We start from the raw sequence: 288358 nt of genomic DNA on the forward strand, positions 1-288358 counted from the left end.
AAGAGTGCTTTTCACAGAGGGGGTTATCACCTATGGTAAGAGTGTGTAAGTGCTTTTCATGTACAGTATAGGTCCATGGCATTGGACCATGGACAGAGAGGTAGCACACTATTAGTGCACATTACTGCAAATAAATTAGCATGTAATTTTATGATTTTATTAAATGATATTTTGGACGCCTAAAAGTACAGCAGCTGTAATTGTGACTGAAAGTGTTTTGAATGGCAGGATTATCATGCATTTATGCAAAGAAATTTCAAATCCAAAGGTTACCACCTCAGTGTTGGTAATGATATTAAACAGTATTGGCAAAGAACTATTCGAGTATATGAGTATTTGGAGTAATATGCCGTTTATTCCAACCCTATAGACTATAGTCTAGCTCCACCAATAGAGGTGTCATTGTTCCTCAACTCTAGATTTCAACTAGGGGCTCTGGCAAAATGGAGTTAGACCCCCCATATTTCATTTCTGCCTCGCTGATAGCATTTATCAGCAGTGTCCTGATAAAAACAAAATATGCAACTTAAGCCCGAGCAGGGCTAAGCCACCGAGGTGGACAGGATTACCTGGAGGCTAGCCGGGACAGGCATCAGATTGTACTGTCATAAAGGGCCATTAGCCTCTTGGCAAACTGTACCTCAAGCCCAAGATGACAGAGCTTTTCAAGACGGACAGGGAGGAAAATATGAAACTTAAATTCGTCATGACAGACATCTCAGGGAATGAGACCCTCAGAAAAAATGACCCTGTGAGGCAAAACAAACAGAAGGATCCTTTCTTTTTTTAGTTTTTATGTTCATTTGACGCCTATGGGAATTTAATTGATTGTAGTTTTTTTTTACATGAATTAATCAATATCCGCTGTCCCCTACTGGATCTGACTGTTTATATGAAAAGAGAGACTTGGTTTCCACACAACACACAATGGAGTAGACTTACTGACTGGCTGGGATTAAATTTAATACAGGATCTTGACAGACATATCCTGGAAGCATATCACTCTAGCTGCAGATTTCCTAGGAGCAAAGCTTACATGTTTTTTCTTGGATTTGCCTCATTAATTGGCTACTTAAGTCCCCTTAATCCACGATGATCACTTTCTTGTATGTCTTGGGGCATTTCTTTAAGCTCATATATCCCATTCCTCTTCTCATCTTAAGGCTTCACAGTTTTGACAGCAAAACGAAGCTCGGACACAACGAAACTTTCCGAGGCATGCGCACGCTCCGTTTTGAGCGGCACCGTAGGAAGTCTCTGTTTTGAGGCAGGGATAATGACAATACAAAGTGTGATTGTTGGGTGGGGGGTGTGGAGACAAAGTGTCAGCAGGTACAGGGCGTATACGGCTGGACGACGCAGCAGACAGCCCACTGTCTTCTTATGCACTGTCACTTTCTCTGACATGTGGGAGAAGAGGTCTTGTCTGTTATCTTTGGGGGGTGATCTAGATTATTTGGTCACACACACACACACACACACACACACACACGCACACACACACACGCACACACACGCACAAACACAGACACTTCTTTCTCAAATCTCCACCCATTTCCATCCATCCACCTCTCATTGTGCACCGCCTCGAGGCCTGTCATGAGCTCGGCCTGTGATAAAGAGCCAGGCAGTGGTGGTGGGGTTGGGTTGGGGGGGGGGGGTTAGACCATGAGACTGGCAGGGCAGACTTCAGCTGGAGTCTTCCTCTGTCTCCCCTGTCTGTCTCTTTCAGCATACTTAAAGCGGCTGCCGGCCTGTCCTTTCCCAGAGGGCTTTGTGAAAGGACAGAAATGTGATGCTGCTACTCAGACGCAAGTTATGGTGGAGTCTGTCTGCGTTGGCCATGTTGTATCTCCCCTCTATGACCGCCCTCCCCCCACGTACACCTCCTCCTATTTTAGCCGAGCACATAGACTCCAGGCGCCAGGCGCGGTGTAACTGCAGTCTCAGGTATGCTGGGAGGACATTGCAGCCACTTCCCAGGGCTTTACCTGCACCTGAGACGGAGTGACGCGGGCACCGGGATCAGCTATACTTCAGGGAATGCAGCTCAAAGCAACACAGTCATTCATAAGTCAAATTCTCAAACTGTAGATGTGAGTGAAACTGCCTCTTGGGCTGTCACTTTATAGCTTACAGCCTAATTAAGTTTGATTGTGCCCATCATTTCAATCCTATGGTCTCTTTGAAAAGGGACATAGTGACACAAACTGATTCGGTTGTCAGAAACATTGTTAGATTCATTCTGAGAGCAGCTAATCACTGAAGAGCTATCATGCACTGGGCTCCAGCTTTTTTTTTTTATAATCGTTTTTTTAATCAGTTTTCAAGTGAAAATGTGTTTGTTCCAGCTTCTCAGTTGTAAGAATCTGTTGCTTTCGTTCGTCTTATTTGACCGTAAACTGAATATCTTGGACTTGAACAAAACCCCTTGGGCTTTAGGAATTTTTCAGTATGTTTAAAGATTTTAGAAATCGAACAGCTGATCAATGAATAGAGAAAATTAGCTGCAGATTAATTGGCTGTTAAAATAATTGCCAGTTGGAGCCTTGAAAGTATCATTAAGCCTCTAACACTTACTCCTTTCATTACTTCAAATAAAAACAGTTTTTAGTCATTAGAAATTGTACTAAAATAATTCCGATTCGTGTGTAGAGATGATCTTCTGTTTTAAATGGTCTTTTACAGCTGATCCCTGCAGTTCAACGCATGCATTTCCACATCCAAGTGGATTGAGGCTATTTAAACACAGTGGCATTTACTTCCTGCACTTTCTCTCCATGTCTTGTTCCTCTTTGCTCCGAATGTTGTGGCATTGTCATGTGCAAAGGCTTAGGGTGATTACAAAATAATTTGAAAATAGAATAAGTACGTTGAGCCTAAGTTGAGGTTTGCTCCATCTGTCAACATATGACAGCTGCAGAGCAATTTTCATTGTGGTATGAGTGGTTTTGTGGTAAATGTGCGCTCTCATTTATCTAAAATACATCCTAAGCTGTGGCTGCCGCTTCATTATTTGAGCAGGCCACATGGGTTACAATGTGCATTTGTTCCTAAATGAAAAATCTTTGCTGAAATTTGACTGACTTGTGTGCATGTGTTTTGAGGAAAGAGGACGGTGCAAGGCTCTTATGGCGCTGTGGGAGAGAGAGAGCGTGTGGCCGGGGGAGAGACAAACATACAGGGAGAAATTCAGAGGGGCAGGAAGAAAGACTTTTCTGTTTGCCCAAATATTTACAAGCATTTTCTAAGCTTTGCGCCACCCTTTCAATGTCGAACCACTGTTATTGAAAACCATCCATGCTGAAAACACGGAAACAAGGAAACAGATGCTTTACAGTAGCTCTTGTTATATCTGAAAGGCACTATAGTGATGAAGCTCTGCATGCTTTTTAAAAAAGAGGTACCATGACAAAAAACACAATTTAAGTTCATTGTTCAATGCATGTTGAATAGGGAGCAGCTTAACCATGTCAGAAATATCTACTTCCACCAAAAAACCACAAGACACAACATCACATCAACTACATCAGAGTGCACATCAGTACCAATTTCACTTTTGAAGAAACTCAGGATGGGTCACTGTGTGGTCAAAGTGAAAAAAAAACAAAAACTTATTACTAAATTATTTGGTGGACAGCATACAACATGCATCTATCAAAATTTCCATGACACCACGAACACATGGACTCAGTTACAGATTAGTCTTGCATTTTATCATGCATATCAGATTCTTTATTTTCACATACAGTAAGTGATAACAGTTGGACCACTGGATGTCCAGAAACACTCTAATACTTGTAGTGCCAAAAATCAGATGGAAAATATATTCACACTTTTAGAATTTATATTTAATCAAGCCTATGATTAATTACTCTGTATGTATGCGTGTGGGTATGTGTCTGTATGAATGCTGTCTGAGCAGTGAATGTGTGTTTTTTACTGTCCCTGGGTGACTGCACATGCATATTAATGTAAAGCACATTGAGATTACATTTATTGACATGTGCTTGGCTGTAGTTAAAAAAAAGAAGCCTTACCTGGCTTGCCTCCATGTACGCATGAGGACTGCTGCGTTTTTCTGCGCAGTTTGCGCAATCTGTACGCGCTTGAACAGCCTCAGCGTCCCATAAGACCTCCGTTGAGCGTCATTCATTAGCAAACAGCGGCTACGCAGCTAACATGTCAGACAAGAAACAGACCGTGGACCTGGGCTTACTGGAGGAGGATGATGAGTTTGAAGAATTCCCAGCCGAAGGTAAATAATACAGATAATATTTGAAATCACACTGCTGATGTTTCCGTCTTGTTTGTTTTGTTTTCTTTTTTACCTCCGTTAACTGTTACGGCTTTTACTGCGCTGGGCCCTGCAACAGTGACTCAGCTAGCCTAGCCATACTAGCGTTAACATTAGCTAGCGAACTTACTGGTAACACCACACAGCCAGTTCTTTATACTAGCTAAGTTAAATTAGTAGACTCATTGAGCTACCCGTCTTCTAATGTTACAACAAGCATTGTACTTATTTCACATGTACTTCTTCGTTACAATGGTAGCGTGTACACTTTAGCTCTCTTGCTAACGTTTGCTGGCTACATAACCTGACGTTAATGCGAGATAAGCTAAAGTCTTAGCTGGTCAGGTAAACAGTATGCTACAGCACGGTACCTGTTAGACGTTTACGATTTTAGTTGTAGCTGTTCTTAGTCTGACAGTTTTGAGACAAAGTTGCTGAGGGAAGATTTTTCTACTTTGATTTCTAATGTCGGTGGTATCTCACTGTGTGATTCCCAGATTGGACGGGGCTGGATGAAGATGAAGATGCTCATGTGTGGGAAGACAACTGGGACGATGACAACGTAGAGGATGATTTCTCAAATCAGCTGAGGTAATTTGAACATTCAACAAAATGAATAATATTTGGCTGCACTCTTTTTATAGGCTGTAAGTGTGTCTAGTGCAGCAGGCCAAGTAATTGTGATGGTGGTCGCAGGTGGATTGGTCTATTTTCATTAAGTCGGTTGTTCAAGTCATTCATGCTGTGGAGTTCTTATACTTGCAAGCCCTAATCCCATTGCACGAGACAGACATCTCTTTGATTAATGAACTGGGCCCAACAGTAACGAAAATGTGTCCACAGATAAATACCTCTCAATCCCCCAGTAATTTGCACTACAGCAGTGCATTGACAAGGTCTTGGTCCTTGAAAGATTTCCCTGTATGATTGGCTACTTTGGATTCCCATGTTAACTATAATCTTGTTGGCTTGTAGTATGTACTGTAGAGTATTACTGTAAAACCAAGGGGGCAATTATTGCTCTTTATATCTTATTTAAGAGTGTGATGTCAAGACATTAAACACAAGTAAACAAAATATGCCAACATATATTTAGATAAACTGTGATATCTGTGCTTTAAGTTGTGCCTATTGTTTTTTTGTGCACAGTGCATATAATTTTTACCTGCATAGCAGTTTAACGCATACTAAAACAATCGTATCTTTTGGATGTTGGTATAGATTTACTCCTCACCATCTCACACAGGTCAAGAACTTGCCCCACTTTCTGTAAGCTCCATTGTTGCAGATAGCTCTTTGATCAATATTAATCTCTTTGTTTCTTGTTTTGCAGCCATAGAGTAGCTCCTCTTCAATAGCTTAGGTTGCTCTTAATTGCAGTGAACCGCTGCTTGTTTCACTCGTATTTGAAATTGTGCCACAAACGCCTTGAAAAAACAAGGAAGACAAACAACTACTTAAACTGTCCTGAGTTAAACAGTGTCACTCTTTTAATAGAGTTATGCATTACACATCAAAGTTATCATAAGAGCAGTCATTCTCCAAGGCTTACACTCACACACATTGAATAATCAATAACTGTTGGCAGATAAGTGGCTGGTGTTTTTTTTTTTGTTTTTTTTTTGAGTACGCTTTAGACCGTAATATGCTATTGTTTTATTTAAGCCAATTATGATAGCCATGCTATTAAGTTGTTTCTTAAAGATATCATTACTGTTAAAGGGCACAGCTGCCATCTATATGTAATCATCAAATCCATAGCTGCCTCGCATTATGCAATATTTATATATTTTCTCACTCCCATCTCTTAATGGTTCTCACAATCAATAGCAGAGGGTACTTATGCCTCAGCCACCCACCTGTAATCATCTCTACTGACTTGATCTTTCTATTTTCTTTTCCTCCCTGCAGAGCTGAGCTGGAAAAACATGGTTACAAGATGGAGACGTCATAACGGCTGACCAGACCTTTCATTATTCGATGACATTCAATGACATTGGATATGGACATTTCTATTTGAATATTACTGGTTGACCACACGCCACCGGAGGAGATTTGAGAATGCTTAAATTGTTTCTTTTTTTTGTAAAAAAACATTGATGGAAGTAAAGTGTTTGGAAAAAGCAGTTTGAGTGTTTTTACTGACCAACTGCAAATGTTCAGACGGGGGCATTTATAGGTCATGAATTTGCTGTTGTTTACACACTACATCTGAGTTTATTTTACCTTTTGTATGTTGTCCAGCTTAGTCATATTTAATGTGATCTACAGACTGGTGCTGGTCATCTGACCTCAAGACAGTGGTTTCCGTTTAGTAATCGCAGGATCAGTTCTGAAATTGGGCAAGCTGTTTCATGGTTGCCAATTCGTGCAGCATGGTGATGACTAAATTTAACTGATGCTTGAACGGCCATTACCAGAAATCTAGTCCCCGGACTGCTCTTTGTTACGTAAACTAAATCCATCTTTGCAGTTCTTAGTTTTTGTACTGAAGATGACTCAGGGTTTGTTTAAAATATCTGCAAATTACAGTCTTTGCAAGAGCTGTTGATCCCCTCAGAGGCACAGCTGCCAAGTCAACCCAATCTACCTGTAATGGATGGCTTGTTTTTGCCCTCTGACACATTGTGCATTCATTTTGGACTAAATGAATTCTGATTATATGATGCAAGTTCAAGTACTCATCTGAATTTATGTGAGATTTTCATGAACATTTTGTAGCAGCCGTACATTCACGTAAGGCCTTTTTTTATTGAAACTCAACATGATGAGAGGGGAGAAGGTATGGGGGGTGGAGATGTACATAAGCAGTGTGCAGTGGAAGTACACACAATGCAAACAAGTGTGTGAAGGTGTGTTCATGGTGCATGCTGCACACATACACAGGCAGTTCCTCTGCACTGTGCTGTATAACAGCCCCCTTCCCTCTCAGCCCCACAGCGCTGGGCCGAGTCCCTGAAGGAGAGATTATCCACTGCCGTGTTTGTCAGAGGCAGGGAGGGGGTCTCAGCATGGGGCCTCCCAGCCTGCCTTGCCTGGGCCTGCCCCTACTGCCAGCCAGGCCCTTCTCTTCCGCTTGGCACAGCGGGGACTCTCGCACTGAACCAGAGGCCAATTTATCCCCGCCACACTCCCCCGGCAAAATGATTTCTCTCAGTGTTTTGTCGACTCTCAGTCCCAGGGTCCTAATGAGGTGAAATGGATGCCAGTAAGACCAAAGCTGCAAGAGCAGCTTTTCATCCTGAAAACAGCATCCATCCTCTGCCTCTAGAAGTGGAAAGTAACCTGACTGCATTTACTCAAGTACTGTATTTTACCTATAATATTAGTACTTTAGTATTTTGTTCGAATTTTACTTATTTGAGATGAAAATGCTTTTTAATCCACTGTATCCAATTTATGTAGCTGCTAGCGCTTTGGATAATATGGTTTTGTTTGTAAAATGCACGCTAAGCTCCATGTGTTGTGCGAAAGGAATGTTGGCTTCACATAGATGTTCATACACTGTTAAAAATCCCCTCATCAAGTGAATTCTGCCTATGGTCAAGTCCTGAATATCTTTTTCCCCCTAAAAGCAGTGGGAAATTATGCCAGTACAGTGTAATACTTTAAACCTGTTTCCAATACAATCAACTTGGGTCCAAAACTGAGCATCTGCATTTTGAATCAGAATCAGAAAGAGTCAGACCCTCGCTACATTAGAATCACAAAACATTAAACTTGATATGGCAAAATACATGAAAAAAAAGAGCAAAAATGGTTTTATTCGTGTAAACAAAATTATAATTCCCAAATTTGTTCAGTTTGAAATGATTGTTTAATATTAACTGATTCCATGAGAAAGATCTGGCCTTCCTGATCCCCATACTGAAACAATATTGAAAATTAAGCTTAACACTGTCCCTGTGTGGCCTGTCACATTACCTCTGGCCTCTAAAGGGTGCAACAACTGTGTGTATTGAGTGATTAGACCAATGTGGACATTACAAATGTTATAACCTATTGATACAACCAAACAGTGTCACTAAAAGTTCTAAAACATCTTTAAAAGATCAAATACTTAAATACTTTTAATCAAGTGAAGTTTGGATGCAGCAGGGCTTTTTTGGAAGTACTGTTCCATTATGATAATGATCATTTCTGCCACATTTAGAATATTTTTTCCACTGCTGCCTTCTGCCTGTGTGTGGCCGCTCCTACTAGCTTTTGTTAGTTTCCTCTTGTGGATCTGATTTACCAGCACTATTTGCTGTTTATATTTGGTAAAGAGTCAATCTGCACTTCAAAGTGTTACGCTCAGATTTTGGCACTAAAGGCTGGAAAAGGTGGAAGTGGAAATCTGTTAGCTCAGGTCAAGCGTTTAAAGGTTGGCAACTGAAAGCATGCTGACAAGCGTCTGACAGTCTCTCGTTCTCTTCTGGGAAAATACAGAATCCCTGTTTACTACCAGTTATTATCCCAATCAGCTGCATATGACAGCCCAACAGCCCTCCTGAGTGCGCAGCCCAAAGACAATGCTCCAGCTGCTACTGATATGCATGTCTATAAGAAAAATAAATATTTGGTTGGCGAGTACTGCAGAAAATAAAGCAAGGTCACATACTCATCAAAGGGCTCTGATTCATACATACGTGATACTCCATTCTTTTTATGCCCTTGAAAGTACAGGGCCCTGGGCCTGATGATTATTCTAAGGGTTGGGAACTCAGTGAAGTGAGAGAATCGGTAAGTGAGAGCAACAGAGGAGGACCTGTGACCATTTTGTTTGTGCTGAGAGCATGAGATCGGTCCCTTGTGTTTGATACCATGGGGCCCTCAATGGGCCCTCAATATTCAACCTTGCACAGATCGGCAGGCTTTTCAGTGTCTCTGCGCTAATTCTTCTTTGCCCCCATTTGATCCCGACTTTAATTTGTGCAAGCATTTTTTGTTGTTCCTTCGTGACCCACATGATTCACCTTGACATGTACGAGAAGGCTCGCAGTGGCTCATATTGACTGATTTAGACAGACCTGAATAACAATCTGCAGGGTGAATATTTTGGCATTGTTGAGAGGTTGCATTTTAAATCTTTTCAATTTTTTATTATTATTGTTATTTTTAAAGCCTCAAGTCAGTGATAGCAAGGTTTAATCTTCATACAGAAATCCAAGCCATGTGTAATAATTTCACCAGATTACATTCTGGACTGATCTATGGGAACTACTGAATGCTGCACGTTCTCTAAACTGATTCTTACAGGCTCAATTCTTCAAAAAGCATTTTCTTATTTGCAAATAGTTTTCCTCGGCCCACGCAGTTCTGAGACCACATGACTTCATGCAAGAGAGCAGCCAATGGAACTGTGGCGAGGACTATTTCATAACACTTCATGTTGGGAGATGGCAGATCCATTGTTCTCAAGGCCCACAAGTCTGTGGGCGAGAGTCCCTGCTGTGTCTACACTGAGGAAACACACCAGCCTCCCAGGCTATATTTTCCTCTCTTTTCTGCAGATACTTGGGGGCTACTGTGACCATTTCTCTCCCCACCGCTGCAGGCCCTGCTCTTCTCCCCTTTCCAATCCCCTCACCACCGAGCCAGAGAGAAGACGAAGCTGTCGCTGCACAGCCAGGAAGCATGCAGCTGCTACTATAATAGCCCTAATTGCACGTTTCTTTTGTTGAGCTGAAATTAGCAGCGGGGCTACAATACTACTACTAAAACCCCCCAAAACCTCCAAGTAAAGATGCAGGGGAGAGAGTTTGAAAAAAAAAAAAAAAAGACACTCGGGGTGCGTTCACCAGTGAGACTGCCAACCCACTGCCGAATGGCCCACACCTGCACGCTCGCACCCCTGCTAAAGTAAACACAGATAATAAGGTATAATTACTTTAGAAAATAATAACGAGGCGCAACCCTTCAGACCCCCCTACTCCCAGTGACAAAGGGCTGCCTGTTTATTGTGGGGGGTGAAGCTGTCCCAAAGGACACTGGCGAATGCCCTATCAAAAGACCTGAGGACCCTACTGAGGGTCTCTTATAGGACAGCCATCAGTGTCAAGGAGGGCTGGGGCTTTTAAGTCGCTTCTACCCTAACTGCCTCAATTAACCAGTATGGATTGACCACAGGCTACTTTTTCAGCTCCATTCATCCTCATCAAAATGATCCTCTGTTGTCTTGAATTTTTTTCTCCCCTTTCTATGGTATCAGAAGAAACACAGAATTTGTGCCACCTAAAAACATGCCAATTATACCATGTGCAAAGTAAAATGTGGTTCACAGAAACATTATCTATGTGCTGTGTATGACAAAGACAAAAATGTGGAAATATGGAGGCGGCATTTACTGCATGTACTTATGCAGTAAATGTACAAAATGTGAATTATGCAATGCATGCAATATCACATAACCACTACAAAAGGCCCATTCAAAGAAAGCGGTGATGTATATAGGCTCAATGGGTTCTAGCTCTTTTGTGATCATACATAATCTGTTAAGCTAGATGCGTTAAAATACAGACAACAGCCTTTCAAATAGGGATGAGTCTGCCTGAAGCCAGAAGATCATGAACATAACATGCACTACAAAGTCTTATTGACTTATTGATGCCGGTACAAATACGTGCCTGAACTCCAGCATCCTTGCGATCTTGACATCAAGGACTACAGAAATATGTCTTTAAGCCTTGAGTCAAGCAAAAGTTCAACATACTGGTAAATAAGTTTATTTCCTTTCTGGTGGAGAGTTAGAGTGAGTGTAGCTTAGCATAAAGAGCGGAAACAGGGGGAAACAGCTAGCCTGCTGGCTCTGTCCAATGGTAACAAAATCAGCCTGCCAGCACCTCTAAAGCTTACTAATTGTAAAAGAAAACCAAAGTGTAAAAATGACAGTTGCCAGTTTTCTTCGGGGATTACGTGTCAGACTTTTTCTTTGCCCTGAGCTGTTGCCAGGCAATCAGCGCGGACGCCAGGAAGTTACTGGTTGCTGGCAAAAAAATTCTCTGGCACCTGAGCTCACATAAAAAAATGCTCAATTGTTGCTGTTTAACCTCAGTTTTTGTATAGATTAAACTAATGTCTTGAGTTTAGAGGGTGCTGATAGGTGGGATTTGGTACCATTTAACAGAACCAGTCGCTCGTTGTGCTAAGCTGTATTAACTGACTACAGACCTTAAATCTAACGAACAGATTGTATCAGTCTGCAAATAACTGTATTTCTCATAACATCAAAATACTCCTGTAACTATCTTTCTGTAGTTTCTGATCTGACGTTTAATGCCCTTCCTCTCGTAATGTCAAATTAACTAATAAACTAATTTCTAAACATGGCTGCAGCACATATCCAGCTCTGTCACTGCACATTCATTCCACAATTAAGCCGCAGAAACAGAATTGCCCTTTAATTTAAAAAATAACATATGTCGCGACTACTATTACTTTGATCTTTAGAAAACCAAAGACGTCAGTGTGCATCGAGCACCATATTTTCCCCAAAATTTCTTACTTGTGGTTATGAGGAACATAAATGTCTAAAATGGAAATATTTCACCCCACCTAGTTACACATAGAGCTAACAGATACAATACCTGGGTTATATTTCATGCTTTGCTCCAAAACCTCACTGTCTTTTCATGAGAGTCATCGCAGCTCAAGTGAAAAGGAGGATAAACTCATTCGAGCATGTGAACATGACACTGGATAGTTGAGACAGTGTGGGATCACGCCACGGCCTCACTGTCACTTAAACCTGTCCAGATTTTAACCCGATCTGACGTGTTGGCACACAGAAAGAAACAGATGGGTATGTTTCAGTTTAACGCTATCCCTGGTGGTTGAATCACTATGAAAACACAAGACTTTGGTTTGATGTCAAGATGGATTATGAGTGCCCTGTTTCAGCCATGCAGTTTATGACATGATCCATCTCGCAGGTCTTTGACAGATAAACGTATAATTTCACAAACGTGACGAACGGAGCACAGGGAATGTATGTTGTAGGCTAGTCCCACAAAACCAAAACAACATGTCTGGTTAACGCTGAGTTAAGACCAGAATCTGACCTGAAACATTAATATGCCAGGGAAATCTGTATTTGGGGGAAAACATTTTGTAAGAACTAGAAAAAAGGAGATTAAAAAAAAAAAAAAAAAGCAACGTGCAGTGACTGCACGAGAGAGAGAGGTGAGCTAACCTTAGCTAAAGCTATTTTACCCGCCTTTTCCTGTTTTCCTTGCTTCCTATAATTGAAAAATCAATTAGTAATGTAGTTTGCTATACCACATAAATGAGGCAATAGTAAAAATCTAATCATAGTGAGGGGAGAAAAAGGCAGATAAACTAGTGCTGCTAAAAGTTAACTAGCCTAGCTTAGCAGTGTCTCTGCAGTGTCTGGCTCCAGTAAAATTCACATGATTTGTGGGGGCTAAGATACCTTTAAATCACACATTTAAATCTATTTAAAGAAAGATCAATTTATTAAACTAGCTGAGGAAGAAAAAGGAACTGATTTTGTTTGCAGATGTGTTTTCCCTGCACCCTGTAGATTGTCCAAACATGGAGTCTAAAAAGGCATAAAATTGTGGTTTTCCATCTTATATATCTGTTCCACAGTTTGGCTTAGAGCCTTCAGTGGCCAAACACTTTTTCTCAACTTCACTGTTTCTGCTCTCTGCTTTCATAAAGCAGTAAATGTATGACTTATGCAATCAGCATCTGTGACACATTATGGACCTTGGTCATATCCCCAAAAAACCAACATTGCCTATTTCAGGCTGATAAAACGTGCCTAAATGACACACATCACTGAAGTACAGATTCTCACTGAGTAGCTTAAATGTTTTGCATCTATTTAACACAAGTCCTAATAGAGTCCAGTAGCCTACTTTCATCAACACAAGGGGAGGGGGGGGGGTAATAGCTGCTGTGATTAAGAGTTTAATGTAAAGTGAATCAGTGTTGCATGTGAGTCATCCTCATGCCATCATTAAACCACAATGTTCAACCAAGCCAAATGGCCCTGCGAGGATGGCAGCGTGTTTTTAACTGTGACGTCTGTGGCAACAACACCCCCCGCCGCGTATCCTTCCCGTACGCCCATGATACCTGGCAATTAGGGAGTTTGTTTTCTATATTTGCTCCTGGTTTTTAGCCCCATCCCCCTCCCAAATGTCCAATATTTGAACACAGCGCATCAGCCATCCACCTGTCCTGCTGCACTTAAAAGCATTGGACAGTGAAGGAAGAGAAATTAACAGGGGGGACAATTTAGACACCGGAGATGCTTTTTCCACCAGAGCAATAAAGCACACTTGATGTTATTATCATCTCTGGTGAATTATCAGGCCTCTGATAATTGTAATTAATCAATCATCAGGCTCACTCATGCACTCCCATGAAACCCAGCATCACCGTAGATCAACCTGAGCAGTGTTGACCTATGAGAAATCAATGTGCAGCCACGATTCAAGGCAATAGCCAGAGCTCCTTTCAGTTGGATCGAGTAATTAGAGCATGGTTAATTACATGTCACAGTATCTGCATCACAACTGCACAAGGGAGGGAAACAGTTGCAGGAAAAAGTCCATTAAAGACCTTTAACATTTCACGATCCAATTCGAGTGAACATAAAAAGGCTGCAGGACAAATCATCCCCTCAGTTCACATCGATCATTTTCACTACATTCAACCAAAAACCTCACCACTTCACTGTGTGGCCGGGTTCAAAACAATAGCATATGTTCAAAAAAAAAAAAAAAAAGACTTCAACGACAGACAAACTCATAAAGTAGGACATAATATTCTCTCTCTCTTTTGCTGTCTTTGTCTTTCATCGCTCTCTCTCTCTCTCTCTCTCACACACATACACACTCACACACACATGTGTCTGGTAAGGCTGGGTGGGAGGCCTTGGCCCAGGCACAGTCAACTGGTCCCAGTCCCAACAAGGAAACAATTAATCATGTGTGAGCGGCTGTCTGAGTGTCTGCTCTCTGGACAACAACAACACTCAGCCATTTATCTCCCCTCAAGGCAGGACAGCCAGCCAGCACACCACGCAGGCATGCACTCTCTCATCCTCTCTCTCTCTCTCTCTCTCTCTCTCTCTCTCTCTCTCTCTCTCTCTCTCTCTCACACACACACACACACACACACACACACACACATACAGATGTGGAAGAACAAAAATGCACACACTTACAAATACAGTCGAATGTACAAGAATGCACATGCACGAACAAACACATTAATGCAAGCACATGTTCAGGAGCAGATGTGAATGACATTTGGTGATGTATAAACACACGCATACACACACACACACACACACTCCAACACAGGTGCTTGCTGTTTTGTCATCCTAATCAGATAGATGTCAACACTTCCTAATGGCCATGATGACATATACAGGAGCTACATGTTGCTGACCTCACTACAAATCTCCGAGATCAAAGGCAGACTGAAACAACTCAACTCTCTTTCATAATTCATTTGAGATCGATGCCTTTTACCACGGTTGCCTTTGATATTTCAAACTATGTTTGCTGTTCATTATCCAAAAGCAGAACGAGAGGTCTTTTTCTTGCACTCTTCTGAGATGATGGAGCAAAGTTGAGTTGACAGTCATTTCATTTCAGGAAATTTAGTCCTCTCTAATTTAACTCTTGGTCTTCCGACATGGCAAGGCAGATTAGGAGTGAGCTAAAACAGGCAAGACTTAGTGAAAAGCAATAGGAAATTTGTTGTTTATTTCTCATTGCTGCATCTACCCCAGACAGGGGGCGGTTTGTGAGTGTGGATGTGCACACATGTATGTTGAGCTCACTTGAGTGTGCATCTGAGCATCACACTGGTTTCAAAGCGTGTATCAGCGCTCGTGAATTGTTGTAAGCGGGCGTGCATCTGTATATGTGTTAGTCCATGTCCAACTTGGTGAAAAAAAAGGGCCCTAAACCTCAAGTGGAGCAAACAAAGAGGCCGGTGTGTGTTTCAGGATGGGGCATCTGGATGGCATCAGGGGAGCCTGGCAGATTGGTAGTGACACAGGTTACTCCTGAGGTCCCCAGTGAGAAACACATCGCCGCAGTCTGCAGGGGAAAAGGAGCTTTGAAGTGCCTTCATGCATCTTTTTTTTTTTTGTTTTTTTTTTTGTACACCACCCACCTCTGGTTGAAGATAGGGTTGTACTTTGCAGGTGGACCACTGGACAAACAAGTGAAAATCAGTCAAGAAAAGAAAGCAAGATATGTGAATTCTATGCCCCAATGACTGAATGAAAATCCCTACTGTTGTATTATTTGGGAAGACTTATATTTTATGCATGATACAGCGCTGTTGAGAGAAAAATCAGCACTTCTAACATAGTTTGACATTTTGAGAAATCATCTAATTTCTTTTCTTGTCGAGAGTTACATGAGAAGATTGATACTCTCACGTCTGTGTGGTAAATATGAAGTGAACAACGGCAGCTGGCTAGCTTAGCTTAGCTTTGTCATATTCTTCATCTGCATCTGGACAACCTTTTCCATCAGTTCCCCCCAAAACATCCATAAGTCAATCTGCTTTCTTTAAACCAACAGCAGAGAGCATTCATTTCTAAACTGTGAAATTCCCTCATGTCATTTAAAGATGGTGGTACAATTAAAGCCAAAATAGGGACAGGAGCTGAGGATGGATGGAGTTAAATGAAATGTTGGGAGGTGGCTGTAGTCAGACAGAGAACATACTATCACATCTTGTGCTCGACACACAACTTAAGCTACTGCATATGGGCTCATCTTTTCAAGTCTCAGCTTTCAGGAATATATCCAGATGTTGAAGATAAATGCAGTACATGTCATAACACTCCCTGCAATCTAAGTCATATGTTTTTCCTATGTCCAGAACTACATGTCGGGATGGGTTTTTAAAACTATGTCCTCATTACTCAACTTCAAGTTGCAACCATGTCCATAAAATTTTGGAACTCCTAATGAAGCATTTAATCCTAACTCTAAACAAAAACAAATACTTGCATTCACATCTGTCATGGCGCCAATGGCTTAAAGATGTCGTGTTTTTTTCCTCAAGCTTGAGGAAATAAAATAAACACTGAGGGGCTCGAGGCAAACATCACAGCCCTGTCTTGCATCGTTTGCCTTTTATTTTTGTGCAAATTTATGCTATTTTAGAAAATCTGCAAAGCATACTGTCGCTATTGACACGCATTGTACACTTCCATTCCTTCCCTGCAACTTGGACTAAAAAGAATTACAAAAAAGCACATTTAATCACACTCTTCGTGTCATGTTCTAAAACTTCCTGCGCCAACTTCAACTTCAGTTAAGTCGTTTAGACAAACGCGCTCATCATTCTCTCGCTCCCTCCTTCTCTCTCAGTCCAGGTGGCAGCTTGACAGGAAGAGGAACAGGAAAGGACTTAAAGATTTGCTGCTGCTCTCATTTTCCTTCAAAGACAAATGCCCCTCTGATAATTTCCCACAATGCTCCTTGCACGGAGGCCTCTGTGATCAGTGGTTATGAGAAAGCACAGGAATCTGACAGATAACTACCTCAACCAGGGGCAGAAGAAAAAAAGAAAAAAAGAGGTAGAGCCTCCTCCTTTTCTGTTACTACCACCTACTCCTCCGCCCTCATTCCCGCTGCCTGCTCGCTCTACATTTACGGGAAGCATCTGGGTTCATTTATCCCAACCCAAGGCAGGCTGGAGGACCCCTGTGCCCTCTCGGGTTGCAGGGTCTGAGCGTGCTCCAGTGTGGGTCCTTGTTGTTGTAGAAGAGAGGAGCTCGAGCCTTGCCGCTAGCCTGTCTGGACCATCTCAAGGCTCCCATCCATCCCTCCCTCTACTTTGCCAGGTCCCCGGCCCATCCCAGATGCCCTGAAGCATGGTTAGTGTAGCACTTCATCTGAAGTGAAAGATGCTAAACAGATTCATCCAGAAGCTGCAGCGAAGACAGACCGACTTGAGGTTCAGGAGCGTTTCATGGCAGATGGAAAAGAGGAAGAGCACACAGAGGAAGCAAGCTGATGCTTCAATTAGGTGTGTGTACGGGCTGGGCTGATGTTCATTTTATGTATCTCACATGTTTATGAATGCACACGTCAACATTTGCATAATGAGACAAGCGGATATAGACCGCATCCGCCATGCGTGTGCAGGAAATGCGCTCCCATGTCCCAAGACCACAGGTGAAATGACTGAGAGCTCCATTCAGCCCTTCTGTTTGGTATAATTCACAGTCCACTCCGTGCCAAACGTCAGGGCGGGTTATCAGGCTGCACAGCTGAATGGAAGCAGAGTGAGTCTGGCTGGTTACTTAAAGTCATTGAGAAGTTATTCAAACACCCAGTTATTATGGTGTAAACAAAGACGGCTTGTCACACGCTATTACAGATATGGTGTTTACAAGAACGCCACTTTAATGCAGTGCATGTTATGTATGATGATTAAGGATAGTGTTTGACAACCGACTGATTGGAGAAATGAAAGTAGATCATAAGAGGCATTGTTTTGTTGTTAGACAGAAAGCAGAGACTATGCAAACAGAACGAACTGCATTATTTTGCTAATAGGCTCCCTATATGACTGATAAAGAAAGGACATAATAGCTTTTATGTATTAGCACAAATAGTGTTTTTCCTATAGAAGAGGTAGTCCACCATAAAGAAGCATGAAAAATGTCAAAATATTTCTAAGAAGCATTTTTTTGTCTTGTACATACAGCATGTTAGATGGATTAGAAGGCTGGTTTCACAAGAGTGGCCCCACCATGCTGTTTTCTCCCATCGTCTGTCTTCTCGTCACCTTTTTGTCCTTCATGCAAAACAGATTTGTCCTACACGATCTGGGCAGGCTGTCTACTGTGTGGTTTTGGTGAAACTTATCAGTTATATAAAATTCCCACTTTGGCAAGTGTGAAGTTTGCAATGGTTTGTCATTGCAGAATGGGTGTTTTCATGTCTGAATTTGCATTTTTCAAATGCTGAACAGATCTGGAAAGACTCTGGAATCAATCTTGGTTCTTCCATGAAACGTACTTAATTAAAGGGGAAGTAACATGGTTATGATCAAGTGGTTGCAGGTTTTGTAGCCACTGTGTCCTTCAGCAGCCATGTGTCCTGCTGATGTTTCCTTGAGCAAGACATTCAACGCCTCACAAATGACAGATCTGATTAAGAGCATCAGCTGAAATTGAACAAAACAAAAAGTGAATTCCCTGAAGAATTAAGATGTGGGTTACGTCGGGACCACCCAACTAGGGACATAAAATATGGTTTTGCCGATTTGATACTAGAAAAAAACCATTTATCTCCACTTTTAGCTATTTTTACTTTAAAATAATTGTGCTCACTGAGCTAAATAAATCAAAGTCACCACAAGCCATCATAATCCTTTCTGTTCAGCACTAAGCTTATTAAAAAACACATTTTTTTTTCCTGTTTGCCTGAAGCTGGATTTGATACAGCTCTGCATCCTGGCAATTATAACCAATTACAACCTCTATGCTTTGTACTACATCTGCCATTTTTGACTGATGTTTAAAAGATAAATCTGATATTATTTGACAGCAATATGCTAGTCTATCTCTCAGTACTAGCTGACCTCCCTAACTTATCTGTGGCATTCATCCTCTGTTGGTTCCGACTGAAGATGTAAATCTGTGGCTCATAAATACGCAGTTCTATTTCTTTTAAAGGCTCAGTAATTTCCCGAAACAGCTGGGCCCTGTAGTTTTTGGCAAATGTTACACAAACAGGTGATAGCAGTGCATTTGTTTGGGACTATTTTCAGCAGCAGATTAATACACATTTGGTCGATGAAATTAGATAAAATGCAGCATCTGAAAAACAAATCAATTACAGCTGGATAATACAGTGCAACATTTTGATACAGTACAACTTGCCATTGACCCATGTTCTCCATCAACCCTCGGAAACCCTGTTTTGGCAGTAAGTGACAGATCAATACATTCCTCAGTTGTTTCCACATTTTAACACTTTTTCTTTGCTTTGTGTCTCCATCGCATGCATTTAAAAATGACATTAGGAATAGGGAGAGTGACTGCGAAACGGTATTCTCTATTCATTGCCACAAGCGGCCTCTTTTTTCAGGTCAGAAATGTCTTACAAATTTGAATCTCATTACCATGTCATGAATACGTCTTTGGGAATCCATTAGGCATTTCCTGCCTAAAACTACAATGAGAATTCACATTCAAGCAAAAAAGAAAAGAAAGAGTGGGGAATGAGAATAAAGCCCCAGCGCGAACATTACTGTAAAGCTGTTTTAGCTCTTTCAGTCCACTTAAGAAGAGGCAGACAAAAAAGAGAAAGATGTGAATGACTGACAGATGATAGCAATAAAAGTAAGAACAAACTGGCCATTTTACTGCGGTAGGGCCATTTGAGAAGGGATTATTAACTTGTCAGCATTTCAAACTGAGACACAACTTTTTCTCCCCCAAAACACATCCCCATGTCTCTGTTACTTTTATTAGAAAGCCTTTAAACCTTTTGACCCCAGAGGGCCTCCGTTATTGGCTGTTAATAGGGATACGCTGGTCAGTGGGGAGACCCTAAGTGCCCTATTAATCATTTGTTTAGAGCTTGGGTCTATTTTGGAAGCTCTATGTTTAGTGTGGGTTAAAAATAGGAGGATGCAGATTGAGACAGGCGTCCGCCACTCATCGCTCAAGCTGTCAGGACGCGTGGGTCCTTGGGGACATGGGCAGGATACCCCTCAAGCCATGGAAGTTCAAAGGTCACAAGGTTTATCATTATTACCCACTTACTCTGCAGCGCTTGACAGAATCATTGTTGGTTTGATTGCTGAAGCCGCTGTTCTAACAAAGCAAAATCATTTCACTGAAGGGAGTTTTTCAAGAATTTGTTCACATAAACAGTCAAGAGTTCCATGTCAAAGCTGCTAGACACTGTCGTTTACATGTCTCAAGTAAATTTTGCAGTTCATGAATAATACACGAGCAAAGTAAACGCTGCTACATGCTTTCCTACACCAAATGCCACAAGTAAGTGAGTTGTTTGCTGGTAGATTGACAGTGATGGAAAATAAAATGTCATGGGATCAAATCATTAATCTTGTCAAATATTGTCATATGACAGGGGAAAATACAGGTGTGGAGATTGCATCGGCTGATAAAACATTACTTACAGCCATTTTTCCAATAAGCAATGGACTCGGTGCTGTCAATATTTGGAGGGGATGCGAGGTATGCCCTAGCGAAGGCCATTTTGCGAGGAGCAGAGAGCCTGCTGGGAAAAATACAGTGGTTCATGCTGGGTCTCCAGGAAGCTGAAAAGCCACTGGCAAAAAGCTATGAATTATTTTGAGCGCAAAATACATTTTCTTTGAAGACTGTCGGGCCATTAGAGCCCTTTTGCTCCCTTTTAAATTGTTTTTATGCTGTGAGTAATGTTAACCTTTGCTTTTGTAGTCATGAAATTCTCTCTGCACCTTTTTCCCTCCTGGCACAAAGCACAGATGGGCTGGAAAAGCTGGAAATAAAGTATAGGAACCATTTACTGCGAGGAAAGAATAGGTGTGAAGAAGGAACTATGGCTTTTATTCTGACGTCTACAGACCTCTGTTCCTTAGTGCAGCGAAGACTCAATGTGCATAAGAATAAACCCACACGGTTATTTCTGCGTAGCCTTTTTTAATACATAATAAAACTTCGAGTGAATATTGCAGCAGAAACTTTTAAATACCTTGCTGCGACTGAAGGCCAAAAATCATATCACAGTAACACCAGGGGAAGTATAATTAAGTGGCACATGCACTGGTGAGTATGTTGGTGAGATTTTCCAGAGGGAAGGAAGCGATCCAGTTGTTTACAGGATCACTGTGGATGGACTATGAGCTAATGGGCCCCTGGGCACAGACAAGTAAAAGGCTCCATCTCTTAATACCACAGCAACCCCCCACATTGTTAGTGGTCTCTTTGCATGCTTTCCATGGTATTTTACAGGTTAATGTTAAGTTTTGCTGTTGGTTTTTTGTTTTTTTTTGTCTATGCTGGGGAAAAAAGAGGCTGTCTCCAAGTCCAAACGCATCCACACTGACACTCCTCGCTAAAACAAAATATTATAGTGTACAAAATGCAACAGAAACCTGTGATGCAGATTTCCTCAAGCAGGGCCATTGAAATTGCTTTATTAATTTCAATGCAGGCTTACTATGTATTGGGGAATTATAAACAAAAATCTTATATAAATTAATCAGCTTGGCATCAGTGCTCTCAGTACTGAAGAATCAGGAAGACTAAAGTGATCAGGACATCCCAGGTTTAAACTGACTAATGAGAAATGATTATTTCTGTCACTTCATCCTGCTTAGGGTCTGTGTCTTACTGGTACTTTCAGCAATCCATGCATAATGATCCCATATCCAGAGATGTGACACGCGCTGATTTCTCCACAGTGAGATCATACGGAATTTGCATCGAATCGCTCAAGTTTAATACAAGACACTGGAGCAGAAAAAGAAACTCTCCCTCTCAAACATGCATACATACTGTAAACATTAATGGATCTGACACGCACAAGCCACTGACCAGTTGACCTCTCGTGCCCCCGCACCACGTGCACAGCTGATCCTCTTTCATCCTCCTTTCACTGCACCGGCGCGTGATCTCCATGGGAACGTCGTCACGCAGGAGGAAGTGAACGGGACTATTTGACAGTGAGCTTGCATAGCATGGCAGCAAAGGTAAGCTGTTGAGTTTTAAACGTCAGCTTCTCCTCTTTCTGGGGTGCTGTCGCCTTGTCGGTGATGTGCTCGGTCCCGGGAGTGTCTCCTCCGGAGGTCCCCGCCCGTCAGGATGTCTGGCCGGAGGGCTCGTTAACTGCCGGTTAGCCTGCTAAGAGGATGTGCTAGAGGTTAACACTGGACATACGGCAATGACATTGAGGCTTTACTGTAGCCGGTTAGCTAGTTAACGCTAACTAAATGAACACTTGGCTAACAGTTGCTAACAGTCGAATTGACTGAGCTGTCGTTTCAACAATGATGTGAGGGGCAGTGATGACAGTGTTGCTGCTTTTTAATTCACCATGTTTCCTTCAGGCCCCGGTTTACTGCTGAAAAGCCGGTTGTAGTCATCGGCGTTAACCTTCGTTAGCACCACGCTAATTGTTGTTCTGACCCTGTCCTGAATAACTTTGAGGTGTCAGACGTTTCCACAGGCATGAAGATACGTTTTAATGCGGCTGCTCTGTCACTGTTTTTGTATACAACCAGTATGTTCAGACACTGGTTTAATTTACACCGTCGCACGTTGCACTTCTCAGCTTCTAATGTGGATAATTGCACACCAGCAACACCATCATCTTTTTCACAGTGGATCCCAACCAGGGGTTTGTGACCCTCCAAGTGGTCGCAATATAAGTCTGAGGGGTCGCGAGATGATTAAGGAGAAGACATCACAAGAAAACAAGGAGCATATTTCTGCTACACACAATTAAATTTGTGAAGAAACATCTCAGAACAACTCAGTGTTCACTTACTGTCTTTTTCCAGAGCTTTCTGAACCTACTGCCTTTTTTAGTGACTGGATTTTGCTCAGGTGTCATCACATGATCCACAGATGGAAATTCAGGTGATGACACCAAGGGATACAGTCACAAAAAGCTAGAAAGTGAACTTTGAGTTTTGAATGTTTAATCTGTTTTATGTATTGACGTTGATGTTAAATTTTTGTGTGTTTTTTGTAATACTTCTCTTTTCTTATGAATTACTGAATATGTTTACATCTTCAGGCCCCTGAGAGTATTCAGATGAAACAATGTGAAGCTCTCCTCTACAGTGTTGCTCAAACGATGCACGATGCAAAGTGGGCCATTGTGCTCACTTGGTGTGTTGAAGCTGCATTCACAAACTGTTAACTCATTGTCTTGCAGGCAGTTTTGCCTAGGAGGGCCGACCCTGCTGAGTTGAAAGCCATTTTTGAAAAGGTAGTATTTTACCTATGTATTTTTTTTCTCTTTTGTGTGTGCCTCGTACAAAAGAAGCCTTTCGCTCGTCATTCGATTTATGTTTGTTTCCTTTTTGATCGAATTCTAAAGCTCAGCGTGCATCCTTGCATCTGGTGTCTGTTTTTGTCTTTACAGTATGCCAGCGTCAAGAAGAATGACGAGTGCTTCATGTCGCCGCAGGACTTTGTGAGCCGTTTCCTTCATGCCCACACAGACATCCGGCTGTCGAACGAGGCCACGAAGCTGCTGGCTGGAGTGGTGGATCAGAAGAAAGATGGGTTGGTGTTCTGATGTTTCTCTTTTAATATGAGGTGATCTGATAGTTGACTTGAAGTGCGGGTACACTGAATTTGAAGGGGAATTCATGAGATGATCATTGCACCTTGCAAAGTATACTTGTAAAGTGACTGCTTTTGCACGTTGAATGATGTGTGGCACAAAATGTGATAGCTAGAGGGCAAATATAGCATGGGTATTTTTACAAAATGATGAAAATAGAGGATCAACAACAGTGTGTCTCATGAGGATTGACATCATTACTGACTGAAAATACCTGCGGTAGAAGTTGCTGATCTGACTGTGAAATTGCTGTGCTGAGTCTCTCTTTAAGCCACAATTTTATCTCCTCTCATTAATATCAAGCCAACTGCTAAGTAGTAAGCTTATGAAAGACTCTTATCAAAGCTATCAGCACATGTTTTATGTATCCCTTTGATCTGGTGTGACTACCTTTCTAGTGTTATTTTGCATTTTATAAACAAACCTATGACTGAATCCTTTGGTGTAAAAAATTCACAGAGGGATGTTCATACTTGAATTATATAGCAAAGAGACATCAAACCACCAAAGGCCCCTTTCAGGTGTTTCCTTCTTTGTAGATATACCCCCAATTTCACACTTACTCCTCCCCCCATCCCCATCACCCCTGTTTTTTACATTAATATGTATGTATTTAATGACACATAATGATGGGTAATAAAATGTTAGGGTAAGTCAAAAAAGATAAAAAAAAAAAAAAACAACATTGCCATGGTAACCACCTGGGCTTCTACAAAGAGCAAAGTGCACATGGCTGCGTAGTTTCATGTTATTACATCTGCTTTAAGGTGTGTGTGCGTGTGTGTGTGTGTGTGTGCGCGCGCGCGCGTGAGCAGAGGACGGTGAGATGGAGTAGTGGGGGTTTTGGAATTGGAAAAAAGAGAGAGCAAGGCACCCACACGCGCATGCACACACGGACATAAAAAGCACACACATGCACTGTAATTGCCCATGCTATTCAGGAGCACTCCGTTGCATTGTGCGGCTTTGGAGCAGGATAAATGGTGGCCGTGGCATCAGGGTAAATCTATTAGGAACCCATGGCCCAGGCTTTGTATCTAAACCTCATTTTGGTTTTGTGGAGGGGAATGGAAATGATATGGGGGCAAAACAGGGGAAAATAAGTCTGTTTAGACCTTGGTTTAGATGTGATTTTGTTTTTTTGTTTTTTTTTTTACAGTTGACATTGTAAAGGCCTTATGATGCTCATACTTTCTAATGTGTTATTTTCCTCCTGAACTGTGATAGATAAATGATTTGATGAGACAGTCTAGATGATTATTCTGCAGACCCGTGTCTCATGAACACAAAACAAATGGATATAGAAGAGTAGAGTTGTGGTCACCGTCAGCGCTACCGGGGAACGCGGATGTGTTGTTTTTCAAGCGCTTGTCCATGCAAACCTTTTGAGAAGAATGGGCGCAAGACAAAACAAACCACTTTAGTAGCTGTATTTCCATCTGGCTTGCCCAATCTCATGCAAATACGTTTGTGAACAATAAGTTTTTGTTGGTATATGCGTGTGGTATATTTGAAGCTAGTGCGCCTGCTGCTGTTTTCACCAGGTAGGACTCCATTTCAAGAAGATGAGTCAGGTGTAATAGATTTAGCAGGGGGTCGGATGGCAGGCAGCATGCTCGCTTACTTTTCTGTTGGAGTGTATCTGTGTGAGAGAAATTTTACTTAGATGCCACTGTGTGTTTGAGTGTGTATGTGAGTGGATTGGTTAGTGTGTGTGTGTGTGTGCGGGGATGTAAACAGTGAAAATGCATTTGTCTGCCTCCCCCTCAGCGACTGTGTAAATCAGGGGATATAGTGACAGTCGTAACAATCTGTTATGTGGAAATCACTTTTCTCCCTCTTATTCTTGCTGCTCCTGTGAGACAGTGAGACAGATAGATGGATAAAGAGACAGAGAAAGAGAGAGACAGGGTTTGGAGGGTGGAGATGTCTCAATTTCCAGGAATCAAATGTTTTGTGTTTGTGTGCACTGACATACAGAACAACAAGATGGTTTAAAGATTCTCCCCTTTCACCGACTTATTTATGTGCTCTCTTTTTCGCTTTTGACTTCCTTTGCATTCCTCCGCTCTCATCATCGCTTTCCTTACACTCCCTCACGTACCGTAATGCACTCTGAGATCCCTTCATTTCTTTTTGGCTCTTTCCAACTGCCTACCTCTCTGCCTCTCTATTCCTTCTTCCCTCTGATATTTTGATAGAAGCATCTGCTCAAGTGTGAAAAACCCCACTTCCCCCATAGAGTCTTGGAGGTTTAAAAAAAAAAAAACTTTGTTAAGGGAGCGTGCTGGGAAAATAGCAGTCTGCCAGCTGCTGTGGACATTCTGGACTTGGACTGGTGGGTGTCCACTCTTAGAAACCGAACAGATACTGGCAGCTAGCACTCACCTGGGTGTGTGTGTGTGTGTTTTTGGGGTGTGTCCGTGCGTATGTGTGTGTGCAAGCACACTCTAGGTGGGTGGAAGGCTGTCAGTAACAATGCCAAGATGCCAGGGACAGGGGATTATTGAAACCCCTCTAGGCCCCTCTCTCCCACTACTATCAACGAAGGAGAGCTGTCTTTCTATCAGCCGGGCCTAACCAACACCATGCATTTATGTTACTTGTAAACAATGTTTCCAAGCCTGGTTTTCGGCTCAGAGGAGTGTATTTAGATGCCTGCTGAGAGGAGACAGAGATAAAAGCCGGGTGACGAAGATAAGTTAAAAAACAAACAAAAATATATGGAATATAGGGTGGAGTTTTTATGCCGGACAGACATATCGCAGACAGTTTAAATTGCTTTGTATTGGCACCCTAACCAAAACATCATTCAGCTGTCATCTATAGAACCACATGCTTGAATCAAGCCTTTGTTTATGTCTTGTTACATCTCTCGTCTGATACATGTCGCAGATATGTCTGTGTCTGTGGAAAGATTTAACAAAATCCTGCGCAGTAAAGTGAGTGCACAGCACACTGAGGAGATGCCATACTACAGTATCACATTAGCCCTGTCTCTGGAGTTCATCCCGGGCTGCGTACATGGATTGGGCAGCCCTGGACACATGCCATAGCAGTTGATGGTTGGGAGATGCTGTTGGTTGATTTGATTATTGAATGTCTTGTTGGGGTTGGGTCTGCATTGCAAAAAAAACAAAAGCAAAAAAAAACGATGGCATCCCCCTCTCGTGGTAATCATTTTGCAGCCGTCATGGCGCTGCTAATCAACCATCATAAGCTTCATCCCTGGCTACAGAGCTGTGTGTAAATGCTTACGAGTACATGGAATGTTTCTTGTGTGTGTGTGTTATGGAGATGCCCCCTGGATCTTGTCTGGACTCCCCACTCTAAACCATGGTCCAATCCCTTCATGATCAACAGCCCTCTCAGTTACACTAATATGCTGATTATCCATGTCTGGGAAAACACAGACGGACGAATGGCGTGCATGTAAACTGATGCGTGTGAAAAAGAGGGGATCTGACTTTCTCCCTCGGTTCTGTCTGGGAACACTAGTGCTCTCTGAGTCTTTGCGCTGCAGCCTCTACCTGCTTAAACTGCTTTATTAACGTTACCAAGGTATAATTTCAGAGTGTACTACACATCTGTCACAAAAGAATGATCATTATTGGAGAGTTTGATAATAATCCAGCAGCGTCTGCAGTAATGGTATTGGCTTTGTTTTTAACAGTGGATCCACGGTCGCAGCAGTGTGCTTTTGTGCCCCCTTCCACCTACTTGCCATCAGCAGGGCCCTGCTTTTAAGAACAACCTGCTTAGTTAATGAAACAATTTCTCTTGAAATGACAGCTGATTTGATTTGCCACCGAGGAGAGCTGTATGCTCACTTTTATTCCCTGTCCATATTTCTCATAGTTCCTCCGTAGCTCTCTCTCCAACACACACACACACACACACACACACACACACACACACACACACACACACACACACACACACACACACCTGTATAGATGCCATCATACTAGTATGTATTTCTGAGTTATGAAACAAAGTACTAATCTGAGTCCTTTGTTTTACTGTTTTGGTTTCTTGGTTTTTTCCATGGATGGCTGACGGGAAGAATAACATTTTTGCGGACTACATTCAGCCAGTAATCTAAACAGGCTTTTCAACCTTTATCAGGTATCTTTGGCTCTTGCCAATTTTAAGGAATATTTTCCTTTTCCTGGGTATTATTTTGATAGCCAGCAGTTTTGTCATTGAACAGCTCCTCTCCGTCTCAGTGTGTTTCATCTATAGAGTTTTTTTCTCTTGTAAGTACATATAAGGATGCACATGAGCACCCACATGCAAACCTGAAACACTCCGAGTCCAAACAAACACCTCTAAATTTCATCAGTACCATAATTAATTACAGCAAATAGGAAAATGTAATCATTGCACCCCCACCCCTTTCTCCATTCTCCCCCATTGGAAATTGAAATAGGTTTAATAGATGGATGCTCGGGGATGGCTCATTAGCACTGACCCCTCATGTAATTATCAGAGCCATTTGTGAAATTCATAATGGACTTGTGGCAACTGTGAACCAGGACCTAAATAAAGGCTAGACTGCGTGGTCCAGTTCTCCACAGCAGGATTCTCCCACGGGGGCTCTCAGTGGATTCACACAATAGCAATGTTTGTTTTTTTATTTCTTGTTGATAATGCGTGTGGGCATTTGTGTTACTATACAGAGAGAGGGGATAAACTAGTGTTTATCAGAACGCTGACAGACTTGGAAAGAGAGGAAGTGATATAAAGAGAAAACTAATTTGTTGTAATTGCTTTAAACTTGTAGCTTGTGTTTCAGCGTTGATGCAGACAAACACATTTCGATCATTTGAATTTTTTTCCAGCTAGACGTCTCTCGACTTTCACTCTAAACTGCATATTATTTTACATTTATGTTGAGTAGAATTCTTGTTTCCTTTACTGGCTCCTAACTCCCTCCTTGCCCGTCTGCTTGTTTAAAATGGCACGCTAAAATATAAAACTTCATATTTAATACTTTCTTGTTTTTCTGCTAAAGTTGGCCCTCTCTATACCAGCTGCCAGCTCAGACTGGGAACACACACTGAGCTTTTAAAAATGTTTTATTTTCTTACTGTCACACTCGATGAGTTTATGACATTACATATGGAATAACAGACTACTGGATAAAAGGCCGCTTGAATTACGCGGAGTGCAGATTGATAGGTTGTCTAAGTGTGCTGGTTTGCCACTGTGTGGCAGTAATTACAACAGAGTGTAGTTTAATGCAGTGTTAAAATAGCTTGTTTTTTAATTTAATATTCCATTTTATTAGTGTAACATTGCTCAAGCCTTTATTATGTATTATATGACTAAAAGGATATCAAAGACTCAGTGTTTCACATGTGTAGCTGCTTAAGTATTTACACAGGGAATTTGAAACGTGAATGTATTAATTCAAATAACAGTTACCAGTCTTTTACAGTCTTACCTATTCTGCTTCTTTCTGCCCTTCTGTCCTCCATCAGGTTGATCTCCTTTCCAGAGTTTGTGGCGTTTGAGTCAGTGCTGTGTGCCCCAGACTCCCTCTTCATGGTCGCCTTCCTGCTGTTTGATAAAGCAGGCAATGGAGTGACCTCTTTTGGTGAGTAACTCTGCTCATTTACAGGATTATATTGAATAATTCTGTAGTCAGGCTTGCACAGATGTACCTGGAATCTTACTAAGCCATTAGCATGTATGTGGTAGGTGCTGTAATGTGCTTTATAGGAGACCTGGAATTACTGAATACACCGACCCTTGAAAAGTACAAACCCCATAAACTACTTATGTTACATAAATACATTTCTTAATTGATGTTAGTATTATGGTATTTATGAAGGCTTATCACTTTTTCTTTGAGACGTCTTTTCAGAAATCAAGATTACTTGCTGTCTCTTGTCTTCTTTATGGATAATCATCCAAACCAAATTGTGTAGATATGTATATTCTTACATAAAAATTAAGTTAAAAATTGATAACTGGAATGCTATTGCGTAACTTGAAATAAAAGTTCAAGCCTCAGCACATTGCTTTTGACATTTAACAAAGACTTATTCAGCCAGTCCTGACAGAGAGCATGTTCCTCTTAAGTGCACCACTAAAGAAGTTTTCATACAAACTCCTCTTTTATTTATGTGAGGGTCTGACCTCCACTCATCTATTCTTTGTGATGGTTGCATCCATAAACAAAAATACTCTTTGGTGTCCTGTATCTTATCTGTAAAGAAGAGGTTAGGTTTGGAGGTGGAGAGGGCCGGTGGCAACTAGAGGATGGAGATGAACATGGAGCGAGGGGGTGGGTAGCTCTGCGTGTGTGTATGTACGTGTGTGTGCATGATTGGCACCATTACTCTGATGCCTGGAAGCTCCAAGGTGAAAAGGGAAGACATTTGTACTCGTTGCTTATTTCACATTTGCCTAATTGATTTAAACAAGTCTAATGCCAGCCTTCTGTAGGTGTGCGAGGCGTTAGCACATTAGGCTTGATTTGAAATGCAGTGCACACATCCCGCTCACAAACAGGGAAGAGTAAGTGAATTTCATTTTAATTGTTGCTGTCGACAGGGTGCAAGATCATTGTGGGTGATTATATATGCACATATGTAAATTTTCATATTTAAAAGGATCAATTAGAGTGACGTTGTCTTGGTGGCAATTAAAAGGTCTGCTGTTTTTCTGCGTCTCCCAAAGGTTAATGAATATCCCAATGCCTGTGAGTTATGAGACTCACATACAAGTGGAAAATTGCATGAAAAACATAACACACATCACACAAACACTGACTGCAGTGTCTGCCACTTGCATCGGGCTAACATTTCACCGAAAGCAAATAACTTGTGACTCAGATTATAGACTTGTCAAAGTTGCTTTATTGTGATACATTGCAGAATTCCCCCATTTTCTAACCTGCTCCCTTTTTCTCTTTGCCGTTCACTAGATTAAAGAGCCTCACCAAGGCACAAAATAAAGAACTCCCTTCTTTATTACCTATTAAAAACATTAATAGCCGCAGCTTACGTTGCATTAAAGGCCCGTTTGTTTTCCCATGCCATAAACGTCTGCACTCTGATTTCTTTTTATTTCATTTTTCTATAAAGCCATTTTTATTTGATAATAACCTGAATAATTTCTGCTAAGTACAGGCGGCACGGTGCTCTGAATTTTTAGCACTCGAAAAATAAATGCATAATTTGGTGGAATTTAGAGTTCATAAAAATTGCAATGTAACACAAAATACGAAATGCAGTTTCGCCTCAGCCAGAAAAGACCAAGAAAGAAAAAACTAAGGAGGACTGAGTGTTGACAGGTCTATAAAAGCTGATAATATAAACGGCGGGCTCTGAGGCCGCCTCTCCTTTAAAGAGTTAAAGGCTGTATATTTATTGCCTCATTAAAGTGTAAAAAAACAATGCACAAGCTGTCTTCCTTCAGAAGCTAAAGCTGACTAAATATCACCTTTCTCTCTCTCCTTTCCCCTCCCTTTCTTTCTTTATAAAAAAATTGTTTCTTTCCTTTCTCCACTCGTTCAGCACGGCTTGTTTGGTAATAAGAAACAGGTCGCTCTATTGGTTTGTTTTTGTTTCTTTAGTAAGGCTGTAATTTAGGACTCATGTTCAGTGTCTCTCCACTCCACTGGCTGTAGAGGCTTAGAGGGTTCAGGCAGAGGAGCATGAGTGAGAAGAAAAGGCTTTCCCTCTGAATACAGAGCCGACACAGCTCAAACAAGTTCTGCCATGTGTCATTCAGGACTGATTTGGAGTTGAGGAACTTAAGTCTCAATCAGAGCTGAATTGTGTTCTGGAGATTGACGTTGACATTTTGTCACAAACAGTCACAGGCATTTTTTTCTCTCTCCCAAAATCAAATAATTACCGATGTTAACCACAAGATAGGAAACACAGGCTATTTGTTAAGAGCGTACTGACTTTGTGCGAACAGATTTGAGTTCTTTATTGGAGCAAATGAAAAACTTTACACTTGGCCTTATGCGTGCTTGATGAATGGTTGTTAGCCTTGAAAGCAGGGTGTGATCTATAAAACCTAAACACAACTGTTGTTCTGTTGTAAAGGATTTGACGACAAACTGTTCAGCTTTAGTCTCATTGCTTACTGTTTTTTTTTTTATTGTGTCTATTTTACATATGTCAACACAGGAAACCATTGGTGGAACGTAACTAAGTACAGTTACTCAAGTAGTGAAGTACAATTTCTACACTGCTTCCATTTTATTATTTCAATTTCAGTGTTTCAATTACACTTTTACTCCACCACATTTCATTGTATTATACTTAGTGCTACATTTATTTAAAATGAAAACTGGGAGCATATAATGTGGTTAAAGTTAGATACCAACCTAGTTTGCTTTTCTCAACACTCTAAAAAATTTCTATCTGCTGTCACGTCTCCATCATAGACTACATGAATGAGAGAACAGTTTTTCTCTACATGTTCTCCTCCACCTTGATGTCAACCCCTGCTGTAGTTACTTTTTTGTGCAAAGCAAAACTCAAACTATGTTATTACTCCAAATGAAATTCTGACAATTTCACTGTACCTCTACAGTGGACGTCCTTCTTTCTTATTTCTGAAGTTGATTGTTTCTGCAAGGAAATTTTGGAGACAAGTGCAGTGTGTGCTGTGTTGCTGGTGGTTGCTGGGCTCTGAGGAAAATGGAAAGCGATCCGGTTGTGTTTGCGACAGCGGCGCCAACAATAATACCACCTGGAAACGCAGGGGAGAGGGGGAGTTTATAAGTTGTCTGTTTCCACTTTAAGTGCATTTTACTTATAATACCTGTGAACATTTACTTTATTTCTGAATGCAGGAGTATTTTTGTGCAGTTGTGTTGATACTTTTACGAACTAAAATACTTCCCCCATCACTGCAGGCGAGGCTGGCACGCATCCGTATTGAGTTGCATCTTGTTGTTAGCCTGTCAACAGCAACTTGTCATCGTTCAGTCATAATATAAGCAGCTTGTCTTCTTTTGTCTCCGTTGCAGAGGACGTGAAGCAGGTCTTCAACCAGACCACCATCCACCAGCACATCCCCTTCAACTGGGACTGTGAGTTCATACGGCTGCACTTCGGCACAGAGAGGGACAAGCAGCTCAGCTACGGAGAGTTCACCCAGTTTCTCCTGGTAGGTTTCGTGCAGATCACCTCCTCTCCTCATCTATCACATGCCATTTTTTCCTCCACTCTCGTTGTTTTCCCTCTACATGTCTGTCTTCAGCCGTTTTTGTCAGTCTATCTAACTAACTCTGTCTTATTTCCATTATCCAGTGGCCGTCAGTGTTAGTCAGTAAATCTTTATAAACCGATTTATGTGTACACACTGCTTTATCCTCACATATTGTTCACAGGATGTTCATACAATCCTGTCATGTAGCCGTATTGTCAGGTACTTATCTAAGCTTGGCCAGACGAATGTGCGTGCATACAGACACACAGGTTCCTCCCCCTCTCAAACACAGCCCTCCATATTGACCAGATTTGTCATTAATGAAACACTGAGGTTATATATTTGGGACATTTTCTGCATTTGTTTTCCATTAGCTGAGGTTCACCTAGCATTTCTCTGCTCCACCTCCTCTGAAGCAGGTAGAGACGCAGTTCTACCACCATAAATAGTAGAGCTGGAATATTCTTGGTGTATTTGTGGTGTGTGAGCCATTTTCCAATATGATGTCTAGACTTAAATCAGGCCTAAGCATGGAGAGGTGGTGGTGGGGGTGGGAGCGAGGGCCTGAGCTGTGCCAAGTTTGCATCCACACTCACCATGTATCTGAATGAGCTTTTTATATTACACTTAACTTAGACCAGATGGCTTACACACAGTGGGCAGCAGCGCATGGATATTGGGACATTGTTATATGTGCGTGCGTCCTTGTGTATGTGTGCATGTGTTTGAACATGCAGTATGTGTGTCTATATGTATGCGTGGTTCAATGTATGTGTGTTTATCTTACTTATCTGCTTTACTGTATGTGTGCGCAGTGGCATGCAAGCTTTGTGCATCTGTGTTTATGTCTGTGTTTGTGCTTGTTTTTCTGTGTGTGTGTGTGTGTGTGTGTGTGTGTGTGTGTGTGTGTGTGTGTGTGCATGTGCGTGTGCATGAGTGCAAGTCTGTGGCGTTGTGGCCAGTGGATGCTGTACTTTTGCATTGACAGCGTGCCCGATTCTCTCCCAGTCAGTCACTCAGTGGTTTCCAGCTCCTCACAGCAGCAGGCCAGCAGCCAGCCACACTCATTGCTCAATATGAAATGCACATTTCCTGCTTACGCTCTCTGCATTTGATCATTTCTCATAGCTTTCGATTCATGCCTAAATAAGTGACAGAGGAACGTGAGTTTCACATTATTGTAGGATTTCTCTCTGTGTAGGTAAGGGTGAGGGATGATGTTCAACAGAGAATGTATTTATAGTGTTGTAAATATTGTCCTGCATTTTGTCCTTAAGCACTGCTCTCGTGATATTCCTAAAATAAAAATATCATTAATAATATTGTAAATATTTTGACTTGAGAGGTCTAATACTACCATAGGTTTTATTAAAGTGTCTCACGTTAATAAGACACATTAATATCACTGCGATGGTCTGTTACTTACTGCAATTATAGTACTTACTGAAGGTACAAGTAAAATTCAGGTATTGGCAGCTCACTCTTATAGTGTGTTATCAGCTGCTCCAGTGATTGATTACAGGGCAATTAGGATAGGCACAACAACATTTCCTGAACCAGAATTTAAGCCTGTGCAATTACTACACTGTGATTGCACTACTACTCATGATACATGATACTTTTATTAACAGACAGAGCATCCATAAATGTCAGCCAGAAAAAAACTGCACTTCACAGCTACAAAAGTTCTCAGAGTTGTGAAAACCAACACCAAATATTTTTCAGTTATTTTTATAATTCCCTACCACCCAGCTCTCCCCCCCAAGAATGTTCCCATCCTTTACTTCCCCCTCTTCCTGCCATACGTGCATGTGTGTATTGTGTTTTTCTGCCATTGTAACCACGCCACTGCCAGATGCTCACAAGATGGGATTATCGGGGAAAACGTTTGCACCGCATATTTCTCACAAGGGCTCTCTCTGGCCAATTACTGTCTTGATGGAAGCCAGAGATTCTCACCAATTACATGCATTTTTCCCGTCTCACGCGTGGACGCCGGCCAAGGCTCAGCTTGCACTGTCAGTGTGGTGTTGTCTCTGGCAATGGTATTACCAATGTCCAGAGAGAGAAGTGGCACATAGTGGCACATAGTAGCCCATATTATAAATCCTGGCAAGTAAAGGGCTTGAATTACATGGAGGGGACACCACATGTTCTACTTCTTTCCTAAGCACTTGAAAAAAGTGAATTGTTGGCACTGCTCGGATTTTAAAAGTCCCAATTATATGTTTGACTCTCCCAAGAATCAGTGGGCAGCCCTTAACATCACTGTGTAGAGGGCTCACTGGCACACATGTAAATAGCAGTTGTGCTTAAGCTTCTCCTTGTAATAGCTTTAGTCCCGTGCTGATGAGAGGCAGAGATTGGGATAAGAGCGAAACAGTCCTGCTCCACTCATATCTATTGTTTAAGTTTTGAAAAGAAGGGGGGAATCACAGCCGTTGAAAACAAACAGAGGTGGCTTGTCATGTGTTTTTATTCTCGTCCAAGGACAATTAAAGCGACTGCAAATGCCTCAGCGGTTGTTGGCTGTCTTAAGCCCCCAGCTTTATGTCTCCCTGCCTCCCTCACTCCCCTCCCAAATAAAAACCATGTCCCTGCAACACTCATACAATTGCAACAAGTTAAGGTTTTAAGAGGCTGAGACTATAAACTGCTCCATCCCCTGGACCACAGTTGTTTTGTTGCTCTGTGTGGTTGGTGTGTGTGGCTTTTCAGACTTTTGACTTGTCCAGAGAAACAGTATCTAATTTTCTCCTCTTCATTTACAGATGGACGCAAGCACACAGACAAACGCTGACCCTTATTTTTGCACATGCACACGCGGTCATCCATACAAAGCATAATCTTCATCACTTTCCTTTCGTTTTGGCTTTAAATATTCAGCTCTCCTCCTCCCTTTCCTCTTCCCAGTTTATTTCACACCAAAGTGTTTTGACCTACTCACAACCAGCCGGAGAAATGAGTCACGACACTCAGGATGCTGACACCAAAATATCTCACCTTATTTACTTTGGGAGTGTTTACGTGTGTCAATCTCTCTTCGTTTCCTTGCCTTCCTTTCACTTATACACTCTCCGGAGCCCCTGCTGTGCTCATAGGTGATACTGACACATGGTTGCTACATTTGCTGTTTTTGCAAATCTGGCTCTTTTGTTGCAATGTCTATTCTTACTCCCCTCCGGTCTCCACTCAGCTTTGTGTAAATGTCACTCTTCCCCAGTCGTTTCTCTTGGGCGCTGCAAATTTAGAGTTCGATCAGTTATGCTGTCAGTGAAATATCACTCAAATTCAACACAACAATAAGTCATAGCCTCATAGGGTTTTGTGTTGTGGTAATACCACTTTTTTGAGTTCCATTTAACATCTGAATCAATCAGTTGAATAATGCCATGCATGTTCAAGATTTAATCAGTCCCGCTTCAGCATTTTTTGTCCGACGTGTGTGGCTTGGAAAAGAATGTCCATTCTTCTTGGACAAATTGATAAGCATTTATTTTGAAAAACTGAATTACAAACTTACTTATTGTGCTAAAACTACTAGCCAGTAATTACATTAAGCGTCAATTAATTTCCCCGACGATGTGATTCTGCACATTGACAAATTTCTGACATGTTTTCTTTCTTTCTACTTGTTCCTATTGGATATAATCTTTTTTTCAGTTTAAGGATATTTATGGGATATTTGTGGTAAATTTGTTTAATGCCTGCCTTTTTAAATTTAGAAATATTTCCTAGTCTTGTGCCACATGCATGTAGGGTTGCAACTAAGGTTATTTTCTTTAATCTGCTGATTATTTTTCCAATGAATCGATTCATCATTTAGTCTATAAAATATCAGGAAACAATGAAGAAAAATGAAAGATTAATCAAGTGTCAAAATTATTGCAGTTTAATTTTCTGTCGATCCATTAATTGACTATTAGCTTATACTCAATGTAAAGCTCTTAAAACGTCTTGCATGGATGCTTCACTTGAGTAAACACATTGATGTGTACTTTAAAGTAACAAAGCTTGAATTGGTCATTGAGGCTGTTTGTGTATTGTGTCACTCCATGTGAGAAACCTCATGAATAAAAATATATCAGCCTCAGTGATTTTTTTGACCTGAAGGCTATAATATACTACAAGTGAGTCAACAGCCAAACCAACTAGTTATAGCTTTAGTCCTCAAGCTTACTGTTGTATTTCACCATGACTCTTTGTGGATTATTATTGTCTTGATATCCCCGTCTTATGCTGTAACGGAGTTTCTTTTCATAAGACAGAGGGAGCACCGACGGCAGTGGTTTGTTTACAGCGTCCCTCTGTAGACTTGTGGTTGCAGGTACCGATAATGGCTGCTAATTTCAAAGGCCTTGTGGGATCTGTCCCCACCACAGCCTGTTGTTGTCCCCGTGGACCTTTGCGTGTATGTGTGCGCAAGAAGAGAGACAAAGTGAGCAGTTGGATGATCAGCCGTCTTGCCTGTGTGTGCATGTCTGTGTGTGTGTGTTTGTATGTTTCTCCCTCAAGTGGGTTTAATGGGGATTCAGGGAGGGTGTGAAAAGCCCAAGCGACGCTTCACAGTAGGCAAGCCGCTGTTGGGAGAGGAGACTAGAATAAAGGCTGGACAAGGCTGGCTCCCCCGTAACTGAGAGGGGGAGCGGGCACCAGGGGGCCCATCAAAGCAAACGCTGTGTTTTTATGCATACGAATTATATGAGTGAGTTTATGTGGATTTTAATTCACGAAGGCAACTTAAAGAGGGGTAAGACCCGCATATGTGTGCAATAATATGCATTTACCGTATGATCTAACACCTAACCGTCCCTCTTTTCTCCTCTCCACTCCTTTGCGCAGGAGATGCAGCTGGAACATGCGCGGCAGGCTTTTATCCAACGGGACCAAGCCCACAGCGGCTCCGTGTCAGCCCTGGACTTCAGGGACATCATGGTCACCATCCGGCCGCACATGCTCACGCCCTTTGTGGAGGAATGCCTCGTGGCGGTGGGTTTTTGTTTGGCTCTGCGGTTCTCTCCTCCATTTGTTTTACTGTCGTCCACAGGAGCCAAATTGAGGCTGGTTAAAAAACTGCGAGATCGGTCACCGCTGTACACCTGGGAGTTATGGCGCTTTGTTATTATATTTTAAGGAAATTTTTTTAATTCAGCAGCACCTAAAATAAGGTCAATGCAAGGTTTAATTTCACATTTTAGCTGTGATTTTTTTTTTTTTTTATCACAGTAAAGCTGAATGTAAATCCATATTCATCGTGTGTTAGCAATGTATATTTAATAAAACCTTTGTATGATCAACTGTAACATGAAGCTTTGACATTTCAGAAAAAGAGGGGGGTCCATACATATATATACTTTATAAGCAGTCTTCACTACTGATTCAGTTGCTAATTCCAAATGGGAAGACTAACAACAAACATTACTCTCCTTAAGAGTTAAAGGCAAGACTGTTTTCTTTTCTGTCTGTCTTGTCTTTTCTCTTCCCTGTGCTCGGTTCTTTCTCTCACACCCCCACAACCAAACACCGTGGCTTTCTCTTTCCCTCCAGCTGTCCATCTCTCGTTCCTTCTTCTTCCTCTTTACTTTTTCTGTCACCTCTCATCCGTCCTCTCTCTCCTCTTCCCTCCTTTCATTTTTTTCTTCTTCTTTCTCTCTCTCTCTCTCTCTCTCTCTCTCAGCCGCCCCCTTTCTTTTCCTCCTTCCCTCCCTCCCCCGTGTCTCTGTCTCTCTCCCAACATGTCATTAAGTCTAACCTCTCTGGCAGTGTCAAAGCCAAGCAGGCCAGCTGAATGGGAAGATAGAGACAGAGATAGATGGCGACTGGAGCTTTACAGTCCATCATCTTTGTCTGTGTGTTTGTGTGTGAGCAGCTGTGCGCGTGTACTCTATTTGTTTTGAACTCTGAGATGTTTGTCTTTTTTGTGTCTTGTCTTTTCTTAATGTGTGTCAGTGTTTTTGTTGCGCGTGTGTGCGCCTTGTGTCTGTGTCCATGTCTTGCCCCATTTCATAAACACCTTGTAGACTCTGTCATTTTCTCCGCTGTGTTTACCTCACCGACCAGACATCTTGGTGTGCTGTTAGTAAACTCTCTTGCACACACACTCACACTCGTGCACGCCCATACACACACACACACACACACACACACACACACACACACACACATATCAAAAACCCCATAAACACTGCAGACACATTAAAGGCAGTACTATGCCAGAAAACTGTGAAACAACAACCTTTAACTCACTCACCAAACATGGCAAATGATCAGCGCCACAGTCTTTTCACCAAATATTGTGCTCTTCTTCTCTTTTGTGAAAAGACTCAGTGTTGGATATGGTGGGAAGATCCATGTCTATAGGCTCATAGATGTGAACAGAGACAAAAGTGTCCCTCTTTTAGGGCAGTTTCACCCAAGCCAGAGCTTCCACCCCTGCAAACACAGCAAGCTGGGAACAACCCTCTTGAATGTGTCTGTAAAGCAAACAGTGCCATCTAGTGAAAGGAAGCTCTATGTTTTCTATTGCCTCGACCCTCATCACTGTTAAGAGCTGCAAAGCCACCAGTCTCATCTGATACTCTGGCCTAAGCTACCCAAAACAGGCAGCATGTCTGAAAGGTACTGGAACACACATTTCTAAACAGACAGCACTCAGGGCTGCTCGTGATTTGATGATGAAGGGATGCTGGTTCACATAAAAGAGTTTGTCTGAAGCCTGGAATGTCCTCAAGACCCCAGCGTCTATTTTTAATCCCTTACCTTTTTTTCTATTTTCTGTTCTTTTACCACTTCCTCCACCTCATAAAGAAAGTTAATTAAACTCCCTGAGAGTGTTCGTTGTGTGATGGAAAAAGCAGTGGTTTAAATAGGTTTACTTCTCCCTGTGGAGCGATGGTAAAGAGCAACGTTGATGAGTAACCACTGGTTTGTTGTCAAGATTTCCTCTTGATGTGTGATTTTTTAGCATAATTCTTTAGAGTTTACTTGCATGTAATTATTAGATCTAGATGCATCCTGTGTGATTGTATAGTGTACTGTGGTTGTGTTTGCGTATGTGGGTGATTATAAGATATTATTGTGTGTTTTAACTTGTGTCTCCATCCTTGCCCAGGTTGCAGGTGGCAGCACATCTCACCAGGTCAGCTTCTCGTACTTCAACGGCTTCAACTCGCTTCTCAACAACATGGAGCTGATCAGAAAGATCTACAGCACCCTGGCCGGCCACCGGCGCGATGTGGAAGTTACCAAAGGTACCTGGCGAGGAAAAAACCCACAAAAACTCCCACACAAACTTTATATGAATGCAGGAAGCCAAACGCATTTACGAGTATATACACACTCACATGCAGCAGTGTTCTCTCCAGTCAGCATACAGGACACACATACACACACAAGACAAATGCAAGCATGCACTGTACGTGCTCAAATGCACAAAGTGATCCAACCCGCACTACAGGCAGCATTAAATGTGTTTTCCAGATAATGCATTTACGTCTGTATTTGTTGAGGGAGGGTGGAAACTTGTTTTTGTTTGGTTTTCTTCCTTCCCGGTGGCATTTAAATGGGCACGCTGGATCCGACCCAGCACACGTACTGCATACCCGCAATCCCTGATGGAGCCTGTCTTGTCTATTAGACATCCTGGCACTGATCTGAGGACCACTTCATCTGTCCTGGGGTGTTTGTGGTTGATAATGACATTTCTAATTCTTTAAAAAACAATTTGGAGGATGATGTGCGTAATCTCAGCTGTAGATCGAGTGCATGTTAGATAGTTAAAACCATTTAGAAGCTTCTTCTTAATTCCATCATCTAAATTACTGAGGAGCAAAGATGTAAATCTACAAGGTGATGAAAACAAGGTATTTTTATCTACCGATCCAATAGCCGTTGTCTCTTTCAGACCTTTTCTCTATTTACCTCTGTCTCCCATGGTTAGTTTCTTTCAGTCCTTATCTGTCTCACTTCGTTGCCCCACTTGCTGTCTCTCATTCCTTTCCTCAGTGCTTGGCACGAAGCCTGGTTAGCTGTCTCTTTCTTTCTACCTTTCTCTGTCTCTTTCTTTCTGACTCCCTCTCTCCTGCTCTGGTTATCTTTAAGAAACAATTCTGACCTCTCTCTACATGGCCCAGGGCCACTAGTGTAGCCTCATGATGCTATCTGAAGCCTTATCAGGGGTGTGGACCATAGCCGACCCAGACCAAGAGCCCATGGGCTCCCCAGGCTGTTCCCACCATGGGCACACAGAGGCTGGGATTGGCTCGACCCGTGGTGGCCCATAGCCAGCCAGACCTCCACAGCCACCACCCATCCACCCTCCACTCCCTGAGTCATTAAGGCCTCCTTGGGGACTACAAGTGCTCGGCTCCATGTACTACTGGCTGGCCGACAAACACACACTGTACACACACCCGCATGTATCAAGTGTGTGCGTATATTGCAACACACTATTTCAAACATTTCTCACGCACACACAAGCAGTCAGATACATTAGCACAGCCAAGCGTGCACGCAAGCATAATAATCCTGATTGATTCCGCATGTGCTACAAGGCCACTGTTTTACCTTGGGGACGCCATTACTGTGCTTAACGCCTACACAAAAGGGAGGGCGCACGTGTGAGTGTTTGTGTGCATACATGTGCAGGAGACCTCATACTGAGCCAGCAGTGTACACCACAAGGCAAGTCATGACTGTGCATGTTTGTGAACAGGTTAAATCAACTGTGTGTTGATGAAGTTTATATTACCACATAATACTGTGAATGCATCTTCATTAGTTAGTGCCAGACCTCATGATGTGTGAGTCAGTTCACTTCTCAAGTTCCTGGGAGCGACAGCAGAGATTGCTCCGAAATGTTTCTTGACCATCTCTCAGGAATGGTAATGTCAATCAGTTTGTCCACTACTTTGGTCCAGACTGAAATATCTCAGTAAATATTCAGTGGATTTCTACGAAATGAGACGTTAAAGGTCCCGTGAGGATGAAGCCTGTTGACTTTGGTGATCCCCTTACGTTTTGTCTAGCGTTACCATGACATTTGTGGTTTTGAGTCAAATATCTGTTGGATGAACTGCTGAATTTAGTGAAATGTTCATGTTTCCCTCAGGATAAATTTTAACAACTTTGATGACCCCCTGACTTTTCATCTAGCGTAGTCTTCAGATCAAAATATTAGTTTGTCCCCTACATTATATCTAAAAACCCGAAAAACTAATGACATTCAATTCAGCCTCAACTCTTCTTTGTGTTTGGTGCTTATTAGCAAATGTTGGCATGCTAACATGCTAAACTAAGATGGTGAACATGATAAGAATTATATCTGCTAACGTATATGTTAGCATTGTCATTGTGACAATGTTAGCATACTGACGTTAGCATTGAGCTCAAGGCACAGCTGTGCTTAAGTACAACCTCACAGATCTGCCATGCTAGGCTGTAGACTACTGTTAGTGTTTTTTATTTCTTTTCTTTTTTTAAAAAATCCATTTATAATGTGCTTTGTAATTGTTTTCACAAGGGCTGTGTAAATAACAATTATTATTCTAATACTTTGAACACACCTCCATTAAGCACTCATTAACAACAGAGCACCAATTGCCTTAACAAAGGATGGTAAGAAGATTTTAATTTGAATAACATTAATAATAACAATATTTTGCTTCTAAGTATAAGTTGTGTCAGGAAGTAAGTGTCAGTCCAGACAATTTCAGCAGCTATGTCCAGCTTTGCTTTTCATTTTCATACTGTATGAGAGAGGCAGGTAATTATAAAATGTGTACAGAGGTCAGTCAGGTGTGTGTGTGTGTGCATGTGTGTGTGTGTGTGTGTGTGTGTAGTGGTGACTACAGGCTACAGGTAGACAGGTTATCAGCAATGTGATCTATGATCTCCCCAGACAGAACTCTGTCTGAGTGTGTGTGTGTGTGTGTGTGTGTGTGTGTGTGTGTGTGTGTTTGTGTGTAAGAAAGAGTTTGTTCTTGTGTAAGTATGCTCTCTCTCATGCTTGTGAGCATTACCTGCATGTATCTCTGGATGTGTGTGTTTTTATGTGTGTGTGTGTGTGTGTGTGTGTGTGTGTGTGTGTGTGTGTGTGTGTGTGTGTGTGGAAGAAAGACAGCATGCCTCAGGGGTAAGCTGAGCCTCGGTGGGGTGAATGGCTCCAGTGTAGCACGACTTTGTCACAACCCCAGCCTGCTGCTCTTTGAATAAAGCAGGTCAAACAATGCTGACTCCTCCACTGTAAGCCAGCCTACAGTCAACCTGTTCTTTATTCCACCAACAATAGACCAGGTCTTAAGTTACGGCACATTAAAGCTGCCTCAGAAGAACTCTTGAAGTCCATAACTCTGTAATGGCCATTTTTTATTCTATTTCCTTATGATGAATTCAACATGCTTTGACACTGCTTACTTGTAAGCTACAACCAAGTCACAGAAGGTAACTGGTTTGAGTGACAGAGCTTCAGGGGAAACTCGCCTTAAAACAGCCTGACATCTGAAACAGGTACTGGCAATGGGTTCTGCATGCCAGGGTCAACTTTATCAATCTGATTTTACACTCCTTTATGTATGTTGACAAGAGCAAAAAGAACATAAGGAAATGCAGCACCAGGAGTATGATCCAGTGTTTCTTATCTAAGTACCCATCTATCTGTATGAATATGAAAAATGCCCAAAGTAGCAAGTCAGTCTTTCTCTGAGTTGACAAAAATTCGGGAAACCATTTGACTGATATAGATGGCAGCCTATGGGAACAGAGAAATACCCAAAAATGAAAACCACTGAATTAAAGGTACAGCACACAAAATAATGCACAAACAAGGTATCTAACTGTAAATGTTTGTACTTCCTCCACATGAGAATTGCAGTGAATGTGCAAATGAACACTTTATCATATTATGTTGGTGTACTGCAACATAATGTCAATTGGTGATATTGAGTCTATGATGCAGTATCATGAAAGCTTAGTAAAAGAATAAAAGAGATGTCAGTCACAGTTGTTAGTCACAGGAAACCGCTCTTGTTTGTCACAGATTGAAGTTTTAGGTGGTTAATTCAGCTCGTTGCTACATATTTTGACTCATTTTCATGTTGTAATTGCAGTGTGTAAAATATCATATAATAATGAAAATATATTATGACAAAGTGGAACATAACAGCAGCAGATAGATATTAAAATCAATGTGTGCTGCTTTTCGGACAGGTTGTAGTTAATGAACTGTGACAATGGCATTGAAATATTTTTGTTTACTGCAGGCCAGATTTGCTTTGCTGCTGTATACCAAAGCCCTGATAAACAACAAAAGTGGATGAGTGAACTGTCATGTTCCTTTGCCATGGAAAAAATACCTTTATCATACAGCAATCCCTGAACATAAACTGAAAATTACGGAATTTACAAAGATTTTGGTGGAGCAGTGTATATTCTGTCTTGGTTGTCAAACAGTGGACCAGCTATTTACCCTTGCATGGAAAATGCTGCCACAAAACGGGGTGCCGGTCCTTCTGTAACTGCACTGAGATATGTGTCTGCATTCTCTGTGGTAGGTCAGTTTTTAGTCAGCTTTGGGATCCACCAGAGCTGTTCCTCATCACCTATTCTGTTTGTAATTTCCATGGACAGAATCTGAAAACTCAGCCAAGGAGCTGAGAGTGTTCACTTTGTAGACACCTCAATTGCATTGCTCTTTGCTGATGATGTAGTTCTGTTGGCTCCATCAGGCCATGACCTCCAGCATGCACTGGGTGAGTTTGCAGCCAGCTGTGCAGCTTTTAGGAACATTGTCAGCACCTCCAAATGTTAGGCTGGAAAAGACCGATTGCCCGCTTTGAGTTAAGACAGAGTTGCTGTCTTGGAGTTATGGAGATGAAGTTGCTAGGGAGTGCACGTGTAAAGTAGCATGAGATAGTGAGTGCACGTGTAAAGTAGCATGAGATAGACGGCTGGATTAGTGCCCCACTCACAGTCATGTGGATGTTGTACCCTTGTACTCTCATGGTGACATGGAAACTGTGCTTGAAAGTGAGGCTCTTGAGCTCAGACATGCTGAAGGAGCTGGGAGACTGCAGCTCCTTTGCATTGAAAGGAGGCAATTCAGGTTGTTCAGGCACCTGATGTTGCTCCCTGTGGAGGTCTCCAGACCCAGAACACACTGGAGGAATTATATATATCCCATCGGGCCTTGGGGTCGAGCTTGAGGATGTGGCTGAAGAGAAAAACTCTCTGCCACCATGACCTGAACTCAGATGCACACAAAATGGGTGGATTTGGAATTGAGATGTCTAATGTCTCTGGTGTCTCTAAACGTCGTTTGGTGTCATAAGGTGTGCTGCTCATCATTTTAGTAAAAACTCAACACAAATCTCTCTTTCTTTGCAGAGGAGTTCATTGTGGCAGCTCAGAGGTTTGGCCAGGTGACACCCATGGAGGTCGACATCCTCTTTCAGCTGGCTGACCTATCAGAGCCCCGTGGGTAAGACAGACAGAAACACACATAGGCAAAAAGCATCCCCATCTTCAAACAAGAGCAAAAAGGCACATCCAAAAATCACCCTACCTTTGATTTAATAACTCAGTTTTGATAATGTGACAATGTTTTGAGTATAACTGTCTTTTCTATATTCAGTGTAGTCTAAGGGTGGATGGTAGGATCACTGAGGAAATCATCATTAGTAATATGGACGTGATAGGTATTCATTGCACATTTCACTGAGAACAGGCAGTAATGGGGGAATAGCATATCCCAACTGAATTCATACCTAAGTCATTTAACTGTTGTGCGGAGTAAGACTATCCCACACTTGCCCCCCAAAGAGCACCTTTAGCCCCGGGGTCCATACCTCAGAGAGATGAGCGCTTTCTTCCCCCTCAAACTTCTCTGCAAAGGATCAAAAGAATCAGACATGACTACATCAGTGCCAGAGAATCCTCTTTCAGTCCAAAACCAATCCAAACTCCCATTTATCTTAAAAAAAGGGCAATTCCAGTCCCTATGATCCGTGGCACACAACAACTGTATGCGTCTCACATTCCCCCACTTCCTTTGCGTCTGCCTCGCAGCCCGACCAGTGCGCTCATAATTTCTAACCCCGGCCTGAGACACCACCTGATTATTATTTCTGGGCAATGGGATACTTTAATAGCCCTCTCTACTCCCCTTGATTGGAGATGCGGGAGATAATAGCCCCAATATTCAGAGGAGAGGGGTGTGTGGGGGGGATTTGGCGTTCCCCGTTCCCTCAGCCTGGGAAATCTGGGACCGTCATACAGATGCAATGGAAAGACTCAAAAAGTCAGTAGTTTCACATCCAAAGGTTAAACATCTTTGTTATACTTGGATGAAGGGATAAAGGAGTGGAAGCTGTCAGTTCTTATAGATCGGTTGTCTTACTCAATCATGCCAAACACAGGTCTGGATTTTTGAATGCCACAGTGTTTTCACATGGAATGATGGCAAAGTATCCATAAACTTTGAGTAACTGCAGACTGACAGACGGCGCTTCCAAAGGTCATGGACTCGGTGTTGCATCGACAAAATATTATAATCCTCTGAGGGTTTTTACAACAGTTGAAAGTTACTTGAAACCTCTCACTCTCTCCATTTACTCTCTTCATCAGACGTGTTGGTTTAACGGACATTGAGAACATCGCTCCGCTGGAGGAAGGCGCCCTGCCCTACAACTTGGCTGAGGTCCAGAGACAGGTACAGAATATGGAGACTTGCTGATGTGGTTGGTTTCCTCTTCCACACTGGCAGAGCTTTTTTGTCCCATATTGATGTCACTATGCAGAAGATTTATCACATAATTAAGAATAATGACATCTCCTGTTCACAAGTAATCAATCCCTCACAACAAAGCATCCGTTTGATTCGTGATGATTGTTTTAGAGTAAGGTGTAAGTGAAAAAAAAAAAATAAAAAATACACGGACACAGATCCAAGCAAGACTTGTCAGATGTAAAGTGGAAAGTTTGCCCCCAAAGTGCCAGTTGGCCTGTACTCGTCAGTCGTGCTCATTTTCAGAAGTTCATACCGAGGTTCAACTTGTGTCCACGTAACTTCCCATCACAGACTTAAACTTTCTTGAGTCAAAACACCACCAGACCTCTCCCTGACATGTGGTTGATGTCTTAAAAAAACATACTCACCGAACTCACAAATCCAGGAATATGAAGGAAAGCAGAACCATCCTCAAGACCTGATGAACCTCAAACATGCTTCAGTTTGCAAATAATAGATTTGAAGAGACTTTGCAGCAGCTAACAAGAGCAATTTGTAATGTAGAAGAGAAAGAAGGACGTATGGACAGCCAGACAGATGAGCAGAGGACTGTTTTCCTTGTCGGGCCTGTTTGGTTGGAGTTGTGTTGCCTGGTGGGTTCCAGCGCTACAGTAAAGGCTTGGCCAGGCCGTATTGGAGCAGGCGGGGGCCAAAGGGGAGAAAGCAAAGGGGCCCAGCACTACACAGACGCCAGTCCCACCACAATGAGCCACTTTAGGCCCTTGTGGTTTGGCCTCAGGGGCTGGCCGCCAGCTAGCTGGAGCTCTCTGTCATCTTTTGCTAGTTCTCTTCCATTTCCTTTTTTGATCTACTTCTCTCTCTCTCTCTCTCTCTCATTCTCTCTCTCTCTCTCTCTCTCTCTCTCTCTCTCTCTCTCAGTTCACCCTTTCTCTCTTTATATCCTGTTAAGTTGTTGCCTCTTTCTCTCTCAAACATCCTGACAGTTGGTATTGCCATGTTTCACCAGTCCTCAGGCAGACAGAGCTGAGTAGGACGGTAGAAGTGGAAGAGGTTGCGTTTAAAGGCAGGAAGAAAGTTCTGGGGATGAATTGTAAAGGAGGGAGGGAGTTCACTCTGACAGGTGGACCTGTTCTAGTACTCCCATCCCCCTCACACACACACAGACACACACATACCCACACAAATACATACTTACGACACTCCACCCCCCAACCTCTCCCCAGGGTCGAGAGGCCAGGCCTAGGCAGACCAGACAAGGCAACAGGTACCTCAGGTGGTGAGGGGAGTGTGGCTTATGTTACTGTGTGGTGAATGCAGGCTACTAACACTCTTCTGCTCTTTGCATAGCGTGGTGATAATCACAAAGGTGTGCTAAGATCACTTCCAGATTTATTTGGCAATTAATGATGTGCGTATTTGAAAGAAGTACATATAAAGTAAATGCAAAGGGAACTATTTGTTACACTATCCATGTGATACCTTGTATCAGAAAGTTTCAAGTATCTTCCCACTCCCACTCTCTTGTCAGCATAGTTTTATGAAATGATCATTATACTTTATACCGGTGTCCATCATGAAATTGTGACTTGCTGTCAAACACCCTACAGCAGGTGTGACAGATGATTTAGATAATAGCCTGTAATCTATCTTGCAGGGTGCTGGAATTAGATGTGTGGCATGCATCATATAATGTGAAACTGTCCTGAAGTGGTCTGTCTAGAGTCATGTCTCTCTTTCGCTGCTCCGTCTCACAGTTTCAATTTACTGTGGTCCACTTCTGCTCTAATGTCTGTACTGTCTCTTTTCCGTTGTGTAAGCAGCAGTTGGGCAGTGATGGCTCCCGCCCCATCTTCATCCAGGTGGCAGAGTCGGCCTACAGGTTCACCCTTGGCTCAATTGCAGGGGGTAAGAGTCATGTCTCATTGGCTCCCTGCATACCTTCACCCCACCACCCACCCACCTACCTGCTTGCATGCCTATATGCCCCCCCCCCATAAGAAAAGGGTGAGAGCGAGACAGAGGACAATGGCCCCTCTATTGCCCTGTCCCTTGCTTACAAGAGTAACTGTTGCTCCCTGCTTAAAGAGAAGTGCTCCCTCTCTTTCTCGCTCAATCTCTCTCTCTCTCTCTCTCTCTCTCTCTCTCTCTCTCTCTCTCTCTGTCTCTCTCTATCTCTTTCCCGCTCTTTATCGTCCCCCTGTCTCGCTCTGTCCTGTCTCTCGCCTCTCTGCGTGCCATGAGAAAACCTTCCTGTGTGGATTCTTTTGTACCTGTGTGAGTGATCAGAAGAGGGAGGATGAGAGTGGGGGTGAAGGGCGGTGCCTGGGTCTTGTGTTTGGACTCAGACTCCCCACTGTTTTTCCTACTCCTCCTCCTCCTCCCTTCCTTCATTCCTCCCTTCTCCTCCTCCTTCTATCCCAAGGGAGACAGCTTAATAAGGAGGTATGGGTCTGCCATCCCTTTTTCTCTCTCCGTCTCTCTCTAATTAAGTCTGTCGCCTTGGGTCGGTTCTTTTTGTTTGTGTCCGTCTGACGGGCCGAAGACACTGGGACTCAAAACACTTTAACGTCTTTCTCAGCATTACCCCCACAGACTTCCCTTCCTCCTCTACCTTTTTCCTCTTCTTCCTCTTAAAGGATCACTTCACCCAAATCACAAAGACATGTTTTCTCACCTATCTCCGGTATAATGGAGATGAAGAGAATCTTGTTTGCAGTGTTTACTCTCATCCTAAACCTCTCATACTTCTTTCTGTGAGGTTTGCTTGTACCAGAGCTTTGGTGAGATTACCAAATTCTCTTAACCACACAAACATAAATTTAAAATTTGGAGCTTTTTGCTTTTGGAGACAATTTTCCAACAGCTACTTAACTGTACAAGTTCCTGTGTAAAAAGCAATTTAAATACTTGTGTAGGATGTTTTTGTTTTCTTCAGTCATTTCTACTGATATTGGATTATTTTTTTAAACTCCAAACTCATCAAGATTAGGGCAAGTGATTTTACCCTGTGGAGAAAGGCAGACCACTTGTTCATGACCCTCAAGACAGGCCTGAACCGCTGGTGAATTTCACTCTCATCTAAGAACAAAGCTCATGTCCAAGAAAATAGATGTATGCGACCATTTCTCTTAAATCATTATAAAAAATCTATTTGTTCGAGTAGGTCTTGCATAAGCCCATTGTTAACAGTATTGGCAAACCATCCATGTAATCTACATGTCTAGTTTCAAAGGAAACTGCAGCTTTAAGCCATTAACAGAACTCTGTTTTGTCTTTACTCCAACTCATCTGTGGCGTTTTGAAACATTTTTTATTACTCTTGTCTTCACTTGCAAAACACAAATATGCATTATAGGCAGAGGTTGGGATGCAGATGCTGGTTAAGGCAAGCAGTGGACAGCGGTGGTGTGGTCATAACAGTAAACCACTTAAGTGAATATGTGTATTGAAATAAACTGTGCCCTCATAATGTGTCACAAGTATCTAAATAAGCTTCTTTTTTTTTTTTCATTTTCTGTAGCTGTGGGTGCTACAGCCGTGTATCCGATTGATCTGGTGAAGACACGTATGCAGAACCAGAGGAGCAGTGGTTCCCTGGTGGGAGAGCTCATGTACAAGAGCAGCTTCGATTGCTTCAAGAAGGTGGTGCGCTATGAGGGCTTCTTCGGCCTTTACCGAGGTCAGTGTGCATGACCATAAATTGAAACTTTATTTATTTAATGTGTAATGTCAAATATCCACCTGGTCTTAGTTCTGCAAATAAGCCATGGGTGCAAACTGTAGACATCATCTTTGAGCTTATCATGCAGCATTTGTCCTGCATTAAAAATACAGCAGCTTGCATGTGTTGGAATGTTCATTTTGCATTCACACACACATCACTTGTACTTTCCAGATCTTTCCATTAGGCATGTAGAAATCACTCTGTAAACAGTGTTTCCAAGAACATGGTGGTGGTAGGTTTAACATACAATACTTGTTCTTAAGTCAGAACGAAATTTCCAGACAGCCTTTAGAAAAAACAACTCACAGGTAATGAAATCCACAAAAACGTTTTGAAAAAAGAAAGAGCTGAGAGAGAAGAAAGAAAAACGAGTAGTAGGGACGATAAAAGAGGAGACAAGAGGAGAAGAAAAGTGCAGGCTGGACGGAGGGCGGTGTAAGTTCACCTCTCTGTTGACCTGTCTCCTTTGAAGTGATTACCGGCTGGCTGGGGACTTTCAGAGCAGGACAATGAACGTCACACGCGAGGCCACATACCTTTAGGCCTGTGTCATGATGTGGTGATGTCGCATGTCTGGCCTTACACACTCATACAAACACATACGCAGACACTGAGCAGACGCACAAGTATGTAGGCATGCACACACGGACATGCAGGTGACTTCTTGGTCATACAGGTACGCACATACCGGGGCATGACATCCCTAATGACTACTTGCCCTGTCTTCAGGGTGTGTGTGTCAGTATCGTTGGGGTCAGATTGAAAAAAAAGGTCCCCTGGAACAGTGGCGAGGGCCTTTTAAAAATCTCATGCTTTTGATTGACAGCACTGGGCTCCCAAGAGGAAACTTGAATGCTTGAATTTCTGTGGGAAACACAAAGGCCATCAAGAGTGGAATGGCTTTGCAGACACAGAGGCAGATGGGTTTGGCTCCAGATAGACTGACAGACAGACAGACAGACAGACAGACAGACAGACAGACAGACAGACAGACAGACAGACAGACAGATATCCTGACAGCCAAACTGTAGTTATGCAATATAAGATCAAAGTGCCTTCGCTAAAAACCACGTAAGAATGTGTGCTTAGTCAAGAAGGAGCAAAATTGGCACGATTGCTGATGTATCATGATGCCAGGATCCCTCAACAAAACAACAAAAGAGGAACAGGAGCATCTTTTCAAGCTCTCTCTCTTTTTTTTTTTATGCGTCCAATTTTACCAGAGTGAATTTGGTGTGTTTTTCCATGTCTTCTTGTGTGTTTATGCCCTCATAGTATGTTGTGTGCTGAGGAAAGAGTGTCAGCATTTGGGAAAAAAATATTTCAAAAATGATTTTGCTTTTTATGAGTTCCAGGCAGGTACATTCGCCAAGCTCCAAATTGAGTATATGATTATGTGTGTGTGTGGCCTCGTTATACACAAACTACTGTAGATTATTAAATGTGTTTGCTACTTTGAGGAAGAGTGTGTGTGTGTGTGTGTGTGTGTGTGTGTGTGTGTGTGTGTGTGTGTGTGTGTGTGTGTTCTTCTTGCCTTGGGGCTGGGTAGGGGGCCAAGTTTCATTTTGCTCTGTTGTGATTATTTTGTTTATTTTTATCCTGCTCCGGGTTGTAATTGAGGTCTGCGTAAACTTTTGGTCGGTTTGTTTTATACTCTGCCCTTTTTTCCTATTCTGGGAAGCAGTTTCTCCCTCTTCATCCTCTCTTTCTTCCTCTCTCTCCCTCTCTCTCGTTGCTACTCTGATGTCCCCACACTCCACATCAATAGATTTCATTAGCGTCTGGGGGATCTTGCAGGGGTTGGACACATGCAACGGGAAGCCACACATCATGTGGACTGTGTGGAAGTGGTATATGTATGTATATGCATGTATGTGTGTGTGCGTGTGTGCGTGTGTGTGTGTGAGTGAGTGAGTGAGTAGGGGTACCACAGCACTCTTTTTTTTCCTAATCATCTGGTCTTTTTCTAATGATAGGTCTTGTACCACAGCTACTGGGTGTGGCGCCCGAGAAAGCCATAAAGCTCACAGTAAGTCACTGCGTTAGGAAGCACATAGACACACGCATACACATTCACACAGACAGAGACACATGAATTTATTTCATCACTTTTCACTTTTTCACTATTCTTCGGATGGATTTTATATTTTGCGATACTGCACACATAACACACAAAGATAGATGACCTACTGTGTAGTTGCACATGCACAAAGCCTGCTTAACCTTCCTGTATTCCTGACATCTGTTAACTGTCAATCAAGCATCTTGACAAACAGCATCTACGGCACGTAATATTTGTGGTGCAAACAGCAGCATTACAACATGTCGGTGTATGTTGATTGATGCTGTATGCCTTAAATGTAAAGTCAGAAACTCCAGTTGGGAATTAAAATAATGAAACGTTGTCAAAATTAAGGCACATTAATATTTATTCTATTAATTTTCTGCATTTTCAGGTCCTACATTAAACATTGTACGCTGTATAATGACTGTATATTCAAACAGTGTCCCACCTAGCTTGGTCTTTTCCTGATATTGTAACCTTTGTTGTTTTAGGTGAACGACTTTGTGCGAGGAAAGACCAGACAGAAAGATGGCACAGTCCCCCTGGCAGCGGAGATCCTGGCCGGTGGATGTGTAAGTCAAGTCAACTGTTGGATTTTGTAAGAAGTTAAGTAAAGTGTAAAACTAGCTTGGCGATGAACACCAAATTTAAGACCACTGAGTGTTACATTCAGGAGCTTTTTTTTACTTTTAAAAAGACACAATGGTTTTTATGTTTAGGGGTGTGCCGTATCATATTGTTCATGATAGTACTTGCAGAGTTTTCAGTGAGATTAAAAAGAAAATTCATATCATGGTGATGACTGAGGAGGAGCAGCAAGCTCGGCTGAAAGCTGATGTAACATTGCTGCAGCTCCGCTGGTAAGGAGCTGAGAAAAAAAGCAGCAGCTTTGGTAATATGGAAGTGGTTTGGTTATAAAATGTAACATCTACAGCAAAACACAGTTATATTTGTACAGTATGTAAAAGCACGGCAACTGCGAAAAGGGGCAAAACAACAAACTTAATTCACCAAGACATGAAAAATCCTAAAAGTGCTGATAGTTTTTCTTGGTTAAGTCAATGTCTAATGCTACCAAAGAGTCATACCTCGTCACCAGGTAAAGGTTCCTATCAGCTCCTGTCCCAGATCTCTCCTATGAGAGTGTTGTCAATGTGAAACTGGCCACAGATATTCAGCCTGTTTGTGCTTAACTCAAATTCAGTCAACATTACATAATTCAGTGTTCACTTTCCCAAAATCCCAAACATGCAGCCCTTCTCCCTCCCTCTTCATCATCCTGGCTCTTCAAACTGCACTGTGCTGAAATGATGCTGTGCAGTATACGCACAGTATATGCAGTACTGAGGCAGCATACATCTCTCAGCTATGTTTACCTGTTTTCTGAGTGCCGCCCCTCTGACAGTTGAGCAGACAGACACGGACCTGTTTGGACGCCAGAAGTCACCGTTTGTTGATGGAACATGTAACGATCACACATGAAAGAGAAAACGAGCTTACTGTACATGCTCGCACGAGTGTGTGCATACATGACAAACAGAAGAGCATGCAGGTCCACAGGCACACACACACACGCACGCACACACACACTTCCAGGGAGGAGACGAAGATTGACAGCGGCTGCTACCTGAGACTCCCCCACCGCTACCCCCACAAGTCTGTTACCTGCTCCCCTCCCATCATAGGTTTTGATCACTGAGCTGTCACAGTCTCCCACCAGTGCACGCACACACACGCACATACACATACACACGTACAGACTGTGAGTCCACCAAGGCCGGCAGCTTTAGCCTGAGCAAATGAAAGAAGGTCTTTCACTCAACCCTCTTTTGATGCTGATCACTAAAGCAAAGTATTTCAGGATACACAAGTCATTATGGGTTTAGCTCCACTCAGGCACGTTCAATTGACCTTATTAGTTCTAGGAATATGTTGAAGAAATGTTTTAGCACCGCACATTTGCTGCAACTTAAATGTAGCGTTCCATTTTGGATGGCGACAAAATGAAAAAAAGGGCAGTAAGTACAGGAAAGCAAATGTACTGAAGAAATGTTCCACGCGGTACTGGGTGTGAAAAGTAGTGGTTGCCTTTTTTTTTTGTACAACCCATATGGATTGAGAAGCAGAACCATAACAGATGCATAGGGAGAGGAGGGGATAAATGTAGAGGAGAGGAGCGCGGATGGATGTATTTTTCCTCTTTTCCTCCGTGAGCCGTCGTGACAGCTCCTTTCATCCTGGCTGAGGCCCCGGTGTTAGTGCTGGCACTGCACTCTGCCAGCCACTTTATCTTACACACACACGCACACACACAGAAGTCCAACCCTCCTCAATCCCTTTTTTAGTGAGGCTCCAGCCACAGCACATGAAATCTGTTTATATCATTTGGTAGCTGTGAAAGTGTTGGTTTGGACCACAGTGTCAGCCTCAGGTCCACAGTCTATAAAGCGAAAGACAGAAAGAGAGAGAGGGAACAGGGGAATAGTCGTGTTATATGTTCCCTTCTGTGTCCTAAACGCATCGAAAGCAACTCCTCTACTGTGCTGCTCCTCTCCTTTTCTCACCTACTTTTTCCTCTCCTCACCTCCTCCTCTTGCTCCCTCCTCTTTCCCTCTCTAAGCCCCGTGGCTCAGCATCATTAAGCTCCCATGCAGGTTGCCAGTTTCTAATGATTATTTGGTAAGAATGGCATGCTCCGTTGACTGAGCTGGCTCGATGCTTATCTGGCAGTCACTGGCCTGCATTTTAGGACTTAAGTTACACAAAATACTCGCCGAGAGGAGGAGTGGGGCAGAACTTAGAGTCAAAATAAAGTAATACTTTGTTTGCGTTCATTGTGAGTGTATCACAGTTTGCATGGCTGGTTTAAGTCTTAGTAATAGGTTTCTTATTCAGGCCTGAATTATGAAAACATTATCAGAGAATCTAATACGCACACACGAACCTGCACATGTAGCATGACGGGCGTTTAATACAAATGAAAGTGAGATTAGTATTTATGGATAGCGACTAACGCTTTCAGTGGGTGCTAATCTGTTGTATGGCCATAAGTGAGAAGTTGGCGTGTGTATTAGTGTTGTGAGCGGTGGGGGGGGGGGGGGGGGGGGGGTTCCTCAAACATTACTAAGCTCTTTCTGCAGCACACACATACACACACACACACTCAGCCAGGAGCTGTGATGCGTGCATAAGGTGCTGACGTCCCAGGTTTCTAAGGATCACCTTGCCTTGTAATTACCTGGGAATCATGAGAGAGCCGCCAACGCTGTCACTCCATAATCACAACCCTCAACCTCTCCACCTCAACCTCGACCTTCCCTCACTTCTCTTGTTTTGACTACTCCTCTCTCTGTTTCTGTCTCACAATCTTTTTCTCTCTCATTAGCTCGCTTTGTTTATTTGTCCGATTCTCTATTTTTTCACTCTTCTTCCCCCCCGTCCGGGATGTTCAAAGTTTTCGAGTGATTTTCCACAGTTAAGTAGGAATGTGGGATGGCGGAGCGAGCAAAAAGCTCCGCATTGTCACTCCTTTTATCTCATGTTGTCAGGTCTAATTGTCAGCTCGTCTCTCTGAACAATGTTGTTGTTTACTCTCCTCAAGTAAACAACATCTCCATCTCCTCCATCTCCAGTCTCATTAGTATCCAATTGAAGCAGCCAACACCGCTAGGGGCCGGAGCCAATAGCCTCTTAATGCTGGCGCTATTAGCCAGCATGTAATCAACTAGGTTATTTCCATAAAACAAGTCATAAAGAGTTAGCTGTGAGATGTAGCAGCCCTCCTGCTATTCACAGCCTCTCATTGGGTCTGGAAGGGAAGCTGTAGCCCGCTATAGCGACTGCACACACCTTCAATGAGACTATTATGATCTCTGTCCCTCCCTCCTCCCTCTCGTCTCTTATGGTAACACTTAGAACTGAGGGACATTTAGCAAAAAAAAAAAAAAAAAAAAATGTTGCAGATTGGAGCTTGATGCTTTCCCATAAGGCAACAGGCGAGAAGCACAATCCATCATTCATAATGAAGCGAATGGACAAGGGTGAGACAAGGAGAGAAACAACAACAAACAGACCAGGCCTATTTAAGACAGACCCGGCGCCATGGCAACCGATTGCTGTCTAATTGCGATGCGCCGCCCTTTTGCGTGTAGCTACGGTAACCACTGGCAACCGTAGCATGAGGGAGACAATATTAGAGAAGATGAGAGAGATCGTTTGAGGGGAGGTCAGAACAAGAACAGCAGCGAGACAATGCTGGGAAAGAGAGTGAGAATTTAAGGGAAAAACCTGCCAAATAAAGAAACGATCTAAACATTTCTCAGTGCCGTGAAGCATTTTGGAAATGCCGTCATGTTCCCTGACGAGACACAGTCAACCATTTGTCTTGCCACAACTCCACCACAGCAGCTACCTCTTATACTTAAAAGCCCAGCCGACCTGAAAGGCACACAGACCGGTCTGAACTTGCTGCGGTGTTGCTGCCCTCCCCTCACAAGTACAGGTTTGAGAGGTTAGAGAGAGAAAGACAAGTACCCGCAGGGTCTGCATGATGAAGACAAACAGCTGACAGACTCGACTGCATCAGCTGGATTTCCCGGTACTCTCCTGTGCTCTCCACAAGCTGGTTGGCAGCTGGTTCCTGAGGCGACACTTTAGTGAAGTTGCATCACTTGCTGGCGTTGGTCCCAAGCAAGATAATAGTTACATTTCCAATCTTGATTGTATTATAATGGGTTTGATTATTCAATTAGTGCAGCATGTTGAAATGAACACTTTGTCTTCAGTGGAACTCGGACATTCAAAATCTCATATTAAACAGAGAAGATTAATTTGGAAATTGGGTGTTGTTTGTGGCAGCTTATATGTCAGAGTCAGTTTCTGTTTAAGTAGCCAGTTCGTTTGTCTTTCTGTTCCTACAGGCTGGTGGCTCCCAGGTGATCTTCACCAACCCTCTGGAGATTGTAAAGATCCGTCTGCAGGTGGCAGGAGAGATCACCACAGGGCCGAGGGTCAGTGCCCTGTCCGTCATCAGGGACCTTGGCTTCTTTGGACTTTACAAGGTGAGAAACGCTGCAGGGATCAGACCTGCGTGTGTGTGTGTGTGTGTGTGTGTGTGTAGCTGTAGCTGGTATATGTAACATAGTGCAACTTATTTTCATGAAATTTTACTAAATGTGCACAAGCAACTACTTTGTGTGAGACAGTGTGCTGAATGAAGATGAAAATAATCCTACAAAGCAGCTGACTAGGAACACTACAACCCCATTTCCCAAAAAGTTGGGAGTAAAACATGAATAAAACATGCAACTAAAGACTGGGAAAGGTTAGGTAAGGTAAACAGGTTGATTGGTAACAGGTGCTAGTATCGTGATAGGGTATGAAAGGGGCATCCTGGAAAGGCTCAGTTGCTCACGAGCAAGAGTGGAACGAGGTTCACCACTTTTTGAACACGTGATTGTATAAATGATGTTACTACATGGGCTCAGGAACACTTCGAAGAACCGTTGCCGGTAAACACAGTTCATTTGCAAATGATTGCATCTGTTCCATTTACATTTTACACATCATCCCAATCGAGGTTGTACTTCAGAGTGTACTGTAAATAAACACAGTAGTCTTAGTCCTCTGTGATATTTTCTGCCAGTAATCCCAGCGGAGTCAGTCAGTATTGTTGTGTTACATAATTCTGGGAATTAACTTTTCCTCCTTTCCTCTCTACAATAAAATTGCCACCGTTATAACTTTCACTGACTGTCAATGCCAAAGTCACAGTGCAAGTGTGTTATTGTTCGATGTGTTTAGAGTCATGCTACAATTTGTTTATGAGAACTGTTACAACCTCTTGGTCTCCTGCCCCAGCATTTTAGAATAGTAACTCAGAAACATCAGCCAAGTCATGCCTCTGAATAGGCTGAAGAAATGAACTCTGAGCAGTTAAAACCAGTCCACTACAACATATCAGTGAGACGATATCAGACATTCAAGAGGTTTCCAGCTCGATCACATTTGTCTTTAAATGAGAGGTTGAATTATAGAGGAAGGCCAAGCTGTATTTTATGTAACACTAAATTCAAGTTAGATGTGTTGCTACTAGATTAATTGGCGAGTCATTACCAGACGTCCCGTATCCATTCTATTGTATTTTCATCAGCCTCACAATTTCACAACAATCCATTAGTTCTCATTCCTGTTATGACTAAATCATGTGCAATTTTTCTATTAACTATTGTACAACTATACATATTACCTAACCCCACATCAGCTATCATTTAAATCAACAATTCCATGTGGTCTCCTGTTCAAGAACAAGAAAAGGCACAATTTATGCTAAAAGCTGTATTTAACCTTAATTGCCATAATTGGTATTTTTCAGTTGCACTGGGCTAAAAATTACAGTGTACTCTTTGAACATATTAGAGTTGTATGATATTATGCACCCAACACATTGTAAAGCAAGCATGAAAGATTATAGTGTCAAAAGAGGCTAATATCAAAATATAGCTGCGTTGGTGTGCTTCATATTTTCTGTAGTTTCAGAGTTATTATTGTAATAAACATTATGAGTTTTAACAGTGTGTACCAGTGACGGTGCACAGACACAGTATTCTCTGGATGCTACCAAAGAAGCTGCGGCTACCGCTCACGTTAGCAGTTAAACTGGCTCGATGAGGACATTAGCCCTCAGGGTGAAACAGAGCATGTCTAATTAAATTACATAAATAAGTCCTAATGGAGCTTGGCAGGGGAGATTCTGCTTCAACTGTAAACACAATCAACTGTGAAAATGTCAATCTCATACCTGCGGTTGTATTAATTTGCAAGTAAGATGATGGCACTTGTTCCGAGTAGTGAACTATTTTTTAAAGGAAGATCTAGCCTTCCTCAGACTGGACTCAACTTTTAATAGCCTGCTGATTGTGTGCGACACTGGACCTCATCACACCACATTTCCCAGGTTTCTCTGTGCTGTTTCCTGCGTCTGCTCATGTGACCACCTGTCAGCACTGACAACTTCCATGTAAACCTTCCAGTTCTGTTAGCAAGGCTGTGATAGACTGTGGAGCCTCCCCTTGTCTCTGTCTACCTGCCCTAATTTATGGCTCTGTTGGACTTTGTGTGTCCATATAGCTTCTGTCTCCATTCGGCTGTCTGTGAGAATGCTGCTCAATGCTGCATTCCCCGTATGAGTGTGTGTAAACGTGTGCATGCTCGTGCACATGCCTCATTGTGTCCTGGTCCATGCGTAGAGAGGAGACAAAGTGCATTGAGAAAGCAGTAGCAGTGTTGGTGGTGGAGGGAAGGTGGGGAGGAGACGAGCTCCAGCCTGCAAGCCCCAGACGGGCTGGCTCCGGAGGGGCTGCACCCAGGCACAGAGCTGCCTTTGTCAGGGTAATTATCCTGACGCTCACCCTCTGCTGGTGGAGCTACCACTTGGTAGGGTGGCTAACGCACTAGCGCCACCATTCATCACTGGGGGAAAGTTGTCAGTGTAGGAATATCAACCCAGAAGACATTTGTTTATGAACTCATTGTGTTTATGTTTCTTCTTGTGTACATCAGAGGCATTTTGTATTTTCCTGCTCAACTAAGTAATTTATTTCATCTCGGTGTTAAAGTTTTTACGTACACACAAACACGCACACACTCTCTCGGCTGCTGCCCAGCCAGTGCATTACCCAACCCAACACCATTACCCTGATATTAAGGCTTCTTGTCCCAGTCCCTGTGACGCTTCTTGTCTGTCCTGCCTCGATAGAATCTCCCAGCTTTCAGCGGCCGCTCGGGCCCCAGCCAGCCAGCAGGAGGGACAGGCAGACAAGAAGTGCCTGAGGAAAGAGAGGGAAAGAGATAGCCCAGGTATCTGCCAATCCTCTCTGTTTGTGTGTGTGCGCGTGCGTGTGTGTGTGTGTGTGTGTGTGTGTGTGTGTGTGTGTGTGTGTAGGAACCAAAGGATTATCCCACAGGAGTTAAATGAAGCCTGTCCAAAACAGGGAGACCCTGCCCAGCTCTTTAAACACCTACTGTTGACTGTAGTTGCTGTATCAAGAAGGTGGCAGCGGGCCAGCAGCCTTGAAATACAGCAGGAAACTCAATAGGCTTGATGATATAGTGTTGTTTACACTGGCAGACAAGGAGTCATCTTCGTCAGCCAGTCTGTCTTTCTCTGCTTTTCCCACTCTTTTTTTCCTGTCAGCTTTGCTTGTGGAGCTGCCTCCCTCACCTGCTGCTGAGGACACTGATCGTTTGCATATGAAGAGACGTTTGTCTGACATGTTGCGGTCGATCTTTCACTCTGCCGTAAGGAGGCTTTTGGAAGTAGTTTCTTTGGCAAGAACATCAGTTGACACTTCAATAGCTGGTTTGTGAACACACAGTTGATGTTACATATTGTGGCTAGAAAAAAAAAAAAAGATCCATCTTGAGCCAGAAGTCAAGGTGTGAATCCCCCGAGCCCCATCGTTCTTTCTCTGCTCTGCTTTCTGTTTGTCCTTGTCTTTGTTTTCCTCTTTCTGAAAGTGTCACTCTTTACCCCAATATTATGAGCTATAACGTCTCATTTTCCCTCTGATTGTCTTTCCGTAGGGTTCTAAGGCCTGTTTCCTGCGGGACATCCCCTTCTCAGCCATCTATTTCCCCTGCTATGCCCACACCAAGGCTTACCTCAGTGAAGAGGATGGACGGATAGGGCCGGTCAAAATGCTGTTTGCTGGAGCGCTGGCAGGTAAAATACTTCCACCCCTTCTGTTTTTTCTGTTTTTTTCACAAACTGTACCTGCAGGCTCCTTGATTAAAAAGCATGTATGTGTGCTTTCTAGGAAGCTGTTCTTAGGAACATGCTGTTCATGTTCACAAGAGTAAGAGGAAATTAAAGCGGGAACATTGTAATTTTTTTCTCTGTAATTGGTAAAAATTAACATTTGTGTTTTTTTATTCTGAATCTGGCACTTTTGAGACTAAATTTAGTCACTGATCATCATTCATTTCTCTGCCATAATTGGCGTGCTAAGGGCATTTTACTGTGTACAGTTAAGCAGGCCTTACATAATACATGCGTGCATCACTAAATGAAACATCCTTGGAGCGGTGCAAACGAGCTGTCTTAGTCAGCTCTCATTTTTGCTCTGGTTTTGGTCTCTACCAACTGCTGAGGTAAATATTTACCTCTTTAGCTGCCAGACGCTCCGCTATGTTCACCAGCTAGTTGCTTTGCTGGTGGACAGATAGCGTCATTTTTAGAACTATTTTGCTGCCTGCTGAGGCCAAAACAACCCTGATGAGAGTGGTTAAAGACAGCTAAAACAGGAAAGTTGTGGGTCGTAAAACCAAAACAATGAGCTGAAAGACGTTAACACATTTTATAGACTTGAAGGGAAGGGCAGAGTTGGGTTATGATCTCTGTGGCTTCATTGCTACGAGGAACCCCTTTTACTCACAAGTCGTGATCTATTGATATAAAAATATTGATAATAGCAGCTTTAAGATAGAATTTAATTTTTGAATCTTTGAACTTTAACGCGAGGCAACAAACAGGAAAAGTCACTCAAATCTGTGACAACATAACATCTTACTCGCTGCCATGACTTTAAGTATGAGTTGTTGTCATGATGCCAAGTGTAACTGTTTGACACGCAGTTCCTTTACAGCTCATTCGTCTGGACTGTACAATCCTATGCTGCATTTTAGAATATATCCTGAAGTATTTCCCCCTTCATAGTGAGCCAGAAAGCTCTGTTCGGTCCCTGAGGCAACGTGTAGAGCGCCTATGTTTGTGCAGTGAAGTCTTTGGTCAGATCCAGTTTTGAACAAAGTGTGAGAGCAGGTCCCTCTCTGCACTCACCTCAGACCTCTGCAGGCCTGCAGTAACAGTAGCAGAGCTCAGAGTTTGGAAGCCAGGCAGCCGCTGACCGCAGGCTCCATGGCGGTAGCTGCTAATTAGAGCGCTGCTCAGTGATTGGGGACTGGGGTTTTGGAGCTCTGCAGCAGGGAAGCGCCTCAGATGCCTGCCAACCAGGCCGGCAAGGAGGCTTTCCAGTCCTTATAATGTACATGCACATACACATGAAGGCAAACATGCCTGCGCATACTTTATGCATGTTCACCCTGCAAGAATGCATGCAGGTTAGTCACAGTGACGCAATGAGGACCAACAACTAACTGATGACTTAACAGCTTTATCCTCTGCATGAAAATATGATCAATCCAAAGCTGACTTTTAACATTGGATCCATCTCTAAAGAAAACACTAATAGCAGACCAGCACTCTCCTGCCAAGTTAAAAGACTTTCGAGCATTTGCATAAAAGGCTTAATATTTGTTTTGAATCCTCAGAGATGTGTCAGCAGCACTCTTTTTCTTCTTGACGCAGAGGCACAGCACAACATGGAAAAATCATAAATCCTGCGTCCCTCCTCCATTTTTACTCTGGTTTCTCACCACAAGACTGGCAGCCACGGCCCACAGACTCCGAGCTGAAACGAGCCTCATGATTTCTTTATTTTTTTCGTTAGTTCGACACATTTATCATCCTTCTTTCACATATATTTATCAGCGGTTACAGCATTCTGGCAATTAGTGTTTTACAGTCAGCACAGGAAATTGAATTACACGCGCAGTTTGCACAGCATTATTTAGCTGGGCATTACTCTGGTCTGTGAAGAACATGGTGTTGGCCATCTCTAACTCGCATTAGCGCAGCATGTGAGAAAGAGTTATGGAGGGATTTTTTGGCCTCGTTCACTGTGGGGTGTAAGAAATATCCGTGTTGTTCAGTCTGACTGTTCGTCAATATCCTGACAACTACCGGCCAGACCACTGTGAGACTTTGCAATACTCAATCTCCAGAGACCGATTTCTAATCGTTCTGATGAACGCCTTAAATGACTTAAGCACAGCAGCCAGGTCAAACATTTTTGTTCGGGACGGGGTAAACAATCGTTTTAAATGCAGTCATGTCCAGCTGAAACAAGTCGATTTGATGATAATGAGTGGACAGAAAATTTTTCTGCAGCCATTTTTCAAGCAAAAATGTCAGACATTTGCTGGTTTCATCTTCTTAAATGTGAGCGTTTGCTGCTTTTCTCTGTTCTATATCAGTGCTATGGGCACCCTGTGGCCTTTTTGACCACTAGCCTCATTACAGAGAAATGTTTCTACGAGTGGGTTCTTGTTTGGGTGGTAACGTACACAGGGACACGCACGCATGCAGGGGCACTCGGACTCGAGATTCATGTCCTGCGTCTGACGTCTGGTGGCAGTAATGCATCAAGAAGCGCAGCGCTGCACCACCAAAGGGGACGATGAAGAAGAGCGAGCAAACATGAGGAAGGAAACGCACTCGGCGTGTTTGTTAGACCTCATGGATGGACACGATGCTGGGAAAGCAAACAGCTTTTGCTTGTTTACAGTAATAAACCTCGACAGACGGGCTTTAGTTTCACATTTTTTGGATTTTATTTTTTGGCTATTATAATATCGTCTGCTGATGTATTGCTAGTTTAGTCTATTCTGTACACTTGAGGTCTGTTGCGTGTTTATCTGATGTGGAAGAAGAATCCCTCCTTCCTGAAGTGTTGTCCATTGTTTTTCCCATTTAAAGGGTTTTTTGGGGGGGAGTCTTTCAGCATCCAAATCGAGATGTGTTAAATGCTGTACAGGTTGTAAAGCCGTATATAAACAAAACGTTATATTCACAAAACGTCGAATTGATTATGAAGAGAAAATAATACTTTCTGTCTTTATTCCACACTGTACTTTCCCTCTTCCTCTCCTATCCTCTTCTCTCCTCTCCTTCTCCCTCTCCTCCCTCTCCTCCCTCTCCTCCCCTCCTCTCCTCAGTTCAGTGCAGGTGGTCAGTCTCCACCGGGTGCCAGTCTGCTACCTAATGCTGAGTTGATTAGGCTTGCTGAATAGCTCGTTTGGCCGTTACAAAAACCAAGAAGTCAGAGTAAATCGTCAAGAGGGCAGTTGATGGTAATGACCGAGCCATCAATGATTGAGTCCATTCATGGCTGAAGTGGCTGGAGAGGGGGTTTTGCAGTCACTCCCTTCAGTCAGCCAGTCACTTTCTCCGGCACACGGGGCACAGTGTGCATTGCTCTCATTACCGCCCATTGTCTGGCCCCTTTCAAACGCCTGTAAGAAAAGTGGGAGAGGGAGGAAAGGGAGAAAAAAGGTAGAGATTAAATAATGGCCTCACTGGTGGTATAGATTGGTTGATGGTGAAGTGATAGGAACTGGCCCCTACTTGTGTATAGTGTATGTATGCGTCAGACCTGCTGCAAGATGGTCAAGATCCAAGATGACGTGTTTTAAAAGAGGGAACAAAGAACGCTAAAACCACTTTATCAGATGCAGTTATGATGAATTGCAAGATTTCATTCGCTCCCTGATGGCTGCTTTCTGCAATCTCGTCTCATTTGTTTGGGACTGATTTTTAAATCTGGGCTTATTTAGAATCAAACACATCCGAAGAAACGTCGCACAACTGAACAGCTTTTTGCATCCCCCTTCCCAGGCATGCCAGCGGCCTCTCTGGTGACCCCAGCTGACGTGATCAAGACCAGGCTACAGGTGGCAGCACGTGCCGGTCAGACCACCTACAGCGGCCTGGTGGACTGTTTCTGGAAGATTCTCCGAGAAGAGGGACCCCGGGCCTTCTGGAAAGGAGCTGGAGGTAATGTTCACTGAGGTCAAAAAGCACTGTGCTCTTCATCCTAACAGAAGTTTAACACATCGTACATGTACAAGTCCATATAGTGTTGATTTTTATGTGGAACTTGAAGGTGCACGTTACAGTTTTTGGATTTTTGATCAGTAGTGTTGTTTTGTTAATCCCATGCAGGATGGGCCAAATGTTTGGCATCGCACAGAAATAAAAACTAATTACATAATGTTTCTCATTGGTTTCAATACTGCAGTAATTATGGAAAACATGATAACCAGTTTAATCGTTAATCTTTTTTTTTATATAAATACACAGAGATGGCAACTGGAACCTTGTGTTTGTGTCACTTCTGAAACCAAACCTTGATTAATCTCCTGTGTAGATTAGTGCCCATATAAACAGAGAATCAGCACATTTCTACTCCTTCCTGCAGCGCGTGTGTTCAGGTCCTCGCCTCAGTTTGGAGTGACCTTGGTGACCTATGAGCTCCTGCAGCGCTGGTTCTATGTCGACTTCGGAGGACCGTAAGTCTTGTTCTCTGTTAGCTTTGTCGCCTGTTTTGCTTTGTTGCTGCTCTATTTACAAAACTCTAATCTACCTGTGAAACACACAGATTTTCCTTCTTGCCTCACAAAATTCCAGCTCGTTCATCCCGTTAGCAAAGAGCATCTCCCTCAGGAACAACAGGGTTAATTTCAGCAGACAGTAGCTCGTCCTCCCTTCTCTACCACAGAGAAAGAAATGCTGCAAGACCAAAAATAATTCCTGTGCACATTAGCTGACACGCTGCAGCCCTCACTCAAAACTCTGGATGTGACCATTTTCTCAAACTGGAGTGTTTTACCACACAGCGATCAGGGCAGGCAGCAGCCATTTGACTTGCACATGTACTTCCTCCACTTCTGAGACTGAAACGAGCTCATTTTCCTCCTCAAAATAGGTCCCTCTCAGGAATAATTCACACTGAGAGAAATGCTTCTTTTAATGGACAGCTGTGCTGCACATGCATGTGTTCGCTGGATGGCTCATGAGTTCTACATGGAGCCGCCGCTCCCAAAGACAGCGAGACAAAGTCAGCCGTGTTGTGATTGGGAGGGAGTCGATGTGCGCTCCTCTGCCGCTCACAAAGCGTCATGTTAAATCAATGAGGGATTTGATTTAGGTCTGTGTTTATGTTGAACTGCTCCATTTTCTGTGAAGATGTTTATTTGTGTGGCGTTGAATACGATAATGTTAATGAATGATGATGATGATAAGCCTCCTGTCTGTGCGCGCTCCCTTTCTCCCCGACGTGGTTAAAATAACACTTTGCTCCGTGTTTACGTTGTTAAACACTCTACCACTCCTCACCTTTCTCTCCCGTCTTCCTCCTTTATTCAACTCTCTCGCTGTGCCTCTGGCTTCCTCCCCCGTCTCTTTTTCCCTCTCTCCACACCGCAGAAAGCCGGCTGGCTCCGAGCCCACCCCCAAGTCTCGGATCAGCCTGCCGGCGCCCAACCCCGACCACATCGGAGGCTTCAGGTTGGCCGTGGCCACGTTCGCTGGCATCGAGAGCAAGTTTGGACTCCATCTCCCACGCTACACGGCGGTGGCGGCAGCAGCAGCACAGGCGGCGGCCCCCTCCACCCCCTGAACCTCCACGGGTTGTGGGGGCGTAAGTGAAAGAGGGGGCTTGAATGTTTTTCAGCACTCCAAAGTAATTGTTTGTAGTATTTTAAGTTATTTATTTATAATTTTTCTTATAATCACATATATATGATAGATTTTTATGCAGCCATATGGACTAGTGAGATGTTATTATTTTACCTGTGACTGACATTGTATTGAAATGTGGTTTAGTTTTTCATACACTTCAGCTGGTACAGTATATGCACACAGGGCACCTTAACTGCCTGCTTCCTTTTGGAAATATCAAAAACGACACACGGTTGCAGCTTTTTCCAGTGTCTTCCTTTTGTTGCTTTCTAATCCGAAGCACATTCTGATCATAGTCGTGGCACTTCTGTACATATGAGAAATCCAGAGACATATTTTCATATCTATATGGCTATTTTGCTCCTGAGTTGCTCTATGTGCTGGTTTGATCAAATGTTACCACAAGAATGTGACCAAAAAGTACTTGAATGTAAAGACACAGTAACATTGGACTGTACACAATGTTTACCGTTGGAGAATGTTTGTTTCAGGTCTAAAATGTAAGCATAGTGTAAATATCAGAGAGCATCTAAACTTGTACAGTACAGACAATGTAGGAGTTACATATGGTGTGTAAGAATCGTGCCTTACTGTACGTATGGCAGCAACATGTGTACTGAGAGTAAAGAGACACTTATATTAGTAAACTGAATGCATGCTGGAGTTTTCATTGTCATCCCGGGTTGAAAACGCAACACAGCAGTTCATCAGCTACGCTTTAATAGTAGCAGGTTTCACAGCGAGCACTCTGCGTTACAATATACCTCTTGATAATTGTTACAGTTCATTAAAGAATATACAGTTGTTGCTCTCGTTCAGAACAGAAGACAAAGTGCCAATACCACACGTGACTCAGCTCCTCACACCCTGAAACACTGACACAAAGCAGCCACAAAGCCCCACGTGTGAAAACATCACCATAATAACTCCCACATCTATGCATCTGGAATATTTCAGGAATGTGTCGCATGCAGGCGTAATACAGAGAAAAGAAGCACAGCATAAAGTGAACATGACATTTTGTAAACAGTACATGACCAGTCTATGGACCCTGCTTTATTTTTACGGTAGTGCAAAGCGTCGTTACAGTACACATATCTTTGTAAGGCTATAAGACTGCCACTTTGTATATACTGTAGGCTCACGAGTCGCAAGCAACACATCACCTTAAATCGTTAAACAAATAAATAAGGGTGGACGAATCAGTAGAGGTTGACAGTTTAACAGACGGTTTGCATTTATAGGAGCGTAAATGCAAAAATACAATAAAAGCATGGCCTTGTTTGGACCTGACAGAAACTGTACATGAAAAAATAAAACAAAACAGAGTGCACATGCTACAGTGACTCCAAGAAAAGCACCCCCGCTCTCTGATTCCCTCCGCTTTGGTTTGGAGTCCTGCTCTATGAAGCCAGCTCCATAGGCCCCTCCTCCTCACCATCCGCCCGGTTAGCCCGGATCTCCATCAGGGTACGAGCGAAGCGCCCCCAGTCATCAGTGTGAGCCACCGAAAGCTGTGGGAGACGTCAGACAAACACAGGTACGTGGCGTTAAGAGCTGGGTCCGCACATCTGCATGGTGTGTATGCACCACATCTGGATGTTTGCTCGCTAACAGAGCCGCAAGTTCCACTGTCATAGCTTGTCATGATCACAAAGGACCATCTCAAAGGATGGAAGGCAACAAAAACTGATGTTTAGCTGGAATAACATTTATCTTAGTTTAGCATTTTAGCATGCTGACATTTGCTAATTAGCACTGAACAGACAGTACAGCTGAGGCTGATGGGAATGTTGTTGTTTTTGCTGTGTTTTGGTCAGAGATGGCTGAAGTGATTATGATTCATTCTGCAGAGAACGCAAATGTGTTTCAGGGATACAGTGATGTGAGAGGAAGTCAGTCGGGTTCACCAAAATCATTAGATTCATCCACTGGGGACAATAAATACCTGTAAAAAGAATAAAAATCGTAACAATCTATTAAATAGTTCTTTAGATATTTCAGTTGAGGGGTGATAACATCAGAGTGACATCGTCATCCCTTCAGACATGGCTGAAAATTCATATGAAGTGCACTGACCATGGGGCTAATATAAGATGTCAGACTGAACACTGCTCCTCTTCAAGCGTCTCCTCTGGAGTCGTGCACTGCGGCGGCCAGAATGAGTGGGACACAAGCCGCGGCCGCCACCCAAGCTGTCTGTAACCGCTTTTCAAGGCCAGGCTGTAATTAAACAGGAACCAGGAGGAGGGAGGCAGCCATTTTGGACCCCTCCAACCCCCCACAGAGCTGGGCTGGCCGCAGCAGGGGGCTCTGCCAGAACATCATGTATATGGTGCTGCAGTGACTTCTGTGTTTGCAGCATTTTAACAGACTACAAGAAGCTCAAGTGTCAAAGAACCCCTGCTGGATATTGTATTGTCAGGCTTTGAAAAGCAGCGGGTCCAAAATGTTTTCATGCCATGGAGCAGCATTAAGCCGCTGACCATGATCTGCTGGAGTTTTGTCTCATGGAAGCCATCTCAAAGACTTATGTTTTATGATTTGGACTTTCCATACAGAGCAAAACCAGCAAAAGACTAATCAAAACAGTCCTAACCATGCTGGAACCGAGTAAAATGATACTGAAATAAAAGTATTTGGTATTTTGCTTTCCTGGAACTGTCTGAAGGGTTGCTGTTGGTCCTGTGGAACTGCAGGCATCTCTTTTTTTTCACATGCTGGTCCTGGTTTTAGCCGTGTGGGGGGAGTTTCTAGTGAAGTAAATACCCCATCAGCACCACCACATACACACTTTTATTGATGACTCTCCATTACCGTCAACCCGGCGCGGAGGCCACCAGCTCAGTCGAGCCTCTCTCCAACTCCCCACACAACAAAAAGATGCTAAAATTAGCCGAGCGGATAGGCTAACGCGCCCTCACATGGGGATCCTAACCAGAGCCCTCCAAACATGAGAGAACATACAGGCACAGGCAGGGTGGTTGGCCGCTTTTGTGGTGGTGGCAAAGTCATGTGGAGGCCATTTTACAGGGAAACGAAAGAGGGAGGGGGGGGGAAGAAAAAAAAAATCAAACACATACATCCACGGCATCGCTGACAGTTGGGTAAACAGACGGGGTTAAAAGGCCTAAAATGGTCGGTTGTGGTGCGTGTGGAGGTTTCACTGTGAAAAAAATGCACTTACTTCCACTCTTATAGGACGTGCCGTTCACCAAAGCCAGTGAACCAAATATACACACAACAAGAGCACAGTCCGTATATATTTGTACAATCACGATTCAGTCACAATTACATATGCAATTTCACTATTTGTGGCAGCTTTTTTTCCCAACACAGGACAGTTTATTTCAGTGGATTCAGGAGAGAGGGAGGTATCACTGATGAGCCGCAACCATGTTTCATTCAGCAACGCCACGAGCTCGACTCCCAGGCACTAAAATCTCTCAATCTACTGTAGTACAACTTAATTGCAACGGCGCAATAAATTTTGGTCATTGTAGTTCACTCGTGCTTTTGGCACCTAGGGTGTAATTAAATCTTGATTGTCTGAAAACGAAACCCGCGAGAACCACCAGCTGCATGCATCGAGTGAATCCGACAACAATGTACTCCACACGTTTTTTTAAACCAGAGCGGGCTGCCAAAATATTAGCATTGTATGAGAAACACCTGAGCACAACACTTTTTAAAATCCGACAGTTGTTATTCTAATGCACTGATTAAGACAACAGAAAAACAGGAGTGCTCACTCTGCCCTCATTTCTGGGAACCAAAACAGATTCAGACTGTGTTTGTGCTTTCCAGCACTGAACTTTAAAGATACAGGATTATTATCTGTACCTCTCCGGTGTCGTAGATCCAGACTCGGCCTTCTGAGTCGCCCACAGCCACCTCCTTCCCCCCCGACGACCAGCGGACCCTGTTGAGGGCCGAAGCGCCCTCGATGGTCACGCTGGCAGTCGGTACCTGGTGGACAAAGAGTTACACAAAGTATGAATCCAAATGTTCAAATGTTCAGCCTCCACACACAGACCACATCACATTCACGCCAATCAGAAGTTTACAGGTAAACTGGGATCTATAATAAACATCGAGACAAAGAACTGGCAGGACCAATCAGAACTCCAGAGGACCTACAGCACATTAGAAAGAAGTTAAAATACTATGCAAGCCTCTAACGAGGCACATAAACCTTTATGAAAGCCTCTAATACATCCATAAAAACAACACCTCCAGCCTGCCGCCTGCAGGCAGCTGCTGTGAACGCAGGTTTTTTCTCAGTTGGAGCCGTTTGTTTGACATTTTGGATTTTCCCTCATTGATAAATGAGGAAAATCCGTTTTGAGTGAAATTCCTTGTATTTCTAAGTAAAACACACTGAATACTTGCACAACACATTTACTACATTAAAAGCACAACTTCTCCTTCACATGTGGACACACACAAGGCATTTTACTGCATAATAACGTTTGCTGCTGTGGGTGAGCCGATGCTCCTTTTAAGTAAACAGCAGCGCTCGTGTTGCACCTTTAAAAACCCAGAACCATCTGCAGCGTTTCCATAAACTGTTCCTGACATGTGGCAGGCGAGTCTGACACATGTCACCGGTGGAGACAGGGGCCTTGGCATCATGTCGCCTCACACACCGAGCTTCTGCGTATTTAAAGCAGCGCTAACCACAGACTGACTGCCATTAGCCTGCTAGCTTCCACCGCTCCGCCCGAGTGGATCTGAACTGAGTGCTTTAAATTGGCTGTGTATGTCTGTGTGTGTGTGCTGGAAATGAGAACCAGGCGCGCCACACTGCTCCGTTAGTGTCGTTATGACTGTGTGTTTTTAATATCATGGCAACAATGGAAGTCTGTTGCTATTAGACTGTGTATGAGTGACTGTGTGTGCATGTGTTTAGTACATCCGCCTGCGTGTGTGTGTGTATGTGTGTGTGTGTGTCTGGGCAAATGTTTCTCATAAAGCACATTGTTAGCCGAGTTAGGCCATCGATAATGAACTCTTCCTCTGTCAGTGAAAAGGCTGCTGTTGGGGGAATCATGGGAAACTTGTCATCTGTGCAGCAGAGGGAGGACGCTGGTGATGGGATCAGTGAGTGTTGGGGTTAAAAGATGAGACGTGACAAACTGAGACGAAGCATAAAATCCTGGGAGATGAGTTGTGAAGTTTACACGTGGACGGTGCGAAGGGGCTGCGAGGAAACGAGAGGAAGAGGAGTGGAAGAGCGTGATGAGAGAGGGAGGAGAGCACGTGGCGAAGGCTGCTGAAGGTTGAAGGCACTGCGGGTGAGAGAAGGAGAATGGAGGATCCTTTGATCACTGCTTTTACCTGCGTGATCAAAGGTTTGGTCCCACTATCAGAGTCAGAGTAAGAGAGTGTGGCTTGCAGACTCATGACTGAAGACATCTCTTCCCCATAATGCAACTTTTTCTTCCTTCAAGGCAATTTGGGAAATGTGCTTCTTCGCTTTCTTGCTGAGAGATGAGAAGATCAGACCAAATTTGAAGCTACAGGAGACAGTTAGCCTAGCTTAGCATAAAGCCTCCCAGCCTCTCTACAGATCATTAATTAACACTTTCGAGTCTTAGAGGTGCCTGTGTGTGGATTTAGCTTCCATTGGACAGACTAGGCTAAGCTAAGCTAAGCTAACCAGCTGCTTTAAGTCTGTAGCTTCATATTCACCGTATGTCACAGTGGTGTTGGTCTTATCTAACTCTCCGCAAGAAAGCTAATTAGCTTATATCCCAAAGTGTCAAACTATTCCTTTAATCAATAAGAAACCGCAAACAAACAGAAATGATTAGTTGAATAAAATCACCACAAAATAAAAGACACAAAACAGTAGCAATCTCCACTGAACTGTCTTATTTCACCTTTAAAATGTTATATTATATTTTGTATGTAATTAAGCTGAATAATAAGATCATCTTTCCGATCCTGACCTCAAATGCTCTCTCTGAAAATAAATCTTGCCCCACAGCACTGAGAAACTCAACCCCTGGCCTGAACTTTCTCCTTTTATTGCCGTATTTTCATCTCCAGCATGGGACTGCGGACTGAGGGCTGGGGCTCTCTGCTCGTGGTATCCTGCACATCTGTGCGCTCCACTGATGGGACAGAGTGTGGGAGGCAGATGAGAGGAGGTGGTGGGGTCCTGAGGTTGCTTGAACGTTGGACAGAGGTTGCAGGAATGTTAGCGGGACGTCTGGGTGGGAGCCGGGATGAGGAGATGTCACTAGGCCTGATTTAAAGCGAGGGCTGTGGGAAACGCCCACGGGGGAATCTTGAATCGAGTTTGTAGGGAGGGATGTGGAGGGGTTGGTGGTGGTGGTGGTGGTGGTGGTGGTGGGGTTGATGGGAGGGAGAAGGCTTGGGTGTTTGGTTGTGCGGTTCGGGCGAAGGCCCAGCAACAGGCCCTGAGGACACCAAACACACACGCACATCAACACACAAAGAGATGACAGAGCAAACACGCCCATAATGACCTACATTCACACACTGTACACACACACACACACACACACACACACACACACACACACACACACACACACACCTCAGTGTCGTTGTTGAGGTTCCACAGGTCTAAGCGGCCCATGCCATCCACGGCGGCGAAGATCGCGGGGTGCACGGGCGACCACATGACGTCATACACATAGTCGGCGTTGTCCTCAAAGGAGTACAGAGGCTTGTTGTGCTGGAAGAGAGAAACAGAGGAAATCTATGGAAGTGTGTATGGTGTGAAAAGGCAGCGCGGAGAAAGGGATTACAGTAGATGACACACCAGAGATAGAAAGAAAGGAAAGACACAGAGAGAGCGGGAGAGAGAGAGGGAAGGGAGAGAGGGAGTGAGCGAGCTTCAGACAGAGTGGCGCTGCCTCAGCCTTGGGGCCTGTCTGGGTGCAGAGCCTAATTAAAAAGCCTCGCACATTCACACAGCACCATAAAACCGCTGGGAGAGATGAAAGGGAGGGCCCCTCCACAAGGTGTACTGTAACCTCAACACAACAGCTGTCTGAGGCAGAGAGCGAGAGGGATGGGAAGAGGTGGAAACGGGAGGAAAAGGAGGGGTGGACAATGGACGGAGAGGAAGGGGAGCGGGAAATAGGATGTGTGTGTGTGTGTGTGTGTGTGTGTGTGTGTGTGTGTGTGTGTGTGTGTGGGTAGCGGCCGACTGATAGCATTTTGTTATTGCAGCGTCTTGCGACTTATCAGTCAAAATATATAACACCAAGTATGATAAGTCTTCTAAATTTATGACTAAAAGTCCTCACAAACAGAGCAGAATGACACGAAAAATCCTTCAACGTGGGCTCAAATATTCGACTGATTAATGGTTTTGTTGTTTTCGGTGATGGTCAGAGGAGGGGGGGGACACATGGTCAGTAAAGGTTTTTTGAAGTGTACTAAAATCATGCACACATACAAACACACCTTGCACACCCACATCATCCACTATTATGCATGTGGTGTGTTTTTTTTTCTATCCAATGGCCGAACCGAACTCGCTTGGCTGAAGGCTTGTGCTGCGATTAAAGCTGGAGGATGAGTTAAATAAGTGGGAATATGGCTTAATACGTGTGTGTGTGTGTGTGTGTGTGTGTGTGTGTCAGGCCGGCTGTTAGGATTCCAGAGGCTTGCAAACTGCATTCCTGACAGGTAGAGTGGGAGGGGTGGAGGAGAGGAGACAGGCTGGCTGGAGGAGCAAATGAAAGAATGTAGTCCCTCGCTCTTTCTCTCTCCTCCTCCTCCTCCTCCTCCTCCTCCTCCTCCTCCTCCGCCTCCTCTCATTCCTCCTCCTTTTCTCCATCACCTTTACTCTCTCACGCCGCGGTTGTTCTGAAAGGCTGTGAGACCTGCAGACAGATGGCAGTGCACGCACACACGCACAATAACAAAACAGCGCACAGACACAAACAAACAGAGCCGAGCCAATTTCAAGCCTCGATTGAACCTGTTTTCCAGCCGGCGGGGTGACAGCAGAGGTCATTTTACTCCATCTCACAGTTCTCAGCATTCGATCAGCTGAGTCGCTCCTGTTTATGTTCTCGCTCTCTCATCCTCTCCTTGTTTTAGTCCCCATTACTCTGGTCCTCATCCTCCAGCTGCTGAGTATCTTATATCGCCCGATTGCATTGAAGACGTCTTTGATAATCCGCCTCTCGATGCAATTTCAAGCTATCTTTCAATGCGCCCTTGATGGATTCGGTGATACACTTAAAGTCACGCATCACCTTAGAGTCTAGAATAAAGTCCTCCTTGTATCTACCGACGATCCCAACTGTAAACTACTATTTTACTGTAGTCTGGCCATAATCTACCGATCTTAAATAATGTGATTTGGAGCAACAAGTCTTAAAACTAATCTGAAAATGGAGCTTAATCCTCGTGGCGCCGCACGTGAAGCAACTGCTTGTCATTATCTTTCCTCTGCTGAGAAGCTGAGGGCTTCTGACACGTTTCGACTGGAAAACCAATGGTTGAAACATTGGAGACTGACATCAGCATCACGCTGCGATGCTGACGTGACGCAGTTTGTGAAAGGATGGGTGCGAGCTCAGGTGACCGTTTATTGCTTCCTGAAGCTAAAATACACTCTCGCTGCGTCTTCGGCCTTGGCATCGATCACCTTGGCTTTCCAATGCTACAACCACTCGCACCTTTGCTGCTGTCACAGAACAGAGAGCCTCTCATCACTCTGACTTTCAGCAGGATCCAAACCATCTCATGTCTGCAGCAGTCGTATAATTTCACTGGTTCCATCCCGGCTGCATCACAAACATCCCGCTAGCTCGATCGCTCTCTTGCCAGATCTAATAACCGCACGCTGAGACGTTTCACAGACGCCTTCAGTGACGATCAGGATCTCAACAATCACCTGAACTGACGGTCAGGCCTTTAATTCGCTTCGTCAGAGAGCTCAAGTGGAACGATTCTGCTCCATCCAATCACTTCGTAGACGCTGGGTCTGGGGTCAAGAGAGCAAGAACGGTTCCAGTTATGCACGATCATGAACCCGCTCCCAGCTGCCGCGACGTCTTCACACTCCGGCCGACTCCAAATGTTTTCACTAACCACAATATTTGCACCGCTGAGTGTAAAAACATCAGCAGACTTCTGTGCGACGGCTTTTTTGAACCATGAGGGCAAACGTGTGTGTGAATGCAAAGAGAAATCACTGCGAGTGTGTGTGTGCGTGTGTGTGTGTTAATACAGTTGGGCTGAAGGCAAACCTCGGGGGGATTTTAGGTAAGCAAAGGCAAGCTTGCTTAAGGTGCACGTGAGGCATGAGAGCCCCACACACACACACACACACACACACACACACACACACACACACAGGTATTCTGCCTGCCCACACACAAATATGGGTTATGTGGGATAAGAGACAGACACACATTCCTGCGGTGCCCCTCAAAGGAAAGGGAATTCCCAAATCCTGAAAAATAACACACTCTCCTGATGAAAATCCGCAGAAATGTTTTAATATGTGTCACGGGACCTTTCGCTCCAGACTTACGGACTGGCTGCATGCAAACACGGGTTAAAATTCATCAGCGCTTTACTGCCTGTCACAGCCAAGTATGCAAGCTGTAACTGGATCTTGCATAAGGCTGGAGGTATTATGCAATATGCATTATGTATTTTCTTCATATTGAATAGGCCCCTCTTTGATTTTTGGCTGTGTTTGCTGTTTGACGCCCTGCTCGTGTTGATCCCTCTGTCTTTCAGCGTTAGCATCACCACCAATATTAAGCATGACATTTTTTTTTCTTTAAAATGCCTCCTTTTCCTTAAGACTTCGTTCTTTATGCTCATAAATCGTTCCCACTCCGCTCATTTACGTGACTTGAACAATGAAACGTCCCCTCTCCATCGCAGAAGGTCCCCCCCTCTGTACCTGGGCATACTCCTCCGTGTCTCTTCACCGTCCCCCCGCAAAAGTGCCTTTGAATGCATTAGGTAACTTTTCTATTCTCCAGCACTCACTTTGACAGAAACAGTGACAGGTTGCTTTTTATTGTCACTGAAATGGAATTCGTCACGTCGCTTTGAAAGGAGAACAAATGCCCCGAGTGGACGAGGTCGCTCAAAAGCCAGCGAGAGGAGGAGCGCCCACCTTTGGAGTGTGTCTGAGTCGCACCCAGCCAGTCTAACGCCCGCTGACGTGCACGGTATTTAAGATCTGATGAAGACCGACTTACCGCATTGAGCTATTACAGGGTGAAGACAGTCCTGCAGTGAATGAGCTTTGTGGTGCAAGAAGACTGAAATGAAAGCTTTCGCACCATATTTTCGCCTCATCAGTGTTGATTATTCTTAAGTGACAAATTTCCTGCTTTTACAGTCAAGGCAGAATCATGTGCAGTGGATATTCTCCCCCCGAGTTAGGCCTCACAAGAAACTCCTCCTCTGATGTAGTAAAAGACATCCGGCCTGCTTCTGCAGTATTGGCTGTACACCTGCTCTGTACCATCTATAAAAAGACTGCATTTTATTAGTAGATCTTATGGGGGGGCGGGGGGGGGGGGGGGGGGGCAGCACACAGGCTGGGAGGAAACTGCCTGACAGGCTAAATTCAGGTTCAAATAATCAGGGAGCCAATACAATTTGTGGAGCAATAAGTGCAGCTTGTCAAAGAGCCTAATTGTGTCACTACTGTTGAATACCTTCACTACACACCCACACGGTATCCACACACACTGTGACAGAACTTACTTACTCCCACACACACACACGCGCACACACACACACACACACACACACACACACACACACACAAAGTAGTAAGAGAAAGACTGATTTTCCAAAAAGTTGCGACCCTACAGCACCCCCCCCACTTCACTAACTAGTTCATTCTCTCTTTCACACACACACACACACACACACGCATACACACACTTTCTCTTTCTCTACAACCCACAGAGTCCACAATCAACCCCCCACACACCCTCTCTCTCTCTTTCTCCTCCTCTCTTGCACACACACACACACACACACACACACACACACACACACACACACACACACACACACACCATACCTTAGTGCTCCAGAGTTTGACGGTCCAGTCGAAGGAGGACGTGATGAAGAGGTGGGAAAAGTCGACGGTGCCCACTGCGCTGTGGCAGCTGATGCCCGTCACAGGCCCCTGGTGGCCCTCGAACATCTCACAGATACCCGCCTTACTGGGGGGGGGGGACACACACAGGTGGTTCAGCTGTGCGGCGCTTTAGTGGCCTTGTTTAAATATAAGGCAGTGAAGTGGTTTGAGGGAGCTCGTGCTCAAAGTGAATTTGCAGCACAGTCAGGGAGTTTTGATTAAAAGTGAAACTATTGGCTTCTTAAATTAACAGTTTAATTTAAGTTTTCTAAAGCAGTTCTAATCCTACTTGTAATTCTAGAAAGTTTTACTTGTTTGATTAATTTTCGAGGCAATAACACTTGAATGTACCTAATTTAGAAAAAAAAAATGTTCTAAATGTACGTTTTTCACTGAATTATTTCACTGTGATGCTGTAATTCTGGATTATATAAGACTTAAAACACCAGTCTAAACACACAGAAGTGCTCTGGTAAAGATTTGTCTGTGATGTCTGTTGGTGTTTGTGTGTGTGTGTATGTGTGTGTGCCCGCGAACCTGCCGTGTCTGGATGCAGTGTACACAGTGCCCTCCTCGCTCCCGACCACATAGTTGTTCACGTCTCCCGTGGGAAAAGCCATGCCTGTCACCGCCACAGGTTTGGATTTATTGTACACCAGCTCCATGGTCTCCTACACGCATGCACACACACACAGAAGGAAGAACGTAAGCCTGTACATACACACACACACATATTACAAGAGCTAAAGAAAACACTAGCGGAATCCCACTAAAATGTTCTTTGTCTTCAGAGACTCCACACTGGACTCACTGAGTCCTTCTGAGCTGTCAGCAGCTCGTGTGCTCGCTGACGAGTGTGTTGTGTACCTGCGGCTGGGAGAGCATGTCCAGACTCCAGGAGCACATCCTGCCGTCTGTGGACACAGTGATCAGGTTGTTGGCGTTCTGCGTGCCGACCACGTTCACACAGTACACTGGGTGCTGCGCACACACACACACGCAAAGAGATAAAGACACACAGCCAGGCAGAGTGGATGAGATGGGTGGAGACACACAGTTGCACAACAGATAATGTTTTCAATATCTCATAACTTACCTCGACTGCAATATGATTACAACAATCCTCAATTCTCTACTAAACATCCACACATTTGGCATCTTGTATGATAAATATTTGGATAGTTCGTGACTGCAGGAGGCTGTGAGGGACATAAAGTTATTTGAGATGCTAATAGGTGTTTTAACTTTCACCCTTAAACACATGACATCATGAGGTTCAGTGCGGACCGCCGGACGTAGCGGGCTCACGGACAGCTCACATGCAGTCGTTCTTTACATTTTGGACATGCGCCGCTGTGTGTGAGAGCATTATGTCATTACTGAGCAGTAATTGATTTGTGTACTGGGCAGCACAAAGAACCCATTCAGCAATCAGCACCATGCTAGCTGGCTGGACTCACTGAATGGAGAGGATGAGAGCGATGGCCTCATTATTGGGGTTTAAACCTACAGCATGGATGGCATGCAGCAGCAGCAGCAGCTGTGTGTGTGTGTGTGTGTGTGTGCGCCCTCATGCCAACAGCCCCAGGTCTTAAGATATTGCTGTGTGTTGGTCAGTAATTTGTCGAGGGTCAGTGTGTGTCTGCTTCTATTGTGAAAACAATCAGTGTCAGAGCTGCAGGGGTTTCCATTATCATGCAACAAAAGTAATGCTGTGATGTCGTTTAATATCTTTACATCAGGATGTTTAGATGACAGGGGTTTTTTTTAAGTCTTTAACTCACCGCTGGAATGTTCCTACTGAATAATTTTGTTTTATGTAACTAATCAAAGCACAACAGGAAGCTTTTTCATTTAGGTCAGAGCTTATTTCACCAGAGCTGCAACGAACAAGTGTTTCCATTATTTATTAACTTTGGATTATTTTTTTCCACAAGTCAATTGTTCAGTCTGTAAAATGTCAGAAAATAGTGAAAAATAGTGAAAAATTTTGAAAAATCGCAATTTCCCAGAGCCCATGGAGATGTATTACAATAGCTTATTTTGCTTAACCAACAGTCCAAAACCACCTTAATCAGCAAAGTTGAAAAACATCATCACATAGCTCACATACTAAGAAATAACTCCAAAACAAAGACACACATCTGATCTTTTTGTAAAAAATATTTTTGTATGTTTTGTTTTTGGGAAATCTGTCAAAACCAAAAATATCAGCTGTGTACTGCAACTCTCTCATGAGTCCCAGTCGGGTCGCCGCTCACAGTCTGCTGTGCTGGACGTTAACTGGAGGTCACATTGATTATGGAGGCAGCCTTACAGTGTGCGCAGCAGCAGACAGGGGAGTCCTCTGGACGGGGGTCCGACGGTGACTGCGGTTGTCCCACAGGACGATCTGTCCAGAGTAAGTCCCCCCCACCACCAGGTTGGGATGAAACCTGGCAAAGCCCACAGACACCACAGGAGACTGAGGAAAGAGAAGGGCAGAGGATGAGAGGGCTGAATCATAATGCATATTCGTCTGGTGTTTATGGGCAAACATCTGGGAAAAAAAAAAAAAAACAAACACTCAAATTGGTTTGGTTGGATGAAATGTGGAGATAAAACAGCAGACGGTGAGAAAAGAGCCAAAACAAAGAAAGATATGAAGCGAAAACGGTAACGCTAGACGGAGCACGGGTGAGAGCGAGTGATCAAGGCGGCGTGCTGGGTGGCAGGCGTGGGGAGACAGACGGAGAGGGAGATGATGAGTCTGGCTACGGTGAGGGTCCGCCGAGGAGACGAGAGAGGGGTGACGCTGGGGCGGGGACCAGACAAAGAGGGGAATTGTAGTCCTCTTTTCCCCCAGCCGTTTCACATTACAGCATCAAAACCCCAGCAGCCACTGGAGCGCTCACTGTAGCCTCCATCATGACAAGCGCACCCTTGAACTCCCTCCCTTCCCGATGCCGTGTTTATTGAGTTTTGGTTCCTCTTCAGTGCTCGTCCCATATGGGCTCCTGCGTGCAGCAGCTAGCCTCCCCTGACCCAGAGCCAATGAAGCATCTGTGCCGTGCAGTTATGAGAAAATGTTTAAGCATCGTCATGCTAGAGGAGGGCAAGTGGTGTTGTGTGTTGTCAAATTCATCCCTCCATGCATCCATCCAGTAAAGCAGCATGATCATGCTGAGCGGAACGATAATTTACAGGCACGACGGGGCCAAGAGAGCATTAAACAAGAAGCTCGCAGACACACAGCGCAATTAAAAACAGTCAAACTATAAAAACTTGCAGGGTGCGTTTCGCAAAAGCATTGTTGCCTAATACGGTCGTAGATTCTGTTGGGAGAACCGTCGCTGACAGATTTAGTGTTCCTGAAAACAGTACGTCAGGCGGAGCAACAGCTCCGAGTCGGTGTTCGGAGGCAAAGCTCGCCATTAATTATCAGAACCTTCCCGAATGAATCGCTGTATTAAGAAGACAAGTAATCTAATGTACAAGGATTTAATTTAGTATTTTTTATGTGAATGTATTTAGTCATTGCACACGACTGCAGTCTTCTACAAGGCCAGACGGATATTGCTAAAGCTATAGCGAGCAAAAACTGTGACATGAAGTGTAACGAGAAGTTAAAAGGTGGACTGAATTTTCCATTTGGAAAACCCTTTGCCCTCATGACTTTACGTTTAGCAGTTTCTTTTAGATCTGTCATGTGACTGAAGAGATATTACTGAATAACAGAGGGATTATGTAAATAGGCTAAACATAAACGTCCAAATCAGTTCATTGGGACCACTGAAACCCAACTGCGCTAACCGTCTCCGCCACCACACCATGTGCGAAGCAGCCAACTCCAAACCCCAGTTCATTTTGAGAGGAGACTGGAAAACAAACCAGAGGGAAAGAAAACACTGCACACTCTCTCTGTTTTGTTTCTTCTCAGGAGTCACGGCCTCCAGACGAATGGCGCGGGAGTCGCTTCAAATGTCAAGACTCAAAATAAACTGAACTTTGGTGGTTAAAAATAAAGTCGCTTGTCGGCCGGACAGGAGGCACGCTCCCAAAACTTTATCTACAGAGTCAGACAGAATGGGAACTGAGGTTTATTAGCCTGTATTAGCACACAAGATTCTGCCTTCAACTAGCTGACCCTTTAATATCTTAGAGTTTGAGGATGACCTTTGCAGTCTGACGGGCTGCTGTCTGAGGCTTACTCCGCCTCCACCAGACTCCACTGGTGGGCTAATGAACCCAAGTCCTGCCCTCTCTGTCATCTCTGTACACAAACACACACACATCCACTAAAGAGGCGTACATACACACAAACACACACACACACACGCACATGGTTCCACCACCAAAGCCGTTCATCCGTCTTCATCATCATCTTGGGAAATATGTTTATTTGCTTTCTCGCTGAGTCAGATGAGAAGGATGATAACACTCACCGACAGGTTAGCTGCTTCCCTTTGTTTCCAGGCTTTATGCTAAGCTAATAAGCTGCCGGCTGTAGCTTCATGTTTATCCTCATGACACTAAAGAAAGCAAGCAAACCAGTGGATTTCCCAAAATGTCTCTTTAACTCTCTTTATTGTCGTCTTGCTCCGTCTTTATGCCTAAATTGATAAAAACCATAAGACTGCTATAAAAGTGTCACTTCTCATCTGAATTTTGAACGTCTTTGTTAAATTGGAACAGTCTGGAGTACAACATCAGCTGCACACCACCTCAAATATATTAATACCATTATCTTTAAACCCGCTTCGGAAACTTTCATCTCTTTCATCCTCCCAGTAAGGACCGGTACGACCTTACTTTTACTATTAACACCATCAAAAATGAAAAATAAACACGCAAATCCACAAGCAAATAGGAAACATCCCGGCTCTCTCCTCTTTCTTGTCGTTCCTCCACCAGTTATCAGCCTAAGTAAACATCTCTACCCCACATGAGTAATGACAAAGAGAAGCCAAATCAAATCAAGAGCCCCCTCGATTTGCTCCATATGTTAGTTTAACTCCGAAGCCCTATCAGTGTCCCCATCTTAAGAGGAAAAATCCTGACTAAACTCTGAGTCCCCCTCTTTGAGAAACCACAGGTTATGCCATCATTCCCCTCATGTACTGTCAGGCTTAGTGAAAGAGCTACTGAAAATTAGCCCGACTTTGTCCCGACAGCGCGCTTTGAGGCGCCTGCCAGCAGTGACTTGGACTTAACATTAAAGCCGTCCTCCCTAAATGCTTCTAATCAAATGTCACATCGGCACATATGTTTTGGAGTTATATGACTTTTAAAATGCACCGTATGTCATCTGGTGCTGAAATAGGATCAATTTGTCCCGCGCTATAAGGAAGTTTATGATTTAAGCTCAAGGGGAATTGCTTGACACTCGAAAGCCGATTCTCAATTTGGATGTCATGTAGGAAATTAATGACTGACTTTGGAGCTGAATTATGGGGAGCTTGATTACATTTTGACTGGATTTCTGAAGTCTTTCTGTCTACTTTTTATTCATTCATGAGACTTTGCCATCAGTGACTCAATTACTGCTTTTGCATGCATTAGAGGAAACTCATTTCACAGCGTGTAAACATGACAGTAGAAAATATTTTATGCGTAAAGCTGACGTTCTGAATGAAAGGAGAAGTTCGACATTTTGGGATATGCGTGTATTCGCTTTCTGGCTGAGAGTTAAGTCATGCCTGCACAGTGAATATGAAGCTCCTGTGAGCAGCCGGCTAACTTAGCTCAGCACAGACTGGAAACAGGAAGTGATGAAAGTGATGTTTGTGCACCCTGGTCTTTGTACGTATGAAACAAATGAGATACAAAGCGATAAACAGAGGTGCTTTAGCGGTGTGATGCTAGCTGCTTGCCCCTGTTTCCACTCTTCGTGCTAAGCTAAGCTAGCCCTTTCCTGACTGAAGCTTCATATGTCACGTACACACTCATCTGGCTCGTTCAATCAGAGTATTTCTCCCAAAACGTCGAACTTTTCCTTTAAATCAAACGCAGCCACACTCCTCCCATCCCCTGCGGCTCCTCTTCATCCCAGATTCATAAGTTTGGACACACCAGTCACACGAGCCCCACATCTGTCTAAATAACACCTCAACGACTCTCGTGTCGGCAATCCTCCCGCTATGATTGCATCTCCATATCAGGCCTGACTGGATACCGAGCCTGACATTTCATTTCCAAACGCAGAGTGGCTCTGTGGATGGTTCTCATCTCACATGCGGCGCGGGTCAGACACCTGCCAAGTCGTCTCCTGCCAGCCCAGACGGAGAGGATGTGGGGAGTGACAGCTCCCGGAAGAAAAAGCAGCGGAGAGAGTCACTTCGCTAAATTGGGCCTGAGATAAATTGTGGAAGTTTTACAGGGAGACACTCTCGCAGTCAGAACAGTGGGTTTCATTTCTCTCCTCGGGCCAGGTCTGTTGTGTGATGGTGTGTGTGTGTGCATGAGAGAGAAACTCACACACACAAAGTATCACCTACCATATCTCACACAAGGCTCACAAGGCTAAGTGCTTCTGGCAGCCCTTATTATATTAATGGGAAGTGTTCTGTAGAGGATAATACACACATGGTAGGCCGTGATGAAAGATGGCACCCAGCAAGGGATTAGGGAGGTTTGAAGGAATGACAGAGAGTGAAAGAAGGCGAGAGAGAGGTGAACACTCCCTCCTTTGTTGCCTCCTACTCTCTTTCGTTCTTTCCTCGGGCAACAAACTGTTGCTTAAGTCGGCTTGGGAAGGCAGAAATGGAGCAAGAGTGCTCTGGTGAGAAGAAAAAGCGAGGCGGGTGGGTGGGGGCTGACAGAGCACGCCAGACAGTATGTCCTCCCGAGTAGATCCACCGCGCTGCATCCCTTCTCCCCCCTGCTCACCGCACTCATCTGTTTTCCACTCTGCCTTATCAGGACCAGATGGATCCGACTGTCTTCCCTTGCATCCCCTCGTCTCGACCTCCCCCGCCCCCGCTCCCGACCACCTTTCTCCTCCCTTTCTCCCCCTGGCTTCGCTCGTTTATGACACCCCACGGATTTTGTCACTCTGTGGTCTCTGGCAAGGAGAAAGAAATACCAAGTCGAGTCTCAATTTCACCAGGCAAAGAATGAGGGTTTGACGGAGCGAGAGCACGAAGGAGGAGGCTCTGGGAACACAAGCAGGCCTTTCTCTGCCTCCTACAGCTCCCTTCCCTTCATTTTCCATATCTTGTTTGTTTACTTGGCTCATATTTTTACTTTTGCTGGTTTGTGGCTTTAATGTTGGATTCCTGATGCAAATATAATGTCTTCTATTCTGATATTGAAACTTAGGGACATACATGCTACCAGCTCCTCCTCAGGTCTGTTTTGGTGCAAAAACAAGTCTGCAGTCTTGGTCAATGAGTACAAAATAATCAACTTTACTGCAGAATTGGACAGTAGAAGCTATATCTAAAGTTTAAGAACAAAGCGGCTTCAACTTCCAGTGCAATTTCACATAGACGAGGCTTATTAATAACGCCGTTGCGTTTTTCTCTCTTTCTAACTCTCCCTGCCTTCGCCCTACCTCCCACTCTCCTCCCCTCCAGCTCTGCTTCTCTTACACCACCTTTCTGGAAGTGCCAAAGGCCTCGGGACTGATGCAAAGCGGCGAGATATTAATAAAAATATGCCTGAGTCCAATGGGATTTGACAGTAGCAGCGGGGGTTGTTACAGGGAGGCGTGTGGTTTGGGGGCTTCGGCAGAGGTTTTAAGTCAAACAGGCCCTTTAATGTGGTGTGACTTTGCCCACTTGAGAGGCTGGTGTGAAGTTACAAGATTGGACCCAACTGGTACGGGGTGATGATGGGTCCAACTGTTGGGACGGCCGTGATGAGGGGAGGCACGCTCAACTGGTACCAGAATCCACAGCAGCGGCAGCCCCTCACACACTCACACGCTGATGGAGCACACACTTCCTCCACTGTATTACAGATCAATGGCTCCTAAAGTGGGGTCATGAAACTGCCACGGGACCTTAAGGGGATTGTAAAAGCCCCCCTTGTACACTGAAATACTGTTTAATTTTCAGATATAGTTTATTCAGTGGACTCTAGAGTGAAGCAGAATGAGAGAACGATGATTTATTTCATTTGTTTTGTGCAGTTCATGATAATAAAGACATGTTACATAAAGCAGAGGAAGAGTAACAATAGCTGAATGAAAAGGGGACATAAATATGGAGTGAATATGAAGATGTGGACATATAAAACTGCATATATGTATGACTTTTCATCTCCACTGAAGCGTATCACCATTTATTACCGTAAACAACTCACTATTACTCTATCACTCTATTACTATGGCACTGATAAATCTGCAGACAAGCTAATCCAAAATTCGAATTTTAATTGCTTCTAATATATTAGTTTTAATCCTGAGAGCCAAACAAACGTCAACTTTCATGATTAACATTGCTGACCAACCAACAAATGACAACAAGCTGAGAGGCCACAGTGTTCCTGTGACTGGTTGCAATAAAGAACTGTGAGGTCAATAAATAAGAGTGGAGGACAAGACACAGCAAAGCAGGAAGAAGAGAGAGAGATGGAGCGCTCAACGCTGTCAGATTTGTTTAGTCCACAGGGGAACAGCATTTGTCAACACAGGACCTATCTGTCTAGCTATTGCGTTGCAGCAGAATGCAATATTACAACACCGCTGAATACTGCCAAAAATGTTCGTGCACAGTTCCCAGATTGCCCAAAGTCAGACGTACTGAGACTCCTCCCAGCATCAAACTGACACAAGCTTTTTAAACTGTTCACTTTCCACCACGCCAACACGTCGAGGACGTAAACCTTAACAATGCTACTGCAAAGTATATAAACACTGCAGCCAACAGAAGAAATCACGTGCAGTGTCCGAGGCAGATGAACGAGACAGGAGCTGCATCAAACCCCAAACATTTCCCCTGTTCAGGCAAAACATTTGAACCCTGAATATGAGGTGAAATGTTGTTAAAAAGGAAAATTTTGCATCGCTAACCCCTTCACCAAACTGCACGCAGCCAGACAAGAAATATAGAAGCTTGACCTCACCAAAACCCCATCTGAAACATGAAGCCTTCTATAAGCCATAGCCTTATACAATAAAGCTCCTGCTGAACCAGACCTCAACCACAAACCCAACCCTCCAGTACTGATCCAGCACTGTCATTCTTTTGTATCCTCCACACACACACACACACACACATGCTGCAGCCTTTACACATGTGCATAACACCCACATATACAACATGTGCATACACACAGCCAGTAGTCTGCTATCTACCTATCTATCTGCTGCTTCTGAAGGAAACAAAAATGGCTGCAGGTCAAGAGTGTGCTGCGGTGAGCGCCAGCCCATAGACACGTGTGTGTGTGTGTGTGTGTGTGTGTGTGTGCACAGTAAACAGCGAGGGCGTGCGTTCACAGATGCGAGGAGAGAGCACGTGAACGGCTCGCCTCTCTGTTCCTTTCAGCCGCGGACGGGAGGTGGAAGGTGAAAAGAAAACTCGGAGAAAGTGGAGACAGAGAGGGGAAGAGGCACCCGGCCCTGTGGTTTCGGGGGGTTAAACGGCAGAACATGCTCGCACATTAAGAGCCATCTGATCCGCGGCTAACTAGAGAGTCGCGACTCTGTTTGAAAAAAAAAAAAAAAAAGTCTCTCCTCTCGTCTAACCGCTCCTGTGCTCCTTTCATCCACATCCAGCAGTGACAGGAGAAGTCACGGCGGATTCCAAACGACTGGCAACCTCCTCTCTCTTTGTCTTTCCACTCCATTTTATCGTCTGCTGTTTATATGGGCACTCCATTCCTAAGTCCCTGCTCATTTGCTCCCAACTCTATCGTTCTCTGTATGTGTCTCTGTTTTTCTTTCATCCACTCCTCTTTCTCCCTCCGTGAAGAGACCGTGGCACAGCCCCAGGCCACACTAACGCACTGACTAACATGGGGGGAGCCGGGGAGGAAAGTGAGGCACTGGGGAGTTTCTGTTCTCCCTCAGTTTTTCTTCTGCCTTTTCTCCATCTGATATCACTTCATGTAATGCACATTTTTCCAGTAAACACTCACCTCTCGCAAATCTCATGCATGCGAACAAGCCCATAAGCATTTGTACATGTCGGAGGATCAAAAACAATGGCCGCGCTTTGTTATGGCTCAGATTTTTACATGTTCTCTATTCCAGTGAGCACATTTAAACTGCACATTTGCAGCTGATTGCGCCCCCCCCCCTTTTGATAAACTGAGCATTTTTATCAGCTGCTTACCCAAATATCCTCGTTCCCCAAACGTCGAATACTCAAACACTGACAGTTCGCAGGCCGGCATGCTCAGAAAACCACATTGTTAATAAAGTCAGATGTACTGCACATATTTCCTCAGAGAGCCATATGGAAAAACTACTGAATCCTACAGCTACAAGATGCATAGCTGTAATCTATCCGTAAGACCACATGGATTTCAGCAGCGGCATAAATTATGGTGCAGTGAAAGAATGGAGTGCTTTAAAAATCCATTATGCAGCGGGTCTTATATGGCAAGCTTCATATCGAAATATTTTCACGCAGCGTGCGGTCTGCAGAAGTACATGGTTCTGTGTGTGTTTCAGAAAAAGGCAGAAAATCTATTGCCGCTGTTTGAACGTGACATTATGTGTGTGCATTTCCAGCTTTATTTCTCAGCAGCCTCTGACGTTAAGACTATTGCAGGTGTATTTCCACATTTGCAGTGATGTGTGTGAGCAGGAGTTGTCAATTGTTGGGAAACGCAGCACTGCTGACATTAGGCGCAGCATCAATGTGGGTGGGCTAACGCACACATGTGGCAGCGCTGGATTAGGAAGTGGTAGGCCACATCATATTACTACCAAGACGTCTCTATATGGTCTCGTCTGTCTCATGGGAGCCGTGAAGCCCTCACACCCAATCCGTCTATCCTTCCTCCCCTCCCTTGCTCCCTCCTTCTACCGATTTCTGTGTCATTTGCTATTAGCATCACACCCATCAGTGGGTTTCTTTCCCACCGAAACCTAAGTTTCTTGCACCAAAACTGGCCGCCAGTGGCAGCGTTTAGCTATAATCCAATCTAGAGGGTCAAATTAATGCATGTCCTGCTGCCTTTCATTTCCCTTTGCTTCACCCTTTATTTTTCAGTCACAAGCATGCTGTCATGACAGGCTAAGAAAGAGGAACAAGCTGTAAATTACTGGATGGGCCAAGAGTTGGGGTTGCAGAAGGAGCAAAATTAACTTCTTCCTTACAGGAACCTACAATAATATTCTATAGTTTTGGGAATACGTAGTATAAGTACCTGACAGTGAAAGATGTACTCTGGTGTGGCTTTCTTAAACTTGATGTTCCATACGAGGGCAACACCATCTGGTTCATGGGGAGCATCTTCATTATTGTTATAGGAGGCAACCAGCAACTCAGGATACTGAGAGAGAGAGAGGAGGAGGAGGAGAAAGAGAGAGAGCGGGATGAACAAATTTGGGAAACCGTTCTTTCTTCATGAACTGTTGAATTCAAAGGGACCTACAGAAGGCTGCGGGCCTCACCTGAGGGGACCAGTCAAGGCAGGTGATTACGCGGTGCTTCGACCAGTGTTCGTCGTAGAAGAGTCTGCTGAAGGACAGGCTGGAGCCGCTGCCCAAGTCTCTGAGGAAAGACGGGAGAGGTAACAGTCGAAGGGTTACTCTGTGATCAAACCTGAAGACGAGTAAGTAAGTCAGAAGGAAGCCATCTAATACACGCGAAAGGCTTCAAAGGCGACAGCTGGCTGCCGATGCTGTCTAACGTTTTTGAGATGTGCCTTGATGCCTTGAATTAATCCTTAGCAGCAGCCATCGGATGATTCACCACGTGCCATCTGAGGAATCTGGTGAGAGGACTGTCTGACAGGCTGCTGATCCTGGTGAGTCAGTATCTCTCAGCCAACATGTTGCCTGTGATCGATCAAACTCGATCCTTGATGCAGATTCTTGTCACTGGCCACCTCAGAAAGCTCTATCACCACAGCTTCCAGACCTTCAGGTGCAGGCAGACTCCTGTTTGAGTGGCGCTAAATTCGGCACACTCATTGGTGGTGAAACATCGCTTGTGTCGTTACAACTTCAACAAATATCACATCCATGGAAAAAAGAGAAGGACTGATGTTAAGCACCGGGCCGTGGCCTGTTTTAGACATAATCTCCATTTGACCACAGGCTTGATGCTCCTCTGAGGCTGCAGTGGTCAAAGTTGAAGTGAGCTGGTAAAAGCAGCATTCTTCTATAATAGCAGAGCAGTATTCTAAAACAGCTTTGCACTTATGACTCTTCTAACTTCAACCAACACTTTGATAACCTCCATTTGGAGGCAACCCTTCAGATGGCAAGACAATGCTCTTTAAGACATGATGGTTGTCAGTTCAGAGGAGTTTTTGACCCCCTGAGAGTGTGACATCAGCAGGAAGACATGTATTTTGAAGAACAAAGCAGCTTCCAGGCCCCTAGAGTGACACAGTGGGCATGAGTCAGCCTGAGCACATTTCTTAGTTTGAGGCATGCAAGTAAACACTCACATGTGCTCTCTCACATGCAAACACACACGCCCTCCCTCCTCCTCCTGGCCCCTCTCGCCTCCTGCCTTGCTCACCCCTCTTTGTCCTCCAGGTCCCGGCCGCTGTAGTCGAAGAAGATGTCGCCGTCTTCGGCCAGAGCTCTCTCCATCACCCGGATGCTGCAGTCGAAGAAGCTCTGAAACTCAGAGGAGTGCAGGATCTGCTGCCTCTCCTCCTCCGTCAGCTCCCGCAGCACCGGGAATGAACCTGGAGGAAGAGACACAAACCCAGATAGAAGGCACCGGCACACACTGTTCACAGTACATCCACAGACACCTGGGTTCACAACAAGCATTTCAATTATTGATTTATCTCACAGTGAGACCACAGTTAATAATGCCCATCACACTTTCCTAAAGCTCAGGTTGTTTGTTGAAAACTAACAATTCCTTCCATTGTATGACTAGTTCAAAGAAATTACATTTATGATAACAATAAGGCAGCAAATTGTCCAAACTTAGAAGCTGGAAATAGCATGTTTTGGTCTTTTTTCTTGAAAATCAGCTTGGATGAGTAATCAATGGTCAAAGTAATTTATTTCTAGCAAAGTTTCTTGCAGTCAGTAAAGCCACAGATGCTTAAAAAATGTTTGCATTTATATTAAACTTAACTCTCTCTTTTTCCTATTATTCATCTATATTAACAACCAAATAATAACGTGTTTGATGTCTTTTTGGCAGAGTATATTCAGTTTCTTCCATTTAAAGGAATTACAAGATGTCCACAATTTATAGGCAGCTGTGAGAATTAAAATCTTAAATCTAGCAAATCAAAGTAAATCCTATCTGACCTGTAAAGCAGAGGCATGCTTTTGTTTTGAAAGCTGTCAAAACCCCATTTCCTCTCCATCACTGTTCATGAGGCTCAAACTGAGAACTGTCTTTTTATCCTATTCATCTGACATCGTGACAACCTACTTTTAATTACCGACAACGGTGCAGATGTCTTACTGCATCCGACTGGACGCGGCGCTGTCATGTCTACTGCGAAACATATAAAGATGACAGCGTGTGCTGCGGACGTCAGATTAACATTCACTTCATCTCTATCAAAACCAGAATCACATCCAGAACACAATAAACTACAAACAGTTCCTAATGCATCTTTTCTAATAAAACCCTACGGTAAGAACTTCATAAACAAGAGAAAAACAAAGCCCTCTGAGCGACCCGCCTCCCTTTGAACGTAATGGCTGCACAGCACGGCGTCCGGTTTTTGAAGTCACTGTCCCCAAGCACACATGCGATTTTACACACACAGGCACGCACAGACACACACATATCGACCTTTACCCTGCCTCTTGACTTTGATCCCCCCCATCCCTTTGTATTTCTTACGAGTTGTCAGAAAAGACCCAGTGAATCGAGAGGCGGAGATCAAAGGCCAGACCTTCTAATAGGCCAGGATGGAGAGGAGACGGATGACTGTGTGTTTATGAGTGTGTGCGTGTGTGCATGCATCTGTCTGTGTGTGTGTTTGACTCACACTCGTACAGTCAGGGTTGTGTATGCACGGAAATATGAATAACTCTGTCCATATCTGTGTCTATCATGACTTTTTATTAACTTCTCCATATTTTACCACGAGCCCTCCACACACACACACACACACACACACACACACACACACACACTTCTCCATTCCCCCTCACTTTGAAGTGTGGTCATGGGGTCAAGTGACAGGTTTTTAATCAGTGCTGACCCCTACATGCCATGATGGAGCTGATATGCTGGACCCGCCTTCACCCCCACCCTTCCATCTGATACACCCGCTGCCTGGATGTGGGTGTCGCACACAAGTGACCGTGTTTCGTGACAGTTTGACCAACAACATGTGAGAAGTCGAGGGAGGAAGGACGTCGGAGGATGAAGAATGGGAAGTTCTGTGTTTGGCGGGACTGCTGCAGAAATGAAGCTGACTGATGAAGGAGGAAATGTGCTCAATTTAAGAAAAGTTCATTAATGAGGTGTTCAAGGATCACCAAAATCAGAACAGCTGACCATTTCCACCCCGCCGCCATCCATCCATCCATCCTCTGTACCTTCTTTGGTTTCCCTGTTGTCATCGTCATCCTGCTGCTCCGACTCAGGGCCCGGCTTCGCCTCCATCATCTCCTCATCTTCCTCTTCCTCCTCTACTGAGAGAGAGTAAAAAAAAAAAAAAAAAAAAAAACAAGGAAGAAAGAGAGAGAGAGCACTCATGTTAATCAACAGCTGTTCCAATTTTCCTCGACCTCCCGCTGTGCATTCCCTACCCCCCCTTCTAACCAAAATAATCATTCCCAGACATGCACCGGTACACCTGACTAACTAACATTTGGTCCAAATGGGTTTCATTTGTGAACACACGCACTCATATTTGCAATTTCTTTTTTTTTTTTCCTTTTTTTTTTTTTTTGGGAAACACAAAAATGTGAAGCATAAATGCTGCAGAATCTATTACTGCTGCCTTTGCACATTAAGTACACATTGTCGTGGGAAGAGCGATACACCAGACACAAGCCTGTGCCCATTTCCGTGTTGTTGCTGCGGCATGTGCTCACATGGTCCGCATGTGTGGACATATTGGCCGCTCTGCACGCAAATCTCTCACACACACACACACACATATATACAGACAGCAGGAAATGTCAGAGTTGTGTGCGCTCTCCTCTTTTTCTCTCACCTTTGACCCCCAGGCAAAGAGATCCAATGCAGTGTGTGTGTGTGTGTGTGTGTGTGTGTGTGTGTGTGTGTAAGGGGATTCCCTCTGCATTCCCTCCAATCAGGCTCCACAATTACGCTTGACTCTCCAGGATTTATTATAAGTGTGTGCAGTGTGTGTGTGTGTGTGTGTGTGTGTGTGTGTGTTGGGGAGGAGGTGGGGTTCAAGTATGAAGGGTTACTGTCAACACAGGCACCTGCTTGTCAGCTACTGCCCCCCTACCCCCACCCCTCAGGGTATGTGTTGGTAACCCTCGCCGTCTGGCCTCTCCGAAGACCTCTTAACACTCTTGACACCGTGACCAGACACCTGTGGTCTGCCAACACACACACACACACACACGCTACACACACACGTACAATCCGTCTTTTCTCTCTCTCTCTCAAACACACACACACCCGGGGCCCTCGCCTGCAGTGCCAGGGGTGGTGAGGGGTTAACTGGCGCAGGGTCAAGCTGACAACAGTCGCTTAGTCCAGTGGGAGGAAGTGACTACATCACACCCTCAGCAGACGTGTCATGTCTCTCTCTCTCTCACACACACACACACACACACATCAGGGTGTGTTTAACTCAGCTGGAGTATGGCCTGGGGCACTGTTAAAACCACTTGCTCGAGGGCCGCTCTTGCACCGGATGAACTGTCCGTTTCTCCTAAGCTTTTGATGAACTCACTGCAGCTCTTTAAAAGCTACGAGCGTGATTGCAATTGGTGGAACACTTCTGTGATTTTATCGTTACGATCCCAATCATTCCCAGCCTCATTTTATTCATTCTTTCAGGCTTCCTGGTACATCCTTCTCTCGCCCTCCGGTCTTTGTGTTTTCTTTTGTTTTGTTTTGTTTTTTTTTTTGACGTCCAAGTTAAAGTTTTTGATAGATGACTTTCATTTTCATACTTTGTGTATATAATAAATGACTGAGCAACATCAAACACACGGCGGTGAGGCGCAGTCCAAGTCGGTGGTTAACAGCCAGCTGTAGTGATCCAAACACCAGTGACCCACCAGTATGGAGGAGAGACCAGAGAGGACCAGACAGGCAGACTGCCAGACTCGCTCCATGTCAGAGCTGCCAAGAGAGACAAGCTGCAGAGAGAGAAAGGCTCATGAACACCCTTCTATCAGGCCCTTTTGTCTCTGCTTCCATGCTTCATTTCTCTCTGATGTTGTTTTGCTTTTCGTCATCCATCAGTCTCCTCTTTCCTCTGCAAAACTGCAACCATTACATCGGGATGGGGTCCTGCTAACCAGCGTCGGTAAAGATACATAACACACTAATTCTACTCTATCCTATTCTATTTTCTTGACCTTACGTGACCGGTCCAGTGGTTGGAATGTGTGGCGATGAGGATGGGAGGAGCGTGAGTGGAGGAGAGAGACCACATTGAGGAGCGGTCAAACTGTCAACCCCCGGGACCACAGGACTCTGGAGCAAGGCAGCGTGATTCATGGCCTATGGGTTACCTCACTGAGGGGAGACGGTCCAATTCCCGCATGAGAATACTGCTGATGTCGCTGCCAGTGGCCATGCATCAAGTTGTTCTGTCAAAGTCCTGTACCAAAAATATCCCGGATATTTCCTTTGAATGGAAATTTTCAGAGATACATTTCTGTGTGCGCTCAGAGTAAATCAAAAGCTATATTGCGGTAAATGATACTGGAAGGCAAGACTCGCGGGTTAGAAAGGATAATACAAAATACCTCATGTAAAATGTACATGCAAACACACACGGGAGCGCCTCGGGGTTTCCTGTTGAGTTGCAAAAGAAGCGGGGAAGGAGAAATCAAAAGAGACAATCTTCCACAGTTTGAGTGTGTCTGCCTGCTACCCTGCGAGTATCGGCGCACTTTCTTGTTTCCACCTCATTCGAGTCTCGGGATGCTTTCTCTTTCCACCTGCCGCTTAATACCGCTCCTCTCCGCAGGACAACAGGTTAACTGGTATCCTCCCCCTCGCCGCAGACGGGGGTCCACCTTGATGAAACTCCACTTGGGGGCTCCCGTTTTGGCCGGCTACACACCCGGGGTAATGATATCCTCGGTAGCCCGGGGCCACCGCATCTGGCTGCCTCAATCTTCCCCTGGCTGCTTACTCATGCTGACCGGGCCCAGTCAATTCAGTGCAGCCCAGCAGGTATGTAGACACACAGATTCGCAGTGTGCAGATACAAACACAAGTACACACAAATGTGTAAAGGTGTTTGTAAATGCACACGCACACACACAAAGACAGGGGCACGTGCACACACACCTGAATCAGTGAAATTGTTTGGAAGCACAGAAATATTACACTCTGCAAACAAGAATTGAAGTAACAGCATAACCTAGCTTAGCCTTTCATAATCTCTGTCAGACTCTTGGTAAGTATTGTGCTAGAAACTGACCAATGCGCTGTCAGTATGGGCTGGGACAATAATTCAATATCATCGGAAATGTCTGGGATGCACCGATCAATATCAGTGCAAATACGATAACATCAGTCATAGTATTTCTTTGTTAATATTAGAAAATGTCAACACTCAGGTTTCATGTTATTTAACTGTGATAAATTAATATCAGGAAAAGGTTGGAATAGCGGAGAGATAATATAATAAATTTTGTTGTGCACGTGTGTGATTCCAAGCAAATCCTAATTAAAAAGTAGGTTTTTGTGTTCAGTGTGTGAGCACTTTTGTAGAGCTGCAACTGATCATTATTTTCATTATTGAGTAATCTGCTGATTATTTTCTTGATTAATCATGTTGTCTTTAAAAAAAGAAATAAATAAAAAATGTCAATCACAATTTCCCAGAGTCCATGCTGACTAATCAAATTCAAACAGACCAGCAGCCAAACAAATTCAGCATTACTATCAGAACAGCAAATATTCCCATTAAAAAAACTGGATCCAGTGAATCTCATTTTTGCGTTTACTTGAAAGATTAAGTGATTAAAAAAAGAGTTGCTGATTTTCTGTTAATCAACTTACACAAACACAGAACGGACTCCTTCATATTAAATTCTGCCATGTTGTGAAAAACATACTTATTAATATCTACTAATTACTGCGACGGAGTACTGCAGCTCCACTTCTCAATTCAACACTGCTCTCTTTTGTTGTTTATGCAACTCATCGTCATCAGCTGTTACCTCCAAAGCATATCATTAAAATGAATAATCTCATAAATTCCTAAATACTGACCTCCAAAGATCACTCCTAGCCCCCCTAATTAGTAAAGGTTAGCTAGTAATTACAATGCAACTAGCTACTAAACTGAGGCTAATTATCACTTTATTATCATGTTTTCTGTGCATGAGGCTCTTGTTAGCCAGTATAGGCATCATTATTGCTTTTATGGACTTACAGAGGAGTGAAATAGTTCAGGTGAGAGTAATGGGCTGATCTGTTTGTGGAATAAAGAAAACATAGTCTTAATGAAGGCTGATACACCGCTGAGAGTTTCATTACCTTAAACATCTTGTATTATTTCACAGTAGGCAGCTACTATCGCGCATGTGGAGAGGAGAGTTTGAAAGATACCGACGGCGTATAAAAAGATGTACACACTGTCTTCTGCTCCCCCTTCGGCTGCCGCACGAAGCTCACTGGCACGGTGTGTCATGGCAAAGATGTGCTGGCATGTGTTCTGTTTGGTAAGGATCAAAGCGCGAGCAGACCTTTTATTCTGAACCCAATTCACAGTAAGTGCTAGTGTGCTGAAATGTGTTAGCGCATGCTTGGAGCGACTGGCGTAGTTATCAAAGAGAACTGTGGGTGCGTGGAGGGGAGGGAAGGGGAGAGGAGGATGAGACGGGCCCTGAAGTTTGTCATCGACTGTTTTATGGTGGCAGGGCTGCAGACTTATCATAGCAGTGCGGAGGTGACTACTAAACTGAGTCACACACAATCGAAGTTGACAGTGCTCATAACTTTTATAGATCTCTATTGTATTAATCACAAAGAAAGAGAGATACTGATATGACAGAGAAGAGGCGGCAGAAACACAAGGCCGGGATTTTGGGGGATCCCACGCACTGGGAATAACCCTACAACATCATATACACACAGACATACACACACAATCACAGAGAGAGTTCGCAGGGGTTCTGGGAGGTTGGCTGCTGAGCAGACCACAACACAAGCACTATGCAGAGGAGTAGGAGGATGCCGACATGACTTGAAAGGCCCCTCTAATGTGGCCCTGGCACGACACACACACACACACACACACACACACACACACAAATGCATTAACTTGACTGAGAACAACTCTTATTGTTAGAGAAAGACTGAGCACACGCAGACTCACACTGCATCCACTTCACCTCTGCATATATTACAAATGACCTGAGGCATCAGGGGAATTTTCTCACTTTTATTCGTCCCACCTCCTGTAACACAATCCTTCTTATCCGAGTACCGAAAGAAATGATTTATATAACCGCGATGATTTTATAGGACTGAAATAATAATAGAGGTCACAGATAAGATGACGCAATTCTACGATGAATAAAATGTGATACAGCAGGCCCACAGGAAATGCGTCTTGCCACACAAGATATTATTCTTGGCGTCGACCACGATGATTTTTTTAAAAGATACGTTTCTATAAGATGGTTCAGCACAAACCCAGCAAACAGTATAATCTCTACTCTAAACACATAAATCTGACAGTAACACTGGGAATGCAGCTCTGTGGCGGCTCTCAATCCTTAGAGGTTCTCACACCATTTGGCTCAACAGCTTGAGTCTTTTGCTTTGGGATATTAAAGGAGAAACATCATGTTTTCCGCCATATGGAACAAACCATTCTGAGTGGAAAGCCAGAGATTAAAATACACACTGCTCAGCCTTATTTTTCATGATTTTGACAGTCAGACCAGTCATGCTCTGTGTGAGCCTTGTACCCACTCACAAGCGTCTTGCTTGAACTGAAAGACAGATGACCAGATTTTGTTAATGCTCAGCTAGGACTCACACAAAACTCTTCACTTTCTGAACGCAGAGAAACACTTTAGGGACCTCTGTCAGTCAGGCTGGACAGCAAATTGATGGGTAGGGGCCAGCCACGCTGTAAAGTCGAACAGATCGTTTGCTGAGAGGTGAGAGGGCGGGCCGACGTGCTGGAGAATCTCACTGATCTGTAGATGGTCAAGACAGAAGGACCAGACTGTGCAGAAACAATACATGAGCTCAGTGTGTCAGTTGCAACTCCTTGCGTGTAAAATGCATTCCCACAAAGTCAGTCAGATGTAGAGTAATTGCTTGTAAAAATACTTTTTTTTTCCCCCCGAGGGAGCGGTCCAACATTTTATTTAGGTAGAAGACAAAATGATCATCCTCTAACTCTTTTACCTCAGTTTGTTAATGTCATTCTAGGCTGGGTTTTGGTTTTTTTTTTTTTGGTTTTAATAGAAAATAATGTTTAAAATTCATCATGGTTCATCAAGTCATGATTACCACAGTAGGGGTAAAAGTATTCACCACATACACACACATTAGCAGCAGGACCTGATGTAAAACTGGTGAGGCTAAAACCCGCAGGATGATTCAGATTAATTCATCTCTTCACCACACTTCCCCTCACTGATCAAACATTGTGCGTGTGTGTGTGTGTGTGTTCAAGGCTATGTTCACCCGAGTCCACGCCGTATGCACACACGCATGCCCACACATAATCAACTTTCGTTAATGCAGCCCATTCAGGCCTTTGGGGGTCTGCGGCCAACTCTGCTGTGTGCTGTGGGTGCAGTCTGAGTAGATTCTCTCGCCATCTCTTTCGCTCCCTCAGCCTCACCCCCGCCTCCCCTTCCTAGCAGTGCCACCCAGGCTTGGCTCCGACCCAGACCCACATCTTTAAACTGAGCCATCATGCCACGCCACGCTCTGAGCCCGGCCGCAAGGCCCTGATTAAAACCCATGACTTCAAACTTTCCAAACTGTCAAAAACCCAGTCAGGGAGAGAGAGCGAGCGAGAGACAGACCAACAGAAAGAAAAAGTCTTACATAAAATCACCGCTGTGGCATCGACTCACTTTTCAGCACGTCATCCGAGCTGGGATTTGTGTCACTCAGAAACAGGGCTGTGTGCATCTTTACGTGCGTGTGGTTCAGATAGGGATCGGTGCTTTCCACTTGCATGACGGTGGGCTTTCATGTCGTCTTAATGAGGGACGGAGGGACAGATGGGACAAACAGCTTTCATCGACCTGCTGAAGGTTGATGCTTGGGGTTGAATCTTTCTCAGTTGCACTTAAATAGATAAAATCATTCACAGCACCTCAGCAGCACTGTGAGATAAAGATCCAAACCCTTACTCTGCTCACTACCTACAGGGTGTAAGTCAAAGAAAGCACTGGTCCTCAGTCTGGTGGGATTTTGTTAATCAAATGACGACTTTAAAGGCCAAAAACTGTTATTTTATAATTCCAATAATTGTATTTGATCTGATACTCATTTCTCATAAAAATCTGCTGGGCTTTGGTTGGTGAGACTTTGAGGGAGTCCTCAAGTTAACGTGCCAAGAGTGCTCCCTGCTGGAGAGTTGCAGAACAGCATGCAAGCGCAGCCAAACAGCAAACCAGCATGGCGATCAAATTTCACTTCAATCAACTGTCAAGCCATAAACTGTGATAATGATCTGGAAATTTAAGGTTTGAATCAGCTGCAACGAGGAACAAAGTGAGCGGATTAGAAAGACAGTTGAAACTGATTACCAAGTTTGACTTTATGAATAATTGAAAACAAACTTTTTTTTTTTATGTTTCTATGTTTAATTGACCGCCCCTGTTGAAAACCTCTGTCTGTGAAATGTTTAGACGGACTGTATAAAACAGTCAAGTGGCACAGAGATGACAAATAAAGGGTTAACACGCACTGAACTGAAACAGCTAAAGTGAAGCAGGGCTATGAGCTGCAGGCTAGCTGTGGCAGTGAACCGCTACCCTCTCAAATGAAAACCCCTGGAGAGGCGAAGGGATCTCGGAGTACAAGGGAGACCACCCAGGCAAACGTTCAAGACCCACTGTTGTTTTACACGTGTATAAAAAAAGAAATGCAGCGAGAGGGGGGAAGGGTGGGGCGCACATGTCAAAAAGTCAAATTCAACAAAATGCGAGCGAAAAGGAGAACAGTTGAAAAGGGAAAAAAGGGACACATGAAACTGCATTCCTACTCATCTCAAGCACTCATCAGATGGCAAATATTATTTCGGATGATGGCCGTTTTGCCATGGAGAGAGAGAGAAAGCCGGAGGGAAGGAGATGAAGAAGGGGTTCATGTACCTTATTATACGGTGGTCGTAGGGGAAAATTGCAATCATCTGTGACTCGCTTGGAATACCTTACGCGCTGTGAAAGACATTATTTTCCTCTAATATCAAAAAGTTTTTTCTGAGTTTTGACTGCCATGGCCATTTTGACAGAAACCGCCTGGAACCCTGCATCAATTTTGGGGGTGAAATGGGAGTGAAGGCTGCACCCTTTTGAGGGCGGTGATGATGAAAGCCAAACTCAGTTGTTTTATGAAGAGAGAAAGTGCGAAGCGTTGGCCCATTAAGTGCGTCTGCAGGGAAAAGGCGAGCGGAGATCATAATGGCAAAACGCAAGTCTGATGTGAAGTGTGAGTTTGTGTGTGAACGCGCATGTACAGCGAATGCACGCTCGGTTTAAACAGTATGTCTGAAGGCTGCTACCTCGAGGCAATCACTCTCCCAAACGTCCAGAAGACACCAAACATAAAAAGACAATTTTAAAACGTACTTTCAGTGGAACATTTCTAAAGTAAAACAACTCAGTACATATTGTTTGGAGTCCTCTGAGCACACTCACTGTGGTTATTCTCTATTTGCCTTTAGAAAACACACACACTCACACAGATACAGATACACACACACACGCATGCACGCACATGCACACGCACACACACACACACACACACACACACACACACACACACACACACACACACACCCTCTGGTCTGCTCAGTCTGTTGTAGCCGCCTGGCTGGAACAACAACAATGTATGAGACAAGCGCTTCCATATGTGGCTGCATACATACACACACACACACACACACACACACACACACACACTCACACACACACACACACACACAGATATATATATATACATATATGCACATATGCAGACACATACAGAAACATATAAGTACCTAACCATGCAAAACACACACTCACGCAACCACATTCCTCCCTCCAGGACCTTGAAGGCTGCCCACAAACCCCTCAGTCATGTCGGCTTCGTGTAGACTGGGAGTGTGTTACATTCACTGTTTTTATTTGAATGCATCGGTGCTTCACTGGATCGCAGAAAATGCCAAAGACAGACGGGATAAACTGGCGGAGGGAACTTAAAGGACCTCAGCCTCATGAGCCGAACAGTAAGACCTTCCCTCCTGAAGACGCCCTGTAGGACCGAACAGCTGCAATCGAGCAGCACTTTACATCACAGTTCTGTGACAACTGCCAATAAGAAAACAGTGTCACTAAGCCGTTTACATAACCCTACATTTTACATGTGGTTACTATATTTGCTGCATTGTTGACTTGAGGACTCTCACAACTTTAACACACACATTCTGTGACAGCTTACAGCACGTGTTCTCTGACTTATTCAGCAATATGGGACTCAGGGCTGAGTTTCATTTCATCATATTCTTTTGCCACTTGTGCCTCTACACTAAAAGACACTTTTTACAGCAACATTTTCCATCATTTGGACAAGGCTTTACGTTCTTCTACACGGCATGGATGCTTATTATACTTCATACATTCACATTCATTCATTTAACTAAACTTGAAACACTTGGTGCTACATGTTGCTAAGCAGTGAAAAGCACTGAGCTTTCATATCCAGCTCTACTGTTACTGCGCTTAAGCAGCATATCGGAAATAACATAATCCAGGCCGTAACGTTTGTCTTACTTTCTTCAGTGTTTTTATTACATTTTACAGCAGATGTTTTGTATGACTGCTACAACTCCAATTTAGCGACTGGAACAGGATTTGTTGCAGCACGTCAAAGAATATAATAAAAAAGATTTCAACGTCTGTTAGTGGAAGCAGGACTGGCAACATGGCTGACATCAATATCTCAATGCTAATGTGAAAATCTTCTCAATGTCGATACAAACCACTGCAAAATCAGATTAAGAAATAAACTGGCTTTTAATCCAGTGAACCGTGTTCCTCTGCTGAGCAGCACATGAGACAAACTCCTCACATGTGCGACACAAAAGCTTTAATAACCTCTAAACCTTTAAATTCACGCAGTAATGAGTTTCAGACACAGACTCCTGTACAGTTAGTGCCAATTTAAACTCATGATTAAATCCTCAAGGACAGTTTTTTTTTCTTTTTTGCACAACTGTTGCTAAATACCAACCGGTTCAGGACCTGTTGAATCGTATCTAATATATTTCGAAGTTTGTGGAAATATAGAAAAGTAAACATTCTAATTGGAGCAATGTGCTGCCAATAGTCAGGATCATTTCAGAAATTTGCACTTTGGTTTCTTAACTGCTCCATTATGGGATTATGGGATGAACGGTGCGTGCATGCGTGCTTCTGTGGACATTTCTGCGGGTGTGCGTGCATGCTTGTTTATTCCCATGCATGTTAGCCTGCACACGTGTGTTCCTGTATGCTTATGTGCATGTGTGGGAGTGCATTTACGAAAAAGTGAGTGTGTCTTTTCAGATTAGTGCTTGGAAATGGGGTTTCTCTTGCAATTACAGGCCATTACCAGTCCACCACATGTCAAAAGAAAGCCTCTTATTGCAGTAAATATACTTAAGGAGTGAATTACTGACCAACTATATACTCAAGCTGTACAGACCCTGAAAACTAATGGGCCAGAAAATACATAAGGGGGGGTGGGGGGGTGGGGGTTGGGGTCGTGCACACATACTTTTGCACACGCATGCACAAAAATTAACACACACTCTTGACCCCCTGAACTTTTAACCCTAGAAATGGGGTTTTCCAAAGTTGCAACATCAAATTATACACAAACACACAGAGATTTGTATTTCTGAAGGCTACTACTTGTGGTTCACTGAAAACAATTACTGCTACAACAATTAGAACTGCTGCAACATCCCTTGGTGGCCCCCACTGATTCTCCTCCATTTGTTTCTGTCTTGTTCTTTCTCCTTCCAGAAAGACAGATTTCTCTTCACCTCGTACATTTTCTCTTTCTCCCTTCCCTCCTTTTTCTCTCCATTTCTTTGGCTACCTTTCCACTGCAGCCTATTATGGATCTTTTAAAGCTCCACTGAGCGAAACCAATTTACGGCAAACTGGGTCAGGCTCCCACTCCACCCATGCCAGTCTGCACACGCATACGTGCGCAAGAACATGCACAAAATACCCTCTATTCCTTTGACCTTCCCCGCTCTTGCCAACATCTCAAGTAAACACACACACACACACACACACACACACACACACACACATACACAGATAGTTATCTTCAGATTGGGATCAGTAAAGTAAAAGAGTGGGTTTGTCAGAGTGCTGAAATTCGGTCCATTCATGGCCAAGTGGGACTGGCCGGTCCAGATGAGGGATGCAAGGGGAAACAAAAGGAGAGGGACAGGAAAGTTGCCCACATTTGGCTAAAACTTTGTGAAATTTCACCCCAGTATAGTCAATGTTTCAAGTCAAAATACAAGTTTTTACACCTTCTTCAACATACAGTAATTGATTTGCTTTGCCTACTTGAGGGCAGCACAATAAGCTAACAACACAACACTGCCTGTTCTACAGTGTTTGGCAGTTGTCGTGACAAACATGTCGGTAAAAAGGCTACCTGATGATTGTAAATTGAATATTCACTCTCCTTTTATCTCTGTTTGCGTCTCAAACTCCTGAGGGAAATATCGGTCTATGTAGCTGCTGAATGTTCGACAGTGTTGACAAGCTAGCTGCTAACTTCCTCTGTCGTTTGGTGCTGAGCAGGTGGTGTACGGTTTATACAGCAAAAAATGAGGAAAGAATACTTTGCAGAATAAAGCTAAGAGTTCAAACCAATTCATATTAGATTCTTCCGCAGGTGAAAAGCTCATAGTCAATTTGAAATACAAGCCACTTCTCTGCACAAGAGGCATGAAACGCCAACCACCCAACACACACTTTATTTGACCTCAGTAGGTTAGGTTACTATCACACACCGCATTAGACCTCACTTTATTTCTCTGCTATGTCGTTAGACAAAGCTTCCATCCCTCACGACAAGCGTGTCCATTCATACCCATTAGGGTGGCAGTAAATAACTGGAGCCAACCGTGACTGGGGCTAATCTGATTGCCTGACACAATGGACACTCGGGACAGACAGATCAGTGAGCAGCCAATGGGAAAAGGAGCATACATAGACCAGCTACACATCACCGTTATAGGAAGTCAATTGGTCACGGAAATGAAAAAGCCATATTATTAAATGTTTTAAATGAGAGTCACACACACACAAACTCCATGGGAGCTTTAAAACACAAACTCCTGTGTCGAGGATGTCCACGCACAAAGTCAGATCAAATCAATCCAATCTGATGAAGCTGTGTTCAGTCTCCTGCACACGCACTCCAACAACGCACACTCACGTCACACACACGCAGCCAGCCACCCTGGACAGAGGGGCAGACGTGAGAACTGGGCAGGTCAGAAGTTCATGAGGAGAAGGAGCCATGAGAGAATCCCTGAGTCATCCGTCAGTGATTTAAAGTGATTATGATGAGACCACACTTACGCTTCCTTTCACACACACTCAATGTTAATATTACAGTTTTAATGTGAAACCGCCGGCTCTTATATTAAGAGTCATCAAGCAAATTCAGGCCCTTTTGATAACAATGAATCTAGCCATAGAGCATATCTGGCGTATAAAAAAAGCATCAACTGGTCAATTGGGACCTTCACAATTATAATAGAAGCACTGTTGAAATTATCCTTAAACACAATAAACTAACTCACACAGAGGTTTAAAAACAGACACAGAAATCCTCCCATAGAGCTTTATGTAATCCCGAGACACACCACCATCATTAAGACAACACATTTATTCTTCTGTTCAGTCCTCCGCAGCGGCCAGCTGTCTTTCTCCCCCCACTAAATTCCACTCTTTCCCACTCTACTCTACTCTTTTCTCTCTGTACATCATATGTGTTTAAAGACAACAGAGAGGTAGAATTAGCTGCTAACTTTACATAAGAGTTTGGCCCCGGTCAGACCCTGAGGGTTAAGATGGAAGGCAGGAAGGGAGGCATGACAGATGCATTCAGATTCTGTATTCATATGTAGATACAGTACCTGTTTCTGGAAATGAATCCCTGTACAGCCATTAGTCTGTTTCTGTAAGATCTGTATGTGAAAAACACCAGGAGCTTCAAGGTGAGCCCACTCACACACATACATACTGGACACACACCTACTTTGGATATGTTCTATTTAATCCTGCAGTGGACCCAGGTTCCCAACCGTAAAGTTGGGCACAATAACATTTTGGGCAGTCACAAATAACCTCATGCATATTTAACTACAAGATTCAACAGAAATCCATAACCAGCTTTCATTGGCTGGTCACAACCTGTAGCTGCAAACTGAAAATGAGATGCGTGCGCTGTGCATGTTAGCTTCAGTAATCAACAAAAGGAACTGGCCTGAATAAACAGACAGCCAGAAGTGCAAGCAGGTGCTACCATCAGCCTCTTTCTCCAGACACACAAGCTTTGTGGTAGCCAGCAGAGGAAGGGTCTCCTAAGGCCAGGGTCGCCTCCCTGAAGACCACCACAGCTCTGCTCTGGCTCCCAGATGTTCTGAGACACACGCACACATGCGCGCGCACACACACACACACCATGGAGGCCTTCAGAAAAGCCTGAAAAGCTGGAAACAAACAAACTTAAATGGGCCGACATGCAGCACTGCTACAGCGACAACCAGCCACACAGTACGCATTTGTTTGTATGTATACACAGAACACTGGACCTGTACATAGCAACTACTGCATGTTTGTTTGTTTGCATGTTTAATTGTTAGTCTTTATCTCTTTACTGTAGAGCTGTTTGTTTGTATGTGTGTGTATATTGTTTTGGCACTCCATGCAGGTACACTGACAACCTTTGACAACTGGAGCTCTTGTTATGTACGAGCACACTTGGCCAAAAAAACTGATTCTGAGCCTGTTGTGAGTGTGTGTGTGTGTGTGCGTGCATGTGTATGTCTCCCAGAGCACATGTGTGAGTCAGTGCCTTTGCACTTGTTGAATAATGATCTATTCCTGGGTCTGTCAAGGAAATAGGGGGAGTTGAGGCGGGCCGTTTGGATGCTGATGAGGACAGACGTGTGTGTGTATGTGCGTGGGGCTTGCTGGTGGAGGAGGGCAGTGGAATCCACACCAGACCATCTATTATAATGACAGGAAGCAGGAAGTACAACCCCTTCACAGTCACATGGCTGCCAGCTGTCTTGGCAACTACAAGAAGGACGATAGAGAAGATGATAGGGAGCGTGTGTGTGTGCCTTTGTATGTGTGTGCCTTTGTATGTGTGTGTGTGTGTGTGTGTGTGTGTGTCTGACAGTCAGTTCAGATGAAGAGCGTGCAGGTGTAATAGTCGTTGTACATTCCTACACGTGAAGATGACGTTTCTGCATACATCTGCATTTGCAATATGACCAAAGTTCAATTTAGTGGAACAGCTACAACTGTCATCCGTCCAAATCTCCACCGTCTTTCGCCTCCAACAGAAAAATAATCAAATGTTTAGGCCTCGCACTTCCAACCACCAACGTTATGCCAAATGCAGCGCAGGACCAACCTCAGTTTTCACCATATGGATGTGTTTAGCGACTGCTGCTCAGCACACATGCGCACGCCCACTTGCAGACACACACGCATGCAAAAGTAACCTCACATGCAAACACACGCATACACACACATACACAAAAACACACTCTTTTTTTTTGCGTACCAAGTCCTGATGGAGTGAATGACAGCTTTTCCTATTGAGGAATACTAAACTGTCCGTAACGGTAGCTAATACAAGCAATTAAAAAGCTAAAAGCTGAATGATTTAAAGAATATGTAAACACACACACACACACACACACACACACACACGTATATCTTTAGGTGCACACAACACACATACACACAGCGATGCTCTAACATTCATAAGGAATCATCTTAGCTAAATTTCATCTGTCAGCCTCTAAGTCACTCCAGGTTTACAGGCTGTGAACTGGCTAACCGAAGGAGTATCAAATTCAACCGCGCAGCGACGACAATCATTGCAACGTGAAACCTTTTGTTGCCTCTCGTGACCTCTGGTGCCCCACGGACCCTAAAACAGCTTGAAACTTTGACTACAGATGATATTGAATGTCAAGAGGAGCCACTCACGCACACACATGCAGAAGTACTCACCTTCAGACAGGTGGGCTGTGAGTGGCGTCTGTGTCTCTTTGCTGTAAGAGACCACCTCTTTGGGAAGGAAGTCCACCTGTGTGATCTTAGAGGCCCCCAGCCTCTGCATCCTGCGCCTGGGTAACAGAGACAAGATGTTTCTATTAGCAGAATCATCCTGTGAATAAACCCACATAAAGTCCAATACATCTACATTTGGTTTTTAAAGTTTAAAATGAGTAGCATGCAGAGCCTTGTGTCTGTGGCCCTATATTTAAAAGACTGTATCATTAGAGTGGCCCCTAAAGGGACTATTAATAATTGTCGTGCACTGCCAAATAAGGTGTAGTGCTTATATTTTGTCAGACAGTGAACAAGAGGAGAAGAGGAAGATGTACCCAAGCTCAGAATCAGCCTGCAGCTGCAGCACAGAGGGGTCTGTGTCCCACTGCAGCGTCCTGATGTCACCAACAGGGGGGGCAAGAGAGGACATGCAAGTTTACAAAAGACACATAACACAAAGGCTGGCGCACATGTATGCGCACACGCACACACACTCTCACCCTCACCCACAGACCACTTATCTAGAGAACAGCTTAACGTGGGAATTCTCATCGAGTTTCATGCAGGTACTGTTAATGGAAAAATGTTTAGATAAGTGGATATAGCGTGGGAAGGCTATTAGGGAGACATTATATTTCATTAAACCTCAGTGTACTCTATATAATATATCTAATGTTTATTTAAAGATCTCTGTTCATCTCTTGTGATAGATTTCATGCTCTTCAGCCAGGAATCAACAAGTTGAAACACAAATACATTTAAGGACAAAAAAAAATGTCTCATTGTTGCACGGAAGAAGGTCAAAATGACTCATTTTCAGGGGGAAAACAATTTGAAAATGACAACTTTTAAATGCAGGAATCTCTGCAGAAATCATTATTTGGATTTGTTTTTTAATCGTCTAAAACATCCGAACATTTTTTTTTCCCCTTTTGTGTGACATTCTTTGTCTTGATGTTTCATATGCAAATTTGTGCCAGCTGATACATGAAGACCATGAGCCATATATCCGGCAACAGGACTTCCATCTCACACCCACAGCACGACATATTCACAGGACAACACTCAGCATATGAAAACCAAAATCAGAATGCATTTGGAAAGATTTTGCTTGCTCGACATACATGACAACGTACTTGCCATGCATGATCAATGAGTGTGACAAACCATCAGGAACTTGCTGAGCTCATTCAGTGCATTTGCGGTAGGAATCGCTGGGCCACAGGGAAATCAAACAGCAAGCGAGACCTAGAGAGTTTTATGGCAACTTGGTTGAAATCTACCCGCTGTGAAAGGATAACGCTTCAAACATCACTACACTTTTTGATGATACCTTTTAGGGCCAGTGAACACGCCCGTTAGACCTTCAGCCTGTGCCACCCAGCGCTGGGTGAGAGTGGCAAGGCATTTCTTAAGCCTGACAGACCGGCTGTTTCACAGTAACATCGATGACACTTTAAGCAGCGGATTGTCAACTCTGTGAAAGCTGAAGTGACTTCTGTGGCTCAACTCGTGCTAGCAGAAATCTTTCGAGCTGGTATTAAGGGAGACAGTAGGCAGGACGTCGCCAGGGTAGAGCTGAGAAACAAAGGAAAGAGGGGCGCTGCGCTGTTTTGATCTTCTAAATCAGGATGGGAACATATCGCTAAGACCACTGACAACACTGTGGGCGGCTCTCTGTGTTCACATGAGGGTAAACTCAACTAAAGAAAAGGGGAGGGGGGGGGGGCCTGGATTTGAAAATGCTTACCTTGAGCTCTGTGCTTGGAACTTGTTTTTAGAGAAACCTGACCTAAGAAGGGACACACACATACACAGCCACAAATGGAGAAGCTCAAAATGGCATGCCATCATCCAGGGTGGATTTGGGGGGGAGGAAAAAAAAAAAACCTTTCATTCCAGACACTAACTCACCAATTTGTAAAATCCAATTGGTAAAATCTAAAAAAAGAAACAAAGAGTCTATAAGAGAATTTATTTCTGATCAGAACTGTCCTGAGTTCCAGCACATTCGTCGTCCCCAATTCCACCCCTGGCCACACCAGAACAACACATCACTAGTGACCCCTGAGGGCATCACTCACTCGCTGACCTCTACAGTCAGCAGCACCATTACAAAGCAAATGGAAAGCGCTTGATGACCACTCTATTCCCAGCTGCAGGTTTGATTCACCAGAGCAGCCATGTGCAGAACTGGTCTGGTTTGTTATGAGATAAATGAGCATGTATGGCACATGCATGTGGCCTAGTAAGCACTGTGAATACATCGCTACAAAACAGTGACAAAGGGGGGAAAAGCTCACTTTGTCACAGCTACTAAGCTTTACAGCAAATGCAAGGGTAATGGCTCCATATTCAAAACATATGTCATAAACCGGCTCACTAAGGCTGCTCTCTGAAGGTTTATCAAATAATAGATAGTATCTGGACATTAACATCTCTCTGTATTTTCAAACAGACTTACCTCAAGATCAAAGTTAACTTCTCAGGGCGAGTTATGAGAAGCAACAAGCTGCACAGTGGTCATCAAAACACCACATGCCATGACAAGTGACAGATACCACATTCAAAACCTACACCGTTAGTGACACTCATCCTTACCTAAACCTGATGTGCCATTGACGAGAAAAGAAACAGAGTATATGTCAAAAGTATCCAAAAATATCCACACCCCAAAGAAGAGCATCTAATGCTGAGGTATTTCCACTGAGCTTTGGAATTTCAAAATGGATGTTTCTTTACCCAAACCCAAGAAAAAGAGGAGTGAATAAGACCCATGAATGAAGGAAACCCTGACACTGACACTTTGGTTTGAAGATTCTGGCCTACCTGCTTGCCGCTCCCCCGTCAGCTGAATCCTGGCTCCCCGTCTCACTGGGTGTGCTCACTGATTTGGAGGGGGACACAGGGGTCGGGACTAAATAATGAAGATAACATGAGTCTAACATTAACGGCTGCAAAGAATGGACTGCTCAACAAAATCGGGATGAAAAGCAAGTAGTGAAAACGAGTGATGGACAAATCAAAGAAATGATTAAAAGAAAGGAGAGGGAAGGCAGGGCATCAAATGCATTGTTGACTCCGGGTTTATTCTTATTTATTTGAACTCAGCTTCACTTGAAGATGCATTATAAATAACTTAAGCTAATGACAGACATGGCAGTGACCCAATTTTGAGGAGTTGAGGGTGTTGTTACGATGTCAGACCACTAGAGAACAGTGCTCCCAAAAGCTTGCTGGAAGTGACAGACACCCTGGAGATACAGTAATCTAGCAGATCTGTGCACAAGCAAAGGGGAAATACTTTTTGAGTAGCACACTTTTCTAAATTCATGTGGGCTAATTAGAAATAGATTCTTTCAATCACATTTCAGGATAAAAATACCATATGCGTCCAAATACCCTATTAGAAGATATGCAACTCTAGGTACACAGCAGAACAGAAAAGATGATAAAAGGGAGTTGTTATTAAAGTGTCACATCAAAGTAATAACAAAAAATGTCCAGCACACATCCAGCGACGTGTATGACGACTCATGGAATCAACTTAGGATAAAAAGACAGTGTTATCTGATGAAACCAGTTAAAATAGCATGTGTGACAAAGCTACTATGCTTGTTTAAAAAAAAAAGAAAAGAAAAAGAAAATGATATCATGCAGGGTCATGATGGCACAGATAATAACCTACTTTATCTGATCATTTCATTTTCAGTTAGGCAGGATTGCACTGATCACTTTCAGCAAATTACACACAAGTTAGGCTGCTGTGTGCTGATGACAGTCTAACTATGAAAGAGGTGCTCAGAGGTTTTTTTTTGGATGTAATTTTTGAAGTTTGGTGTAACTTGAGAACCACTTATGTTAGTTTTACTCCTTTACAACCTTTTGCTGCACAGTCAGAAGAGAACACTGAAAGAACATTTGAGGACTCATTCTGGTTTAGGGTATGAGAGTATTGTGTACCTAGAGGAGGCTCCGGTGAGATGCCGATACTCTGTAGCAGGGCCTCAGTCTCCCTGCGCTTACGGTCTAAGTCTGAATCCTCTGGGGTCATCTCTCTCTTCTGCTGGCTCTCTGACTGCTCAGGATACACAGGGGTTATGTCAGTTTTCGCACCGTGAGTTAAAACAAACAGCTAAGACGTGCACGTGCATGCACATTCTGATCAAAAATTCCAACACCAACCTTCTGCACACACAAAGATGTTTGTATGCACGCATGGACACACACAACCTCAGCCTTTTATGTGTCACGGCCTGACGAAAAGCAATCGAACACACAAACAGTACACACTAGAGTGCAATACAGTATGAGCGCCTGTGGTGTGAACTTACTCACTTTTTTCCTTACCTCTTTCTTCTTCCTCTCCTCCTCCTTTCTCTTTTTTTCCTCCCTGATTTGGGCGAGGCGCTGCTTCTTGCGCTCCAGCTCCGCTTTTAGGTCGCTTTTGTCCGACATGGTGTCCTACAGGGCTTCAAGGAAGGAAGGGGATCGGGCAGGAATGAGCCACGTCTGCCACTGTCACCGAACGCTCTTGTTTTCATTGTTACATGATACAGAATAGAGGAGTGGAGGTTTATCAAGTGAGCCGTCAGTGATGCTTCAAAAAAGCCACTGGGTGTGGCACTTCCAAGGACTTGATATTGATGAAACAGCTGTCAATACTAGGCCAGACTGAGCCGAGAGGGACTCTCACATCGCTGTGACACTTGCACCTATTCCTGCAGAACTAGTCCAGTGCATGCAGGCTATATTTAGCTTCTGTTCAGTTACATCAAGGGTTATCAAAAGACTCACCACATGTGACTGTAATGCACATAACAATTTGATGGCAATTGCATGGGAAAGGTTCAAAAGCTGAGCACTATTCAGACACGGTGAACATACAAAAAATGCAGGTTTAACATCTTAAGTGGCTTGGAAAGCATCCTTCATGCAGGCTTATTGTATCTGACTCACTGACAATGCTCTGAGTTATCATAGAAAGGTGGGCTACCTGTTTCTAGTAGTCTGCACCCTGACTAGTGATTGGCTGTGCATCAGGTCAGTGTCACATCTCTCAGACACAGCAAATGAATAGAGGACACTTGAACCTGGAGGCTTGAAAATGTCTGCCAAAGCTATTTAGGGCAATAACAGGGAAAACCATTAAGGTATATACGACATTATATCTTAATAAAAGAAGGAACTGTCACATACACTGTATAACCATTACAAAAAGCACAATAACCACATAGATAAATGTGTAAACAGGAAGAAAAACAAACCCATAACACGCTCGTTTAACTAACTGGCATTAGCAGGGCATAAATGCATTAGCAGCTAGCTAATCACAAATTTCACAGCATTTGCACTTACGTGGATGCGTTCAAGGCCTTGTCATAAATACTGTGGGTAATTCTGGTAACCAATAGCTAAAAAAGGGGGGTACATTTGATGGCAAATAAACGTATAACGCACTGTTGCTGCTTCACTCGTACCTCGTCCACTCGACCTGATATTGATGTGTCACCCGGCAAAGATGCTGTCTCACTGCTGCACCCCGAAAGAAAAAAAAAATCAATCGAGGCCTCTCGGGCACCACCGAAGAGGTCGTTTGAACCTTCTCGTGTGGCTATTGTTGACCCTGGTTTAAACAGAGCATTTCAGCGGTCGATGACCCAAATAATACACAAAACAGGTGCACAGCACGCCGATACATCCCTAGGAGGAGTAGGATGATGCTGAAGAGAGGAAATCCCACCTCCTTTGACACGCACCGTCATTGTCTCGTGGCTTTTGCAACGCCGCCATCTTCTGGCCATTTGGAGAAATGCGTTGGAGGAGCCAACACTGAGTAAGGTAACATGTTGATACTTTTCAGGCATTACTTGACCGTAACACACCGTCTGTTATTTTCCTTCGACGGGTAAAGAGGCTCGAACTCGTGGTTGAACGTCTGGTGAGCTTTAGTTGGGAGCCCATTGATATTTAGCTAAAAAGTAAAGCGGCGGCAGGTACTCTGGTCGATTAGCAGATGCAACAGCTGATCCACATTCGTCTCTAATGAAGACCTGCACTGAGAAATCTGCTTTTGTTAGCGGACTAATCTCGGTAAGCGCTTAAAAGTTAAATAATGTAAACGTATTTCGGGTAGCTCGTCGGTAGGGGATGCTGTAATTCTGTCATTTTACAGCACGTTGGACGTCGTAAGAAGACTCCGTCACTGCTAAAGCTGTGAATAATAATAGTAATAATTCTTCTTCTTCTTCTTCTTCTTCTTCTTCTTCTTCTTCTTCTTCTGCTCTTTCTTCTTCTTCTTCTTCTTCTTCTTCTTCTTCTTCTTCTTCCTGATGTCATTCATTATTGACTGTCGATATTTTCTTTTTAACGTCTTGTTTGGTTAGTTTGTCCACTCTTTCATTGCAGCATGCCCATATGAGCAGGAACCCAAATGAATGTGACCTCAGAGCCTTGTATTGTTGTTACTATATATATATTTGATGATAACATTATCTGTTACGAGGTCGTTCGGTCCGTTGGTAAACACCTGTAATAGTTTGTATGTTTACATTCATTTATAACTAATTAACTCGCTCACTAAATCTGTATTTTTATGTGTTGCCTTAATTTGACGTCATTGTACCAACACATTTTCTAGTAACCACACAGGGATTATAGGCTGTTGGACAGCTGGACAAAACTCCTTTTCATATACTCCTAAGTCTCTTGCTGCTGTTCAGGCAAACCTTGATTTTGGAGTTTTCTCCAGTTCCCAGCAGGCCTATGCCACTCTTTTGGATTGGTGTTTATCATGTAAAACTTCTGCCTCTTCCCTTCTTTCTAATCACCCCTCACACCTCTTCTACTAGAGTCGTGCTCCCAACAAAGTCACAAATCTTACCCAGTATGTCATTTTTGTATTATTGTCCTACTAATGCCTGAGCTTTTTTTTGTATTGTTTCATGTGCTCAAAATTCTGTTCATTGGTTTAAATGCCCTATCACAGCTTCTGTACACCTTTACTCTTAGAGATGGGTATCACTGTAGCTGTTCTAATACCTTATCTTTGAGTGCCTATGGTCATACTACTATTAATATGATTGAGACATTATCACTGTCGTCTTAGTCTTCCTTAGTTTTCCCAAACAACCATTTCTCATCCCTGTTCACTTCAGTCAATGAATGTTTATTTTACATAAAACTGGATAATAGTCACTACCTACCATGGAACCACGAAATGTTTTTGCATGAAGAATGACTGAAACCATTACCAATATATTAAACTGATTTCATGTCAGCTGACTAATCGTCTCAGTTCCACTTGTATATACTTCTGGGTATTTTTTTTTTCTAATAAGGCATCATATTTTATAATCACTTCGTATGTTTTGTATGAAAAAATAAGGGGAAATGTAGTTGATTACACTCCACCACAGTTTATATTAGACTGATTCATATTATTCCTTCCTTTCAGCTACGCTTCAACCGCATACGCCAGTGCCAGGAAACTGCGCTCTCATTGGTACATTTTAACGTCAATCCCTCCTCGTCACCGCCCAACAACATTACACGTAGATCAGCGGTGAAAGTCGCATTTGAAGGGCAGTACACAGTTTGCGAGGATGGAAGGAGACTGTCCGAGGAAAGCAGACATGAGGAACTCGTAGCCAGCGTCCTTGAAGATGTTAATGTAGCCAAAGTTTTCCTGCGCCGAGCTTTAGCCCTGCTAGCTTAACAGTTGTCAAACTGGAGCGGACTGAGGAAAGAAAGGACGGCTTGTGTCTGATTCACTGACAGTCTGGGTCTGCAGAAGGAGAAAATGAAGTTCGCTCAGTTTTTGCTGAAAAACGGCTCCGTTGCTGGAATACCGAAACAAGTGGAGAGGTTTTCTAAGTTTTCTCCCTCCCCCTTGTCCATGAAGCAGTTCCTTGACTTTGGTAAGCGCTTCGAGTTGTATTGTTTTGATCGGACATTGCTCGTTGCCTCTTTCCCACACTCGAGGCAGTTGCGCAACTCAAGTTATTGTCTTTGTTTGTGGCAGACTTCGCAGTTCACAGGTCATCGACAGACAACCTCAGGCACAGCACACATGCAGACAGATGATAGTCCAGTTTCTCCTGTTCCGTGGGTGCGTGGTTGTGAAATGCCCACCCTGAACTTGGTGTTGGGTGACTGACTTCATCAAACAATAGTGACGCTGTGGACACGACTGAGCCCCGCAGTGATCAACAGAAGAAACACTAAAACGCTGATGTGGTTGATCCCTGCACTGACCCACATGACCTCTCATGTTTCTGCTACCTCAGCAAAAAAGAAAAAGAAAAAAAAAAAAAACACTGCAAAAGATGTTTTGATCATGGTATAAGACAGCGTGTCCACAAACAATCCAGGACAGGCTTCCTCCTGGGTCAAAGATGGATGCTTGCTCAGTCATTTCCCCCCTTGTCTCTGTCCCTCATGTGACTGCAGGCTCAGCCAATGCATGTGAGAAGACCTCCTTTGTGTTCCTGCGGCAGGAGCTTCCTGTCAGACTGGCCAACATCATGAAGGAAATTGATTTCCTCCCTGACAAGCTCCTCAACACTCCATCCCTCAAGCTCCTCACCAGCTGGTAAGATTTCAAGTCCCTGAATGACCCGTTATACAAGGTCATTCAGGGACCGGTTCTTGTTTAAGCAGCGGACAGTTATTAAACAGTTGTATCTGGGTCATTTACATCCTCTCCTTTGTCCCTCTCAAAGCATACCCTTGTAGAGTATTCCAGCCTTCTGATATTTAGCTTCAAAGATAAAATAGATCCTTTTTGTATGCACTTTGCCTCCTTTAGTTTTCGCTAATTCAGCTCGTCACACTTACAGCTGTGACCTGATGAAAACACTGCTGCTGAATTTGTCAAAGGTCATGTGATGTGTTGTCACTCCCCTCCTGCAGCTGGTGTCTGTGCACTCACTGGCTCCTGATCTGGGAACATGCTTTATGGACTTTGTTTTACATAGATTAGGCCAACCGCGCAGTCCCTGTCATGTTATTCTTATGTAATTTACCCCAATAGATTATGTGTAAACTCCGATTTCATGTTTTTACCACAAAGATGCAGCACAGATTTTGAATTGAGAGGAATGCATGTGACACAAGTTCGAGCTTTTCGTTCCTGTGGGCAGGAGGCTCAGCAGGTAGGGTTATAGCAGCATGTGTGAATCTGTGGCCACACACACATTTCAAGGGACAAGGTGTACATGCTCTGCAGAGTGAAAGGCTGCAGCTCAAGTACACGTGTGTATGTGTAAGGATATTTACATCTGTTTTAGATTTTTTTTTAGGTCCCATATGTCCAGCCTGGATGTATGGGAAGAGGTTGACACCAGTGACTGTTGGATTCAACATTCTGCTGTCTTTTACTTCCAGTTTTCACTGTATACAGCAGAGAAATACTGCTAGCTGTAGGAGAGCTCCCAGCATTCAGATTCGAATGGAAACGTTATGCCTCGTACTATCTGGTACCGCCCTATTGGTGTGACATTAAGACAGGGTAACAACAAGGTCATCACCCCACCCCCACTCTTTTCAGATGAGCCACCATAGCGTCTATATTTGGCCATGCACCTCCTGGACTCTGGCTTTCTCTTCCCACTACTGCAGAGCGTTTTGGATTGCCAGCAGAAGAGTTGATCTATCACTTGTTCATGTTGTCGGCCGGGGCAGAGGGGGGCCCGCTCTTGATATTTCCTGGCAAGCTTGTGCAAGTACAAGTCGCGAAATAGTGTAATCTCAAGATGTGCTGTACATCTGTTGGCATGATGGGACTTGATCCAAAATTTGAGAGCCGAAGGTCAGCTGAGGGACAAACTGAGCGACGCAGAAATCGCAGCCACACTGCTGTTCACCTTTCACCCAGTTTTCCTCATGGTGAGACAGCGCCCAAGAGAGTGTGATTCAGTGAGCTCAGCACTTCATCCACTGGCCTACAGATAAAGTCTGAAGTTTAGCATTCTGTGAATTGGCTAGACTTCAGTATGTTTATGCTGTCCTTTTGTGTCCACCAGGTATTCACAGAGTTTGTTGGAGCTTGTCAATTTTTTAGAAAAGGATCCAGATGATAAGGACGTCCTGACGAGGTGAGGCATGTACAGACGCTTTCCAGCATATAAGCATATTGCACATGTAGGGCTTAAGAACGTCTGGTGTGATCAGACTCCGTATTACAGACAGCTGAAAATCTAAACTCTGTTGTGTTAACAGCTGCAGTCACATTTTTCACGCTGACATACCTTGTACAGCTCCTGAAGGCCACTGTCAGACTCAAAGATAGACGATTAATTCCAGTGTTACTCAAGAGGCTCCATTAAGTTAATGCTCCACCGTGTCAGCGAAATCTCAAATAAAGAGGAATAGCAGCTTCATGCAGCTCAATAACAGCGATATAAGTCCTTTAATTTGGAATAATTAGTCCTGTGTATTCAGTGCACATTTCAGTATTTGCTACTTGGGTGTGGACTTCTGATCATGTTCCATCTGTCAGAACTCTTACTGCTTTCAATGGGGTGTCTTCAAATTGATGATTGAATTAGTGCTGTTAGAAGTAGCACTGCTGCAGCCACCAGTGGACACTCCAGCTCTTCAAACAGAAGGTTAACCTGACTGTTTATGCTCTCCTGTTGAAGTAGCTCTAGTAAATAGTGCATAATGAGAGGAGGATGATGCTTGTTTGAGCGACAAGTTTTTTAATGCCAGTTACAGTCCTGATGTAAAAAGAGTTGGGACGCTGCGTAACATAGAAATAAAACAGAATGTGATAACTCGCTAATCCCTTTTGACATATACTCAATTGAAAACAGCACAAAGACAATATATTTAAAGTTTTACCTCATCAGCTTCATTGATTTTTGTAAATATCTGCTTATTCTGCATTTGATGCAGCAACATGTTTCAAACACGTTGGGACAGGAGCAAGAAAAGACTGGGAAAGTTGTCTAATGCTGCAAAAACACCTGTTTGGAACATTCCACAGGTAAACAGGTTCATTGGTAACAGGTGATAGTATCATGATTGGGTAGAAAGGGGCATCCTGGAAAGGCTCAGTCGTACACAAGCGAGGACAGAGCGAGGTTCAACAGTCTAATTGTATAAAGGACATTACTAAATGGACTCGGGGACACTTACTGTCAGTAAACTGCTTACTTGCAACTGACTGCATTCTGTTTTTGTTTACATTTTACACCACATCCCAGCTTTTCATGTGCTTTGTTTAGCAGATGTGTGCCCAGCGCTAATATTCTGATAAACATGGTGTACTTCTTACCTTCACATACTCACACGTCCGTCACGTCTTTGCCCTCAGCTTCACACAGACTCTGGTGAACATCCGGAATCGACACAACAACGTGGTGCCCACCATGGCTCAGGGTGTGGTGGAGTACAAGGACGCCTTTGGTGTGGACCCCGTCACCAACCAGAACGTTCAGTACTTCTTGGACCGCTTCTACATGAGCCGCATCTCAATCCGCATGCTCATGAACCAGCACAGTCAGTATAGCACTCAGTGGCTGACTGTGAGTTCAACACAGTTGCTCACACTCGAAGCTCATGTCATCATATGAAGCTGAAAGTGCTGATCGTGCTTGAGAGCTAGCATGTCAGTGCGTTGAGGACAAGTGTGCATGTGTGGCTTTGTTAGCAATACATGTTTCCCACTGCACAGAACTCACTCAACTTGAGTCTTACTTTATATTTGATTAAATACTCACAAGTACAATCTCTATGCACAGTGAACTGTGTGTATATGTTTGGGTTTTTTGAGTCACACACGTTTGTTGCCCTGTGCCCTGCAGCATTAATCTTCGACGGCAGTGTGAACCCAGCCCATCCCAAACATATCGGCAGCATTGACCCCAGCTGTGATGTTGTGGAGGTAGTAAAAGGTAATGAATGATCTTCCTCGGCTCCATTACTGCTGTCTATACACACACATACATACACACAGTCTACCACAGCCATAACCACTACTCGCCAAACCCTGAACCTTAACCCAAGCCTTCACCCTAAAATGTATTGATTTACAATATGGGGACTCTGGTGGTGATGACTATGACTATGTAAACAGATTTATGTTTCCATAACATGAGGAATACACATCCACACACACACAGGATGTGTTATCTACTTTCCACTGCTGTCTGTTTGTCCAGATCGATGACTGTTTTACCTCTTATTATCTGATGTTTTTAGAGTCAATATACAGTGGCAAGTGGGAAACGTTGAATTTTGTGTAACCTGGTTCACTAAAACATGTCCTCTGATATCGTTCAAACTTTCAGCATGAGTTGTCTCCGTTGTTGGACGTTCTTGCAGGGAAAAATAAGCACAGATGTTTTTCTTTGTGTTTCACTTTGTAGATGCCTATGAGACTTCAAAGATGCTCTGTGAGCAGTATTACCTGACCTCTCCTGACATGGAGATCACACAAGACAATTGTGAGTTATTGAAAACGAGCAAAATGTTTCTGTTTGGACATATTTCTTACCTGTTTGTCTAACAGTTACTCTTCCCTGTACTGCAGATTTCTTGTTTCGCCCAGTTATTTTCTGCTGTTGTTCTCCTGAAATTCAACTGGACCCTCTAGGATTAATCTTTGTTGCTTTAAGGGAGGTCCTTTGTGTCTGTGTCCTGTCAGCTGGGCCTGCCAAGAGACAGTGTCAGCGTTAGACATTCCTCAATTGAGAACATGACAACCTAAACAGAAATAGCGGGAGTGATTACATGATATAAATAAGACTTTATACGCTGTATGCAGTAATTTAATTGTAGCTTCGAGGAAAATGTGGTCATCAGTGGTACAATTTGTCCTAAGTTGAATCCATATACCTCATTCCTGCTGCAGTACGTCAGTCAGAACATGCACCACGGCTTTAAATATGAACTGTTCATACGTGGACAGCAGGTTCTTCGCAGATAATGTCAAGATAATATAGTTTTGTAAAGGCGTCGGTTGTCCAGAAGACGTGTCAGAGGTTTAACATAATTCTCATTTTCATTTTAGCATATAATTAAGCACTTATTAATGCTTTTTCACAGCCAAGAACCCTGACCAGCCCCTCCACATTGTCTATGTGCCATCCCATCTCTACCATATGTTATTTGAGCTTTTCAAGGTACAGTACCTAAAAAAAACCCCAAAACCAGATGCATGTTGTTCTCCACCACATGCCTGCTCACTCATTTTGTAACCCGCTGTGTGTGTTCTTGTGTCAGAACGCCATGAGAGCGACAGTAGAGACCCATGAGACGAGCCCAACGTTGCCCCCGATCAAAGTGCGAGTTTCACTGGGAAGTGAGGACCTCACTATCAAGGTGGCTGAGTGCACTGGGAGTTAAGATAGACCTTTGTACTAAAGTCAGTAGTGTGCACAGGGAATCATGGATAATCTGGTGTTAACATTATACTGACAAGTATTGTTTTACCATCATAAAGAGCTGATGAGGCCAGGGCCTGCTGGCAGAACAAATAGAGGACCCTTGTAAATCTTAACATACCTCTCCTTTATTTTTAGATGTCTGACAGAGGAGGTGGAGTCCCCCTGAGGAAGATTGAGCGTCTGTTCAGCTACATGTACTCCACAGCTCCCAGTCCAGTGCACGTAGACAACTCTCGCAATGCACCTCTGGTGAGCCTGCACCTGCTGCAAGACTTCAGCGTTGATGAGTGTCTCACTCTGCACACAATGAGTTACACGTCCACAAGATTAAAAATTAAATTGTAGTTCTCCCTGTGGTAAACAGATACTCGCACAACCGAGCATGGTTGCAAATTAGCTTATTACAAAAAGGAACGCAGTCAGCAATGATTAAACTGTACACACACGAGAAAGTGAAGCAAAACAGTTTTCACTTTTTGTTTTTATGTTGTAATAGTTTAAACCGGATAATCTGTATTTATACTGTAACCCGGTTATTTTTCCCTCCCTCCCTCCTTCCTTCAGGCTGGTTTTGGCTATGGCCTGCCCATCTCCCGTCTGTATGCCAAGTACTTCCAGGGAGACCTGCAGCTCTACTCTATGGAGGGCTACGGCACCTCAGCTGTCATATACTTGAAGGTGAAAGAACAGCACTACCTCCACACACTGACTGTGTCCTGTATGTACACATGTAAATGCACTGAACACATACTGGACTGACTGAGTGTTGGCAGATCTTTGCTGAGTTTTAATCAAGCACAGATGGAGCTTTGCAGGAAGCCCAGTGAGACACCTGGATCTGAATCCAAACTAATAAGTTCCCTTCTGCTCTGTATCACAGGCCTTGTCCTCAGAGTCAGTGGAGAGACTTCCTGTTTTCAACAAGTCAGCCTTACGACATTACCAGGCAGCCACAGAGGCCGATGACTGGTGCATGCCCAGCAAGGATCCAAGGAAACTGGGCAAGTATGAAAGGACTTGGTGATGGTGGCAGGAAGTGGAGGACGCTCTAAAGTAGTTTTAATTAAAAGAATAATAGGATTTAGAAGAAGGGGGTCCATGTTGGAAGAAAAGGATCAACTTGTACTGTAAGTAGGAGAAGGCACTAAATGTTTTAAGCATGTTGCTGGACCCGGACTTGTGTGAGAAAGGAGTCCATAACACTTTCAGAGAAACCCAGAGGGAGAAAAATGCTCCTTGTTGGCGTTAAGAATCAGATAAATTTAGCTCAACTATTACTGCCAGCCTCCAGGCAATCTAACCCAACAAATGCTCACCACGTGGAATTTCATTATGACAATTACAGGCTGCTAATGGTAATGGATTAAGTCAAGTATTAATCTCCCGTTGCCTCACTGTTCAGTTATTTAGCCGTAATAACATGGTTGCGCTTTGAAACAAGCATGCTAGCTGATTTGCGTATATGTTTCGTTTTGATTTCAAAATCTGAAGACTGGCGCTCCTTGGATAATTCAATTACTGGCTCATGTTGTGTTTTTGCATTAGGTTAAATGTGGATCGAGGCCCTGAAAAACCCAGCCAAAGCCAGCTACAGTGAAGTCACTTTAGTTACAGAGAATGGAAACATGTTCAATGACTCCAGCATAAACACAAAGGGAGCAAAGGCAGTTCCCCCACTTTTGTTCATGTAGGCATTTCACTCCTTGCAGTATTACCTCATTTCACACACACACAACTTCTGCTTTTCATGGCAGATCTCACACAACTACAGCATTTTTGAGACACTAGAAGAAGAATGTGCTCTAGCGATACCTGGTGTAAAATGAAATTATTTTATTATTCAAACAAATGCTCCATTTTTAGTCTTTTGGCTTCTTTCCTATGAGATGTAAACAAAGTGTGATCCTTTCAGTGGAGGGTTCTTTTTGCCAATAAATGACCTTGTGCCTTAGCCGTCTACACATTCAAGCTGAGATCATTTGTAAAAAATTTGATTATGAATATTGAGCAGTGTATTGAGACGTGTAGGCACGCGTTCATAGAGCAAAATTAGATGTGCCTTTCTGGTGAAGTGGAATTGTTAAAACGTAGTGTTGCAGCATTTTGAAGATAACCTGTACGGTTGAACTGTGAATAACTGTATGTGAATTGTTTGCTCAGTCATTTTCATCTGTTGAAACTGTCTGATGTGAAGCTAATCGCAGTAGGAACTGAACACCATACACACTTTGAATCCTTTTCCAAGAACGTTTTCATCCTTCTCAATGTTTGTGTGTTTTGTAATGATGCATGTGTTGTTTACTTAAAGGACCAGTGTGTGGGATTTAGTGGCAGTTAGAGGCGAGGCTGCAGATTGCAACCACGTGTGTCCCTTCAAGGCTACTGTAGAAACATGGCAGACTCTGTGGAAGAGGACCCGCTCTCTCTGTAGATATAAAGATGTTCTATGGTAACGAAACACGAGGATTGTTATTTTCAGGTGATTATGATGAAAAGATACGTATGAATATTCTGTTCCATTTCTGCCAGTAGATCCCCCTAAATCCTGCACACTGAACCTTTAAGTGACCTATTTTAGAGGAAGTGATGTTAAATATTGCACTGCAGAAAACTGTGCTTCAGCTTTCTGTTACGTGACATACTGTAAAGTCATCACCCTCAAATAAGTGTAGCACGTTAGGACGACACACACACACACACAGAGTGAAGTGTAGCAGACACATAGGAGCACCACAAACAGACGCCTAGACAATGCAAGCGGTATGGATCTCAGTGATATTGCCTTATCTTTATCTAACAGTATCTCATACTCTGTGTCCTCATTGCATACCTGTCATACAACCCAGATTCCACATGGGGCAGTGTGTAAAATGTAAATACAGACAGAATGTTGCTGCCATCAAATTCAGAATAAGCATATATTTACAAAAATCAATGAAGCTGATGAGGGAATGCATTAAATATATTATCTTTGATTTGAGTATGTGTCAAAAAGGATGAGCAAGTTATCCCATTCTGGTTAATTTACTTTACGCGGCGTCCCAACACGGCGGAGTCAGGGTTGAACTGTCATTCACTGTACTTCTCAAATCAGTTTTGAGAACTTGTTGATTCAATTTAGATTTTTAGGATTTGACACTGTATAGACATCACTGTCAAAGGCCAAGTGTCACTGCACTGAAGCTGTGGTTCACCACGAAAAGGACCAGAGAATGTAGAAAATAAAAACCTTGTTGAATCTATCAACATGTCGTCTCCTGTGGTCTTTATATAACTCAATCCTGTGTGAATGAACTTGTGTTCCTTTATGCAACATGAAAGAATTCAGGTGTCATTAAATCACAGTTAGGACCACAAAGACCAGCAACAAGAAATGAAAGGATTCCTAGTTGTCAGTTCCCTCACTCCCCCCCCCCCCCCCCCCCGACTCCCTTCTCTCCCCCCACGGCTTGTTTTCGGAAACTGCTCTGTGCGTCTGTCGCCGCGGCAGACACAGTCCAGTGGCTTTTTGTGGTCAGCTGCCAATAGGAGCAGAGAACAGGCTGTCCTGCTCTGTTTTGCCCCTTCATTAGTGTGCCCACATGTCGCGCTCCATTCTGCTTGTGTTGCTTCTCGTCTCTTTCAGTTCATGGAGGCATCATTGGCATGGCAGCGTTTACGCAAGCTCATTCTCTATTTTTCTAGAGAGAATAAAAGCAAAAATAAGATCACAGCAGTGTCAGAATCACTGCAGCGGATAATGTTCCCTCTGCAGAAGTTGTCTGGTACTCATCCAGACCCACGGAGCCACAACACAGATTCCATTTGGATCTATTTGCTTTGTTCATTGAAGTGTAAAAGAGATTTTCTCCAAACATTACTAAGCTACTCTCCTAATTTATACTTGAGAATAAATATTGGAGCTCCATCTTATTCTTGTGTTACTCAGTGTTAAACCCTTGTAGGCTTGCTGTCTCGGCTTGTGTGCATTAGTGCGCTCTCGTTCATTTCAGGCCTCCAGTGTTAAGCCTGATCATCTCCTCACATTCATACGTGAACAAGTGTGCATGCGCTGTGACGCTGGAACATACCAGATCAGTCAATGTGTGTTTAATACATAGAGTAGAGCTTTGACTGCTGACAGTGTATGTGAACTTATTAGACTGAAGACGTGAGCTTATTTACAGATTTCTAAAGTTGGAGATGATTTTGTTTAATGTATGCACTGACACTTTAAAATTCATGTTTGCTATCTATACTGTACGAGTGAAGATGAAGAATATCAGCAAAGAAGCGAGCCCCATTTCCTTCCTCCTGTCCTAGCAAAGACACTAATAGCTCAGCAGTGCCTCTCTCCAGGCGGCAGCTTCAGTCTCATGAGTGCTTCCCTCTATAGTACACTGGCATTATCTCCATATGTTAAGTTCAACTTAATGGCAGGATAAAATAGACTGAGCCGCTCACACCATCACTGCATGCTGGCATGACTGGAATGGTTAGCCGAGGTCGCGCTCCGTACTGAATTAAAGGTCTACATGAGCATGAACTAAATGAGCATGAACTTCTTTAGCTGAGAAGCCACAGTTCATTTACTGCTGAAAGCACCTTTGAACGCAGCAGTGGACAAAGTGCATTTACACAAGTACTGGACATAAGTATAAATTGGAGGTACTTGTACTTTATCTTTTCTTTTCATGCCACTATACTTCTGTTCCTTTTACATTTCAGAGGGCAATATTGTACCTTTTACTTCATTTATCTGACAGCTATACTTTACATTTTAGGATTTTTGCATGCAAAACATAGAAGAGTTTATAAAATATAATCTTATGTTATAAATTAAACCACCCAACATTTTAAACCAGTAGAGCCAAAGCAATTCCATCAATCAATCAGTCCATTGACAGAAAATGAATTGGCAAATATTTGAAGTCATTTTAATGCCAAAAAAAAACAACAACAACAACAACAACAACAACAACAACTCTCAAATGTGAGGATTTGCTGTTTTTCTTTTGAACTATTTTAATATTATTATTAATAAAAACAAGCTATATGAAGCTTTTTTGGGCTCTGTAATTGTTTAAGAACTTTTACAAACCAAACAATTAATTAATGGAGAAAACACTCAGCAGATGAATCCATGATGAATATAATCATTAGTTGCCGTCCTATACAAAATAGTTCATGAGCTCCACCTCAACCAACTACAACAATAAAGTCCTGCTTTTACATTAATACATGAATAATACTAACGCTATAATATATAAGTGTATATACAGTATATACTCTGTATAGTATATTTACAGAGCATTTTTATAGTGCAGTATTAGTATATGAATACGTCCTCCATCACTGGTTGTTTAGTGTGTATTTCTGGCTAACAAAGGATGGTCCATGTACATGGCCGCATGTGCAATCCACTGGAAACATGAGCACTTGTTGTGGAGGGCTTTATCAAGTGTTTGTTCAGCAGATAGCAGGAGTATCAGGAGAGCCTGAGAGGGAGCATTAAGGCAGGTTGCCAGGTAGATTTGGATCCTCTCAAGTATGAGGCAGCACTGTCATTGAGAGACAAATGACTGCAAACAAAACAACTGTACAAAAGACCAGTGATACTTACTGACACTCATGTCACTTTCAAAGAGACAAATGGAGCCTCTGCTGAAGGTGAAAGATATAAATAATGCAAGGATTACAGAAAGAGAGGTTGTGGGGATGGGATGGTGGCACCATGTGCATAACCTCTGCATATTTATGATTGAAGAGTCAATTGATTCTTACTTTGTAATAGTTGGATGGTGTCCTTTGTGATGCCCAGCCTCAAACCACCTTCATAAATCACAAATCATCATCATCAGTTTTAAGGTAATCATGTCACTACGGTTCCACTACAGGGAGGGATTTCTTATGTTCCAGACAAACGCCTGTGGGAATGGTATGCATGGCAAATATTCCAAAAAAAGTTTGTTCCAGCTGTAACTGGCAGCACTTTCACTCTGCACAGTCTGCAGACAAGTACTGAATGTTTGTATTAAAATCACCAGGTGACAGTATCGTCCCACATGGCAGTCACACTTGAAGCACAAAGGTCTCTTCATCAGTACAGTATCCCCTCGGGTTCCAGTAATATATATTTCTTCATGGGGGGCGGCAGAGGCAGCTGTGCTACACCTCTCTGACAGAACCCACCTAGGCTGGATCTGATGGCACATCTGGTCAGGTGAAGCAGGCTGCGAGGCGTGTTAGTGCAGACAGCAAACAGAGAGTCGTAGAAGTTTTTATGGCGCTGAGGAAGCAGAGAAAAATGGCAGCTGTTGAATTATAAGACAAGTTTGGGAAGTTGTGTCACTTGCATTTTCATGTAAATGACCACAGTGGTGTGTTGTCAGGATAGTTTGTGTTATTGTGTAAAAGTAGCAAAAACATGCTGTGAAAAAACAAGTAATTGTCCTACATTCAAACCCTTACTGAAGTAAAAGTGTGCAAGTATCAGCAACATGTACTCAAAATATAAAAGTAAAAGTACTCATTGTGCAGTAAAAGTGTTTTACTTTTATATACAATATTTTTGGAGCAATAGTACGGCTGCTTTAACATGTATGTTGCATTTTACTGGTGCAGATGTTTAAGGCTGTGCTCATTTTAACTATTTTCTATCCTTCAGTTTATCAGAAAAAATCTAATTCACAAGTACTGAAAACACACTTCAATTCTAGATCATTTTATTACCTTGTAGCAGTCGTCAGGAATGGCAGCTCTCCACTTCTTTGTGGGTTTTAAGCGTTCATAGGAGTTGACCATGACTTCCACCGCTCTGGGGTAGTCGTGGCAGGACTGCAACACCTGCACAAAACAGCACACAATATGAAATACAAGACTCCCGCAAGGACCTTCTGCCATCGCTGTAGTTAGTGAAAAGTCCACATCTCTGTACCTTGTGGAACTGTGGTGGGTATATCCGTGCTGCGTTATGGTTGAGCAGCAGCTGATAGCAGAGCTCAGGTATGGCCATGGCCCTGACATCAGTCACTTTGAGGAGATACTGAATGGGAGCACAGCCGTTGATGTCCATGCTTCGTGCATCTGCTCCGGCCTCCAGCAGCATCTGCATCAGGACGTGATCGCAGTTCCAGGCCGCCTTGTGAAGAGCTGTTTTATAGTCCTCCTCTTGGAGGTTCGGATCTGGAACAGAGAGAAATGTTGGAGAAAACAAATCTCAAAGCCTCCATGGTTCAAAGCACTGACAGTATGAGTAAAAAAAAATAAAAGTCATCTCCAGGCACTGGTCCAAAACCTCACCTGCTTGGTGGTCCAGCAGGAGGCGACAGACTAAATGATGGTCTTGGCTGTAGATTTGCTTCTTAGTGTCGAAAGCCCAGAAGGTTGCAGTCATCAGGGGCGTCTCCTGGAGAGAGTTGACAGCGTCCACAGATGCTCCGTGGGCCAAGTACAGAGCCAACAGCTCTGGGACGCCGAATTTGGCTGCTGTGTGCAAAGGTGTGTCCTCATCACTGTGGCTGGGCATATTGACTTTCGCACCTTAATGAGGAAAAAAGCAATGGTTATTTTGTTGTTTGGGGTGTTTGTACACTGCCTGCATTTGCACTTTCATCCACATCCCTCCTGACCTTTGAGGATGAGCTGCTTGGCACAGTCTACAGACTCTGGGGTGCTGCAGTGGTGCAGTGCCGTGTGTCCGCTCAGTGACAGGCTGTTGACCTTTGCCCCGTGAGCCAAAAGCAAGGCAACAAAGTCACTGTTGGCGACCTCGCATGCGACGTGCAGCGGCGTCTTCCCGTTGGGCATCCGGTTGACAGCTGCACCCTCCTGAAGGAGCACCAGTGCCGTTTCCAGAGCATTGTACAGCACACATACGTGAATGCCCATCGCCCAGGAATGCTCCAGTTTGTAGCCCGGGAGCCAATAACCTGCAGTAAATAAGACAATCAAAGGAGTTTAAAGACTTTGCAAGCACCGCTGGTTTACTGTATATTTAGTCAATGCTGATCCATAGAAGAAACCATAAAGTGCATCTTTTGATGGATGGGAAAAATGTTCTTATGTTGCAGTATGCTTATTCACCAGTAGCCATATATGTTACTGTCATTCACCACAGTGTTTAGCATATCCAACTTTTGGATCCATGAGGATTTAGCACCACCTAGTGTGTAAACTACAGAACTAATCCCTTAACCGTGAAATTCAGGGGGTGTTTACATTCTATTTTTCCCCCTATTCTATCATCCTATGTATAAATTCTCTCACAATCTTGCTGGAGTCATGTGATAACTCATCTCTCTGTGTCCAAATGCTCGATGTAGTATGAGAAACATACAGTATAAACACCATTCAGTTTGTTGCTGCAGCTGAAATGTGGATCAGTCTCTTCCTCCTCACCTTGTTTGTATGAGGCCAGTACCATGTTGGGGTCCTCCACCTCCAGCACAGTGTCAATGTCTAGTTTCCTGGAGTGTAGAATCTGCATAACCTCCTGAGCATTGTTGGCCTGCAGGGCCTGCAGGAACTGTTGCTTCAGCTGTTTGACAGCCAGTTGTTTGGGGCTCAGCTCCTCCATGAACTCCCCAAAAGAAAGACCTCGCTCCCTGTATGGCACTGCCAAACCAGCCGGATCAGACACTAACGTCCTCCACACAGCATGGAGGAGATTGTAAATAAACGCACAAATGGCGATAAAGAAGGTGTTAACCGTACCCATACTGGAAGGCCTCCAAAAGCCCGGCCATCATGTATGGGAGGAGTAAGGAGGACGGAAATGAAGTCCACGAAGAGGGGCAACAAGTGACAGGAGGGAGTCGTCGCAGGGAAAAAAATAGCCCTGGAGTGAAATTAGGCCGAGTATAAATAGAAAGGAGAGAGAAGAGGACTGGAGAGCTAAAGCTGACTGCGGCTGACTCCAGGCCAGCCAGTCTGCTCAGATGTCCTCTCAGAGAAGGGCATCATGCAGAGGATGGTCACATGGTAAAAATAACAGGCCATGCGAACATGGCATGGGGGCGGTAAAGGTTTCTGAGAGAAAGCTGCTGATTCTCTTCTATTCTTTTATCTTAATACAAATCGAATATACATTTCTTTGACTTTCAAGAGTAACTATCAGGCGCGCCATGAGAAACTCTAGGCAGAGAGGAGTGAATAAGGAACAATCATAAACAGCCCAAACATGAATTTTACACACTTTCTGATTGCATGAGAGGCAGATTTCTGTCTCTGGCTACCAATAAACCACTGAAACGTATGTAGAAGTGGTGAAAAAAGAAGAAACGAAAGCAAACTATGGACAGTGACTGCACATTTTATTCAGCGTGACAGGTAGCTGCCCTTTCATACTTTTCAGAATGCGAAAAAGAGAGCAAGGTCATGACAAAAAAGGGAGGAGGAGGAGGAGGAGAATAAGCACAGCTTTTTAAAAGAGTGAAAGCATGACTAGCAGTTTGTGGGTGATTATCCTCTGCTCTTTACATAACACGAGAGACAAACCCTTCCAGACGCGACTCGAAACGTTGGTTGTTTTTTCGCCTGCCAGGAGCAAAAGGGTCTCATCCATACGCTGGTTTCAAGCTCAGTCAAGCACATAGAAAAAGATTCGGCAACACATTTTGGCCTCAGGTTTGACCTTTTGGCCTCCACAACCCTCAGACAAACTGTGCACACACACTGACACGATAGAAAACAAGGCTTCTTTAGGATTCTTACAGCGTATTGCTCTCAAGTGTTTTACTATACATACAAAAGAGTCAAAAGAGTGCAGTCAGCTGACTGACTGGACAGGGGAGGGCGGGGGGAGGGGGGGTATTCACAGAAAGGTTCAAGTGTTACAAAATCTTTCATAAGAACACATCATGAGCAGTTTATTGGAGTAGCACTTGAGCAGCACTATGGTTGTATTAGAGGAAAACCACAAGCACGATGGGGGAGTATTACTGTGTTTGCTTCAAATCCTTCATTTGACAACCATTTGAATCTAAATCACTTTTAATGAACAGTTTTAATTATGTTTTGGCAATAGGAAGTAATCATACAATTCTGGATAAATCATCATCAGGTGTTAATAATACTCTCATTTGTATAAGTTACCATAAACAGTAGTCAGTAGCTTCATTAAATACAGAAATAAATAAATAATAACATTAACAGATCAGTGATACCTGTATTACTGTGGCATTGCTCGGAGGTATCTGTAACTCCTACTCTTCTTCTTCTTCTTCTTGTTCTTAACCTGTTAGCAGTGCACCAGGCAGGGCCCTTAAGACAAAAGGGAATCATAACCAAAGCTGCCTTCACTTCCGTCACGGTGACACTGGCGCCTCTATAGTTAATGTAAACCTACGGAATGATTTTCGGGAATGATAAAGAAGTAACACAGGGAACACGTCTCTCGGCGAGCTTCACGATCCTAAAAGAAACGATTTGCATAAAATACATATGTCAAAATAATTTCAAAGGTATATATTTTTTTAATCTAACGAGTAACTCAAAAGTTTTTTAAGTCTTACTGAAACGGTTTCATAAGAAAAGTAAAACTATATTGCATCTATCAGGTGCAATTACCAGTGTAACATCAGTAGTATCAGGTCGGACAATTTCTGGACTCACGGCATCTGTCCTTCTATATGGCAGCATTCCTAAATATTATTCCAAAGTCATTTGCGTGGTGAGCTTCATGAAAGAAAAAAAACAAACAATCGGAAATGTTAAGTCTACTGCATGTGTTTCGACACTCACACAGAAGCGGGTAGAGTTCAGAAAAATTCTACTACTCTAGAATTTCTAAAGGCAGCGGCGGGGTATTACTTTGTTATTGAGAGAGAATATAAAAAGAGGTCAAAAGCAGGTTACAAGCGGAGTCAAAGCAACATTATGCATATAAGCAAGAAGTTTCTCTTTGTTGTTGTTTTTGTGGTATGGGTTTGGTAAGTTACAAATTTCTTGATTATATTGTACCTGAAGTCTCCATTAGAACCAGTCCAGTGAGTACAGTACGTCCTCGTCGCTCGGACCTCGTGAACTGCTTTAGTGTGGTACATGGATGCTGTAGGGAACAGAGGTTAAATTTACATTGTCTGCACTTCCAGTGTTCTTGTACTGAGAGAGTTTGTTTCTCCCAGCGAAACTTGGTTCCCGCTTCAGTTCCAGTGTTGCCTTCTTCAGTGGTGAGAGTAAGCAGCATGGGGACACCCAGTGGTGGGAGATGAACACTGCCTCATATATTCCACCACGCAGGCCCGACCTGCATGTGCTTCATCAAAGGAATAGAGCGATCCTGCTGATCTATGTATCTGGACAGAATTTACACGAGTCTATCAAAATGGCACGTCAGACATGTTCGTGTCTGTATTTATCACTGTACACGTACGTGGTCGTCATGTCTACGGGAGCTGTGACGGGTAACGCAGACGGCTCTGAAGATGATATGGGACGAGGATGAGGTGCACGTTTCACGCTTGCTCTGGATATGAATAAATAAACCAGATTTACAGCAATAAACAGCAAAATAAATAGAAGTGAGTAAATTCTTAAATGGCTAAAAACGCAGGGCGGGTGTAAAATGAGGCGAATGACTGGGGCAGCATCCTATTACCCAACTGCTCATTTTGGTTTCATTTGCTTGGTGAAAAAGTCACTCAACAATCTCGAACAGTTGGCTGCGTAGCTCCACCGCTCAGAACGATTGAACTGCTGAGCAGGCGTCCCCCGGGGTTCGTTTGTGGGGCCTGCTGACGGTCTGTTCCTCGAGATGCTACTTGGTGTGGTGCTACAGTAAAGTGGGAGGTGGTCCAGCCATTTGCGTCACTCTGCCGCGCTTTCTTTGCGCGCCTCTTTCTGCTGCTGCTCCAGCTCTCTCTTCCGCAGCTTCTCGCGCTGTTTCTCCACTTTCTCTCGGTTCCTCTTGGCCTTCTCCATCAGAACTTTAAGGTCTTTGATCTTTTTCTTGATCAGGGCACGTTCCTGGGAAGAAGTAACTCCAAGGGCCTGCAACAGGTGAATTTTGATATAAACCCATATGTATGAATGTGAGCACAACATCTGCATGAAAAACCTGATGTTTTAGCTGACCTTGAGCTCAGGGCTCTCCAGCTGTAGCAGCCGTTCTCCATCGATGTTCTGGGCAGTGAATTCTGGGATATGGTGTTCTAAATTGAGGCCCATGAGCCAGCGGGCAACTTGCTGGGAGGTCCACTCTGTGATGCTGCGGTTCTGCCACTGATACTGCTTTGAATACTGTCCCTCATCTAGAATCTGGATACGTACAACAGGAACAGAGAGAAAGAAGCAGATGAGACGCAAAACTTTTCTCTAACAGCTTTTTAGCAGTGCACCGAACTGTAACTGGAAACTGTATTCTGTAGCAACACTTATTACTCTGTGGGGCGTGCAGAAGAAGAAGAATTCAACATGAATGACATGCGGGAATGAGACACACACAAATGGCTGATGCTCAACACACAAGCATGCAGTAAAACACATGCCTCTGGAGGCTTGAAGCCTCAGTCTCACCTCATCATCTATCATATCCAGACTCTGAACACAGCAGCATTGAAGACAAAAGAAGACAACTGGCTTGTTAACAGAGAGGAAACAATATGGCTTCCACAACAGCAGCTTAGACCAGCATTTGAATACAATGAGCCTAATCCGCCGCTTTGATTTTTAGCTTGTTGTTTTGTGCCAGAGGGAGAAGCTGCGGAGATATCCACAGAGGTGATAAATGGGGGCACTGACACAGAGGTAAAAAAAGAAAAGGTGCATTGTGGGATTTCTGTGTTTCGGTTGTTTGCATTTAAATTTAAGACAAATGACCTGACAGACACCTACATGTTTTACAAGGCTGGTGTCTCTTAGCTCATACGTGAATCTCATGTATTTAAATGATTTAAAAACGGAAAATATTTCAGGTTTGCAAACGCACCTCATCTGAGGAGAGCACCAGGGTGTGCGAGCGTCCCGACATCTTGGCTTCAGTCAGCAGGCCGCTGATCTCCACTGAGCTGCTGCTGCTGGCGCTCAGATCATCATTCAAAGCGGGCCCCTGAGAAATCAACAACACGCTCGTAAGACTTGTGCTGAGAGCCAACTGGCTCTGGGGCAGAATTTAGTTGATTAGATGGAGTGCTTCTCGATTTCAGTTTCTTAAACGCAATGAGGAGAGAATGAACGAAGGGAATGACGACTTTCCCTCCGAGCATGTCCCAGAATGATTGATCTGCTTCCTAATATCTGACAGTCAATAAAATGTACATCAGACAAACATATTTAAGATGTTTGAACGACTGGAAGAAGGCAGCGTTGTGCACATCACTCGTTTTTAAGATGTTCCATTATAGCACAAACTGCCAATGTGATTAGTGGTTAGAAATTATGTAGCTGGATGCTAGCCAACCTCTCTTTCTCTCTCTTTGTGTGTGTCCTTGTGAGTGTGTGAGAGTGTATTAAGGTCCAGGATCTGTGCTCAAACATCCGGAGACAAACCGCTGCAGGTAAACATCAGATGAAGGTCAAAACATCAGGTTTTAACTAATAAATGGAACAATAGCTTTTATAGAGCACATGTTATTCCTCCTGTTCTCAGTATTTCAGTATTTCCTCTGGTGCTCTGAGTAAAATAGACTTATTGAGTGTCAAAGATTACATTTATATATGATATTGAGTTAAAACTGTAGAGCTTTGTCTTACATACAGCGGTACACTGTAGCTGGAAGGAGTTCTTTGAATGTCAGTGCTGTCTGAGGTAAAAGGAAGACTAATATTAGAGGTTCAGACTTGCAGCTTTCTGGGCTCAATCCTTACTTAAAAGCTCTACATAACTATTAACGTGCACACACACTGCAGCGGTTTATCTTCTGGTGTGTGCTCATCTTAAACTGGGAGCATGTCCTTAGAGAGAGAAAACTGGATTGGTGCAGAATCAAAAAATAATCCCCTTTTCAGTCGTGCGGTAACCACATCTGATCTCACACAGGATTGGAAACAGTTCTCATGCAAGTTCCTACACCGCAACAAATGTCCGTGTTAACAGCTTTAATCTTATGGTATCAGTACAGCGTTTAACTGATTCAAGATGTGTTATGACACAAATTGATCTGAGCACTCGGGATGCTCCCTCAAATTTGGAATTTAACACTTGAAAACAAGTCATACAACTGCTAAACTGGACATTTTTTACAGCTTTGTTGAAGATGTTGTTAAGATTATGAAAGATATTTGGGGTTATGTAGGTCTACTCATTCATTTACTTGTGAATTTAAAATGCAATTATACATTTCTACGATTGCAGAACAATGATTCCCTTTGTTACCAAACCTGTTCACCTCTTAAAGTACCCACTCATTTTCATTTCAGTGGACTGAGGCATAGATGAACAAAACACAAAAGAATACAATACCAAGTAATATGAATAGGAGAAGAAGTGGGGCCATGTGAGGGACGTCTGTTCAACAGAAATAACACATCATACCATGAGAAAACCTGCCATTAAAATAACTGTATGTAAGTATACAGGTCTGGCAAAAAGCCTGGACTCATATATAACATTATAGAGGGCAAACTAAAGTGTCCTTTAATGTCCTCGCTGTAAAGGATCTGTCAGCAAATCATTATTTACTCCATGTACAGTCGCCAAACCTCATGTACCTTGGCCTTGAGTTTCTCTGGACTGTCCTCTGCTGACGGCTCTGTGGAGCTGAAACAGAAACAGGGATGGAGAAGTAATTAAATAGAGGTCAGTGGCAACCATAGCTGTACCACACCTCCATAAACAGTTTCTGAAGCTGGACTCATTGAGGAAAAACAGCAGTAAAATAAGACTGCAATGCTGATTAGTTACCTGTTTCCAGGTGAGGCTCTGGGATCTGTAGTTTTCCTGAGCGAGGACCTGAACAGAACAAAAGGGAGAGTGAGAAAATGTAGGTTGGTTGACTAAAACATGTGAAACTGTTGATATAATATAGTTGGCATGTGCACAACTCAAAATGAAAAGATGTAATTCCACGACTTACCCAGGGTCCAGACCTAGTCTGTGTTCCTCCAGGCCGTGAGAGGGGCTCGACCCTGCAGGAGAGTTAGAACCTGTGATCACAAACACCCCTCACTGACGTTACTTCTACTTCAATTAATGAGCTTGCATAGCAAAAACAGAAACATGATAAAGAGAAAAATCTGGAAATGCAGTGCAGGATTTAGTGGGGGTGCAGGGCTACTCACCGTCCTGGAGGGCTCCTGCGGTGGACGGTGGGTGCAGTGTTCTTCTGGGGGAGCTTTCTGCACTGCCAGGGGCCCTGAGGACCGTGGCTCCTCCATCACAAGACGCCACACTACGAATGGAACCAGAGCGACTGTGTGCCGGACTGCCGTGCCCCTCCGAGACCTGAAGACACATGTAAAGAGACAAAAAGGAGATGTGAAGCAAATGGAGGAGAAGGGAGAGGAAGGAGGAAGGTTAGGAAAGGCAGGATGAAGTGCAGCCAAAGGAAAACAAACTGAGCAGCCAGCGCGGCAGACTAACGGGAAAGAAGTCACTCGACATACTTTCCCCATTTCTAATTCCTCGCCCTCTTTTCCCGGGAAACCTCACAATGTCTGGTGTCTGTGTTCCTGCCAATTCCGATCCACTTTCCCGACTTGTTTATCCGATCTGAACTCATTCCTGCTCTAGCTGAGTTAAGTGACAGCATTAGCCAGACGAGAGCCTTTCATCCAGAAGAAGACTGTGGCTGTTATTATCACACTGGGAGAGACAATAAGTTGTGACAGACTCAATTAGTGCCGCAGAGCAACACACAGCAATTAATCCATTAAAGGGATAAAGTGGAATGGACAGGGGTTAAAGACACACAAACAGGCTGACAGACACACACACACACACACACACACACACACACACACACACACACTAATCAAACACCCTGTAGTGAAATTAAAGACATATTAAACGTGAGAGTAGTTTAATGAGAATGACAGAGCTTGCTTTATTAAAAATCACATCTGTTCAATTCACATCTGGCTGATATTTTAACAGATGTTGTTAACCCTTAAAACCCCGCAACACACCCTGCTGGTGGGATTGAAAGGCATGTTTTCTTTTTTTTCTTTTTTTTTTTTTTAAAAAAAAACCCACCAAAATTACACTATTTATTTTAGCCCAAAACTCTAAAAACAGAAATTATCGTCACATCTTCACATTTCTGACAGTCCTTCAATGACTCATGTGCTGCAAACACTTATGGGCACTTGGAAAGTGTTACATATACAGATTCCATTTATTGTTTTTTTTTTGTTTTTTTTTGTAAAATAAATGATCAAAGTAATACAAACCTCTCCCTCGGTGGAGCTGATGCTGTCTCGGGCGACTCCCCTGTAGCTCTTCTTTTTGCTGGGTGAAAGGGGAGAGCCTTCCCTCAAGTCTGAAGTCAGTCACACACACACACACACACACACACACACACACACACACACACACACACAGAGAGAAAAGTAATTAAAAACTGCTATTTAGCTTGACATGGTAAAAAACATACCGTATAATTGTTCATAAAAAGCATTCGTCCATCAATTATGTGCATGTTTTCAGTTCTTTCACTCTTATCGAGAGGCACTTAAACTGGCCTGACCCTCGTGTTGATACCAAAATTAAATAAGTCTATTAAAAACACATCAACTCAGTTCAAATATCAAGTCTTCCCCCACAAGTAACACTGTTAACGAGGCGGGCAAACTACTTTTCAGCTTATTCCCTGAGCGCACAGGGAGACGCTGTCATATTCCAAAAACTGGAATCGTGTAAATTTGAAAGATAATTTCAGCAGATTTTGTCTTCTCCTCCCACGTTCTCTCTCTCTCTCTCTGCTTTGGATCCTGTTCCAGCCGTCTCCCTCAGCCCCCTTTTTTTTTAATATTGCATAATGGGCTGTGTTACTCGGATCAGTGCAGATCCAATCACTCTGTTATGCCGTCTGCACTGCGCAGTATCAGATACGGCACTTCTCTGTGCACGCTCCGCTCAGACAGATGCAGCCAGTGAAACAAAGCCAGTGGAGCTTAAAAAGACTCGAGCAGAACAAAGCCAGACAGATGTGCTCAAAAGGGATTACGTGTTTGTTTTTCATTTGCCGGGGTCCAAAGTGCAGCTACAGTCACCGCTTAAAGTGCATTTGTGGGTTAAGACAGCGGAGGAGAGGAGGATACATGTGAAAGGAGTCCTCACTCTGTGTGCATGTATCCTAATCTGTGTGTGTGTCTGCACGTGCATATGGCTTATGTGTACAGCGAACATGAATATGTAACATTTCCATATCGAAATGTCTAAAAACAACTAGACCAATGCTGAATATGTTGTTGACTTGTGTACTTACATTATCCCACATGTTTCCGACACTATTCAAACTCAGAGAAAGGTGTGAAAAAGGTTATGATGCATTTGATTTGGTCGCCTGTTAACGGCATCATATCCCCTCTACCCCCTCTAGATGCTATAGCTTCCAGGGAAACACGGGCAGCACCAGATGATATGATTTGTCACTGTTTGTCACTGTCTTGCAGAGCATTAGATGGAAAAATCAATACTACTCTCATGTCTGTTCAATATGAAGCCAGAACCAGGAGACAGCTAGCTTAGCTTTGCACAAAGACTGGGAACAGGGGGAAACAGCTGCCTGTCCCATCAATATGTTGGGGAAATATCGGCCTACAGCACCTCTACAGCTCACTGCACCCAGCCAAAAGATAGATCTACCTAGAAATCCATAACTGTCTCATGTACAGATTAAACAAATGAGATTTAATGTGTTAATTAGTGAGCTTTGGAGGAGCTGATAGGCCGATTACCTCTTGACAGGGCCAGGCTAGCTGTTTCCCTCTGTCGTCAGTCTTTATGCTAAGCTAAGACGCCTGTCATCTGATCTTTTTGTCTGACTCTCAGCAAGACAGTGGATTTCTCCTAAAGCGTATTCCTTTGAGTGGTAAATATCACAACAATGATCTTGGCGGCCCTGTCTCAAACACACCTCTGGCTTGCACCGCAGCCCTTTTGGGGCTGTGCTGCTGAGCGCTCAGCCTCTCAGCACTGTTGCTGTTGTTGTTGTTGACCTGGATGCCGTTCTGCTTCATCAGCTGCATTAGCTCGGACTCTAATGCTGCAATCTGTGGAGGGACAGGAAGCGATCAATGTTAATCAGCCGGAGGCATTTACCTGTCAAAACAGCTGTTTCAAAGCACTGAAATAAATGGCCTACACGATGAAGAGCACATTATTCATCTTTTGATTCCATTTAGAAACACTACAGTCTCTTACAGGAGCTGCACATGAAAAGCGCAGGTGAAGTATTTGAACCTGCAGTACATTTGATCAGACATGTCAGCTTAGTTAAAGCACATTGCTCCTGTCTTGAATTTCAGATTTTACTTTTTTCCGACCACACACTTGTACCACACTTCACCATTCACCCTTTGCAGTACAATGCAGTGCAGTGGGAGAATGAATGCTCACTGTGCAGAATAATAGTAGGGGACTATCGGGTTGACTGCCCATTCAACTGCGGGGCATGGCCTGAGACTTGAGCAGAAAACAACACAACTGTCATGTGTTAAGACCAGGAAAGCAGAAAACCAATACAGGGTTTGACAACAGAGCTGACCACAGGCGCCTGAACTCTGGGGAGAAGTGCTGTCACTGCCCAAGGAGGAGGAGACCTTCCTCTATGTGACAGAGACTGATGTTTCAGATGCTCATGACCATGTTGATTACTGAATTTGGATTTAAATTCTCTTTACAGCCCATGCTATGAAAGGAAGAGAAAATGTGCAAAAGCCAACGATCCTGATCATTCGGCACAGAGAACAACTGCAGCGTTCATTAGTTGATTTTCACTTAAGGGTTTGCTGTTTTCTTTAGAGGCCAGTGAGCCGAATGCAGGTATGCAGAGAAGGATGGATGTGAGAGACAGGCACCGTACACTTCAAAACATGTGGTTTACCCTGACTTGCAGTCCCTGGATCTCAGCCAGGTGAGCTTTCTCAGCCTCCTCCAGCCGCTTCCTCTCCGCATCCTCCTTCTGGATAAACTCCACCTCTCTGGAGAGACAAGAGGGAGGGGAGATCGTAATGTGCTGAGTAGGTGTGTGTTAACACGGGAAAACAAGACACACTTGCAGTATGTGTGTGTGCGTGTGCTTTGCCATGCGTGACGGTGCCTGCGTGTCGCTCGGCTGTGGCGATAAGGGAGCCGAGGCTGTTTCAGGATTTTACTGTGACTCAGTTCACTCTGACCCTGCTGCTCATAGTGAACACACACACACACACACACACACACACACACACACATCTACGCCCAAATTTACATCTCCAAGAATGCTAAATTCAGCCGCTTCCTCGTGCCTGCTTTGTCCTTGGTCTGTGGGCTCGCTGTCTCTCCTCTCGGCTCCAGATCAGCATGGAGCGTTTGTTTCATCGGTTAGCTTCCGTTTGGCCTGCAGGGCCAGAGCCAATTAGAGGCAGTCAGACTGGAGCTGAGCAGGAGAGGTTGTGATGGGACTGACCAAAGAGATCAACGCAGTGAAAAGCAAGAAGGCTGCGCTGCATTAGGATGGAAACTCAGCTCTTACTGTTGAAATGGGATAAGGCTTGGGCTATAAAAACAGCTCTGCCCCACAGATGGAAATGCAGTAGATTGTCTTTTCTGCTCATTGAAGCCACTGAGGCTGTAAAAAGAATAATGAAGGAATTCATCTAAAATTATTTATTAAAGCGCACGTTTAATGGCAGGATTGATGGAGTGACCTCATTTAAGAAACGGTTTAAGGAAGTGTATGAGTTTTAATAGACATGTTAATGATGTTTCAGTTCGAGCTGTTCGGTGCCTCTCTCAGCAAGTCGAGGAGACAGAGCTGATAAAGAAGAAGTTTTCTGACTGCGTTATGCTACGTTCAACTGTGACAACCAAAGCAAAAGACCGGTTTGGTCTGAACTGGGGCAAAAAAGAAGACGAAAGAAGCATCAACCGTCGGTTCAGGGCAAGCTGCTTGAGATCAAAACTGGTTAAAGAGGAGATCCCTCTACCTAGGATGGTGAAGGCATGATCTGCCCTCCTCTGCCTCTGATTGGCTTAACCTGATATTCTTACCCTAACCCTACCCAATCACCACCACTGCTGCCTAAAACTAACCAACCCAACCAACGAAGATGATGAGTGCTACCCAATCAGAGGCAGAGTAGGACAGGTCATGCCTTCGCCATCCTATGAAAAAGAAACGTCGATAAATCCCTCGCTCCTCTGTCTCAGATTAGAATGACCAGTGTGACCCAGGTTCACTCACTTCTGCTGGAAGTCTTTGATGAGTTTCTTGGCTTTGTTGTACTTCTTCTCCAGAGCTTGGTACTGAGCCTGGGCCTCCTTCAGGTGCTCGTTGACCGTGTGGCAGAGGGTCTGCGCTTCGATCCAGTAGCTCTCCAGCTTCAACATCCTCTCCTTGTTCTCCTCGATGCTGGCCTTCAGCTGGCTCTTCTCCTTCTCCCAGCGCTGCTTCTCCCTCTCCACCGACGCCAACTGGTAAGGGACGAAAACAACTTTAGTTGCCACATGGAAACTTTTAACAGGACCGTAAATTTGACTAAAACTGAATGAGGAATCCTAGGAATAAAAGATATCTTATTTTACCAGATTATATAGTTGGTCCTTCACACCAAAACATTTCTAGCTGTATCTTTGCTGTCAGCAGCTTCATGAAAACACCCCATAAAATATTCAGCTGATTGAGTCCAAAACAAAACTGGAAATGATCCTTACTCCTAAAAAAAAAAGCTTCTGAGGCACCACTTCATCATATCAGAGTACATTCATTTGGGAATTAGCCAAATTAAGCCATTAACATTTGAGAGCGTGTATAAATTATACACTTCAGATGTGAATATAGGTAAACATACACACATGAGCATGCACGGAGCTTTCAGATCTCACAAAAAGAAATAAACACAAACTGGTGCTCTCACTCCTGCAGCTTCTTGCAAGACTTTTTTGTTGCAGCAGAAGCAGATCCCTTAATGTTTCAGTAAAATAATCAGCAAAGAAGAAAACCTTTTCCTAAAGCTTTCCAACCAAACACAACCCCTTACCCTCCGTTGTCCTCACACTAGTTCCACATCCGCTTCCAAATTGTTTGACCTCCGGCAAACTTCTGTCAGTTGCACCTACAACCAGCCTCTGCACGCCGACAGTTTTTAATCTCTTACCTTGTTTTTGAGCTTCTGGATCTCGGCCTCGGTCACTGTGTGTTTGATCTGGAGCTGTTGGGAGCAGAGGCGGAGGAGAGAAGAGACAGGAGAGAAAAGAGAGGGCGGTCAGATAATCAAATGCATGGCTGCGCAGGCTCTCTCCGCTGTCGATACAGTGTGACGGACGGAGGCAGCCGACCCCGTCCTCCCCTGACAGCATCCCGGCTCCAGCGCTGACACACACTCTCAGAGGAGAGGCGAAGGAAGGCAAGAGATGGACGGAGACAGAGAGTTAAAAGTCATTTAACATAGCGTTAAATGAACAAAATCAACAGGAAAAATGTCCCTTTCTTTCCAATGCAATGTCTAAAACTGCTAAAAACCGCTAGGATCTTGAGAGCTTGTGGATTTTTTAACGTGTAACATGTTAGATGGATGGAGCTGGAAATGGAGAGCGAGCGACGAAGGAGTTATGGATGGAAGTTGAGATGAGCGCTCATTTAGAGGCAGACACAGAGAGGGAGATAATGACAGAGCAGACATAGAAATGGAGATGGAGAGAAAGGACTGGATATGGAACAAGAGATGTGGGCATGGGAGCAAATGAGGGCTCCAGTAAGTGAGGCAGAAAGAGAGGAAAGGGGAAGGAGTGACAGTGGGAGCTATGGGAGAGTCTGAAGAGACACAATGACCATGCTTTCTTTTCATCTTTAGCATTCGTGAAATATTGACAACAAGCAAAAATCATTGTACATAAAGTCTTTTTAGTTCCCACTTTCTGTAACAAGACTTCCATTTTCAGCTTCTTTTAATGTCCAGAATGAACAGGAGGAATGATTCCAGCAAGCAAAAACACATGAGAGGGCTGTTTTAAGACAGACTTGATCACATGTGAACCTATCCTTCAAACACGCACCTTTAGAGCATCACTTTACGCACTACATAACAAAGTAACACAGTCTGTTTCTGCTTGCTCTAACACTTGATTGAAGCTTTATGATGCTTAAAACTGAGTGCAATGTCCTCTGGCTCCACTATTCCATCAAATGGAAATCTTCCGGGTGTGCTGCTGTTATTTTAAACACTTAAACACAACACGATTTCCTCACAGCTCAGCAGGACACATTTGGCATTTCTGCTTGACTCGACATCTTGAATTTAGCTTCTGTTCTCATGCAATTGCTTTAAAATGTGAATAAATTTGGACTGATGTTCAGTAACAGTTTCTAATGGGAAATGTGCTGGATTCTGTGCGCCTGTAGAAGTGTGAGCAAATCAGTCAGTGCTGCTACAGTTTTGACGAAATCACTGATAGTTACTATTGCTTCAAAAACACAGTTAAAATGGACTTGAACAGCAGCTTGGTGAGGAATATTATTCTTTAAAAAGGAGATAAAAGAGAGATTTTAAAGGTTTGTTCGCTGCCAAAGCACAAGAACATTTTTACTATCACATCTTCATCCTGCTGTTTTTTTTTTTTTAAGGCTCATTTCCCAGTTGCCCGCCTCCCTCTTTCCTCAGCCGTGTAAAAGGCAGCAAAGAGAGACGAGGAAGACGTGGGAAATGGAGAGCCCTTTAAACGATAAAAGGTAAAAGCTACGCTGTGTGAGAGAGAGGTCAAGATCCAGAGAAAAAGGAACAAATGCATACATCCTGTGAGCAGGGATTACATTATAGTTTGACTCGATATCCCCGGCGGAGCCCGCAGTGCAGCTGAAGCCATTTGTTAAATGTGTCACAGCTTTTGTGGCAGTCGACAGAAAGGCTCAAGTGTTATGGTGCCAAAAACAGTGGCGGAGTGTTCAATCAATACTACCAGCTTCTCAGCAGCATAAAAAGCATAAAGGAGTTAACAGCCTGTGATTTCACCTTCCATTTTCTCGCTGTGTTTTTAAGGTGCATTTAGTGTTAGCGATGGCAGCATAAGTCCAGCATAAAATGGGTTTCTATTCTCTGAGGCCGGTCGTGTGAAGAACTGCCAAGATCAGGGTAGAAATCGATTTAAATACAGGTTTAAAGCCTTTAAAGCTTCTGCTCCTCATCTGTGGGTTTAAGCAAACATGGGTAATTAGAGATGAAATGAGCGCAGGTTTTGCATTGCGTTTGTATTCCTGCCTCTAATCATCCAGATTAGGAGCGAGGGAGGATCAGATCTTGACAAAAGAGCAGAACTCTGCAGAGTAAAGCAGTGGTGCTAGACTCCATTGTGTTGGCATCTTTTGTTGTTTTAATTGAATTATTCTAGCGGGTGTGTGGGTGCTGTATTTATTATTTTAAATTCATTCTTCAAAGCAGTGCCAGAAGAAAAATGTGGTGGGCTCCCATCAGCTGTGTAATCTTCACAGCGGGACATTCAACTATTGACGAGGAAGCATCTCAGTTTACCTCTCTGAACTTCTGGTAGAGTTTATTGGCGTCTAACTCCGAGGGAGACAAGATGTCCTCTGTCTCTGGCAAGTCAAACACCTCGATGCTCTTCTCCTCGCCAGCCACCGTCGTCCCCGCCTCCTCCTCATCTGTGGCGTACTCGCCCGTCTGCTGTAAGAGGAAACGCAGAGTCATTTTTCTGCACGTACACTTCCTGTGAGTGATACACACTTTCTCCTCCACCTTGCAAGCAGAACGAAGAACGCAATATCATGCATGGAGACATCAAGTGCACATAAGACCCCTTTTGCGAGGCTGTTTGAAAATGCATCAGCTGAAAACATTTCAAAGACAGTCAGCTCATGAAGTTTGCCAAATGAACTGCCTGCTAGCTGCAGCTGATAAAATCTGCAAGCGATGGCGGCGATCTGTTTGTCATCTCCTGTTCTCTTTCTCTGTCTGCTCTCCTCTCCTATCTCTCCTTTAACCAGCCAGACTGCATCACTTTCTCTACCTGCTGCACATTATGTGTCAAGCATCACCACAAACTCCTATCCATGCTCCCCATGCCATCCTTTCTCCATTTTCTATTTTGCATAAGTAATGCTATTTTAATGCCACCAGTTACATAAGATTTAGGGTAACCCACTTAGTTGGCCAGAACTTTGTCAAAAATGAATTGCTTTGACAGCCTGGTCAGCCATGAGTGTCATTTCTATAAATAATAAGCCAAAAGATGAGTTGTACTCACCAAATTTGAATGTCACTTTTTCTTATTTTTAAACATTAGTCACCGCCTCGCCTCAAGTGTGAGAAGGTGACACAAGCTAGTGAGGTTTGAGCCTGGAGTAGTGTCTCTAATGGAGCTAAATCTAGATGTTGGCAATCTAGGATTTCTTAAAAAAAAAGAAAAAAAAAAAAAAGAAAATCTCTGACTAATTACAGCTTTGAAATGTTCAACAGGATTGAAACATCAAACATTTTGTGGCTCGACATTAATGTAGGCCATTATGCTGCATGTATTACAGGCGGCTTTTCTTTCCTCCGCTTCTCAAAATACTGTACAGTGAATGTTGGCATTGGCCATTAGGCATCGGATCTAAATGGATCAGCTGATTCACTCTCTGGCTGATGACCAACAGAGTCGGATATTTCCTGTGGAGCTCCTCTGAAAACGTCTCCGTCTCCCTCTTAGCATCACACAGCTATCCTAACATTCTCCGATCAGTCAGTCCACGCCGATTGTTCTCCATCTTTAGATTTTATCATCTACGTGTAAATTTCCTTACGATCGAATATTCAGTGCACTTCCACTCTGTCTGTCACTGCTATTACTGTCTTGGTCCCACATTACTTTGTCTCTCTCTGTATCTTGTTTGGTCTATCTAAAAGCCATCTTTCTGTGGTTACTTGTCTTTCTGTCTTGATCTGTCACACAGATGCACACACACTCACACACAGACACACACACACACACACACACACACACACACACACACACACACACACACACAGAGTCTCATCTCCTCTCTCATCATCTTGGCCTATATCTTCTCCTCATCTGTTCCCCTGCACGTCCCAGCCAGATAACAGTACTCCGGCCTGATTTGTTTGCATGCATGGCCAGCGCAGAGTTTCATTTCCATAATAGGCTTGTTGCCATGGTACCAGCATCCTACATTAAGGCCCCATTTGCTGAAGGTGGAGTTAACCATTGAACACATGGGAGGGCAGTCAAACACCAATTTGCATATGATAAATGCATCACCTCCTACCATGTGCATGAAGAACGGAGAGAGGAAGAGATGATTTAAGAAGGAATCTTGTTGTTCAGAAGATGCTCAGCTTGCAATGATCAGCACTGTGAAAGTCTAATATGAGTATGATGTTGGATTTACGACCATCATTCATGGAGGAGCAAAGGGCTGTGACTGCTCCTTTGGCTGGAGGAAGAGTGCATGTCAGCCACTGCTTGCAGCTTTGAATTAGTGTGTTTGTGTGTGTATGCACTGACGTTGTATGCAAGATTGCTTTAGTAGATCACTTGATTTCTCAACATTGCATCTTTAAATTAAAATGAATAAACTCTGTTGCAGCACTCACATCATATGGGAGTTATTATAATTAGCAGTTCACAAATTGTATATAGGATTCACGTCAGTCGTCATTGAGACTGGGAAGCTCAACTTTAAAATAATAATATAAATATAATATAAATAAATCCATCCAATCCATTATTCAAGATAATCAAACCCATAGTTCATGGATGTGATGCCAAATACACTGTACTTTTGCTACAACACCACATATCAATGATACAACCGTCCTGAGAATTGTGACTCTTTCTGGTCTCCACCATTCATCCCAAATGATGTTAATGTGGCTTCTATGTTTGTCCACGTGTCTCCACGCTGGTGCTGACATGAGAGAACAGATCCGTCAGTGCGTTTATGCAAAGCAGCGAGTTCTATTCATCCTTGATTGATGTATTGCTTTTTGTTGACTTTAGTGGAATGATCTCCCTTTTATTCTGCATCTTCACATTTACATAATTTGTAAGACAAGCAAAATTGTATCTTAGTCTGAGGCCGCAACTGCTGATTATTTTCATAATCTATAGATTTTTTTTTATTCACTGTTTAGAGTATATCGAAAACACAGGAAAATGACCATCACAATATGCTCAAACTGCTTGTTTTGTCCAAATAACAGTTCAAAAGCAAAGTATAAAGCATCAATAAAGCTGAATATGGGAACTGTTAGACTTACATTTTGTATATTATGTATTACATATATGTACATATTACATATTGCTATATATTATGTAGTATGCGTGTGTGTCTGCTTTTCCCATGTGTGTGTTTGCGTTTAACTGCAGACAGATGGGCATGCATGTGTGTTAGATTACATATAATCAAACACACAAAACGACTGATGTGTGTGTGTGTGTGTGTGTGTGTGTGTGTGTGTGTGTGTGTGTGTGTGTGTGTGTGTGTGCACTATTGCTAACTGTGAGCATCCATTCCTCTTGGGACAGGAGCTCCAGCACCAATAAGGAGCTGTCTGTCACCTCTACCCAGGCAGCACTTAAGAGTGAGGAATAACCTCCCTCCCCGCCCACCCGGTGAGAACTCATTCTAATATTTATAGAGATATTAATATTGATGAGCTCCTTTTATTGCCCCATAGATCTTTTGAATGGTTTTGTAACTGTTTACCCTATTGGCAGTTACATATGGAGTTAAGGATGGTTTGGAGCTCGAATGCAGCAGATTTCAGTGTTTTTACCTGCGGTGTGGAATCTATGTATGGATTAAGAGTTTAGCACAATCGTCATTCTTATGCTGATGTCTTTCAGGGATATGTGGCACAGGGTGTTCATCCCAATAAAAAAAAAATCTCAAGTTCTCCTCATTTTACTTCGATTTTCATGACATATCCTCAATGTGAAATGAGGAGCCTAAAACTCAAACCTCAACTGTCTATAGGAGCTTAAATAAGAGTTGACAGTGTTCAATGCGGACGGGGCTGTGATTACGGGAGTGCTCAGCCTCTGGGGCCTGGTGAGGAGTTTCTTATGCATGAAGGCTCTCAATCCACCATCCACCAGGAAATGAAATGAAACAACGCTGATGAAGACAGCGCATGGAGAGATGCCAGAGTGAGTGTGTGTGCATGTACAGCAGGCATGAGTGCAGCTGCTCCTGTGTGTGCAAGTGAGGGTACACTCTGCATTGATTTACATGACTATGGTGCATGATTTCATGTGTATATATAGTGTGTCTACATGCACACGTGTCTCCAGGGAACACACACACACACACACACACACACACACACACACACACACACACACACACACACACACACGCACACACACACACACAAATAGCATGAGTTGCAGGGCCATGAGCTCAGTGTCTGGTGGATTAAACGCACTGTGAGTAAGCAGCAGAATCAGAGGGGGAAACGCTGAGTGATGCTTTCTAGGACTGAAGCTCACATGGCATCTTCTTAGAGAGTGTGTGTGTGTGTGTGTGTGAGAGAGAGAGTGCTCTGTGTGCCAGCATCAAAGCCTGCTGTCAGTCAGTTTTACGAGGTTAATAAGCTAAAACTTCAAGTCAACTGTCATGAGAAGGGAGGTGATTTACATTTAAGCGACAACTGGAAGCCTCATTTTTAAGATATCATGTCACATGTAAGAGGCGTGTTCACTGATAGCAGCTGAATTTCAAATGAATGCAGATATAATTAGCTTTATTAAGATAATATTAAGAGAGTGGCATCTTCCCGCTATTTTCACTCTGGAAACATTTTAACTAGAAGCATCCTGCGCAGTTGGCAGGGTCACGTGTGGTCGGTACCTCGTCATCGTCAGCATCATAGTGGGCATACTGCTGCTCCAGGAGCTCTCTCTGTCTCCTCTCTTGCTCCAGGGTCTGCTGGATGAGCGTGGCCACCTCGCTCTGCTGGCCCGGACGCTCTCGGCCAATCACAAACCTGCAACAGCACACACCGTTATAGATAGTCCTGGCAACACACGCGCAGAGTCAACCATTAACATGTGCATGTTCCGAAAAGCTGACATTTACGTGCGCTTTTTGATTTCATAAATAAAAAATTTGTCATCAGTTGGGCTTGTACATTGTTCTTTTTGTTTGTTTTTTTGTTTTTAGAAATCTGCTTTTGAAGCAAAAGGTTAGAACAGGAGGTGAGAGGATTCATGGGAAATGTAGTCTCTGATAAATGATTGGGAAGTTTAAAAATGGGACAATGTCTTTAAATAAATGAATAACATTAATCAACATTTTTCCCACACATTTTCCACTTAGAGATCCTACCTGATAGCTCTGTCCTTTAAAAGGCATACACAAACACTTATATTTACTCCATTTCAGCTCCAATTGTACATCTCCCCTTCACAGCGTGTGTGTATTTGTACAGTGAAATGACCACAGCAGTCACACTGCGTGAGAGCAGCCAGGGCCCACAGCCACATAGCAATGACAGCGATATCTGCTGACGTATCAGGGCAGGGCTGGGAGACGGGACACACATAATAATGTGAAAAGGCAGTCCGCTCAGCCGGGCAGGCTGTTATTAGCCTGGCATGGAACTAAATGGAGAAAGCCACAGGCTGTGCCTCCGAGCTAATGACTAGTCAGTACCATAGCTACACATGGGACCTTCCAACAATACATATCACATGAAAATGTAGACAAAGCAAGAAGTGCACAAGAAACTGAAAGACACTTCTTCCCGAATGTAACCTGCCTTCCTGTAAATTGTGTGTGTTTGTATGTTTGTGTATGACAGACACAAAGAAGGATATAGCCATCTTAATCTAAAGAAAGGTGGGAAGAGCACAATGACGTACTCCTCCCTCCGTTGTAACTTCACTGCAAATAATGGTGCTCAAAAGAACATTCATTCCACCATGTCCAAGTCGTTCTCCTCATGACTGCAACAAAGCCAAGCAGCGATGTATGAGAACTTTTCAGACCTGTTCCAGGAAATCTCCAACCCAGCAGGGACTCTGTGGCTGAGTGTGTGAGTGTGTGAGCACGCCCCTATCTGCTATATGTGTAAGTGTGTTAGAGTGAGACGGAGAGAGTGGATTCTAGATAGGGCCTAATCAAGGGAATTCAGTTCCTGAGAGCTCTTTCATATATTTCCAAAGGCGATGTGGAAAAGGCCTTACGCTCCACCAGAGAGGCGTATTTGATCTACATGTGAAGGAACAACTGAAGGGCAGGACAGAGATAGAAAGTAAGAAAAAAAGGAAAGGAGTGAAGGCCCCGGCTAAGCTAAGTACTGTACTGTAACAAGCCTTTGGACAGCAGGGAGGTCTGAGGAGTAGCTGACCTGGAAACAGCCTTTCTCCTCACGCATGGGGAGTCTGTCTTAGTTCCTCCCTGCCTCCCACTGTTCTGGGGTTACCACACACAGCGCTGCCTCAGTTCAACTGCAGAAACCTTCACTTCTGATTTGATTTACTCCAATTTGTGCAGACATGGCTTGAAGTTAAATGGACGGTATGCTGCAGGGACCCGAAGGGACGAGTGTTTGAGGACGTCAGCACAGGTTCACAGATAGGGCTAGTGGTCAACCATGGAGGAAATGTGTTAGCTATTATATTTAAGGTCATTTAAATAGGATTTCCTCTTTTTTGTTAAACTTTTTCTCTGCAGGTTGCAAACAGCTGGTGCATCATGACAGACTTAATTAAAGAATGAAGAAGGTGTTAGTCTATATTTCTGAATTAGTGCTACTGTGTTCTCTGGCTTCCCTGTCTGTGGCATTCAGCCCATTTGTTTAATTGAAGGTATAAATCTTTAAAAACAGGCCAAGGAAAACGGAAGACTACGATAAACTCATGCCAGCTTGGCCTTTAAAGATTATGATGTTAATGCAGCTCAAACAATTAGACTAAGCACCATTATAGCTTATAAAAAGGTGCATCAAACCACGTTGAGCTAAAATTTGATCTAAATTCGGCAGCATAAGTGATGCATTCTGTTGTCCATGTGCTTATTTCTCTTGTGTTTCCCCACAAGTGATCTATAAGACAGGGCCTTTAAAAGTGTCAGGGGGGCTTCTGACTAAAACCTGCATGATTTGCTGCTGGAAGTCAGGGTTAAATATAGCTAAGATGGCAAATATAGGACAGTTGGCCATAAAATCTCTAGTGATCAGACAGGGAGGGGGGAGGATTTTCTGAGGAGGTGGAGGAGGAGGCGGAGGAGGAGTGAGTGGGTGAGACATGATGGAGGATGACTGAAATAGTGAGAGAGCAGAGAGGGAGAGAAGAGTGAAACTCGGTCTGCTGATTCTATTACAACTTGCCATAAGATTGTCGCAGTGTTGTATATTTCATATGCTTTTAAATCTAAAATGTATTCTATGTAATTCAGTGTAATTCTGCATCTTTGACAGGCGGATTAGAGTGGACGTCCTGTACTGCTCACATTAACCTATTTAAACTTGCTATATACAGTAGATGGACAGGTGGTAGATGGAACCTTTTCAAGGCTGCCTCACCTGTAGGGCCACATCCTGGTATGTGGAAAACCCCCATTGTCAATATTAGTTCAGCAAACAGCATCTGTCCAGCCAACAGTCTGTTGTGTTGGACATGTCTTTGTTCAGCCACCAGCTTTTCCCCAGGCACTGTGCTCCCCACACACACACACACACACACACACACACACACACACACACACACACACACATCTATCTATTCCCCAGAGACGGTGTCCACCAGAATAGGATGGAGGCTGAAAAGCATGCTGAGGCTTTGGATTATTTAACACCAATATAACAGCTATCTCACCATGTGAAATCTGTCTATGGACGGGTGGATCGATGAATTAGGCCAAATGGCTTCAACAGGATGCAAAGAAGTGTGATAACAGCATTTATGTGAGATGAAGGCGGAGGAAAAACGCGAGTTAGAGACAGAGAGGAAGAGGAAAAAGAACAGTCAAAAGCTTGCAGGTCATCAATGTGACCTGCAAGCTTTCTACTACTGTTTACTACTTTCTTCTACTCCACACTGTGCAACACCCTCTGTTGATGACGCATCCTTGATTACGATGGTTCTGCTAAACGTGGGCTAGTTCAATGGATAGCACCAAGGTTTCAAGAATCCTGAAGAGAACAGGTTCAAGAACTGGAGCTAGTTTGGTGGAAAACGGATAAAAGAGAGAGAAAAGATAACACAAATAGAAACCATAGCAAGAAAATGGAAAGATAAGAGTAAGAAATAACAGAAAGCAGACACTGTGCTAGCTCTCCAAATCAAAGCCTTCCTGCCATGCTGTGTGTGAGTGTGTGTGTGTGCTGTCTGCTCCCCACTGCTCTACGTGGACCCCTGCCAAAAACTGCTTGACTGTCAAACACACAAGACTCTTGTCACATATTGTGCTCCCACATCGTCACCCGTCTCAGATATGGTAATGACGCTTGCCAAACTAAACCTCACCGGGCATGGCTGCTTAAGCGGGCTGTGTTTTGCAACTTTTGCACCACGACAGCAGGACGACCAGCATTCAGAATCACGCCATGCAGCGGCCGAGAGAAGCGAAGCCTGTCTTTGTTATTTTCAGCGTGGACGTCCCCGATCATTGCTGACTTTCAGAGGGAATTTCTAGAGGCTGCAGTTGATTATGTCCAATACTGTATGATGGAAGTCTGGTTCTTGGGGCTGAGAGCTGCTTGACACACTTTGGTTTCTATAATCTTAGGGTAATCCAAAGATCCTCATCAGTGGGTGAAAACATACAAATCTCATGTGTGTATGCAATGTAAAAAAAAAAACATTTAATCAAGCACTTAATCTTAACGTCTTTGAGTCTCTCGCATCAATTATCTCACCTCAGTAGCAGAACTGTTTCTGTGCTGAAAATATAGGACCATTAAATTACATCTGGGACTAATCATTTGCTATGATTAGCTTTTTCTTTAGGCTTGTGTGCTTGTCTTACCTGACCACTCCTGATGTGTTCCTGAGGACGGAGGCAGCGAAGCTCTGGGTGACACCCACCAGACTGGTCCCGTCCACCTCCACAATCTGGTCATTGACCTTGATCCTAATACACACACAAGCAAAGCATCATTCAACACTTTGTGCAACAATCCCTTGTGCAAGTACAGTGTTTGATTTAGTCTGCAAAGATACATGACTTATGCAGCAAAACTACAAGAAACACAACAAGTGACAAACAAACAGGCCTGTCATGCATATTCATTTTATTTTCCAAATTACAACAGAGCCAGACTTTCTTGCGGTCACAAATTTCCAGCGCGACAGCTCCAGACTATTGCCTAACAAAGAGACAGAAGAGATGAGGCTCAAAACAAACTGGGCTAACGAGGACACGGCTGCCAGCGAGCCGTTCCCTGGGCCACAACACAGCCAGCATTTCTGCTCTGCTCTGGACACGGTGAGAGGTCAGCGGAGTTCTTGACCTGAAATGAAACTCCTGATGATCCACTATTCATGATGGGGGAAATGTGAACAAATCCCTTAAAAGAGACGTCCTCGCTAAATATGCAGTTTGAATCATGTTGGAAATCTGCATAAGAACAAGACTAAGAAGGATTCTGAATCTGAGTTTTGAATATTTTCTTTGTCATATGAATAAAACAAAAACTAGCTCTCATTATTTTTCAGCTAAACAGCATATTGTTCTAATACTTCACTGCTTGAAGGCACAACACATGCATCATTCTTGTCCAAAACTAACCACTGTGGTCTCCACTGTGAAGGCCTGCTTCTGTTTGGTCAGAGTAATGACAACATGCAAGAAGCCTGCAGAATTGCAGGACCAATATCTGTGAACACAGAGAATTCAGTTCCACTTTAATCCTGTCCAATTGTCACATGACATAAAATGCTGTGAAAAAAACAGCACAACTGCTCTGGAGACAGGAAAGTGATGACAGTGATCACTGCACATGCACCGTCACAGCTTCCATTCATCCTGAACCTTGAGACACACTAAGTCTGCTTTAAGCACGATTTCTCAATATAATGGAACGTATTCAAACAAGTCGGCGCACATTTTTATGAACGCTGAAAGCCTCGCAACTGATTTTTACTTGATTTGCATGATGGAGCCACAACTGAAGGGCCCAGTTTTTAGGAAGTAAAATAAAAAGGGAAGGATTCAATTTCAACCTATTTTAGAGATGTTTATTATTACACATTCATAAACTCCAGGGACTCACAAGAGATTGTATAACTATAGAGTGGTCAAAGTCAGTGCAGCAGAGGCTGAGATCATCTTTATTTAGTCCCTAGAATGGCTCCAAAAACACCTACAATCCCTACCTCAACCATGTTTCCTTACACCAACACGTCTGCAGATTGAATTTGAAGTTTTGAACGAGTCAAGATCAAAATCAAGCCATGCTTTTTGATGGCTCAGTAACCAGTGTCCTGCCACCTCCTGTCTCAGTCTGTCACAACATAAAGCAGCTGCGTCGCATGATTTAATATGACCCTGACACCCAGCGTATCAGCCAGAGCGGTCATGAGGATGTATAGAGCCCGAGAGGTAGACAGAGAGCGAGCAGGTCCGTCAGCAGCTCAGACGCTTCCCTGACCTTCACGCCGCCTAATGTCTCAGTTTGGCTTTGTGTGGCTGACAAACAGCTGCTGAGATAAAGGCAGCGGGAAAGAAAGCAGACGGCAAAGGAAGATGACAGTTCATACAAATAAAGCAATATACACCTTCATCTCATAGCCTCCTCCGCACGCCAGCGCGCACACACACACCTAGGGTCATCTGCAGACAGACAATACAGTGAGCAACAGCCAAGCCCATCTATCTGTCTGCCTGTTAATGTGTGCGTGTGCTTCGGACCATTAAGTCCGACTCAGCAAAAGAGAGAAAGCCCACTAGCTGGAAAAGGTAATGACGGAAGGAAATTACATTCTGGCTAGTGTGTTCTCCCCTGAGTGTGTGTGTGTGTGTGTGTGTGTGAGATAGCACTTGGAGGGTGAATTCATGTGTATATGTTATCCTGTATTTATTGCTAATATCTTAAGTCTCCAGTTTATTTAGCTCATATTGTGATGGAGGTTTACTGTGAAATCCATCATGGGCACACAGGCAGAACTGCAGGTTCAGAAAAAACTCTTCTGTTTCTATCATTTACAATAATGGAGGTACCAATGGTGCAGTATATGTTTGCACACTGCATTAAACTATCAAAACATTTTTAAAAGAAGCCAAGAAGAAGTATTTGTCCTCCGTCTCCCGCTGTTCGCAGGAAGGTCAGCAGCAAATGGGATCAAAGTTGAAACTGACTGAATTGTAAATGGGATGTTTTCACAGTAAGTCTGAATAGTGAACATCAGTGAGAGCAACGCTGGGACAACAACACTGCTGTCTACATCAGAGGGGTTTTACTGTGTGTGATCACACCAGCCTCTCTTCAGTATTTCACACAGGACACACTTCAGTCCTCAACTGTGGTTCATAGAAACGTGCAGTGTCATTGGATGAGTGGCTTAAAGAACACAAACATGTTCTTGCAACACTCCGTATCAGTCATCATATCAATATCTTTATCTAATGTCTAAGAGTTTATGCATTCAGTCATTATTTTGCATAAATATTTTAAAGGTGATTTTTGCCTTTGTTTCCTGACAGTATAGATTCAATCAGACAATATGTGAACAGAAAGAGGGGTATGATACGCAACAAGCTGAAATTAAACCAGATGTGAAGCTACATTGTTGTAAAAAATACAGTGTTTTTGTACTATTGCACGGTAGGAAATATATATACACACACACACACACACACACACACACACACACACATATATATATATATATATATCAAAGCAGTCTCAATTTATCATTCACCCATTGTGAATGTTAATTCTATACATTTTTGTCCTCCATATTGAGTGCAGACATGCAGTTGAAATAAAAAATGTGCAGACTAAAACAAAACAAGACTGAGAGTCTACAGTCACGCTGCCAGCTCTGTGAGGCTGCATGAGGTGTATGTGCAGCGCAGCGGTGCTTTGAGCCAAATGCTACCGTCAGTGTGGTAACTTGCACACAATGACAATGCTAACATGCTGATGTTTAGCAGGTGTTTACCATGTTCACCGCTGTAGATTAGTGCGGGGACCATGAATGTCACTGTGTGAAATGTCATGGTAGCCTGGACCAAAGTAGTGGACAGACCAACACTCATGCCTGGAATCATGCTGCTAGTGTGACTAAAAATACAAGCCAGCAGCATCTTTTGAGTATTTTGGGATTATTCACCTACAAAACAGCAACTAGACTGAATAGATTGTTGAGAACTGAGAAGCAGTAACATGTAAAATGTTGCTCGGGTTAAATAATGAGAAAAAGGCTCAAACTACAGGCTCACAAATGAACTGAACTTGAGCTTTAGCGCAGCGTTCCTCTGATCTTTTCAACTTTTCATACTCACTTCCCCCCAACTCATTGAAGGAAATGAGAGTGCAACTGTCATCTTAGAGCAGGATCAACTTTTGTCACTTTTGAACAAGCTGTTTCTTTTCCTCACTCGCTGCTCCTCTCCCCCGTCTCTCCGCTCGCTACGTTTTAACTAATCTCACTCTCATGTATTCCTGAAAATGCCAGCCCTGGCTGCTACATAAAAGAAAAGAAATTAATCCCCAAAAGGAAACACACCTACCGCAAACAACCCCAGTGCACTCGGGTTCCCAGTGTGTACGCGGAGCTTACAGTACTTACTGCTGGCGTAGTGCGTGAAATGGAAGTGCCTATCAGGTTTTTAATCTGTTTATGGGGAACCTGAACCACACAGAGACACTAATAGGTAGAAGCTGGTGGTTTAGAGGCAGAAAAACCACCGCTCGCCTGCTGGGAAGCTGTCATCTCCTCCTCTACCTCTGGCTCAGTGCTTACTCTGCACTGTTCATGCTTTATAATGCACAAAGACACACAACGTAAACACAGTTTCTCCCCTGCAACGACACACAGACACACACATCCACACACACGGTGAATATGGAAGCCTGTCTCAATTTTTGCAGACGAACTTCTGCAAACTGACACAGGAAACAACAGACGTAATACACTCACAACGCAATGTCTCTGTCACACAACACACACACAGACACACACCTACACGCTGCACAGTCCTGTGTGAGACTTTATGTCCCAGACTGCGCCTCTCCCAGCAGATCTAATCCGAAACCCTGCTGCTAAATCTGACAGGGACAGAGTGTGACTGTGTGTGTGGGGGGCTGTGTGTGAGAGAGAGGGAGAGAAGTCAGTGGTGGGTGAATGGAAACAACACAGCTGATTAATTGCTGTGTGTTTTTGTACAATAAGTGGTCGGTGCATCTTTGGTGCGCATGCTGAGCTTTCATGTGCTCTCGTCTGCTTTAATGTGTCTCCAGACGCAGTGATCGCTGAGTCATGTGCAGGAGATCCAATAGGAGAGGAGCTCTCACCTGCCGTCTCTCTCAGCAGCTCCGCCCTCGATGACGGTCTTGACGAAGATGCCCAGTTTCTCCAGGCCCGCGTCAGCACCAACACCCATCCCGATGATACTGATCCCCAGGCCGTCGTCATCTGGAAGCATACAGGCCCCGTGCAGCAGTTAAAAGTGTGTGTTTGTGGTCTCTGCATGTGTGTGACGGAGCGCCGCAGGGCTAAGGACCACCATTTCCTCCCTTTCCAACAACCTAAAATGGTGGCTTATAAAATGATGTCAGGAGAACTGAGGGATACATGGAAAAATGAATGGATGAATACACTCAAACAGAAGAACAATTGATTTATTAATGGAGAAGACATTTGCTGTCGGCCATGGTGGCCTTGACATAAATAGGAAATGCGTTGGATGGGAAATTCCCTTCCAGTGTAGCAGCATAGCATCCACCCCCATTACATAACGCAGAGTGGATGGTGAAACCGTACGATGTCTATTTTGGGTCCTTGGCAATACTGGATTACAACATCGGAAAACCTCAACGGGAAAAGATAAGTGAGGAAGATGAAATATCACCTCTTTGTAGCTCATGCTGGGGAATTAGGACAGACTGTGCACTACAATGTCTTTTAATGGGATCTAAGCAGATTTGCAGTGAACTGCTGTATTGAAAAAAGACATGAAATTAAAAAACAACCTGGACAGAAAAAAAGTAAAGTAGAAATATCACACCTTTAATTTAAAAAAAAAAAAAAAAAGCTGACATCCCGTATGTATATGTGGGTGATTCTATCTACTGGGTGTAATGCGTGACTGACAGGATCCACCACCTCGTATTAGACTCTCTTTCCCACCTTTCTCCAGCTCCACAGGGAAGAGCTCCAGTTTCTCCACCCTCTTCTCCAGCTCGTACTCTGCGGAGGAGGCCACAGGATCCACCTCTTCGTTACGTCGGTCGTAGTCCTCGTTGGAGTAGGTGTTGAAGACCTGGAGAGGGAAGTACAAGGAGTTAATGGAAGTGGCGCACAAAATAAAACATAGCAGTTGTTGCTGTTACAGAGAGGTGGAGTTCATGAATATGGGTGGAAGCAAATAAGACCTTTTGTCTTCCCAACCCATTCATTATCTACACAACAAGGTGGTACATAAAGACCCTGAGAACAAAGCCACAACTGCAACCACAAATCAGCCCATTAACAACAGGAAACTGGAGCGTAGATAAACATATTGTGGTGATGGGCACGGGAGAGACCTTTCTCCTCTTCTACGCTGTGTTGTCCGAGTAGGAACCTCTCCTCCACAGCAAGAGTCAGCCGTCACTTCACATCTCATCCCGGCCGAGCGCTCCCACTGATCTCTGCACCGAAGAGGAAGGGGAGGAGGTGACAGAGCTGTGCACGAGCAGGCCTGAGCATGCATGCTCCTGTCACGTCTGTGGTGCGGCGTTCTGCAGAACACTGGCTGCCGGCGATCAACAATCGAATACACGGGTATGCAAAGTGTTTACATGGATACGCAAACATCCGGGACGATGATATAAGCGTCATCAGGGCTGTCTGTGCGTCTCTCAGTCAGACAGACACCTGCAGACCCACACTGAGTGCAGCTGCTATCATTAAAATCTGAGAAACTCGCAACATTTGCCACATGGCATTGTCCCCTACAGGCAAGGCGTTGGGGGGAAGGATATCACACATTTAGCCTGATGACGTCAATCACCGTCAAACTGTACGCTGGGATCACATGAATCAGAACTACAGTAGACGAGGGAAACAAACGTGCGCTGCATGCACTGAGGATGCAACACCTCGTTCCCACAGTCACTTTATCTCAGCGCTCTGACCTCTCTGAATTGGGTGAAAGAGGAAACGTATTCTCAGTAGAGATCAATAAGGCGTCATGTCACATCATGTGTATTGATTAAAGCCTAAAGCCAGATTTATGTTTGTCACTTGGCGTGTGCGTGTGTGTGTGTGTGTGTGTGTGTGTGTGTGTCAGCTGTGTGAGGAAAACAAAATAAGGGGCGAACAAGTTCAAAACCAAAAAAAAAAAAAAAAGCAGGAAAAACGTCAGTGAAGATATTTTGTGCTTTTAGTTCCACATTTTGTACACTGTGGTGGATGGAGCGTGGTGTTGACTAATATCTCACCACATGACAACAGCCCAACAAACTGCAGTAAATAAATAAATAACAGGCTCTCTGTTTAAGACACTGTGCTGGTTGTACACACAGCTTGAACACACACATGTAGCGTGACGCTGCCATCGCTGGTTTTTATCCATTCCTCTGTGTGAGCCTGCGTGAGCTCTATCCATGACCTTGCTGTCATCAATCATTCAGTGTGATCAACAGCCCTGCATTATTAACGCTTGCACGCACGCACACAGATGCGCTCACACACAAGCACACTCATCCATACACATCCACATATGCACGTGTACATAATATTGTGCAAAGCATTAAAGAAACAGAAAAGAAAATATACAGGCACACAAACATCATTCTTCCTCCACACACACACACATACACACACACTGCTGACGGATGCTAACACCAGCACTTGCACTGTCCTGAATGTCCCGGACACGATGCTACCACTGGCACTCTCTAATGGCCTCTCTCTGTCACTATGTGCTATCTACAAACGCATAAGCATGTGGCCAGTCAGAGAGAAAGAGAGAGAGAGAGAGAGAGAGAGAGAGAGAGAGAGAGAGAGAGGAGAGGGAGGTCATGAGGAAGGATGAGAACAGACGAGGGTGGATCCATGAGAGAAGGCAAGAGAAGAAGAGACAGAGGAGGCACAATGATGGGGATAGATAAGAAAAGGGCAGGAGAGGGACTTCAAAAAAAAAAGAAGAAGAAAGAACTGAGAAGGCAAAGGATGGACAACAGTGACTGAGAGAGGGAGTGACAAGATAAATAAAAGAGCATGCACAGGGGAAATAAGAAAAGGTTGGCTGAAAGAGAGACAGACTGCACCATCAAATGGAGAGCATTTACCCACGAGATAAAGAATCGTGAAGGCTGTCTGGTGGGGAAGCTACTGGTACATATTTCCACACTGCTTTCCCAATGAGGAAGGTCATGTTCAGTCAATTTGGTCAATTATTAAGGCGCCGAAAGAAAGAGCTCAGCTCATGAATTACCCTTCTTTAAAAAGGATAAAAAGAGGGTGAAGAGCTTGCTGAAATATGGAGTGCAGACTGATTCAACTGATGTCATTTTTAGGTCTCACAACATTTTTACATTCCTCCTCTTCGATAGGACGTATAACATTTTCTTGTTCTCTGACCACAGATAAAGCATAAAAGGGACGGAGGAGTAATGTGTGCGACTGTGTTTAACCTTGACAGCACGGTAGGACACTGCTGCCTGCTGCTTGCTTTTGCTATGGGAAGCTGAAAAATGGTCCGACCAGGCCTGCATCTGGCAACCACAAATCTGACAGCTGTGGAGCAGACAGCGTGGCCTAACCTCACATGTACAATGGCTATACTCCAACAACACTGACCTGTAACCTGCATAGAAATATACATCTGTCTTTCATGGAAATTTTTTGGCCATCATTGTCTGCATGACTCTAGGAATGACGTGGCTGGTGTGTTGGCCGTTCCACCGCTTCGGTCCAGACTGAAATACCTCAACATCTGCGAGATGGACTGACATGAAATTTGATTCATACATTCATGTTTCCCACAGGATGAATCCTACTGGCTTTAATGATCCACTGACTTTTAGCTGAGCATCAAGATGAAGTTGACATTTTGGTGCTTTCACTCTAAAATAAGAGGGTGAATGTGGTAAAGATTAAACATGCAAGAATGGCCATTGTGAGCACATTCAAAGCAGCATAAAGTACTGTCTCCATGTAGAGAATGACTCAGGAGGTAAAATCAATCTAGCGAGCTCCATCAAACCTAATATGACGCGTATCAATACGTTGACCCACATAATCCAATAACCTGATGCATTGGAAAGAAAAATGTGAGAGCATTTCACCCTTATCTGCTTTAATAACTGTGAAATCTATACCCTCACCACGTCCGCATGACAAACACCTGCAAATAGTCCACTTTGGAGAACAGTCGGTGTGTGCCGAGGCAGGCCACTTTGCTGAACTCTAACTCCGTCCTTATTGAAGAGGCAGCACACGAGGACAACCACTAAATGTGGAAGCAGGCTGGAGGATAATGGGCCGTCTCCCCATGCGCTGCCCCTCTGGACTCAAATTAGAATAGTCTTTTGGAGGATTAAACACAACACACAACCATTTACATGTCAATATATTCCTCTTCACCGCCTGCACTTCCTTTGAAGCTTGACGCACTACTTTGAATGAAAGAAGCTTGCACCAACGAAAAGTCGGACTTTTAGAACTGATATAAAAGTGTCTTATATTCAGACGGATGGCCACATAGATTTAAAATCATAAAAGAGGGTTTTAAATAGTTTTATGGACTCTGGGGTGATGATGCTTGGAGCTAATTTTAAGGCAGAAATGTAAATGGTAAACTTATGTATGAGGTTTCTACAATGGTAATAGATTGAAGGAATCGTGGCATCCTTTTAAGATGGGAGCCAGTAAATACACTCATCATCTTGCAGCAGCTCTTTCAGTGTAATATCACTCCTGATCCACCCACACACTGATACACACACACAGGGTACAGATGAAGGCACATCTCTTTCACTGACATCTAACATACATGCTGTGATAATATCTACCGCTCCTCTCTCTCATTTTGTCGTTCCTCACCGTATCGACCACTATCTCTCCTCCTCCGCTTACTCTCATCTTTCATCCAAACACGCTGATCGATGCCTCTGACACCAAACACACAATGTTTTGTCAGTAATCAAAACCCTTACAATGGAGTTACTGGCACAAGTGCGGACAGCAGTTCTGCTCGGGCATCCACAGACTGGCAGTCTTGTTATCTGATCTCCAAACCTCGCAGGAGGATGGAGGGAGTTTGGTTTGACAGTGGAAATGAAATGCGGTTTTACTGTCATTTGTAGATGCTGCTGCAGCAGCTGTGAATCTACAGATGCCTGCAGACACCCTCAGCCACTGACTTGATTAAAGCTGAGCCCTCTCATAAGGGCTCTCTGTATTTGTATATGGCTGCTTGAGTATGTATTGCAAACAATGCACATCAGGTATTTGAGTGATAACAATCTGAGTATGCATGCAGGCTTTGTGTGCACAGCCGGTTGAAGTTTCACTGCAGGTACATGCATGCATACATGAGTATGCCAAGTCCTGAATCAAGATTCATCTCACTGCCTATGGTGCTAGATGACAACTCCTCAGCCAAAGAATGCCTGTCAGTCTGTCTGGATGGCGGTTGGGAGAGAGGGGCGTGGATTAACTGAGGGCCCACTCAGCCACAGGAGAGGAGAGGAAAGAACAGAAACATGAGAGTAAGGCTCAGGTAGAAATGTGTAAAAAGGAAATAACATTTGATTGGGGAGGAGAGGAAGGGGAAGTAAAATGAGAGGCAGGGATGGGGGATGGGGACAAGAAAAGAGGACAACTGAGGACACAAGAAGAGATGGGGGCCGCTTTAAGATGATGAGAAAATGGAGGAATAGTAAATGAAAAGGAAGGATCGCGTTTACAGAGGATGCGAGGCAATATCCACTGAGAGAGAGCAACAGAATGACTCATATGATTCATGGGTTACAGCAGCAGCAGACAGTGAGGCTATTGAAGAGTGAAACAGGCAATAAGAGAGAAATAAAGAAAAGAAAATTAAAAAAAAAAGACAGAAAAGCTGAGGAGCAGGCAAGGCTAGGGATAATTTGCTCCAGGGTTGTTTGAGTCCCTGCCTAAGATGTCACGGCATGACGCCCCGGCCTGGCCAACTGCTTCTGATGGTATTAAAGTGGGCCTTCGGTGTGTGGGTGCCAGGGCCGCTGCCCGCCCTGCGCCTTGCAGACAGTGGACGCTGCCCAGGGCAATAAGAAGCTGGAAAACCCAGGAGAAATGTTCCTTCTGCTGTGGCACAAGCCCAGCAAACCCTGCAGTGGATTAACTACAGCCTGGCACAGACAGACACACACACACACAGACACACACAGTCTGCTCTGCTGCGACAGCTCAGCACATTTGCATCCCATTGCTTCTACCTGTGGCCACCCATCCACTCACACAACACGGCGAGCCGGAGAGCTGACAGGTGCTGGAGCAAGAGTCTGGATGCTGAGGGGACGAGACAGTTGCTGATGATGGAAATAAATTCATGTCTTGCAAGAACAGACTGAGACTGACAGACATAAAGAGGTGGAGATGGGAAGATGTGAGAGTGTGAAAAGAGAGATACAAACAGAAACGTTCAGTAACCAGTTCTATATAAAGAGAAGTGATGCTGTACAGGACTTTACAGTCAGCTCGAGGCCAGCCTCTCTGTCATCTTGGTGCATATCACCCATCGTCATCTGAGGAAGTGACACTGACTTTTGACATGTGGGGGAACGCCAAGTCAGCATTTCTTTTTTTAACTTCAGATGGGGCTTCTGCTAACAGGGTAGACACACACACTCTTCCTGCAAGTGGAGGCCTTGGAGAGAAATACACTACCAAGATGCACCGTTTTCAAAAATGTCATTAAGATTTCATTCCAGAGTTGTGTTTTCAGTTGTCAGCTCATCCTTTCTTTTTTTTCTTTTTTTTTTTTCCCCTCAAGAACGAACTTCAGTCCACATGATACCACCGGGTGTCATGACTCCCACCAACAAACCCAGCCACTGGCTAACTAGTGGACGAGAGACACAGAGAGCGAGGGGGAGAGAGAGAGTGGGACCGGCTTCAAACAGAGGGCAGAGCGTAGTAAACAACTGCAACTGAATGGCTGCAGACAATGCCCTGCTTTATTTCATGTCTTGGTCATATACAGTGAGTGGGAGGCCTGGATCAAACGTAACACAACACGTTGCTTGTTATAGTGTTGATGCTCTAATGCCCACTTGCTATGCTATGTAATGCATTATGCTGCAACAATGACTTGGCAGAGTTTGGGATCACACTCAGTATTCATATTTATACACAGCGTAATAGCCACTCTGTGTGAGTAAGAATAAGTCTGCTTTGTGGCATAGATCTCATCAAATGTGAGAAAGTACTAGCAGCGGTTGTTTTGTCAGACAGAAATCAGTCTAACAGTTGGTACATTCACCTTAATCATGTTCCTGACTCACTCTACACAAGGGCATGGCTCAGTGCAGCAGTCTGAACCTTCCTCAGCACCGGCTTTGCAAACACTGCGAACACTGTGTCAGTGAGACAGTCTGTTCTGTGCAGTTTTTCACTGCAATAAAAAAAACTGGCAGCGCACTGGTGATATTGTTAGCAGGGGACCAGATTGGGTAAATGGGGGTTGGATGACGGTTCGTGACGCAGTCCACTGTGAGGCAACTGACCAGCGTCAAAAACCGCAGGGCGCGTCTCGCCTTTCCTGGATCATTAAAAATGCATCCCCCAGGGAGGATCAGGTGGCACCGAAACAAGCAAACAAAAACACTCCTGCATTAATAATGGAGTGGCTGAGTTACACGCACGCACAAATACACACACCCAAACCCGAGTCTGGAGTAGTGGTACCTGTCAGATGTAAGACAGGGAGAAAAACCCTCCGATTCACAGCTTGACTACTACACAAAAACACAATAGAGTACGATAGTTTGGGCTGAACTGTAATAATTCCATGCTTTGTATTTTTATTCCTATTCTATCTCATTTTTACTAGTGTTGCTCTCCATCTCATTTTTACATCGATTCTTCATCTGTTTTTATTCAGTTTTTTTATTACTGCAAAGCACTTTGAGCCATTTTGGCATGAAAGATGCTACATAAATAAAGTTTAGGATTTATGTCGACCTTCTGGCTCAAATATCTACATAATATTATACAAAGCCATCACACAAGTTTCTACACTACTGGATGATTTGTAATGCGTCTAGCTGTTAGTCAAGATTTCCGATTTAGCCTCCCCGAAAGAGGCTTAACCAAAATACCCGACTGCCGTTCTGCCTGAGCTCAGCCGCTGTTTTTTGCTGGTCTAACCAAAATGTCAGCTGTTGTATAGCTGCTGTAGCAGAGTGTTGGAACTCTCTCCCAACAAAACCCTGTTGTCTCCCATTACTGTATGCCCAGCCACAGATTGCATAATTAGGAAGTCGACAGCCGGCTTCACTCAGCTCGCAGAGGGAAAGCACTAGAATTCGGAGCAGAGGAGAGATGGGTGTTCTGGGTGTTGAAGAATTTAACCCCATGTTTATTATTGAGGTTGTAGTTTGCAGTTATGTTGAACTGAACATTTTGTCCACACAATTTACATACAAATGGGCAGAATATTAGACCTTTCGATACAATACACTCCAGTACAACACCACCTCCGACTACGACCTCAATAAAAAGCTCAAAGTAGGAATTATTAGCTTTCTGACAGTTAGTTAGTTCTGTCATGCAGATAATATGGCAAAATCCCATTTAGCAACAGTTTTTCCATGCTATGAGTCGCAGTTTTACAGACTTAAATGTTTCCAAAATGGATTTTTATGTGAAAAGGCATCCACTGCAACACCAGACTATATTGACGGAGCTAATGCTTTGCAGACCTAAATACTATTTGAAAATGACATTGCCAAAGTCCATGTCGGTATTGGTTCCAGAATTCAAGCGATGCCGTTACACATACATCATCCACCAGAAAGACAGACTGCCCTAAAGTAGAGCAATCCTCTCCATCAGAAAACACGGTCAGATAGCAAAGTTCCTGGCTGGAGGCCATCTCATTTGAGCTTGTGAAGCACAAGACTGTATTAAGTGGTGCTCCAGATAAGGACGATGTTCGAATCACACAGATGTTTACTGCTGATGCATGTATGTAATCACAGTTGAACAGTCATATACAGCAGTGAGGACAGTTACACTCTGACAAAAAGCTCGGAGTCTCTGTAGCCATGCACTGTATTGAGGGCAGTCAGATGAGCTCCCAAATGTTCCAAATAAATAACCGTCTGTGGAATGGCACCGGGAGGATGCTAGTTGGCATTTTCTCTGTTTCTAAGCATCAGCGACTTTGTCTTTATGTTCTTTCATGCTTGACTTAAGTACAAGATGAGCCTCTGAATGGCTTTGATGTACTGCAGCCTGAGATGCAAACCTGCATACGGCAAGAATACAAGAAAAATGTGTGTCGGTTGTCTTTGCAAGCAAATGTTTGTAGTGAGATCTAATCTGCAAACATGGAGACATCAGTCTGAGGCAGGGAACTTTTGAATGGGAACAGGGGCAGACTGGTGGTAAAAATGAGAAAAAATGCGTAAAGGCACAAATTTAAAGTCCTCTGCACTTAGTTAGTAGTTACTTTGTTTATTCAGTGTAGTAAATAAGTGCCAAATAAACAACTTCAACGGTTTAACATCAATAAATAGCTACTCAAGCCCCACCCCTGGTTTTAGGCAAATGTGTCACCTATGTGACCACATATTCCCGAGCCGGGCTCACATCCTTTTAAATACACGACGTTACATCTCCAAAAACAAAATACACATGAAAGGAATGAGCACATCCACCTCTTCTGAGCTGCTGAACTACACACCAGTCAAAACATCTAGTAAAAGGCATTCCTAAAAATGTACAAAGTCTTGCAGCTACAGAACCACTGCCTCAGAGAAGAGGAGTGACACACATCTATCATATTGATTATGACTCTGAGCTCAGATCCATGCTACTCAGCATTCCACTAACGGTGCAGCAGCAGAATCTAATGGACAAAACGTCAGTCTCTTTGATCCAGTAACAGACATCATGCAGAGTGGAGGGGCTGATTACAGAGCCACTTCAGCGGCCATTTAACCGGTGCTCCACTCATCATATCTGCGTAATTCCATTAAGATATCACGGTGTCTCCGCTGATGAAAATGCAGTTGCTCTACAGGCAGCAAAAGTATTATTAAGAAGACGATATAAATGCCATTCACGTAGAGAGTGAGAGTGGAAAACAAGAGGAGGCTGACACGGCAGACTGCATGCAAAGGGAGAGGACTTCTTCTGTCAAACTCCTGGGGTGCGGTTCAATAAAGACAGAAAAAAAAAAAAACTGCATGGAAAGAAATCTGCAACAAGTGCGAGATGGTTAAAAGCTTTTGGGATTTGTTTGAGATCAAGGCTGAAATATCTGTATCCCAGAGAAAACCACACGGGGGAACCGAACACTGGCTGAGATGCATGTGATACATTCAGATCAAACGTTGTACTCTCAATGTCATATCAGCTGCGCAGGACATACTTTCACAACATCCAAAGTGTGATAGAAGGTTGCCTCTGCTTCAGCATCACATCAGTCTGTAGGCCTCTGAACAGCCACTGAGCAACATGACTGAACAGCCAAACTGGAGGTACTGATGTCAAGGATACAACCAGTGGTTTGAATGAACATGAGATTTGATTCTCTTCTGTAGGTCAGTGCCTCCGGGAGGGCAGGCTGCCTTCGCCTCGGGTAGTTCAAAGCAGTCACTTCTCACTGGGTCAGTCAGGATGTTACAGCTCAGTGAAAGGATGTGGAAGTAATCATTATTAAAGAACAAAACAAACTTGTACTCTATGTGTGTTAGCGACATGGTAGCATCCCTGTAAGGCTGGACTTACTGTAGGCCCAGTGGTACTTTGAGCTAAATGCTAATATCTGCAAGCTAACATGCAGCTCATGATGACAATTCTAATGTGCTGATGTTCACCATGTTAGTTTAGCAAGATGGCATGTTAATATTTGATAACTAGCAATAAATGCAAAGTACAGCTGTGGCTAATGTGAATTTCTGGTCATAAACAAGTGGACAATGGACAAATAGAAATTCTGACCTGATGATGGAGCTTAATCAAAAGACAGGAGATCACCAAAGATATTATAGTTTATTCTAAGGATGGAATGAATATCTGAACCGAAATTCACGCCAGTCTACGCAATAGTTGTTGAGACATTTCACACAAGGCCACAAGTGTAAACTTCATGGTGGTGCTAGAGGAAAGACAGGCTGAGTCATTACAATTAATCTTTGGGAAACCAAAGAGCCAATCAATCTGGTAGATGTTGATTCATGGAATCCATCTAATAGTTGTCAAGACTAAAAGCTAAAAATGTCAATCTCGTGATGGCAGTAGATGAAAAATCAGAGCACCACCAGTCAGCAGGATTCACCCCCTGTGATAATTCATGTCTGCACAAGATTTCACTGTGCAGACAACCTATCCTTTTGCTGTTGAGGTGTTTCATTTGGATCCAAAGTGGTGGACCACCAGACCAGCCAACATTGCCCTCCACACACCTGCTAGCATGGCTAAAAGCTAGACTTACAAACACAACACAACAATGGTTTTTTATGTGCATCTGGGCCTGTTTTTGGTTTCCTCAAACACAATTTAGCGTGCATGTTTACCAGATGTTGCCAAAAGCTGGTTGTGTGTCATCTTCTCCCTGTGAATGCCATGATGATTTCTAAATTAATTAAGATTTCAAAGCTGGGATGTTGAAATCATTTATCCGCTTTATGGGGCAGGACCAAGAAATATTACATGAAGGGGAGGGAACATAAAGTATTAGATTATAAGACAGCAGTGTTTTTCAAGGTCTTCTCTGCCGTCTCCTCCCACAGGGGTCAAGCTGGACCCGTGCGGGGCAGAGGGCTGAGAAAATAGCTTTGTCTCTTTCACTATATCGATGAACAAAGGACAGACCCCCGTTTGTTCCTCGTGCGCAGAGGGGAGGGGCACACATGATGGAGAAGTGGGAGGGGTGCATGTCTAATTGTGCTGGTGCATCTATGTAAAGGGGGGGCAGTGCCTCTCTTGAATATTCCATATGATGAATGAGCGTCAGTCCTTTTCAAGGCTTCAGAAAACAGAAGCTTTGAAGCGACAGACGACAACAGAGGAGCATATTCCCCGCCTGTTCGACCTAAATGGGACAACAAGCTTTGCAGTGGTGACTTCCAAAAGCTATTTTTCAAATGATCTAAAACAGGTATTTTCACAGGGTATATAAAATGGTTTGTTAAATGCACGATTAAAAAGGTACTTTTGCAGTATATTGCATTTGATGCTATTTTTAAGAAAGATAATGTGTTTTCAAGCACGTGTGGTGAGTCCTGAGAGGGAGGAAAAGAGAAAGAAGCAAAAAGGACACACATTGCAGAGACCACGCAGGGTAATTAGTGAGCCAACATCACGTTTTCTCCTCAGAATAACTGGGCTAATTGTTCTGGTTCATTACAGCATGTTAATAGGATTGATCCTCAACCTGTGGAATGTTTGTGTTAGCTCCAAATCTCCCATACATAAACCTCCCTACTTTCAATCACCACTGTGTTGTCCTCACATGTTATATCAACATGTACACATCGCTTGTGTGTCAACAGGCTGAAAATCTCAAAAATAAAAATAAGATTTCTCTGACCGGAATAAATAGGATAAAAATGAAAAGGGCAACCTAAAACATGTTGTTTACTACTATAAATGTGCTTAAGCTTATTGATTCTCAATGCATGAGGATAAAGAGTGAAAAATATTTCCCATAATCTTCCAAATCCATCTTCCAATCCACAAACAACACTGGCTGCATTGTGTGCAACTCAGCCCTGCAAAAAGTATCAAAATACTTCAAGGGAGATGATAATATTTTTATTTACTGAAAAAGAAAAGAAATGACTCATTACCAGGGACATGAAACTCTGTAGAAGTGGGCATTATGGCTGCATTTTCATTAGAAACAATGCAATTTTTTTCAAACTCTAATACGGTGCAATTGCAACTTTGCAGCCCCTGTGAAATCCCTGTGGAGGGAGGATAAAAAAATATACAGTAAATCTGACAGATTAATGTGGACTCTCACTGAAATGTACAAAATATCCTCAACAAGAGCTCAATAAATGGCTTCCTCCTTGGAAACACAGAGATGGCAGGGCTTGAGAAAAACAAACACAGTATCTGTGTGAAAACCGTGTGGGTGCAGAACCAGCATGACTAACACATGCACAGATGTTCTGCTCATGAACACGTCAATTTCCCAGAGGGCGATGCTTTGACCCTCAAGCCCTGCATCGCAAAATAGCTACAACCCCTTGACATCAGAGAGCAACAGCTACAATATATGATCATTTGCAATTTTATCTACAAGATAGGAGACAATATTTAAATCTGAAAATGCAAAATGAAAGCACACTGTAAAGGTCTTCAGACCATTTTATCGTGATCACATGACCAAAGATGTATGTGAAAACAACAAAGCTAACCACAATGAGTATTTCAATAGCAACTAAAAATACAAGCCCAGACAAAAGGAAGCTCTGAATACAATATTAACTCTCTGTTGTTTTAACCTACTTTCGATGAGAGCTGCACAAGGGCTTTTATGTTGGATTGTGTTGGCTGTGTTTACACAATTAAGGCTTCCACAATAGTTTTGTTCAGCAGTCCAACTTACTGTAATGGGAGAAGTGCTGAAGCGAATCTTCCTCTTTGGAGGGATGTCCTCTTCGTGTTCCTGTGGTAGACCAGGAATCTCTGTCAGGTCAGAGCCCGGGTCATAGACAATATCCTCATCGTCTCCATAGAGGTCATCCTCGGGATCCGTGCAGCTTTCCTCCCAACCCTGGTAACAGGCGTCCCCGTCTGCATTAAAAATCACCCGCTCATTCCCAGTGTATTCCTCATCAGGTTCTTCCACCTGCTCCTTGGGAGAGTCGGAGAGCTTTTCTCCTCTCGAACCATCTCCATCCTCCTGGCTTTCCCCTGCTGGTGTAGTTGGGGTCGGCAATGGCTCAGGGGTTGCATCTTCAAAAGCTTTGTCATCTGCAGGTTTTGAAGATTTGGACACCCCCAGATCCTCAATATGTTTCCTTGTTTCTGAAGGTTTCTCCTCTTCTTCACAAGAACCATTGACTTGGGTTCCGTTGGTGGTGACCCCAGAAATACGGCGTCTATCTCCACCTGTAGGTGCAACCTTGTCTGCTTTGTCTTGGAATCCTTCCTCTTGGGGTACTGGTTTCAACTCTGAAGTCTCTGTCCCAGGACTGGGGCTCAGGAGGTCCTCAGAGGACAGGGATGTAGGAAATTTTCCCCCAATCTTGCTGCGGTAGCTTCCACGAACTGGAGATTGTCGTGAATCATCCTCACTGAGGTCACCCCCATGGCGTTGGAATTGGTCTGGTGAGTAGAGGGCCCGTCTGCTGACTCCTCTGTAGGGTGCACCTTGGTTGTGCTGGTCAGCGTTTTCAAAAACCGCACTGAGTTGACTAACAGTTGGTGAGGATGCCTCTGTTCTGGAGCAAAGCGAGTCCAAGGAGTCTGTACTGCCTCTATTAGACCTTGCACCTCGCCAGTCATCAAGGTGCTCATGGGAACCTCTTTTATCACGTCCATATGGAAAGACTGGCGACTGGGACTGGTCACGTGACTGCTGCTCAAATAGCTTCCTGGTTTCAGAGAACTTTGCCCCGGCACCTCCGACCCTGTCAGCTGATGAGGAATGCTGGAGTTTTATCACTGATCCGTCAGCCTTGTTGATGAAGTTGGTGGGCTTGACCAACTTTTGTGGCGAGGAATCATCACACCCCTTGGCCTTAGCTGAGGTATTTTCTGTCCCCATCTGCATGAACATGTCCTTAATGCGACTGACATGGCTGCCATATTGCCGGCCCCTTGGTCGTTTCACCTGTTCAAGGTCTTTGGGCTTGGAGTCCCCATCGATCCGAGGCTGGTCAAAGGCCTTCTTGAGTGCCTGAAACTCAGCCCGGTAGGCATTACGGTGGGGGGAGGCACTCCGGAGGCTGGTCCTCTCCCCCGAGGCCTCCGTCTTCAGCATGATGATGTCTTTGGATTCAGAGGGGCTGTCAGCATCGCCGTGGCCTCATTAGAATAAGGAGTGAGGAGTCTACGTTGACCTATCGCAGCACTGCCTAATCTGATCCAGCTGATGTTATAGTTCCTTTAGGCGCATTCACACCTGCAGAGACAAAAAGGCACATTATAAAGACAGAAACATTAAATAACACTGCCTGATTATGTGAGCTTGAGAAATAACTATTTAAACGTGAACACAATCCAAATATGGCACTTTCTCATAAAAACGATGGTTAAAAGCTTGACAAGAAATAATTTTCACCTTCCATCAATAACACTATTCAGAAAAATGGGGGCCAAATGAATTACAGATGATGCTGTGTGACATGAAAGCTCTTAGTACAAGAGAACTAGTTCTGAAGGCATATTGGACTCCAAAAGCACTCTGATGATGTTTTCAGCATTGCTCCACTACTTACTGTAGTCAACAGTGTAAAGATTTGAGCTTTTCATGTTGAAGGTGGTGCTATGCTGTAGGAAATTTTGCTATTTTGCTCTCCTTTTCGTCTTCTCTCTCCCACTGCCTCTGTTTTCTATAGGAAGCTGTGACCCTTCTACACTTCCACATCCCACTGCTCTCGAAACCATCACTGACATTATGGTTCTTCCACCTAAATGTCAGCCCTCACACAAAGCATTGCATGGTAGTTACAGCCTTTACTGCACAGGGAAAACGCTGTTGAATGCAACAGAAATGTGACGAAAACAGAAAGCATTTCATGAACTGAAAGACTTTAAATGTGGAGATTAGGCCTTTGCCCACCATCTCAATAACACTGGGTTAAAGCAGGGTAGCAGGCTGCTGTTGAGTTAAACCTTCCATACCTACAGCCATTAATGTTTAATCCTGTTTAGAAATGCATTTCAAAAAAAGGAAATGAAATATGACACAATAAACAGAGATAAAATATATATATATGTGTATTATCTGGGACACAGAGAGAATCCATTAATCTAAGTTGTGCTGAATCCCACAGCCAGGATGGTATGGATGCATCAGCAGCAGCACCAGCAGTGGCTGAAACCTACATGTCCTGGTTCAATATTCATTATTCACCACGCTGGACTCTGGCTGCTCCATCATAATCCTTGAAATCCTTGTGCAAAAAAAAAATCACCCGTTTGAACTTGAGGGGCAGCCTGTGCTGCTTGGGAGGATATTGCACGGAGGCAAATAAAGTTAGAGGTGAAGGATGAAAGATGAAATTGAGGCTTTCACATTGTGTCAGCGGGATCAGACGAGCAGGCAGAGCCGCACATCAGCCACACCGCACACAACATGACAGCTCCGGTTTCCCCCTTCTGACACTGCTAAACATGTATTTATCCACATTTCTTTACTCCTGTGCGGATTGGTGCAGGGCTACAAACATACAGCACTGACCTTTTCTCGATCTCATCAAAAAGCGCAAGTTAACTGTTGACCGCAAGCCACAGCGATGTTGCTCCAATGTTACAAAAACAAAAGAGTCACACTTACATTCATGGCTCCGGCTTCGTTTTGACGCGTGATATGAATAAACTGTAATCCGGAGGGTAAACTCGTGCAAAATATGGATGCTCTGGTTGCAAAAGCTCTCGAAGTATACCATATCTAGCCCACGCTGGTGGATGGTCCGGGACGGAATCGCCGCTACAGAAACGCTCGGACACACTGGAGCCGCTTCAACGCCATTGCAGGCAGTGGATGATGCTGCCAGTCGCACTGTAGGGGTGTCGGTGCAGTTTGGCAGCTCGGCTCACTGAGAGCTGCGCTGTGGCTGCATGTGCAGGACGGCAGCGTCCGACATACGTCCGCAGGAACAGTCTGCTAAACACGCTTAGATGTATGGATCGCCGGAGATTTTGCAAATGCAAAGCCTCATGTGACAGGTGCTGAAACCTGAACTGCGGCAATGGTTTGGTCCGATAATCTGCTGCGCGGAGGGGGTTTCAGAGAGCTGCAGTCTGGCATAAATACCAGCACACAGCAACTGGAACTTCACTGGCTGCTTTTTGTTCATCGGTGGAGTTTGGGTGGGGTAGACGGGGTCAAGGACCACTCGGGCGATGTGATGGGTGTTCAAATGAGGATTTCTCAAAATGTGGTGAGGGGGCCACCTGGGGGCCTAAATTGAGTTTAGAGGAGGGGTGGAGCCAGAAAGATAGATTTTTTTTATTTTTTTTTTTGACTCACTCATTAAAAGTAAATCCACTAGGAGAGATAAGGATAATTGATGACAACATACTCCTTCCTCCATCTTATCAGTCTATGTATGTAGGTGCATTAACTCAGTCCAGACTTACTGTAATTTAGCCAAATGTATTGAAATTAAAGCCTCTGAATATCAAAGTTGGCTACTGAAAACACCAAACACTGTGCTGAGCGCATATTTTAAAATGCTATGGTTTCTAAAGTTTGCAGTTGCTGCCTCAAATGAATCTGTGGGCATTAATATTTGAACAGTCTTATATTAAAGAAGAACAGAGTGTGAAAACTCTCTTGGGTCACACAGGAGTCATCAGAAAGCAGCTAAAGCACGGGACTGGATTCATGTGGTAAAGCATTAGAAAGGAAGCTTTGTCAACATCCAGACAGCACTGACTTATATCATTGATTTCCATGTGCTATAATACACAGCGTTGTTGCCTACATACACATTTTGTAAGCACAAACTCTGAATTATATTTTGAGTCAAAGTTTAATCAGAATTCAAGTGTGATTTAGTAGATTAAAGCATATATACGCTGCATAAATTTGAATTATGATTGGATTTTTATTTGTCACCTTCACAAATCCCATAAAACACATCCCATTTATAAATCTGTGCAGTCATATAATCTGCCAAAATATGCGATTTACATTGTTATGCAACCATTTCAGTCCTGACTGAGCTCACTTAAAGCAGAGGCAGTTTAAATATTAATTCCTTTTTTTACATATATTGCAGGTTTTTCCAATTCTACTTCTAACCCTTCCAGTTTTTTTTTCTGTATCAGCATCTTGAATTTAGAGAGTAAAATATTATGTAACAGTTTGTCTTTGCTACAAGGCAACAGCTGTATTAAACAGACCCACATAAGCTACAGTTCATCCTTTAGGTACATTTTAGCAGCAGCCCTCACTGCTGAGGAGACTGGGAATGTTGCATCTTGCCTCACTGCTCAAAGCAAACAAATTTAGGACAATTACGGCGTAAACTGAAACTTATTGCGGACTATGCTGGAACAGAGTTGGACTGAAATCAATCTAAATCAGCATTAAATTGGACTCATTTGTCCTCTATCTCAGCCTCTTGCCAAGTGGGAAATGTTTTTCTAGTCTTCATTACTATGCACCTTACTGCATGCACTGACCTATAGTGATTGTTGTGATACATTCATACTCGGTCTAAACACCGGCTATGTGAAGATGTTGCTAAGCAACCTAAAAATAATCTTAAGGGGATAAAAGGGAGGGAGAGAGAGAAGAGAACAGCCTTGCACTGCAGAGCACAGAGGATGGATGGCATTGTGTATATCGCCATGAATCCACTTTCAAACACGCCTTTATCAAACAAGAGCCATGCAGTGACCAACTGCCTGCATGTTAGCCAGAATTAGGATCCTTTTCTGCAGGATCAAAGTGCTCTCTTAGCGGTGGCTGACATCAAGGGGCCATGAGGGGTGCATTTAGGGTCCCACAGGCCTTTAGCACTCGGAGCCAAAGGGCCAAAACATGACCATCTGTCTGCTAGGACTGTCTCTGCAGGGGGTCTGGACAGATTGGAGCAGACTTCTCAAGCGCCTGTGCTCTCTTACAGCTGGGCTGAGGGGGTCAAGCCCTGGTGAGGTGATGGTGTGTGTTTATGTCCAGCATATGCACGTGAGTAAGAGGGTGTGTCTGTTTGCACAAGCCCTTATGCAGATTTTCAGTTCATAATGTAGACATCATGGTGATACATCAAAAAGCAATCAAAGAGGGCATCAATATAATGAAAATTTAAGAGAATTACATAGTGACAGTGAAGTGACATGTGCACGCTGTCCTAGATTACAAGGAGACAGGTGAACAGAGAGTCATGCAGCTGCCACTCTTTCCTTTAGATATGCATTACAATTTCCATTTATTCCGAAATCTTCCCACAGAAACATTTGCTAAAGGCGTGTCGCTCCTATTCTGACTCACATCGTGTTTTTGTACTTTCTTTTCGCGAGACAACCATCTTTTTCCATCCAGATGTTCAGCCAATGAGGAGTCGTGCTGTTTCCAGAGGAGGAAGGAGGCGGAGGAGGGAATGCTGCAGGATGCTCATTACTGTGGCTGTCAAACCCAGTGGCGCAGCTATGTCCATTAAAACATCCCTTTTCATGTAAGATTTACGAGGATGCTGTGCACCATGTCCGCTGCGGCTGTCGCGGTATGGTTTGGTACGGGTACGTATCGATTCAATTCGGAAATAATCCGGGAATTTTCTACGCGTTTGCCTTTTTGATGCGGCGTCCATGCTAGTTAGCTAGCTAGCTAGTTAGCCTGCTGCTGGTTAGCTGCTCGGCTCATTTTTTCCAGGAGGCTGAGGAGGAGACATGGAAAAATGGCTAACAATAGACAGCCATACCGTTACACGGCCGGAGTGCGGACATATTTGGTGTTAAAAGTGTGTTCACATCTCCAGCTAGGATTGACGTTATACGTTGTCTTGCTAGTTTTGTTTGTCAGTTATTCAGCCGTAATTACCTTTGGAGAATAGCCCGTGTCCCCAGGCGCAGGCCCGTGGTTCAGCGTAGACTAGCTGTGTTATGAATGCATACAGTTAAGCATTTACATGTCAGGAATAGGTCATATTAATACACAGCTTCATCATGTGTAATAAAACAGTAGTCAGTACAGTAACAGTAGTCCTGCCTATATGAAGGTTGTTCATTTCACAATCAGCCTCCTGTCACCTTTTAAAAAGCGAGGACTCCAGTCTTAGCAAGACTTAAAATCTGTTTTCTACAACTAATACTTTCATTCTCAGATCATCTGTCATCTTCTTGATTAATGACTTATTCGTTTGGTCTGCAAAATGTCAGAAATGTAGTGAATCTGCATCTCTAAAGCAGAAAAAGAAGTGAGCATTACGACCTTCATGAAGGCAGCATTTATTGCACGGCTGTAGTATCAGACTGTTAGTTCAGTGAAGTGTACTCAAAATACTGGCAACAACGCTGAGCGTATATTTCTAAGTGCCTTACAATGGCAACTGGACTGGTCCTTGAAAGCCACACTTGTTCCATTCATGCTTTTATTCATTGATCCAATAGTTTACATTGTGCATGCCTATGATGCCAAAGACGGCGCTTTACATGAGAGAAATGTCCGTGTGGAGCGATCCGTGGGCTTGAAGCAGAGAACGGTCCTGTACGGAGATGGTGAGTGGGTGTGTGCAGTGGTGCACTTCATGTGTTGACCGGCTGTCCCCTCCCCCCTGTCATAACACAGTGACACGCTCAACTGGTTCCCCATTAATACTGGCATTATTGTTTTCAGTTGTCTGCTTTCCCACAGACTTGGCCCACTTACTTTTAGCGTCACAACAGTTTACTGAATTTAGATTTTGTCTAAACCTTGTCATTGCTAGAAGTAGAATTGATCCTAAATCATTAACTTTGAGACAAAGATGTATTTTTCCTTTAACATAATACTGTTAATTTACCTCACTGATTCAACTCTGTGACTGACAACAACTCGGCAACTGTTTAAGAAAAATCAGGAATTTACGTACCTTCACAGAGCGCCAGAAAAGTGATCAGGCCGTCTCATGTGCACTTTAGTCCTTTGTCATTGCCTTCTGCTCGTTGTGACACCAACCGCTTTCACTTCCAGGTCTGTGTTTAGAACAGTGAGGCTGAAAACCAAAGCTGCCATCCAAACAGTAGCGATCCTTGTTGTGTGTGCTTCCCCTCCAAACACCACAGAAGCACATGCATTCCTCCTGACCTGGACGACGTGCACGTACAAAGCTGATTCAACAGAATTAAAGCACATCCTTCCCTTGTCTCTGCCTCAGCTAGCCAGAGGCCTCAGTGAGCTTGAGCCATTAGAGGGACAGGGGTGGTTTAACTGAGGCATCACTCCTGCGACTTCAACCAGTCCAAGGTCAGCCCAGAGAAGCATAAAATCTGGTTAGCCATTTCCACCCCCAAGGCCTGTTAGTGATCTACTGTGTGTGTGTGTGTGTGTGTGTGTGTCAGTTTATTATGATTATGCGCAATGTGTACAGAATATTTGAATGCCGGTGCGTATGTGAGCGCAGTTATCAGGAAAGTGCAGTTTGCTGTGAGTATTAGCATCCACTTGTCTGTCTTTACATTTGTGCCGTAGCAGGAGCTCACAGGTTAGTCTTCAGCGGACAGTTTAGCATTAACCTTCAATTGGTGATGTATTATGTACAGTAGGTGCGCTGCAGTCCATCATCTCGAGAAGGCCTGGCAGAAAGTCAGCCTGCCGCAAATAAGCAGATCCGATACTATTAGCAGAGCTTCAGTGTGGCTTAGTCAGTGATCTTTACTTACAGAGAAGTGATCTTCACTCACACCATAAGGTGAGAACATGCCATCTTGGCTTGTCCTGCCTGTCACGTGTGTGGACGTGTCACAAATACGTCCAGTCGGCCGCTTAGAAGAACAGAATAGCCAAAGGTTGACCTTGACCGGGAGTGTGTGACTTTGGTCCTTTGTGTGGCAAAGAATTGACGTGGCCCAACGGGTCGGCTAATAGAATTCCGAGCGTGTGCATTCAGAGTGGGATTTGCACATCGACTCAAGTCATCAGCGAGGGCGCCCCTGGTGTGCTTAGACTGAATGAGGTTTTATTCTTGGTCTCTGAATAATCTAGATCCTAATGTCACGGGTGCAGTAGTAGCAGCAAGCGGAGCTATCTCGTGGATTAGTCGTGCTCAGGTGGTTCCCTCAGTCTGTCCTCAGAAAGAGATGTGGTGGATATAACCTCGGGTTTCTATAAGTAGCACCACATTTAGTGGCTGCTAAATGCTATTGATTGTATCTAGCTGTGACCGAGCCCTTGGGGGACACAGGACATATGGCCCGTTCAGCGTCTCTGTTGTGGCCACAGATGTAGCCCAGTTTAACGTACATATGGGACCGTTTTATAACTTAACACCCCCAGCAGCTCATCATTGTGCTCAGATTGCAGTTAGGCAATTTGGCCTTGTAGACGTGGACTTCCTTAATAATCTGCAGCTTACTGTGTCACTTAATCTTCAATAACCCCTGTGTCCACCCTGGTAATAGATAACACTTAACAACCAAAGATCACGCACTGACTTCCTCTTTCATGCGCACGGATTAAAATGTAAGTCCTGCTCTATTACTCTCTTCAGCTGAGACAATCAGTGGAAATCAGCTTTCTGTTCAAGAAGGGGCTTAAAGTAGGGTGAAAGTTGCTGACATGTCGCTTGCAGGAAGGACCGCGGCTCTCCCATGCCTTCTTGTAGCTGCTGAACGTGTCCTGAGTTATGTGTCTGCGGGCGAGAACAGTTCATACTCTCTTTCTCTGTTCTCTTGCACTCCGTAGCACAGATCTTCAGTTTTCCCTCCCTCCCTTGCTCTTTCTCTTCCTCCTCCTCCTCTTCTTCCTTGTACACTGAGTCTCCCATGGTGATTAAAAATTGAGCGCCCACCCACTGAGGGAGAGAAGGTGGGGGGAAGAAAAGTGAGAGGAGAAAAGCGCTGCGCAAAAATGCTGAGAGTTTTAAAGAAGACAAGTGGGCAAGAGAAGGGGGACAGAGAAAGATGCACAGAGAGGGTGGGCTAATCACCTCCAGTCTTACATTGTGTAAACTTCTGCTGTGGGGCTGCCATTTTCCTCGAGATGCCCTTCACAAACAAAGACAAAATGCTCATGTTTGTAATGGAGTGGGGCTAAACGGAGAGCATAATGGAGACGGAGTGGGAGGAGGACATGAAAACAACCCTGTACACTCTGACTGATTCTCATTACTGCTCACAGTACCTCAGCTCCTTGCCCCTGAAATCCATTGTTGTGGTTTAGCAGCTTGCTCTTCCTGTATGTACATATAATCAGATTTTTTTTCTGGCAGCTCATAATTTCACCTTCACACTTGGATGTTTCTGCACCGCATCCTTGTGTGAAGTGAATGCATTTACCTCCACGAGAATGCACAGGGGCCAGGAAAGAGTAGTAGACACATCTATCATCGTGGGCAGTATTGATTCTCAAAGTGTGATGTAGGTTAGCAGGTACGAGTAACCCATACGGTTGCTTTATCTGTTTTCGCCTCTACTGACGCCCTTAACGCAGGTCATGAACGATGAATGAAACAAAAAACTGAGCTAACTTCCTTTTTGTTTGAAATCTGTTTTTCAGTGGTCACCATCTTGTCGAGGTCGCACGCAGACCGTAACGTCTACCCATCTGCAGGAGTGCTTTTCGTCCATGTTCTGGAGAGAGAGTACTTCAAAGGAGAGTTTCCTCCCTACCCCAAATCAGGTAGAACATCATCAGACATTGTCAGCACTTTGGTTCGTGATTAATTGTGTTGAAATATTTGATTATCTAAATCTGTAAAACATTTGTACAGGAAGTCTTTGGCACAGTCATTGTATAAATGGAGTAATGCATTGTCCATTTATTATATTACTATAGTAGAAAATGCTTAGCTGCTGGGAAAACATCCACAATTCAACTAATGGGTCTAAATGCACATTACTGAATTGATTCTGACCCTTAACAGACCATGGGGTCACCCCTCATTAAACAGCTCTACCTACAGGTGATGCCAGCAATGACCCGATCACTTTCAATACCAACCTGATGGGCTACCCCGACAGGCCTGGCTGGCTGCGCTACATCCAGAGGACTCCGCACAGCGACGGAGTGCTCTACGGGTCCCCCACCGCAGATCACGTCGGCAAGGCCACCGTCATAGAGGTGGGTGGCTGGGCCGCTTTCAAAGTGAAGAGAAGGAAGATGAAGGCATTTGTGCTGCTGTTTAATGCGCCAGGGAAGGAAAAGGAACTCCGCTTTTGTGCTAATAGTGTTGAATAAATGAAAGCATTAAATGAAAAGAATCAGACATTTTGAGTCCCGTAAAGGGAAGACAGTATCAGACACTCTTTGCCAAGGCACACTTAATCGAGTAGAACACTTTTGAATTGATTTTACAGAGCACAGCTGACTTGTCAGCTTTTAGCGGTAGCATAGTGCAATGTTACGCTCTGAGTCTTCAGACTTAAACTCCATTATGTTATTTTATGCTTTCTTTGTTTCCCATAAGCTACTGTAGAAATTCCTTTCCCAAAAGGCTTAACGTTCCCAGCGGCGCACATGTGCCTGTATACTGCGTCTCAGTTGGGTACAGAGCCTGAGTAGCGTATGTAGCTCAGCCTTGTCCAGAGGGCTGCTGCCATATAAGCTGCACTGATCTGGGCTTAAACTTTCACCCCTGTGTGTTGCAGATTACTGCCTATAACAGACGCACTTTTGAGACGGCGCGGCACAACTTGGTCATAAACATCATGGCCACAGAAGGTAAGGGGTGCCAGTATGAGAGCTTAGAGCAGAGATCAGACTGTGCGACTTCCCTGATTATATCCCGAGGGCACATTCAGTACTCGAAGAGGAAACGTTGCTTTTGACTAAGACGAGGACTGATCAATCATTTCTAAAGAGCAACACGTTTATCTGACCGTGTGTTCATACAGTATATATACACTTATAGACAGTTGCCAAACTCTAGCAAACGGTATGTGCTGATGACCTGCAGTTTTTAGGTGAACTAAAAGACGTGTCTCAATTTTGAACATTGTCTTTCATGAAGGTTAGTCCTCATAAATCAGTATGACACTTTGTGGCTGCTGTAAACACACATGTATTGTTACAATATGTTAGAATTATAAATGATTAGCTATAGGAAGCAGCCGTTCCTTCCCATCTTTGTAGCTACACCTCACATCTGTGCATTTGCATGTTTGAGCAGCGGCTTGTCGACCAGTCACGGTACATGCAGTACAATATGAACCAAGCCGGTTGAACGCTCAGCAGATGTTCGCGGCGCTAACATGACATCACTCTCCCTATGCTGTGATGTCATCTGCCATCTGGCCCCAGAAGCAGGCCTTGTCATAACAGAGCGGAGCAGACACACCAGCGTCTGCTGGACAGACTGGTGAATTCAGTGTCATCTATGCAGCAGTATTCAAATATTAATGATGTATTACTCAGCAGAGCACCACTGTAGCTGCCCTCCTGTCGTCTCGCTCCCTTGTTTTCTTTCTTTTCTCATTTTCCTCAAACTCTCTCTTGTTCGCCCCCGTGCACAGAGTTCCCTCTGCCCTACCAGGCCGAGTTTTACATCAAAAACATGAACGTGGAGGAGATGCTGGCCAGCGAGGTGCTGGGGGACTTCCTTGGAGCGGTGAAGAACGTATGGCAGCCTGAGCGCCTCAACGCCATCAACATCACCTCGGCGCTGGATCGCGGTGGACGTGTGCCCCTGCCCATCAACAACCTCAAAGAAGGGTCAGGGTGCTTTTGGTTTTTCATACTGAGGGAAAGATGATCCTGTTCCAGCTGAATCAGGGGTTTCTTTTCTTACCATTTTATAGCTCTTTGCATTAATTTTGTATTGTACAAACCAAACTAAGTGAAGGATAAGTGTTAAGATTTAGGTATAATTCCCTTGGATAAAGCATTAAACATGTGATAATGGCCTCAAAGAGTCTCTCCATGAGCGACCTCTTCACCTCTCTCAATCAAACAAATTGCTTATATTTTCAGCCCACTCACATCGTGCTGACATTTGATTTAATTGGGGCCTCAGGGATCCGCAGCTCGCTGTGAATTAGATGAGTACACTTGGCCGTCAGCGCTGACAGACACTGTCAGTTGGTCTATTTCAGAGGGGAATAGCCCACATGAACTGCCATAAGTTGCGCATCAAAGATTCATGCTGACGTTTTGAAAGATGAAAGCAACGAGGAGAAAACTCAGTGGAGGAGAAATGCTTTGACTATAACAAGCCTCAGCATAAACATGTAGAATGAGGATCCACCTTCGCTTCTTCTCTTCTCTTCTCTTCTCTTCTCTTCTCTTCTCTTCTCTTCTTCTCTTCTCTTCTCTTCTCTTCTCTTCTCTTCTCTTCTCTTCTCCTCTTCTCTTCTCTTCTCTTCTCTTCTCTTCTTCTCTTCTCTTCTCTTCTCTTCTCTTCTCTTCTCCCCTGCTTTGTATTTCACCGTCTCGTCCTCTCTAGGGTGTACGTGATGGTTGGTGCTGATGTTCCCTTCTCGTCGTGCCTGCGGGAGGTGGAAAGCCCACATAACCAGCTGCGCTGCAGTCAGGAGATGGAACCTGTCATCAGCTGCGACAAGAAGTTCCGAGCTCAGTTTCACATCGATTGGTGTAAGATTTCTCTGGTGAGGATTGTCTCTCGTACAGATTGCGTTGAATTGAAAATTGCAGGTATGCTAAACTTGGCACTGACACACCTTTTTCATGAATCTTGGACAAATGCCGAATTAACTATTACTTATTTCTGTAGGTTGACATTAATAAAGTGGTGCCGGTGTACATTACCCGTCCTGACCCAGGCACTGGGATCCTGCCTGAATATGGGGAATACAACCCCCCCTCTGAGTCTCTGAAGGCTAGGGACTACTTTTCAGACTTCCTCGTCACACTGGCTGTTCCCTCCGCTGTGGCACTAGTCCTCTTCTTCATCCTTGGCTACACTATGTGCTGCAGACGGGAAGGGGTGTAAGTGTGCTTGGTCTTATACTTTTATGCAAATATTGCACCGAACACCCTGACAAACATTAGAGGAAAGCACAGAAACTGTTACTTAAGTGTATGAGAACCAAATGGGAGACAAATAGTGCAGGATATTTGGAAAAAAAAGCAATAATCTGGACTGGAACTGCAGCTTGTCATCACCATCCAGTTGTACGGTCCATTGCAAGTTCCCATGACTATCTGTCACAGCTTTTTGTTACGTTCATCACGTACATCTTTCTGTTTTGAAGCGTAGACGTGACATGGAAGGCCATCCATCATCCTCCATCATTTACAGGCTGGGAGAGACGTGCCCCCTCGTTCACTCAATGTTCCGCCTCCCATCACCATTCCCACTCTGTCTATTCCCAACAATCCATTCACTTGTGTGTAGATGTCTGTACAAATATTAATATTAGTATTTAATTCATCCATTTTGTTTTGTTTCTAGGGAAAAAAGAAACATGCAAACACCAGAGTAAGTGTTTTACCTCTCCTGTGTTTTTCTTTATTTTGGGTCTGTTCCTGTCCCCTCCCCCTCTCTCTTTGCTTTGCAGTTTTGTCATCAATGTTGTCATTGACGGCTTTCTCATTGCCATTCATATGCTCATCTGTGTGTTGACATCCATTCATCCAATGGGCTGCTCAAAAATTCAATGACCAGATGTGGGTAATTCATGCTGTAGCGGTAACAAGTTGCTTTAAGTGTACATAAATCTTGAAGACTAAGAACATATCCTGCACCATAAGTCAGACGAAGTCACAGAGATAGGTAAGGGTGGATGTTTCCTCTGTGCATGCATGAACTGAGTGCAGAGCTCTCCATAGCAGACACAAGCCGATTGTACATTCAACTACATTTGTTTCAGAAAGTAAAGCATTGCACTCGCGATGAGACAAATTCACACCGCTAACCGCGACAGCAGACAAGCTCATACATGTCACTGTCACTGGCTCTCTCCTCTCCAGCATCCAGCTCGTTCACCACAGCTCCATTCAGAAGTCCAGCAAGGAGCTGCGGAGCATGTCTAAGAACCGGGAGATCTCGTGGCCCCTCTCCACCCTGCCCGTCTTCAACCCAGTCAGCGGCGAGGTGGTGCCGCCCATCCACCCCGACAACTATGAGACCACCAGCATGCCGCTCATGCAGACACAGACGTGAGTGGAAAGATGGTTTCGGTGGAGGGGAAATGCACATGTGGTGACGCAGCATGCTGTGAATGAATGAACAATCAGCTGTGCGCTCATTTGCGCACACATGAAAAGCGCCCATGCTTGTTAGCAGGCACGCAGATGTATGGCTTACAGGCGCCATTATGGGGAAATTTAAGTTGAAACAACACTATTATCGTTTAATCTTGTTTTCGGTGCTTCTAACATGCCATGTTTACAGCGAAAGCTGCAGCAAGCAAGTCAGGCCTTTGGAAAATACGACTACAGCTTAAGAGGTTCAAGCTGTCCCATGATTTTTCCTAATGGGCTTGAAACTCAGAAAAATTTGCTTATATAAGTACATGCGCTCACATGATACTGAAGGCTCTTGTAATGTATGAGAATGTTTGTTTACCATAACCATTGTTTATAATTCCAGGAACCTGCAAAACCAGATTACGATACCACAGCAACGGCCTACAGGTCAGTATTTGCCTCAGCCTTTGTGTTGCAGTCTGGCTCACTTCAACTAAATGTCTAATAATATGATTATTTTATGTAATTAAATAACATATAAGGATGCTTGCACATGCTTTAGTCACATGAGTGGATGTCAGAAGGACATGTAAGCCCTGACTCGTTATTATGGTGGGTGTTCATTCTTCTCTCTGCCTTACAGTCATAGTTATTTAACCTCAGTCAGTCTTTTGATTGTCTTCTCCTGCATCATCTGTACACATACAAGCATCCGGAATTTATTCAGTTGGACACAGATTATTGAGAGCAAATCATTTTCAGGCTCTGTAGGACATCAGGCATGAGAGCTTTGCTGCTCCTCTTGGGGCATCTCAACACCTGCAACTGTGGTATTGGTGCGTGAGCGCCCTCCTGTGTGCATGTTCAGCTGCACTAACCCGCTGCTCTTTCTGTTCACTGCTAACAAAGGAGATAATTATGTCATGTCAACATTTCGACGGCTGGAGGTAGGTGCTGTCTGTGTATGAGTTAATGTAGAGATGCTGAAGTTATTTCAGCTCAGCTCTTCTGCTAAACAAGCATGTCAAAACTTCAATTTAAATACTTAAATCTTTCTCCTGTTTTTTCTAGGTAAATGGTATTCCTGAGGAGAGGAAGGTGGCCGAAGCACTGAATTTGTGACCAGAGACACCAGTGTTGGAGCTCACTTTGATTCCATGACTATATTTTATGTTTTTTCTAACATTTGTGCCAATCCGCATGCCTCAGAAGTGTCTATACAAAGATTTATCGTCCATATGCACTTTCACCTGAAAGAGTGAGAGTGTACAAGAACAAAAGAGCTTAGCTGGTTGTAAAACTAGATTTGAATATTTTGAGATATTTGTGTATGTTTGTATTTCTTTCTTGCTTTTCACAGAGGACCTCGTAGAGGAAAAGGGAGTACATGTAAATCCTTTAGTTGTCATGTGTAATTAATTATATGTAATGTGTCACATGATAACAATAAAGTCTTTCAGAGTAATGTGCATTTTCTGTAAGTAACTCCAGTAGAAACTCGAGTAATGCCTGAATGGCATGAAGAGTATGTTTTGGTCCAGGAAAAGAAGCCAAACCAGCACATTTTATGAAGGTATTATTAACAATGTACAACAGAATAAAGGCATTTATAAATAATATGGATACATTTCACATTTTTAAGACATCACAAAAAATTTACAAGTAAGATATTTCAAAGAGGCCCTGCACAGGGGTATCAATAGTTGTTGCTTTTACACGACCAAAAAGATCTGTTAAGGCCTGAAACGATTACCAAATTCATAGCTGCTGATCAGCAATAGACGAGAGAACGGATCAGTAAACCTCACACATTAATGAAAACTGTAACATGGAAATTCTCATCTACATGATGAGGTGGTGACCGCTTATAGAAATTACAAATCGACTTGGCTCTGATTCATTTTGAGAACTGCAGACCAGCAGATAAACGACCGGAGAAGCCTTGTAAAATTGTTCCACGGTGAAGAAAAATGAATTCTTTGTGGACCCACGTGTTTCTTTTAAAAGAGAAGCTACATAAATGTGTAGTAAACAAATGACATTGCACAATGTCACAACCTCACTGCAGGTGAAATATGCAGCTCAGAATTCCTATGTAACACAGGTGGCAATATCATAGTTTTGTTTCTGAAATGACCTTGACAACACATTTGAGCCACCCAGTAAAAATGTGCGAAAGTATACAAAGTATCCGCGCTGGTACCTTGTTAAACTCACGTTGAACGTTATATTTCACGGCGAAGACGAAACGAAAATGCACATCTTACGATAAAAGTGCTAATCTCTCTTGAATGTCTTGAGGATATTCAGGCAAAGAGACATCAACCGTTTGTCAAATGACGAAATACACAAGGTTTTCCTTGAAGCAACAGTAATATGTCTTCTCGGGTCAGTCAGTGCATTAACTGGGAGTTTTTAAATGTCGATGTGGCTCTGATGCAAAGTGCCAGAGGGAAGATTGTGATCCCGGGCTACATCGCAGAAGATGTATGTATTTAAGCCACTGAGAAAAGGCATTCAGTCTTAAGAAATCACTTATTCACCCACTCACTCACTGCGGCAGCAAAGGGAGGATGTATGTTTAGCTGTTATTCCTATTGTACAATAATAACACAGTTTGTGCGAGCCAGTGCGTTTTCCACCAGAGCTGCGAGGCATGTTTTTAACGGCAATGGAAGGATAAAGGACTAAAAACACTGCTGAAGCGTCGCTGTATAAAATAAAGTCTCGCAGTCTATCATACAAATATACACAGACAATGTATGGAGTGAGCTCATGGGACAGACAGGCAGGTGTCGGACTGTAAAGGCTCGACCTCTGCAATGCGTCTGAGGCAGGTGATCGTCTATTAGATGCTGAGATGGGTACAAAACGACCTATGTCATACTTCCTTCACAAACAGCAGTCATGATCGCAACGTACAAAACAAAAGCCCCGCCCCCCCAAAAAAAGAAAAAAAAAAAAAAAGGACAGTATAAAATATAAGCTTAATTTAAATCATTAAATACTGTACATATCACATAGAATTTCAGAGCTACAGCAGGTGACCACAGTACCTTTCAGCACAAGGCAAACATTTCTAAAATTACTCACAAAAACATTAGCAAAAATATGTTGAGGGATGATCCAACATTTTAACAATTGCACTCCCAAATTTTTCCATGAATCTTCAGTTTTTCTTTTTGTTTGTTTCTTTTTTTTTTTTGGATCACCCAAGCCGGTTGTTGGTCCATGTTTTGCATATTTAGATATCTAACACCGTTTGAAAGTCACCAGAAATACTGTACAAAGTAATGTTGATAATAAAATGCAGCACAATTGAACATTGTTGTAGATATCTGAATATGTAGGTTATGGATCCACCTGAGTGAAAACACCTTCGACTGCTATTGCCACGTGGACGGAGTGTGAGCCTAGTGATCGCTTCCAGAGTGAAGTAGTGACAGGAAGTACTGTATGTGACAGAATAGACTTGTTAGTGTGTCTGGCTAAATAGAAGCAACGCTGCAAAAATTCACACAGCAAGCATGACGCCTTGAAATGAGAGGACCTCTTTTTGTTGAAAATAAGATTCCGCCTCGTCAAAATTTCTTCTCTGCTCATCCGTTGAATCCAGAGAGTGTAAACCTTGTGAGCGTTTTGTTCTTTTTCTTCCTCTTGCAATTTGCACTTTGCCCTGAAAGGAGCAATCCCCCCCCCCCCCCCCTCTCTTGGGGCATTTTTCTTATTCTTCAGTGTGCGACTTTCACAGCAGTCAAAAAAGTACAGACTCTGCTCAAACACGGCCCGCAGAGAGACGCTGTCCTCCCGTGCGTCCCACAGCGGAGGTCGTCTCCCTAAAACGGCGGGCCTGCTCCTGGTTTGGATCTGTTCCCTCACTTCAAACTCAGCAGGGGCTTGGCCAGTCTGTTGTGGCCCCTTCCGAGATCAGAGGTGTCCATCAGGCACCGGGTGTGGGCTGGCTGCCCCTGGCTAGCAGCAATACAAAAAGACTGAAGAGCCCCACGGCCCCCAGTCTCTTCAGCAGGGCCACGCTGTCTTTGGGGATGACCACCTGGGCCAGGTCATTGGTGATGAGGGAAATCTCATGAGCCACACACACAAAGATGAAGGTGCTGACCATGATGTTAAGTGAAGGGTTTCCTGGGATCAGGACCAAAATTCCCTTGGTGTCTGCTGCCAGCCAGATGTGATACTGGCATATGAACAGCTGGGGGAGTCAAACAAAGCAAGTTCAGAGGCACGTTAATGTAATGTAATGTGTGCCATTTACCAGGAAGCTACTGAACATCACATACAGAGCTGGCACAGATTATCAGCTGCTGTTTGACCAGTATTTGTCACCATATTCATATTCCTGGTATTCTATTAGTGTTGCCTCAACTCAGCTATTTGATAGGAAACCCTTCTTGTCCATTAAATGACAGTAAGGGAGGGAAGGTTATATTTTTATTCCCATGATTGCTCATTTTACTCATTTCTCTTGATTTATGGTACCCTTTGCAAAACATGTATGGTCTGCTAAATAAATAATATTCTTCCTCCATTATTGCAACTCTACTGCCGGGTCTGTCTTACCTCCAACGAGATCTTTCCGAACCATGCAAAGAATGAGCTATATATAGAGCGGGCGTAGCCAGGAATGTTCCTGATGAGAATGAAGGCCAAAATCTGTGGGCAAAGAGAGAGCGAAGACATTTCAAGAGGCAAAGCACGAAGACACAATGAGTGTATTGTGAAGTTTTTACTGTTTGCAGTTGCAGGCTGAAGTGAAAGAGTCACTACGCAACCTTTAGTGCTAAAGAGTAAGTCAAACAGGGCTGCAGAATGTGCAATCCTGGCTGGTTTGGGGGAAAAGCTTAACTATGCTGTAATGACCTTATCTATAGGACTACTTCAAACAGCTTCCCAGTGGGGACTGGCCCTATGTGATACCAGTGCTATCTTCAGCCATGAAAGGAGGAAACTCCCTTGTTGCAACACTCTGCTTATTATCCTGCCTAGTTACTATCATGTAACTAAGATAATGACATCCCAAGGAAAAGCCAAAGGTCCTGCAGCTGGGACACCATCCTACTATTAAAGCTATAAAATAATCTTCATACTCATAGTTATCCCCGGCTGACTCCTGAGATGTTTGCTGTAAAATCACATGACCATGAAAAGAAAAGAAGGAAAAATTAAAAAAACGTACCTGGACCACAGAGATGTAAGGATGCATCTCGTTGCACTCTGTTTTGGTTTTGCAGCTGCTGGCCCATACTGAGTAAGTCTAGAACGACGGGCGAGGGGGAAGGTGAAGTTAGGTAACACATTTTAATCTTCAGCTGCAAAAATGACAAGGAAATGGCTGACTTGGTTTGATTAGACCTTGACCAAAGCAGCGACTGTGACTCCCACCTGCTTTGTGGAGTCAGTGAAGAACAGAGAGCTGCCTCAGTGGAACACAATATACATTTACCATCTGGTCGGCATTATGAGACCTTTCTCAATACAAACAAGAACTTTGTCCAGATGTGCACAATAGCATTAGGAGCAGAAGCTTCCCAAGGCAGGTACCAGGCTTGGCATATAAGTACCCCCCCCCCCCCCCCCCCATGTCAGAGAAGCCAAGTGTGAAGACTCTTACTATGAAGGAGACAAAAGAGAGGAAGAGGAGCAGGCTGGAAATCTTGGCAGAGAAGAGAGCCTCTCCTTTGCCCTCCGACAGCACCTGCCGCTTCTGAAGCACCAGATAGATGAAGGCAAACAACATGCCGTGTATCACCGCCTGCAAGAGAACATTACCACATTAAAACCACTTTACAAAGTTTGGAAAACGTGGTCCCATTTGAGAAACCTTCTGATCTACGCTGTTATTTTATTTCAAAGGAGGTATGAATGCAAAGACTGACTAAAGTGAAGTGGGCTGCAACTGGAACGAAACTTACGAATCGGTCCAGCTTCCATCTGAACCACCACTCATGGATGCTTCCGTTCAGCTCAAAGAGCTTGGAGATGGGCCACACAGAGAAGGTACTCTCAAAGAAGCCCTGGAATCACAGCACCAAAACATGAATATTACATAAGCAGGGCTTTAAACAAGTATCAAACTATGGATGAGCAAAAACTACGACAGCAGTGTGGTGAGCAGTAATTAAATCCACTACACAGCTCAATTTAATTTTCACTTAAATGTTTTACGAAATCAAAACTAAAGTGAGGTTACAGCTGTGACTGCTGGGATTAAAATGTTTTGAATCCACCCACCTGTGAAAAGGCAAAGAAGCAGATAAACAACAGGAGGCCCAATAACTTTGCCAAGACCCCAAGGTGCCACATGCCACTACCTGTTCAGAGGAGGAGACAGCCATTAGCAAAAATGTTTTTCTGCCGCCCTGTGTCAAAATAATTGTTTCTATTTATTCAGAGTCTGGACCCACAGGTATTTTCCACAGGTATGACGCAAGTGAGTGAAACAAACAAAAACCTACTGTTGGCCCTCTTCTGAAGGATCTGAGGCCACATGGCCAAAGTGGCGTATATGACGACAAACCAGAAGGTGACCAGTGGCACAAAGTAATAGAACTGGTAGGGCCTGTCCATGACCACACACAGCACCAAGACCAGGAAGTTCAGACGGAAAAGCACCTGGAGTGGAATGAATAAGAAAACACACACATCCATCAATCATTTCCTCACAATGATAATAACACATTAAAGGTTTATTTCTCTAAAACTATGAGCACAGATTTGATCAAGTCAGTGTTGAACAGTTGCTTGCTGCAGGCCTCCATGTTTTCCCGAGCAGATGCACAGGGACGCATTTAGACCAGAATTTGGGAATGCCAACTCTGAACTATCGACTTCAGACTTGTAATGAATTGCAGCCTAAAACAACCCAAATATTCAGCAGTCTCTCTGGATTGCAGCTACCAAGATCTCTGAAACTCCTCATTCTACAGACAAACATGTCCAGAATTTCAGATCAGCCTTCAAAGTGCAACATACAAAATCATCCAGCTTAAAAAGCTCTAAAAATCACTCGCTCCAAGCCCCAGACTAAAACCCACATTCGTCAGCAATGTAGCAACAATGTAGTCAAAGCTGAGTATCTGAGAGTTTGCACTTGCATATTTCAAACTGAAGCTCAGAGATAAGGACTTCTGCTGTTTAATCAGCATTACTGGATAAACACCGGATATCTTGGATCATTGGCAACACTATATGAGTTCACAGAGTAGATGTGGCACCATCGAAACCCTTAAACAATCAGACAGTAAGAGAAAAACAACATACATTCACTCAAACTAATGAGACCGAACACATTAATCGAGAATCATCTTAACAGTAATGTAATGTTTTTGAGTTGAAAAAGCTTCATTTGGGGGCTTTTAAAAGCAAATATTGATAAGCAAGGGAGGCTGGTAGTGCACTGAGGTGACAAAACGTAAAGTTTGCACACAAGTAAAGTTTATCTTTACGGATTATACTAATGCCTGATTGACAAGAACACTGTTGACACACGACGCCTTTCATCTCGCGTTTCTGCTGATGCGTAAGAAATTGTTAATGAGTCGTATTTCGTAAAGGGAGCTTCTGTTTACTTCAAATACCTTGTGTATATTCTTTACCCTGTTTGATCTCACCATAGAAACACAAGGTAACTGCTGAAGTATGATAAGCTTGCCAGGCATTCATTGGCTGTGGTTAGCCATTGGTTTGATTAGTGGTTCACAGTTTAATAATGTGTGTTTGTTCTGATTGCAGATGGCGGCTGATTATCAGCCTACTGTATTGAGTCTCTGACGACAGTATGCAGTAAATGGTTGTCCTTTGTGTGTGTGTATTTAAACTACTTTGCCAAAGGAGAATTGTTCAACACCGATTTTAACATATGTTCTCATAATTTGAGAGAAATAAGTGTGTGCCCAAGAAAAGTTGTGGATCTTTGACTTCCATTGAGTTATAGTCATAGTAGTAATTGTTGTCACAATTAAGAGTTACTGCAAGATTCAGATTAATGTACAACTGACTGTCCTCTCACCTGACACACTCTATACAGGCCAAAGTCTCCTTTGAGCCAGAAAAAGGAAAAGTGTCCATAGCCAGTCTGAAAAAGGTATGCTGCCACCAGCACCCGCACATGCATGTACACTGGAATGAACTGAAAGACAGAAAAAATTCACATATGCCTTTAAATCAAACATTAATGTACATATTGGTGTGCACTGCCTCAAAGCAGGTTACTCGCAAATGGACGTGTAGACAACATGTTTGGGACTCACAGCGCTGGCTCCAGATACGTGATAGATGAGGATGACCAACTGCATCCAGCCTTTCCACTCATCTGTTTGCTCTCGGTTGAGTAATTTGGTCTATTCGAAAGAAGGAAAAAGAACATGCTGAATTGTAAATATATATCAAATATCAAATTACATTCACACATAAAGACACATATTCCACTGAACAGCACCATCTCACCTCCTTGCTGCTCTCGCTGTAGAAAACTCCCAGGATAAATATATAGATGAGAGGGATGAAGAATGTGGAGTGTGTGTAGAACTTCTGCTCTTTCATGAACACGTCTGCCCGGTCACAAAGGTAGAAATAGCCCATGATGACACCCATCCTGCAGAGGGCCTGGAAGGGTGCCTTTGGACCCAGGGGGACAGCTGCAGTTGCAGGCTTCTTCTCCTCCAGGCTCTCCACATCTGGGGGCACAGGTCGGCGGGGGCGGTTGTTGCCGAGGACATGGAGGACCAGGAAGACCAGGGCAGAGCCCAGGAAGAAACACGCTGACAGTTTCTGGAGGAGGTTTGGGGGCGGCAACGTCTGGCAGCAGGAGCCGTCGATGGGCCTCAGCAGCTTGTTGCACACGGAGTTCATGAGGACCATGGCGCCCTGACAGGAACATTACACAGAGCGGTGAACGAGATGAAAGTAATATGATGGGACTGTGCTGCCACAATAGCTGAACCTTAAGTTAGTAGACCAATCTAATTGGCAGCAAGTAATCTTTAATCATTCGTCATCCTGCCTACCACATTCCTGGTGCTCTCAGGCAGATGCAAGCCGTCATCTGATTGGGTGATAGTTTCCATTGCAGCCTGGCGGGACGCGGCCAACAGCTTGACCCGGGACCTGCCGTTACGCTTGCTGCTGTTGAGCACGTCCACCGCTGCTTCGTTGTACAACTCAAGCTGTTGGTTGGTGATCATTTTCCTGTTGTCACTCAGCACGTCCTCATTTACTGGGTCTAGAGGACAGAGGTGTGATGGTGTTTTGAGCAAAGTGAACAGGAAGAGATGTGTTTTAGAGGCTGCAGGCATGAGAAGATGACATTCACAAAATTCTGCAATTATATGAGCGAAATTAGCAAACATCTCAACTAAAATGAAGACTTGTGTGAACGTGTGAACCATTCAGTCATTCTAATGGTAATCCCATATGACATGAATGCAGTAATCATGTGATACCCGTCTGAGATGATCTTACCTTGCAGGACCCAGTAGACCTCTCCATGGTCAGCCAGCCTCTCCAGGTACACAGCAATGGCTGTCAGGTTGACTTTGTACTGCTGCAGGGTCTCGCTGCTGCCACTGTGCAACTTGATGGACCACTGTAGTAAATGGATTAATGGAGATTAAGACTGACATAACTCAGCCACCACCTCGTTTCTGTCTATCATGAAATGTGCAAGCATTGCCAAGCACTCATTTATACAGCTTACTGTGGCAGCTCCAAGGATGACAACATCTGGCTTTGCTGACGCTTCCTGCAACACACGAGACAAGGTGCAATTAAAAAAGAAAATCCCTGTCTGACAAGTTTAAGAAACTTCCTCAATCAACATTCCCAAGCTGTTAAAAACAGAACTTATCATCTGTACTCACATGTGTCCATGATATCAAGCGTTCCTTCATTGAATTATTTGCCTCTGGATACCACAGGAAGTCCTATACATAAAGAGGACATAGATGTTTTAACTTCTATCAGAGAATGTCTTCACACACTGAGAACAGGACTTAAAAACATATCCAGAAATAGCTTACCACGTTAACAGAGGAGCTCTCATCTTCAAAGGAAATGTCCTCGTGCTTCAGACATTACATGGGGACAGACAGAGAGAAAGCCTGTTAGGCAGATAGCACTCCTCTTTTTCCCTGCTTGAGATCAGACCAAAAATAGTTAAGACTGCTGCACAACTGTCACACATTCCAGTGCTTCATATTGTGTAGACGGATTTTTGTGCAAACCACTCCGATATGAACTTAAATGATTTGCCACATATTTCAGGGTTTCCTGGTGTTTATTATGGAGGCTGAAAGTCTCAAAATATCTACATAGTTTAATTCTATCAAAGCTATATAGACACTTAGAAAATGATCAGTTGGACTACTTCTCACATCAAGGCTGAGGCTCAGGTTTTACAGTACCAAGTAGGAGCAAACTCATCACAAACGGCGGATTGTTTCCAGATTTAAGCTGATCAGATACTTTTAGTTTATAGACAAATGGAGGAATGTCTGACAACATCTGCACTTTTGATTTTTGTCCCACAGCTCGTTACCTCTGCTGAACAATTTCCATGGTGCTGTTTCTCATAATTACCTTGTTTCCATCTTCGCTTCGCTCATGGTCAATAATTTTGATGAAGGAGTAAAATAGCTGCCGGATACGTGAATCACCAACAAAGGCCACCCGCTTTTCAGCAAGGCAGGTTTTGGCTTCACTGTAAGACAAAACTGATGGTGAGGAATCTAAAAACTGTACATCTTAACAACTGCAGATAGCAATCATTCATGCGCTGGGTGCTTCATTTCATAACATAATCAAAATCAGATCTTATTACACAGTCTTTCTCTGTCACAGTATCTTCTCCATTGGCTGCTAGGCTCACAAATTACCCATCCACACTTACAGACACAGACACACACACACACCTCATCCATTACTACTATACACTCGAATTGTTGTCTCAAACATACTGTACATATAGTAAACTTGCACAGTTTGACTCACATGCTTTTGTATTTGTGCATCATGCAGCCATACGGCTGCCATACATTCTCCCCCAAGTAACGTCCTCTGGACAGCAGCCATTCACATGAGTCTCCGCCTGGAGACAAGACACAGAGAATCTCTACCAGTCAGACCAAACTACACAGCTCTCGCTTTCATTGTGACTATGACTGAAACCTGCTGTCTCAATAGTACCCTGGCTTTTCATTCATTGCTGTCAAAAGACTAGTATACAATGCAGGGCTCTGCTTGGGGCCATGGTACAAAATGAAGCCATCAGCAATTTAGCTTAACCATAAATCTCTCCAGCTATTCATCTGTGCGTAAAATGAATGGAGCCATCTGCAACTGATTCAATGCATACAAACAGGCTAACATAAAGGGTGGGCTGGCGAAAGACGTGGGCATGTAGTGTCATCGTCAGCCAAAGCAGCTGCTTTCGGTGTGTAATGTTACACAGGGCTCCCTGGTTCCTATCCCCTTTCATGGACAAAGTCCACTATATGCAACCCAGCTGGCAGGTGGATGTATGCCATGCGAATAATTCTTTATGGTCCAACTCTGGGCTTTGTGCCATCGCTGTCACTGTCAGTCTTGGGATGTGGGACAAGCCAAATGAGATCCAACACATCAGTGCACCTCACTTATCTTTGCACGACGTATCAATGCAAACTTGTGGGAGACCGGAGACAGAGGGCAGGCTGTTACAATACTGTTCAAAACTACTAAAGCTGCAGTTTATTACCTTAACATACACTTTGTTTTCTGCCGAGCGTTATTGATACTGTACGTTAGCATGTATCTATTTGAACACGTTAACTGAATAGTTAGTGGCGATCTGAAAGGAAACTGACCTCATGCTAAAAACCTTGTTCTGTCAATTGTTAGCTACATCATCCTACACGCGGCTTCCCAAGCAGTAATCAAGCGTGCCCTGACAGAGGCATGTAAACACAGCTAAATGCAGTGTTAGCTTTACTCGGCTAAGCTAGCCAGTCAAAGCCCATTTAAGTTCGTGCAGGATAAGTTACCGTTATTTAATTTAGTCAAGCTAACTACGCTATCATCTCTCTGTATTGTCTAAGGTCTGCAACTTGTATGTCTCACCCTTTAAAAGCAGCACCGGATAACAGCGCTGCTCCGACCCGCAAAGAGAAGTACTCACAGCCACAAACAGCTAGCTAGCTAACGTTAGCAATAGCTGCTGTTGACTGCATCAGTAACTCAAATAAACAGGAGACCACCTACCTCCATAATACCGCGCAGCTGTGTGAAACACGAGGAGCAAAATAACGACTACTAGCGATATCAGTTTGGCATTTTTAATGGTAAAATGTTGATTTATTTCGCGTTTGCCCAGGCTATAGGCCAGGACCGCCATCTTTGCTCCTCCATGACAACAAGCACCTGTGCAGTGTAGCAGCGTCCGGGTGCACCATCTGCCCGGGCTGCTCCATGTGACACCGCCTCTTTCTGTGTCACCGCTGCGAGTTCAAAGCAGGTGCGGATCAGTAATAAGATTCAGAGTGTCTCAAGTCCAAATTAGTCTACTTTTTCATCATCCTAAAGAGACAACACTCACTTTAAGATAACTTTGCGACGCACAGTAAAAGATCCGTGGCTTCAGTCACGTATTTGAAACCAAAACTTTGGACAAAGTGTAATAAAAGACAGTGTTGTAGAAGATAATTTGATTATGCTTTCAAAGATGTTTCCTTGGAACTTCTTTGAATTAGAGAGGGAATTGCAAATTGCAGTGGTTATCAGTTTTTTTTTTTCGAGGATATTGTTTATTTCTTTGTTTTAAATGAACTGCCCTTGATGGGACTGAGTATGCTGACGAGAAAGTCAATGTGCAGAAGTACTGAAATGTCAATTTGCAATACAGTAGATGCAGTTCCTACTGGCCACCGACAGGGGCTGCTAAAGGTCATGTAACCACTGTGTTTATTGCGTGTGAGTGACTTGTATAATGTGCTCAATTATGTTTATCCACTGACTTGCACGCACTTTCTATTCCAGTCCGCCAAATCTGGGTTCCAATCTGTGTGTGTGTGTGTGTGTGTGTGTGTGTGTGTGTGTGTGTGTGTGTGTGTTTGTAGCCAAGCCCCACGTCGTTTGACAAAAAGTCTGCCATTTTACTCGGCATTTTGCTGAAACATTGTTTTCATACTCTCAGCAACTTGACTTGTATTGCCTCGTCTGGGTCGGAGAGACACAACCCACAGCTATTATTCTATCCATGCAAATGTTTTTTTCTTATTTCAGAGATGAATGGAAGTTATAATTAACAGCCTGCAGTGCAAACAACATGCTTCTGAAAATACTGAAGGTGTCCAAGCAAGTTATTACAGGGACTGTAATAAATCAGCAGGTTTGGACTGAGTCAGAAGTGGAGTTAAAACAATACTTAGATCCTAAAAATAATTCCAAAAGCAGTCATACTACAGTGTTAAAATACTAGTATTAAAGACCTTGCATTCAAAATGTTACCTAAGACAGCAAAATATACTTTAAGCATAGTAAAAGAACCTATGATACTCCTATACTTAGATTACCAACCTGGGAAAAGAGGACATCTGCCACAAGACCCTAGACCCCAAGACACCCCCTCAGCCCTAGGTTCACTGTCTTCTAATTGCTTGTATGCAATTTGAATAATTGCAAGTTTGTTAAGGAATTTGTGCTTTGAAGCACAATATCTGTTAATTTTACTTTATATTGTGCTCACGTGGTGCATATCCGTAAATAATTACATGTTTATGGCAGTACAGACAACCTGGAGTCGGGTAGTACTCCAGCAAAGCGGTACTGGTTAGTATCTATGTCTTGGGCATAAAATGAAAGAGGAGCCAAATTCTCGCTCCAGGGGCCACCTAACATGTTAGTCTAGCCATACCTTTAGGTCTTTTAACTTAGAATTGTGCATCATATTTGTGAGACAATAATATGTTTTGAATGTAAAATCTTGAACTGCAAAGAAACCAGTAACTCTAGCTGTCAGACAAATGTAGTGGACAAGAAAATAAGAAGTAGAATATTGCTCCCTGAAATGTAGTGAAGTAGAGTTAGTATGTAGGTAGCATGAAATATGAAGTAAAAGTATCTCAAATTGTACTTAAAAACAGTCTGGGATACTGCTTTTCTGCTTTCCACCACATCAGTTTCCACAGCTTTAATAAGGAAAAAGAATATACCATGTGTGTTTGTGGCCTGAGGTGTGTCATTCCAATCTGTGGTTTTGATGTAATTAGTGGATGCTGTGGACCTATAGATGCATCTTGTGTCCAAGGCATCCTTTGCTGCTCAGTGGTCAAAGATAATGTGTTTATTTGGCTGGCCCTGAGGCTACATTAGGGATGCTAGTAAAAACGAGCCATGCTGCCTTCTAGTGGTTAAAGAAAGTGACGCAATTGACCTTTCATGCCTTCAACTCCAGCTGAATAGAGCTGCTTCTGCATGTGGAGGTATAATTAAATGACCATTTTCAGAAAGCTTGCATATCCCAGTTCCTCAACACACTGAACTCACACTGATCCTCAGCCTCTGGCAAACTGACAGAACAAGAGAGCTCTGCAGGAATGCCGTGTTCCCATACTGAATCTAACTCATATCGGTATGCATACATCACCGCAATTCAAGCCTTGATCCAAATCACAGAAATTTATTTGGATGCAAAAGCTGTATTATGCAAGAATAAGCAACATCAGAGGATGCATATTTACAAGAAACAATGCACGTTAGTAATCACACATTGGCATGGACAGTGTCAACAGAAATTTACTGTACATTAAAATTGGATGTACCTTTGAAAAGCAAGAAAAGGGGGGCTGGCAAATGAGGATATGGCTGTGCTTCCATGATAGGAAGATGTTTAAGTCAGTGATGATATATAAATCATCAGCCAAAACTAGAACCAAAAAACAGTGAAACACCTTCACTGGTGCTATTAAAACATGAAAGCACTTAAGTCACTGAGTAGTGTGTTTTGGAACATTGGACATGCTTTATTTCAGAACTTTTCACAATTTATTTAAACATCTCACATATACAAAATAGGTACAATAGACTTTGTGGTGTCATTTTTTGAGAGAGAGAGAGGCCGCCTAAAAACCATTCAGAATTGGATGAAATATGTGCTGTCAGTATGAACACTGTGTGTGGGGTTTGAAGAGTTAAAAAGCCTGAACAAAAAAAAACAAACAAAACAAAAAAAAAAACCTTCTAGACAAAACAAAACAAAAAAAGAGGAACAAAATGAAACAAAACAAAAACCAGACATCAGGTTTAAGAACATTCCACCTGCTTAAAGTGGGGGAACATCAGGGGACGAATGCAAGACTCCTCAAATGTCAATACAAAGTAATACAGTAAAAAAGTGGTTTGCTCCACAGCTGCATATTAGCACCATAGATCTCTGCTTCAAGTAACTGAGCACCTTCCGATACGGGACAAAGCTTGAAGCATTAGAAGTCTTAACATCTCTGTTGTGGACCCAGGTTGTGTCAATAGTATTTTCTTTAGGTACATGCATGAGGTAGTTTAAACCTTTTTTTCATGGAAATTGTGGTTTTAAACCTCCTCTTTGGAAGATATACAAAGACCACAAAGTGATGCATACTTTCAGCGTTTTTATTACACTTCTTTTATTTTTTACAAAAGGATGACATGATGTCCCACAACAAGGTGTTTTCCCGCGTCCCTTTGGGTTGCTGTATTAATTTGCATTGCACAAACGCTCCGTTCAGTCCGTTCAGTCCTCTCAGATAGTTGCCCATCTTAAGCAAGTGGATGCGCAGAGAGAAATCAGCATTCAGTATAAAAAACAACACAGAAAGAAGGGCAGAGATTTTGTTTTTTCGTTCTTTCTCTCTTTTTTGGTGTTAATTTATCATGAGTCTATTTATTTGAAACAGACTGGGCCAATGTCCAAACCAAACTCCTGTTCAGCTCCACCAATGTCCAAAGGTGCAATGTCGAGGATGGGCAGGCGAGATGGTTTATTTGTTCTGTACTCGATCACTGTCTTGCTCCACTCACCAGTGTGTCTCTGCAGGTTTGAGGAAAGAAAAGGAGACCTCTTTTTAAAACAGTGGCAAAATAATACAAATTGCACAGCTGTAAGGCAAAGAAGAAGAATGAAACTGAAGCAATGAAGGTACAGTAATGACCAAAGAAAAGAACTGGAGAAGCTACTCACAGTGCAGCCATCCTCCAGCACAGAGAAGGTGAAGCGGCTGTTGCCCTCGGCCCTCAGCTCCACATCGTTGGAGCCCTGGAGCACCACAGCCTTCTTCAGGTTGCCGCTCTCACCATCCATGTAGGCAACGCTGTTCTTGCAGTGGTAGGTGATGTTCTGGCTAGCCTGGTTGGACAGCAGGCGCATGAAGGCCAGCTGGGTGGCCATGCTCTGGGGGCTGATGGTCTCATCATTGTAGGTAAACTGCATGGAAGAGAGAATGACAGTCAACCTTACAAATACAGAAAATATAACATCTGCTATTGTCATTTCCCGGTCTTATGTGCTAGTAAAATAAAATATGTTTCTTCTTTTTAGACACTCACCTCAGTACCACCATTGATGGTCTCTCCGAACCAGACGTGCTTCTTGTTCTCGGTGCTTCTGAACCAGTTCTTCTGGGCGATGCTTGCGGGGTGGGCATGGATGCAGGTCTCGCGGGTGTTGAAGTCGCAGAAGACCTTGATGGCATCATTGATGCAGCCCTGGTTGGGGTCAATCCAGTAGAATCCTACAGGGTGGGAAAAACTGAGTCAAACTGATGGAAAGAGGGTACTTTACTCTTACTGTATATGGACTCCAAAAAGGTATCTAAACCTTACGAAATGTAGGGGTACATATGCCCCATGGGTCTATCAGATTAAGTTGAGCTTACCGCTGGTCCAGTCTGGGTGGCTGAGCTTGATGTCACGGCAGGTGCGGGCAGGGTTCTTCCTGGATCCCTCAGGGGTAAGCAAGTTCTCGATCTGAGTATTGAGGGACTTGATGGTGGCATCAACCTCGTAGTCCTTGGCTCTCAGAGCAGGCTGATCAGCTCTGTACTCATCATATCCAGAAACATCATATCCGCCACCAGCGGGGCCAGGAGGTCCAGGCAGACCGGGAGATCCAGGAGGACCCTGATGTGGATAACAGAGTGGACTGACATGTTGACCACAGTTGCAGTTGGAACATTTGCAGAGTAGTTTACAAAACAACAAAATTTTGTTCTGGAGCAGATGTAGACAAAATAGATGTGCTTACAGCAGGACCAACGTATCCAGGGGGTCCACGAGCACCAGGAGAACCGATGCCACCATGGCTACCAGCTCTGCCGTCCTTACCAGCGGGTCCATGGGGTCCAGCGGGTCCCTGAAGAGGAGGTCATCACATGACAGTCATACATTTTTCATTTTTGGAAATACTGCATCACATATGACTGCAAATTACAGAATCTCCTGTGTTTGGTGCTTTAGTGGTCATGAGAAAACCAAAATACAACAGAGAATAGTTGAAAGTTATAAAGGTTCTGACATCTTTAGAGGTGTTTTCTGAGCTCTAAATGCAGTTCATCATGTTATATCACCTACAGATCATCATATCACGACAATCCTAGACATCCTCCTCTGCTGTCGTATCTATATTTCTGTAAATTACTAGCTCATGTCTAAGTGCTGGATTTGGGCCATAGTGCCTCTTTGAATACAGGAGGAAAAATTGTGGGTTATTAGGGTTCCACTCACTCTGGGTCCAGCGGGTCCAGCAGGTCCAGCAGATCCGGTGTCACCGGAGGGTCCCTGAAGAGAGAAGTGCACCGTTGAATAACATTGTAATGATTAATAAGACTTTCTTTGCATGCAGTGATAACATTATGGTGTATCACGTAGATATCAGCACATGTAGCTGTATGTTTATATATTTCATGTGCAGAATATTGGTGTGCCATCACTCACAGAAGGTCCAGGCATTCCCTGGAGACCAGGATGTCCACGCAGACCCTTCATGCCTCTCTCTCCCTTGTCTCCAGCACCTCCCTTCTCACCACGGGCTCCAGCGGGTCCCTATAACACACAGACACATACACACATACAACATGAACACACAGCCAGAAACCCCATGCTGCTAGAATAGAATACAATTTGTTGTGAAGACATGAAATCGTTATGTGCCGTGGATTTGGAACACTGGTGTACTTAAAGTCAATGAACACTATGTGCGATTTCTATGACTGCATGGGTTTATGGTACTTACAGCTGCACCTCTAGCTCCAGCGGGGCCAACAGGTCCGGAGGGACCTCCTGGGCCCTAGAGACAAGGAAAGACAAGAATAAAAGGATGAGTGATGTAAGCAGATGGATTGTATCCTGCAAATGCTACTTGGAAGTTACTTAGAGTTACTGTTACTACTAACAGACTCTCCACGGTTTCCAGGTCTGCCAGCAGCTCCAGTGGGTCCAGCAGGTCCAGGGGCACCAGCAAGTCCCATGGCGCCAGCGGGTCCTTGCTCACCACGGTCTCCCTGAAGAATTGTGAAAAAGGGAAGATGCAGGTCAGAGCACAGAATATGAGTAAGTATTCTCTATATAAATATGCTTAAGGTATATGAAAGGGCATTACCTTGAATCCAGGAGCACCAGGGCGACCAGGGGGTCCATCGTTACCAGGGTTACCCTATAAGTGGCAAAAAATATTAGCGTTTAGATAGAAGTTTCTGGTATATTCTTTAATCAGGTGTCAGGTTGTTATGAGTCTATGGAATAGTCTCCAGGTGAGCTGTTTTTGTGCATCCAATAAACTGTACTTATATTTTTATATTTACTGGAACTCAAGTGACATGACTTCCACATGGGATATATTGGTACTCTGCACACTTGATCACAGGTCACTATAAGCAGGTCATCACAGTACTTGTAATTGGCCGGTTCAGTCCTTACCTCACGTCCAGCCTCTCCCTGGGGTCCGGTCATACCAGGCAGACCAATGTTGCCAGGGGGACCACGGGCTCCAGGTGGACCAGCAGGTCCAACTCTACCAGCCTCTCCCTGTGATAGGGCGCAGAGAAATGCACTGGGTCAAATACAGTCAAAGGCTTCACACTGAATGTGATACAAAGGTAAATCTTTTATTTAGCATTGGTGCATGTGTGCGTTCAAAGCAGAGTGCACAAAATGGGAATTGTGACTGGAAGTAATAACTATGTACAGATTTGTGTAATCTTTTGAATTTACATTCACACATATTCAAAATCTTGCATTCATGTGTCGATTGTTAGAACAGATAAAACTTAACTGCTAATACACATCTGGAACAGTTCCATCATGTTGGAGATGAAGTTTTGAATGATAAAAAAGTTGGTCATAGCACAATTGAATTCCTTGGGGATACTTTCAGCATGATTTTTTACTTACCAAAGCACCAGGACCACCAGGTGAACCACGATCTCCTCTAGCACCAGGCAGACCAACGAATCCCTGAAGTCCAAGAGGACCACTGGTTCCAGGAGCACCAGGAGGACCCTAAACACACACAGGCCACATATCAATGCACTGAGCATGGATCATAGTGATATAAGCTTAGTTGCATTTATTTATCCAACTGTTGCAGCTTCAAAATTTCTGAGTACCATAGTCTCTTTTGACTGAAAAAAGTTATAACTTACAGCAGGGCCAGGCTCTCCAGAAGATCCCTTCTCTCCAGATGGACCAGGTGGTCCAACCATACCCTGCTCTCCAGAAGGACCAGCAGGACCAGAATCACCACGGAGTCCACGAGGGCCATCCTTACCAGCAGGGCCGGCGGCGCCAGGGGGTCCAACAATACCCTAAGGTAAGAGGAAGAGGGTGGGTGAGTGATTGTGAGTGTTTGTGCGTGTATGCTCATGTGTTTGTGTGTTTAGCATCTGATAATGATATGAGAAGCAGTATTTGGAAAAAGTTACTAATGTAATCAAGTGAATTCATTGTGGGTTTGCATGTGTGTGTTTACTAATGACTGTAAACATTAAGCCAATACTCACAGCGGGACCAGCAGCACCAACTCTGCCAGCAGCACCAGGGAAACCAGTCAGACCCTGACATCAGAAACACACATATATGGTAAGGATATTTTCTGGCCATGGAGCACAGATGAAAAAATAAATAAAGCACAGAAAGAGCACAAAATGTTGCATGTCTCTACCTTGATTTTTTCACCATTTCAAAAAGATGGCTTTGTGGCTGTGAGGTATGTGGGGTTTTTAAAGTCTACTAAAGAGTACTGCTGCAGCCTGCAACCTCATTTATTCTTGATAATAGAACCAATGAACCCATTTATGAAAAGCTAAAAGGAGGTTTATTAGTTCGTGGCTCGAACTGCAGGAAAAAGCATCTTCTTGGTGCTTGTTGTGGAAAACTGTTAGGATAAGATAAGAAAAGCCATTTCTGATTCATTTGGCTCAAGACATTTTATCTTAATTTCAAGTCGCTACATGCTCTCTTAGCTCCAACTTGGTTAAAAAGGGCTGAAGTGAGTGCGTGTGTGTGCGTGTGTGGCAGGTACATGTTTATGCGACAGTGATTAAATCTGCGCTCATGTTTTCTAATGAGTTTTTCTAATAATGTAAGTGCTTACGGAAGAGGTATCAGGAGGAATTCTTGTTTATGTGTGAATACTCACAGGAGGGCCGGTGTCTCCACGAGCACCAGAAGGTCCAGCAGCACCAGAAGGACCCTAGATAGAAAGATGAAGAAATCAGACACCATTCCATAATGGTCATATCTTATCTGTCACATTAGATTTGCAATGCAGTTGTCTGTGTCTGGTGTAAATGGTACTAACAGCAGGTCCAGACTGTCCAGCAGGTCCAGAAGGTCCAGCAGGGCCAACTTCTCCCTTTCCACCAGAAGGTCCGCGCTCTCCTCTTGCTCCGGGCTGACCGTCAGCGCCCTGTAGGCAGTAAGAGTAATGGGGCTGAGTCACTATCTGGCAGATGTGTACGTGTGTGTCCGTATTTGTGTGTTGATTTGTGTAGTAATGATATCCTGCTGCTGTGATAGGATTTGTGTGTATTGTACTGCAAAGTGATTGGCTGCTGGCTTACAGGGGGTCCAGCAAATCCAGAAGGTCCAGCAGGTCCAACCTCTCCACGCTCTCCCTGTGGGCATCAAACAGTTAGTCAGGAGGACTGTTTACGCTGTCTTAAAAAAGGCTGTCTTATGGCCTTCATCTGATATATTATGTCAATGGCTCATTTAGGGTGAAAAACAGGTGATATTTGTTATAATGACGGGAGTAAGCCATAGCTACTTACAGAGGATCCACGAGCTCCAGCAGGTCCAGCAGGTCCGAAGGCACCACTCTCACCCTAGAGGAGAGAACAGCAAGTGTTTCATTAGGTTAGCATTGCTGCACCATCTATAAATTCATACACATGTGAGAAATCTTTTGTCAGAAAGAGGTAGTCGATTGTTTTTTCTTTTATAATGCCACATAATGTAAATGTAGTGTCAACAGCATGGAAGTATTTACACTATATCAAAGTTTCATTTCTTTTGTTGCATTTATTGTGTCAATAACAATGCTATCATACATGTTATAATGGAGCCATTGTTGTAATGCAACAAAGTAACCATCAGGTGGCAGTGTTGATGTTCTGGCTTCAGATACAATGCTACAGCGGGGGTAACTGCAATTTTATCCTAAAGAGTGGGCTGTCCAGAGATATGGAGTGACATTGGTCATCCAAGAGAGAATTTCTGACAGTGATTTGATTTCTGTGACATGTATTGATGGGTTTCAATTGTAGGTCACTGGTACAAGTCTGTCAACCATCTTGAATAATGTTGGAGGCGGTCATTTTTACGTCGTAACAAGGTCCATTACACTAATTAAGCTGTGTTACAGCAGATATCCTAGACAACTTTATTCTAATGGTTTATCTTATTATATGTGTTGTGGTAAATAATATCCATACATTAGCTACTTACCTTGTCACCATTGGCTCCAGTGGGTCCAGGAGGTCCAGCGGGTCCAGGCATACCCTAGAAAGAGGAGAGGACACTAAGACTGAGGCTCTGGCTGTTGCATCCAAACTAATGGAGTGAATCACTATGATTTTTGCACAAAGTGCCTCAAGATGAATTAGAGAGTCTAACTTACACGGGCACCATCTCTGCCAGCATTACCATCAGGTCCTTTGTGTCCAGGCTCTCCCTATGGGTGAGAGAAGAAGAGGGTGTAAGACTGGGAATGACAGTGAATAAATACATTCTCATTAACAAACCTGAGATATTTTCAGGGATAAAATCCCACTTTGTTTGCAGGTGGTAGATTTCGGAACTTACCTTCTCTCCCTTGGGTCCAGGGGTACCAGCAGCTCCACGCTCACCAGGCATGCCACCAGGTCCCTGATGTCCAGGACCACCAGCAGCTCCAGCAGCACCAGGCTCTCCCTAGAAACAGACATGGCAAACTATGGTTTAACACACATGCTTCTATAAATACATGATTTCATAAATGACCTTAGCACTTATAATGCGATTCCAAAAAATGTGTCATTATTTTACCTTGCCACCATCAGCTCCAGGGGCTCCAGCGGGTCCACGGGCTCCCATTGGTCCCTGAGGTCCAGAAGCTCCGGCAGCACCAGGGTTACCACGCTCTCCCTGGAGGAACACACAGAGGGAGTCAGTGTCTTTGTCTCCTATGCTTTACAGTGTGCATGTGTGTTTTATTGCATACATGCCAACCTGTCACAATGTGACAGTTTCTGTCTAGAAGAATTTATTCTGCTCTAAGTATTTGAATGGCATCTTACTAAAACTGAAAAATCTGCGAGGCTAGTAGAAAATAAAATCTTGCTTCATTTGATGTAAATATACCCAGAATGAAGGCATGGACAGGTGAACATACCTTTGCACCAGCAGCTCCAGCAACTCCCTGGTCTCCTGGGATACCCTATAGAGACATGAATAATAGATTAGAGATGTTCTGCCTATTTTACAATATCTGTGGTTTGAATGTACAACATGGAGGAAACTCAGTGTGTGTCTGTGTGTTACTTACTCTGTCTCCGGCCTTGCCAGCCTCTCCAGCAGCACCAGCGGGGCCAGGCAGACCCTGAAAATATGAAGCCCCAACATCAGGACCAATGGACTCAAAAGAGGCCATTTATTCAGACAGTGCTATCTAAAAAGTACACCTGAGGTACAGGAAATATATCAAATATACTAGACATCTACAAGAAATCCCACCACAGCCTGCAGGGCAGTAAGAGGATGTACTGAATTTTTGAATTACTGAAAGTAAGGTGAAGTTTCCCTCAGTGAGTTTGCTCTAAATTGTTTATATAATGTCACATGAAGGATCCAAACCTGGAAGCCAGGAGCTCCAGAAGGTCCCTGCTCTCCCTTCTCACCAGGACCACCCTGCATGGAGAAAGTGAGAATATCAGAATTGAAAATGGCACAACAATGGTTATGATAGCAAAATCATATCAAATGTTCTATGTATTTGTCAGAAACTGGGGTAGCTGTCATTAAAAGAGGGAGATATGAGTGCTGTGTTTAAGTGTACTTACAGCAGGTCCAGAAGCACCAGTGGCACCATTGTTGCCATCAGGTCCAGGGGCTCCCTACACATGGACAGGAACATTAAGACACTTCATGACAACTGACAAAAAACATGGCTGAAATAACGTTTTATCGGTGTGCTACAGTGGAATATGTAGTTAACACTTGCTGGGTATTTTTTTTTTTTTTTACTTACTCTCAGTCCAGTGGGGCCAGTAGCTCCCTTTTCTCCAGGCTTGCCAGGCTCACCCTGAAGGAGGTCAAAAGTAAGAGTTAAAAAAAATAAAAACATTTAAACACAGGTTATGATAAACTAAAGGATATATACTCATTCCCCAGTCTTGGCTTTATTTCTACTTACACCAGGTCCCTTGGGTCCGGGGAAGCCAATGTTTCCTGGCTGGCCTCTAGGTCCAGTTGGGCCGGGAGGTCCAGTGCGGCCATCTTGTCCAGCAGGACCCTGGAGGAGGGCACAGGAAGTACAGCAGGAAGTCATGTTAATGGAATTCATTAGAGCAAATATGATTGTAAACAGTGTAGACTGACAGCAATATGAATGTGTCAATCCTGAAGTAAAATTCAGATTTACTCACAGCGGGTCCCTCCTTTCCTGGGGGTCCAGAGCTTCCAGGGCTTCCTGGGAGACCCTGTGGAAAACAAACAGTCATTCGGATGTATCTATCGTCAGTAATCTGTACTGTATTGTTCAAACCCTGAGCCATCTACCTTTCATCTAAAACTTAGGTTTAATCGTCAACAAATTCAACAGCCTTGTACCAAAACCATTACAGCATTACTTGTCAAAGCTATTCTACTTAGCTAATCCAATTTGCCACAGGCCTATTCTGCCTTTTAGCTGTTGATTTACTAGACTCAGAGAACTCACACAGACATCAAATCCCTCTGACACTGCTCAAAAACAAAACTTAGCAAAACACTCACCCTGAGACCAGCGGCACCAGGCTCACCAGCACGGCCAGCATCTCCAGGGGGTCCACGAGGTCCAGGTGCACCGCTGGCACCACGGGCACCAGGCATACCCTACGAGAAGGAGATAAAGAGGTCCAAGAGAAATGAGGAGGAAGCTTTGCCTCATCACAGAGTGCTGAGTGTATTTTGAAGTAGAAGAACGCATTGTTTTTGGTTGGCTCTAGCACTATTAAATTGCTTATTGGTGGAATGAGATTTGCTAACTTACAATTGGGCCAGTTCTTCCCTCAGAGCCAGGCATACCACGGCCGCCAGGAGCACCCTAAAGGAGACACACAGGCATTAGCAGGTGATCCACGTACATAACATCTGGATCTGTTTTGGTGCAACACAACCCCATCAAAGATGGTGGTCTGGTACTCACTCTTGCTCCACGGTTGCCAGCAGGTCCAGTAGCACCGATCTCACCAGTGGATCCTCTCTTGCCCTCCTCACCCTGAGGTCCGGGGGGTCCCTGAGGTCCAGCGTTACCCTGAGGAAGGCATCAGAGAAGTTAAAGGGCAACAGTCATAAACAGCGTATGCAGAGGTCTTCAGATTCAGTTTGGTGGAATTTTAAACTAATGAACAGGATCAGAATATGAACTTACAGGCTCTCCTTTGGGACCACCGTCTCCCTTAACTCCCTGAGCACCAGGATCTCCCTAAAACAGATACAGATGAACAGATGCAATTCATGAAAAGATCAATCATCAAATGTACAGTTATTTGAAAGTGTGTGTCTGCATTGGGGTGTATGTGATGTGTGTACATCTGCATGCTTTCAAGTGTATGCATGTTTTCTGTGAGTTTTTGAGTGTGATTGTTATGTACTTACAGAAAGGCCTCTGGGTCCAGCGGCACCCTGTGGGCCCTGGGGTCCAGGTCCTCCTCTTGGTCCAGGGAAGCCAGGAGCTCCAGCAACACCAGGGGTGCCCTAAATAACAGCCATGATGGGTAGGTGAGCATAACTCTAGCCGATTTCCAGGTGTGTTATGTTTATTATTGTATACTTTTTATGTAATATAATAGAGATATAATAGAATAGAATAGAATAGAATTAATAATCATCCTTCTATCAGTAATACTAAATCCTGTTCTGTGATTTTAAAAACCTGATTATTCATGTATTGTGTGTGCAGCATGGCATAGGTATAATTGTTTAACCTGACCCTAATTGACCTTTGACCTATATATGCTCTAATAGTACAACTTGAATACTTACAGCGGCTCCCTTGGCTCCATTCAGACCATTAGCACCAGGGTTACCCTAAAGGGAAAGAATATGAGATTAGGGAATCCAAAGCACTATAATATGGAATATGTGATAATGATGCGAAACCTAATGACACTGTAACTGCTAATTAAAGAATTATTTACAGAACCTAAGTGACTGAAGCAATCAATTAAGGGCCAAATGTATGAATAAGAAAGGCACTGCTTCCAAAAACATGCCAATCATCTTCATAATTTAGCATAAATGTCAATATTCGTATTTAATGAAAACAGAGTTTTCGAATTGATCGATCTAGTCTGGAGCAACACAACAAACAAGACTAAATTAAGGACTCAAACTAAATAAAATGCATCTTTTTGCTTGAAATTTTTCCAGGACAGGCAGAAGTTGAAGTGGGAGTCTGAGCAGAAATGTCTTTGTGTACTTACAGGGGGACCAACGGGGCCAACAGCGCCATTGGGACCAGGCTCTCCTCTTGCTCCCTGAGGTCCAGATGGGCCAGTAGCTCCAGCAGCTCCAATCTCTCCCTGTCAGAGGCAAAAACACATCCACAATCAAATAATGCCATTAAATTAAAAATCATTAGACCGTACAAGCTGATAATATCAGGTGTATTTAAGAGATCAGTTAGTGGTTTAAAGGCATGTGTCTGAAATGTCTTTTCACTAAACAAATAGGTAGTTTAGAGTTTCTGAGGCTGTTACATGTATGAACTATTCCCCTGGGGATATTACACAAGAAAATGCTTATGCTGATATGTTAATGAGAATTGTCCCTTTTTGTGGCCCTAAACATGAGCCTCTTAGGGAGGATATGAACCCCACAGAAGGTGATGTCGCTTACCTTGGGGCCAGGGCCGCCGGGGAAACCTGGGGGACCAGCAGCACCAAGGGGACCCTGGGTAGAAGAACAGCAGACATGACATCAGGATGTGTGTAATGTAAGTTCACATTAAGGTCAAGTTTAAATTGGTTTGTCTGATATGAGTGCAGTTATATGTATAGAATCAACATTTAGTGGCACAGTTGCTCCTTCAGTATCGTATTATTCATTATTTATACTATGACAGACCAATCACAAAATACATCCTGGATTGGTATCATGAAGATAGGGTTTAAAGGGTCAATACTTACGGCAGGGCCGGCGGGTCCAACATTGCCATCAGCACCACGAGCACCAGCAGGGCCAGCAGGGCCAGGACGACCTCTCTCACCAGCCAGACCACGAGCTCCCTACAGGGATGACACGCAGAAAGAACAGAAGAGATGAGAAGAGTGTCTTCACTGTAATCATGTAATGGCAAATGACTAAAATGAGGAAGATGAGTAATCCTGTGAGGTATCATGGAGAATGACAACAAAAGCTAAGCATGGGTTTTATTCAGGTTTTCTAAGGTTTTGTGAACAAGTGGTGAATCTGGAACAAAAACTTACAGCCAGTCCAGGACTTCCAGCAGCTCCATGGGCACCAGGCTCACCCTATAGGAGAGACAGGAGGGGGTGATTAGGTACCTGGAGTGACTCAAGATCATATGGTAACAGGTCAAATAGATATCTAGCTCATCAAGAGCAAAGTGAGGACTAAAATCAAGCGTACACCCATGATTTCTTATTAGTAGGCTAACATCAACATTAAAATAGGACTACGAGGAACAGGGCTCCGACATGAAGTAAAGCATTCAGTAGGAGCACTTGTTGCAGGTAGTCATGAGAGGGGGGCCCTTCTTACCTTGGCACCAGCAGCACCAGGCTCTCCCTTGCGTCCATCCAGACCGGTGTAACCCTGAAACACAGAAAGACAGTGATGCTTATAGCGATCTGCTACTGGTACTAAAATGTGCTACACCAGAAACAGGCAGAAAAAAAGAGGATCTAGGGGACAAAAGTGAGGCGATGAGGATCCTTGTTCAGATTATAAAAGGGATCAGGATGTGGATAATCAAGACAAATGCTTGTTTGACCTTCAGTAACAATATCTATTGACAACTAGACATCCAAAGTCTCACGTGAGACTTTAAAGAAGCTTTTCTAACTTCAAAGGTGGTTTCACAGGAAGTTTAACATTTGGCTCTGGTTTACATGGAAGACGCTTTCCAATAGCCATGAAGTGACTTCACAGATGAGAAGTTCTCATACAAAACAGGGACTGAAAATGTTCTTTCTTATTTCTAGTTTGCCAGTAAGTTGGGTCCATAATCACTCCTTGATGTGCTGGTTATGATGCTCAAAAATATTTTAGTCCACATTTTACACAGCACAGGTGGAGCCATTTTTGTCCCCTCTTTTTGAGCACTTCTGCTTGATGCAAGCCAGTGGGTTTCAGGTGATTACCACGCAGACAAAGTTCAAGCTAAACAGAGGAAGAGATCGACACTCACTCTGTGTCCCTTCATTCCTGGAAGTCCGGGGGTTCCGGGGAATCCACGAGCACCCTGCGATACAAAACCAAGGAGATATTAGTTCTACAAGGTCCATATTTGCTGCTCAGATTTCTGTTTGTGTATGTCTGTGTTTCATTCTGCTTGTTACGGAGAAAACCTCTTACCTGTGGGCCGGGGGCACCTCTGTCTCCGGGCTTACCAGGTCTGCCGTTGTTACCCTGTGAGTCAGCAACATAGACGTTAGCGACGCAACAAGCCACATCTATTACAACACAGCAGAGAAAAAAGGTACATTTTTGCAACAAAAGTGCTCGTAGAAACACAAATATATACGTACGTCCTCTCCAGCTTTGCCAGGAGGTCCAGGGGGGCCACGAGCACCGACGGGGCCCTGGGGAAAGAGAACCAGAGTATTTAAGATCTCAACGATGACAAATGCTTTAAAGGTGATGGTTGAGTCTCACAAGGAAGTGATATCAATGCAGTTCTGTTATCACATGTTAATTTGCAGAATTGTGAATATTTTGGAGGATAATCTTACAGTCTGTCCAGGCTCTCCGGGCTCACCAGGGTGTCCGGTGTGTCCCTGAGGTCCCTGTTGAATGAGGAGGGGCACAGCAATAAGTCTTCATATAGTCAACATAGCATTGTAGCATTTTCAGCTTAAGGTGTGAGGAAAGTCTAATCAGATCACTCCATAGTTTGAATTTGTAGTTTTGTGTGTGAACTTACAGGGGGTCCAGGAGGTCCGGGAGGGCCTCTGGCACCCATCATGCCCTGAAAAGTAGAAATACGTTAATTAGTCGTATCATTCAACAGTAAATTAATCGATGCCAGTGCACTTTGTCGAGGTGTGAGATATAAGTACCCTACCACTGACAAGGAAAGCATGTAAAAGTAACTGACAGCTCTGATGTGTATTCATGTGTATGTTTGTGTGTGCGTGTGGCAGACAGAGAGGGGCTCACCATGGGTCCGGGACCGGGATCAGGAGCCTTTACACCATCGTACTGAGCAGCAAAGTTCTGAAAAAAAATAAATAAATAAATAAATAAATAAAAAATCCCACACATGTTAATTAGTCATAATGAAAAACTTCTAATAATACATCAGGTCTATTGGACAAGTAGAGCATTGATCCACTTCAGACAAATAACAGAAGCTATTTCCCAGCCTTCCTGTGTTATCAGCATGACACAGTAATCAGCCATACAAAAAAAAGAAAACAACTGGTGCTTGTTTGTATCTATTAACTGATTTACCATAAAATGCCAGTGAGCATCCTCCGGTTTTTAGGGATTAAAAACTTCAAAGACATTTTATCATCTCTAACATTCGTGTTCTATCTGTCGGGCTTGGTGTCAAATTGGTAAAAGACATAAGGTCAAAGTTCACAGGGTTATGACATCGTTAATGAGATTACATACTTTACTGTCATTTGAACATAGCTAATAGGAATTTGGTTTGGTGGGCTCAAACAAAGCTAAATTTAGCATGACAGAGCAGCGGGGCTATTAGGAACACAACCAGCCTCACGCTGCAAAGAATCACGGCCTGCAACACTGAATGAGCCAAACGTGAGTCAAATCCGTACATGAAACTGACGTATTTAAAGCCTTTTCTGCATCGTTTGCATCATGAGAAATACGGGATGTCAAATCACAGCTATTTTCAAAGTCTCTGGACCGCCTCTTGAGATAAACACTGCAAGGCCAAGTGGCGTATTTTGCGAGTATAAACAGCGGACTTACTCCTCCGAGTCCAGGGGGACCAGGGGGGCCAGCGGGGCCGGGGAGTCCAGGTTTACCATCTCTTCCATTTGGGCCCTGAGGACCCTGTAAAACACAGATGATACAGTGAGTAAACACTCTTACTGGATGAACAGCTGCTGATAAGATGGTTTCTTGTAATTATTCTATTTCATAAATGAACAGAAACATGAATTTACATGTAAATAGAAGATTTAGCCCTATTGTAGCCAACTGTGTTATTATAAGACGCGATGAGGAGACCGATGAGCAACAGTGGGAAAGAAGTACTAATAAAAATTGTATTGACAATGAAATAACTGTGGTCAATGTTTGAAATCATATCCATTCACATCAACATTATTGTGATGTAAACACTAGGCCTATGGGGGGATGTAAACAAAGAGGTGTGGCCTACTGAGGTTAAAAGGTCAAATGATGTCAACAAACACAGTCCCATAGATGCATTGGAAATCTACCACATTAAATGCTTTCAATGACATATTTGGTAGCAGCTGTTTGATCAAAGACAGCAGAGTTTCATGTCAGCTTACCCTGTCACCTCGAGGTCCTTTGTCTCCTCGGGGACCCTGCAGTGAAAAAACCCACTCAGTCAGACCAAAACACAGAGCAGATGGCTGCTTTAGCAACATGCCAGCTCCAAACTATTCCTCTAGCGATGCATGCCATCTGAAGTACACTAAATGCAACTAAAAGTGAATAAACAGTCAGATTTGAATTATGTTCAAGCCATCTGCTATCAATAAAATGTGTAAGTGAACAAACTTGACCTTACAGTGAGAGGACAAGCAAGTAAAAACACATTTCACTGATTAGACTAGACTGCTTTATGCTGATATGCCACACTGTACGTGCTAAATGACACATAAGAACAACATTATGTGCTCACCTTGACTCTTCCCTGAATAGAAAAGAAGATAAATAAATGTAAGATTTATTTACTCAGTCTTTTCAGAGTCTCTCAGGTCATTTAATGTGTAGGCTATATCGAACAGTCAGCTTCCTTATCTTTAGCATGAGCATGATGAAGACTGGCCATTGTAAAAAAAAATAACTGCAGAGCATGCAAACTAGTATGTGATCCTCTTACAAAGGTGGATAAAGCATGCTCATGCAGGTACAGAAATTATAATGAAAAGGCGGCACAGCAATGTACAGGCGATATGAAAGATCAACATATGCACAGAGATGCTAAAAGAAGCAACATCATAAAGTGCCTCAAACCAAACTCAACAATCTCTCGGCAGTAAGAGCATATTAGTGTATGGAACAAGTTCTGAAGTGTTACCAGAACCAGACGGTGCATACTGCACCTTTGACACATTAAAGTGCTGTTCATGATGCAGGAAACACTATGCTGACGGGCAATGAGCAGAATCATCAGGGCAAACTCTCATCAGGTTACTGTGTTTACATCAGAGAGACCTCAGTCTTACACTGATTGATAACAATTATTTTCTTTTTAAGTTTTATCTTAGTTGAAGATCTCAACCTTTCTTAGCTGGTCTGAGATCAGGTTTCATAAAAATGGCTTCCTTAATCAAGGAGCAGAGGAAGACTCCAAACTGACCCAAGGCCAGCTGTTAGGGGCAAACCTCCCTCTGCCCCTCTCTGCTGTCCTCAGAAAGGATCCTTTGTACCAGGCCCCCTGGGTGCCTCCGAGCTGCGGTTTTAGCTTTCATTGACACAAACTTTAGCCAATAGGACCCTCACCTATTCATGGACAGGAAGGGGGGAAACTGCAAGAAATATCTTGGTTCAGGAGGTAGAAATTCCTAAATGAAATGCTCTTCACATCGTTGAGATTGCTCAAATGGTCAACACCAACCAAGAGGTCTGGATTAATTTTGCAGCGATTGGAAGAAATGAAGGCAAAGTGACAAGGTAAAGCCATCTTTAAGAAATGCTTTTGTGGTTTCATGCATGTGTACTAACCGAGTCTGTAGCGTTGGAGAGATGAGGAGGAGGAAGAGGGAGAAGAGGAGGGTGGGGAGAGAAGAGGGAATACTCTGTTAGAACATGGTTAGCATTTTAAGAGAAATACAACCTGAAAAAGAGACATTGTCATTTCCATCCATCTATATTCTTTATAGTGGTATTATCCTGTTTCTTATGCATGTAAACAGTCTATAAATGTGTACATGCTGACGAGGTAACTGCACTATGCAGAATCAAGACTGAATGCCTTCATGTGAGAAATTCAAATGCACAATAACCACGTTAAAGTCTAATAATGTTCAAAGAAATACCAACTTTGAGATTATTCAGAGTGAAATAGAAAGCGGGGGAGTTGTTGTGGAGTTTGGGACTGTCAGAACATCACTGCACTTACCACCTATGGCTTGACATATTGAACAAATGCATCTGCCATGCCTACAGCAATGAACCTTCACACATTATTTACACAGTCTACTCGCTTTAGCACAAGTCGCAGCCCATGTCTTAAAGTGCAGCCGGGGGCCATCTCTGCATGGTGAACGTCATCAAACTGTCTCACTTGGTTACACATGTAAATTTCAGCATTCAATAGCATTCCATATAAGAAGGACTGAGCTGCTAACAGGCCTGAACAGGTACTTTATGCCTTTGGGACAGGACTGACAACTACAGCATTTCAAATGGGAAATGAAGACATCTGCTATTGTTACCTGATTTCTGCTACAACATTATCAAAGGATGCATTTTCTGATTTTGGCTTCAAAAGGGGTTGGAATTTTAGCCCAGTTCAATCCAATTCTACCATCCAAAATTGTAAAATAGTTTGAATTTTGATTATGAGATGACTGCATCCTTGATTCAGGCTGATGTTTGTATCTCTCATCCACACTTTGATGCAGGTGGACATCAGCTGCCCTTTCTGAATCTGGACCAGCTGGTCATGGCTGGGTTTGGCACAGCTGGGACCTCCTCCTGAACTCTAACGCCTCATGTCCAATCTAGACCACGAGGTGGCGCACTTGGACATTCAAGGTGACGTGGGACTATTTATCTCACTATTTAATGTTCTCTGATAGGAAAAAAAAGTTGTCAAGACGTTTCAACTTCAATGCAGATCGTGCAGGTTAATCTTTAAACGGTTTTGTGACCTAAATAACGATCAATCGTGTGGAAAACTGTAACTGTACAGATGGTATGCGCAAAGCTATCTAGTTTAACAAACCTTTTGTAATATGCAAGCATTTAGTCTCACTTCTGCCTAAGCTTTGATAAATAGATCTGACTCTCTTCAAAGAGGAGAAAATCTAACTGGCGCCAGGTAGATGTTTGCACCCATGGCCAGCAGGGGGAGACATTGTAGTTTCCTATAACAAAGCTTCGTCCCCTGGACATCTGGATGGAACAATATGTACAACGCCCCACTAAGTTTTTCATCCTATGTCTGAAAGAAAATTCACATTTAGGCTATTTCAATAACTCCACATGCATTAAAAGTTTTGAAAAGACACTAGGGCGACTATTTTAGAGGTCTCTTTCAACACGAGAAAAGTTTTTTTCAGGAGTGCAACTTCTCCTTCTCGGAAACTACTCAAATCATTATAATTGTATCCTTGGAAAAAAACAAAAAAAAAGTGAAGAATCCTCTGCATGAGCTCAATCCGTTGAGTTTTAATCAGCAGTGCTTTGCGCTGTCTTCAGGTTGACCTTGATGTAAGTCCCAAACAAAAGCCAAGCGCAAGATCCTCAAGCAGTGGGACCCGAAAAAAATATCCATCACAGACAAAGAGCAGATAAGTAAACTTACATTGACATGATGCTAGGTATGAAGTTACTGCAAGCAGCAACAGAATCCGGGTATCCACAAAGCTGAGCATGTCTAAGCAGACATGCAGACTCCTTGTGCTGCTGAGCCCTTGTTTTTAAACCACCTTTAGGCAGGCATACAGTTGTGGTGACACGAGTAACTCCAAACTTAGCAGAAACCTGCTGCCGTGATGCTAGAATAATAAAGTTCTATCAGGCCTATTTATACGGCAGGAGGGTCCCTGGTCTGCGTGTCAAAAGTCAGCCCACCGGCCAATGGGAGAAGAGAAACCCAATCTGACTCCCATCCCTCTCCAGCTCAGACTCAGTCATGTGGTGCTGCATCTCCCAGCCTCCTCTCCACCAGCAACCGTTTGGCAAAGCTCTGGCGATGATGACGAGTGCAACGTTTTAATTAGATCCATTCTTTTTGAGGACGTGGACAGCGTCGAGGTTTAAAAGGGAGAAGAAGGCCTACGTTTTTTCCCTCTCCTACAGGTTGCAGTGGCTCCGGAGCGTCAGTACTGAGAAACGGGCGCCGGGCATTCAACCTCGCGCGCAGTTAAGGGTTGTGCGTAAAATGTGCCCGTTTTCGGGGTCGTCAAGGAGCATCAACTGGCACCGAGAGGGCCCGAGTCTTTGGATATTATGAAGAAAAATAGCTTTTAGTGTAAGATCTAGAATTATTTATTGAATCGTTTGTGAACTATTGGAATTTATGTGGAGGTGACTTTTAGTGTGCCGTTTTTACGCACGGATTTCTTTTGAAAACCTTCCCCTCAGCTTTCTTCTTCTACTGCTTTGGAAGGCACAAATTTGTTATTTTGTGCAGTATGTGCTACCACCAACATCCCCCGTGCAGCCAAGCAGATTTGGGGTCATTTTTCCACACGTGTCAAACTCAAGCATTCACTAAACAATAAAAATATGTTTCTGTGCATACGTCTGGAAGTTCATGTCACACTTCTAAACTCTGTAGATCACTTAGTGTTATAGAGCAAAAAGCACTGCAGTCTTTACTCAGCAAAATCAGTGGAATGTAGTGATTCACATACTCTTCAGCTTTCGACTGACAAAAGACAGGTGTGAAGGAGAGATCTAGTTTCAACCCCTCTCTCTCTCTCTCTCTCTCTCTCTCTCTCTGAGCAGCTCTTACCTGCCCACATGACCAGACATGTCATCTACTCTACCACCACTCCAATAACACTCAGCGTGGCCCTCACACTGCCTCATCACACACCCACCCAGTTTCAGCAAGTGAAGCACACAGCATGGACATATTCTAAAGTTAAGACATATACAGTGATGCACTCAGTGTTTAAGCAGTTGTATTTATTTAGATGATCGACTGACCACTAAAACAAATGAAACAAAACTGAGTGTTGGCAGGAGGAGTATAATCCTATTGCCGTGTTCTTATGGACACCTGAATATTGTTTCCTTAAAATGAGTGGAGGTTGCTGGTTATCATGGAATAAACCCATAAAATCAGTTCAGGATTCATTCAAGTTTGACCGGTGATGTAAATAATTCCCCCTAATCTTATTCTGCACCTCATGAAGGAGACCTGCTGCACCATGTATTCAATGAGGAACCTCTCACTGCAACTTCAGTCACAGACATGCTTGGTACCTTTTCCATTCATTTATTTTATTAGGATGGATTCATATCAATAAACACTTAGTATGTAAAGGAGTGGAATAAAAGGATCTCCACTCTGATCCTCCTCAGTGAGCATGGATGGACACTTTACTGGACTCTTGTATGTGATGTAGATCATGATGATAAAAAGCTTGTTTCTGGATGACATTATCAATTACTGTGTATTCCAGAGATCTGCTTTGCAACATAGCACAAGTGCATGTGCTAAGCCAATAAAAGAATGTAGAGACAATGTAAGGGGTTACATCCTTGTTCTATCACAGTTTTCTGATTTATCTCAAATAACTGCACAGCTCTTCTTCGCCTCCTGCCCACGGACGGTCCTGTTCCCTCTCCTCCCCCTCTGTGCCAGAAAAAGAGTAACTGTTGGACAATCCAAAGAACTTCACCTCAACTCTTTCCTGAGTCAAACCAGAGAGATAGAAAGACGGAGAAAAAACGAAAGAGGAGGGGCGAGTGAGATGAAATGTGTTTTAACGATGGCAGAGCTCCCACTCACTGCAGAGTTACATTCTCATGTTTATGGAGGAGATGAAGCCTTGAAGTAGCTGGAGAGAGACGGGTGGCGTAGGAAATCAAAGATGGCTGCGAAGCTCCACATCATCAGACTTTTTTCTCTTGGCTCAACCACATTCCACATGAAACAGTCAGTTATGTTTAGTCCAAGTGAAGAGTTGCTCTTTGTAGACGTTCAAAAACATGACTTTTAGAAACAGTTATTAAAATATTATTTAAAAAAAAACAAACTCTAAAAGTAAAGGGACATGAATCACAGCAGATGCAACTCACTGAAACATTTTTTGATATAATGACACCAATTTAACCCGAGTGAAAAATGACCCCCACTGCTATTTATTTGACGATACATTTTCCAACAACTGTTGGCATTTTTTTTTTCAATGGATCAACCCTCTTGTCCTTAAGAATGTGAGGTTATCTTGTGGGTGGAGAAGTTTATCACTGGAAGCAGACGGCTGAAAAATCTTTCACTTTAATGTTATTTGCATACAAGAAATAAGCAGTTTCCGAAGGTAAACAGTGAAGCAAAAGGCAGCTATGTGAAATATAACCAGATTCTGTTGACCTGAGCACAAAAAAATCTTTCAGCCATTTTGAATCTAACATCTCGGTCCTCTTCTCTGCTGTCTCCCATAGCGCTGCCAGCTGGGCCTGCAGACAGATTCCTCCAGATGTGCTGCGCTCCCATTGGCTGTCTCAGTTGTTTCCTTACTGGCCTCAGTCACTGAGTCTCATATTTCCCTTCTGATGCAGAAGGGAGCGCTAAGGATTATGGGTGGAGCGGATCCTCTCATGTCAGGGATGGCTGTCCACCTGCCAGCCAGCTGGTAAGGAAAAGAGCACACAGCCAGAGAGATTAGGAGGAAAGGTTTGATCAAGTGCTGTATGCTTGGATGGAAATACCTGTTGCATCCTTGATAGCAAATATCAGAGAATATCTGATATTATCATGATAGATTGTGGCCATGAATCACAGATAAGATGACATGGTGACACATCTCCTGTGCAGGATACTCACAGAAATAAAACCCACCAAAGTGAAAGTTCAAGTATATTTTGCAGCAATATCAAAGCTCTGATAGCTGCCTGTGGAGGAAGTTTAGTGATGAAGCAGAGAGAAAGAGAGAGTTAACGATTAAAAAAGAGGAGTGCACGGACACACATGTGCACACGCACACACACCCAAGAGAGAGAAGACAGATGAGAAAAAATATAAAATGGTCAAAGGTTGAAGGAAGCAGAGAGCGATGGATAAAAAGGTTCAGACACACTGCCCTCTGTGGCACTCACACACACAGAGGCATTAATTAAACAGGGCACCGCACGCGCACACACACACACACACACACACACACACACACACACATCAGCAGACATGCAGGGGCGGTTGAGGTTTTCAAATTACAGCTTATATTCCAGGCAGTTTTTCTCTTTCTCTTCTATGAACACTTGCAACAAACTTTCCACGCAGGAATACTGAAAACTAGACACTCTAAAACTCAGCTTGTCTGTGATGAAAATGTTTTTTTACTCAATAATGAAGCATCGTTTTTTAAGCTGCAGAGTGTTGGGCTGTCCAATGGGAATCAGCAGTAGCTGCAGATTTCTTACATCCTAAAACGAAGTAGCACAGCAATGATTTCTTGGAGTCCTTCGCTACCAAACATGGATTTGTAGTGGCCCACTTGGCCAGCCTGTATTTGGTCTGTTTGATTATGAATTAACATGAGTGCAGCTTGTTAGCTTAGCACATAATTGAAGCAAAGGGAGAACAGCTAGCCTGGCTCTGCTTGAAGGTAGCAAACCCTGCCTATCAGCACCTCTAAAGCTCAGTAAAGTAACATGTTATATCTTGTTTGTTTAACCTTTGGACAAGGAAAGGCTACCTGTTCCCCCCTGTTTCCAGTCTTTGTGCTAAAACTGACAAAGGCTCAGTTTAAACCAAATCAGTGAGAAAGAGAAATATCAAAGAGAAATATTCTGGATATTGCATGCAGCTCAATTCACTCAATTCAGCTCAATTTATTTGATATCTCTGGAAATTTTGGGAATTCTACTAGAATTTCAACTACCTTTCTCCGCTCTTGAACAACATCTGGATGCCCGACATGAGTTTGTAATGACTTGTCCACGAGCAGTGGAGAGTGGGGCTTTGGAGGTTAAAACAATCAGTGCTTTATTTTACAAAGAGTGAATCACTGCCCCTTCAGTCAGACAGCACAGCAACAGGTTACAGAAAGTACAATAGTCAGGCGTGCCAATTGAGACAAAAATGTGTCTTTAGCCAAAATGAATCTTCTGCAGCAATTTCCCTCTCCGGTCTTCAGAGGAGGACCTGGAAGCTGCTGGCACTTGCTCGAGTCTTTAAGCACAATCAAAAAGGCTGGCTGAGTCAAAGAATTCAGCTCTCTCGACAGGCCCGAGCGCATATCAACATGCAGAGGCCACTGGCATTATTCACGCTGCTGACTGACTCTGCAGCACCCAGGAAGGAAGGAACTGGGTCAGAGCCAGTAAAAGACAGGCCATGCTTTTTAAAGGAGCACTCATTTACTTTAAGTGCTTCAAATTATACAACACACCAGCCAAGTTTGTGATGTGTCTATGTGTGTGAGTGACGCCTTCCCTCACTCATTCCCTTCCTCCTCCTGCTTTCCCTCCTACCCCTTGTTTCTCGTATCTTTTTAGTGTCTCCCCCTGTGCCTTCACCACCGACTCTTCCTCTTTGTCACTCTTCCTCCCTGCCTGTCCTCTCTCCCTCAGGTAATAACATCTGCTGGCTGTTTCCACTGGAATACATTTTCTTGAACGTTTAGACTTCAGCTGCAGGGGGGCGGGCTTATTGAAGAGTTGGTCTAATGTCAGTCTGGGGATGGGTGCAGGGAGGGAGTGAGGGGTTGGGGGTAAGGGAGAGTATAAATATGTGTCAGGAAACACAGGCGAGCATGGCGGAGAAGTTGAGTCAGAGGGAATAGCTCTTCGCTTAAAAGCAAATCAAAGAAAATCCATGTTTTTTTCTATAGTGAATACAGCTGCTGGCATCTTTCTTAGATTGTACTTCAGAGGACACATTGAAGCAAAGACAATTCATCCCAAAAAGCCTTTCTGTCAATGAAAGAGCTGAACTGATGAGAAAGAATGTGAGAACTGCAAGAAAAAGTAGATGGCAAAAGGGAGAAAATCAAAGTAGGGAACCTCCCTTGGCTGGGACTAACACATGGTTAGATTTGCCTGTGTGTCCACATGACTCACAGTCTGGTCAGCAAACGCATAATAAACGTGACAGAAATATCCCCACACAATGTCACCAGGGTCCACGGCAGGCAGTTAATTGCTAGATAGAGCTGGGCCGTGGTTTGAAGGAGGAAAAAAAAGTCCAGAGCAGGAGAAGGAGAGCAGGATAATGTCCATATATGTGTTTTTTTCTTTTAATGCAAACAAGTGGAGTTGATCTTTTGAGTTCGGTCAAGGCTTTGCTGGCCAGATTCTCCAGAAGCACAGATAAAAGTCAAAGATTGCTCTCATGATCAAGATTTTTTTTTTTTTTTACAAAATCATCAATAAAATCTGACAGTCAACATGTCATCCATTACAGATAACATTCATAGTTACAGTAGATTAAGCTGCTGATTTGTTCAGTTTCACTTGGGCTATTATTATCATCCATGTTTAAATGCGGTGAGTGTATCTTCATATATATAATATTCATAACTTGAATCTATTTAAAAATGCCTTTTTACCTGTTCACACTGGTTTATCTGTAAATCACTTTCCAAGCTACACAAAATTATGAGTAACTTGAGGAGGAACAATGAGGAACAAATCACAAGCTATCTGCCAGTCTCTAAATACGTCTTAATCAAGGACTTTGCAGTAATTAATGACCAGCCTGTTCTCATCAGAAAAACAACCGTATAGGACGACTTTGCAAGCAGGTTATTAGGATAGATATTTACATTTATCGCTAAGTGCCAGCCTCTAGTGGCTTGGAATTAAGATGGGAGCAAAGAAGGAAGTCAGGTGACGTAGTATAAAGAGCAAGAAAGTCTGTTGGTAAAGTTTGAGACAACCAACAACATGTGTCTTTAACTTCTGCTGGTGATCCAGTACTGTACAATTAACATCACCCAGAGGCATCGTTAGCCACACTTGTCACGCATGGCTCCAGGGAGGCCCAAGTCAGTCTGTTGGTCATCCACCACTTTGGTCAAGACTGAAATATCTCATCATTTATTGGATGGATTGCCATGAAAGTTCATGATGCCCAGAGGATGAATCCTTTCATTATCACGAAAATTTTTCAGCCATGGCTTCCCACGCCACTCTGAAGCTCCCCGTCTTGTGCCATCATCAGATTTAAAGTTCAGTACTTTGGTTTATGACCAAGTACCTGCAAAACTAATGACACTCCCATCAGCTTCAGCTCTACATTCAGTGCTAATTAGCAACTGTTAGCATGCTAACATGCTAAACTAGGATTGTAAACATGGCAAATACAATACCTGATAAACATGTGGTCATGTTAGCATTGGCATTGTGGGAAGGTTAGCATGCTGATGTTAGCCTTTAGCTCTAACACTGCAGGGCCAGTTGCAGAACCACTATAGCTTGGCTGTAGACTCTTCGTCTTGAAATACACCGATTTAAAACTGTATGTATGTGGCACAGGATCCTAGTTTTAACAGTCAACAATGCGTGATTTTCAGCAAACTCGGGAAATTAGACAAGTTGTGGGAAGCATAGTCGGCCTTCCTCTCCTTGGCCCATGCTGGGTAACAAGCAAATAACTTGCATCTATATGTAAGAGTATATTTTTGGTTTCTGTGCCCTCAGTCACATTTTTATCAGGTGTTATGTGGAATTAATTTCCAGAGGAAATGTTTCTGTAAAAATCACAGCAAAACTATACAAGAGTGAACAAAATTAAACAATATGGTCCACTGGCATAGCATATTGTATAGCCCTTTTTACAGTCACAGTTGCATCTTTTTAATGGTCGAAATTGAAGTTTGGAATATGGCTGTACTGTTGTCAGTGTATGCAAATGTTTGAAGAACAGTTTATGCAGCTTTGGTGGAAAATACAGAACCTGCAGACTTCACAAGGCAGCCTTAATCCTGTTTAGTAGAGTCAGTGTGTTTTGGCTGTTGAAGGGTTAAGCTGCATCAGTTATGGTGAGCGGAGGGGAGAGCGCTGAAATCTTTTCCATATTACAGCACACATGAGGAACACATTTAAGTGAGTTCAGCTGTCTGGAGTCTCTCTCTCCCTCTCTCTCTGGCTGGTTAGGGGCAAGTTCAACACAGCAGTATATCATTACACATCTGGGAAAATGCACTCTGAGCCCCGGATGACACACCAGAGAAAAGAGAGACAATGCGCTCCATCCGTAACTAACCTCTGTGGTAAACGATGGAGGGTTTGAAAAGGATACCAGCTCGGCAAAGACAAAATGATTTACCTAATTTAGATGAAAAAAGGTCTCTTATACTGCAGGATACACCATAAAACTAACATGTTGTATCCAGTTCTGTTTTTAAGAGCTAGAACAGACAGTGTGAAGGTCATTATGGAGCCAATGACATTCTTATACCCTCAAAACCCTCACAACAACGCCCTGCAAAAGATGTGAACAGGACAAACTGGGGCAATAATGTTAACACAAATGGAAATCTGAGATCTCAAAACTGTTCTCTCCGCCCATCACTTCCCCCTCAGTGACTCCGCCTCTTTCAAATTGCAGTTTTATTTTAGCGAGATGGACTGGCTGAGCTTTCAGGAGGGAGGAATCTTGCAGTTCTTTTTTCCAGTATGGAAACTGTTGTTTCCCTTCAGTACCAGCTCCACATACCACAATAATATTGCTTCCATGACTTCAACTACCTCTGAACAGTTGCAGAAACTATTTGGTTGAATAAATGTCGGAGAAAAACTTTTCCTTCTGTCTTAGTTTTTACCCCTTTTCATCTCTGTTTTCAGTCTTCCTCAAGACACTAACAAACATAGATGATGGGGTCCCTGCAGTGAGAATGATGGGTGACAAACAAGAGTTACGGGCTGAGGTCAAAGTTGAGGGGGAAAAAGATCCTGCACGCATCGTTTAAAGGCTCACACATGCCACCCCCTTCATGCCTGACCTCAACCCTTCCAGGCCCTGTAAAGACAGAGGAGGCATTTGAGGGAACCTCCTTTTTTTTTGTCTCCTGTCACCGTTACTTCTTATTTTCTCTACCAGTCCTGCCGAGTGTGAGCTTTGCTTTTTCGCTTCATCAGCAGTCACAAACATTTGAAGCATCCTCACATCAGTGCCAGGATCGTCCACCTAATTTCATTGGAAGTGGAAACATCCAATGCTTTAATGCTCGGAGCAGGTATTCTCAAATGAAACAGATTAGAAAGTGCAAAATTGAAAGTCTGCATCTTTTTCTGTCCCTGTGTCATCCCTGAGGCTGAGGAGGTTCTTAGTTAAAATTTGGTTTTTGTGTTGTTCATTCAAATTGAAGATAATCCCCTTGAATTCAGCTTTGGTCTCACACTCACACGTAAGTGCAGCGCCTGGCCTCTCCAGCATTACGGCTGCAGTCAGTGTGACAACAAGGAAGTAAAATGACTCCTCCAGACCTCCTCCACACTTGAATGATTTCACAGATGGGAAGGAAGAAAACGGTCTTGTAAAGTCAGACGAGGCTTCTGATGCAGGACGAAAGTTTTTACCTGTTTCATGTTGTTGTGCAAAACTCTGGTTGGCCAAAAGCCTCAAAACTGTAAAAATGACTGAACTTCTTCAGCTTACAATTCATTTCATCATGTAATGATAAAAGCAGTAACAGTTGGAATGGAAATTATCAAGTCTTCATGCATGTATTGGTCTATGGCACCATTGGACACCAATAGCTTAGAAGTAATACTGACTTAAACCTGCTATAGTTGATTTTTTATAGCAGTGGAAAACAAGCTCTCAACACAACACTGACACATGATCACCTTTTAAGTTGATATGGTGAACTTGTCAGGAAACAGTTGCCTATGTACACATATGATTTCTTTTCTCTTCAGCTTCGGTAGCCCTATAGGATAGTTGGGTGCTGACATTGTGACTGCGAATATATTCCTAGTTTATATGAGTTGTAAGGTTTCATTTTAATTGTTGTTCTAGGACAGATATGCTGTGTATGCATGTTTTACTTCAAGTGCACAATGTCTGCATATTTTCAGTATGTTTCATGTTTGTCACTTTACAAAAATGAAATAAAAATGACCTGTTTCAGTTTGAAAATTAGTTGGTTTGAAATGTTAAAACTAGGTAATTTCACTGTTATGTTCTTCTCTCGCAAGGATTCACTCTCTACAGGGATTTGTTAGTGTCATCCGCCACTAAAATGGATTGTGCTCTGGCTTTACTGGGTTCCCGGCTTAAATGAGCACTTGAACTGTCTGCCACCTGCTACCAATCAAACCTCCACCTGCCACATAAAACACCTGGTGGATGCTTGCTGAGAGCAATCAGTCTTTTAAACTTCCCCAAGCTTGTGGTAAAATGATGTGGCCTGGGGACACAGAGAGAACTGCTGCTTCTACTGAAACTATATTGTCTGAGTTTAGATGTTTAACCCGTCACTTTGGATAGTTTTGTAATTTGTTTGCTCTTCTTTCTTTATGACGTTTGATTGATTGTTGATCTGTGTCCCAGGTCTTTGTAGTCATGTCTTTGATTTACGCTTAAAGGATTCATCAGTCTTAATGCTGTGTTGAAATTCCCAATTTTGCACAATTTATATGTGGACATGAAAATTGATTGGTTATTTAGCAACAGTTAACAATTGTGCTAACATTTGCTAACTGTTGCAAACGCATTGTTTCAGAGACTGTCTGAATGTGTGTGTGTGTGTGTGTGTGTGTGTGTGTGTGTGTGTGTGTGTGAGTGTGTGAGTATGTTTGTGTGGGTTGGGAGCTCAGGAATACCGACCTCTACATCTGCCTCCACAGTTGAACATGTTCCATATGTTGTTGCTTGTAACTACACACCCTGTAGTGGAGGTCTAATCTTTTATGAAACACCATGAAGAAAGTCGCTTTCTCTCATGTCTTTGATTGTGATCATTAAACCAACAGGATCCCATGGATTCTGAAATGAGAACTTTTTTGTCTTCATTTGATCACTCTGTCTGGGATCAGCGTTACCTCTTGCATTTTAGTCTGCTGCTGTGTCACTTTTTCCACCCGTTCATCCAGAGGGAGGAGGGCCTGCAGAAAGCAAAAGCTGTGGGTGGAAGGCATCGCCTATCGGCAGCAGCCAGCGTTAAATCCAAGACCCCAGCGGTGGTGGGCAAAGATAATGGATTTATTTTTTATTTTCCTGAGAAACTGATTTAAAGCCCCTCACCAGAAAGAGACAAATTAGAAGTTAGATGACACTGCACAGAAATTTCTGACTCAGTAGATATAACAGATATATCTTTCAAATGGAAGTTTATTGACATTAGCAGTCAATTCAATTAAAATAAGTAACATCTGCAAAAACCAGAGCCACTATGAATAGGTGCAAGTGAGCAAGCACTTCCTAACTGTTATTCTGATCTAAATCTTGCAGGAGTTGTCCAATGTAAAGCAAACATGAACTGTCACTACAGAAATGGTGGATTGGGTTTTACATCATCGAACATGAAGTTAAGAGCAGAGGTGCACTTCCTTGAGGGTCACAGGAAGTATTAGGAAGCAAAGAGTTTCCCCAAGACCTTCAGTGGGACCTACACTGGGTCATAACAGGAGGAGCCTCGACATCAAGACCCCTGTGCTCTCCTGCAAGGAGGAGCTGGGATGGAGAGGATGCTGATGATGAGGAAGTGTATTCCAAAGCAAAGCCTCTAAAGTCTTCAGGTAGATAATGAAGAGGAAGAAAAAGGGTGCCATCAGAGGAAGCAGTGCAGGAACACCTCCGATATCAAAGAGTAATTGATGTTTAATATGATTAACTGACTCTTGATTACACTGATTTAATCAAACTGTGTTATCCAAGCAACTATAGTTTATGGTTTAATGATGATCTGTGATGAATGTGAACTGTCTCCAGTACGCTAGAATTGAACTGAAGTGGATAAGTGCTGCTTTTCAACTTACATCAAATCTGTTTAACAATAAAATGAATTAACAAATTAGAAAGTAGTGCTAAGAGATGAATGCACACACACACACACACACACACACACACACACACACACACACACACAATGGCATACTCATCCCTTTTTCCCCTCTCTCTCCTTCTCTAAAAATCCTCCTCTCTCTGACCATATTCTAGTTTCACAAGCTCCACATCATCACTTCTCCTCCTCCTCCTCCTCCTCCTCCTCCTCCTCCTCCTCCTCCTCCCGTCTCTCCCCCCAGTCTTCCTCTCGTTCTCTTTTCTTCTCTGCCTGTAGCGCAGCTTGTCTGGATCCATGGTTTTGGATCACAGTCCAAATGTTAGGGTTTGCAGTCCAGAGAAAACACTATGCAGAGCCAAACAAAAGGAGAAAAAAAGGAGAAACTCAAGTTGCTGCAGGCAACAGTTTTCTGTGTCCTGTGATACTGTTAAGAGATACGGGATTGAAGCCCTGCGCTTTGTATTTGATATGGATCCACACTGCTTTGTTTCAAAGCTCAGAAAAAGCCAGATTTGTGTACCATTTATTTCAACTTGAAATGTATTTGAGGATAATGTTTCTCTTAAATGACATGGGAGGGGGCCAATCTGATGCTGCAGCAGGAAGTCCCTCCCTCCTCACTGCAAGCTAAACTTGTGTGTGACTGAAAACAAATGTTGCACTCATAACCCTCACTGGTACAGTGTGTGAAAGTGCTCCAGTTGTTTTACTGAGAGTGTGCAAATACTAACAGTGAGGCAATTAAATCTCAGAGGAAAATACTGATAAAATGTTGCTCATTGCATCTGCTTTCCCTGGGTGGCAATAGCATTTAAACACACTGTAATATTAAACAATACAGTACACAAACATCCAGTATGTGCATCTAACATGCGTCATTTATCACAATGGATTTAAAGCATCAGAGAGACTTAATTTAGGAAAGTGGAGTACACTAAGTGGTGAAAATGTGGTTTGCTCCAGGAAAACCCCAGGTGAGTTCCTGCTGAGGGGCTGTGAGCACAGGTACTTTGTTTGGAACTTACTGCCTGAAGTATGTTTATTGCAGTCCTCTCAGACAACCAGGCCCCGAAGTGGCTTGTGGTTTGTACAGGTGAGGACTGTTACACATCACTAAAGCACAGCGCAGCCTTTCAAACTACACCGCTCGACATGAAAAAGCACGGCACCGATAATGTAAACATGAGAAAACCACAAACATCACAGTGCAGCATTAAACGTTAAGCCTTTAATTACCTCCTTTACTGGACTTATATATACAGTACAATAAAGAGCACTACAGAAGACGATTAGACACATGATTTCTTTCCCTCTGTGTTAACAATAGACCTGTTTCAGGTAAGTCTCTATGAAATGAAGGCACCAGGACCAGCAGGACTTCCACACAAAGGGGTTATGTTTAACTTGCTAATTAGCAAATTGCTCAGAGTTATGGCAGTGCTCTTACTGTTACAGACTGCTCTACAGGAGCTTGTAGCTCGGCTTGAAATGCTTTATGCTTCCTGTATAGCCCCTAAATATGCTGTTTGGCATAGCTGTGGAAAATAACTGTGTGGGTCATTTTGGGAGAAAAAAAAAAACACCTCTTAGAACTTAGGATGAAGTTTAACATGATAAGACAGCCATGTTAAAAGCACAGTGTCTGGCAAACACTAGCATAATGTGCGCACATGTCATGAGGTGTGTGAAGCTGTGCTGCTGGTCATGGCTGGTATGTATATCACGGTCGTCCAGCACATCAAACTCCTGCGAAACGCTGCAGTTTTCTTGATGAAAAATATTTTGGCGTGTGTCCTACTTATGCCGGCTTCAGTCTGTTAGCGTATTTGCATGCTTGTGTGTGTGAGAGAGTGATTTCATTTTTGTGTGCATGCCCCCAGCATTATAAAAAAAAAAACCTTCGCCACACCTGGAATGCATTACATCCTATTGGAGCCATGCGGCGGGCACATGAGTCTTAAAGTGGCAGGGGCTGTCTTTCCCACATTACAGTCATTAGTAAAGTCAGCACCCCCCACCAGCATGGCGCTTTGGACTAGCCTGATGACATCATCACAACCTGGGCGAGGTGGACCGCTTGTTGTCTTTTTAGGACGATATAATACCTTCAGCTACTGGTCAAGGTGTCATCTGGGGCTGGTTACTAGATTAAAATAAAAGGTGATTTTATTGTGAAAAATCAGTTTTAGTTACCTGACACATGAAAAAATAAGACTTTTCAGTTTTCACTTTTTAAATAAGGACCCATCTCTAATTGTGAGGGAGTGCTGACTTTCTCCAAACGCACATCAAATACAACCATCTCCAGAATTAGCTCACGCAGTTTTGGTTTTGGGAAGTCTTCCTGATTTAACTATAGGAGGGGTTTGTGTTGATCTACAGTGCATGTAGGCCACTCGATCCACCAGACTTAGTGAGTGTGTGTGTGTGTGTTTATGTGTGTTAACCTCCTCTGCTGGTTACATTTGGAGGTTTGGCTGATGATGGAAGAAATTCCATTTGAGAATTACAGATGTTTTTTTTTTTTTTCTTAGTTTCTTTTGTCTAGTCCCTCCCCCTCTCTCTCTCTCTCTCGCTCTCTCTCTCTGTCTCTCTCCCATTTCTTGACTGCTCAATGGAAAATCACCATCATACTGTAGCAAATGCTAGCCTGTGCGTCTGTTTCAACCTCACTTAGTCAGACAAAAATCGTAGACTGTAGCTCAGTTTTCAGAGAACCAGTTGTTGCATTTCAAAGCCATGTCCTTCAAATTTGCCACCCTACTTATTACCAAGACTAGACAAAATTCGTAACCAGTATTTATCACGCCAATACACATGCACAATCCATGTCCCTCCTTTTGTCAGATGTCTGTTTATACGGTATGTGAATGAGTCAGAGGCAGCAGACATGAACGAAAGGAGGGGAGATAAAGGCAGAGAGGGGGGACAACAGTGAGTTTCATGTAGAAGATGGGTAAGTGAGAGAGAGAGGTTAAAAGGAAGGGGGGGGGGGGGTTGTTGGGGTAGAGCAGGCAGCCCATGACATAGCTAAAGCATGAGTACATGCCTGTTGGCTGACGTCCACTGTGAGACTTCTGCATCTGGTTAAAATCTACTGCCTCTGCTTTCCTCCCTCGACTTCCCTGCCTCATGTTCTTCTTCTCTTTTCTCTTTAAGCTCACCTCTTCCTCGATTCTGCCTTTTTTGATTTGCACTTGTTCTATTCCTTATCTCCTCTCTGTTGCCTGATTGCTCCTTATTGTTACTTTTCCGTTTCTCTTTGTGTCCACAGTGACAAACACAGACAGATGGAAGGAGAAGCAGGAGGAGGCATCTCAATCTGCTTCCCCTCTTGATGTTTCAGTGTTGTTTGGAGGAAAGAGCTTTGCCATTTTGCCATTTGCCAAGTGTTTCATCATTTTGCGCTTATTCTGCTCCAACCTCACTTTTAAACCTCTTTGTAACTAAAATATTCAGATAATGATAGTACAAAGTGGATTCTTCTTGATAAACATACCTTCAGTTTCATTAAAATCTCTATTAAAGCACCAGTGTGTCGGATTTAGTGGTATCTACCGGTGAGGTTGCAGCTAAAAAAAGCAAAAGGTCCTCTGGAGTCAGTGTTTTGTCCAGTCTGCAAAAAATAGTGGTGCAGCATGGTGGAGTAGATATAAAGGGCTCATTCTGAGGTAACAAAACCACGATTCTTACTTCTTTCTTACTATAGCTTTTGCAAGCTAACTAATAGCAGTAAGTTAGCTTAGCTCAAAGACTGGAAACAAGGGGAAGCAGCTAGCATGACTGTCCGAAAAAGCTCACCAATTAGCTCATTACATCTTGTTTGTGTAATCCATATAAAAAATGAGAAGTAAAAACAAAAAGGTGAAAAAGGTGAAAAGGAGCTTAATTTGTTGCTGTTGCAACCCAGAAAATGTGCACACATTTAAGTGTTACAGTCTTTTAAGGCCAATAGGTTCCTATCATTATGCTGAGACAGGAAGTGGCCCTTTCACTATCAGCTGACTCACTCCAGAGTTTGCCTTGTCATGCAGGAAAGTATTGTCTCTTTTGTATTGTATCTCTCTCAAAAGATAAATTACTAAGGACAGGAAAATAACACATGCATTATGCTTAGGAGTTTGCAAGTTAGCACAGGAGACAACTAGCATAAATAGCACTTGAAGCAGTTCAGCGTATTTGATGAAGTTGCACGATTCTTGAAATGTGTCCTCATGGTTGAATGCACTTATTTTAAGTCAGTTTGGACAAAAGCATAATCTAAATACATGTAATGTAACTTGATGAATTTCATCCAACAGTGGAGGTTTTAAATGAAGCAGTGTTTCTATTGTGTGAGTGTCACACATATTAATCTACCTTGCAGCCTTAAAGTGTCTTTGGCTTACGATAATGAACCATTTCTGCACAGCTCAGCAGACACCTTTGCCTTACAGCCTCCAGACTGGTGAATTAATTAATTCAAATTCTCACAGACTGCTGCAGCTAAAGCATGCTAATGTGTTTAATTGCTTTGTACTCTGCATTTACCAAACACCATAAGAAGGAGGTGTTTGGTCCAACAGCTGAGCACTGGTTTTACAAAGTCAGTAAAGACAAATGGATGAGAGCACGTGTTGAAACACTGTGGTGGTCCCAACTCACATTGACCCCCAGCCATTCCAGGATTTACAGGGGGCAGTGGGACAAGTATGAGCTTGTCACACACTCTCTCAAACACACATAGACACTTTTGCTTCTGTACATCTGTCTATCTTTTCTGTTAATACATTTTAGAAAGGCAGAATGGAAACTGTTCTCTTCATCATACCTAACCTCCATTTTTTGCTGGGTTTCACAATCGTTTTACTGGTTGGAAACAAAATGTATGCTTCCCACTCTCTATTTCTGATTCTCCTATTTCTTCTTTGTCATCTCTCATTTTCCTTCATCTTCCTCTGTCTGTCTTCTTTCTGTAAAATAAACACAGACACACACTTCATAGCTTCAGGGCGTGCCACACTTCCACTCTCAACCCAGTTCAGTTTGTTGACCAGATGATCTCCTGCAGCCAGTCATAATGGCGGGGTGGAGTCTGCATTTAAAAAAAAAAAAAAATCTTTTCTTTTCCTCCTCTCCAGTCCTGCTTTCTGCCTTTCTCTTTTTTCCCTGCTGAACCCGAAACTTCGTGATGACCAGAAAATTCTTCCACGTGTCCACTGCTGGATTTGGATGGAGGAGGGGAAGAAGAGAACATGTCTGGTTTTCCTACAGTTTTTTATTTCTCCTCTCCTTAAATCAAAGTTTGAAAAATTAGCAGTTGCCTTTTGTGCTCTGTGCTAAATCCATTCAAATGGGATGTACTGCAGGAAAACAGGAAACGTTTATAATGTACGAAGTCTATCAAGAAACATATCCTACATGAAAATGCAAGAAAATCTGTTAAAGGAACAAATAAATAATTCTGTTTTTGCCCAATGGAAGAACTTTATCACACAACAGATCAGCCTACTGATGGACTGGCTTGTGAATCCACTATAATCTCTGCCACTCTTGTTTTTTCTTTTTGTCCATCCTTTTATCAGTCCACTGTTTTAAGCAGGTGTTTATTAAGATGAAAAAGTTGCTAGATGCTAGTTTCAGCACTACTGTGCTGCAGTGACCTGAGTAACCCAGGGAGAGGAGGAGAGAGAGGAGGCAGTCTGCCTGAAGGGTGGGTTTGAGAACGGAGAGAGACGCCAGGCTGAGGAGGACAGGCCCCGACTGGTGTGTGTGTGTGTGTGTGTGTGTGTGTGTGTGTGTGTGTGTGTGTGTGTGTGTGTGTGAGAGAGAGAGAGAGAGAGAGAGAGAGAGGGAAAGAGACAAAGAAGGAGAAATCTTTTGCTATGCTCTCTTTCTATATCTATTATTCATGTATATCATGTTTAAACACAATGACCTTTTGGGTTATTAGTACAACATTTCTTCTTAATTGTGTTAAACAGACGCCCTTTATAAAGTGAGTATTTACAGCCCCTTGCTTGCATGTGAAAATCATGTTTTAGTGTAGTCATATTTGGGATTTGTTTGATCATTAAAATCCACCAGGCCTGAAGTGAGCCGTGCACATCAGTGGCACAGCACATCAGCACAACTTCACTTGCCCACATCACTATAACCGGGATGAATAAATGACCAAAATCCATTTATAATAAATGAAAAAACAAGCTGCAAAATGTCAGGGAGAGTGTCAAAATGTGTAATTTTATAAAAATCTGAAATCATCTCAGTTATACATCACAGTTAAGGCGTATGTCTACAGTAAAGAATGATAGTACTCTAAAAAAAAGCTTACAGATATTTTGGTCCAATTGTACATCAAAGTAAAAGGACACTTTATGGAACGCAGTCTCACCTTTGTTGGGTAAACACAGACTATGTAATGAGCTCATATTTATTCTCTACTTTCATTTTGACACTTTTCCTGCCACTGAGGTGATTTTCCTCACTTCATCACATCCATGAAACCTTGGTTACTTTGCAGTGTGGGAAGTTTGAATGTGACACTCTCTGAAAGGAATAAAGACAGTGAGAAGGAGAGTGCTGTGCCTTTGAAATGAAACTGCTGTTATTTACCAAAAGGTTTGTACCTGTCTGTAATCAGAAATAGCCCTGGGCTCTATTTTCATCTAATCTTCCTGCTGGATTAAAAGGCAGAGGAAAAGACTTTGAAGCCGTTGTGGTTTTTTGAAAAACTGTATCTCAAAAATGATGCCACCATGTTTTGATCTAATCAGGAAATAAGGCTAACTGATGGTGGGCTTTGATCCTAAATACTGTTTCCTGTCATAGAGGCAAAACTCAGAAGATCACTGTCAAGAAGGACAACTTGCAACTTTTAGACTAAAACCTTCAGTCTAATTTTAGAAATCACCCCTACTTCCCTTTAATCCCAGACCGCATTTTATGCATTAATCGCTTCTTCTGTTCCCATGATGGCTGGTATCATGGATGTTTGAGACTGGCTACTCAGCCTCTCAGTCCTGACCAAAACTGAGATCACAGATATGCTGGGACATGCTATTTGCTATGTGAAATATGACCCCCTTTCCCTCCCTCAGGGACAAAAGCACAAAAAGGATCAGCCATGTTTTCTCTTCCAAAACACATCCATGTGATCTGACCATATTTTCAACTTTGATTTATAAAACCTTTTCAGAGAACAGTCATGTAAACCAATCACATTAAGGTGATGAGTAGGATTGGGCAGCAGGACTATCCCACTTCCTCCTCTTCTTCTTCTTCTTTTTTTTTTTTTTACAGCAATGCTTCTAACTTCCAAAGACATATTCATTACAGGTGGTACATGTAAATCAGTGTAACCTATTTCCTGATTTGGGATTATTTACCTACATCTGCCGCAGGACATTGTTTTGATCACTTAATATGCAGTTTGTAGAAGTTTTAAACAAATAATCTTATATCATAAATTTAGTTTTGCCCTTCCTTCTTGCCTGCCTGTGAACTGTTGAACTGTTTCATACTGTAGATTCTTTTTTTTCCCCCTTTTTTTTGAGACACATGCTGTGTCTTGAGTGTAGAAAGTATGTTATCAGCAGTGAAGGCAGACCCACTACACAGCAGACACAAACTTCAGTTTGAGCTGGATAAAGAAAAGCACTCAGAATCCTGATTTTAATATGAAAGATGTGTTAATCAACAGGTCCTTGACTGTATGATCTTTAGAATATTAGAGGCAGAAAATAGTACTCTACACACCAGGTCATAACCATCAAGATTCACACATTAATGTATGAAAACACACAAATACATACACACACTCAGGTGAGCATGTCGGCTGTTGAGGGGGTCATGTTGCTGTATTTTCTTAGCCCGTGTCAGACAGGATGACCACACTGAGCAGGAATCGGGGGTGTTTCCTCCAACTGCTCCCTGGGGTCTTCAACTCACTCACTCACACACTTTTCTCTGGTAGACGTTTTTGAGTGAGACACTTTTTTGTACCAGAGCTTTACAGAGACATCTCTGAAGTGTTCGAGTGGTGCAAGATTTTAGTTTTAGTCAAAACGCTGAGAAAGTAATAAGAGGAGAACGTCGGAGGGAAATGGACGGTTTTCCAGCATGTAGTCTGAGCTCTAAATCTGCAGCCTCCAGCCTCACAGATCTGGACTTCTTCCAACATGACTGGAGCTGTCGCTCCTTTTTTCTTCTTCTTTTTCTTCTATTCCTTCTGCCTTTACTCTTCCACGTCTGTTGGACCACTCCCTCTGTGGCAATAATTGCATTTGAAATAAAAAGCACTATAATTCAAGGTGTTTTCTGGCAAACAAATTATTGTTTTTTTATCTTACTTTTCTCAAGTAAAACTAGTTCATTGCACACGAGTCCTTAAGAAGTGGCAGCCTGCAGGTTAGGTTTTGTTTAACATTTTAGAACAGATCCCAAATTTCCAAAGATACCAAATCTGCCTGCTGAATTCTGGGAAAAAGTGTTAAAAATGATGCACAAATCATTCATATTTCATTTGATAGAAGTTGCCATAAAAAAAACCATCATGCAGCTTCAATGAGGATTTGGAACAAGCTAAGGCATGATATGCATGTGACAGTGTGGAATGAGATGATTTTAGGAACCTTAAAGTTACTTAAGTGAGAAACTAAAAGAGAAATCTGCATGTCCAGGGGATAAAACAGTCTCAGACTACGGTGGAATGCAGATTATTTGCTCCAAACCTTTGATATAATGACTTTTTTTTTTTTTAAATGATGTGATGCACAGCCATCATTTCCCTTCGCACAGACTTGCAGATGACGTGGCTGGGTCAGGCTCCTGAGACAGTCTCTGCTGCTCGTGGCGCAGACCAATTTCTAAAAGAGAACAGGAAAAAAATCTTAATGACAAGCCCTAGCAGCCAAAGTGATTCGAGAGCTGGCAGTGTTGGGTTGCATTTCCCAGCGTCTGCCCGCCTATTGTGGAGAGCAGTCGGTGTTTAGAGAGGGACGTCTCCAGCCTAGAATAACATGGCATTAAACTCAAAGGTTAGACTTCACACACATATATACACACATGTATTTGCTGCTTCCTTTTTCTTTAGCTCTCCATTACTACTTTATTCTGCTAAAGGCTCATCATGTCTCACTTTGGGCGCTGGGTCTCACAGTCACACACACACTTCTCAAACAAACACTAAACTCCTTTTAATTGTTCTAAAGGAAACATTTTCCTCTCTTTTCTCAGCTCTATTCTTTTCTTTTTTTTTTTCTTCCTAACCAGATGTGTTTCTCCTCTGGATCTCCCCCTGTGCTGGCCCCCATGATTCATTTTCCACAGGCATCTTTAAAGGGCCTCTCCCCTCCCCCATGCCTTTTTCCCTCTTTCTCGCTCTCTTTCCCTGAGCTCAGACACCCACTGCTGGATTGTCTCAGCCTGCAGTGCTTGTCAGTAACAGTGGAACAAAAACCCAACCGAGGGAAGGAATGAAGCTTATGTGGAATCTCCATAGCCAAAGGGTTGGTGTAGATGATCCTCGCTCTGTCTCTCTCTCCTCCCCTGGTGGTCAGAGGGGGAGGTGGGATGAGGAGCCTGCCCAGGTGCTCTTATGGGCTTTGGTGGGTGGATCCTCTGGATGACACCCTCAGGGAGATAAACACGCCTCCAGAATGAGGGGAAGTGATAAAGTAGGCGGAACACTTTTCTTATGGGCTGTATTACTTTCACTGATGAGAGAAAAAATAAGCGGAGAGGGAGCAACCTGTGTCTGCAGCCACTCCTCCTTCTCCTCCCCGTTCCTTTCTCCCTTTGCTGCTCTGCCACATTCCCACCCTTCCCCACTCCTCTCAATCCCACCCAGACACACTCCTTGCATCCTAGCTCCTCGCCCGCTCCCTCTTTCCTATGCAATTTTTCCAATGTGCCAAGACAGATGATGCTTCCTTGTGAGAGATGGAAGGATTTCCTGATAGGTTTAACAGTTTTCATCATCATCTGGCTGATAGTGCGCTCTTAAAGCAAGGAAGATCCATGTCACCTATGTGTATATAAAGGTAGAAAAAGGAGACAGTTAGCTTAGCTTATCATAAATATTGGAATCAGGGGGAAACAGCCTCTCTTTGTCCAATGACAAAAAGAATCCAGTGCCCAACACCTCTAAAGCTCACTGAAAACATGTTATTTCTTCATAACAACAACAAGGTATAGTTTTTATCATGATTTAACGTGTTAATCAGTGAGTGTTAAAGGTCATGGTTGCTGTGTTTTGTTAGCCTCGGACAGAGCCAGGCTAGCAGTTTCCCTCTGTTTCTTGTCTTGGTGCTAAGCTCGGCCAATGAGCTGCTGGCTGTAGATTCATATTCACTAAACAAAGAGAGTGGTATCTCATCTGAGGGAGATTACTTTAAAAATATGTTATGAAATTTGAGGAGGTAAAACTACAGACTGCAGCTACTGCACAAAAAAAACAAAAATGCAAAATGGGAGCGTATTTTATTGGAACTTTAAGCTAGCAGCGTTTAGCAGTTAAAAACAACTTGTAAGTGACAATATGCTGAAATATTAACTGGAAAGACAGACGTTATCATATTTCTAGTTAGGTAATAATCCCATGTTGGCTGATTTTTTTGGTAATTATGTAAACAAGAGATTGCTGTAGCTACACATAATGGGGTCACAGAGGTAAAACTTTCATTGCACAGATAGGAAGGCAGCTGCACCCACACCTGTAAATCCCATGTAAGGTTTCGTGCAATGAAGTGTGTGAAGTGAGTGTGTGGGTGTGCCAGCCATACCTTGTCTTTAAAGGCACGTGGCCTGTGATTGCACGTTGAGAGAATCCCCCTTTTTCAACAGTAACAAAGTGTAAAATTGAAAGGTGGGCCAAGGAGAGGTGAAACCCGCAATTACCCTTCGTCTGCTCTGCAGTGTATCTGTATTCCCTCAGTGTTCACCTGGGATTGAAGTGAAACCTCAGAGTCACCTTTCCATTGAAATGTGTTCAGTTCTAAGTAATAATCACAGCATAAAGAAGAGTTTTTACACATTTTAGAAGCTACTGAGTGTTCCTAACATCAACACCCAAGTGAGGAAATCACATATGGTTTCAGATTTCACTTAAAAAATGAATTTATTCTGATTCATCTTCTTGGCCTAGCAGATGTCTTATAAGTATTAACGTCAGCATGGGTAAAAAGTCGGAAATGATCCATTTGAAACTCTGAGCCAAAGGATAACAAGAGCTCAAACAAGTCATACTGCAAAGGTCAAACACTTTTTTCACTTTTTTGCAAGGATGTGATATATTCAACAGTCTTCTTCAGTGACCTAATGGAGGCTCCCGATTTATTCAACAACCAAGCTCCAAGTTCTTTCTTGTGGGTAAACAGGAAGCTCCATTTTAATAGGGCAACCTGATGGTTGTGATAAAGTCTGTCCAAAGGATAAAATACAAAGAGACGAGAGGATTGTGCCTTGGAAACACAAGTAATCCTCCACTATAATACATATGTATTACATTCCAGTACTGCTATTACATGGAGACTGTGTTAATCTATGCCTTAATGTATAAGAAAATGCCCTATATTAAACTGTATTTAATGCCATAGGATGTGGCATCAAAAAGATAGTGAAAACTCAATTGTATGATGCAAAAAGCCTCATTAGCCAAAGTGCAAACAGCAGTTAAAGGGGTTTGAAAGTTAATGACTGTTTAGTTACAGCAGACTTATGACTGGTTACACAGAGCTTTCCTCCAGCACTCATCCTCAGATGAACCCGCCGTCGTATCATCGCATCCAAGGTCTACATCGGACAAAACCTCCTGCCACGTTGTCTCTCATGTACTCTCTCCCCTCCCTGTCTCTCTCTGCTTCTTCTCTCCCAGCCTCTCTGTCTCTTCCTCATTCCCTCACTCTACATTTCTCTTAAATTTTTGACCATAGTCTGCTTCTATTTTTTCACCGTCTCGTAGCCTCTCTCTCTCTGATGATACCTTTCTTTCTTTCTTTCTTTCTTTCTTTCTTTCTTTCTTTCTTTCTTTCTTTCATGTGATGTGGTTCTTGCAGGGATGAAGGGAGGGTCAGTGCAGTCGACTCTTGCTTCCTGTACTCTGTGCAGTATACATGCCAGCTCGGTGACCACACAGCAGTGTATGAAGGGGGCAGGGATGGTGCAGCTCCTGCAGCTCGGTCACAGGCCATTTTCACCGAGCCATGCTCTCTCATTTTGTCAAGACTCACACAGAGACACACTGCTGGGTCCCATGAGCCTCCACCCATAAAATGCATGCAGCAAGTTAAGACTGACACTTGGAAAAACAGTTTCAGTTAGCTCAGTTCAAGAATTACATTTTCTTTATGTTGAACAACATTTGTTTTTAAGTAGGACTACATACAGAGGGAGAATGATGTATTTGTTTTCCTTGTACCTATGCACTATGTCTGAGTTGTGTATTTTACCTTGTATTCTTACTATGCTGTAGTTGCAATGAAATGATTTCTGTGGCACGAGCCTGTAAAGTCGACTGCACTGCTCCATTCTCCTTCTTCTGTTTTTATCTATTTTCCCCTTGTCCTCAGGTGTAAATGTGTCACACTGACTTGATATATACTGTTACTGAGTTTTCAATGTGAACAGGAATGTAAGGCACCAAATTAGTGGCTGTCTACATGCCAATTTTCTTTTCCCCCATGCATTTTAGCTTTAATTGATAGATGGTAGAGACGGACAGGAAATATGGGAAGAGAGTGGAGGATGATATGCAACATGGGTCCTTAATCTGAATGAAACTGAGAACACACAATATTTTTGCTAGGAATGCACATGATTTGATTTAGTTGGGTGCAAATTATCTCCTGGTCTATAGCTGTGTATCAGTTCAAGGCCTGGGTCCATAAAGGTGGCTCCATCAGAGGACCTGAAGACGGGACTGAGGCTGCTCCTCCTCCACATAAGAGACGGTGTAGCCTCATACAGACCAAAACTCATGGTTAACTTGGGCACTCCACTCGTAAAGTCAAACAATTTCCAGATTTATCACCAGGAATGTTGTCCTTAAATAGGCAAAAAAGCAAGGAATGAGGTTTGGTTTTAACATGCGATGGACAACTTACAAGAAATGAGCCACTTTGATAATAAACATGTACATATAAGTTAAATGTTTGCATCTGTATACAGATGAATAGAAATTATGCAACCCCAATTCCAAAAAGGTTGTGATAGTGTGCAAAAAATAATTAAACAGGATGTGATCATTCACAAATCTCATCTTTCTGACATTTACTCAGTTGATAACAGTTTTATGTCAGCAGCTCATTGATTTTTATAAATATATGCTTATTCTGAGTTTTGAAACAAGTTGGGACAGGAGCAAGAAAAGACTGGGAAAGCTGTGGGATGCTCCAAAAAGCTAAACATTCCACAGGTAAACACGTAAAGGGTCATTGGTAATTGTTGATAGTATCATAACTGGGTATGGAAGGGGCATCCTGGACAAGCTCAGTCGTTCACAAGCGAGGATGGACTACAAGATTACTAGATGGACTCAGGAACACTTTGGTGTCAGTAAACACAATTCATTTATCTCAGCATTGTTGGAATGGGGGTTGTATGTATGTTTAATTCCGACTTTGTTTAGTATAATAACCAGTGAAACAATAAAAAAAGAAGTCACACACATCCCAAGTTTCTGCATGATGTTTGAAGCACAAGGCTCTTCCTCAGACTGCCCTGTGCTGGAAACATCATACAGTAGCTAACTAAGTCCTTCAAACAGGGGCTATTTATATCAATCTGCGATCAAATGACTGCCTGAAGGCAAAAACCTGGTAAAGCTGATACAGTCATTGGTATTTCTTAATCATTTAACTTCACCAGTTAAGGAAATACTTGACAAATCTCGTCTAAATGTTCTACTTAACATGTGCACAGTGGATAATGGGATAGTCAGCGTGCTACTAATCTAGGAGAGTACTAATTATATGCATCTCAAGTACACAGATGAACCATAAACACATTGCAACCTGCAGAGATGTGAGGATCAGCTGTTCCTTCCCTTCCCTGCATTCTACCGGGCAGAAATGGACAAGCACTTGGGACAATGCAGTCATGGCCGTAAATGTATATGTTTCACATTCACATACACACTGTTGATCAGACATTACACTTCATCACAGTCTCCACTGTCTAGACTGCTGTCTCTCACTAAAGCTCCAGAAGGCTCGTTATCTAAACTGCACTTCTTTCTACCTGCTCATTACCACATTTAAACATATTTTAGACAATCACACTAGCATTTGGGCTCAAATGCCTCTGGCAACGCTGTGAGTAACGTGAAGCGTCGAAACGCCTCCCACAATCCTTTCTGTGAGCCGCCCCAACCATCTGCAGACGAAAAAAAAGAGAGAGAGGAGGAAAAATAACCGCTTATCCAAAAATAAACAGCAAGAATGGTACAAAGACAACAAGATAATAACAAGAAGCAACCATTTCTGTAAATGATTCAAGATTTTTACATCCATGTTAAAAATGATATAAAAAAATAGCATTCAACTCAGATGTGCTGGACTTTTGGTTAAATAAACTGTGTATGTTCAAACTGTGTGTCATCATTTTCTCTTCTTGCTGCTTCTTTCTGTTCCTGCCAGACAAAGACTGTCTGACCGCACGTATGAGGTTCACTTTGCTTTCATGAGTGAGAGAGCAGCATCCTCTTCTGGTTGAAGTGCTCAATAAACAAGACACTCCCCATGTTGGATTTCCTTTTCTTCCTCTGGTGTTTCTACTGAGCACACTGGATTTGTGAAGGGGATTACTACTGCAATCTAGGACATTTAGCATATTATGGTTTAAACTCCATTAATGCAAGTTATTTTTTTGCACACACACATGAAATATTGGATCAAACTACTGTATGAAGCATTATTACAGTGTCATACTGGAGTTTCGTCCTTAAAATGCAGAAAGCATAACTGCGTGCTGATTTGTGAAGCTCTCTGTAAAGACAGGTTTCTAAAACTCTGTTCTGCTCGTCAGTGTTGTGGCGTTTGCTGACAAGCTGTGATTGCCTTTTAATTGGGCAGTGTAAGTGTACGTTCTGCTGGCTCATTCTCACCTGGGAGCTGCCCAGTACAACCACAATTCAGGGTTTACGCTCAATTTCTTTCACTACAAGTCTGCACTGATCACATAATAACCTGCATTCGCTCGTGATTTTCAAGATCAGTGTACGTGTAATCTCCTCGGGGCAGTACAATGCCTTGAGAAAGCCTTTTGTCGTTTTGTGTTGACACCTACCTTACACAAACTCTTTTGCATTTTCCTCTTTATTCTGATTCATTTAGGCTGGAGATAACACTGTTGTTTGAACCATGGTGTTGAACAACCAACCATATCAAGATTCCCTAAAGTGTTACTGCTTCCAACACCCGCTGCTGATCATAGCACCTGTTTCTCCATCACCGCTTTCATGTTGTGGTACGAGCTGCATAATTTCCTCTCTGTTTCGAACTGCCTTTGGTGGATAAAGCCCATTTGCAGTCTCATCCAAATATGTTCTTGTGAAGAATAAATTTGTTTTTGATTTTCTCCTGCGGCGGTGCGTGGCTCTGACGACGGAGGATGACAGACGGGTCATCAAAACCGCATAATGAGCGATCTGTCAGTCCACATTTCTAAGTATTGTTGGGCCGCGATAAATCAGTTTCTGTTTTTGGTCAAACAAAAATAGAAGCAAGTATAAAGCGGTTTGAGCTGAATCCCTTGACCAGACTGTGGCTGTAGGGATTTACATGCTCAGTGTGTCACAGTAGTTTAAATCATCATGATGAAAAATTGTAAGCAAAGAAAAACCAAAAAAAAAATTCTCGTCTGTAAAACAGCAGAGAAGTATTAGCAAACAGTATTAGCACATTAGCACCCATTAACAGCAGAGAGGCAGCGAGAAACAGCGTGTTCAAGTTTGCTTGAGTTTTGCTTGAGCTAAAATATTGTCTCTTTTATTCTTTCAGCGGACCTTTGCGTGTGGTTAACCTAGCAAAAAAACATAAAATAAAAGTCAACAGTGAACATTTGCTGCTCGGTTAATCCACAGGACAGTAAAAGCTACGCACCCTTGCAACAACCAGGTCGTTGGTTATATTTTCCGCCTCAATAGCGGGCAAATCTTTCAGTTCAGGTGAACAATCGCTCCTCTTCATACCGTAAGGGTCACATCTAACGTATGATCTGATTTTGTTCCATTAAAACATTCATATTTTGAGTTGGGATATGCGCAATTAGTCGACAAATTGATTAAACCCTCGCTAGTCAGCACCAGAAATACTAATAAATACACAGTCACACTGTGCCAGCAGCTGGGTCTGATTGAATAATTGGTCACAGGTGTGCTCAGGAGAGGAGGGGGCTGGACCAGACCTGCCAGCCACGCCCTGCAGTAAAACACACCCACACACACAAGACAGACGGACAAGAGACAGAGGGGACGGGAAACACAAAGGCACAAAGGGACAAAAAGGAGGGGACACCACAGATCCTGACACTCACAGTGTTCACTTTGTTTCTTTTCACACAACATATGGAAAAATATTTCAAAACTATGCAGTAATTCTTCTTTACTTTACTCCCATGATGCTCTACTTTAAATGTGATCAAATCTGCACACATGCTGCATTTTCAATGGAGGCAGAATGACGCTCTCAAGAACAGAGCGGAGAGCAAAATATCCTTTAAAGAATGATGATTATCAAAGATGATGGCTCCGGGATGAAATAACACCCCGGCGATAATGTTCTATATGAAAATATTTCCCATTTCCCTGGACTGTTTAAAGGCCCTCAGACAAAATGAATGGGTGCTTTCCATGAGGGCTTAACATCCTCATATCTTTTATGTCTTTTACTCTGCCTGAGCTACTTTCCATTTGAGAATTTCTCTTAGAATTAGAAGAAAGTGAGTCAGACTGAAAATATAAAGCAGACATAAAAAGTACAAAACAAATCAACTATTTGCTCTTCAACTCTCACTTTGTTCCCTGTGTGTTTGGCTGTGCTGACCAGCAGACAGAAAAAAGTCCTTGGGGTGCAAAAGTCACGACGAGGACAAGAAAAAAACAGCAACAAGCGAAACATTTAGCAGAGAAATTATAACTGATTGTCATTGTGTGGCAGGAATAACACGCCAAGGCTTGCACGATTGTTTTGCTTTTGAACATCATGAAGGTTACTTGAAAACAATTCATGCAAATTTTCAAAAGCGTTCATTTTTCTGTTTCAAGATTTAAAATGGTATTAAAGTGGGTGAAAGGTTCAGCAGTCACCACACAAAACCCAGGAGCTGATTTGAACTCGGTCTTGGGACATGTTGATCTTGGCATTGAGAATCCTTTAATGTAAAAAAAAAAAAAAAGGAGGAAAATAATTGCATCTGTGTGAAATTGTGCCATTTGGAGCAGAAAAACATTCAAATATCGTCATTTAACCAGGCTGACACGTTCGCCTTGAATTGCATTAACAGACAAAGTAAGGCGTGAGATTTTTTTTTTTTTTTTTTTTTGTCACAATCTCTGTTTGTTTTCTCCCCTGACACTGTTATGACTCATTGTTTGGCTGTGCAGAGGATGTTGGGAAGCTTTCATTTGCATGTCATCTGAGGAATTAACAACACAGTGAAGAGCTGACCTTAGACTAATTAGCATGTGTTCATCTAAATAAAGCCTTGTCATGTGTGTGTGTGTGTGTGTGTGTGTGTGTGTGTGTGTGTGCAAGTCTTTGCACAAATATCTATCAACAAAGACATGTCAGGGAAGGTCAAGCCTAATGTATTCCCCACTGCAGTATGTTGATGTGATCTTCTCTGCACTGACACAGCAGGAGGACACAGACTGTGCCCATCACTCATTATGTCAATCAATCTTAATATACAGACTATCTAATTATATGCTTTGCCATGAAGGGTGGATGCTGTGTTAGAGCTTGGACTGTGAGGAGGATTGCTCTTATTCAGACATAGAGATGTTCATGCTGAACTTTAAACTAGGTGGCACTGTTGCTCTTCTTCCAGTCCTGCTACTGTTGGGGAGAGAGAGAGAAATAGTGCCTTTCTATCAATAAGTACAACCTTGTTATGGATGTGATGACATCAGTCAGACTCAAAATCGATGATTTAAGCATGGTCAGGATATCAATAATTATTTTATAGTGCTTTGCAATAAAAGGAATGAGTAATTGAAGCCTGTGATTTTACACGGTGCTGTGTAATAACAGTCATTCTGTGCTTATGATACAGTTGCTGCATTAGTTAAACGATAAATCCCATTCTGCTACGTGGCCTCCGGCTTTGGATTTCCATTAACTGAGGTATGACAAATTTCTAAGGGTCACAGTTGCTCTTTTTCAAATATGCTGCCGCACTAATACCTGCACTGGCTTTTATAATCAGATTACGGTTCATATTGTCAAATTGTACTTTCCAAGGCGGAAAGTGGGTCAGGATGTTACAGAGTGAAGAAAGCAGCATGGGATCTGACTGCTCCACCCACACTTATTTTCTCTTTTTTTTTTTTTTGAAGATATTGGGTGTCTTCAGAAGGTGGTGGTGTGAACTAAAAGTCACTGCGTAACTTTTGTGAAACTTCGGAAAACAACAGCTTCACCCTCAGTTTCATGGAAGCTGCTGCCCGGATGAAAGGCTAAGGCTCAGCTGTGAGATGCTGTGAAAAGCTGTTAGATTGAGGGCTATAGCTAACAGTGTGATGTGTTTAAGTCCATATATTAATAGCTCTGTTCCTCATGTGCAAAATGAGCTATCATGCATTGTGGTAACTTCACCTCCCGTGTTCTTGCATTAAGTTTGGGTGTGGCACCTTCTCCCTAATGGCCAAACAGAATATAAAGAGTTCTAAGTAGTTACTAAATGTTATTTATTGATTATGATGCTTTTGGAAGCTATTCCCGTTTTTACAAGGCCATCCTTGGCCCCCGTGAAGTTAGAAAAACATAATAAATGTTTTCATATCAACAATGGATACGAAGGGGTTGCTCGTAGTAATGAACACACACAACATTATCAGCTGATTCTGCAGCTCCCCCTCAGCAAAACAAAGCTAGAAGAAGAATACTGGGCTTCCATTTGTCGCTTTGTATCTACTGGATAGGCAAGAGTTTGCCATCTCCTTTAAAGGTGATAAAGGCAAAATGTTGTGCTTGGCCAAAAAAATCTGTTAATGCAAATTTAAAGTAACCAAAAGCCTTGTGTTTGCTGCTCTGCAGTGGGTTGAGTTCTTGCCTTGAAGCACTTTTCAGCAGCACATCGGACTGCAAGAGCAGCTTCTACCATCAGGCTGTGAGACTCACGGTCCGTCAGAAAGTTTATTTCATATGATTTACTATTCATTCATCTATTTATGCAACAATTGTTTTGTGAGTTGCACAAACAGACTACAGCTTACATGTTGTTGGACAACCCTGCGTCGTAGAATGGTAAATAAATGAACCTTGTACCTGGGATCCCATGACATCACTGCTGGGGTGTTGTTACAGGCAATCCCGACCACACACAGAAACTGTCAACCTCTTTGTCGTATCCTATCAGTTTTATGTTATTTACTGTTCATGATGATGTTGTGGGTCCATAGTTGCTCTCAATTTCCCCCAAAACCTCAGATATCACTGATTAGTTGGATTACTGTGTTGCAATCGAATTTTGCGCCTCCATAATTGGATCTTGAAACTTTCTGAGTGCAACTATTCACATCAAGTATTTGTTCATTTTAGTTATTCTGATATGCATGAAGAGAATGATGGAATATGCAGCATATCCACATTTGAAGCTGATAAGTGAGGACAAAAAGACAGGGTAAGATAAGATAAAACCTTATCCATCCAGAGGAAAATGAAAGAAATAAACCGATATAACATATCCAGGCCACCGTGGCTTTGTCTCAGCTGTGCGGCTTTGTCTTAAGACATTATAAATGGACATTAGCTAGCCTAGAGCAGCACAGTAATCTGCAGCAGTGGGTAAATAAGCAGAACACCTATGCACGCTGCAGAGCACTGGGAGAATATCAGTGTTGAAAGAGCGATTTTATCGCAATAAACATGCTGTAGTTCAGCCTGTGCAATAGCAAACATTGTCAGATTTAGCAGATTGCTGTGCTTTTCCCTGTGTGAAATTTGTAAACAAGCCTCATTATGACCACCATATGGTTCCTTCATTGTTGTGTGCATCTGCCACTGCAGTACTTCAGTGGGAATTCAATCTCCAAATACTGCTCCAACCCACCCCTGCCTGGACATAAACACATAAAGTATACCTGGGCCAAGCCATCTTAGGTGGCAATAAGTATTCCACGAGCGCAACAAAACAGGAGGTTTGACATTATGCCACGTCCCTGAGGGAAGATTACCGTAAAGCAATTCATAGCACTACTCAGCAAACTATGAATTACTTGTCGTAGCTCACTATGCAGAGGGTGCTGGAATTGAGCCCTGGTGATACTCTATTATAGCAAGACAAAGGCATGCAGTGTGGTGACATATTGTAGGGAGAAGTGCAGCAGACCAAAGCTTTGGCGACATGGGACACAGCGGTGCATAAAATTGTGATTCTGTTTTTGGTGTGTTGGAAAGCCTTTCAAATGGAAGTCACATCAGGGTAGGCTTTTTCTGCTTTGCTCTTTTGCTGAGAGGAAAAAAAGCCCAATTCATGACAGTTAATAGAAAGCTGTCAGACCTTTGGTAGCAGCCAGTGACTCAGTAGTGTTTCAGCACGTCCCTGTGGTCAACTCCCCAACTGCCGCCACCATTAAAATTTGAAAGTGCATATCAAAATGAGGCCAGAGCAAAACCAACTTGCACATTAATGCTCTTGTCTTAGCAGACTGAAATGAAAGAGCCCAGCTTGGCTGCAGGAATTAAAAGAGATGACAGAAATGTTTTCTCAAGATGATCAAAGACAACAAGCTCAATCTGCTCCTGGCTGGCTTGTGACTCACTCTGCTGAAGTGTGTCTCTCTGCTTAAAAAACTTTTCTGCTTCAAGTGGACATACAGGAAAAGCTAATTAGTGCACACTAGTATTAGTATGAGTGGCTTTTCATTATCATGACTCTGTATGTGTGTGTGCTGTGTGTGTGCTGGGACAGGCTCCGTCCCCCGGTGACCCTGAACAGGCTTTAGAGAGTGGATGGACTCTCCCACCGTTAAAAGCTGCAAAAACACCCAAACACTTCCTTCCACCAGATCTGTTTTCCTGGGATGACTCTCAAGCAATTGCATTCACCTGTTTTACTTCATTTGCACAAGTAGTGAATTTCTTTTTACCCAACTCAGTTCTTAGACGGTGTAAACAAGGCAAACTGAGTCCGAAAGCTCAGCAACACTCGTGCAGTTAATGTGAGGGCGACTTTAAACACCATGCGTGATCCTGCAGACAGAGCAATTGCTTTTATTGATGTAGTCCACACTGTAGCTGTGCAGCAGAGATCTGGGTTACATACTGTGTTTTGTGGTGCGGCTTCAGCTTAAATAAGTGGGAACAGTACAAGAAAGAGAATACAACAGAGGATAGACAGTAGTAAGTGTGTATTTTATCAGCAGACACACACACAGAGCATAAAACAGGCCACATCCTTTGGTGGGAAAAATGGTGCATTTCTTCCTAACAAGTTAATTGAAGAAAAAGAATAAATAAAAGCCAAAAGGATGGATTCACAGCTAACATGCTCGCAAGTTTGCGAATGGAGAAATAAAAGACGTTGTGACGACAAATGTGGTTCAAGTTCTCAGATGAGTAGAAGAGCAGCAAATATTTGGAGCCCTGAGACCGAGCACAGTCCTGTATGAAGTGCTGTAGCCAACATTAGTCACCAATAAATTCCCAGTGATGTTCTATTCCTGTTTTTAAAGAAAGCGTGCTCTGCTGCCGCTGCTACTGATCCAGCAAGCCAAATCCCCCCTCTGTGCTCTCTCTGATATTAAATATATCAGCTACTTGTTGGGTGTTTTGGAACATTTTAGCAACAAATCTGAGATTTATGCGTTGCTTCCTCTTTCTGTTTGAGGCAATGTACCAAAATAATTCCTGGACATGGAATTTGTTATGTCTATAAATGTTTGCTGATGACTAGAAATGTTTCCCAAAACATTTTGTGGTGTGCAAACATCCTGAGCCCATATGTTTATCTGAATCAAGGAAACAGACAGACAGAAATGATGTTATCAGGTATCTCCTCTCCTTCACATCAGACCAGTGAATGGACCATTTAATGCAAGATCCGGAGCAGTGCTGGAATACAACTAAGTACATTTACTCAATTTTTGAAGAGGAGTTTTGAGGCATACTTCACTTCTACGACTGTTTAGGAATATTATATGTACTTAATGTCACAGTATACAAAGTGTAATATGACATATAGAATAGTATAAAACCTCTCCAGCTCTGCTACAATATATTACAATAATTACATAATTTTCTAATATTACAACACTAACACTCACAGGGTCATGGGATTGAGTCGTGTATTGTGCTGATAACACTTCTGTACAATTAGTAAGATTTTGAATGTAGGGATATTATTAAATTGTGGTATTTTACTAAGGTAAGTGGTTTGAATACATGACATCTGACATCTGACTCATAACTGGACAAGGGCCAAACAACTAAAACTGACACTCCAACTGGCAAAGTGTCAATTGGAAAGAAAAGCACATTTAGGACAACAGGAGTCTGAAAAAGACAGTATGGTTCTCCACACAGACAGACAAATGTAAGTAACCACACGGAGGAAAGTGTCTATTGTCTGTTGTCTATTATGTCTCAGCTACAAAAGGGTGAGTATATAATGGTTATATACGTTGACATTGTGGCATCTAGTACACAAGGAAGCCTCAGGCAACTTGTGGCCCTCTTAGACAGGAGACTGGTCAATGCTGGTTCGTAAGTGGCCACTGCATACCCGAGTGAGTCAAACAGGAAAGTAAGCAAAGGTTAAATCTGATCAACACTGAATACTGGCAAAGATACTTTTCCATAATAAAAAACTACTCACACAGAGGTTGGAAATGTAATAGTTTAGCCAGCATATCAGTGATTCTGCAAAGCGTTTAGAATAAAACAGTACTGCAAATTGTCTGTGGCAAGAAAGTACTCCAGGAGTTTCACCAACCTACTCTTCACGCCTGCACTGGAACATTGAGCTTCAGACTGAATGATGCAAAGTGAGTAGGTGTCTCAGCGTGACTGCCATAATGCAAGATAATTTCCACCAGGTGTAGATGCACTTACACTCTGTTACATCATGCCTTGAGGTAAACAGCCCACAGCGGGCTTGATTGAATCTCAATACATTTGGGTCGCTAATGGGCATGAAGATGTGTTCGGCAAAACATCCTCGGTCGAGTGCGGTCGGTGACCACACGCACTTTGCCACATGACTCAGAATTAAAGATGTGCATTAAAAAAAGATAGATGCTGATGCGGTAGATCACTACTCGCAGGTTAAGGGGAGTGAGGAGCCAGCAGTCAACGGTGATATAAAACACAGCAGCCAATAAAATACGCTTGATCCAATCCAGGCTTACGCTTGGCGCACGTAAAGATATTCATATTATTAGGATTTCAAACAAGGAGAAGCAGCACATCCTTTCGTTTGAGGAGATGAGACAAGTGATTTCTCTGAATTCTGCATGAAAAATGAATTTTAATGAAAATTATTGCCAATGAATTTTCTATCAACAAATCAGTCAACCAACGAACGGTTTCAGCTCCATTAAAGGTAATGAAACTAATGCCACAACGATATTCATCTATTTTGCCATGGTTTCATCCCACTGCAATCACAATGGCACAGGATCAGTATAAACACACAGCTCACGTATCATCATTTTTTCTGGGAGCCGGTGTTCATTCAGCACTTTGATAACGTATTTGCTGCGCATTAAGAGTAGATGGAGACGAAAGGCTTGGCAGAAACGGAGGATAAAAGGCAAAGCCCAGGAGCCAGGTGACGCTACCTCAGGGGTCAGAGAAGATGGTAGTGATTGTAATTTGCAATCAGACGCACTTTGAATGACATTCATTGATAAAAAGTCATGTGCCAGAAAGGACTAAAGAGTCTCGTGTACATCATAATCGGAACGAAAACGAAGCCACCAAAGCCCAGCTCCCAGTGGGGTGAGCAACGCTGAAGTTAATCAATATTTCAATTGAATTGTAAATGCTGTTGCATCTCCTTTGTCAAGGGACTCGGCGTTAGTGTCAACCCATGAATCAAAGCTCAATTTGAACAAGAGGAGGAAAGACAAGAAGCTCAGATGTTCAGGGTTATTCAAATGGGGGAATTTCGCTGCGTTTCAGTGGGATTCAGTGGGGGTCGTCTGTTGCCAACGCAGACACACACACACACACACACACACACACACACACACACACTCGCCCGCAAACACACTGACACACAGATGGATGAATAATAACATGGATCCAACTGGCTGACAACTTATTTTAGTCTGAGTAATAGTGGTATTCATGAGGAGTGATGGGGCCCCGTGAAGAAATTCAGCAACATGGAATAGCCACGAAGCTATAATGTGACCTTTGAAATAGATCCGCCCCCCCATGAATGACATTTATAGAAATCATATTTTATAAGATCATCGTATGTTTTGTATATGAAATCTTAATCTGTAAAGTAGTAAGTATAGCTGTCAGATACATATAATTGAGTGAAAAGTACAATATTTCCCTCTGAGTATCGAGGATTAGAAGTATAAAGTATTATGAAATAGACGTGCTGAAGTAGAATAGACGTGTGTTCAAACGTGCTGATTTACAGTACTTGATTGTGCAGCACTGAAACGCATAAACAAACACGCACATTATGGCCTTCTGATTATTGCATTTGCTCAAATCCTAAATTATTTCTCATCTTCTATGAAATGGATGTTATAAACACAACAGATACTGCTGGTCAGGGAGATGCTACTTTCACATGAGGAGCAGCACGTCGTGCTCTTGCACAGGGATAATCTGTATGTCTCACATGCTTGCAGTGTATGAACCAGCGAGGCTCTTCAGGTCTGTTAGTTGTTATAAAGTGCAGGACTAAAAGCTGTGATGAGGCAGCTTTAAGGTTAAATGGTCCGAGCCACTGGAACAGTCTGCTTGAGGATCTGACAGCAGCAGGAAGTGTTGAAATCTTTATAAACAAACTTAAAACCTACCTGTTCAGCCTGGCTTTTGATTAACTGTGGTCTGGAAGCATTTTTTTTTTTCCTTCATTTTTTTCAGTTACTTTATTGTATTAATGTTCGGTTTTATTCTATTTCATCTTATCTACTATTTTATTATCATTAATAATTTGTATTAATTGATCCATTTCTTTGATTTTGTTTTTATTTTGTTTTGTCTTTTTAATCTATTTAATCCATTTGTATCCCTTACCATTGCGTTATCCCATACCATGGTCTCTTTTGAAAGGTAACACTCTGAACTTTGATCCCCAGCAGATCTGATCAGTGGATCCCCTACTGGCAGTGAGTAATAGAAGTTCGAACACAATGAAATCAAAGGTTTTTCCCTTTTTTTCACAGATTTTTTAAACTTTTTTTTGCAAATAGATGCTTGCAGATGACTTTATCTGGCACGTATTAAATGGAAACACAATGAGACCACAGCATGAAGCCTTTTCTTTTATGGTCTACGCTTGTTTTGTCTTATCATCTCCACACTTAAAATAACCAGAAGTTGCTGAATTTTCAACTGATTTTCAGACAGTTTCTTTGTTACAAATGCCAGGATACTGAATATGTTGTCTGTATTTTTTATTTTGAGATTTGCTCCGTTGAAGTCCCCAAGAGGAATGAGCTGAAGGCAAGGTGCTTTAAGTATGATATAGAAGCTGTTGTTAAGATGAGTAACTGTATTTTTATTATCTGAAGTGCATTAGCTACAGAAAGTGATTGATGGAGTGGCTTTAATAAATGTCGTGATATGGGCACCTCTTATCATAGTTCAAGAAAAAAAGAAACTGATTTTAGGGTACATGGACGAGGACATGCAGACTGAGAACCTGTTCAGCACAAGGAAAGGTGTTTATGAGGATCCTGTTTTATGTACTCTACAAAAATGAAATTATTTTACATTTGACAGTTACTGAATGTGTTGGATACTGCATTGACTTTAATAAAAGACAAATTTTGTAAGACATTCACTTGTCCAACTCATTTCTGTGCTTGTAATTTTCGGGGTTTTCGTTCTATATTGTATAGTTCTATGATAATAATCATTTTACAGTTATAAAGTGGACATTGTTCTTGTTTTTTTTTGAAAAAAAAAGAAAGATTTTGCTTTTGTCTACTTCAGTGTGAAATTGACAAAAGCATTATTTAAAAAACAACTAAGAATCCTGATCAATGAATCCGCCATCGTTATTCTACTACATATGCTCTGTTGTCGTCATGGCAACAGTTACTATGGAGGACAAGTTGCTTTGATGCTTTGATGTCTTTGATGCTCTGATCTGTGTGTGATGTATAAAAGTGTGTTTACTGCATACTGCGTGAGTGAATGTACATCGGAGTATATTGTGAAGATAACGGTTATAGTAGTGTGCACATACTGTGAGTGATGCGTCACTGTGAGAAAAAACTAGGTAACCAGATGGCTACGAGAAAAACTTGGAAGCATGCGGCTCTGGGTCCCTTCAACTGGACCAGGGATCAGATTTCCAACTTTGTGGGCCAGACAGAAATGGAAGGCCTTCGCAAACAGGTGGAGGAGCTGAAAACTGAGCTCCAAGAAGCAAGGGAACACAATTCCTGTCTGGAGCAGAAGATCAGCAAGCTCACCAACAACCTGGAATCAGAGAGAAATGAAAACAAGACTCTCTGGGACCAGACTCAGCATTTGACCAATGAGCTCTTTAAGGAGAGGAAGTGTAACCGTCAAGGCGATGGTTGTGAGACGTCCAGTACGACCCGCAAGCTACGCCAACAACAAGAGGACATGCAAAGATATTCAGTTGAAAACAAGGCTCTCTGGGATGAGAATGAGTATCTGCACGATGCGCTCTCTAAGGAGAAGAAGTGTAACCATCATCTCAAAAAAAGAGAAAGAGAAAAGGATTGTGAGATTTTCAATCTGATCCTCAAGACGCAGCGACAAGAAGAGGAAATAAAAAAACTGTATGAACTGAGGCACCAGGAAGAATTCTGGATGTCTAAGGAGAAAAAAACTCAGGGAGAGATCCAGATACTCACTGTTTCTTACAATGATCTCCTATTTGCGTACAATAATCTCAATCAAGCATGCAACGAGATCCTCCACAGGTACCATGCTGACATTGCCAAAGAAAGACAGATCAATGCCAGCCTTAAGCAGCAACATCAAAAGGAAATACAAAGACGTGCAGATGAACTCAAGATTCTCAGGGACAAGAATCAGCATCTGACCGATGAGCTCTCTAAGGAGAGGGAGTGTAGACTTCCTCTCGAAGAAAGAGAAAGAGCCAAGGATAGTGAGATGTCCACTATGATCCTCAAGATACAGCAACAAGAAGAGGAAATAGAAAGACATTTGGATGGACTGAGGAACCAGGAAGAATTGTCGGTGTCTAAGGAGAGAGAAACTCAGGGAGAGATCCAGATTCTCACTGTTTCCTACAATGATCTCCTCTTTGCGTACAATAATCTCGATCAAGCATGCAACGAGATCCACCACAGGTACGACACTGACATCGCCACAGAAAGAGAGATCAATGCCAACCTTCAGCAGCAACTCGAAACACAGACAAAGTTTCATGCTGACCAGGTGTCCAAGCACAAGGAGCTTGTTCGCAGCATGATGCGCGTGCAGGAAGCCTTCCGCCGGAAAATGGAGCAGGGGACCAAACTCGCAAAAGAGGCCCGTGAGAGGGAGAAATCTCTCCACAGGGAGTTGGAAGACCTGAAAACCCAGCTCCACCATCAGACCTCTAAAAACACTGAGCTCATTACTGAGCCCGAGGGTGAGGAAGAGGCCAGGCGGGCCAACAAGAGGAGTCCCGTCCCTGCTGTGCTAGAGGACCCAGAACCTGCGAAGGAGACTGTGACTGTGAGGAGAATGATGTCAAAAAAGAGAAGAGGTCTTTCTGGAAAAGACTGCCATTTCCTTGGTTTGAAGAAGAAAAACGTGGAGTCGCCAGCAGCAGAATCTTAGGAATCTTATTATTATTAGGATTTTTAGTCTTGTTGTTGTTATTATCATTTTCTGTTCTGAACTTTGAGTTCAATGACTCACTCAACTCAACCATCAATAAAAATCTGATTGTTAAGATACTTCACTTCTTTTTGAAACTGTTTATAAAAATTGTATTTAAGTAACTTGAAGTCAAAATCCCTAATTACACATATTTTGAGATGACATTTAAAAACATGTTACTGTTTCGATGCAAGTCACTTCTTTATCAGATACACATAAACCCTTTCAAACTACCAAATGCATCCTTTCAAAATACTAAGTGTCCAGTTGAGAAATGGCTGGAGGAAATGGCTCTGCACACTGCTCACATTGTTGTTAAAATCATGAAAATAAGATATTGCCATTAATCATTCCGCTCATTGATTTATCACCTAATGGACTAATCAATGCAGAGATATTAAAGCATCTGTCTCAGTACAGCCAGTGTGGCACAATATGGTTGACAGTTCTCGCGGTTTACAATATACCAACCAAACCTCATCTCCTCCAGTAGAAACATTTATTCATCAAAGTTTCAGTCAAACAGTGATATCAGATATTTAAATAACGGTATTTCGAAAATATTGCAATGGCCTAAGGAAATGGCCTGAAACACATAAACAAACACGCACATTACGGCCTTCTGATTACTGCATTTGCTCAAATCCTAATTTATTTCTGATCTTCTATGAAATGGACGTTATAAACACAACAGATACTGTTGGTCAGGGAGATGCTGCTTTCACATGAAGAGCAGAAATGTCTGACCGAAGCTCATCATAGGACACCATGCATCTTCCATAACACTCCCTCTTTCATTCATGGTTTCCATTACGCAGCATGACATTGATTGACACTGGTTTAATGACATCTTCACTGAAGCCATGCCTCAGTGGGTTCTCTTGAAACATATATCTATTTCAATCAGCTTTTTTTTGTGGGGTGCAACATTCTCACCTAATATCATCCCACAGCCTCCTGGAATTGTTCTGATCTGCTGCTTTTTTGAGCCAAACAACACTACTTACACAGGAAGAGTGGCAAATTAGCTACTGGTACTGATATGCTAAAGGCAGGACCGCGTGGTCTGTGATGTCCTTTGAAAACAAAATGAACCATGAACCAATATTTTGATTCACTTCTCTGGAAGACCTCCTCTCTGAATCTCCTCTGAGGTAGGTTTGAAGGAGAAAGAACTTGCCATATTCGCTTCTCCTCTCTCTGCTTGGCTGTATTTACCAAAGGTCCTGTTCAGTCATTCAAGAGTCACCAGGAGACTCAACAAGGAAAAGACAGCTTGATCTGCATACATTAGAATTGTAAATGCAGTCAGATGCCCACGACAGCTGCCATACATAAAGATTAGTTCTAAAAAGTGTCAGAACTTCATGGACATCCTTAAGCGGGGACAGAGACACAGATCAGTGGACTAGAGACAGATGGGCCACCAGGACACATACTGTAAATAATCATGCATATGATAATTGGCTCTGTGAACTGAAATGTGCCCTTGCGGAGAAATAAAGGATTTGGGGCTTCTAAAGATTTCATTTCAGTCGGTAATGGACCGCTTAGTGCATACTTTGCCAAATTAACAAGCAGAGGAACAGCAGTCCACCATGGTTTAACATCATTTCAAATCAAATACTATTTTTCTGTCTTTCCGACAATGAAAATTTCCACTAGAGTTTTTTTTTTTTTTTTACTTTCATGGTTTAATTGTCTGGTAAATGGTAAAAACACAATGACACGATAGATTATGCTGTAATCTATTATGTTTCATGAACAGATCAGCTGGGGAGGCAAAACTTTCATTGCTACTGTCCAAAAGTGCTTTCATGTATATTTTACAGAGACATTATTCCACCTCTCACTTTCTATCATTATCACAAGAACATCATGTTTTATGTATGTATGTATGTATGCTAAGACTACATGACCCACAAAGGATCTTAAAACATTGTTTTGAAAATTATGTTACAGCTTGCACTTCTGCAGTGACTTCCTGTTTACACTGTTCACTGCTTTTGATTGGACAGGCCATCATATGTTTCCGAGCAAGTGATTCACGCGTTTGTAAAGTTTCTGACATTTTAACGGTGCAACCTGATTTCATAAAGCACCTGTTTGAAATGAGCTAGTAACTACGAACTTAAGAACTTTACACACGTGAGTAGCTGGTGCCACCAAACCTGGTTTCTTAATTGTTATTTATGCACATATCAACTTCGTAGCCAATGCTATTAACTGCTCATTACTACTCACTGCTCATAGATCTCCTCAGTGCTGAACTTCCAGCTACCTGTGGTGGACCCTGATTATCGTGGACATTGATGTGACTGATTCCATGTAAATTCACACCCACGAGACAGACATAAATAGCTGCGTGGAGAGCGTCACGCCAAGTTTCTGCCTTGCGCAGACGATGCACTAAATCATCCGTCATAGGTCCAGAGCATCAGGAGGTCTCCCGTTCCCATCTTCCCTCTTGTCACCCTGAGTGGAAGTGTGCAAACACTTGATTAGCTTACCGTGAGTCCATGGCACATCCAGAAGCCAGGTGATTAGTTCTGATTTGACATGAAGACCCTGTCTTCTCAGCACAGTATGGGGTTAGAAAACTGTTTTCTAACCCCATACTGTGCTGAGAGGCTTGCGTATGTGTTTTTAAAACACAAGCATAAGTGAGTTCTGGAAACTGACTCTCCAATAAATTTGTTAGATTACCTTAAAGCTGTGGAGACGTCAAGACTTTTTGTGGTTTAGCAGAGGTTCTAATGTTTTTCAGTGATAGTCAGTCATAAAGAATAGTCAGTCAAATTCATTTCCAGTTTTTCAAGCATCTGATGGATATCTGCTGACACAGACACACTGACACTGATGAAAACATGTCTTTGTTTTGTTTTTTAAATAACTTTATAGATTCTGACTTCTTAGTTTCACCAGTATATTGTACCACCTTCAGCAGGAGTTCTCAATCATTTTTAAAGTACACACTTTGAATTGACATGCCTTAGACCCCAGACTGGGATTTGTGATGCTGGAAGTGAATTTCTGTCACTTTAAACATTATCTGGAGTACTGATCACTTACGCCACAGTTTTATCATACAGTTAGTTAAATACTTGCATTGTGGACATGTTTGTGTTACTTTTTTCTCCATTCATTTCAGTCAAATTCATTTCTATATTTTTTGGATGGTATTTTTATTGATGTCTTGGTAGCAAAAATAAACCATACAAACCAAAAAAACCCCAAAAAAACAAAAACAAAAAACAAGTCACATAAAATGAGTAGTAATAAAAATGAATAAAACAAGGCGAGAACAAAGTCATCTTCTTTAGCTCCTTGAAATGTTAGTACCTGTTGCCCCTTAAAACAAACAGCTGACAGTACTTGAATCAATCATGGGGTTTTACGACATCTTTTCACCACAAAGCCGCCCCTTACTGCAGAAATCATAATTTGTCATTTGCTATTACAGTGGCCAGCTTGGTTCTAGCAACCAGCGGTGAACAATATCAGCCTTGTTTGACATGTGGCTCTGACTTAAGTGCAACCTGAGTAGCGAAGATAAGCAGCTGATAAATTACCTTCCAAGTCTAGAACAGGTCACAAGACATGATGATACATGACTATTCAAACCTTAATGTATGGGGGCTATCACGGGACAGTAATTAAGCAGCTGTAGTCCAATAAAAGCACCTGAACACTGAAATTTATTTTCCTGGTTTTACCATTTGCCATCATCATCATCACCACTGGATTTGGATGAGAACTCTTGATGTTAGTAACTGCTACAACTCTTAATTTTTGATTGGAAAAGCAAATCTTCTCACGTTGATTGACAAGAATGCATGACAGATTTGTAGAAACCCACAGAAGTTTCACTAATCACCCTGAAATCCTTCTCTCTGCTTTCAGTGACAGCACAGGATAATCCTGCCAGTCAGAACCAGCCATATTGATTTTTCCCATGCCTATGCAAAAGCCATAATAGCCGCTGATGTCATATTGTGTTTGTATAATGGAATATCTTTGTGATGATCATTTCGTGTTCGCTGTTAGTCTTGTGCATTGTCTTGTTCAGCTGCCTTTGTGCACATTTGAATGACAATCCTGTGACAAGGGCACACAGGAAGATTGGATACGGTGGCTGTGGTGGCAATATCAGGCCTTGGATTGAACTGCTCAACTGTCTCTCACACTATGGCCTGAGCAGCATCTGCCAGCACCTTGTATTCTAATGTTACCATCAACCTCCATATGACTCGTCTGACCAAAGCCTCACCTCAACTTTACCATTGATTCCTTCTATATTTAAACGTCAAGCTCTCCTGGGCTGTGGTCGTGTCCCTGAGCCTGCATATCTGACGTTGCCGTGTTTGTACATATTGTGAAGAGAATATCGGGACGACATTGAAGTCGAGGCACATCTCCACTTCGGGAGAGGACAGTGCTGCCGAAATGAGGGCAAAAAATAACAGAACGCTGGAAGGTACGAGCGCTGAGGATATAGCATACACCTGAATTCAAAGCTTGTGTTTGCAGTTCAACATCTAACACCCCCAAACCCCCTGCTGCTTGCTGATTGACACTCTCCAACAAGCAGCGTTGCAGATCACTTCCAAAAACATCTTTTTCCAGCCTTTCATATGAAAGCTCATGGCACACAGCGTTGCACCTTTCCCTCAAATCATCGCTGTGAATCCAGTTAGCAAAGGTCAGCTTTGTGACGGGAAGTTTTAATGATGTGTTCTTCTCACCGCTCGTGTTCAGCGAGCGAGTCATAAGAGAGACAACTCACTAATCTCTTAATCAATAAAAGTCTCCTTCCTTGCAAGCATGTGGGAATTTAAATCACTCTCACTTATGCATAAGCAGATTACGGTGGATTTGTTTGGGGGTCTTCAGGATCCACATTAAGCCTGTTTAGTTTGCCTGAGAGTCACTAACAGCTGTAAATGGACTGGGACTCTGGAGGTCTGAAGTGTCTGCTGGCGGAGAGCTGAATGAGATGATTGGAGCTGCTTCACTTCAGTCGTGTTGATCGGCCAGGTCACGACACTGTGGCATTTATCTCCATTATGGAGTTGAATGATAAATGCTGTGTTGCATTTTTCTGGTGATGACAGTTGATATTAACCTCGCTGTCCTTGTTAACCTGGTACAATTTCATATTGAGTAAATTGTGCCTTTTCTGTGCACACATATGGGCATTTGCGAGCTGAAGCATGGTGGCGCATATTAATCAAATGTTTTCATCGGCCGACTCCTCCGTGTGAACGAACTGGAAAGAAAAAAAAAATGCATGGAGGTCAAACACTCGTTCCTTGGAGTGCTTTCAAATCTGCACAAATGCTGAATTTTCAATGGAGGCAGAAAGAAGCTCTCAAGAACAGAGTGGGGAGCAAAATATCCTTTAAAGTATGATGACTGTCAAAGTTGATGGTTCCGGGATGAAATAACACCCCAGCAATAATGTTCTATATGAAAATATTTCCCATTTCCCTGGACTGTTTAAAGGCCCTCAGACAAACTGAATGGGTGCTTTCCATGAGGGCTTAACATCCTCATATCCTTTATGTCTTTTACTCTGCCTGAGCTACTTTCCATTTGAGAAAAAAAGAATATTTATTACTATTTTCTTTTGTAGTTGAAAGATGCAAGTGACACAGTTTGACATTCATGCTATAAGTTAATTAGTTACATGTTTCATACTTTTATTTATATGTCGCAGATATACTATGGACATTGGTTTATTTTTGACACAGTCAGGGACTGAGTGAGCAAATGAACCAGGTTGTCTCTGCAGAGGGTTAGGGTTAGCGTGAGGGTTATCAGGGGTATCAGTGCCAAATTCAAGGTACATCATCACACACCGATGCAAAAATATTGCCTTAAACAGTTCAGCTCGTTGATTTACCACATGGTCCATAAAGACTTCATACACTTACAAATAAATAATGTAGTGGCAAAATGTTCTCCATCCTGTTTCACACATCCAACCAAACACCCTCAATTTTCAAGTTGAACAGTAATACTTTCAAAACTGTTTTCAAAAAACAATAAAATTGTTTCTATGGTTTGCCCAAAATGACAGTTGTGCCTGTGCATGTGAAAAAATCTTTCAAGTAAAGGTGAAACGTAAGTAAAGGAGCAACTTGGTCAAATTTGAACAGCAACAACTGTGAGCAACTTGTGTTCATAGAATGAGATTACAACGGCCAATGGGTCATTTCTGGCCTTAACTTCCCATCTTCCAGGCCCATCATGTCACGAATTGATATGATTGACTGAACTCCAAATGCAGAACAGAGATGAAGGAGTATTGGAGGGGTAAAAGGGATTTTTTGTCACAAAAGTTTGATAATGTTGAGCGTGATGACACAAGGCAATCCAGAGAGGAGCAGGCAGATGCAGTGAATAGGCATTTTCTTCAGGTGGTGGATTGGAGCTGGGCAGAGGTGGCCGATTTGAAACACGAGGAAATGATCCTGAGGCACAGAGAGGATTAGTCATACAGACAAAGCAAACTCAAAAGCAGCAAGCGCACAGTGGCTAGTCATGAAGCCGAGACTTGTTACCAGGCTCGTGAGAACAGCGACATGGCAAAGACTGGTGATGAGATGTGGGCTTTTATCCTGTGGTAGATGATTGTGGATTGGCCGCAGCTGTGGTGGTTGATAGACGCTAGGTGCAGGTGTAGGTGAACTGAGAGTGCAGGGAAACATCCAGTACACACACACACACACACACACACACACACACACACACACACACACAAATGAGCACACAGAGAGAGACTGTCATGACAGAGGGGTGGGGGAAACAGAGAAAGGGAGGAGGAAGGAGGCTTCCTGACACATCAAGAATTTCTGGGTGAAGTCAAAGATATTGGCCAAGTCTTTTGGGTAACTTAGATGCAGGCCATAAATCAGTGCAAGTGCACCAGCTAATATGGGAAACTCCATAACCATGTTACCATGAAGCACAACAGCAATCCTCTCTGGGCAGAAGAACAGAGCATCTATTGAGTTGGCACTGCTCAGAACTCGTTTAGGTTGTAGCCACTAGTCTGACACCCGGTATTTAGCTGGTATTCTAGTTTTATTGATTCACAAACTGAATCATGGAACAGATCTTTTGAAATGTTAGTGCAATTCGGAGTAGAAGTTATTCAGACCCAGTCAGAGATATTCAATATCCCTGCAATGTTGAAATTTAGGATCATGCGTTGTTTTGTGCATGATGTGCGGTTTTACCTGAGAAGTGCATCACATGCATTGTTTTGAATCTAAAAAATAAAAATAGAGACAATTATTTATCATCTTACACAGATATTTAGCGTATTATTTTATCCCTGTGAAATGATTTTATTTATGGGCCGTATTTTGGCTTAAACACGGACATTTGACTGCCAGTGCAGTAAGTGTTTTTCACTTGACAAGATTTCCTAAAACAAGTTAGTACAGGTTTAAAAGGTGACAGATTATGCTCATTTTCAGGTTCATATCTTAACATGAAACAACAACAACAACAAAAACAATATTACTGGTTGTATTGAGAGAAGTTTAAGAGGCTTTACTTGGAAAAATTAAGGATCAGGAGAAGGTAAAATCTGACAAACGCTGACAATGCTGGCTAATGAGGGAATGGGAAACAGGTGAGTGGGGAGGGTGAGCAGGTGAGGTGATTCCATTGGTGGAAGGCAGTTTGAACATGGATGAACAACCAACCAACCAGAACGAATGAACAGACTACAAAAACCATCACAACAGCAATATGTTTATATGCTTTAATGTTGAAAAACTGTACATTGTTGCAGCACCTGTCTTCACCCTCTGAAGCCCTCTGTTTGGCTCCTGCCCCAAGTTCCCAAAAGCTCAGTCTGCTCTGATTGGTCAGGTCCCACAGGCTTGAGCCAGGACCACCTGTTATTTCTCCAGCCAGCTTTGTGAAGCCAGGAAATCACTATAAATGAGTTTAGCTGCCTTCCTGCTCTAAATATCACCAGAATTTCTCATGCCCCTCACCTTTCAGCCAATCACGTGTGCTCGCTAGCTTGCAGGTACGTTTTTAGCCGACTGGGAGGATGAAGGCACAGGTGACTGGCTGACAGGTGAGGGGGTGGGGACTGGTAACAACTCCACTGAAGTGTCAGAGGGAATAAGGTCATATGAAATAAAAACATTGAAAAAATGAATGAAAATAAGATTTATTCTAACATTTCATAACAATAAATTTGGGTTTAGTAATATTTTCAATAATCTGTTTTGAACATCTTTATGTATTTATATGATTATTTTAATGTATTTGATAATGTCTTATTGACTAAATGGCTCCATGGATTCTACAGAATATCTATCAGGCGATGGCTGTTTGTCTTGAGTTATGGCCTCCATCCTCTCTCGCTCACACCTTGTCTATTAGTTCTCTCATTGTCTTCCACTTAACCCAAATGTCACAGTTTTATTCTCCTCCACATCTCATTAAAACCCATTTACTGATGAATGCAAGGATTTGGCTCCATTCCAAACAACGGGGCCATCTATTCAAGCTCCAAATCCTCACATAATAACAATTTACAAGCCCAAGAATTTGAAGCATGGCTAAAGGGCTGGCAGAGTTCTTTTAACTGCGGTTCAAAGCAATGTTAAGTGTGGGAATCAAAATCCGCTCTTCTGAAACTAATAGTAGGAAGTACAATAACGTCCTTTTGATCTTTTCTCCAGCAGTATTCCTTTACACTTCTCATCCTCCGTCATCTCGCTCCATTCTCTGGAGAAATTATGCTAATCAGGGCGAGCCAGATATTATTAAGGATCAGCAGTATCCAGTGAGAGGTGCAGTGGAGAGATAGGTGAGCAGTTCTCATTTTCAGCTAATTATGGTCCTGTCTCGCCAAATGGCAGCATACTTTACTGACGGGGGAGTATCTCTTTTATCCTGATCCATGATACAGGTTATTGGAACATTACTTTCTCAGCTTTCGTAGCCAATGCTTAATTCCTGCAGCAAGCATTAGTCTTTCTCTGCTGTTTCTTTTTCTTTTCCTGCTACTTGATAAAACCAATTAATGTCTTGTTAATAAAAATCTGTATCCCAGCACCTCTGAGGTGATGCGTAAAAAGCTCAATGAAAGACCGCAGAAAGACAGTTCAACATTTTACGGCCCATCTCGATTTCCTGACCACAGCCTCTACAAATGAATGAATTATGATTATATATAGTCATCCCTGCTAAAAATAACATGGTATTGACAGTGTTTCAAAACTCTTCGGGTAGAATATATACATATTTAATATCTCAAGGGATGGAAACAAAGCTGCTGTAACAAACAACATACTGTGTACACAGGATTGCGTAGACATATGTGTATGTGTGTACATTCAAGCCAACTGTATGTTGATCACGGCACCAGGGGCGTTCTGGGTGCACAGAGTCCCAGTGACATTTAAGACCGTTTTCCAGATGTCCAAACGGCTTTCTCCTCTCTAAAGACCCATCTGATAAACCCAATCCTCTCAGATCTACAAAGGCTGAGATGCGCACACAATTCAATCAATATTCTGTTTCTTTGACACTCATGTCAAGGTCGTGCATATCTCAAAGCCTTTGTGCGATATATAAAAAGATGAGTGCCGGGGCATTGAAATGTCTTATGGTAGATAGGAGCTTAAAGTTGTATTTATTTATATGGTGATTGGAATAAATTAACATTGTGAAAGCCATTTTAATCTCTTCTATCATATCAGCTGTCTCCTACACTATTGGCACAAGGCTAGGTGAGGGATGATATATGAGGGGATAAGGAAAGCTAATCACTGCTAAACAGCACCTCTAGGATTCTGTAAATATTGAGAAACTCTTTTCTGTCCTATACGGCGCAGATGGATGTGTCAGTAAGCCCCGTTATTAAATCCACAAAGGATATTTGTCTCCATTTTACGGTGGTCACATTTCAGAATGTTCAAAGGAAACAATCTGTCTGTGTCTGAAAGGAACATCCTAGCGATTTTCTCCTGATAATAATATGTTTCTCCCAGCATAGAGAGATTAACCCGTTGATGTTTGTCACTGTGGGACCTACTGTGATCCAAAGATGGGTCTAAGAATTCAAAGAAAGATTTGTGCTTTCCTTTTTAATAACAATGTTTTGTCTTGATAAAGCTATTCCTTTTATATGTAAATCATGCATTGAACCATAGAGAGTTTGAAATTATTTGGCACGTTTTGCGTTAAAGGGTCCAACTGCAATAAGCCTAGTAACCAAAAGTAGGGCTTATTCAGCTACTTTGGCCCAAACAATTGATTGTGTGTACCACCTACACATGTACACGATTAAAACTGTGACACAAAAACATAATGAGATGATCAAGATTTTAATTTGGGTATTCTCGCCTCAATATGAAGAAACCATAGAATACTGATTTTATTGAGAAAACAGAAAACGAACATTATATGGTTCTTTTGCCTTTGCATCAGAAGTTCAACATCAAATAAAAAAAAGGGATATGTTTGTACTTTTGTGACAACTTGTGATATTGCTCCTGTAACTCAAAACCTATAATAGCCCACCATGATACTGAGCATTTTAATAGATTATAGTATATAACAACTCCATAATAAGACCATGACAGCAAAAGAGAAAAAAGAAAAGCACTTCACTTTATTTTTCTGCTTGTTACTAATCTTATATATTATAATATTAATGATAACTAAGTGTGGAAACACACACACACACACCGTCCTAACAGCGTTATCGTCATTGGTATTATCTCTTCTTGCAGTCCGTTAAGTCAGGGAAGGATTGTCCTCGTCGGCCACCGTATGATGTCGTGGCGTTTGCTGACGTGCGCAAACTTCCCATAGTCACACCATAACCGATAACTAATTTCTAGCCTGTTTGGTCTGAATTTGTTTTTTCGCACATTACATACCCCCCCGGACAGTGTTACCTTCAGCGGTTCAAGATGAGGCGCGCCGGTTTGGGTAAGAGACAAACGAGCATCTTGATGTTAAGATCATACTTAGCTTGCTTGCTAGTTAGCTAGCTAACGTTAGCTAATGTTGTTACCAAATATGAATGAATGCTAGCTGTTGTGTAGCTACTACAAGGCCCAAGTTTGAACTACAGGCTTTAACGCCATGTTACAGGGTTAAAATAGCGGACTAACGGTGTGTTGATGTGTCGTTGTCGTTTCATGAAGGTGAAGGAGGTTCTGGGAATTATGTAGCAAGTGGGTACAGTGTGTACGAAGAGGAAAACGAACACCTCCAGGAGGGACTGCGAGCTAAAGTCAGCGCTTTGAAAAGTGTAAGTCACCATTGAGGCTACATCTGTGTCGTCTGTTCCCTGTAAGACTAGGTATTGTTTTATGTGTAAGTTATGATAATGTATGTGAATATCGAGCTAAGTGGCAATCTTTCACATTTTTCTCATATGGACTAGGTCTAAAATCACATTTTATTGTGTTAAGCTTAACTATTGATACTTGCATGGTGGTTTTGGATATTGACAGCTGTCTATCGACATTGGAACGGAGGTGAAATACCAGAACAAAATGCTGGATGATATGGTGAGTTTCACTTTCTACAAGGAATTCACTAAAGGCATGCCTCAGTGTAACACCACAGCACTTCTGACAGTTTAAAGTCCTGCGTTTAAAATCTTACAGAAGCAAAATTTACTTAAAGAAAAATAACTGTAAAAACACTTTTTATGAGTGCTATGCATCAGTCACATGAAAAATCATTACTGTAACAAATAAATGCTGTGGAGTAAAAAGTACAGTATTGACTCCTGACACAGGAGTGTTACAGTGTTTGTTTGCCGGCCCTCCTGGACTTTAATCTTTTTATCCCTTTGTCCCACACTAGGACACGGACTTTGACTCGACGGGCGGCCTGCTTGGTGCCACCATTGGCAGAGTTAAACAGCTGTCCAGAGGCAGCCAGACCAAACTGCTGTGCTACATGCTGCTCTTCTGCCTTTTTGTTTTCTTTGTCCTGTACTGGTTCATCAAGCTGAGGTGATAGGAGAACCCTGCCAGACTTGGTCCTCCAACTCCACATCTTCCTCCCCCATCTGTGCCACGCCGATGCAACTCTAAAGTAGACCAACATAATGATGATGAGGAAAGGCAGGGATTCCCCCCCCAAGTGTCATGAAGTGCCATTCAAGTCATGAAAGGTCTTGTGCCGATGCTGATTGATGGAGTCCCAAACAGTAAAAAGCAGTCTGATATGATTAATGTCAGTGTGAAGTCGAAAGTATTTAATCTGAAGCAGACACTGCCAGTATACTGTATGTACATGATATCAGGCCAATTTGTGTGGACTGAGAAGATGAGACAGAACATTAAACATGAAACACTGTAGAAGAAAATACTGTCACAACACAACGCAGTGGACGGCACATTGTAAGATAAACAGTGATGAAAAGGCAAATCTGTTGATGAAGCCAAAGTTTCAGTTTAACGTGTAAAAAGTGAATAAGTTATAGAATGACAGCTGAAACTAATAATCTAGTGTATTTGCTTTGAAGAATGAATGGATATACCACAGCCTTTGGCATCCACATCAAATGAATAGTAGAGTTCTTCATTTATTATTTGAACTTTGTTGTAAAAAATGTTTTTTTAATGTAAATAAACAAATTTTATGCTCTTCACTGAACAGTATAGATGTGTGCTGCTTGCGTGTGCTGAAAACCTTAAAACTGAACATTTTTTTAATGAATTTGCATAAAGAAGTCTTTGCAGGATATTTATTTTATGCAAGTCATTTTTATACATTACTTTCCTTTGTCTTCTAAAAGTCTCTATGGGATGGTCAATGTTTAAATTAAATAATTACACATTACATAATTAAAACCACATTTCTAATGTGAGACATAAGAGCTTCATCACTCTCATGTTTGAGCTGGTAATACCTTCTAACTACACACAGTACGGCTGAAACAAACTTCCCACGAGTTTAATCATACTGTTTCAAAACTGCACTTCGGTGATCTGTGTTTATCAATGCATTGTTAATGAGTAGCACTTCGTCAGCAGGGTAGATTACATCAGTCCCTGGGTCAGACGCTGATGAAATCAGTTCTTGGGTAGTGTGTCCATGTACTTGGCGATGATTCCCAGCATGACCTCATCAGCACCTCCACCAATCGACATTAACCTGGAATCCCTGTGGAAAGGACAAAGAGAATACAAACTGGTGGGTTTTTCCTGTTAATGATCTGATTCATTTAAATAATCAGGAATGACTTTTTTTCTCTCACTGAAAGACAGTGAACGTCTCTTTCGGCTGCATTATCTACCCTGACAGCAGATGTCAGCACAGTGTAAAATAAGGGCTTAGAGAGTCTGACTCAAACACCGTGCTACCTGATTATACGCTGAATAGACAAATAAGGAGACTCTGAGCCCACACTGCACAACAGGAGCCAAGAATTAACATTACCACTGATCGAACTGACTCTAAAATGAATGAATCACGTTTAACACCGGTTTAAAACGCACCACGACCACGAGCCTTATCACGCTCCTGCCAACTGGCGAGGTTGCTGTTACCATAGAAACGTTGCACCCTCACAAAGGTGCACACACTTGGCAGCCAAATATAACAATAGTTGGCTAGCAACCTGTGTTAGAGCCTGGTGCTGCCATGTCACAGTTTTGCAGTCAGATATTATTAGTGTTTTTGGGTGAGATGAACAAAACACTCATGGGTGAAAATACCTGAAAATTGTGGGACTAATTGCTATAAATCGTTATTTTATGGTTCACACAATGATGGGGGAACAGGAGAAGTAGTTTTAAGACCAAATCAAATAACTTTAGTTCTGCTGCCATTTCTCTGACCACGCTCACCTGTAAAATCTGCTGACCAGCACGTCACTGGTGAAGCCCATCCCTCCCCAATACTGAAGACAGCTGTCGCTCACTTCCCTGGCCAGGCGGCCCCCCTTTAATTTGGCCATGGAGGCCAGCTTGGTGACATCATTGCCTTTAATGTACAATGCTGTGGGGAAAAAGGAAGGACACAAGTAGTCACACAGAAGAGCGAAAAATGTCCTGGTGGATAAAAAGTAATTAGAAAGGATGTAGAGAGGAAAACAAAGACAATAAACTAATGTTTAGTTTAAGAGTCACCTGTGGCCGACTCTGATTCAGGGTCTTTCCCATTCAGACCTTTTCCCAGCAGTTCAATTGATCAATGCCAGTATTGTAAGTACCCTCCAGACGGACATGTGTGAGCTGCATGATTTTCCCTCTTTTAGTATGTAAAGACGTTTGTGTGTGTGTGTGTGTGTGTGTACATCTACCTGCGCCACACAGATGCAAAAGCTGTTATCTGTTCCTGGGCAAGCAAATTAGACTTGAGCTGTTACCAGCTTGATGAGTTATTTCAAAGCTGCTCGCCCCTGGAGTGCTTATGAACACCACGACAAAATCACAAGACCTTGGACACCCGCCCGACAGATCCCCCACATACTCATATCATAAACACTGCGGTGTAAAGCAGGGAGAGCTGGGTATGAGAGACTTTTTTATGTGGCTGAGCTTGTGGGTTTTGAAGTTATGCAAGTCTTCAACCCGGTAGAACAGGTTGACCATTAGTTGTCGAGTTTAAACCCCCTGTTCCTCTCTACATATAACGCTGTCCTTAATATTTACAAAAACGAATGAAGCTGACGAGGTTCTTGGAATTGGGTTCGTCCATTATTCTCCAGCCTGTTGTATTCCCTCTTTGTCTTTTCAACCAAACTGGAATACACACGGACAAATTTCCCACTCAAGGCTAGTTTGTCATTCACATCATTCTTGCAGAGCTGAGTCAACTGTGGCCTTTGTTCCTAGGGCTTCAGTGTTATCTGAGGCTTTAAGCGTCATGAGGACAGCTGCATGGTTTTAGTATGATTTTCTTATTCTACTCCAGAGCTGGATTTTAACCCGTATCTACTCTCTTACATCTTATGATACCATATCATTAAGAGGGTCGTTCAGGTGCAGCCAACACCACCAGGCTAGCATTAATCTAAAATTTTTGTTAGGTCTGATTATAATGCAACCCCACCTGTAGCACAGTGGAGGAGGGAGCGAAGCAGCTCGACTTCCGTCTGCAGCTCGGCCAACCTGAAGTGAACCGACTGGTGGTGGAGGACGGGCTGCTTGAAGATCTTCCTCTGCCTCGTGTACTCGATGGTTTCCTGAATGATGATGTCCATCGTGGTCAAAACTGGGGATGTGCAGACAGAGAGACAGAGATGTGACCTCACTTCTGCTGCTGTGCTCTGGTTGCCCTTTCTTTTTCTTGAACAGCAGTAATCATGCATCTGGTATGTCGGCCAAAATTGTACCAACACATCTGCGTCAGTTTCAGTGGTAGCATGGGCAGTTTCACTTCTCCTAAGCAGTTCCTCACAAGTTCTACAAGAAAATATTGACTCATGCCTGTTACTCAAAATGAAAAGCAAACAATTACTTTGTAGAAGATTAAGAACTTGAACTGTGCGACCTGAACTCCCTAGTTTTTGGAAACTGCAACGGAAATGTATGCAAGGCTCACTCACTATTGGCCACTGCCCAGAGCCTCTCTTCTTGGAACTGAAGCATCTGATAGGTGAAGCCCATGCCTTCCTGGCCGATGACGTTCTTGCAGGGCACACGAACGTCATCGAAGAACACTTGAGCTGTGTCTGATGACAACATGCCAAGTTTATCAATCTTGCGAGCGATGTGTACTCCTGCAGGGTGAAGGACACTAAATGAACGTCATTTTGGCAAAGGCACACAAATATCAACAGATCCTACTGATACAACGGAAACTCCGCAGAAAGCGTTTTAGGGTTCAGCCAAATACCGTGGAAATATTGCAGTTAATCATGGAACTGGATCCCACTCCTACCTGGCAGGTTCATGGGCAGACAGATGAGAGATTTGTTCTTGTGTGGGGGCCCGTCGCTGGTGTTGGCGAGGAGACACATCCAGTCAGCCTGCGCACCGTTAGTGGTCCACATCTTTCCCCCGTTGATCACATATTCATCCCCTTTCCTCACCGCCTTGGTCTTGATGCCTGAATTGACGTGTGGCGGAGCGTGCAGATGGATGGAGAGAGGAGAAGATGAGTGGAGGGACAGAGGGTTAAGTGAGATGTGTCGACGCATGAATAATCAAAGAAATACAGTTTGGGCCCTCAAATCAAAAGACTTAAGTCTGAAGCTGGTGTATTATTATAGATGTCACATGTAATACATACTAATCCAGAAAGAAAGAAGACAAAAAGGATGAAATCTGATGACCATGACCTTCCACCCATATATGGTATGTTGCATTCAGCATGCCACCCCTCTCTCCCGAGAGAATATCAGTGCCAACTCGATTGTAAAACTTCTGTGTTTCTGGCTCCTCGATCATTTCTGCAGCATTAGTGCATTCAAAATGGTCCATCAGGAGCTAAATATGATAACAAATGGCCTGAAGATGATGGAGAGACTCACTTGAGACATCAGAGCCGGCTCCAACTTCACTAACTCCAAGACAGGCCACTTTGTCCCCCATGATGGAGGGAAGGAGGAACTCTTTCTTCAGATGAGCTGAACCAAACCTACAGACACACACACACACACACACACACACACACACACACAAAGAAATGAAAATATATTAGGGAATCCAAGACCATCCGTCATTGATTCTCTGTAAATGCAGACATCTCACATACAATCTTTAACCGTACAGTCCAGCTGTGGAAAGACTTTAACAACACTGCCATGTTTGAGGCAGAGGAGGGAGTCTTTTCCAGAAGCTCCCGGCACCCCCCCCCCCCCCTCCCTTTTTTTTTTTTTGCTCTCTTAGTTCTCAGAACTCATTGCAGGCTAGTGCAGATCCCCTAATTAAGCTCCTGAGACTCCAACTGTCTATTTCACTGAATTCTGTCTTGTGTCACCAGCAGCTGTTTCATAGCAGGAGGATATCACACAATAAGTCAAGGCCCCACATGGGTGAGACAAACACTTACCAAATACTGCATATTAATACACATACCCTCTAGGGAGTGTAACTTTGATGAAGGGCTGTACAACAGGCTGTATTTTCTGCTGTAACTATAACACAACCAATAAGATATATGATGCCACAGTTAAAGAAAGCCTGGACCATGGAAGAGTTTATCTGACAATGATCATGTACTATGGTCTGACTAATGTATCAGAGGGCAAATATTCTTGGTTGTCATAGTTGTAAAGAGAAGGAAAGAACTTTTACACGATGCAGTACGAAGCGCCTGAGATGTGCTCATTTATAGCAGTGGTCAGTATTTGAGTAGAGGCAGCATGGATATGGATTTGTACCCATATAAACAGACTGAACTGCTGCATCACATTCAGTAAAATCAGTACAACTCAGAACCTGCTAACCAGCACTGATGTTACAATCATTGTCCCTGATTGACCAATGAAAATAACACTAAACACATGCTAAAGGAAAGATGGATGAAAAAAGGAGAGAGACATCACTGCAGAGCTGGACCAAATGAAGTATGAAGAAAAAGTCTGAAATAAAGGTGCTTCTTCCATAGTTTGGACAGGCTTTTCATACATCAAACACAGTTTAATTATCTGCAGGCGAAACAGGGCGACAGTTGTTTTATCACCTCAAAATGAAACGCTTCCCTGTAGGATGAATGTTTGAAAATGTACTCCGGCTCTGACACAAGTGGCTCTAGTGGTGGTGTAAAAAAAGGACAAAGCACAAAGCAGGCATTGTTGCCTGAGTCACTGACTAGCTGTTGTCCTGATAAGAGAAAGCAGCAGTGAAGTGAGATTTGTGCCACAGGCAAAATGTACATTTACAAAAAGACAGCCCAAACTGCTGGACGTTGACTTTAAGAGAATAGTGAACACACTGGATTTGAGGTACATAAACCTAAGCTGCAAACTTTACAGACATCAAACCGCTTCATCACTCATGCTCCATTAAGTCTGTGGGACTGTACCTGGCCAGTGCAGGAGTAGCCATGTCAGTCTGGACACCGATGGCCATGGGGACGCCTCCGCAGCGGATGTTGCCCAGTTCCTCTGACACTGCTACGCTGTAGCTGAAGTCAAGACCCAAGCCTCCATACTCTGCACGGGAACAAAACACACACTGCTTTCACTGCTGCTGACAGTTCACTGAACATTGGGTGGATTCTTGTGGATAGAGATTTGATAATAGATGTGGACCTTCTGTCCGGTGAGCCAGGAAGAAAGAATGGCTTTCCAATGTCACTTTGGAAAAATATACACCATCACTACATTAGTCACCTTAAACTAGCCTTGCACTCACCTTCCCTGCCTCCCTTCCATCTTCCCTGTTATTGCTGTAATAAAATCACACAATGCACACTGGTGAACGTACCTTATTGTGAACTGATCTGTTGGCACCGGAGCATGCACTCAAATTAATTACAGGACGTTATCATTAATTGGGCTATCTGTAATGATGCGGAAAATGCACTGCTGGGAGATAAGCAGCATGCTGCAGGTAAGGGTCACTGTCATCTAAGTGTCATCTCATCTCTTCTGCTTAGAATATCAAACTTGATTTTCATCTCTTCAACAACCCATTTACTGAAAAAGACATAAATGCATGTCTGTTTCCTCCATTCTGGCAATAGTGGCATTTACAAAGACCTTAGGTCTTTAATGGAGTTGAACAGTGCATTACCATGTTTAAAACACCACTTTCTGTCACTTCTCCTCGTAAAAAGTGCTCTCTTTACCTCTCCTTTCTTTTGCCTTTCATCAGCAGTTGCAGCATTTATTGTGAATGAATAGGCAGGTTTTATACTAATATACTTAATACTAAAGGCCAATCTTCTGTCTGCTACCTGTAGAATTAGCTAGCTAATGTTCTCACTTTGGGGTAAACATACACACATCCAGATCGTTTCAAAATGAAAACTATTAAAATTAAACAGGACTGTGCAGGACTAAAACATGGACATCACCATCGCATGCTGGTCTAGCAAATGTAACCTGACAGTAGTTCATTTAGGACAAATCTCTTGATGATAATGTCCAGTCAGCCAAAAGTAACATGACTGAGCATTTGTGAAATGCTCTGTGCACAGTTGTCCCATGACTACATACAGTATGCCAGCCACGAGATGATGGATACCAGCAGCGACTGACACTGAATAATCATCAGCGAATTCATCACATGGGGGCCTGCAACTCCGGCAAAGTGGTTTAATATCACCTGTCAGACTAGTTATCGAGTAATGGAAAGCGCTGTCTGGCAGACTGTCAAGGAATAAAAGAAAGAGAGCAAAATAAATGGGGACAGAGAAAGAGGGAGATATAGTGGGACAAGCAAACAAGGGAGTAGGGGAGCCAAAAATAAGAGGAAACAGGTGCAGCTGTGCAGCGATAAGTCTCTGAACACGGGAAACCCTGCGGTGGATAACGTGGACGAAGGGAAGCGACGAGGTTTATCCGACTTTCAGCAGAGCAGCAGGCCGTCTGGTTGAACAAGCAAGCAGAAGAAGAAAAAAAAAATGTGCCGCAAATGTCAATCCGATGCACATATGTTTCTTCTGAACACCAGATGTTCCCCAGTGTAGGGTCTCATCGGGTGGAGCTCCATATGAAACACATGATGAGGGATTTAAAGGCATAGCACAGGCAGACTCGCTGAAGTTATCTATTCTATTCATTTCTTTTCTGTATTGAATAAAACCATGACAACGTGGGACAGACAGCCAGGGAACCACTGTCATAAGCTCAGATCGTGACAATTCAGTGATTAATTACAACAAAAAGGTGTGATTGCACTATTATTCGACGCCACTGTAATGCATTTATCATAGCATTACTAAAGTAGAAAGTGTTCGGAAGGAAACGGCCTGGACACAAGAGTATAAAAATGTTCAGTTTCAAAGGGAAAACTGTGCCAGGTTCTATCTGTCGGGCCAGAGATAAGAGGCCAAAGCCATGGCATGAAGTGCAGATACCTCTCTCTCTCAGAGCAGAGGAAAACAGGCAGGGAGCCAAGGGTCATCCCTGTCCCTGAACGTGGCTGCCTTGAGAAAACTTCCTGTTCTCATGTTTTGAAAGGTAATAATGCCTTTCCGTGCACGCTGCAAAAGGGTGGAAAATAAGAGTTGAGTGTTCTTGTCAGTAGATTAAATGAAGGGACATGCTGTATGGCACCAAAAGATGTCAACAGGAGCATTAATTTTGTCGCCAGTTCTGGACATACGGCCATTTAAGGTTCAGGCTCTGGAATAAATTTCTGAAGTCTACGCCTAGTGGTCTGTTTTCCTGGATTTTAAGTCATCAATGCCCACGCAGGAGCACTAAATCATTAAATGCCAACAAACAGGAATGAAGAAGGTCACAGGCTGAGTTGACTCCCAGATTTGTTTTATTTATTCATTCTTTTCATTATTTTTTGGGGCATGTTTTTTATGCCTTCACCAGCTAGCAGACAGATCCAGATTGAAACCAGGACTGCTCTAGTTCTGGGTCAGCATCTTAAACCTGAAAGCACTAGATATGGGACTTGTTCAACAAGACACTGTTAAACGTTTACTGAGAGTAGAAAACAAAAACATAACAAATCATTCAATCTTATATTGAGCATTTTAGAGTTACTTTCCAAAAAACAATGAATCATTTCATAATTTCATCCCAATTCTATCAGTAAGGTGAGCCTCTAAATCAATGAACCCAGTCTGCTTCATCAGTCATCAGCAAAAGGACATGTTTAGATGTACAGTTGTTCCTCCAGCTGCACACGTTCCTGCACAACGTTCTTCTGAAACATCTCAAAGCTTTCATACATGAAGTGTTACAGACTGTGCTGCAGGCACATGAGAACAATTAAAACTGTGTACTGAAAGACGTCAAATCAAAACCCTGACAGCCATTTCTGAATGACAAGGTTTAATTAAGCCTCTATATTTTTTCACAATCGCTTTATACTTAAAGCATGTTTCTTGCACTCTACATGATAGCAGGTAATCTTCCACCTACTAGTACAGCGCGTCTCTGCCGCTCCTCCCCTCTAATCTTGTCAACTAAAGCTTAAGGCTCGTCTACTCAGCACATTTTAATTCCCTCGACCTCCTCCTTCTTTGACCTACAGACCTGTGGTGAAATCTTCGTCACAGAGCTCAACATCCCCAAATTACTCTTCACAGATTCGCTCTTTCCGGCATCAAATGTCAGCACAGCAACTCCAGCTGTTATTACGACAGTGATGTTACACAGCAAGATGAAGGCAAAGCTGCAAATGAATTAGGAGAAGTTAATGTTTTACTGTGAGAATAACTGAATACAGAAACGGTGAAACATCAGATCTCTGCTGTCTGATTGTCAAACACTTCCCACAAATCTCCTCAAATATTCAGAACGATTACAGATCGCAACCACAGCTATGTCGTGGTTCTGGACTGCACTGAACTGATCCTGCTGCCTCATCCACTCCAGCAGTGACACAGCTGGGTACACATCTGGAAATGGGATATACTGTAGCAGACAGCTGTTGTGGGATGTTGCTGTGACACCGGCACCCATCATCACAGTGGGAATATTTCTAAACCAGACCAACTATAATGCATGGCTGTCAAACAGGAAGAAAATGAACGCAAAGTGAATTCAGACACGCCAAATGCTGCCTGAAGGGGAGACGGTCAAACTGCACACCCAGTGAAAGAGTCCTCAGTTTCTGGTCTGCTGCAGGACAAATTTTGTTCAGGCACTTTCTCACCACTCCTTAAATTATGAGTGTGAGTGACTGTTATTCATTCTGTATTCTTCATTTAAAAAAAGCATCCTTAAAAGCAGTATTTATGTCGGGTCACGGCCTTTTCAATCCTCAGATATGCTACAGATTTATCACGGGAGTTTCTGCAATGGCAAGAGAAACAGCACGTCCCAAAAACATACATCATGTAGACTGAGGCACAGGTGATTAATCGGCAGTCATGTCTGTATGGATTACCAACTAAAATTCCCAAGAATACAAATGGACAAAGGCCTTCAAAACACTTCCAGAGCCTCTGTTAGGTAACGGGTGCATATTCTGCAAACACAGAGCAAAGAGCTTTGAGTTTTTAACTGTTTTTTATGCTAATGTGCAGCTTATCCAGGTTAATGTGGGCAGGTTTTTAGCAGTTTGTTCACAGGCGTGTCTAAACAGAATTGTTACATTGACTTTCTCAAATTTTACTTTATTACCTTGTTAAAATTAACATTGTCAGCGAGACACAATCGAGCAAAATGGATTTTGCCTGATCAAAATGGATTAAGATGGATTAAGATGGTTTCCAGCAGCAGGAAAGATGCACTGAGTCTGGCACCTTGATGTTATGGTTATCATCATTTCCTAGCAGGCTTATTATCTCCTTAGATTCTTCCACAGAAAATAAGCCTCCTCCATAATAAAAAGGCTTCTGGGTCTTTAAATCAAACAGACCTTTTTCCTATTGCTCTGCTCCAAAAACCTCCTCGACTAATTAAACTTTCATCATTTTTCAGAAGGAGTTGTCTGTGATTTAAAATTAGAATTCCTTTTCGGAGTCACAGGGGCTCGAACCTATCCCAGCATGCACTGCTAGTCAATTATCTAACAGAGTTCAATGTAGCAAAGATACAGGTGGAAAACAAATGCCAACTTTCGTACCTGCGGGGCAATTTCATAACAAACTCCACATCAACAGCACTGGGGAACTTTATCTTGGAAGCTGTTGCTGTGAAACGTTAATAACCAAGCTACAACACCAGCCAGGAGCGTGCTTCTGAGAATGAACGTTGTACTTTTGTTGGGTTTCGACTGCTGATCTCTCATTGGTTAGTTATCTCACACTCTTACCAACTGGTTTGTTGACTCCCAGAAACCCGGCACTCCCTAACATCTTGAAGACTTTATGGGCTGGAAACTGGCCTTCTGCTTCCCACTGATCCACATGGGGGTTGATCTCCTGGTCGATGATCTGTACAGCACAAACATCAGGGGAGGGATATGTTTATGTGTCTTTCTAATAGGGTTCATCATTTGCATCATTTTCTCTTGTGCATTTTAAGTCTGACTGTGCATGTCTGCATACTTCCCCGTGAACCAGCACAGATTGCCTCTTTTGTGTACCTCAATCTGATTCTAACGACAGCCCTGCCACCAACATGGTACACATTATGAGTGGAAAAAAACACATACAGTGCTTGTTACACACCTGGGTTTCCCGCTGCGCAGTGCAAATCTTGACTTAAGTCTATGTAATCTATCTTTCACAGACAGCGAGATAGGGTATTATATATTAATGAATAGAAAGCAGGAAAAAGGTAACACACGGTGAAAACGGTGACAATATACATGACATGCTATTTCCTGTATATACATGTTATCAGTCCCCTACTGAGAAGACTTGGCTTATGACATAGAAAAAGCTGCAGGCTCAGGAAACAGTGACGGGGGTTTGGGCTAAAAACAAGACCGTGGCAGAATTCAGTGACAACGCTGGTCACACACAGTGGTGTGGTTGTCCAATGCAACTTACAGCGCAAATTACACAGAGGGTTTTTGGGTTTTTGAGGGATGATACTGATACTTTTATGAAGCTGTCGGCCGCCAACATTGTGCTGAAATTCGGCATCTTTGCATTCCACCGTTCGAATGCCAATATTTTAATGACTCCGTGTTTCCTCCACAGTTTTATTCTTGGCAGGGTAGAAAAACCTCTGAAGTAACATTTAGAACAGCATGTGAAAATAAAGCTCGGTACTGAAACCCATACTAATGACATTCCTTCTGGGCGAGCGGCAGATCCAACTATTCAGCCACAAAGCCTGGGATATACAACTGCCTAAAAATGAAGGATGACTATATTATATGTTTTAAAAGTGGAGAAAAACAATAATAATAATAATAATAAAAAAAGGAACATCGTTCTCTATATTGGAGGTGCATGACGTTAACTGGCAGATACAGACAGGCTTATATCATAAATCCACCAGCTTAGAGTTGATTTCTATCAGAACTAAATGAAAAAAATAAATTCATACGGGAGGAACAAACAGATTCTGGTTATCTTGTCGCTGAATTTTCCATAATATTAACAGCGAGTGCAGCTTTTGTTTTGTCTCTCTGAAGCATTGCGCCTCATCAGTGTACATCACTCGTGCCTGGTTTTGTGAGTCATGACCAAAATGTCCGCAGGGTGTGAGGAGTGGGTTGTAACCTGGCTTTGCAATAGACTTTGGAATGAGACAACCTTGGTCGCCGTGAGTCATTTTGAGCACCTGGAAGTGGTCCACAGCTGGAGAAGCACTTAGAAATGAACAATCTATTGAGGCGCTCATACGGTGCTATTTTTGTGGGAACTCAAGCTGCTTCACGGCAAATAGGCTGTACATCTATAGTGTGGGTTACAGTTCATGTGGTATTCGCTGTCAATTCTCTGAACAATTCGACCTCGCACAGCAGGCTTTGTCAACAGGAAGTGTTGGTGCACAGGACGTCAACAACATTTTCTGCAAAATAGTGTTATTAAGAATTGTTCCTGCCATTTAAAGCAAATCAATTAAAAAATAAATATCTCAACATGTATGTGCTGTGACTTTCCTGCTCTGTTTCTTGTTGAATGCTTTTCAAATTAAAATGCCCTCCGACAAAATGGATCTTCACTTGTCAGCCAAAATACTCTAAACAGCTTTTAACTGCTTTGCTATCGGTGTTATTGACTTTAATGCATAAACATTTTTAATGGGCATGGTTTGAACAGACTCGTGACACAAAATGTGTTTCTCCACTCAGTGCAATACGCTCTCAATGGTGGGTAAAGCCAATGAAAAGTAATGATTAAAACAAAAGAGGCATTTATTGGAAATAGGAAACATCAAAGCCAAGCCTCAGCAAATGAAAGGAGCTAAATGAGCCATGTGAAATAATGTGGATTGTGGAAAATTAGCCCTATTTTTTTCATGTACCTTTGGTAAAGCAATGAGCTACACTAGGCCTTTTACCGTTCAAACCAAAAAGTACTGAAGAAGACTTCACAGGTTTTTTTTTTTTTTCCCAAGAACTGCAAAAAGTGATGCGCACTGATTTTCTCCATCCAAAACACACAAACCCAAACCAGCCATTCAACCTGCCAAGAAAAACGTACTGGCAGAGAAACATCTGAATACAAGACGGACAAAAAACATGAACATCATGTTTTCACTGTTCAAAACAGACAGAAAAGAGCCTACTTTCAACAGACATATGGGGCGCACGCTTGGACCTAAACGCTGGTCCCCTTTAACCTGCTATAAACTCATCAATGCTCAAAGTTCAAATCCTGAGGAGGGAAAGGGAGGGACGACTGGCTGCTGGAAAGGAAAGCAGAGACGGGTCAACAGGGAGTAACCCTACATGAGAAAGGTTATTGTGGACTGTGGATTGCATACCAGAACAATTTCACATCACTGACCTGTCAAGCAGTAAGACAGGGTCAAGAACCTCACACTTATCAGGTCTTACAGAAGTCTGCTTTTGCCCTGGCACCCAGGACACTACAGAAAGACTGGGCTTCTCTGTCCAACCCACATGGCCTTATTGACATGGATTTACTTTTCTATATTATCATATAGTATACATTCAGGCTGGGAATCACAAGGTTACTCCACATATGATATTATCAAGACATTTTGTTTATGACAGTCTGGAAATATGACAACATATACTGAGTCAGAGATTCTGTGACACTATTTGTTTAACATCTGTAGTTGTTATCTATGGTTGTATTATATTTATATTGATTGATTAAAAGTGACTTACATATTCATATTTTCAAATAATGAATTCAATACATGAGCAACAGATTCCCATCCAGTTGTTTTATATATAAATTGTTTAAAATTTGAATACCAGGAAATTGACTATATCACGATATTAATCAATATCGTGATATAACAGTACACACACTGTGATAATGATCATCCACTCCTTTTGCCAAGAACAACTGCAGCATCACCAAGCAGGCAATTCACGCAAAACAGGCTACAACAAAAAGTCAGTCACAGTCAGTCATCACAAAATATGTGCAAATGAAGAAGAAACCGTACTCCCTCAAAGGAAAAAATATTTCAAAGCAGGACTCACACTTGTAACGCATTAAATCACTCACAGAAACATAAACAGAGCCATAAACTTGGAAAAGGTTGAACTACCAGCTCTGCCTCAGAATCACTTAACGCTGATTTATTATGATATTGACCGTTTGTGCCACTTCTACTTTAAATCGAGTGATAAAAACAGGATCTTAAGTAGCCGGCGACACCAGGGGCCAGCTAATTCTGAAAATCCACAGATGTCGAAGAGGGCCGTGCTGACGTTAGTCACACACTGGTAATTTACTGCAGAAACAAGACGTTCTTCAAATAAGGCGAAAAGTTATATTAAGAGACTTTATTTAGTGGATTTAAAACACTGACCAATTTTGAAGGACAGAAATATAAAAAGCTAATTTGTTCCTGGCAGCACATAACTGGCCAGCACTGTTGTTCTTATTGTGCCAACAGTGGCTTTGTGTTGTGTGTGTGAGGGGGATCCCAGTCTGAAACCATGGGAGGCTGCATATGAGGAACCTCTTCCTAGAAGAATTAAGGAAATCTCTTTTGGGCTTCTCGTCCTCATTAATGGCCTTCCAGCTGACACACCAGCCTTGGACAGTTTGATGGTTTCTACATGCTGGAGACTCTGGGAGTGTGACTCATTTCTTTCTCGCATGGGAAGTTGTTTGTGTCATCTGCAAATGAGCACATGAATACCACACAGTATGTAACACACGCAGCGACACTGACAACGGCCTAACCTGGTCCTACGCCCTCCACACCCACTAACAGAAAATTTGTAGTGGAAACATGGGCGCTATTTAGCAATGTCTGACCTTGGGCAGTCACTAAAGGATTTCCTATAACCCCATTTGTAAAGCACCTATAAACACACACTGTCCTACAGTGAATTCTTTTAATAAACCACGCTGCCTCCAGTTCCCTTTCCTGCACTGCCAGCATATTGTTCTGCAGTTCCTTTTCACATTTTCATCCTTCCCATTATTCCCAGTACCAGTTTATTTTCAAACTCCTGGCATCCTTTTGAAGGTTTAGTCACACAACAAGCTTCCTTCCATTCACCGCAACACATTTGCTCTCTGCCTTAAATTAGGCACTTGTTGTTATTTTTACAGCCTCTGTCTCCAACATAATATACATCTAAAATGAGTCAGGCTGATTACTAACGCTGAATGCTTTTTACCGCCATAATTTGCAGCTGCAGATATTTAGCTTTTCAAAAATCTCTGCATGTCAGAAAACACTAAATGGAGCAGAAAAGGGTGAGACAGACTGCGTTTAAGTGGAAACAGAAACATATTTCTGAAAGAGGAGTAAAAGTTGTATTGCTGAATGATGCCTTAAATATATTTAAAACGTCTTTGAAATCTTCCATTGCTCAAGCAAAGAGAAAACAGTCACTCAAAGTAAAGCTTGCGAGACCGAGTTAGCAAACCAATTATAACTCACTCGAGTTAAACAATCACTCCAAGTTTAGATCCTCTGAACACCAGAACATTTCAGGGTTTTGTCGAGCAATTTCTGACCTTCTTTCATCATCACAGTCTGTCCTGCGTTAAAGGAAACAGGACTCACTTTCCACTGTTCACACACCACGCAATCTGGTGTTTCTCAATCTGCCAAAACAAATGGCCAGAGGAAGAATAGCAGTCCTCGAGAGCGCAAATCCAGATTTCTGGCATCTAGATAAAGGAGATGTAACATATGATTCAGGGCCAAATATCTGTTTGATCTAAAGAAACATTGTATCTGCTTTGGCTAAACTGCGCTGGCTCGCCCCCGCTGGCTTCAGAGGCAGTTTCATCTGAAGGCCATGGTTCCCTCAGTTGTCCAGCCACCATCAATGTTCATCTAGTTTTACTACTATTAAACAGAGCAACCAATTAGCACAGCCTCTGTTATCAGAAACTTTTCCACACATGAAAAACGTGCACTGAGCTGTCTTTAACATGCATATGCTGTCACGGTGCAGTCTGTCACACACTCAACACCATCCTCAAAAGGAGGTTAATGCTGATTAGCTAACATCTGTGTTTAGGACATATGCAACCTGTGCTGGTAACAAAGCATGCACTTCTAATAACAACAGCATGCTTGATCTAAAAATAGCTGTTAAATGTGTTCTTGTTGCAGTGCTAATTCATATTTATGTCGGGGGATCGCTCTATCCAAAAACATATTGACTGTACCCAGATCTGTCAGTCACACAATGACTCCTGGCTGGCACACAACACCAGATGTTGTAAATCTGAGTTGACAAATGTAACCAAAGCTTTCGATAATCCCAGTCTGAGAAAAGAGATGATGTAGGAGTGTAGGATGGGTCATGAAAAGCCACGAGCCAGGGGCTGTTTGTGCAGCACACTGGAGCACCTGGCTCTCTGCCTTTTATCCGTATTCCCACAACCTTGAGCAGCTGAAAACAAATATTGGCTCGTCCAGTCATTTGAGGACACGCACAAATTCATTCACACTTAATTCCAACAGATGACGCAACGTCAAAACAACGTTCAACTTGAAACTTGGTGGCTTGTTTCTTATCGATGAAGCTTCAACACAGAGCGGCGCCTGCAGACGTCTGCACAGTCCAGCTGAGGGGAACCAGCACGTAACGAGCTAGCATAGCATAGCATAGCATAGCATAGTGACCTCTCACCCACTTCCATTACATTGCCCTCCGCTGCTCTTTACATTTGCATTAAGCGGAAAAAAACTGCTGCTTTCAAGCAATACACAGGACACATTCAAATATCCAACTGTCACGAAAGCCAAATGTAGCCTGTTATCATGGTAAAACTTGCTAGGATGCTAACAGTCCTGCATACCTTTCTGAGGGACTCCTTTAATGCAAAGTGCTCTTGTGTGTAGATTAAATGACCACCCGTGGGCTCTGGTGCACTGGACGTTACGGGTTTAGATGACACATTTTCAGACAAGGACCGGACACCGACAAATGAGGTAAATTTGTAGAAATTACGACTGTTAACGAGCAGGTTTACACGCTCAGCTCCCTTGCGCAGCGCCATCTCTGCTGACCTGCTCGTGTGCGCATGCGCATGTGGTGACTCGAACTGTAGCCCACTTCAGAGAGCAGGTAGGATTTCCCCCGAGATAAAACTTTAACCTTGGTAAAAGACTAAAATATCAGGAATGTTTGACTTTCAGTCTGCTTCCGACATGTGGGAAATACCACCTTTAAACAAACAGAAAATGCAGTTTTCAAAATAGATGCACGTCCACCCAAAATAGGCATATTTCATTTCTTTTTCCGAATAGTTGCTCTTTTTTTGTGAAATGCTGGATAGTTTTACCTGGTCAGACCTCTAGAAATAAATGACGTCATCGACTGGATCATTGTTAAAGGAGAATAACTCTGGTGTTAGTCCTGACACATGCAATGTCAGCAGTGACAAACGGTCGCAAATGGACGGTCACTGGCAAAAAAATAAAAAATAAAAAATTGCCATCAAAACAAAAGATTTCCATGATGTAGCCCACTCACACCAAATGTAATGTACTTTTCCTCCTATTTCTTCTGTCCTATTATGTGTTTGTCCTGTAACTACATGAAAAATTCCTAAAATATAAATCAGAGATTACAAAAAAGCAGAAAAATAGATAAATTTCGCAAACACACTTTGGTCCTTAAGTCTTCACCACGATGCGTGCTATAAAATGTTCATGATCTCATTAAAAATGTATGAGGAAAAAGCTGGGCAAACTTTAAAAGTATACAAACTGAGTTATGAGGATCTATCTGTTTCTCTACCCTGCCGTGAAA

At 43.1% G+C, this 288358-nt stretch overlaps 10 protein-coding genes and 1 long non-coding RNA gene across 55 annotated transcripts; 5 read left to right on the forward strand and 6 right to left on the reverse strand.

Moving 5' to 3' along the window:
- Nucleotides 1-4130: 4130 nt before the first annotated feature.
- LOC143335395 (uncharacterized) lies at nt 4131-6423 on the forward strand. The gene is made up of 3 exons (XR_013078417.1): nt 4131-4258; nt 4795-4888; nt 6209-6423. It is a non-coding gene; the product is annotated as an uncharacterized LOC143335395 (long non-coding RNA).
- A 15451-nt stretch (nt 6424-21874) lies between these two features.
- On the forward strand, nt 21875-67329 carry slc25a13 (solute carrier family 25 member 13). 2 transcript variants are annotated; one of them, XM_076754678.1, is made up of 18 exons: nt 21875-22003; nt 23194-23247; nt 23404-23546; nt 29094-29209; nt 32609-32748; nt 37633-37779; nt 39902-40040; nt 45172-45265; nt 46411-46495; nt 48355-48439; nt 50055-50213; nt 52235-52287; nt 52815-52895; nt 57243-57383; nt 60907-61045; nt 64838-64996; nt 65421-65511; nt 66428-67329. In XM_076754678.1, the coding sequence occupies exons 1-18, from the start codon at nt 21992-21994 to the stop codon at nt 66618-66620; spliced, it is 2031 nt and encodes a 676-aa protein (XP_076610793.1). In that variant the 5' UTR covers nt 21875-21991; the 3' UTR covers nt 66621-67329. The 2 variants fall into 2 exon arrangements, with proteins under 2 accessions (XP_076610793.1, XP_076610794.1); XM_076754679.1 differs by lacking the exon at nt 21875-22003 and adding an exon at nt 22052-22145.
- A 56-nt stretch (nt 67330-67385) lies between these two features.
- On the reverse strand, nt 67386-113309 carry dync1i1a (dynein cytoplasmic 1 intermediate chain 1a). 22 transcript variants are annotated; one of them, XM_076754663.1, is made up of 19 exons: nt 113040-113309; nt 111910-112031; nt 111523-111637; nt 110389-110476; nt 109474-109500; nt 109310-109351; nt 107895-107954; nt 107518-107633; nt 92431-92526; nt 90425-90596; nt 89347-89446; nt 89100-89225; nt 80116-80262; nt 78666-78779; nt 78336-78469; nt 77739-77883; nt 73251-73391; nt 70526-70651; nt 67386-68196 (listed from the first exon to the last, which is right to left on the reverse strand). In XM_076754663.1, the coding sequence occupies exons 2-19, from the start codon at nt 112015-112017 to the stop codon at nt 68086-68088; spliced, it is 1968 nt and encodes a 655-aa protein (XP_076610778.1). In that variant the 5' UTR covers nt 112018-112031; nt 113040-113309; the 3' UTR covers nt 67386-68085. The 22 variants fall into 22 exon arrangements, with proteins under 22 accessions (XP_076610778.1, XP_076610777.1, XP_076610773.1 ...); XM_076754662.1 differs by having other exon boundaries at nt 111898-112031; nt 113040-113230; XM_076754658.1 differs by having other exon boundaries at nt 110389-110527; nt 113040-113178.
- Nucleotides 113310-113360: 51 nt separating this feature from the next.
- Nucleotides 113361-123805, forward strand: pdk4 (pyruvate dehydrogenase kinase, isozyme 4). 5 transcript variants are annotated; one of them, XM_076754682.1, is made up of 13 exons: nt 113361-113652; nt 115016-115478; nt 116011-116152; nt 117585-117656; nt 118880-119064; nt 119370-119459; nt 119934-120011; nt 120613-120689; nt 120790-120888; nt 121089-121202; nt 121518-121631; nt 121834-121954; nt 122499-123805. In XM_076754682.1, the coding sequence occupies exons 2-13, from the start codon at nt 115361-115363 to the stop codon at nt 122501-122503; spliced, it is 1215 nt and encodes a 404-aa protein (XP_076610797.1). In that variant the 5' UTR covers nt 113361-113652; nt 115016-115360; the 3' UTR covers nt 122504-123805. The 5 variants fall into 5 exon arrangements, 4 of the variants coding, with proteins under 4 accessions (XP_076610797.1, XP_076610799.1, XP_076610798.1 ...); XM_076754684.1 differs by lacking the exon at nt 115016-115478 and having other exon boundaries at nt 113366-113652; XR_013078411.1 differs by lacking the exon at nt 113361-113652 and having other exon boundaries at nt 115133-115478; nt 118880-119090.
- Nucleotides 123806-126971: 3166 nt separating this feature from the next.
- asb4 (ankyrin repeat and SOCS box containing 4) lies at nt 126972-129651 on the reverse strand. Its single transcript, XM_076754560.1, has 6 exons — nt 129333-129651; nt 128564-128863; nt 128235-128474; nt 127870-128117; nt 127665-127778; nt 126972-127221 (listed from the first exon to the last, which is right to left on the reverse strand). Exons 1-6 carry the CDS (start codon nt 129649-129651, stop codon nt 127033-127035), a joined length of 1410 nt encoding a protein of 469 aa, XP_076610675.1. The 3' UTR covers nt 126972-127032.
- Nucleotides 129652-130229: 578 nt separating this feature from the next.
- On the reverse strand, nt 130230-174009 carry ppp1r9a (protein phosphatase 1, regulatory subunit 9A). Of its 3 annotated transcripts, none has more exons than XM_076754919.1 (20): nt 173861-174009; nt 170963-172483; nt 158332-158464; nt 157497-157617; nt 153005-153109; nt 148883-149018; nt 144537-144689; nt 142170-142223; nt 141257-141486; nt 139919-140015; nt 138950-139085; nt 137262-137350; nt 136152-136314; nt 135947-135998; nt 135775-135822; nt 135582-135630; nt 133861-133980; nt 133449-133472; nt 133008-133190; nt 130230-132923 (listed from the first exon to the last, which is right to left on the reverse strand). In XM_076754919.1, exons 2-20 carry the CDS (start codon nt 172340-172342, stop codon nt 132741-132743), a joined length of 3456 nt encoding a protein of 1151 aa, XP_076611034.1. In that variant the 5' UTR covers nt 172343-172483; nt 173861-174009; the 3' UTR covers nt 130230-132740. The 3 variants fall into 3 exon arrangements, with proteins under 3 accessions (XP_076611034.1, XP_076611035.1, XP_076611036.1); XM_076754920.1 differs by lacking the exon at nt 173861-174009 and adding an exon at nt 173765-173832; XM_076754921.1 differs by lacking the exons at nt 133449-133472; nt 173861-174009 and having other exon boundaries at nt 170963-172477.
- A 2387-nt stretch (nt 174010-176396) lies between these two features.
- Nucleotides 176397-186789, forward strand: sgce (sarcoglycan, epsilon). Of its 16 annotated transcripts, none has more exons than XM_076754929.1 (12): nt 176595-176775; nt 180731-180853; nt 181125-181294; nt 181822-181894; nt 182686-182884; nt 183615-183777; nt 183903-184117; nt 184584-184610; nt 185102-185290; nt 185724-185767; nt 186230-186267; nt 186392-186789. In XM_076754929.1, exons 1-12 carry the CDS (start codon nt 176727-176729, stop codon nt 186440-186442), a joined length of 1341 nt encoding a protein of 446 aa, XP_076611044.1. In that variant the 5' UTR covers nt 176595-176726; the 3' UTR covers nt 186443-186789. The 16 variants fall into 16 exon arrangements, with proteins under 16 accessions (XP_076611051.1, XP_076611049.1, XP_076611044.1 ...); XM_076754932.1 differs by having other exon boundaries at nt 181137-181294; XM_076754924.1 differs by lacking the exon at nt 176595-176775 and adding an exon at nt 177626-177753.
- A 91-nt stretch (nt 186790-186880) lies between these two features.
- On the reverse strand, nt 186881-197881 carry casd1 (CAS1 domain sialic acid O acetyltransferase 1). Of its 2 annotated transcripts, none has more exons than XM_076754922.1 (18): nt 197573-197881; nt 196325-196421; nt 195914-196034; nt 195355-195399; nt 195196-195258; nt 195033-195077; nt 194798-194921; nt 194344-194558; nt 193784-194203; nt 193588-193677; nt 193347-193466; nt 191794-191950; nt 191570-191649; nt 191251-191352; nt 190950-191090; nt 190515-190592; nt 189899-189991; nt 186881-189530 (listed from the first exon to the last, which is right to left on the reverse strand). In XM_076754922.1, exons 1-18 carry the CDS (start codon nt 197703-197705, stop codon nt 189261-189263), a joined length of 2394 nt encoding a protein of 797 aa, XP_076611037.1. In that variant the 5' UTR covers nt 197706-197881; the 3' UTR covers nt 186881-189260. The 2 variants fall into 2 exon arrangements, with proteins under 2 accessions (XP_076611037.1, XP_076611038.1); XM_076754923.1 differs by having other exon boundaries at nt 186888-189530; nt 191570-191645; nt 191790-191950; nt 197573-197743.
- Nucleotides 197882-200980: 3099 nt separating this feature from the next.
- col1a2 (collagen, type I, alpha 2) lies at nt 200981-219147 on the reverse strand. The gene is made up of 50 exons (XM_076755165.1): nt 218967-219147; nt 218120-218121; nt 215758-215793; nt 215207-215290; nt 214424-214480; nt 214188-214232; nt 213997-214050; nt 213793-213846; nt 213620-213673; nt 213453-213506; nt 212804-212857; nt 212509-212553; nt 212209-212307; nt 211919-211972; nt 211504-211602; nt 211064-211108; nt 210677-210775; nt 210450-210503; nt 210225-210332; nt 210069-210122; nt 209813-209911; nt 209464-209517; nt 209232-209330; nt 209067-209120; nt 208879-208932; nt 208673-208726; nt 208365-208418; nt 208212-208256; nt 207866-207964; nt 207644-207751; nt 207459-207512; nt 207287-207340; nt 206611-206664; nt 206401-206454; nt 206139-206246; nt 205977-206030; nt 205339-205392; nt 204982-205143; nt 204731-204838; nt 204257-204364; nt 203940-203993; nt 203734-203841; nt 203574-203627; nt 203276-203383; nt 203066-203119; nt 202587-202694; nt 202219-202462; nt 201890-202074; nt 201525-201767; nt 200981-201374 (listed from the first exon to the last, which is right to left on the reverse strand). Exons 1-50 carry the CDS (start codon nt 219034-219036, stop codon nt 201228-201230), a joined length of 4056 nt encoding a protein of 1351 aa, XP_076611280.1. The 5' UTR covers nt 219037-219147; the 3' UTR covers nt 200981-201227.
- Nucleotides 219148-269298: 50151 nt separating this feature from the next.
- Nucleotides 269299-271146, forward strand: bet1 (Bet1 golgi vesicular membrane trafficking protein). Its single transcript, XM_076755084.1, has 4 exons — nt 269299-269465; nt 269684-269790; nt 269996-270052; nt 270354-271146. Exons 1-4 carry the CDS (start codon nt 269447-269449, stop codon nt 270507-270509), a joined length of 339 nt encoding a protein of 112 aa, XP_076611199.1. The 5' UTR covers nt 269299-269446; the 3' UTR covers nt 270510-271146.
- On the reverse strand, nt 271144-287619 carry LOC143335558 (putative acyl-CoA dehydrogenase 6). The gene is made up of 9 exons (XM_076755083.1): nt 287403-287619; nt 281339-281459; nt 276474-276603; nt 274978-275084; nt 274386-274553; nt 274051-274224; nt 273555-273716; nt 272348-272498; nt 271144-271661 (listed from the first exon to the last, which is right to left on the reverse strand). The coding sequence occupies exons 1-9, from the start codon at nt 287601-287603 to the stop codon at nt 271571-271573; spliced, it is 1305 nt and encodes a 434-aa protein (XP_076611198.1). The 5' UTR covers nt 287604-287619; the 3' UTR covers nt 271144-271570.
- Between the last annotated feature and the right edge of the window lie 739 nt (nt 287620-288358).

This window comes from Chaetodon auriga, chromosome 17 (assembly GCF_051107435.1).
Source record: "Chaetodon auriga isolate fChaAug3 chromosome 17, fChaAug3.hap1, whole genome shotgun sequence".
Lineage (NCBI taxonomy): Eukaryota > Metazoa > Chordata > Actinopteri > Chaetodontiformes > Chaetodontidae > Chaetodon > Chaetodon auriga.

Coding starts and splice junctions, on each gene's coding strand:
- slc25a13 (XM_076754678.1), top strand. Junction 40,041..45,171: donor CGATGTGGAAGTTACCAAAG/GTACCTGGCGAG, acceptor CTTTCTTTGCAG/AGGAGTTCATTGTGGCAGCT. Junction 64,997..65,420: donor CTTCTGGAAAGGAGCTGGAG/GTAATGTTCACT, acceptor TCCTTCCTGCAG/CGCGTGTGTTCAGGTCCTCG.
- dync1i1a (XM_076754655.1), bottom strand. CDS start 112,017: ATGTCGGACAAAAGCGACCTAAAAGCGGAGCTGGAGCGCAAGAAGCAG. Junction 78,470..78,665: donor ACATGCTCTCCCAGCCGCAG/GTACACAACACA, acceptor GCATGCGTGTAG/GAGACCATGGAGCTGGTGTA. Junction 77,884..78,335: donor ACTGCATCCAGACACGGCAG/GTTCGCGGGCAC, acceptor CCCCCCCCCCAG/TAAGGCGGGTATCTGTGAGA.
- pdk4 (XM_076754681.1), top strand. CDS start 115,361: ATGAAGTTCGCTCAGTTTTTGCTGAAAAACGGCTCCGTTGCTGGAATA. Junction 117,657..118,879: donor GATAAGGACGTCCTGACGAG/GTGAGGCATGTA, acceptor CTTTGCCCTCAG/CTTCACACAGACTCTGGTGA. Junction 119,065..119,369: donor CATGCTCATGAACCAGCACA/GTCAGTATAGCA, acceptor TGTGCCCTGCAG/CATTAATCTTCGACGGCAGT.
- asb4 (XM_076754560.1), bottom strand. CDS start 129,651: ATGGGTACGGTTAACACCTTCTTTATCGCCATTTGTGCGTTTATTTAC. Junction 127,779..127,869: donor ACCCACCACAGTTCCACAAG/GTACAGAGATGT, acceptor TGTTTTGTGCAG/GTGTTGCAGTCCTGCCACGA. Junction 127,222..127,664: donor TTCCTGACGACTGCTACAAG/GTAATAAAATGA, acceptor CTGCTTCCTCAG/CGCCATAAAAACTTCTACGA.
- ppp1r9a (XM_076754919.1), bottom strand. CDS start 172,342: ATGCTGAAGACGGAGGCCTCGGGGGAGAGGACCAGCCTCCGGAGTGCC. Junction 158,465..170,962: donor TCAGCACTTCTCCCATTACA/GTAAGTTGGACT, acceptor TTCCCTCTCCAG/GTCTTCAACACCTACTCCAA. Junction 157,618..158,331: donor CCCTGTGGAGCTGGAGAAAG/GTGGGAAAGAGA, acceptor GTATGCTTCCAG/ATGACGACGGCCTGGGGATC.
- sgce (XM_076754928.1), top strand. CDS start 177,621: ATGCTTTTATTCATTGATCCAATAGTTTACATTGTGCATGCCTATGAT. Junction 183,778..183,902: donor ATTGGTGTAAGATTTCTCTG/GTGAGGATTGTC, acceptor TTATTTCTGTAG/GTTGACATTAATAAAGTGGT. Junction 184,118..184,583: donor TGCTGCAGACGGGAAGGGGT/GTAAGTGTGCTT, acceptor TTTTGTTTCTAG/GGAAAAAAGAAACATGCAAA.
- casd1 (XM_076754922.1), bottom strand. CDS start 197,705: ATGGCGGTCCTGGCCTATAGCCTGGGCAAACGCGAAATAAATCAACAT. Junction 191,951..193,346: donor GCCTGTATAGAGTGTGTCAG/GTGAGAGGACAG, acceptor ATTCCACTCCAG/GTGCTTTTCCGTCTGAACTT. Junction 191,353..191,569: donor GCTTCTTTGCCTTTTCACAG/GTGGGTGGATTC, acceptor CTGTGATTCCAG/GGCTTCTTTGAGAGTACCTT.
- col1a2 (XM_076755165.1), bottom strand. CDS start 219,036: ATGCTCAGCTTTGTGGATACCCGGATTCTGTTGCTGCTTGCAGTAACT. Junction 209,331..209,463: donor CAGGAAAGGAGGGACCCGCT/GTGAGTAAATCT, acceptor GCCCTCCTCCAG/GGTCCTGCTGGACAAGATGG. Junction 203,120..203,275: donor AGGGAATGCCTGGACCTTCT/GTGAGTGATGGC, acceptor TTCTCTCTTCAG/GGACCCTCCGGTGACACCGG.
- bet1 (XM_076755084.1), top strand. Junction 269,791..269,995: donor AAGTCAGCGCTTTGAAAAGT/GTAAGTCACCAT, acceptor GGATATTGACAG/CTGTCTATCGACATTGGAAC. Junction 270,053..270,353: donor ACAAAATGCTGGATGATATG/GTGAGTTTCACT, acceptor GTCCCACACTAG/GACACGGACTTTGACTCGAC.
- LOC143335558 (XM_076755083.1), bottom strand. CDS start 287,603: ATGGCGCTGCGCAAGGGAGCTGAGCGTGTAAACCTGCTCGTTAACAGT. Junction 272,499..273,554: donor CCTCCTCCACTGTGCTACAG/GTGGGGTTGCAT, acceptor TTTTCCCCACAG/CATTGTACATTAAAGGCAAT. Junction 271,662..272,347: donor CTGGTCAGCAGATTTTACAG/GTGAGCGTGGTC, acceptor TCCTTTCCACAG/GGATTCCAGGTTAATGTCGA.